Here is a 287196-nt window from a genome sequence, read left to right as displayed (position 1 = left end):
GTGCTGTCGGCACAGCCGGCCCCAGCAGAGGCAGAAGGACTCGGTCGAGGCATCGAATGTTGTGACTAGGGGCTGGCAACCGGCACTTCCACTTCATTTAGGAGTTCGCTTCTCCCTTTGCCCCTTCGCCATGGCAGGCTCGCCTGGGACAGTAATTGCAATGGTTGATGTGACCCTCACCTCCAGGGGGGACACCAGGACTGCACGGAGCTTTCTAGTCATCCTCAAGGCATGTTGACGGGCTCCTTTCTCAGTCAAGAAGGTCAGACGTACAGCGAGGCAAGACTAGTGCCTTTCTCTTCTTGAAATCTGAGGTGTCACTGACAGCTGGTGCCTCAGCCAAAAACTCTAGGCATGGCAAGACTCGGGACAAAACCATGAAGGCTGGCAGCTGGGAGGAGTTTCTGGGCTTTCCAGTTTGGGTGGCCACAATGCTCGAAGGAGGAGAGGCAGGAAACCTGATGTGCCCTTTAAGAACAAATACAACCTGGTCTCTTCATCCACTGATTTCCAACCTGTGCCCCATGTGGCACCTCTTTTGTGGGCTCCCATTGCATAGCACAAATGATGAGCTTGTTGGTAATGCTGCGTTATGACCTCTGAGAAATGCTGCGACTTGGTAATGGTACAAAATGTTAGAAACTGAAGTCATTGGCTGTCAGTAGACGAAAGAACACAAGCTGGTTGTGTTTTTTAAATATTGTTTGGATTTCTGTTAAATTTAATTTTAACATTGATTTTCTTTCGTTTGAAATAATTGCAACAACCCTGGAATGATTTTTCTCTGTCTTTTAGGTACTTAGTCTCAGCCCTATCTTTGTCTTCACATGGATTTTGTTTATCTGGAAATTACTGTGCTTTATCAAGGACCAACAATATTATGTAACTACTATTTCTATTTATCTTAACTAAAAGTGATTTTTTTCTTTCTGTTAAGCTTAGGGTTTTATAACCTCTTGTTTTCAGAAAAAAGCTAACATTCCTTCCCATTTTGTCTGACAATATATATCATGATCTCCTGATACGCATTCCAATCAGTGGGAAAGACACAGCTAATCACAAAAATAGCATCACCCAGAGAAAGTGCTTAAAAACTGAAGCTAATTAATGAAACCACATCTTTAAAGCCACTCAGTGAACTCCATGATGAAAGGTTGATTTTCTGAGTTTCATCAACCTTTTTTTTTCAGAATTATTCAGGAATAAATTGTAACTATCTGTAATGTATTCGTTCATTTGAAATCACTCAGAATAATTCCTGTGGAAAATTCCAGCTCCTATCTTGTTTGTGAGCAGCTCACAGGGAGTATTTAATATGTGATAAAATATTTGATATTTTATACATTTTGATGGGATAGAGAGTCTATGTAATATATTTCTGATCCCTGATTAGAATAGGCAAGCTCTCAGAATGAAGCTTCTCATGCAAATGTAATTATCAGTCAATAACTCCCCTTTCATAAGTATTCAGCCTGGGTAGATTGGAGATTATAGTTCTGGCTTTAAAGATAAGCGTTAATAAAAACTTCTGCTTGTATTCTAACATGTTTCTATACCCTTGAATGAAGGGCATGATACAAAGTCACTGTTGTATTTATTATCTATCTGGGACCCACATGCTGCACTAAAAAGGAGCGGAAATTTGGACCTGCTGAACTTTCCCACCTGTTGCTTTTCTGCCAAGGGCTGAACTGCCATCGCGTGGACATTTCGCTAACTTGCACGTTTCCAGAAGCACAAAGAGCAAGAGACACTTGGGAGCAGAACAGAAGAGCAGAGACCTGGGAACTAATAACTGATGCAAAGCTACAAGGTGAATTTGAAAAATGTGTTGGACAGGATTAGTCCAAACTCCCGTACTCTTTTGCTTGTCTTTTCATAGTCATGAATTTTGAAAACATTCATTCCTCTCTCTTGAGAAGTCCAACATTGTTCAGTCCGTATGAGGAGGACAGCAGGTAGAGGACATGACACAGGCATCTCTTGCACTTGGAAATGACTTCCCAGCTCTGCAGCGTGTAATTACCCAGGGGCGCGGGTATCTTGGGGCAGTTCTGAGCTTGCCAATAACATACACGGCTAAATAAAAAGCTCTTAATTTTATTGTTAAATATCTCCATCTGTTGTATGCTACTGGTTAACTGCAGACAGTAATTAAATTAGTACCTCTCTTGAAGTTACAGGCTAAAACCTCAGCCCCCTGCCTAAAGGTCCATACGGAATTAATAGCATCTGGGGCTAACATAAGCAATGCATTTCATCCATGCCCAATGGAGGTACAAACTTAGGGACTGATTTTACCAGGCACCTCCTCCTTTCCCATTCAGAAATATTGTCCAGGTGGACTCCGAGGACCAGCTGTTGTTTAGGGACTTCAGTCTTTCTGTCCAGCTCTGGCAGCTCTGCCACACGCTGGGAAATCCCACACATAAGCACTGCATACGCCCCCATCAGTTAAGACCTGGAGATCTAACGGTGTCCGAGACATGGATGAGCTACACAAGTTTTCTGTATGTTCACACACCACACAGCCACGTTGAAACCAGCACGCAGGCACTGTGCTGTGTCTGAGCACACGCCAGGGCCTGGAAAACCCCAGCCAGAACCACCACTGCTCTGTACATGCTTTTGTATTACTATTTTACACTATCATCAATCATGAAAGCATCACATTAACTAATACAGGGCTCTTTATTGCATATAGTTACTAAACATGCACCAGCTGTTGAGAAAATGGTAGATGTTTTGCTAGTAACTTTTTACGAATCTGCTGCTGATGGGAACATTCAGATCACTTATGATGAAGCTTAAAAAAGATCTACAGTTTCCAATACTTTTAATGTTTTTAATATGGTGATGATGCAGACATGATGTAGAAATGCAGATTTTTGCATACCAGCTGTGAAAAATTCAAACATTCTGTTTAACTGGAGACAAATAACTTTCATCATGCCTTTATACAGCATACCTTCACCCCCTTATCTGTTTGATGGCTTCAGTCTCACATAGTCACTATTTTGTGGCAAATAATTATTTGCTTTTAATAATGCAAAAGATCAAGTTCTCTGCTCCAAGGACTGGAAAATTCAGTACAGAAAAATTATATTGGCAAGCTTTCTTGCTGCATGATTGCAAAATCAAACTGCTCAACTTACCATTGAATCTAAAATATTCTAAGAGTTTAGACAGATTAATATTCTCTGAATCGTTCAACATGGAATTAAAACTCCACAGTACTAGCAGACAGTTATCCAGCTCAGTGGAACACTGTGTAAAGAATATAAGCAGATTTCAAAATATTAATTGAAATATACCTCCAAAACCCATCTTGCTGTTCTGCTGGCCAGGTAATAATTGTGATCTCCTTGTTCCTACTATTATTATGACAGCCAGTGTGAAAAGTACTGAGGCAGATGAACTTATTTACAGTAACATCATACAGAAATTTTTACAAAATATAAGAGAGCCATTTATCTTAAACCACCTCCCCTGGAACAATCAGTGATTGCTTCTCTATTACTCGTCATCTACGATATTCAGGAAGATGTTTGCTGCTGTGTCCTTACAGTTCTATTCATTCATACACCATACTGAAAAGAAAAAAAAAAGATGAACACTTTAATTTAAACATTTGGTTATTTTTATTACAAAAGACAAACTGCAGTATTATAAATAATACTACAAAATAGGGACTTAAATTGTTACCAGCACAATTAAAATAGATGACCTTATTTTAAATCCAGCTATTAATAAAAGTAAAGAAAAATGTTACTTCTATTCCAAAATAATTATATAACTTTCCTCAGCATATGTGTGTATGTATATATATTTATATATGTATATGAATATACAATGTAAAGCAGTAGGCCAAACTCTACTGTTATTTGTATCAGCGTGAATCATAATTAAGTCCATTCAAGCCAAGGCTACTGAGGTGTGTTATAGTGTTTTTGGAAACAGAAGACAACCCATTATTTCAACCTGATTATCAAGGGACAGGAAAAAAGAAAAGTGGCACCAAATTACAGTTACCTAGCAAGTGCTACCTTTTCTCCAAAAGACTGTCTGCTCCACCTAACTTTTTGAAATGCTAATTCTTCCTGGTTGTGGCTAGATGGAGCCCTTTCCTGCCCAGGTGATAAACTCAATCTATTAACAGCTGTCCCAGAGCGTAACATATGGTTGTTAACCGCTTGTAAGTAAAACTGCTCCTGTACAGGCGGCAGGGTTCAACACACAGGGCCCAGCCCCCCCGCACACCGAAACCACTTCACACGGTGACATGCTGCCAGCCATACTCTCCAAACTCCCTAAAAATCCACTCATACTCCCTAAAAGCAAGTAAACAAGAATAATGTAGGCTGCTCCTTAGCGCTCGTAGTTAAGACTAGAGGTGACAACAACCAGACACGCTGTGGGGACGCAGCTCGGGTGCACGATCCCGAGCCCTGCCTCTGAGGGACAGCCCGCCAGCTTAACCACTACAACACCTTGGGGGTTTCCTTCCGCCTGGCTGTGTGGAAAGAAGGTCTGCAAGAGCAGTGCTGGTCCTTGGCACCTTTCAAGACCACCGGACCCACCGTCGCCAAGCTCAACAGGCGCTGCCGTGCTGCTGTCTCGTGTTCACATCTGGCAGACGACAGCTCTCAGGAAAAAGCAACTGCTCATAACGAACAAACTGAGGTAAACGCAGATCTTTTGTGGCAAGTTAAGCTGCTCTGGCTACAGGAGTCAGCAAAACAAAATCTTCAGTGGGTTCAGTTGTTTCTTACCCAGCGCTGCCACATACAGACGTTTGCAGTGACATCTCCCCTGAGCTGGTTGTCACCCAGCTCATACGTACTGAGCTGCAGAAGGGCTGGAAGAAGCAAGTTGGCCCTTCTCTGTCAATAAAATTTTCCAGCATACGGTGGGCAAGTAACTGGCAAGCCTGGTAATACTAAGTGAAAAAGGGCCAGGAGTTTAGCAGTTACCATCAGCTATGCCCCTGAGGAACAAGCTACTCGATGCCAGCGCTTACAACGGCTGAACACTGGAGGTTTTCTCCCTTAACAACGGCATCTTTATTTCCCACGTTATTGTTAAGGAACGACTGCAGTTTCCATCTTAACTGTTTCTCTGGCTATGTTAAAACGTTGCTCTAGGCAGCAGCATGACCGCACCTGTGCCCCAGAGTAAAGCCTGGACATGAAAAACCTCAGGGAGGTCATGTAAAAGGCAGCAGAATATTAACACACATCAAGTGAGTCTGGAGTCTTACTTGCTTGTATAACAGAGAAAAACTAGGCACTACTCAAACCTAAATTTGGAGCGGTTATTAGTTATCAAAGGATAACTAAGCGGTGTCCCCACTCTGCCCCGCGGGACAGGCTTGGCGGGCGGCCGCTCCGCTCTGCTTTCCATTTCCCCCTTTGGGCGCAAAGCCACGGCACCCCAGCAACACTGGAATAAGCTGGGTGCGACAACGCGGCCCAACAGGGAGCGGGGTGCTGCGGCAGCCGCCCCGACGCCTGCTGCTGCCCGCTCTCCTCCTCACCGTGCTGCGCTAAAACCGTGTCTTCGCGGCACGGGCAAGCCGATTCTGAGCGCCCTGAATAGCTCTGCCAGTGTTTGAGTGACCCCACGGTAAAGCCCTACCTATTTCATTGCATCTTCCTCATTTTGGCAGAAAACTCCAGAATTTTTCTGCAGTAACTTGTGGGAAAATTTGACTCTCTGATCCTTTGGAAAAAGCACGATTAGCCTGTTAACACTCCAATTTTTGCCTAAAGATGTGTCTATACCACAGAACGCAACAGAGCGCAGAGAGGCTCGGGCTGCCTGCCAGGCACCAGAAGCTGCGTAAGTGAAAGAAAACTGAGCTCTTCACACAGCTACTCTACCTTGGAGATAAAGAAGAAGAGGTAGCAATGGTGGGTCTAAATTATTCCCTTAAAGGTATGCTGCGTCCTCCGTGACATGTAGCTGCTCTGACATAACACATCTGCTTTACAACAGTGGAAGGAAAAATACAGATATTCCAGTTTGAATCACAGAGGTGAGATTAGGAGAGAAGGCAATAAACCATATTACCATTAGGCAGAAGTCAAGGACTGCACATAACACACAGAAAAAAGCAGCTGTACTGTGGTAACCAGCATTGTTCTGGGCTATTTTGACACTCATCCTGAATCAGCATCCAGGTTGGTATACTAGCACGTTCAAATGCAGCAGCAGTGTTTATCGAAAGCTCAGTTTATAGGACAGCCAGGTATACAAACGTATTTTAAAATAAAGAAAAATGCTACCAGTAAAGATCCTACTAAATAGCAGATAATATATCAGGTATTTAAATGTACATGTACTTCTGTGCTTTGAATATTACAGGCTTGCAATAATTATCCTCCCATCTTCATAAAAATGTACTGAGCTGGCATGCACATACACACACACATACGTGCCTGCACATACTCAAATGCTTTCGCTGCCTATCTGCAATGCTCTTCCACTCAGTGTAGGCTGGGAGAAAGGATAAGAGGGAGAAGATGTATATGCAAGGCTCTGTCTTCCTTTACCAATAAATATTTCCTTGAGATTTATGTGGCATCCACATAACTCCCTCAATATACACCCAGGGCATACAGCTCTGTATTTGTAGAGCCAGCTGCATCATTGCAAAGCTCTCTGCTGCCAACGGCTGGTCCTGGTGGGTTGGTGTCCATATGCTTTAATCTGTCAACAGAGACTGTGTGCCATTAAGTGACTGTCAGCTGGGGGCTGGTGGCAGTCAAAACTAGGAGCATACAAGAACTAGGTGGCCTTTGCTGACGCTCAGGAGGTTCAAATGCACTAAAGCTGGAGAAGAGTAACTAATAGCTAGATCAGAAAAAGAACACTTAAGTACCTGGAAAATTATGGTGAAACACCCATCTTACTGGTCTATGGCAGACATCCTCAAATCATCTCAATTACTGCATAGTATCTTTTGTTATGCAGGCCATTTTTCCACCCAAAAGTTTTTAAGCAGAACTATCATCGTGATTCTCCTTAAAATCTCACAATCAGCTGACATTTGGCTAAAGAAACAAAGGAAGTGGAATTCTGAAGAAGAAAGATTAAATCTTTACTTTCCATTTTTTTGAACCCTCTAGTCCCATCGGCTCAATAGGTGCCAACTGCTCTAACAGAATTTACAAAAGTCTCTCTTAATTGTTTTCTGAACATTGGGACATGCCTAAAGTGAATTTCTGCACTTTAAATGGATGCACTTGCACCCTTACTGCTGTGGGAAAGGCCTACTGAAAGTCTGGTTCTTGACAGCATTTTTAGGTCTCTAATGAAATAAGAGTGATACTATGAAAAAGGCATGTTACATGTCTGTTCTCCCCTTTAAATTTTACATAGATTAGGAAGACAGTGCTACTTTTTTGATCAGCTGCATTTAAACAGGGAAGGTGTTAACATCAAGAAACATTTAATGGTTAATGGTTATACCAGAAAGTCCAGGAAAAACTACTTAAAACAAATTTATTTACCATATGCATCAATGTTATGTGTTTAAGAGGACACCGCCAACTTGAAATTGGGGAATTAAAATGAATACTCAAATTAAGAGCTTGAGATACCAAGCCCTGCTTACAAACTTTGCTGGATGCACTACTCATTTTACATTTGTTCTGCTTTCTCTTTCCCATGGTTCTGTGTGAGCAGTAAGATAAAAACTATTTTATTCATATCAGAAAAACTAACAGGTAAAATGCTGCCAATGGTAGTGAGATCACAAAAGGGGGAAACGTGTCTCCAATTATTACTTAGGTGAAAAACACATTTCAGGCAAAATGAGGTTTTTTTAAGATCTCCTTTAAAAAGGGTATTACAGGATTTTAACTCCAATATATTACGTCTTGTCTAGTCATTCACACCTGTGAAAACTGAATGCAAAAAAGTGTGGCTACATGATGTCTGAGAAAGTGGAGAAACAGGCACAAAGTGTTTTCAGGGTTAAAATGGATTATGGTCCTGTTCCTGTGTTTTCTTTTCACTTAGACTAGCATAAACAGAAGAAATACTTTCCAGGCAGTCCACTATGATTTTTTCTAATTTACCCAATAGTTATTTAGATGCCGTTATCTTTGGCAATCAATGGGCTTACACCAATGTAAAGCATTACAAAGGAATCACTGTCCTTTAAACTAGTGCACGGAGAGCTAACAAAAAAAATCTACTTTTGTATCCCGCAGAGAGGTGCTGACTTACGCATACTTATAAATCACCGTGCAGGGCTACGAGTGGCAGAGCAAGTAAAGCAGTGCGCACGCTTGCATGGGCAAGGGTGAAGCAAGGCCAGGTGGGCATTTCTTTTTCAGCAAAACGCTGTGAAGCACGGCTGGGCAAATGCGATCTTATATTTAACAAGATGGCAGGGCAAGAGAATGGCATCTTTTTTCTAATCTGTAACTGATGATGTTTGGGTTTTTCTCCTTCTTCTTCCTGTAAAAAAAAAAAAAATCCAGATATACTGCATCCTTGCTCATGGACATACTCAAGTCACTACTTGGTTCTACTTCTTCTTTCCCTTCAGCGCAGATGAAAATGGCAGAAGAAACCACGAGAGCGGCACAAGCGCTCAGGGCGGAAGCGGCGTCCTCCCGGCGGAGCACGCTGTGTTGAACACTCACGTGGGTCCGGGGAGAGGCAGGGAAAGGGATGTGCTGGGGGTCCCGGAGCGCGTCACCAGCCCTCCTCCTCCTCCTCGTCGTCCTCCCCGCGGCGGCTGCAGACCACGCCAGCGTCCTCCTCATGGGAGCAGTCGTGCGTGCGGAGGCCGGCGTGGGCGCACTCCAGCAGGCCGCGCTCCCGCCCGGAGCACCGCACATCGTCCAGCAGGATGGGCAGCCGGCTCCCCGCGCCGAACTCCGCTTTCTTGCTGGCCCGCGCTGCACGGGTGAAGCCCAGCTGGCGACACACCACAGCGGCGGCGGCGGCGCCCCAGCCGTCGTCGCAGACCGTGCCCCACTCGCCGTCCGCGAACACCTCCACCCGGCCCCGGTCCCGCTCCCGGCCCCGGCCCCGCTCCCCCGCCAGCCGCACGGCGCCGTCGCGGGGGGAGCCGGCGGGTTTCTTCTTCTTCCTCCGCCGCCCTCTGCGCGCGCCGCCGCCAGGCCGGGGCCGGGGGGCCGGGGTGGCGGGGGGCGCGCGGGTCCTGCTGGTGGTGGGCGGCGGGGCCTCCGTCGGCGGCGGCGTTGTCGTTGGGGTTTTCACTATCAGCTCTGCCGGGGGGAGAAACGGAGGCAAACGTGAGACAACAGCGTCTGAACGTAACCGCGTAAAAACGGCGCTTAAAAGCTTCTGGCTTATTTAATTCCCCTTGTGAGCTTTGCTTCCTTGAGCCTGGCGAGGACTGAAAGCGTTTCTGGTGAGCCGGCCTTTCCTCAGCTAAAAACGTCCCCTGCTCTTAGTTAGGGGGATGCCTGGGCCGCTTAACGCCCGCCAACAAGGCTCCCCCCGCCGCCCCCCGAGGGGGAAACGTTGCCAAATTTCCGAGCACTTCCCTGGCAGAACTGCAGCTCAGACGCAAAGGGCCAGGGCTGGAGTTTCACAGGGAGAAGAGGAGTTCCCCCCCGGACCCTGCTCCCCTGCCGAAGGCATCTTGGAGGCAGGCGCGATTTCGGCTATTCTCTTCATTACTAAAGGTTGGACCGTTACCAGGCCGCAAGAGCCCCGGCCTCCCCGCTGTGCCAGATGCTTTATTCAGAGTAGCTGGAATCAGGAACATTCAAAATCAAGTCTCTCTGGTAACTGGAATGTGCAGAAGGAACAGGGTTGCCAGGACAACACATCAAACAGGATTTGGGGTTGTTTTTTTCTTCCCCAGAAAAAAAAACCCAAACCCAGCCTTGAACTCCGAAGAGCTTAAAATTTTTCACTGTCACAGTTTCCAGGCATTACTGGACATGCTTATTCACAGGCGCTCTATTTTTAGCCTAAAAATAAATTTTAGCTTGTCAAAAGGAAGTAATTTGGAATTACTCAAAATAGTAATCAGCTGAGTTGTGACAGTGTCATATGCATTTGCAAAGACACCACAACTTTTTGAATTATATCCTAGATTTATCCTCCACTCTCATTCATCATTTGCTTTGTAGTTTAGGGGCAGGGAAAAATGTGACAATCAAAGTCATCTTAATATTACTTAATATCCGTCATCCCAAAAGGCAAACCTTTGGAATAGTCCACTTTTTGGAACACCCTCTCAAAAATCTATTTGAAGAAATATTCTATTTATGGTATGAAAAGTCTTCCCCTCTCTGGAAGCTGAGGCTTTGAAAACAAGAAATACACATGCGAGTCTGATCCGTGCGCATCTCTCTCTTTGGAGACTGACCTAGCGAAGCAGTTAACAATTCTGGAAATCATAATGATACATAGGACTGCAGGAAAGCTAATGGTCATCTGGGAGTGCTTTTCACCTTGCTAAATCAAGCTGTTTATATATTATTCTTCCTCAACCTATTTATTAAATACATTTCCAAGAAATGCATTCCTTCAGCTAACGTAAGTTGCATGCTTTGGCGATTCTGTAGCACTCGCACTAAACACTAGCCAAAACAACAGAATATTTACAGCTATACATCCTTGTTTTCATGCTTCTGAATTAAAATTTTCATGCTTGGTTTTCACCTAAACCTGAATTTAGTTCTTGAAATGCTTGGAGGAATCTGTCCCACTGTTTCTAGGTTTTAATTTGTGATGAAAGCATACCTTTAAAACAAACAAAGTAAAAAAGATTTAGTTACATGTGTTTACAAAACTGAATTTTGAGATTTGCATAGAAAGTAATCCACAACAAAAAAGAGAGACAGAACTGGTTGAATATGAGAAAAATTAACAATGTTTGAAAACTGTCTGCAGAGCTTTCACAGGGGAATGTTTCTAAAGGCATGTCAACAGTTAATAACTAGCCTTGTTTGTTCCACCTTATAGATTTAATCTCCTAAGGTGCTGAGTGCCCTCATTCCTTCATAAAGTCAAAGCTGCAGGAACTGTCAATGATTCAAATACAGTGTAACATGATTAATGTAATGAAAAATTAAATAAGAGTATACAAACTTGCAAGTTCCTGCAGTAATATTAACTTAATTACAAACTTGTTAGAGTACTGCCTAGGTACTTACATGTGTAAACAAAATACATGCAGAAAAGAAATGAAATACTGCCGAATCTAGTTTTGAGAACCTATTAGTGCATTTAGTTTTTTTGCTTTTAACATAAACAGTACTTGGTTTGCTGCACATTCATCTACATCTTTCACTACTCCAGTTTTAACAGCACAATACTGCATTCAGTAAGGAGCAATCAAAATGCCCTGGAGGGTTTGGGTAAAACAGAAGTTCACCTGAATAGCTGATCAGGCTGAGTCTTTTGGGAGCATTTTCTCATCACATATTCTCTTACTTACAGCCAGCGATGACTCAGACCTCATCTTGCTCAGTGAGCTATTTCCCAACCCTTTAGCCATAATATCCTTCACCTCCTGAAGTGCTCCTCACTCCCTAAAGGCACTGCAAAAATCACTTATTACTGAAAAGCAACGTACAGCACAGGATCTCAGTATGGAAACACTTTTGAGGACACCACTTTGTGCTTAATGCAAGAGCCCTGTTACTCTGCGGCATGGAAAGGGAAAATATATGGGGCAGAGCATACAGAGAAGGTTTCACATGGATGGGAGTGGGGAAATCACTCCTATCACCTGGATTATTTGAGCCAACTCCTCATCTTCAAAACACCTGGTAAAAATGAATTTAGAGGCTACTCTGAAGGCTGATGTTCTGGGTGGTCTCCAAGCATACAGAGATAGTACAAGCTTTGAGTTTATATTCATTGCCAACTAACATGTATCAATAATAAGCAGCAACAATGACACTTACTCTCCTTTGGCACAAACTTTATGAGCTTGCTTTTTACTTTCACTGGCAAAGGCTCAACTCGGCATTTTCCTGGTGGTGCTCTCCTGTGAAAAAAGGGACAGATATGGCGTACAATTAATTCCTTTCCAGTGGCATCATGAGCCTTTGCTTCCAATTGCTTTTCAACTAATGTAATGCTCATTGTGTGTGTGGGGGGGTCTGTTTAAATGATCCAAATAATCTCTTACAGTAGAAAACATAATTAAACAATCACATATCTCCATTGATCAAACTCCAAATCTTCACAAGTCAATGGAGTCTTCTGGCTTTGTTTTCACTTGCCATTGATGAATCCATTAAGAAAAAGAAAAATGGAAGACTCGAGCAATACAGAAAGAGATTAATCAAACTGAAAATACAGATCATGAAACTAGACAATATATATTGAACATCTGACATAAAAATTGTGTGTACTCAAGTTTTCAAGCTGTCTTAAGAGAAGCAAAATGACACACTATTATTCATATATTATTAACATAAAGGAAAAATAAAAGACTTCCCCTTTTATCACAATCAATACGAATGTGGAAAGCAGGCAGGTAGAAAATTTTCTATGGAAAATAGAGTTCTGTGATTTGCCATTGCCAGCAAGTTATCATTTGAGTAGTTCCAAAAATGCACTAGTTTCAAACAAGACATTAGCACTCTAAGTGCCTCCTACAGAGGCTTTCTCTTAAAAATGACACATTATTTTGACAGAAATTTGTCTGCCATAGAAGTACATTTCTCTTCTGAGAAGTTGCATCCAGGTCATAATTGCTTTTTCCTGTGATGGTTGGCTTGTTCATCTGCAGGCTTCTTTGGTGGATTTTCAAAACTGTTTCAAAAATGCATTCTGTTTGCATTTGGAGGATATAATTCCTGTGTAATTAGGATAGTTTGCATTTGCATTTCTATGAACAGAAATGCAAACAAAGAATTCCTCTCTTGGCTACTCACATAGGGATGTTATATAGTTTTTATAAATTTTCCTGGAAGTTCTTTCTTATTCCTATTGCTATACTCTACACTTCAGTAAAGAGACTTCTTTTTAAATTCAGACTTATGACTGTGTTTTCATTTCTGCTTTATTTTTGCAAAGGTTGCGTAATACAGGTATCAACATACAGTTTACAGGAACTATTCCACTGCATTAGATAATGGAAAATGCTACTGTCAGAGGAGGAGTCAGAGGAAAAAATGAGGAAGTTCTTGGGCTGTTTCCAACATATAAACAGAAAAGTGGGTTGACTTCAAAAGAATGCTCAGATAAAGTTACAGCTGTAACTTCAATTCATTAAAAAAAAAAAAGCAAAAGCTTATGAAGTCTCATTCTGTGTGGCTAGCTGAAAGTATTTTTGTGTTTAGCCAGCAATAATAATGTCTAATAAACAGGAAGTTGGAAAAAAAAAGCTGTAAGTCTTCCTGCAAAACACTAATATTCCCTGCCTTGCCCAGTCTCAGGTACAAGCACATGAGATTCAGAAGGAGTAATGATGGTCTTAGTTCATGTGCAAATCACTCTCCTCTCTAAAACACAGAAAAGAGTGTACTTTTTGACCTTTTTTTTTTTGTATTCTTTCTGTTTTGTCCAAAAAAGCCCCACAGCTCACTCTGGGCCAGCTCCATCTGGAGCTGTGTGCGTGGGGCTCTCGTGGGAGATGGAGCAGACCTGAGAAAAAACCCTTGACAGAAACTGCCTCATTGCGGACAGGAACCTTGAGAAACTTTGCCTGAGAAAGACAAGCCACCCGTAAGATACTTCTCTAGCTTTCAGGAACAAATCCCCCAGCCAGCATAATGCCGACAAGCCACATAAGGAACCGGTATGTGACTGTTGGTCAACGCAGACGCCCACGACTGTGGGAGCAGAAGAACTATTTCTTTAGTCAGCATCATTTATTACATTTGAACCCAGACCCAGAACACCAAAGCTGAACTTTGCCATAAGAACATCTCCTACCTAGAGGTGTCCACCACTTTGTAAATCACTCCAGCGGGAGCAGTGGCACTTGGTATGCCAGTAGACATGAAGTAAAGCTCCCCTAAGGAAAAAGAAAACAAACAAACACACACGGCCATGAAAACTTTCCATGGAGCTTCAGTACTGTTCAGCACAAAGGCATTAACTCTGCCTTGCAGGACGGGGAGCACCAAGAAAGCTGGGACTGAAGCAGAGACATCTAGCTACCGAAGCAAACAATATGGGTTTATATTTGGGTTCATAATGAAGGTTCATATGCATTCCAATGGTATATAAAATACTCAGTGAGTGCGCACTTTAACATATTATCATGAAATATTATTTTGACAAATTTCCACTGCCCAGACTTCAGCTGTCATCTCAGTCAAATCTGTGTACTTTAACTTCACTAATGCAAAATAATCAAACCCTGAATTTTGTTTGTCAAAACAAAGAAAGGAAATTAAGACTAATCATCACTGTCTTTTGCTCTTTTTGATGAAGCGCTCCTTTGGGGTGAATTACAGAAGAAAAAGATTTTGCTTTTGCTTCCCTAGCACACTCGCAAAGTGAGATGTATCTCACAAAAGAGGCATTCAGACTTGCCACAGCTCTGTCGAGCCACGTGGGTAGGGCTCGACCTTCAGCCAGACAATTTCCATCACCATTTATTTGATGCATTTTCTCTTAACTGCGTTTCCATCCCTCTGCTCCTGTTGTGCCAAGGAGGCCAGCATTACGCTCTTGGCAGCACAAGCAGTCCCTCCGGCACTCCCCTTTCGCTTTTGCCAGCACAAGTGCTTGTGCAGCGCAATGAAAAGGGATGGGAGAGCTGATCTGTCTGAAAGAAAAAAATTGCAATATTAAGGAAAAAAAAAAAGGGGGGGAGTTGGGCAAAGGAGGCAACTGAGATGTGCTTAGTGAGGGTAAGGCCAGATTACTTTGGGCCTCCTACATGTACGAGGAGACCTAAAGGAGGAGGAAGGAAAGGGAAAAAGGGGTTGGAGCGGGCACGAAAAGGAGCGGGCGGTTAGTCGGATATAAGTAAGCCGAAAAAAGACAATAGCTCTTAAACACACACAGCGCGCCCATGCCGTGCCTCCTGCCTGCAGTGAATGAACCTGCTATATCAGCTGGGCTCTACACAAATAATATTGAGCATGAAGTAATTTCTTCCTTTTTCTGGTGGTGACACAGGAATCTATTAGCAGCAGGCCAGAGGCAGCCTTAGTCCAAACAGGGATGTGAAATATGCCTGGCACTGTGTCCTGCCGGGTGGGAAGGTGTGCTTCACCACCCATCTTTCTCTCCTGGAAATTATCAGGCAGAGATATGGGCACACGGGCCATGAAGCATGCGGACAGCGTGCCAGCTCTATCGCCCGTGTGCCCCAAGGACAGACGGCACACGTGCAAAGCGCCTGGGGTGTCCCCAGCACATCCAGTTCCCAGAGGATGGCACTGCTGTCTCTGTAACACGTGTGCAATAATCCAAAAATAGAGGTGTCCCCATCAACTAAACACACCCACTAAATCAGTGAGATTAATGTCCATCACAGCAACAACCCTAAAAATAAATACCTCCATGAAGAAAAGCTTGTTAAAATAAACAGTGTGGTAAACTCATAAAACCAAGACTCCCTGCACAGCAAAAAGGTGCAAGGCTGGTCACTGCAGATAAAGAAAACTCACTGAACCATTACCAACAAATTTCTTCCCATCATAATAAAATAAATACAAAGGAAATAACTCCCCCTGAGAACAGACTCCTGGCCCGAGTGTCCACCCACCTCTATTATATTTATGCAAAGCACGTATGAAAAACCCCAAGGCAGGAGGAGGACAGTACTTCACTCCCACTTTGCATTCACTCTGCCCGCAGGCGCAAGGCAAAAGCATATGAATGAGGGCTGCAATTAGCAGCCTGAGACTGCACCCGGATCCTCTTGCTTAAGGTAAAGCAGATTTAGATTTAGCTACTGTTCTGATTTTAGGGTAAGATAGCCTCCTTGTCGGAGCATTGCAAAACAGCCCTACCTTCTATGAACATTGACGATTAAAGAAAATGGATTTTAACTCCAAAAGTTCCAATCCCATATTAAAGCTCTCGAGCTAATACCTAATTGGGTAGGTTTTTTATTTTCATGATTAAAAGGGAAAGCACAATGAATATGGTTATTCCCCAACAGCCACTTCTGATATTGTCTGCACAACTGTCCAGGAAAAACAGACTTTTAAAAACTGGGGCATTCTGGTAGCGGGCGCCTGTGATCAAAAGCCAGCGGACTCCCCTGCCAAGGAGCGAGGAACACAAACTCCTGGCTTTCAAAGTCGCAGGTGCTGCTCCTCAGCAACCAGGCTAAACCCTGCTGGGGTCGGTGCCTAACCCGGCCGCGGGGATGAACTGTGCAGCCCGCTCACCCTTCTTTTGGGCTGGGTAATTAACAACGTAACCGTACTAACACAGGTAGCAGTTGCCAAGTTCACCCTCGACTTCTCCATCTCCTCCTTTACAAATTGCAGGAGCTCATTCCCAGAATGTAAAATGTCTCAAGTCTTGAAAGTACAGCTATGTAAAACTTCACGGAGGCCACATCCCCCAATCCTGTGCAAGGCAAACCCCAACCAACGCTAATAAAACCTGGACCTAAACCAGCCTTTTGCAGATGCCTCATTCAAGACCTAATGTAGAGCTGTCACTCCGTTCCACCTTGAGATGTACAAATATTCCAGGCCAGTACAAGCAAGTTCATAATTATTTGTTCGTTTTATCTGCTTTCCCGTATCCATTAATAATGTCAACAGATTTCTCAACTAGCCAAAAGCATAAACTTGTCATATTGCCCTTCTCTCACTTCAGTAGCAGCTTATCAGCCTCTGAGGGCCTGCATTGCCCAAGGCATTTCATGGTGAAGTTTGAGGTTTCTTTTGTAAGCTGGGCTTTCATGTATTTGCCCTCAGCTAATCGCTTTCCCTCCAAACCCTTTTGCAGCACAAACTGCACCTAAGGAGCCAGGCAGGGAACCACCTCTCCCAGTTCCCGGTTCAGTCACTGTGCGGCACCCCGGTCACCTGAGGAAGAGCACATGCCTGGAAATTGGGATTGTGACTTTGGTTTGATACTGGGGAGAAGCTGGGAGTCTAACCCACAGTCATTTTAAAGACAAACAGACTCATGCTCTGGCCCGCTTGCCTCCCAGAACGAGCCCTCTCTGACGAGAAACCATAAGCATACGACTCAATGTGAGATAATGCTAAATGCTCACCTGCTTCATCTTCAGCAAAAGAGATGATATATTGATAATAGTTATTGATAAGCCCAGGGAACATGCAGGTCTGTCCTGTCCCCATGCAGATCTCGCTGTACTCCCACTCTCCGGTAGCATGGTCCTCTTTCAAAGACATCAAGCGTCTGCAAGGCAAAAATAACTTGCGTCAAGCAGCCAGGAGGAAGATTTATGAACGTTAATCAGAAAAATTAAAAGGGTGTTTAATGCTTCCTACCGAAATTAGCTGCAATAGAAACTGCAGCTCCTCCAAGAAATGAAGGATTGTTGATATTAAAACACTTCTGTTGCACAGACCTGTATCACTTTGCCTTTCAGGGGCAAGGTGAGCACATGAAAACGCGATAGGGGAAGGTTTAAGGGCCGTCAAGCAGTGCTTCATTGTGTGGGGGGTCCTACAAGGGACCAGCGACTCTGTGGCCGCTCTCCTGCCCTCGCCACCCCCGAAAGCTGCCGGTGAGTGAACCAGACTCAGGCAGTCAGTGCACAGGGCACCTAGGGCATGAGGGGGTAAGAGGATCTGTGCTGAAAATGAGGGAGATACAGGTACAGCACAGGGAGAGGAGGTGGGGGAAAATAAGCAAGTTTCATACCCCATCACAGGTTTGCATCAGACCCACTACTGGGCAATTTTTTTTTAAATTTTTTTTTAAGTATCTTCTGTGGCTGAAACAGGGGAGGTTTCTTTAGGATGCCCTAGAATTATTTTTACACCATTTTCAGGATTTTCAACAAACACCCAATCCCCAACCTTTCCTTTGTACTGACAACATGTGAATCAGCAACATCTATGGCTGCTGGAAGGTGAAGATTGCACTGCCGCACAGCAACATGGAATAAAGATTATACAAAGCACGCCATGTGAGTCACTTGAATTAAGCAGTTAGGCTTCGTAGAGTGCTTTTAACCAGCACGTAGCAGCAAGCCAGCAAAGGTTAGACGGCACGAGCACTTGCAGGCAGAGGTAGTATCAATAGAGGATGTTGGCTGGGGTACAGTTTAGTGAGCGTCCAAAAAATTTACTTACCCACTCATAAAATCACCAAATATGTACAGGCCATTCAGGTTTGGAGACTCACAACCACGATAGACATAGCCTCCTGTAACAGACTTCCCCATTTTGTGTGGATAAGCATAAATCGGAAGCACATCATCTGTAGAGCAGAAAAGATACGTGGCTTGCCTTGTTTTAAATATGATGCAGAACAGATGTTAATATAGCTCTTGTGAGACTATCATGATACGATCAGGTTTATTTGTGCATCTTCTGATTAAATCAGCTGCTGACGGAGTCAAATTGAGTTCCACTTTCACCTTGTCAGAGCACTGTTCAATAGCCCCTTCTGGCTGGCGGTGCTGACCAAGGACGGGCTACCTTGGAGAGACTGGGCCACCTTTTACTTGCAATACAAGATGAATACGTGATAGGCCTGAGTGCTCTCAATCACCCAGGCATCTAACCATTTTCCTGAGCCCTTCTCTTCCCTCTGCAGCCAGGCTCTATCAGTGCTGCTTCTGGCCAATTTCTAAATAGCCTGGCTGGTTTTACTATGAATTTGGAGGTTACTTTTAGACATACTGCATCTATGCAGATGTTTGCCCAATGCAGCATTGTTTTGGTGGTGAAAGGGCAACAGCAACGGGTGATCTGGACCCCAGCTGCTGATGCAAAGACAAGTCAGATTCTGTCAGCACCAAGAGCTTGTGTTTCAGCTTAACCTGAAAGAGCCATAAAATATTTATGGTATGGCACAGGCAGGATGTAGTACTGCCATGTTCATCGTAAAATGCCAGCTAAAACACAATACAGCAGCAAAACAGAGGGAGCTGCCCTTGTTTTGAAGCTCTCTGAGGTCCGTCCTGGGTGGGTCCTCACCCCCCTGTCCCCAGAAAGCCTGGGGGCACACATATCTCCCCTCAGCACTCGCCCCGCTCCTTCCTCATGCTGTTTCTCCCTGCCCTGTGTTTCAGACATCCTGAGCGTGAGGCTCTGCGTGGGCCCATCCCGTCACATCCCAGCCGCGCTCGGGGCTGCTCACCCCACGGCAGTGCCGGCCTGCAGCCATGACGCCCCCCTGCACCAGGCACGGCAGCTAGAGCAGGTGCTTGCTGTACTTGCACTGCACTTGTCATTTCAAAGGGGCTGTGACACTTCGCTCTTCTGACAAAAGGCTCTCTGAAGGCATCAGCAAGAGTCCCTGGAGACCTCAGTAAAGTGCTTACCAGGATCGCTAAAGGAAGCACCGTCACACAGGAGAGCTTTAAATGGGCTCTCTGACAACTGCTTCAGCAAAGGAAGTGCGAAAAATCTGCTCTGCGCTCTCAACATTTTTATGGAAAACATCAAACCACTACCACTTTACTTATATCTAAGTTAATAAAAGGCAGGAAGTTAAACAACATCACAGAGCACATAGAAGAGAAAAAAAATTGTGAGCTACGGACAAAAATACAAATTCTCCAATTGCTCTTGCTTCTGCAGGAAAGCTTACTTCATGTGAGAAAGATGAAACTGTCTCCCAAATCACAGAATCACCAGGAAAATTTGACTAACTATATATATGGCCCAGAGGCACAATACCTAATACATTTAGTTTTTCTCCTAACTCAACAATAGCAGCATTTGGACTTCTAACATTTTTCTCCAAGTCAGTTCCCTTCTAGATGGAGACTGCATAGATTTACATCTCAAAAACATATGTTTGCAACCAAGCAGCCAGCCTTTGAAGGCAGAAATTAAAAATGAACGTGTGGAAAACTTCCCGGGGGGGAGGCAGGTAATTTAAACAGAACATGTATTTACCTATTGAAGAATTGGTGCAAAGTTTTTTATCGTAACAGCTGAACCCTTCCCTTGCCCTCCAGCCGTAGTTTTTTCCTTTCTCTACAATGTCGATTTCTTCATATTTATTCTGTCCTACGTCGCCGCAGAAAAGACGGCCTTTCCCTTCCTTTGTGTGAGGCTCACCCCGATCGAACGAGCAGCGCCACATGTTTCTCACGCCGTATGCATAGACTTCGGGGCGAGCTTTGGGGTCGTTGATAAAAGGGTTGTCTGGGGGGATTCTGTAAAGAGGCCCACGGTCGTTATTGTTCACATCAATCCGCAACACTTTGCCCAACAACGTTGATCTGCATTTGGAGAAGAAAGGAAGGAAAAAAGAAAGAAGGGAAATAAAACTAGACCTCAGTTAAACATACATTCTCATCCAGAGATGGGTGCTTTAAAAAGTCTAAGATTTCATTATTTCTGTTTTGGAGAACACAAGGCTTTCAATATGCCAGAAAAACCAACCAACCCACCCACTGGAAACTATTAAGGGAATGATGTATGCGGTCTGACACTAATTGTAGCTTTGCAGGACATTTACCCAGAGCAGGCTCTGGGTATACAAGTTCCCACAAGCAACTTAAAAAAATGACAGTCTTGATCCTGCCGACATTCCCACTTTAAGCGCACGACCAGTTTTACTAACCTGAATAAGACTAGTCACGGGAGAAAAATGAGCGAATAGCCAGAGCTGGCAGGATTGGGGCCGAAGTTAATTTACTATTCATGCCAACTGCCCGAGGGACGGTGCCCCATGCTGGAGCCACTCTCCGCACCAGCACGGGTGGCAGCGGCAGGGCCAGCTCCCCTCAGAGCCCCGGCACTGGGATTAATGGGGCTGCACGTGGGGCGAGCGTGGCTCCCTCGCTCCTCCACGCTGCCAGCGCGCGTGCCAACTGTGGCAGCGGTTTTGTGCTCCCGACATTGATACATGAGCACTTGGATGGAGACCATTTCATTTGACATGGGCCACTGAGCAGCCTTCAGATGGTAATGACCTCCTCTGCCTGGCTGCCTGGCAGGCTTCAACTAGTCGCTTGGAGGTGAAAGTGGGGATTGCTCCACTGTTCCCATTTCACTGACCCCTCCATTTGTCAGGAAACCGAGCTCAGAGAAGAAAGCTGGGAGGTTCAGTGAGTTATCGTTTCTTGCAGGAGAAAAGAAACGCTACGACAACCTCCTCTATGGAGGAGAAGTTGCACCAGAGGTCTACAAGCACCCACGTCTGCATAAGCACCAGCAAAGAAGCAGCATGAGAGACGCACGGTGCACACAAAGCTTTAGGGGCTCATACTTGTTCTGGGCATTTCCAAAGGTCCCAAAAGGATCCCCAGCCATGCCTCCATCTCCAGTAAATATATAGAGATAACCATCATCTCCAAAGAGCAGCTCTCCTCCGTTATGATTGGAAGCTGGTTCTTCCACTTCCAGGATTATCCTAATCAGAAACAGCAACGAAGCATTATCAATTGCACACATCCTAAGCGAAGGGCAGACTAACACATTAGTCTAATATCATCCTTGACATGAGAATGGCTGCAGATCAATCCTGATACATCCTTCTCCATACCCATTTTATTGAATTTTACGTAGGCATAACTGATTTTATTACCTTATATAATTCCAACATATTTTCTAGATTATAGAAACACCAAATTGTGTAATAAGGAAACTGGAAAATCACATGACAGAGTATACTTTTAAATATATTTTCCTATGGCTGTTGCTTCCTCCTTGTTATACTTAAAAAAAACAACAAAAAAAGTCATTGCAGTTCAAAATCAGATTGTAAACTACAAGCAGAAGCACTGCAGCCTATCTGTGCATCTGTACAGTATTTGGCACAATCTTGACACGCACTTTCAAGGAGACAAAGACTTCTCAAACATTAAAAAATAGTTGAATTCTTAAAGAGAAAAGATTAAAGGAGAATTATACATACAGTACCTTATGAACTTAAAGAACTGTTAAAAGCAGCAGCATCAACAGATTAACATTTTGACAAAGGTTATTCAAAGCAGTACCAACAACATTTACCTTCATTTTGAAACCTAATTCTCTGTTCCTTTCATCTGCTAATTTTATGCACCTGGAATCCTTTCTTAGCAAGGAAAAGGTGAAATGCACAAAGGTGTGACTTTATAGAACAGTAAAGCCACAAATACACGCAGTAAAAATTCCCAGGCATAACAACTGAAGTTCATTTTACTCCAGCTTTTTAAAAGGACCAGACTTCATGCTGGCAGTGCCTCTTAATATCTGTAAAAATAACTGTTTATAATCATGTATAACACCTCACCTTCAGAGAGTTTGTCCCCTTCTGAAAGTACTGGCAGTTATGATCACGAAAACATTGCAAAATGTAAAAATGACATTGGTAACATGTAATTATTCTGTCCCCTGCTAGTAAACTATCGCTTCTGAAATAAGGCAGCTGTGCAAGAGCACACAGAGACTGCAGCCATAAGGGAGGATCCCGTAAGGAGCAGAAACTGGAGTTCTCCATCTCCCAAAGAAGATGGAAGAAAACTGAAGGTATTTAGTAAAAACCTGCAGGCACACAGACACGGGCCCTCCTGCTCGAGCAACCCACACTAAGTGTCAGGCTGAAGCACCCCGTGGGATAGCATTTCAGATGAAGTCAGTGGGAGCCATGCCTATACAAGCACAACAGGACCACAGTTATGTTTTTTCAAGCTTTTGCTGTACTAAGGATCAGCTAAACAAGTACAGGAAATGTTACAAATGCAGAACCTGATAATTTTTAAACAAGACAGTACGGGCCCACACATTCGCAGGTTTAAGCTCCCGACTCACTTTCCTGAGGAACACATTAAAATTCTCTTTACCTGTCATTAACAATGCCACTCGCACTAAATTGTTATAATTGCTATATAGACCAGTGCCCCCGTTCTGTCATCGGGCTACGTGCATTTTTGAGCAAGAACCATCTGCTGCTGAGTATTTGGAAAGCACTTACTACACTCTGTGTAACACAGTTACAATCTTAAAATTAATACTAGTCAAAGTTCTCTTAAACCAGTGGATTTGTGATTCTGTAACAGGTTATAAATCTGTAAGCTTTCTCCACATGCAAACTTCCTATTATCTGTGCATGCTAATGTGGATGAACTGCAGGATCAGACTCGTTAACTCAGAATCTGCACAAATTTAGAAATAGGGAAAATTGTATTTCGAAAAAGTGCACATAAATGCTTAGGTTGTGCCTCAATCCAACTGTCCACCTCCTGCAGCAGCAACACTTACCACACCAAATCTGGTACACAGACATTACAAAGATGCCCCTTTTTAGAACAACTAGGATGATTCCCTTCACTATAAAGCAAAATTTTAATCTCACTATATGCAATATGTATTTTTGCTTGCATTTTATAAGTTTTCCAAAAGTTTTGTAATTACTGTTTTACTTTAATTACTGTAATAGTGCATATGAATTTGGTGCAGGTCTTACACAGGATCTCCTACAAGCATTTCTTGGGACAGTGCACAGAAACACAGTTCCCAGGGCACGGCTTTCCCAGCGCTGGGCACACTCGTGCTGGAGCCAGAAGTGACCGGTTTTCTTCAGCATGGCCCTTCTCCCCAACATTTCAGTTATTGAAAGATATAAAGGAGAAAACTTTGATTTGTAGGGGACTGTTGGAGAAGAGCTGGTTAAGGAAAGCAGATGTATTCCAAACATAGACACAGACTTATATGAGGCAGTATCAGAAGAAAACCCCTTCCACATCAATAATTGAAAGACTCTGGAAGGATGGGGAGAAAGAAGTTTATGTTTGATGATCAGAAATAGATAGGAAGAATATTTTCAGAGCTGGCTATTGAAGAAATTCTGAATTGAAAATATTTTTTTTTCCTCATAAGTGCAGATACATTAAGCTTATGAGCATTAGCCAGTTGTCCCTAACAGTGTGATTATATCAAATGAAATGCAAAGAATCAAACAAATGAATTTTCCAGGCAAAATACACTCAATAATATCATAATGATTTGAATTTTATTTAATTTGATATTAAATTTGTAATATCATCGGGCTGAGGTGTCATTCAGATAAAAAAAATGTGGGGCCAAATCCATCTTTGCTGTAGTATCACTCAGTACATTTATATTGGTTTTGGAAATCTTTTGCTATGGATGAATTTGACTAATGCTTTGTAGAAGTCTTTTTTAATCAGTAATCAACATTCTCATTACAATATTAAAAAAAAATCCAGAAAACAAACAAACATATTAACTGTAAATAATGTTCAAGCAAAGTTCAGTTAAAGCTTCTGACACATTGGAATTGAGAAATTACATGTTTTATTCCTGAGCACTCGCAGTTCATCCACAGAGGACGCACATATTCTCTATCTTAATATGCTCTGTAATACAGAGCATCAGCCCTTACTCTGGGAATGGAGCTTTGATTTTCTATTCTATCTTTGTAAATGTACAATTTCAGTCATGATGTAACTGTGCATTTTGTCCTTTTTTTCTCCCCTGCATTTTGCACCACTTCCAGTGGACATGAACTTGGACTAACTTGCTAACGCATGAGAATATAAACACAATATTAAGCCAAGTAAGTCTCATTCATTGTAGTTAGTAGTCCTGAAAAATGCACAAGCTGTCCTCTGAGACTTTAAATACATTTGTCAGATAAACGTGTGTACAATACCTTTCAGAACCATGGTCCAAAGTATTCATGTCATCAGGAGAAATTCTGAACTCACTGATTCGGATTCTCTCTTCAAAACGAACTTCAACTGAATAGTAGACATACACTTTACCATTAAATTTGAATTTAGGATGGAAGACAATACCTAGAAAACCTCTCTCATCTCCTTCCCAAGGCGAGGTGAGCACGGCTTCACTGACGTTCAGAAATGGCTTTTCGAGCCGCGATCGGTCGGGGAGGTAGGTCCACACCAGGCCAACCTGCTCGGCAACGAAGAAGCGGTGGGTGCCGTCGTTTGCATGCACCATCGCAACAGGGTTGCGCAGCCCGTTGGCCACCTCCACCAGGCAGAGCTGGAGACAGCCCTCCGCGTCGGCGGTCACGAACCCCAGGTTTTGGTTGAGATTCTCGTTAGCCAGGAGGTGAGGAAAGCAGTAGTCTGCGTCCTCCAAGGACAGATAGCGGCAGAACTTGGCCACGTTGTGCTCCAGGGCGATTAACTCTTTGTCCGTAGAGAGATAGCGGAAAATGGACCTGCATTTTTGCCAGACTTGCACGCAGTAGTCTGGGCAAAGCCCTGGGATCGTCCGCACGGGAGTGGAGGGATCCTCAGCGTCGTACAGGTGAGCTGCATACGGAGAGCACTCCTAGAAGGAGAGAGGAAAAAACCTCAGGCCGCTTTTTGGAACAGATTTGAAACAGCTGAACAGCAACTCTAATTGGAGAAATTTCACCTTAATCACAACATATGTTGCGGTTTATTCTGAAAATATATTAACAGAGGAAAAGATCCTAGAAAATGGGTTTATCTCAGTATTTATGGAAATGATCTTTAATATTCCCAGTGAAAGCTGGTTTCCACATGTGGGTATTCATTTATTCAAACCATAGCCTGACTCAAGAAAATTGCACCAATGCTGACACACATCTCGCTCCATCGCTCTATTAGACTTTAGTGGGGAAAAAAAATTTTCCCTCCTGGATGTTCTACTTGCTCACAGATAAAGAGCAGAGTCACCCCTGCACCATGGCAAAACCGAGGCAGTAACGGTACAGCTACAATCACACCGAGAGGATTCAGGTCCCGCATCTCTGGACTGAGGATGGATGGGGAAATGGCCGAAGCCACCACCAGCACCGCTCTAAGGGCGATGTGCTGGTGGTGGGGAGCAGCGGGGCGAGGAAGCGGAGGAGGAGACGAGACGGACGGATGCCCGTGCCGGGACGCTCGCCCTGCGTGCTCCTTCCCTGCCCAGGCCGGCTGCCTTGGCTGCCAACCCAGGAGCACAGGCGCTTTGGGCACCTGAGTAGAAGAGGTTGAGCGAATTTCAAGATCACACATTGGTCACCAAGTTGTGTGGGGGATGCTCAGATTTATTGCACTATATACAGGATCTTAGACAGCTAGTGCAAAATGGTCAGAGTCCAGAGAGGGTCCTCTGGGAGCAGTGCAGTGTAACCCATAGCTCACTGAAGGTGCGGCCCCCAAAATCCTGCCCGAGGACTGAAGCAAGTTTACGTAATTCAGTGTACCTCTAGTAAGAATATTCTTACAAACATTTTCTTTTCTATAAAAGGCCACTGCAATCCAATCAAACTGTCTGCAAGTTAAAATCTGACCAAGCTGACTCAGTTCTCCTGCAAGGGCATTTTCTTGCAATAAACGTACCATATTTTCCAGTTGTAATGCATCTTCCTGACAAGAATCTTAAAAATACTCTCCAAATAATGTAATATGAGTCAGTGGAGGCTCAGTTATTTTCATAGGGTAGATAAATAACAGAGGCAAGAAAGACAGGAAGCGAAACTATCCTTCCTGAATAAATTCTACATTTTTTAATTCCTGTATGGCATTTCTTCCAAGCAAAACCAGCTTAGTTAAAAAAAAAAAAAAGAAAACTACAGGGAGCTATTCCTTAATGCAGATTACACCACTGTTCAACAGCTGAAAAGATATAATATCCAAGATGCTTAAGTATTTAAATTAGCTGATAAGTACACACAATATTTAATTTTATTTTATTTTCCATTACATACCATAATAAACTGAGCAGCCATATAACAGATCATTAGTGTACAATGAGCTTTCCTCCTGTAATGTCAAGCCATTCATTGCAAAATGAAGGTTATTATGCCTTCAAATGAGCAGCAATTAATGTGGTAAAAAGGAGATTGCTTGTGACACAAAACACTGAAATTACATACGCAGATTGGGTAACCGCACTCAACTCAGTTACATGAACACTGAGGTGCGCCAGGGACAGAAAAGAGCTGGAATATTTGCCGATTCTTTTGTTGTGGTTGAAAATTTTGGCTTTAAAAAACAAATTTAAACAAGACAGCAAGAGAATTTGAAGAGAGGACTGTATCAGAGGTCAGTCTGTGCACGGGATTTTCCATGTTCGGAGAGAGAAAGAGCACCCCGTTGGTGTACCATGATGTATCTGGTTCTCTGGCAGCATGTCTCAAATAGCACAGAGGTAAGATTCCCCAATTCCTGTGCCCCTGTGGATTATTCACCCCTAGCCTCAGGTGCGTTTGAATAGCAGACAATGTTGTAGGCTACTTCTTCAATTCCTACCACATTCCTGGCGGCATATGGATATTCACAGTGGCACTATACTGACAGTGATGCACAGACATCCATCACCAGCCCAGTACTGTATTCAAGCATGTGTCTATGGTATTTTTACAGTCATATCTGGAACATCTTCCAGTTTTAATTCCACACAAGATGAAGCCTGAATCCTACTCCTGAATTTCTCTGCTTTTGAATCAAATATTGCCTTCACCCTTCACATTGTGTTATTTGTCACATTCCCTCAAAACGCCAAGAACCTACACTCAGTCACAGCTCAGCATCCCTAATAGATCTAAATACCTATTTCCAAATGACATGCTATGGTGGTTTGTTCATTAACTTTAAATAACGATACAATACAAAGACCAAGAACACTAATAGAGAGACGATCAGTAACTTTAGCAGGACTGGAACAAGCTCACAGTATGAAAATACCTCATGAGAATTAAAACAAGTTAGCCAAATCTAGTCTGTCCTTTCCAGGAATTCAAAGACAGCTATTTATCTGAGGAACTGCAACAGCCTGAATTCGGCCGAACACCCACATCACACAATGGCTTATTTACTTCTGCTATCAATCTGGAGGAAGCAATGCACTTTCTCAGGAAAACGTCCGACTTTAATGTAATCCCTGACGTTCCCTGTTGACTTCCACTACCCCGGTCCACACACGAGGAGGGAATAGAAAGCCTGGGTCTCTGTGGTTTGGAGAGAAGAGGTTGGGAGGGGGCATACCTGAGGGAGAGGTTTGCAAAATCACAAAGATGGTGCATAAGGTTAATGCAAACCCATTATTCACAAATCCTGAAATACTAGAGCTAAGAGGCACTTAGTGAAATTAGCAGGAGATCTGTTTAAAATAGATAAAGTACTCCCTTGTGGGAGGTGGCGAACTTTTGGAATTTGCTGCCAAATGAGGTTGCACAGGCAGATGGTATCAGCAGGCTGGAGAAGGATTAGACAAACCTGTGAACAAGTCCATAGGTAGCAAAAGGACTAGGCAGGGCTGGCCTCCAACACCCCTGCGGGAGGTGGGGAAGGACCACAGAAAGCAGCCACTTGGCGTGCTCTCATAAAATACCACCTTCTACGGCCGCTGTCTGTATTAGTTTCTCCTTTCAGGGTTAGGCCTGACTGTATGAATCTCCTCTAGGAAGGCAGCCAGGGTAAAGAAAACAGGGAAAAAAAAAAAAAAAAAGATGTCAGGGACAACAGATGAAAATAGGGCATGAGGGTCAAAGGATGAAGAGTGAAGGACCAGGGAACCAGAAGAACAACACTACTAACAACATCCCTGACTACATCCATAGCGCTTAATAAAAAAAATCTACCAATTAAACTAAGAAGTGACTATAAAAACCAATACCTTCAGTCTCAAATGAGCTGGTCCCTTCTTCAGAATCTTATCTGCACACTTCGGTTTTGCAGACTTCTCTCTAGCTAACTAATACGATTCGGAGAGAGTGAACAAATCCTGCCACACAGCAGCAAAAGAAGTAGCACCACATAACAAATCACAGTGTAAGAAAATGTAAGAATGCTCACCACAAGTACAAAAAGAGACACTTGTCAAAATAATTTCATTACATTGGAGAAAAATCATGAACTATGAGCAAAAAGAGATGTAGGTATTGAATAATTCACAGAAAAGTACTTATTAATGCAGGTATAGGATATGAATTTTATATATAATGAATAAATGAAAGCAGGAGTGTTCTGGAGGTGTTTGTAATGCCTAAACTTCCATTTTGTGCTTGCATGCCCAGAGGTGAAACCATTTGTAGTCAAGGGCTGATGATACATAGAGCTCATTAGAACATTTCAGTGAATCATTTCTTCCACGCTGAAACATTTCACTGCCTCTGAAGAAATTTTCAACATCCGCTCTCTGACATACACAGGAGACTTACTTATCACTGGCAGAGGCAGAACGAGTGCTTAGCAGACACTGCTAACTTCTTGTTTCCTATCTAAAAATGGTCTTTTGGATACAATTTGTTTCAGGAACTTATTCAAAGGTTTTTGCTTTCAGTACAACGTGGAACAAAATAAAAGCCAAATCTCTAACAGCTGTTGTGGAAAAGGGTTGTCCTTCTCTTTGCACTTCCAGTAACACAAGATTTCCCTGCAAAATATGAAGAGCAGGATTGCTCTAAAGCCACTCTGACCCCACCTCAGCACAGCAGACTAGACTCCTCTGTCTGAATTAATTAAAGATTTACACTTGCACAGTGCAGAGCTGCCATTGCTCTGTCTCAGGGGCATTTTCATACATACAAGGCCAACCCTGACCACAGGGTCAGATGCTTTGCTCTGTGCAGACTGTGATCATCCTGTTAGTGTATCTAGTCACAGAGCACCAACCCTGGGTGGAAGTTTTCCTTGTGAAGGATGGCTGCCATCGAGCTTGCTAGGCTACACCCTCGGGCACTACTCCGCACCCATCTTCAGGGCTGTTAGCACCTGGCGCACATTAGAAGAGTCTCAGGATGCTGTAATCCACTACTAAAAACCATCTGATCCCATGAGTTGGGTGCAACAAGGAGTACATTTTACGTAGGCAGGTCCCCTCCTGGGTGTCTTCATCACCTCCAAAGGCCTGACCCTGGGAGGGCGAGGAGAGTCCAGAAATTGCATCTGCCCACAGAGCCATTTCTCAGAGTACTGCTGCACATAAACTAAAGCACAGCAATATCCTGATTACTCCTTTGACACCTGCCAGTGGCCAGTAAGTCCAGTGAGGAGCCTGATGATGGCCAATCGCTCCCAAGCATGCCACAGAGCACTTGTCAGGGTCGATGCACTAATGCCGGGCGCACCCATACGTTGGCCGATACATCACTGCTTGGGCCCATGCACTAACACCGTGTTTACACACTCAATGTGGGCTGATGCACCCGTATCTGGGCTGATGCACTAATGTCATGGCTGATGCACCCCTCTGTGGTCCAAAGCACCTGTGCTTAGGCTAACGCACCCTGCGTTCATGGTACACTCATGCTTGGCTGAAGCACCTGTGCCTGCGCTGATGCACCCATCAGTGGGCTGATGCACCTGGGTCTGGGCTGATGCACCCCTGTGTGGGCAGATGCAACCACACCTGTGCTGAGATGCCCATGCCACAGCCAGTGCACCCACGCCATGATTCATGCACCCTTGTGTGAAGCACCTGTACCTAGGCCAGTGCACCCAGAGTGGGCAAAAGCACCCATACCGGGGCTGAAGTACCTGTGCTTGGGCTGAGGTGCCCTGCGTGGGCTAAAGTGCCTGCACCCGGGCTGAGGCGCCCTGCATGGGTGGAGGCACCCATGCCTGGGCTGAGGTGCCCTGCATGGGTGGAGGCGCCCGTGCCTGGGCTGAGGCGCCCGTGCCTGGGCTGAGGTGCCCTGCGTGGGTGGAGGCGCCTGTGCCTGGGCTGAGGCGCCCTGTGTGGGTGGAGGCGCCTGTGCCTGGGCTGAGGCGCCCGTGCCTGGGCTGAGGTGCCCTGCGTGGGTGGAGGCGCCCGTGCCTGGGCTGAGGCGCCCGTGCCTGGCCTGAGGTGCCCTGCGTGGGTGGAGATGCCTGTGCCTGGGCTGAGGCGCCCGTGCCTGGGCTGAGGTGCCCTGCGTAGGTGGAGGCGCCCGTGCCTGGGCTGAGGTGCCCGTGCCTGGGCTGAGGTGCCCTGCGTGGGTGGAGGTGCCCTGCGTGGGTGGAGGCGCCCGTGCCTGGGCTGAGGCACCCGTGCCTGGGCTGAGGTGCCCTGCGTAGGTGGAGGCGCCCGTGCCTGGGCTCAGGCACCCGTGCCTGGGCTGAGGTACCCTGCGTGGGCTGATGCGCGCTGCACCAAAGCACCTGCGCCCGGGCCGGTGCGCCCTGCGTGGCACATGCACCCGCGCGTGGGCTGCAGCGCCCGGTACCGGGCCCCGGGCGCTGCGCGGCCGCAGCCCCCGCGCCGCCAGCTCCGCAGCGGCGGTGCGCGCAGCAGCAGCAGCAGCAGCAGCAGCAGCAGGCACCGCGGGCGGGGCGCCTCACCTGGCAGAGCAGGTCCTGCAGGTGTCCGGCGCAGGCGGCGTACGTGGGCCCGTCGAGGCGGGCGCTGAGGCGGTAGAAGCGCTGCAGCAGCGCCCCGTCGCGCTGCGGGTCGCAGCAGCCGAAGGCCGCGTAGCGCCCGCAGAAGGCGAGCGGCCGCGGCGGCCGGAACGGCGGCTTGAAGTCCAGGCACTGCGGGTGCGGCCGCGCCGGCGCCAGCACCGCCAGCAGCAGCCACAGCGCCGCCCGCGCCCCGCCGGGCCCCGCCGCCGCCGCCGCCGCCGCGGCCCCCGCCCGCATGGCCGCCCCGCGCAGCCGCCGGGGGCCGCGGGGATCGCGCCGCGCCGCGCCGCGGGCTGCTGCTCTGCCGCGGCCGCCGGGCGCCCCCGCGCTGCCCCGCCGGCGCCGCGCGGCTGCTCCGCGGGGTTTCTGCGCACGCGGAGCTGCCGCCGGCCCCCGCCCTGCGCGGCCGGGCGCGCGCGCTCGCGCGCACATGCATCCGCTCACACAGTCGTGCGGCGGTAGGGGAGCTTGGGATGAAAGCGGAGGTGGTGGCCAGGCCCCAGCTTTGGGGCGCTGAGGCCTCTGCAGTCGGAACTGTGCGCTGTTCCCAGAGCAAATAACTGCACACCTGTCTTTTACTGTGGTGCCGGCTTTGAAAAGCGGTGTTCAGCTGGGTTCCAAGCAGGGCACACCCTGCCAGGCGCGCACCTCGGGCACTAGTACAGTATGTAAGACTGGAATAGGTAATCCTGGAAGCAAGTTCCTTAAACTGAATCCTCAAGTGCTGACTGCTGGGATCAGTTCTGTCACTGAATACCGTATAAGACCAAAATATGACAGATAATAACGCTTAAGAGTTTATGTGACTGAGAAACATATTTAAAAGCAAAAAAGCTTAGATTCAGTATGACTAGTGCTTCTATGCTCTTTGGCGTTATAAACAGAGATTCTGATTAGATCCAGCTTTGACCTTGAAAAAGAAGGGTGTGATGTAGTCTTTACACCATGGCGTTCCTGATAGCCCAGGTGGCATCTTCTTTCTGAAGATAGCCTTCCATTCAGGATGGTGTTCATATGTACTGTACAGGTAAACTCCCTGCCCAAGGAAAATAAAATTGTTGATGAAACATTTCATACATTAAACTGCTTTATGGCATACCACTGGGAAAAATATTTACTCCAAATGTTGGTCCTTTTTTTGCATAGCACATCATACATCACATTACCAATTAAGTCCCAAGTACATGGCATTTTTTGTTGTTAAAGGCAGCTAGCCATAGTGTAGTATGTATTTTAATTTTAACACAGAGACTGCCCATAAAAGAAAAAGAATGTGGAGTTCATGCTGATATGCTATTTTTGATTCCTGTTCTGAGACCAAAGAATTGCTGTACAGTGCATATGGACTGTAAAATCACTGCATGGTTTGGAACATCCTGTCAGGAGACCATATGTGTTACAGCATTTAATAAGAGTTTGTTTTCCTCTCCATATGCTTATGTAACTGTGCATAAGGTCACTAAAATCTTTGAATATGTACAGACAACAAGGATACCTGATGATCTTACTTCAGAATTCTCTACCCAGCTTTTCTTTTTTTTTTATTTTTTATCATTTAAAAACAGTTTTTCATGGATGACCTTGGTAAGTGCATTGGAAAACACATCATTATCTCATCCACTGCCCCTGAAAGCTTTGCATGCCGTGCACAAAAAAGTACACAGTTATGCAATCCCATATTTTTGTAAAAACAGCTGATGTAAATACATCTTCCTATTCATCCCAGTTAATTCCTCTGGTTAACACCAGCTGTTGTTTCAGTGTTTGTGATGATTTTTAAAAAATCCCATTAAAAAACCCTGCACACATTGTTAATTAACATTGTAACAATGCTTAATGTACAAAGAATGGGTCGCAGTAACCAAGCGTATTCTGTTATAATGAGATTTACCTTATAGCCTCCTGATTTACTATTACAGCCCTTGATTAGTTTACCGTCCATGCACCATCTCGGAAATTAAGTGAAAATGAAATGCTTGAGAATATTTAGCAATGTGCTTAAGAACTGTAAGAACTTTAGATTTTATTTGTTCATCACTGCAAAATGGCATAATATACTTCACTGCAAAACAGCATAATATACCTTAGGGGAGTCCCCTCAGTGCATTTAGAATACAGATCCCAATGCCAGAATTCCCAGTGCTTTGTTCATTTGTACAGGGCAATTTTTTGCTGACCCCTCAAGCTGGGGTCTACAAGGCACTGCTAAAAAATGGAACCTGTAGCTGCCTCCACCTCAGTAATGAGCTAGTTCTGTCAAGGATGACCATATTTAAATCTTACTGCGAGCTGTATTCTGAGGCTTCACAGGCCACAGGTAGGAGCTCATGGGCCGTATTTGAGGAATCTTTGCTGTGGCAGATGGGAGGACACATCTCTGGTTTTCATTCCCAGCCTTGTTGGAGACTCACTGTAAGATCATTCCCAGGTTAATAGCTTTCTGCCTGAATTTTCCCATTTATAGAATAAGGATAGCTAAAGCTCACCTCCCCCATGGCAATCTTTGAAGGTGTAGTTTACTGATATTTTTAATCACTGTTTTGTTATTCTTCATGAATTCTCTGCTGAGCCATCACTAGAGATTAAGCTCAGCAGTGGAAGTGCTGCCCTTGGCCTAAAGTGCTAGATTTGAGAAGTTACCCTTGTTGATACCTGACAGCAATAACCTGTGGTCTCTTGTCTGTGAATCAATTATGGAATGGGGATGATTTTTGATTTAGGCAGTATTCACCAAGATTGCATGGTAGTTTGAGAACGTGCCACTCAGGAGGTTTCTTATTAAAATGACTCATTTTTAATTTGGGTCATTTGAACATTTGGTCCCTGTGCTTAATCATCTGAATCAATCAATCAGTTGAACATTTTGTGCTATATATCAGCTGTTGAATACATCATTTTTTTCTTAAGGTATTAGATTGCTCCTATTGTCACTGAAGTCCCCAGGAGTTTTATCAGTTGCCTTCCATGAATCTTCAAGATCAGCATTTCTATTGATGCATGAAATTCAAGTAGTCAGCTGTGAAAATTCAGTGTTTGCTTGCAAACAGCTCAACAGTAAGACGTAAAAAGCCTACATTTAAAAAATCTTGTTCAGTTTGGGATACCAAACCTGAAATCCAATTACAATTAATGTAACTGATAGTTGTATATGTTCTGCAGCTCAAAAGTCTAGTCCTTATAGCTCTCAAACTGAGCTCTTGAATGTGCAGCATTCAGTTTTTTTCACTATTTCTGCTTGTTTTAGAATTTGTTAGCATTCATGGGACAGACAGAATGCGGGCACACTGCTTAGAAGTGTGATCAAATCATATTTGATGAAATGGCCAACATTTGACCCCATGTTGGGAACTCCGGCCTCAATTGTGGTTTAGGTCAACAGAGATGAGTCTAATTCTGTAAACTTTAATACCCAGAGGACAAACTGCTTGTAGCCAAGCCAAATGGGAGCACCAGCACTGAAGAAGATAAGAGCCAGGAATTAAATACAGAGCTATAACTCTTTGTGAAAAATTAGGCTTTGCCATCTCATTATGTGTCTGATCTCTAAGCCCTTCTGTCACTCATTTATTTTCTAAAAGGTTCATGGTCTTTATTTATGGAGATAGTGAGAATGATTGTTGTTTGAAAACACCACCAAAACCATGTATGTATGCATGTACGTAACATACACACCCTAAAACACACAGATGCCCACAACTAAATGAGAGCAAGGTAAAGTTCTCCTTTCTGAGAACAGAATCTATTGTAGCCAGTTTTAAAGTGATCTGCTGGCATTGGGACCAGTCATTCGCACAGCGTTTAGTATTCCACATGAACAGTAGAAAAGATATATAGAGCCTTTGGAAAGATGCAAGAAGAATAATTTTATGACACAGTCAAAAGCAAACGGGCATCTTCTCATTTAAGCCAGTTTATCAAGGAACACAAGTCTGTGTTTAACGTGCGCAGTAGCTGAAGTCATGCTGATTGCAATGGGTCTACTGACGTATTTTAATGCTAAAGAAGTGCTTAATGCAAAAAACCCCAAGAGCCAGCCCAGCGCAGATGATAGTATCACGTGCTATACCAAGAAAGCTGTCAGAGGATTCGAGAAGCAGAAATCCTGCTGTCTCTGGACATGCAGGAATGACTCAGATGCAGGGTGAAATGTCCTGCTGCAACATGGGAGACCTAATTTCTTGTGGTGCTGGAACCATGCAAGCCCTCACCTCCCTTAGTCCCGTTGCTCTGAACCCCCCGTTCCCCTCAGCAATGCCCGGTGCTGCGCGTTGCTGTGCTCTGCGTCGTATGTCAAGGCAAACGCTTGTACGAAATGCGAGGGTGGCCCTGCATACGGCGGAAAACAGCACAGCTCGACTGTAGCCTTGTGCGTGGCATCGGGGATTCCCGCGTAGGCAGCATGCTGCTAAATGTTCTGACACTCGTCCTAAGCACAGGAGGCAGGGTGCAAATATCGAGGTGTACACAAAGCAAATTTGTGCTTTTGCTTCACCGTTTGCAACCACAGAAATTCTCACACAAGTGGCCTAAAGATAGCGTATGTGTAGCATTTGCAGAAAGGACTTTTTTTTCTTATCAGCTTACACAATAGCAGAACATAAAGAAAACATTAAAAAATAATGACTATTTTCCCTGCAGTAAAAGAAATGGGACAATCAGTAACAACACTTAAATCATGGCTATTTATTCTATAGCGCATGGATCTTTTCCTCTTGTTTGGGCACAAGAGAAATAACAAAGGCATTAAAATGTAAGTTTATTTTTAGAAAGTGTTGTATTGATTTTACGTAACATCTGAATGCTTTGTGTTGCATATTGCATATAACCATATAATTTGTCTGTAACAAAAAACAGACCAAAAGACTTGCTCACTGAACTGTACAAATGAGCCTTTCCATATTTTGGATCACAAGTGATCCAAATAATAAAATAGCCCTTTGTTTGGTCTGCTGTGAGAGGTGAAAAAGCTCATTTACAGGAACATGTATATTCCACAATGAGAAAAGATGATTAATGGTAGAAATGAGCCCATACTAAAAAGGGAAGATGCAGTCTGGATCCGCACTTTCACCCCAGGATCATTCGGTCCTGTCTCTAGTCAAGAGAGAGTAAGATTTTTTGATTAAAAGCAATAAAAACATTACTCTTGCAGAGCGAAGCTAGCAGTGATCAATGCTGCCATTACTCCATCCTTACCGAAGGACAAGGAGCTGCAAACAGGTTGTTCAGATATTTTCTACTAGCTGAAAATAGAAAGCATAGCCAAAAAAGCAAGCTGCAACTTGAAAAATGTTTCCCCAAAGTAATCAGCATAGGAAAGTCTTGCAGCAGGAGAGGATGGCTGCTGTTCTGAAAACAGAGGGATTGCGAATACAGTATTTCTGAAACCTTTCCGACTGAGCAATGAGGTGCGCAATGGTGTCAGCTCTACCAAGCCCTCAGACTTGCTTTCAATACAAAAAGATCCCCAGACATCTGGGGACCAAACAATCTTTCAGGAAGAAGAGCAAAAGAGGGGAAAAAAAAGTTACCCAAGTCCATGTGGACAATGTACTGCGTTCTCTTCTGGGGGGACAGGGACCCCCCAAGTGCAGATTATTTATAGCTTGGGACCCCCGGAGAATCCTGACCCAAATTGCTATGTCCCTTGCATAACTGTCCCAGTACTAGCAACCACACTGCCACTGGTTTCCAATCACGTACGGTGCCTTCATGAAATAGGCAAGGAACAACATTTTCTGCTAAGGGAATAGGCAGATCTTCAGTTTATTTAGAGAAGTATGGCATTTCAAGAAGGCCAAGGGTATCATGATCCACTGATTTTGTGCCTCTTTTTTCATCTTCTCTGGGAAAAGTCAGGAAGAAATGCAGGTGTTTATTTCCTTTCACAATGCTGAGGAGGACTTTGGCCCAAGAGCACCACCTGCCACGGTGGAACATCACCAAGCACGTAGTGATAGCAAGGGCAGCAACGTTGGTTTGGAGACACACCACAGCATGCAGCTGCACTGCAGAGCTTGACCGCGTGCCTCCACAGTCAGAGGTTCACAGTCTCCTACGAAACCTGATCTAGATGCAATAATGCAGAATCGAATGAAGTTCTGCATAGACTCAGACTGCTTTCTTTCCTGTCAGCTATTCTGCACAGCAAAAAAAGCCTGTGATGGAGCAACATTACTGTAGACTGTTAAATTCTCTAATAGCTTAACTCTGGCTGAAGTTCATGACGAAAAGCCTTTTACAAAGAGTCCCAAGTGAGTTAGGTGCCTACCTTTCATTGATCTCAGTGTGAGCTAAGTGTCTGACTTCCTTCAGCATCCTTGAAATTCCTACTTTCTATATGTGCCGCTAGACCTTTGCAAAGCCATTTCTAAACTCTTATTGACTTAAATCTTAGGATCTTTAAACTAAAGGATTAGGTCTTAAGTTAAAAGAAAAAGCCTTTTCAGACATCTAGAGTTATTCTGACAAAATCAAAAAGTCGTGTTCTCTCTATATCAGCTACGATTTATGAGTCAGTCTGACACAGCTCAGGATGGTAGAATAGACGTGGTACTTACCAAGCAGTTCAGCAGCATAGCAGGGAAAGCAGAGAAGGCCCAGCTGCAAGCGCAGCCCAAGACTCAAGCACAAACTCAGTTGCTGTAGAGAATTTTTGTTTGCAGAGATTTCTAAGATCTGCTGGAAATAACTGTGAATTGAGGGCTACATTAATTTAATGTTTAAATCATGAACAATAGTATCTGTTGCCATAGGAGTACATGTGTTTAAAGTCGTTTCCACGTTTGGCTCTTCCCTGGCCTCCCCCGTGGCCTGCAGGGTTTTCGGCTGGGTGTCCTGGGGGCTGGCAGCCTCCAGCCATTGCGGCAGCAGGGAGAGGAGCTCAGGAGTGAGGGTGTTTTCCCGGTAGCGACGTGCCACATGCCCTGTGCAGGTGGTGTCTGGGCAGTGACAGCCTGCTCTCCCTGCACAGCCCTGGCTGCTGAGCCACCGCAGCGAGGGGGAGGGCAGCTCCCAGGTAAGGAGGTCTTGAGCTAGCTCTGGTTAACATGTGCCAAAATTAACAGCTGGAACTACACAGAGAGGTATTTCGGAGGTCAGCGGAGACCTCAGAGCACAGCTGTTTCTGAATGGCCTTTAGCGTTGCAGTAACCCAAGCTAGAGGTGAACACAGCCTGGTGCACTGTGCCAACATCTGGGTCAGAAAGAGAGAGATATCACTTCGAAACCAGCACCAGCAGTGAAAAGAGCATCACCACTCCCGGTGGTTTGCCTGTTCACCCACTGCTGAGGATCCAGTGCCGTTTCTAAACTCTGACCTTGTTTTATGTAAACCAGGCTCCATGAAATAGCCACCATTTACTCCCTGACTGAGAACAGCTCCAGCTGGTTTGCTCTCCCCATGGACCTCACTTCTTTACTACCTCTGAATGCTCTTGTATGGGGAGTGCAAAGGTGACTTTTAAAGTCAATCCAAGCCAAATGTAGGCCTGGAGGTGCTCCAGGATGGGCTGTCGCCAAAAGGTGCCTGAGGGAGATGGTTGGCCTGTCGGGATAATGCGGATGTTGTAGCCATGCTAAACTTTCAGGTGTGAGGCTTGGCCAGGGTACAACCAGTTGGGGCAGCAGAGACTCATCCAGGTTGTAGAGATGCCTGGCAAAGAGTAGGCCACTGATTTTCCATATCCAGAATGGCAGAGCAAAAGGGCCGGATCTGGGTGAAGACTGAGTGCTTTTTTTCTATTATACAACAAGTCTCCTTATGCAACATGTGTAGTGGTCTGGACTCCCTTGGATCTAAATCAAAGTTTCACCTTGGAGTCTTTGCCTCAAATCTGATCAAGTATCTATTTCAGTAATATCTGAGAGATGTAGATGTTACCATTAAAAAAAAAAAGAATGATTCTCTAGTAGTCTCTTTTCTAGCTCACTGTGGACAGGTTTCCATGTGACAAACCAGCTTGCCCCAGCACTGTCATCCCAAGGCAGCTCCCACATTTACCCTTCCAGCACGGCACAGCTCTTCGCCAAAACGTACAGCATTAACAGCTTTGCTCGCTGGAAGCTCGAAGAATGCATTTCCTGAATATCTTGACTAAAGATCCTGTCTATAAGCAAAATTTTGTCTGCCTTTATACTTTGTGTTGAATGACTCCATCTCCTGGCAACTGGGGGTAAATAAAGCCAGCTGTTATTTGGAAATCTCAGGATCGGTTTTAAGCTTTTCCTGTTACGCATTGCCTGTGCGTCTCCTGGCCACACTGGTGACATCCCAGAGACGTAAATGGGAGCCCACCACAGGGCTTGGCTGAGAGGTGGCTATGGTTGCATTACCGTGAGGCCCTCCCACCATGAGGCCAACCTGACACCAGCAAACCTCTCTCTATTGTAAGTGCAATACCCAAATTAGGGGAATTTAACATATAACCACCTGGATTTCACCTTGGATGCTTTAATGAAGGGTGAAACAAGTCAGTGGTTAAGAGATAGCCTGGAAGCTGAGGATTTGGGTTCAATTCCTCTGTAATGGGACAACTGCATGCTAAGGTGTCTGTGACATGTAAGGCAGGAGCTTGGAGTCCATAGTCTCATTGCAGCATTTAATCTGTGCCTGCCTCTATTTCCATCAGTAAAATGGAGAGATGGTCCTTTCCTACTTCACAGCTCTCTTATCTCACACCAATGCAAGCTGTAAACACACCCAGAATTTCACCTTTTATCTTCTCACACCAAGATTTTATTCATTTTGGACAAGAACAGTTTATTAAACTTAAAAATACGGGTAATGGAAACAAATACTGAGAATCACAAAAAAGCAGAAGCCATTACTACAAACAGCAGTGGTAGCTTAACACAGAAATTCACTACAACACTGTGAAAGGCTTCTAGAAATGGAAAAATTCCTCCTTTACAGAGATGACTCTTGCCCTTTAAAAAACCACCAGATGAGACTCTTTCTACCCACAGGGCTCTCCTGCAGTGACAGCTACATTAACCTTTGCTGACAAGCACTTCTCTTTGCTTGTAAAATCAGCTTAGCGAGTGCAAAATTCTTCCAGACTTTAAAATGGTTACTATCAAATTGAGGTACGCTGCATGCAAAACAACACAACCTCATGCCTTACAATTCCTCTTGTGTTGTTAGCGCTGCTCGGAGATCACTCGACGCGTTAATATGCGCTGATGGCCGGGCATCTGTCTGTTTTGGCTAATACTGCAGAATATATCTGAATGTAGGAGAGGACACTGCTTTTTTGCTGCATTTCTCTCCCTGGGCATTTTTACGGGGCTTCTCACGACATTGTCTGCTCAGTGAGCAGCACAGCAGAGGAGCAGTAATATGTGCTTGGATTATTTGTCTGTTGCTTTTGGAACAAGGCTCCAAAATTACATATAAAAACAGCACACTGCCGCGCATGCACGAGCACACGCGCACACGGACGCACGCTCTCTTCCTGCCATCCCGTTTCTCCCTATTAATCTCATGTCCTTCTTGCTAATAAATCTGAGCTGCCCTTTATATGAGAGAAATTCCTCCCATACAAGTGGAATTCTTCTGGTTTGTCATATAAAAGAGAGACTCCCGGGAAGCTCCTCCTGCCATGCCACAGCACCGAGTCTTTGAAACTGGGTCACAGGAGCTTTTCCACCTTGTCAGAGTCAAGCTTTTTACATAACCGAGGGCGATGTAAAGGACTTTGTGGCCCCATGGGTTGAATTTAAAATGTGCCACAGATACAGTTTTGATGCAGTCAGTAATTTCCAATTCCATAATATTTCTGTGGCATTTATAATTGCTGACCAGAAATCTCCAGGACTAGGACCTTGTCAAATAGTATAAGTCAAGCTACCGCTCTGTTTCATCTGTGTCAAAAATCCATCATTGTCTCGGAGACTAGATCTGAACAAAGATACAAGAATCCAGTACATTACTGAAAAGATTAAAATGCTTAAAATTATCTTTTAGGTAATCGTCTAATTTTGCAGTGTGAATACCATACATTTTCACACTGTCTTTGTTTTAAGGCTCCACTCCTAATTCATGATGTTCATTGGAAAGCTCCCACTGAAAGACGCAAGCCTGGCTGTTAAATTTGTGTTTTCATCATGTTTAGTAGGACTGGAATTGCCCAAGTCAGATAAATGACTGTTAAAATATTAAAGTAAAATATTAAATTGAATGTGAGACAGAAGGAATCTTATGCTACAAAAGCAATAGGAAATGACTTAGCTGCAAGCACATATGCAAATAAGCTGAAGTTACATTTCTAATAGCTTCCAAATTAAACCGTTCTTATTATTTACATTACTTTAGGATGTTGGGTCCCTAGTCTTCTTTGTAGAAATGCGAAGTTAACTGGTAATTTGGATAAGGAATGCTGAATTTTTAACAGGTTTGTTGTTCCATGCCTAGTATTAATGGGTGGAAATTTTGGAGCTGACCTGATCATCCTCTACATGATGAAAATTAGTTGTATGGCACAGTTCATTAGGAAAGAGGTCCATGAACTCCTGATGAAACTAAACCGAGCGCCTTGCAAAGTATATATGTATGAAAATTTGTTTCGTGGGTGCTTAGAGGGAACTTGGTGTTCTCTCTTCACTATACCCACATCAAGGACTGCCAACATCTTGTTTAACCCAGGTATAATTCTGTTGTGTCAGAGCAGGCCCCTGACTTCATCTGGGCCAGGATTTCAGCCAAGATATTTTGTCCTCTGAGCTTGAAGTGAAGTTGAAAACACTGCAAGTTTAAAATAACCCACTAAGAAAGGCAAAGATGATGGATAGTGCACCAGGGCCCATCATTGAAATGGGATTCGCATCTTGACCTGTGCACCAAAGACAACTCGTGAGCCCAAGCTCCTATCTCCAAAACCCAGCGCAACCATTTGGACTCTAGCCTCTTTGGGACCGAAACCAATTTTTTCTGTGTTTGTTCAGCACCTAGCACAGCTGGCACTAATTCCCAAACATGGATCCCAGGTGCTGCTGCAATACATCCAAATATTAAACCTAACTATAGTGTAGGGGAAAGAGGTCATGAAAGAGAAAAGAAAGTATCAAATAGGGTTTGGGAAGAGCTTCAGTTGTTACAAGGTATGTGCAGCGGTGGGCAGTATTTAAATGAAATGATTGATAGGAATGACATGGCCCTAAAAAGTACTAAAGCAACACTGACTGAATGCAAAGGGGAGGCTGGTGGGCTCAGCAGAAAATGCCGTACGTGCTGTAGACTCGTAGCGCAAGCAAGCTCAGGGCTGTCTCTCCAGCCTGAGTGGCAGCTCTACGGATTTACCTGTCAGAGACAGGGTGCAGAAACAGCCTTTCCTGTCCCTGGGTCAGGAGACACTGGGAAAATTAGAAAATAACCCTTCCAGCGTATTCAAGGCTGGAGTTCTACTGCTGCTTTACCTAAGGGAATACTGGGAAAGATAATGGCTTTTTTCAAGCAATCAATCAGAAGCAAAAGAGAAGAAAAGCATTAATTAAACAAACAAGATCAAGACTGCAGGTCTTGTGTGACTGCATGATACGCACTGCCTCCGTTCCCAGTCTTTCTTTGAGACTTCCCAAACTGTATGTGCCTTTACTAGGAAAAGAGATTGTTTAAAAGGAATATACCGCTCACCTCCCTCCTGGATACCTGTCTACTCTCTCAGCCTTAAAATAAATATTAGCTATTCTGCTGCCAGTGATTCCCAGGCCTCCTGTCTACCTGCACCTCTCTTCCTTGGACTGTAAACCCTTCTGGCTGAAGCCTCGTTTTTTTCATCCCTTGTCTTTTTTTTTGTTCAGCACCAACAAATAAATCTGATAACTGGCTCAGACAGCCATCATTTTGGGGATGGTTTTCATTTGAGTTTGGTTGGTTTGCACCTAAATTGCTACCAAGAATAAAACACCATTTCAGTTTCTCAGCTTTAACAGACACATCCAGCTAATGCGTTTACTTCACAGTTTCAGCTACAAATAAGACCAGTCAAAACATGCAAAGAAACCATGCTGTCAGAACAATTTAGAAAGGGTCACTAGTGACTTCAGCTGGGGTCAGAGTGTTTGGATTTTAAAGTCTGAAAGAGCCATGTGGAGGGAGCTAATTTTTTCTACACCTAAACAGTTACACTCACATGTAGAAATTTTGCCAGTTTAATATCTGCAACTCTTATTGCTTAGATTATATGCAATTTCTGGAAACAAACTGACAAAGCTTCAAATGGATATTTGGAAGTAGGGTGATTATTATTCCAATCTGATCTAAGATCTAAAAGAATTTCTAATTTATCATATCTAGGTTTTCCAATGAGTAGTCACGAGGGAGATTTCAAAGGTCAAGAGAAATGGAAAGCAGAATTGCATTCAAATTAATCAGAGGAAGACTGTAGATCGACTTACCCTTATTTCAGTAAACATTCACCGTGGGCTATGTATCACTCCAAAACATATAAATGTAATCAAGAACTGAATTTCAGAGCCGTGCACAAAATGTAAAACATAGAAAAAAAAGCTCAGACCTTCAGCTGTTGGTGACAAACATATAGCAGATATTGTGGAGCAATGGGCCAGCAAAAACAGATGAAGTTGAATTTTACTGATTATGAGAAAGCAGTGTACCTGGCCAATCCATATTATATAGTAGAGCAGTTTGAAAACTGCTGTAATTTATCCCATCAGTAGCCTCAAGACAGTTTCCCTTGATCTGACCCCGATTTGCTCCTTTGCGAGATTTGCCCCTCTTGCAGGGTGGGAAGGGTCTCCAAGGACCTGTTACTACAGCTGTGCTGGGCTGACTGTGCAGTGATACCGTGACTGTAACACTGCCAGGGATTTAATAACTTAGGGATAACTTTAAACACTTAGGGAGTTTAAACACAAACTGTATAAAATTTGCAAAGTTTTGGTCAAAAGTTTGTCCAGCGTGTGTAAGCTCTGGTGGATGCGTTTGCTTTATTTAATCCATATGTTTGCCCATTAAATAATTCAGAAGATGTTGTATTAAACAGACATCAGAGAAAACTGACAGGAGTGCATTTGCTGAAGCAAGACCATGTTTAATGAGACATTCCATAAAGGGAGCTGGACTTTTAAAGTCAGAATGGATTAAGGGCATGAATTCATGCATCCCATGAGAACATATTACTTACAAACTCAAAGGACATTCTGAGACCTGCAGAAAAACACGTCTCACACTTGAGTTTAATTTTAATATCATTGTAGTTGTAAATAAATTGTTTTTATAGTTGTTTCAGTATAACTGAGTAAGGATTTTATCTGATCACCCAATTAGCAGTATCATATTTTGTAAGGAATGGAGAATTTATTATGGATTCTTTTATGTGCTATTGGAGACAAAAAAACATGTAGCTATAAGAACTGTATCTCTTTTTTTTTAAGGATTGCAAAAAAAAAAAAATCATTTAAATTGTACCAAATAAAACGCCTTTAAAAAGCCAAATATATTTTTCCCTATCTGTGCAGTTTTTATAAGATAATCAGCTTGGATATTGATAACAGACTTATCAGATTCATGGTTGATTCCATTATTTTCTACAGTAACAATCATATTATTATCACCCTAACTATAGCGTTGCCAGTGCTGCAGGCAAATGGTAGCTTGCCTCAGCATCATAGCTTCAGTAGTGTGCAAAACAAAGCAACCAAAACGGGGACTCTCCGCCGGGGCCTGTCAGGTTTTTGTCTACCAGCCGTCACCCTGGCGGCAGCCAGAGCAGAGAGGCGGCTGGGTGAGAAGCGGTCCCGGAGGGGCCGCAGCCTCCTGTTAACCATGTGCTGCGCGGTCCTCCCAGATTTGGTCGCAGAGCCTATTTTGCAAAATGCGCTCTGGCACGCTTCTCCGCATCCCCCCTCGGGTAACGCAGACCCTTCCCGGCGATGCCGACCCTCAGCCCAACGCCCCTTTCCCCCTCGTGGTCACTGGGAATGGTGTTTTCCTTTGGGCGTCCTGGCAGCGGGCTCGGCACCCTCCTTAATTAAGCAGAGCCAGCTCCTGAAAAACCACAGTCCTGCTCTTATTGCCACTAACGGGATGAACAAATGGTTGTATAAATGGCCACTTCCACTCCTCTCCAAGCTCTCTGTAGCTCTCTGCAACTTGTCTCCCTTTATTTTCCCCAACAAGGTAATTTAAAAAATGCCTTTGAGCAGTTCAGCATTATTCTCGCATTGGACAGGAGTTATCTCCATTACAGATGTGTGTAAGATTTGATGTCAGCCCCTATATTATGAACTGCTTTGGCCCAGCTCAGGGCAGGACGCTTTTAAATATCATCCATCAACCATATGTACTGCCTGTGAGACACTTTTCTGCAATCCTTCAGCCAGGTGTGACCACTCTTATGTGGCAGGTGAAAGAAGAAGACTGCTCTGAGGACTGGCTGTCACTTGATGAATTATGCTAATAAAGTAGCATGTGGACAGGCAGCAGCTAATGAAAACTAAAATTTTCATTAATTGTCCAGGTTTTTTCCTGCGATAACTCTGTTATAAGTTAGGTTCATAGTCAAATGCAGGATGGTAAGGCAGGGTTTGAGAGGGGAAAATATTAAGTTCACTAAGGCATTAGGTTGCCCTCTCATGATAATTTTAATTTTAAATAATGATGTAATTAGTTGACATGCTGTTTTTCATTCAAAGGATTTGATCTCATTTATCAACTACAAACTACTTTCACTTTTTCCCACCAAAGGATTTAAGATCCATTGGGGTTAGACTGATAATGCTGTGATTGAAAGCAAGTCCTAATCTTATTTAGAAACTTGTAAAGTAAGGAGTGTTTGCTGTGTGCTTAGGCCTAAGTTTTATTTGTTGTTGTATCAATTCTTTTGTGTTTCAGTTGTCAAAAGCAAATATATGAAAGCTGCAGTTTTGAGGGTTTTACTCCTTTGGGATTTGGGAGTAAAACTATTGGCTTAACATTTAAATTGCTTTAATGATGTTCTGGGTAACTAGATTACGATCGAAATAGTCTCCTTAGTTTGTGCTGTCTTTGTCCGGCTGTTGTAGATCCAGGTCTGCCATCTCTTGCCTTATACTCTAAACTCCTGGTGGGCAGGGACAATCTTGCTAAGATTAAAGTAATAGATCCAGAGTCTTTCAGCACTATCACAGTAAAGAGAAAGAGCAACAGTGAGCGTGTGAAATTCCTGAAAAGAGTAGCCCTGACACCCCTGGAGGCCTGACCCTTCCCTTTATCTCTGGGACTGCGGAGGGAAGGGGCAGGTTCGCATGAGCGGCGCCAGCGCGTATTTCTCCTCTATCAGTGCACCCCACTCCCAGCCTGGGCTGTACCTCCAAGCCATTTGGGGGACTAAGTAAGGAATTCATCTGTCCCCATATCTTCTGAATCCTGGTCAGGGATGCGGCCGATAATTAGGTTCTCTTTGTGGTGGTGAGATGTGGACACCTGTTAATGAGAAAAGGCCACCAAGGACACCAGCCCATTTTATACTGGCTATTTAGCAGCTGTCAAACAGTAATGACTTCCAATCACTGCCTGTCATGCCTGGGTTTCAACCAGCAACCCAGGGACAAAGGACATGTGTCTCCTTGCTGGTCCCCTGAGCCACCCTGTTCCCTAGCAGCAGACGTCTAATACGTTAGTGTCAAAAAGAGGTAACTATGGGTCTAAAAACCAGCACTGGAAGAAGTTTGTAAAGACCCAGCCTCGCAGCATTAAAAGCACAATCCTGCACCCACTGAAGTGCAAGGTTAGTCTGATGAGTTAGAGGTAAGGTTTGCAAGTTTTGCAGACACAGACATGTGTTCCCCTCCAGCATCTCTTTGGACTCCCTGGCCAGTGTACTTCCAAATGGAAAAGTGGCTTCAGGTGTTTCTTATAGTCTTATAAAGACCACTTAGTGCAGTCATGTGAAATAACTGGGGAAGAGACGCAATGGTACCAAATTATACACGGATCCATTATAAAATCCATTAAAGTCAGCAGAGCTGCTCCTGCTTATCTCAAGAGAGAATTTGGCTCACCTAGCGAAACTAAAATGACTAGGCTCACCTGTCTAACGTATCTGATAAGTGCAGGGACTGCAAAATAGTCTGCCTCTAGGAAGATACATGGAAAGAGCGAAATACCAGCAGCCAAACAAACTCTGGTTTTGGCCTTGATTTCTCAGGAGCCTGATTCAGCAGGAAGCCCTAGGCCAGGCTGTATTTACGGGAGCAAGTCCTGGAACAGGCCAGTTGCGTTGCACCGCAGCCCCTGCCGCGGGAGAGCCGGGCCGCCCGGCGGCGGTGCGGGACGAGTCCTCACGCACCCGGGTCTGGCGCTTGCAGCGGGGCTGGGGCACACAATTATTCTCAGAGTCCCAGCTCGGCTGGCTGCAAGGCAGGATCTCCTCCCAGCACTCGGGCGGCTTTTCCAGTCCGTCAGGTCAGGTAAGTTAAAGGAAGAACAAAAGCGCGTCTGTGCGCGGGAAGGGGGAGGGAGAGCAGTGCTCCTGGCCTGCCTCTGCCCCCAGCCTCGCGGGCGCGCTGGCCCCGGCGGCCGGGGGACCTCTCGCTCAGGTGTTAGCAGCTCGATTTGAGTCTCCTCCGAGGAAATGCCATTGATGTCAGTGATGAGGTGTAACCGAGAACGGGAGCTGGCATGCCTCCGAAAGCTTGTGTGTGGTATTACGATTATTATTAAAATTTCTATGGCGGGAGCTTCTGCGGTCCCCAGGCTGCGCTTGCCCTTGCAGGCAGAGAGGGCAGGGTTGGGAAGGGCTTCCTCCGCGGACGAGCAAGGCTCTCAAGGACACCGGCCTTGCATTTAGAAACTATTCACCCTTGGTTATCGGTACACGGAAAGCCACAACAGTCCTTATGTACAGTGACCTGTACAAGATGTCAGTGTGCCCAGCTATCGAGCGGGTAGGAAAGGGATTCACGGCTCTTGCGGCTTTACAGCTATTGCAAGGCCGTGGTTCTCGGGTGGGCTAGTGGCGAGGAGCAAACACCAAGGGCCAGGTTGGGCTGTCCCGCGTGCAGGCAGATCCGGGGAGAGCCTCTGCTCACCGCTGTCCGTTCCCCAGGCACTGGGCTGCCTTCTGGGGGATGTTCTCCCATTTTCCTGTTTTCCTGCAAGGCAGTTAGCCTTGCCCTGAGCTGCCTGCTGGAGGAACTTCTCCCCCTCTCTCTCTTTTCATCACTGACATAAGGATTGTGGAAAATGTGCCTCCCCCTTCAGGTATCACAAAAACTCCCCTTTCCTTCAAAGAGGAAAAAGGAAAAGCCCCTCTCCTTCCATGTCCTTGGCTGGCCCCACAGCTACAAACAAAGCAGAAGTACTAAACACAGGAGTATAGTAGTAACTAACATTGTTCTTGACACAGAGAAATTCATTGCTTGGGAATGTTTTTGTAATCAAATATCCAAAGCCAGATTTGCTAAAATAAGCGCTATTAGCATAAAGCTCTGCAAGCTTTATGGGGAGAGTGGACTTGATCTTTTGCTGGGGAAAATGAATAGTATTCCCCCATTGGTACTACACTAGTTGCCATCACTTACCACTCTGGCCTGCAGCATTTTATACATTTGAACCGTTGGTTTAAAACCCGCTCAGCTGAGCAGCGGCCGAGTTGTGTCAGTCAGCAGAGAGCAGGGCAGTCCTGAGTGGGCTGTGCAAGTCACCGCGCATTGCAGCGGGCAAGTGGCTGAAACACAGCAGAGGTGCCCTGGGGGCCGGTCCCCAGAGGCGATGTTGCTGGTGGTTCAAGGCCTGAAGGATACGGGGCTGAACCGCAGTGAGCGCATGGACGTAATAAATTTGCTTTACTTCTCGCTTGCTGCACTCTGTTCGGCTGGAACTTCAGCTTCTGGAGCTGTCAATTCTGGAAACTTTCCTGAGCATTATATTCACTTCTAATTAAGGGAAAGAAGGGAATGCAGCAGTTAAGTTCAAATTCTCATGCATGACTGATCAGTTAAGCCTAGTACATTCTGTGTGCTATCAAAATAAACCTACAGCATGGTTTCAAGTAGTATCTACAGTGTGAAACTCAGATTGTATCCAAAATGTGAATTCCACTAAGCCTCATGTTTGTCTGCTCTGGAAACGAAGGGAAGAGGCTAAAAATAAGATCATAAACATGGGGATCTTTGCTGCTCTGACTGCTCAGCGCTAGAACAGTTCCTGATTTTCACAGATTATCTCCCAGCTGCTAAAAAGGATCAGAACCCCAAGGCAATTCATTCCTCACTTTCAAAGTTTTACTTCTGCGGCAACAACAGAATTGCCACAGACAATAATGTGCGAATGAGACCAGGGCACGGCTTAGAGTGGAGCCTTCCAGCCTCTTGTAGGAAACAGCCGGCAGAAAATGAGCGGTGAATACAAAGGCTTGGCGCTCTCGGAGCAACCTGCTAGCTGGAGGCAAAACGTGAGCCAAATTGGCATTGCTCTGACCCACAGAGTGAGCGCAAGCCCATGCCAAACGGCATCGCGCGGATGACAAGCGCGCTGGAAGTTTAATAAAATACGCTACCAAGCTGGAGGACAGAAGTTGCGGTAGCAGCTAGCACGGTGAACCTTGCAAGAGCGATCCTATTACCCTGCCGCCACCTGGGGTTTCCCTTGGCTCCCACGGTGAGAGAGTGGCACTCTTTCTCCAATTTGCATTCCAATGGCATCGCCCTTTGTAACTGTATCCCTGTCCTATAGCGGGCTGGGACGTGGGCAGACTACAGAGCATCACTCCGAATCACCTGCCCACCAAAGACCTGCTGTGGCTGCGATCCGTAAAGCAGGCTAGGGAGATTGATTCAGTTAAGTAATTTGCTACTGACTGCGAGGAGCACCGGTTAGGAGACCTAAAATGAGACATTCCAGCTCAGTTCAGGTTTGCAGACACACGGCACACTCTCCCTCCCTCGCTGCGCTCTCCTGAGCAGCAGCCAGTATGTTGGCATTTACCATTCCCCCAACAGCTCTCCAGTCTGCTGAGGCCCAAATATCAGACACAATGAGGGTCACAGGTCCAAAATAGGGGAGGGGAAATGTAGGACCCCCACCCTGTAAATTATAGGGGATTTGTTACTTTCAGATGCAGAAGAAGAGATGAGCTGGAATTGCTACGCTGTTATCTGAATTTCAAGCACGATTTCCTGGAGGGCCTTGCATCCCGGAGCCCTCATTCTGTTCATTTTAAAGACAAGGGCCCTTTGAAAAAAAAAGATCTGGTTTAGGATTCAAAACAAGCTCAGAAGTCAGGGGTCTTTAATTTAGCAACAGCACCATAAACAACTTGGTGTCTAACCTTTGCTTCAGGAATCAGCATTCCCAAAGCCAACAGTTTTCAGGAATAGAAAATAAGACAAACCTGAAGGCCAGTGTGACAGCAAATTGGGGTCTTTAGCAAAATTTCTGTGTTAGAGTGAGCACTAGGGAAGAATATGTTGTGCCTCTCTCCAGTCAGGGTCCAATTTCATTTCATTTCAAACATCACACAAGGCAAAGGTATGGGTAAGATGTTTGATCAAAATAAAATCCTGGCATCTGGCATATCACCCCACATTTGGTAACACTATTGTAGCTCTTGTTTGGAAGGACTGACTATGTTTTTTGCACAAGAAGGAAGTTAGGGAGTTTTTATTTTTGTGTAGAATGTATTAAAATTGGATGTTGTCACTTTTGTCACTGTTTCTTTAACTTGCTCTGCTTGACACTATGAATTATTCAGAAATCCCCGTGATATATAGAAGTGGTGTCAGCATTTTAGGCCATGACTCTCCTTTCTTATCTACTATAAAATCCCAGTGGCTTCAGTGAGCTATAAAAGAAGGCAAAATTAGGACCTCAGCAAAGATGTGTCTTGCAAGCAGAAAATACATTTTGCCACTGAGTGATGGGTACAGTACCAACAGGCCTAGCTAAGAGTACAGATCTGGGTGTTCGTACTTCCGTGGTCCATCGACACAGCTAAGAGGTCATTTGTTAGTTCCAGGCACAGCGAAAATGATAAATAACAGTGTAAAGTGCGGAGTAAGTGGTGTAACATAGTCTATTTTCTGCACTGTATAACGGCATGAGTTTCATAGACCTCATGCTGCTAACGCCAACGGCCTCATTGGCTCAAATAGCAAGGTGTCTGTTTTGTGGCTACCAGTGCCCAGCTCGGTCCGTCTCCCAAGCAAGGAGTTGTAGACAGGGAGCGGGACGATGTACATGGAGCACAGTGATGATGGGGGAGCCCAGAAGCGCACAAAGGTTTGTCGTGTCCCCCCCCGGTCACGGGCTGCTCAGGGGGAACCTGCCAACGAACCTGAAAGCCAAAGTCAGAGTGAGGAAACACTCTCTAGGAACAGCATTGATATTTTTCCATTCTTGTATTAAATTTTATCCTCTTTTTAGACTAATGATGATAAAGATAAGTCAGCTGAAACTTGGCTAAACTCATCACACATGGAACAACACTCCTGCCTTGCTCAAAACAGCTGCAAAGGGTCGTTAGAGTCATAAGGAAAATAAAACAGAGGCAGGGAGAGAAGAAATTGCATGTAGTATGAATATGCTCTGAGCAAAGGCAGCATTTAAATCCCCAGCAGCTGAAATGCTGCAGGTCTAAAGCCCAGGGGCTTGCTCGGCCCTGCGTGGTGGGTGGGTGCTGAGTGCACCCATGAAAGGTGTAACCACAGCCTGGAGTGTTGCGCTCGTGTCTTGCAAAACAGCTTCCTGCAAGTACCTCTGGGTGTGGGGACCAGTTGCTACCCCCAGACACATGCAGCCCTCTTTTGGGAGCTTTGTGTGTAATTCAGGCGGAGTTTGGCCTCCAGGATGTACCTGGATGTCAGGGGAACTGAGGAGTGTAGGGAAGAGACCCTGAGGTGGATGTAAAACCTCAACTTTCATTTCTTGTACATGTCTGTTGGATAGCCTATGTTTTCAAAGGAATGCTTACAAAAGGAAAAGATGTATCAAGCTCTCTCTGGCCTTCTTCCCACGTTAGATAGGACTGTAAATATTTTTGGAAGGGAAGTAAACCTTAATGCTTCTGGGAAGAAGCCAAGCAGTGCCAGATGGCAGAGAAGAGGAAACTCACCCTATGGGCAGGTTTTTCACAGTATTCTCATAAGCATCTGGTATTGGCCACTGGCAGAGATGATACGGGGGCCAGTGCCCTGCTCCAGTCTGGCTGCCTCCGTATTCTTGCTTTTTGATGATTTCTTACATATTTGGGGAGAGATGGCAAGTTTTGCCAGTTTTATTTCTTGTCACACATTGGATTTCAAGGTCTTTGCGGGGCTCCTCGTTGCCTGGGTAGACAATGTCAGAGGAGGTGACTCAGCTCATCAGCATGTTGCCTGAGCTCATGTGCACATGGCAATCCTGGTAATTAAAATGTTGTAAAAGTAGTTTAGGGATTTTTCTTACCACTTGGAAAAATAGCTTTGATATCGTATGCAGCCTTCTGACTGCACCATGAAATTGGATTTTCCCCCCCACTTAACTAGCAGTGAAATTTTTGCTATAGCTATTATGTATGAGTCTGGGAATCACCTGTCAATCACCTGTAACTCCCAATTAGGAGTGGCTTATGCCAATTGCTTCCTAGGATTTAGATTCCAGTCCTCTATCAAGAGAAAGATTAGAGATGGGGGAAAAAAATGCAATTTCATTGCAAGAAATGGTTCAAAAACTTCAGTGAAAATTAAGTTTTGGTGAACACTGAGGATCTGGGTATTTTATGGACTTTTTCTGCTTGCCTCAAATGTACTGTGCATGTGTACACTGCAGCTGCTGATAGAACAAACGATCTGACTTGGTATTGCTCCAACAGCCCTGTCGAGATGCCTGTGTGGAACAGATCTAGACCCAATAATATTTTCAGGTGAATGCAGGGCACTTTAAAGTGGAGCTGTTTTAGTTCAGAGCACACCTTGAGCACTTCCCTCCCTTGCCTTGGTTCAGGGACCAGCTCTCTACCTCCCCTGGTCTCGAGTTTGGATGCTACTCTTTGTAGGAGCGTCCAGAGGTTTATGCCATTTAGAAGACCTGTTTTTCTGGCATGGCAATGAGTTTGCTGGTCACAGCCATAATTCTCTGAATATCCTGACGGCTTTGAAACAAGTTGGTGCATTTTATAATTTTACTAGCAGTTTGAGGGCACAAAATAAAAAGGTTTTGTGGACACAAGATGAAACTCTCCAGTAATACATATTACCTTCACAAGCAGAGTGAGTTAACTGGATGGCCCAGTTATATTGCCAGAAAGTAGCATTAAGGAGTGCTGCGTAATCCTCTAAGAGACTGCTTTTTCCTCATAGCTCAGCCAGATGGGCAAGTAGAGGGATGAAGACTTTTCATAGAAACCTTCAGCTGATCTACCTGGGTTATAGAGCAAATAACTGCGAGAAGAAGGAAGAATGAAACATGACAGTTCTCCAGGTAGCTGCTACTTGTAAAAATGTTCTGACTCAAAATACTGTTTAATCAGGCTATAAGGGAGGCACCTACCTTGTTAGCAGAGATTAGGAGTGTTGCACAGTAAAGCTTTGTTGCACAGAACAGAATGTCCACTGACATAATCTGGATGGTATATTTCAAAATATTAATCAAGGATTAGTCCTTGGCAGAGACTTGGGAAAAAATATTAATGCAACTGAGGATTTATAACCCATGTAAATGATTCACGGAGTACATGTTTTATGAGACAGGTCTTCGGCTCATGTAAACTGGAGCAGGGCCTTGAAGCACACACAGCTGCGCAATGCCGAGTGAATCACACAGCCCAGAGAATGTGCGCCCTCCTGAGCAAGGCTTGGCGGGGGGGTGGGGGGGCAGAGCTGTGATCCTTTTCACCTCCCTTGCAGTCCCTGCACCTCTGGCTGTATCCATAGCAGGCCACCAAAAGGAGAATCCACCCCTCTGATTGCAGTAACTCCTTCTGCTTTGTGCAAAGTTTTCTAGATCAGCAATTTGCAGCCTGGACAAACAGGAAAGGTAATTTGTTTGCAAACGTACTGATGGAGAAGCACAGAGCAGCAGATGGAAGGAGTGACAATCTAGTGTCATGCCGCTGTGACAGGACTGCGTCCTGCAGCTGAGCCAACACAGCACGGCCAGCACCACACATCAGCAGGCCAGGAGTTATTTTTTGAGCAGGGACATGGACTAAGTGGTGAGGAATCGGGGACAGAAGGTCCTCTCCTCTCAGGCTCCAGGATGTGCAGGGTGACACAGGGTGACCTGGTAACTCCAGCACTTGGGCTCATTCCTTCCTATGCGGCCTTGGAAAAGCAAAGTCATGTGAGAATCCCACTGGGGTTTCTCCTTCCCTTCAATGACAGGTGGGTTTTGCAAGAGCCACCCCTCTCAGGTGGCCAAGCAGCAGCACTGATGTGAGTTGTGGAAGGGCTTTCTGTAATACTAATGCAGCCCTGTAGAGGGAATGCTTTGGTAAGACTTAAATGGTGTTATATACCACTATGCAATATCAAGGATCAAATTCATTCTTGGTGTCACCTGCTGAGTTCAGGTGTTATCATGAGGAGGAATTTTGTCCAGTAGTTTTTTTTCTAAAATATTTATCATACTTTAAAATTTCATTCCTGATTAAAGAGGGTGGAAGTATATATTTGATTCAATGCAAGGGATAGGCTTTGATGCTGTATTACATGGGAATAAAAAGATTAAGATGACATGCATATTAAAAGTGCTCTTCACTCACTGCCTGCAGAAGGCCCCATGGCCAAATGTAACAAACCGAATCTGTAGCGTGTTATGAACTTCTGTTACTCTTCATCTTAAACTGGCACAGGAGAATCATAATTCCTTCTGAACAACCCTAGGAAACAGGGTTTGTTAACTGTAAACAAAAAGCAGAAGCCCATCAAAAATACTCCAATATTGTGTATTATTTGTGTTGATTAAAAATCTGCTTGAAACACAGGATTTGTTTTTGATCATAAAATTTTGCACTGACTTACTCTTTTTCCTCCAAGGATGTCAAAGCACTCTAAAAGTCTACCTCAACTCTCAGTTGCACTATACATATACATAATCCGGGCCACGGACACTTTCTGATCCTACCAAGTTTTATGCACCTGCACTAACATTGCTGCCTTACCTTTCCAAGCTAAAGAGGCTTTTCTCTACTGTAATGCAATAGCCACCTTGAAGGGAAGGTCACAGAGTGAAAAGGTGAGGCATGGTGGCCACCTGATTCGTGCCTCATTCCCTCAAACCTGCTAACCCTGGCCCTCTCTGTTCGTTCCTGATGGATGACTGTTTCACCGCGTATTTGTCAGGACCAGATGACATCGGGGCAGACAGCAGATCGTTACGTGCAGTTTCAATGCCACCTTCGCAGCACCTCGGACTCTGAATGCCCAAACACAGCAGGCCACCATGCTTCAAAGCTCACGGGGATGCCACAGCGACAGCAAATCCCTCATGGACAGTGGCAGGCTGGATCTGTGCCCTTTAACTTTAAAGTATAGACATACCCATTCGGTACTGAAAGCAAGTCTTAATCATCACAGTGACTTCCTCTGTGGATATTAATAATCTCATCACTTCCTTTTCGGAGCCCCCTGTCTGCCGGGTTCCTTCCTTGCAGAGGTACCAATGGAGCTCAAACTTCATAAAGTTTCAGCTAGAAAAAAACATGAGCTTTTCTTGGGAAAAGAAAGATCAAGCAAACATGAGGCAGACACTGCCTGGGCCAGGCACCTCCAAGGTGTAGCTGCACCTGAATTTGTGGTGCGGTGGCTGGCGGCTTCTCCTCCCCTGCTGCCTTCTGCCGGTGAGGAACGATTTGTCTGAACGATTCCCCCCTCTGAACGATTCCCCCCACCCGACCCCGCTCCTCCTTTCCCCCCAGGCAGGCTGGGGATCTGCTAGTCAAATCACTGCATGGGAGGGTCTGGGAGAAGCATTTTCCTCTTCCTGTAGGGAAGGATGTGATTAAAGCCTTGTAAATAAAAGACTTGGCTTGGAAAACGCTTGAATGCCTTCTAGACATGATGCAACCCTGAGCTGTGGCAGCACACCCCACTGCAAAGGGTGTTATCTTCCAACAGCCTGGCTCAGCAGGGCGAGAAGCAGACTTGGCACAATCTAATTTTGCACCGATTCGGTTGTGGCCACATGGTGACCATGGACACTTTATGCAAAAAACATGTATATTTATATCTGAGACCTGTCAGAGGGAAGTAGAAGCAGACTTCAGGAATATTTACCTCTTGAAGGCACAAGACGGTGCAAAGACACCTGCTGGTTTCCATGTCTCCAGGGGTGACTTTGTTGGTACATCAAAGGTGGCAGCCCCAGTGCTGCGGCAGGCGAGGAGGGGGTGACCCGCAGCGAGGCCAGGCTGCGGCTGGGACGGTGCCCTCCGCAGAGCTGCTGGGAGTGCGGGCGCCCCATTGGAGTGCAGCCCTGGGACTGCTCCCCACGCTGGGGGCCTGGGCCAGGCCATGGGGCTGTGCTGCACACGAGGACGCGCAGGCCTCCCTGGGGGGAGCCCCAGTAGCATGGGTGAACTTCACTCACAGCACTGGACAGGTCTGACTTGACAGGACCAGGAGCAGATATTATCTGCAGGGGAGAGTGTGCACAAGCGGCCATGGGGCTGGCTGTGCACTTATGAACAAGGGGTGTGCTGCTGGGAAAAAGAAAGTCAGAGCCTAGACTCAGTCTTTTGCTAAGACAGAATAAAAGCCTTGGAGTCCAAGCAAGCATTTGGGCGATTTTTGAGTAGTATCTGCTTTTTGGTGCAGTCTGGGTCATTTTGAGAAGAAGACAAGGTTGAACTGTAAATTGTGTAGTGATTGGAGACTCACACCAGAAGGGACCTCCTAAATTCATTTAAGGCCTGGATTTAAAACCAGCTGGGATTCTTGTCTTCCAGCCCACCCTAAAGGTGCTCATGCACCTAAGCATATCTGGTCAATGTTTGGCCATATTTGGTCCCCAGTGCTTCCTGATGGTGAATTCACCATGTGCCGTCATACATTTCTCCATCTTTTTCTAGATACAAGAGCTAGCTCTGCATCCCCCTTGCCTGACTCTAGTCTCCTGACCCTGAGTGGCCCTTTCTGTACCTCTTCCAGAGTGAAACCTCCCTGAAGGGAGCAGACAGCTATTTCAGGCAAGACCTCACCACTCTTTTGTATGATGGCATGACTATCGCCTCCTTTCTAGGAAACTACCTTGATTTGTGTATGTGCTATGGAGAATAGTCTTCCTCACATTTTAATAATATCTGTAATGAATGTTAGCAGAGATTCCCTGCATATCCCACATGACATGAACTAGGGGCTGCTCTCTAACCCAAGCTCCTGTTACCCTTTGACACCCTTTTGATCTGGGATAAAAGCTACTTTGGGAGAGGAGGAGAGCCAACAACGTCCACAGAGGGGATAAACTCCACCAGAAACGGAAAAGTCCCACTGTTCTACTTTAGTGGGGAAGAGGCAGTTGTCTTAGATTGCCAAGGATAGTTCTGGGCACAGGAACCAATGATCACAAACTCACATAGCAAAGCATCCAGGAAACTGCAGCTTTACTGACTTAGATTTAGGAAGATAACACCAACAGGCAAAAGTTGCAATTCCCCACCCTTCTTGGGACTGATGTCCCCTCTACGCACAGGCCATGTGCTCTGCATCCCATGCTCTGGCATCAGATGTGACGTTTCTTTTTTGCTAGAGGGTGTCTTGACCAGCTTTCCAGTGTGGTCAGAAATCTGAGATTGCACTGAGTTAACCCTAGAGTCAAATCACTTACTGAGGTTCCTTGGGAACACAAAGATGACGATTCCCTAGGGCTTTTTAAGGATCCTCATGAAGGAAATAGCTGGCAGCACTGCTCTGTCCCGGTGCATCTTTCCTTTTTACAATGTGATATTGGTCAAAAGCAGCCTAGAGAGAGAGAGCATAGTCCAAGGAAAAGTGCTTTAGACTAAAAGTCAGGGGATGTGATGCAAGGATATAGGAAATCTGCCTACATACTGCCTGGGAAATCCACTTGAACTCTGTGAACTTTCTGCACCCTTTACTGGGCAATGTGCACAGAAGTGACACTGGCATGTCTGCTCCTGAGCAGACCCCTGGGTAAAGACCAGCGGTAAAGCACTTGGGCAGGTTTTAGTGAGGAATAAGCAGTATCGGTGCCTCGGGGCTGTTTGCTGCTGCACCTCCGCATGGGGGCTGCCCCCGGAGCAGAGCGGGGAGGCTGCGGCCGAGGCGGGAGGGCGCGCGGGGACAAGGCGGCTCGGGGGGGACGCGCAGCCCGGGAACAAAGCCCGCGGCGGGGCGGCGGCCGTGCCGACACCGCGGGCGATGCCGCCCGCCGCCGGCCCGACCCCGCCGCCCGCCGCCCGCCGCGGGCGCTCCGGGGCGGCTCGTTAAGCCGCGCGGCCGCGGCAGCTCCGCGGGCGGCGGGGCGAGAGCGGGCGGCGCGGCGGGCTCCTTTTCCTGCCTTTCAACCGCACCCTTCTGCCGGCTGCTGTTCCCTCCGCGCGCACGGCCGGGGAGGGGGGGGCAGGGCCAGGAAACAAGGTGGATAAAAAGAAAAGGAAAAGCGGTGCGGCGCTCCGCGGCCGGGCCGCGCAGGGCAGCGCGGTGGGGACCGCGGGCCGGGCGGCGGCGGGCGGCGGGCGGCGGCCGGGGGCCGGGGGCCGGGGGGGGGGGCGGCGCGGCCCTTCCCTTTGTACCTGCCGTTTGAAGGCGCCAGGCGGCCCCGCATTGGCTGCGGCGGCGGCCGCGGCCCCGGTAACCCGAGCCGGCGGCGGGGAGCGGCGCGCCGGCCCGGCCCGCCCGCGGCAGCCAATGGGGCAGCGGGGGCGGGCCGGGGCCGCCGGGGCCGCCGGGGCCGGGGCCGCCGGGGCCGCGCTCCGCCGGCAGCAGCGCCGCGCCCCGCCGCTCCGCGCCGCTCCAGCGGGGCCGCGCCTCCCGGCCCGCCAGGAGGTGGGACCAGCCCGGCCCCGCCGCCCGGCCCCTCCTTCCCGAGGGCCGAGCCGTTCCGGGAAGGCTCCGGCTCCTCGCGCCGCTCCTCGGCAGCGCCGCACGCCGCGGGCGCGGACAGCAGCCGCCGCCGCCGCCGCCGCCGCCGCACCGCGCTCGGCCCCGGCCCCACGTCGCTTTCGTGCGGGCCGCGCCGCGCCGCGCCGCGCCAGGCCGTGCGAGCTGCGGCCCGAGCGGCGAGGCGGGCTCCGCCGGAGGGATTAATGGTGCCGGTTTTCTGCGCGCATTTCCCGGGGAGCGGCGGGCTGGGGGGGGCGGTGGCAGCACAAGTGGCAGGAGCGAAGCGGGGGCGGGGGCCGGCCGCCGCGTAGTTGTTGTGCCCGGGGTAAGTTGGCCGATTCCCTTTGGAGGCTTCGCTCCGAGGGCTGCAGCGCTTTGCCCCTGATTCACGGCCACCCGAGACCCGCTGGGCGGGGGGAGGTGTCCTTTTTTTTTTCCTGGGTTGCTTTTTTATTATGGGGTCTGTGGGGGAGCGGATCTTCCAGGCTGGCGTTGCTGTTCTTCCTTGTCCAGCGATCGGCGGAGAACTACAATTTTTCTTCCCCAAGATGCTGCAGTAAATTCTAGTCCCAGGAAATCAGGCGAACAAAATAACCCAAATAACCCGAACCATTTGTTACTGTTTAAGAACAAACGCTGTCTAGGCACAGATGATGGCAAAAAATTCCCTGGAGGGGTCTAAAGAAGACCTGAGCAAAATTTCAGAAGAGGAGATGCTGAGGTGGAGCAAGGAAGAGCTAGTGAAAAGACTGAGGAAAGTGGAGAATGAAAAGATGAACTTAATGGTGGAACACGGCAACTTAATGAAGGATGTGAACCGGCGGCTGCAGCTCCACCTGCATGAGATCCGCGGGCTGAAGGAGGTGAACCAGAAGTTGCAGGACGATAACCAGGAGCTGAGGGAGCTCTGCTGCTTCCTGGACGACGACAGGCAGAAAGGCAAGAAGCTGTCGAGGGAATGGCAGCGGTTCGGGAGGCACACGGCCAGCGTGATGTGGAAGGAGGTGGGCATGTATCAGCAGAAGCTGAAGGACCTGGAGGCGAGGCAGGAGACCCTGCTGAGGGAGAACGTGGAGCTGAAGGAGATGGTGCTCATGCTGGATGAGGAGCGGAGCGGGGCCGGCTCGCGGAGCTCCATTGACAGCCAGGCCAGCCTCACCAACCTCAACGGTGGGTCGGGCACCAGGGACGTGGGGGACGGGAGCAGCACCTCCAGCACGGGCAGTGCGGGAAGCCCCGACCACCATCACCACCACCTCCACCACCACAAACCTGGCGACAGCAAGGCCGGGGCCATGCGGAGGTCTATGGATGACCTGTCTGCACCCCTTCACCACCGGAGCATCCCCAACGGTCTCAATGGTGAGCCTTTCCCCGGCCTCCCCTCTCCTCATCCCACTCGCAGCAGGTGCCACCAGCTTTGCCCTGCATCCCTCTGCCCTTGGACGGTCTCTTCATCCCCCCTTGTCAGTGGGATGAGGGATGCCTGGGGGGTTGTGTCCAAGCCATTCCCACCCCCCGCAGCTCCTTGGTGACCCCAAGGGCTTTGGAAGAGCGGTCGAGGTGGTCTGAGGGGCTGGGTGGGTGCACCCATATGGTGGTGCTCACCCGGCGCAGGGGCAAGCAGCTCCGTGGTGCTTGCACTGAGTGCGGTGTTCCTCGGCTGCATTACTGATGTCTGGGGTTGAGGGATGGAGGCTTTTTTATCTGGAGGGTTTCTGTTTTTCTTTGTCTTTTTTTTTTTTTTTATGATGTACAGACTGAACCTGTATTTTCAGAGTTAAATAGACATTTATTTCTTCCTTTCTTCCTCCTCTCTCCTTTAAAAATTTTGTTTTATCTTTGGCTTGTTTGCATGCTAGTTCGATGAGATTGATGAAAACCTGGATGAGATTTTGGAAGCAGTTGATTGAAGTCCGGATCTGCCACATAAAGCATCACCTGTTAGCTCCCTGGGCTCTCGGGACAGGCTGGCTGTTGCATGCTGAACAGTTTTGGCTAGGTGAAACTTGGCTTCCCTGCTCTCCCTATCAGAAACAGAAGCTTTGTTCATAGCAAAGAGATTGCTTTTGAAGGGATATTGTATTCATAATTTTGTTCAGCCTAGTCATTAAAGTTAGAAACAAGCTCCACTGTCAAATCATGCCAAGCCTTCCCTGGCAGTCTGTAGTCCAGCAAAGTTTCTCCTGTTGTCTCATAGTGATCAGGCATTAAAATAATAATATTGGATTATCCTGGAATGTCTTTAAAATGGAGATTTTTTTCTTTTAAAAGGGTGAGGAGGGGAAATCTGGAAACCAACCAAATTTCAAATTTGACATCCAAAAGGAGTAGTTTGGCTGAGGGGGTTAGCAGGAATCAAACCAGGTACCAGTCTAAATCCTTAGATATGACTCCTGGAGTTTTAGCCTTCTTAAGCCCTTTTTCCAACCAGAGAGGAGTAGTCTTTAGTTAGGAGTACACATCCCCCTCTCCAAGCGCAGAAACTGCCCCCTCAGTCCTGTCAGCCAGCCAGCAGGGATGGAGAGCCCGGGAGACTGACTCCCACTGATTTTCAGCTCTGGCTTGTGCCGCAGGAGAGACCATGAATGTCCAAAGGGAGAGAAGATGAGAGGGCAGGCAAGGTGCTAGGGAGGAGGGCGGCTGAATGCATCTGCCAAGTAATGGTTTCTTCCCAGAGCTTTAGGTGGTCCTGGCGGGACCAGGGAGTGCTGGTACTTGTCTTGGTGATTTATGGCAAGTCCTCAGTGCCCCAGGAGATCTGAGGCTACGCAGCACTGATCAGCCCAGTGGTGTGTTCATGAATGAATTTGCCATGCTCGTTTCGGTTGCTGCAGCTGTGTTTCCCCGCTCATGGCTGGAGACGTTACAGCCACCTAACCCAGTAGACAGGCATTGCTGGTTTAAACGGTGATCCGGTCATCAGATGTTGCGGGATACAGCAGGCATCTTTAAAATTGTATTTCCTTCTCTCCCTCTTCTGTGTTGTATTAATTAGAAATATCTTCTTTGCTAATTTGCAGATAGCTTCTGCTCCTGATGTGACTTTATTTTTGTAAAGCATTGTTATTCCCAGAGGCCCACAGTGCACGTGGTAGATACTGAATGTGCCATTACTGTTTTGGGACAGAAGGGCCTTGCAGCTCTCTTCTATAAACCTTAGACCAAATCCCTTTCCGGTACTGCACTGCTGTCTTGGACAAAGTGAGTTGAATTCATTCCTGTTAACCAAGGGCTCCTGTGAATCTGAGATACTGCTAAGGCCTCAGAGCTCTTCCTTAAACCCAGTGGTGAGGCACCATGGGAAGCTTTGCCTGGAATTCAGTTATTTTGGTGTGGAGGAAGAGGAAGGTCTCTGCTTGCAGAGCTGGGTCCCCGTTTCCATGCGCAAATGCTGTGTGGGACATAGCCCAGTTGCATCATCTGGAGATGACCGAGAGCTGAGTCTAGTGTCCTACCCTATAGAGGGAAACTGCAGGGAGCTATAGTAAAGCACATGCATATGTTTCCATGCATGTTTCTGCAACCTTCCTCATGCTTCTGCCTGTGAAGGAGCAGTATGGACTAACACAAAAATTTCAGAAATGACCATAGGCTTTAGTGACTTCTCTTTAAGGGGTGCCTGACCTGAGCTGTGGAAGATGGTCTCTATAGGAAGTACTGAAGCTAACTCTACAGCCAACCTGCATGACTTCCTTTCTGAGGACTGAGGATGGGGCAGATGTGATCAGCACTCTTTAGGCTAATAATCCCTGTAAAGATGCAAACAAGCTCGATCTCTCCACTTTGGTAGTGAAGCTGTAAAATGATTTAAATAGTTGTCATTCTCAGATAGCATCAGTATTCAGCGAGGCCATTTCCCTGAATGTGCCTTTGGAAAAGCCTGTGAATACGTATGCAAATGTAAAGCTTATCTGGCCACTGTTTGACTGACAGCAAGAAGTCTGGCTGGGAAGCTTGCTTGGGACCACACGGCGCTGCCATTAAGCTGGGGACACAATGTGGAAGAGCGGGGCAGGTGAACACAAAGAATCCAGAAAGTCAGGTCGGTGGAGGAGCTGCCCCTGAGCAGCCTCTGCAGCGTGGGATTCTCACCATTTCTCCTAGCACGTTCTCTGCTTTCAGTGCATGAAGGTGCAATTTAGATTTTAGCCTTTTTATACTCTTTTGCTGATGATTTTTTTTCCCCTGTGAGTAAGAATGGAAGGGAGGAAGAGGAGAAAGAGAGGCATTGCATTTAGAGGTTACAAAATTCTGTCTGCTTTGCTCCTGTCTCATTTCTGTAAAACACTGTCTGTGGATAAAGCAGAAACTGCCTGGCCAGCACAACTAATACAGTAATGAACAGCCTTCACGTGCTTTCTTTTGGAGAGCGGAGGCAGATCTAGGGCAGAATTTAAGGTTTGTACTGAAAGAGCGCAGCAGAAGCCTTGGACAACTGATAAGAGCAAGGTACAGTGACCTGTTTGCTAGATGACTTTACATACTATAGGGAACTAGAAAATCATAAAATGTGCTTTCTCTTGTAGCGGTATCCTTCTACTCAGGCTTCATGCAGTGCTCTGCTTTTCTAGGTATTAAGCAGGATGGTTTCACTTGATTAATGCTTTTCTGAAGGAGTCAAGAGCATGGCAGCTGTTAAATGCTCCTAGGAAGGTAGCTTTTTAATGAAATCTTGGCAAGCAAAGGTGGATTAAATATTCCTTCCCTTCTCTTGAACAATCCTTTTGAAGTGATTTGGTAAACCAGGGCTTGATTTATTGGCCCCAGTGACCTGGCCTAAGATGAGGATATAGACTTGAAACTCTAGATTTGTATTCAGTATAAATGGTACCAGTCAGTTTTTGGTTTTTTTTAAGAATCTGTGATCCATCTTCCTTTCACTTTTCCAAAGTCTGTTTATTCTTATAACTGGCTTTTTGGAAGCCAGTACCTGGAACCCAATGACCAAGTAACTGCTCATGGAAGATAAGGGAACTGATACTGTGAAATCAGCTAATCTTGGATGACATACATAATCCTACACAGCTCTGGAAGTTCTGCTGGGATCGAAGGGGAAGTCTGTTAAGCTTGAAAGTAAATGGTGTTTCCATTTTCTGCTTACTCGCATATAAGCAGTGAACCTTGACTGCAGGAATAGAGACACCTCCAAGCTACGTGATGGGAACTGGGCTCTACCCACAGATCCGGGACAGAAATCTAGGCACAGTTGCTGTGCTCTGCTTGCCAGAGTGCTTTGGGCTTGCTTTGCGTGCACAGCAGGAGTCTATGTGTAGGGGCACAGTCTTTCCAAACTTCTGGATTTAGGCAGCCCAGTTGGAGCTATTGCCTTTGCTACTGCTTGTTTTCTGCCAGAATAAAGTTTCCAAAAAAAAAAAAGAAGAGCTGCATTGGGTCACGTTAACGTGACCTAGGGGAAGTAAAAAGCCTTCAGGTATCTTAGTACATGTTTCTGGACTGTAAGGTATGTGGGACAACTGGGAGGAGTGATTCAGAAGATCCCTGAAGTCAGAGAAAATGCTTCCACTAATTTTAGGTGTCTCTAGATCTGACTCAAGTGACTGTTTAACCAGTAACAGTCTAAAGGAGGACAATTGTCTTCAGCAGGATTTGTGTCCACATCTGGGACACTGGAGAGCTGATAATAAGGAGCAAATGTGCCCTTGCTGCCAGTGCAGAACAAATCAGCCTTGTCCGCAGGGGTTGTGCCTGTGCCAGTCACGGTGAGTTGTCGCCAGTGCTGTTACAGTACTGCAGGCATGCAAGGTGTGATTTTTGCCAGTCCAGCTTAACGCTGCCTTCAGACAAGGATAAGTGCACATTGTGGCTTTCCTCACCTATGCTACAAGCCTGGAGTGATGCAAACACGCTAGCTGCTGATGTGTAAGTGGGACAAAATCCAGTGCACGCAAGGCTTTCAGGCTTTAATTCTTCCCCCCGTCGGCTAAATTTTGTCTTTAGAACTTTTCATTCCGCTTCCACTAACGCTGTTTGTTCTGGGTTCCCAAAATTAGTGATGCTGTTTCCAATGTCTCCTTGACTTTATTCCAGTTGGGTAAAATGTTAATGTAATTCTTTATCAACATGAATAGGTTTCTAAAAAGCATTCTTAAAAACATCATCAGTTGAAACCAGGAGTGGTCAGAAAGGTCTGTAGGAAAGCCATGGCCACAGCAGATAGCCAGCTGTGGCAGAGGCATTAATCAATAGCCTATCACTGCTATCTGCTCCAGTGGAAGAAGAATGGTCTCTCTGGGTGAGGGTGTGGGAAGATCTCTAGTTCTATTGATTCCCACTTGTAAACGTCCACATATTTACCTAGCGGGTACAATATATTACATTTAAAATGGTGGCAAAGAGAAATAGCTGTTCCCTGTGGGCTGATATTGATCTAGTGCAGCCACTCTGTACTTATTTCTCCTCTTCTTCTCACACCCTTTAGGCCAAGGTCCTTTTTTTTTTATTGGAGTATTTATAGTCAATATACATAATATTTACTAGGACACATTAGTGAGGCCTCTGAAAAGAGAAGATGCAGGGGCAGAAGTAATGGGTGAGGTTCTACTCATTTAACTTGAGGTATTTACAATACAGACTTCAACACCTTGGGCTCCCTTTATAGGCAGTGGGGAGAAAGGGACACTTCCGTGTCACGATTCACACAACCTATGTCTACCTTAGGAGAAGAAGAGTTGCACGCTGAACATGCCCTTTCTCTCCACTGATGGGAAGGCAGCATAGATGACTAGTTCATAGGCAATCATCTAAAGTCAGGCGAGATGAATCCTAGTCAAGGTGTCGTAGTAACCATCGTTCACTCTTGCGATGCAGGTGTGCTAGCCCTGGTGAAAGGCAGGAATTCACTTCTCTCCCTCAAGTCAGGTATGAACCCTTGCAGTCCCCATGTCGAGTCGGCAAAGCAGCCTGGCCCTCGTGTCAGAGAAAGTCCTCTTCTCCGTAAGGGAGATGCATCAAAGCTAAATGGCCCTGTGAACGTTAAGGTGTGGAGTAGGGGTTTGGCTACTTGACAAATTACTATCTTTCTTATATCAATAGCACTTTTCATCCTCTGCATATTGCATTATATATATGTTTTTTGATACTACTATATTTAACATGACAGTATTTCCGATATTGTAGGCAGCTACATGGTAGTTACATGTAATTAAACAAGGAAACTTGCCCTGGGTTGATATACTAAATGTAAGACCTCTGTAGAAATACCTGTCTCCATCTCTTCTATAAGTTTATTGAGCTCTGCTAATAGGTTTGCAAATGCTGAGATTTCAGACACTAAGACTACAGCTTGAGTTTCTTACAGCCAGCAGTTGTTGTCCACTCATCTAAGGGGTTTCAGTGTTGGAGTGCTCAGCTTGAGGTATCTTTTTCATTGTCATTTCTCAATCTCCCTCCCTGCTGGGGTGTTGAATGTGTGTCAGCCCTTTAAACTCTGAAACTTGAGGGTAGCTGGTGTTTCTGAAAAGAAGGCTCGCAACATTTAAACTGGAAAATTGGACCTTATCTGGAAATATATGCTCTATAGTATTGCATTCTTCTTTTGTTTTAGTCTTTCAATTTTCTAAAGAGACCTTTTGTTCTCAGCTGTCCTGTTGAAGGAAAAAACTTGTATCGATTAAAAGGCAATTTTCTATGGGCCTTTGATGGAATTATCCACTTACATTTGTCAAACGCAATCAAAATAAGAGCAATAAGCTGTGTTGGTTAAATGTAAATGATTTGGTTCTCTGGAGGCATTTCATCAAATAAAGCTGAGGATTGAATTAAATGGCGATCTAATTAAGTGGCAGGCATGGGAACCCAAAATGCAGCCCTGGCATGTGTTGTATTTGGTGTGTGTGAGGAGATGAGGGGCACGAACACTAATGCTGGGCGAGGCTTAGAAGTGTTGCCTCTGAGAGCTTGAGCGTTAAGACTTTGGTGGAGCCGTGGGGCCATGAAGGAGAAGGGCAGGAGGGCCCAGATGTGTTGGTGCTGGGGTCATTTTCTCCTGGGGAAGGAGCAGGGCTCGGATCTCGCACAAACACAGCCACACCAGCGCCTGCTGATGTTGTTCCCCCTGGCTGTTCCTGCAGCATCCTTCTGTATTCGGGCTGCCCTTGGGAGATGCTCTGGAAGCAAAGTAAAGATAGAAAATGGCTGATCTCATTGATGGGCAAGATGTAGGTGAGAGGCTTAAATGGGCAAAAATGTTTGGTGTACATCCTGAGGTGTGGTGTAAGGCAAATGAAAAGATTTACAAACCCATTTAAAATAGACTGAAAACACTTGACCCCAGGAAGGCTGGTTAATGCTGAAGTTCTTCCCATGCTCACAATCAAGCTGTAACGCATCCCGCTGCAAAACACACAGCAGCGGCGATGGCGGCCTCATGCAGCAGGGGAGGTTTGGGGCCCTATGTCCAGCTTTCCCGAGGATTTGCAGCGATTGCATCTGCATTCTGTATTTTTAACCTGACTTTTTTGTCTGCGAGCCAGAATTCATCCTGCCCTGTCTCCTAATGTCATCATCCCCTTGTGGTTAGCTTGCTGCAATTCATGAAACACTTGGCTGCCAGAAATAGTTATGTGCAGAGGTTCCCCCGCACGCGGAGCGGGCAGAAATTTGCAGGCAGCACTGCTGGGCACTCGCACCAAGAGGAAGTTGACCCACTTCTGCAAATAGATAACTCCTGGCAGAAAAAGTAACACTGTCTCAGAGAATCTGTCTTTCTGTTGCCTACTGAATTGTGAAGCAAAAAGCAGGCTAGCTCCATCTTCTGAATTAACAGTTGTGTGAGCACAGTGCTCCCCATTGAAATGGGAGTGTGTAAAGCAGCCCTTGAGCTGAGAAAGGCTTAAAATGGCCACAATTCTTTTTTTTTTTTTTTTTTTTTTGATAATGAGTGCTTTTGTTAGTGAATGAGGTGTGCGGAATTCAGGACTCGGCTCTTCCTAGGCATTAGGAAACATTTATCACCATGGCAATTGAAGGCTGCTGTACAGGTTATTTTGAATACTTTTATAGTTGCTCACTTCTGGGCTGAGACCGTTTATGCCAGGTTACCTCCGTCCCCATGCATAGAGGCATATGTGCAGTCTTCCCTTCCTTAAACTGCCTCTTGCCTTGGTGTTTGCCCCTCTCAGAAAGCTCGTTGCTTGTAGTGACTTCTCCTTACGTCTCTGAGCAGTGACCTGCTCTAGCAAAAGAGCGCAGTGTCCGTGCCTGCTAAAAGGCAGCTCTGCTGAGACCTCACCTTGCTGCTTCCTGCCGAGGCAACGTGCAGTCCAGCCATGTGCGAAATGGGGCTGGAGGAAGGGTGTTAACGTTGACACCGTCTGACCCACCTTAAATGCTCTTCGGGCAACTCACGCTTCAGGTAATCGAGGTCTGCATTTGATACGGCAGATCCATATCCACGAGCGGTTCTCCTCTGTGGCACGGCGGGCAGGGGCAGGTCACTGTGAGCGAGAGCAGCGGGTCCTTGCCCGTCTGCCCTCTCTCAGGTTTTCTGTTACACAGAGGCAGCCACCCGGTGCCCATGGGGTGCTGCGCCGCTGGGAGCTGGCAGTCTGTCTCCCTCATTGCCCTGGTGGTGCTTCCCTCCTCCTCCTGGCCAGTGAGGCCACGTGGTCAGCTTACATGTGGGTTCTCCTGCAGATGTGCTTTTTGAAAGAGTGTCCGTGATGTAGTAGATATTAATTTATGGACAGGTTAATTTATCAGTTAGATTTGAGACTGGGGCACTCTACAGCGCTGAGTACTGACAATATTGAAATAGTGTCACTTGGCTTAGCAGGTGACTACAGACCCTCCACTTCCAGGGAGCTTACAGTGTGGTTGAAGCAGCCCTAAATCCAAGGGGAATTAGGCCACTGTGTTCAGTGAGGTTCTCCTATAGGTTCGTAGGACTGAATGCCTCAACTTTGGAGCTATTTGTGTAGTCTTGATGTGGTGGGAGATCTCTCCATTGTCTCTAATGGAGGGAGCAATAGGGAGGAGTGATGGGCTTATGGTCATAGGGCAACTGGCCAGGGCATGGACCAGCTGTAAGCTGCAAATGAAAGAGTGACATGTTAGCTGCCCTAAGTGGTTGTATCAACCCAGACTTGCCGGCAGAATTAGTTCAGTCAAATCTGGAACGATCTGAATTTAGCTGTTGCCCTGTCCCCAACTCCAGGCAATGAAACTCAAGGCTGCATGTTGCTTCCTTTTCCCCCCACTTCATCCCCAAACTTCCCTGTCTGCTGGGAATTCATTCTCATGCAGAAAAGTCAGTGGCATTTGAATGTTTGCAGGAGAAAGCAGGAGGAGTTTGTGGAGCAAGTAGATGGAGCAGGGCTGAGGAGAGGACAGAAGAGTAGATACTCTACTGCTGTTTCAAACTGTCTCTGGAGCAATAGGATGCTCCAGGCCTACCGATGCCTGTGGATTCGGCAGCATTGTCTGACCTGCCCATACTTCCTAGAATAACAAAACGGAGCTGTTTGGTGCTGAGAGCCCCGCTTCAGCGCAGCAGGGAGAGCTGCAGGGCGGACGCTGCTCTGTCCTGTCCTGACAGAGGGTGCCACAGAAAGGAAGGGAGCAGATAAAAGAATCTCTCTAAGTTGATCAATAAAAACAAGCCATTATTCAAAAAAAAAAAAAAAGTAAGCCTTACAGCATTTGCAGTCCTCAAAGCTTAATATTTCTATGGAAACCATTGCAAGCAAGAGGCTTGCTGTCAGTATCCTTGTCTGATCTATTGGGGCTGACTAGATTTAAAAACTGTCCTCATCCACATCTTCTGCCCTGGATCATCTGCTGACAGGTTGCTGCATATCACAAATGCAAGTTAAATCCTGCATGCCTAGTTTCTGACTCTCCATTAAGTGCTAAACATTCTCTGGAGGGCTTGCATCCATCTTTCACGTGCCGTTTTTTACTTGCTAAGGTACATTTCATTCACTCTGTGACACTTATTGATAATGCCTTGTCCTATAAATGCCACTTCTGTCACTCTGTGCTTCTTGAAGGATGACTGTGACTTTGTATCTGGCTCTAGACCATTTAGTAATATGGTATCTCTCCGTGCCCAGTGAAGTTACTGCAGAGACACTGTACAACTTGAATAGAGTTCAGACCTAGATTCTTCACACTTGTTTTAGTCTTTTATGCAAAGGAGGTTCATAATATCTTTAATCTCCAAAAATGGACATAATCTGTCCTATTGAGGTAATAGTCTACTTGATTTTTGTCTAGCCAGAGGACTACCCATTGTCGTATACATGCAACTATTCACCATTGTCATGTTGATGTTTTCACTGGTTTCCTCCCATTTTTGTTTTTAGCATGATGTACTAGAAGTGACTTCAGGAAAACCTACATACCAGTCCACCATTTTATGCTGGAATAGTATGGTCAGATGCTGACAGAGTACTGGTAATAAAAATTACTTATTTTGGTTGATGCTGAATCTTTTTCAGCTCCTAGCAAAGGTATTAAGAAAAAACTTATTTTTACGTACAATCTTAAAGTACATTTGTGATGCACAGTATTCTTTTGTCTTCCTGATTTCTCTTTCTTATCTCCCTTACTGGGGCTTGCCATCTCATATTTGTGTGTTTCCCAGCAGCTGAATATAACTTTGATCTATGCTTTGGATCTATGGAGCTTTTAATCCCTTTCCACTGAGTTAAAAGCTTGTTTGCTGTTGAATGTGATACGTAGTTATAGGTTATATGATCTTCACCAGTGGCCCATGCATCACACAAAGATGGCATATTGTGAAAAACTCTGACAGAGTGTCCCCTTGTTCGTTATCCTGATTGTAACTCGAACCCGGCACTGGGGTGAGGCAGTTGTCTGCTGATTTGCAGACTGCTGATACCCCTGCCCTTTGCTGCTACATACACGTTATATACTTGCCTTCTTTATTTCAATTGTTCAGTCTTTTAGTTGCAATGTTTATTTTTGAGGCTACAAACCAATTGGGTATTTCAGCCAGTACAGCAGGCTTTCTGTCTTCCAATTCTGATAATGTTTGCAGTGTAATTTCCTCCTGGAGTTTTCCCTTTTCATCCTCTTAACTGCTTGTTACACCTCTTAAAACATGTGGATCAGTATTTAAAGCCTGCACGTTTATTCCTCTTTGATGTCCTGAAGCACGATAATGTACGCCTTGTTTGTGGAGATGGCTCTTCTAGAGTGGCTGAAGGTTCCAGTTCTGCAGTATAATTATTTCTTCAGTTTTCAGTCCTCCAGGCCATGTTGATATAGCTGCATGTGAGTGAATGATACCCAGCTCAATGTATTTAACCATCTTCTGAAAATTGTTCTATTTTAGTATAGCTGTTTGCTTTCTGGATGTTGAGTGGTTTATTTGGAAGTGTTCTCTCCCATGCTTGTCTCCTGGCCTCTTGTAACAAAATAGAGTCTTCTGTTTGTATGAGCTCAGTTAAGACTGTATCATTTTAGATTTAAGATTTAAGAGAAGAGAAGAAGGATGGATGGTTTTGTAACTACAGTACTGGATGGAGACTCAGATTTGGTACGCTTCTCATTCTACCATGACTTTCTGGTGCAGTGTTAGGCAAATTATGCTATCTGTGGCTCTCTTTTTATAGAACCAGGATAATATATTTCATTTGTCTTCTCCAAGTTATTTGTAGTTCTTTGGGTTGTTTATAATACGTTTGTACAGTGCTTAGCAGGACTGGACCCTTACCTCAGTTGGGGCCTCTAACCATTGCTATGATACCAGTGATAACAAACAACACAGGTTTTGAATTATATGGAAGGACCATCAAGGAAGGAGCAGCCCTAGAGCTTTACAGTAACTAAAACTCCAGACATTTCTAATTCCCAGTTTTGGAGTTGCTTGAAATCCTGTTTAAACTTTACTGGGGTTAAAGGGCTTTAAATGTTGGGGTGCTTCTTTCTGTATTGTATTTACCTCTTGGGACAGCAGGGTATTGATCTATGAACAGAGAGCTATCAAAAATAGAAGCATGTCAAATAATAGAATCACCTCCCAGATGAGAAGACAAAGAGCAAAAAAGAGAAAGAGCAGTGTTGGCCTCTGCTCAGCTAGACCCAGGCAAGACAAGTGCAGAAAGAAGATACTGCTGTCTCAGCATTATCAGGGCAACAAGTTACCTCTGTATCTTTCAGAGAGTGAGGATAGAATTTGTTGTCTTTCAGCTCATCCCATCTGTATTACCTAGCTGAGTATCATACTGTATATATATATATATTTAAAATGCATATAAAGTTTATCTAACAGCCTAGTGCAGTTTAGGCTAAGGTATGGATCCACAACCATGAAGTCAACGGGTCCTTGTTGTCACGTTACTCTCTGTTTCAATGCAAAGCAGCAATGTCTTTGTTGTAATTGCCAAAGACACCTTTCATCTTTCCAATTAAATTCTTACCTGATCCCTTGATTGCTCTATTTCTGACTCTGCTATTTTGGTAACTCCTAATAAGCCCTGAATGAAAAGTCATCAAAGTTGCTCTTGTGTGTGAACCCAATGTTTCTTAGCCACCTTTGGCTTTTATTCTTATTTGCATAGAGGAATTCATAGGGAGGATCTATTTGTCAGTATATCAGCAAATCATTAGAAGGGTGACAAGACCGCAGTAACTCTTCCTAGGCAATTATGTATGAAAGGTTGTCAGTATGAGTAGTATGGGAAGTTAAAAGCCTTAATTTTCATTTGGAATTGAAACCCTAATGACTTTCCACTCCCACAGATCATAAAGACCTTGTTTCAGCTTCAAGTTGACCAAAAAAGGGGGGGAGCTCTTTTATTACAGACTGTTTTGTAGAGGATTTTTATGAAAAAGCAGATTTATGAGTCACCATTCTATGTATAAAAGATAATTACTGGAGTATGAACTTCAGAAAAGTGACATTTTATGACTTCGCCGCTAGCCACGCAATGCAAGCTTTTGCTTTCTCTCTTTTCAATTAGTTAAGTTAAACAACATCTTGGTTCGAAAGGACTAATTATATTTCTGTTTGTTGTTTGCCTTGTACACTAAATGTTTTCTATATGTAAAGCTAAGCAGCAGGCGGGAAGAAAGGATCACCCCAAATGAATGCTACTTAATTATTTAAAATCATAGATGTAGATCCTGTGGGTTTAAGTGCATTGTTGTATTCAGTCACATCCATCACTTGCTTGCATGGTAGTAAGAAAGAGAAACTGGATCACGCAAATCCTTTCATTAACCCTAGGATGCATAATTAAGTTCCTCTGAAAGTTCATTCCTTAAGAGAACATTCTTCTAAACAGCCATGTTGTTTAATCCATGCTTAATGTTAAAGCTATGTGTTTATCCACTTTTGTGTTTTTTCTTTTTTTCTATATGTAAGTGGAGCATTTTGTAACAAAATGTCATGCATTGCCTAACGCAAGGAAGAGTTAAGGGAGGGTGTATATGTGCACATGGAGGGTACACAAGTCATATTCCTGCGTTGGCTCTACAATGGTAGGCCAAGAGTTTGCACAATGGCAAGTGATCCTGAACACCTCAGCTTTTGGGGATGCACCTGAAATACTGAAGGACCTCTCCTGTTCAAAAGGCAGGTGTTCTGCATTTTTAGAATATTAAATGCTGTGAAAGTGATTCAGACTTTGCTCTTGGCAGTATCTAAGGTGACTGGCTAATTTTCCAAAATCTTGGACAGGTAGCTGTGTACCTGAGAAAGTGTTGCTACACAGCTGTAAATGCCCTCCATCAGTGATGGCTTAGGTCTAACGAGCTTTCTGATCCCATAGTTGTGGAGACAAGTCTGCTGTGAGTCCTGCAAGATGAGGAATAGATCACGTAAACAGCAGCTGATTCAGTTGTTCCCCGCATGGAAAGGTTTCTGTTTTTCCTTTCAGTTCCTGAACTCTGGCCCATTATAGCATCTTGGCCAGGTTGGATAGGGAAGGTTTCAGATGGAAAATCTGCTGTCGTGTCCTTTCATTTTGCCTTATTTGGAGAAAATTAGAGGGCTGCTCTTTTTTTCTTTTCTTTTTTTTTTTTTTTGGCAGCCCAAAGTGAGGAAAGTGCAATAGTTTTGGGAAAGGCTTGGAGTTGGCCCTGTATGTTCTCTAAAGGGTAAAACTCCCTGAACATGCTACGTTTAAGGATGGCAGTACTTGAATTTGACCTCTTCTTTTTCAACCAGAGATTTCGTATTTGGATTTAAACCAAAACCATATCAAAGGCAAGGGACAAGGTTGTTCTGTCAAAAACACCACTTGCAGAGCTTGAGGGTAGGGCTGGGCAAGCACGGAGCATGTGGCCTGCCATGGGGGGCTGTGGGAATGCTGAGCTCTGGGACCTGCTGTGAGGGGGTAGGGAGCCAGAGGGTAGTCGGGGGGAGAGCCTTGGTTGAGCTCGAGGGACTGCTCTTCCCTCCCTTGCCTTGCTGCCCCCATGCTGAGCTGGGGGTGAGGGACTGGGGAGCAGGAATTGCCTGCCCAGCTCAAGATGAGACTGGATGCCAAAGGAAAGGGATGCAGCAGCAGCCTGAAGGAAGAGCTGGAGTAAATGAGTCCAAAGATGCGGTTTGGGAACGAGCTGTTATTTTTGACAGCCGATTTCATTGAACTGGATTGAACTCCCTCCACCGCAGAATTGATGGTGGTGCCTCAAGGTATAAAGATTGTATTTTGATCAGCAAGTCAAAAGCAAGTCTACCACTAGTTATGAATACATTTTCAAAATTGCAAGCAAAGGAGATCCCATAAAAATAATGGGCAGAAAAAGATGCCTGAAGGAACCATTTTCCTCTGTAATGGTTGGAGAATGTGTAGACCTGAACCTTGCTCTTCTTCCCATCTCTGCTTTTCAAACCTGTGCAAACACATTTAGTACCTGAGTTTTGAACCTGTTGAAGTCCTGAGTGGACATAATGCAAGATGACAGGAAAACCAGTAATGACGGAGTTTTGAAAATTCAAATGATTCAGTTGAAGATGTGTGATATAAATGAGAAAAAATGTGCATGTATGTCCTGTGCTGTATATAGCTGACCCAGTTGGTTATTCAGTGATGAAGTCTGATCTGCATGTTTCGAATGACAGATCTGGGTTCTGAAGTGCTTATGATTAGATTAAGGCTGTGTAGTAAACCTTAATGGTGCATGAAAAGCTACTGCTGGATTTGCAGTAATATGTACTTTTCTGCCTTAGAACAGCATGAATAATACTTTATGGTTGTATAACTCCTTCCAGACAAGGAGTCTAGAAGTGCTTTGTAAACGTTAATGAGTTTGGCCTCATCGCATATATATAAGCCTGGGAAGTAGCATTGTTCCCCTTTTGTATGGTTTGGATGTTGCCTAGCCTAAGTATGCAAAGAGCAGGCAGCAGAGCTTTCATCTTCCGACCCTCAGTCCTGGGCCTTATCTACAGGACTCTGTAGGCTTTCTAAGTGGGGTATGCACTGTAATTTACTGCAGATTCAATCTAGCAAAAGGGTTGATTATGCAAACCTCTGGATATCCATTGTAAAGCAGAAAGCATTATAATTATTTGACAGTAATTTCTTGCTCGCCTCCCAGTTCTACAGCAACAGCGATTGCAGCTAATCCTGTACTAAAATGAAGTCAGTTGGGGCATTATGAATATCATTTCCTTGTCCAGAACAAAGAGGCTAAGCTAACGTGAGTGAAAACTCCTGTTATCCTTTCGTGGGAGTTTCAGGTGGGTAAGGAATGTGAGGTCAGCCTGGATTGGGAGCAGATAATTGCCTGTGTCAAAGGGCAGTGAGAGTGATGCCTGTGAAAAATGCCCCTGCAAAGGAGGTGGGATCAAGCACTGTGATGGGCATAAGCAGGTTTTTCTCTAGCAGCTTCTTCAGATGTTCATTTCTGAATGTCTGTGATTTGTGCAGATTTGCGTAGCGGGACTTTCTGCAAGATGAGCTCCGAGTTGGGTGGGATGGTGACTAATAGTGGAAGTTCTGTGATGAGGATATTGGAAACAAGAGAACACATCTGTATTTTCTTCAGTATTTTTATCTGAAGAGGATTGGGGAGTTTTCTAGGAAGATTTACATGTGGTTGAATAGTACTTTACTGGCATGATGGAAACTGCAATAATAAGCTAGTTGGCACTTGAAAAAAGGTGCCAATTTTCATTCTTTTCAGGGGTAACTGCTTTGTTTATTGTCTGTCTCTCCACATGTAGATCAGCCTCATCTCAGGTTCTGCGATCTTATTGCACTGAGGAAGGCCGTTTTATGAGGGTTTTTACATCCGGTTAGTTGCATTATGCAAAGGATGAATTTGGCTTGTGGCCTTGTGCTGTTCAGGTTGCTATGACCATATGGGCATGGAGAGGGTAGTTTGATTTCTATAGAACTGATACTAAGCATCTGAATGGCAGCTGAAGTCGTAAGTGAAAGAAAGGAAAGATTTGAACTGTATGGTAATGTATAATACCCAAGTCATTTTTGAAAGACATTCTCTGGGATATCAGTATTCCTTTGTTATGAGACATTCACAGAGCCAGAGATAGGAGAACATTATGTATTTTGGAGCTGAAATTGTGTTCTGTTTATTGCTACACTTAAGAAGTCTATCTTTCTGAATTAAATGGCATTAAAACAGTTGGCTTGTTCCATATGAACGGCCCATGTTTTTGGTTTGATTCTGGTCTGTAAAATGCTGCGTTGGCATGGGATTGTTCCTTATCCAGCTCTTGCTTGAGCACAACCTAGCCTTGGCTCATCAACCTAGAACAAAAGCTTTTCTGAAATGCTGTTTGGTCAGGGCTACAAATAACAAACTTCAGGTGACGAGCAGGAGATTTTGGCAAGGCAAAGCACAGTGATGCAGATGTACAGGGTATTTCAGTGTGTGACGTGGCTTCCTTGCAGAGCTGGGAGCTGGAGCACCCTACAGAAAGGCTCTTAGCTGACTGCAGTGCTTAATTTTTCTAATACAGCCCATAATGTGTAGTGAAAGATCTAGATAATAGAAGAAAACAGTTATTTATCCAGGATTAGCCTACATAAAACATTTACACTGAGCAGAAACTAGGCCAGAATAACATCCTTTTGTAAATGGTGGTGATGAATTACAACCTGATCCAAAGTCTGTTGAAGTTGAAAGAGCCTTTGTGGTTCTTTCACTGAACTTTGGACCCTGTTTATAGGTGTAATACTAAAGCCTATGTTTGTCAACATTTCTGTGGCAAAGGGGGAAGTCTTATTAAAAAAAAAAAAAGCAAAACCAAAAAAACCCCCAAACCCAAGCAAGCAAATATGCAGATGAAAATTAATATCATATTTGTAACAAACTCTCAGGCTGGCTAGTTAGCGGTAAGTCCCTACGAAGAACAGCCTGCCGCCTTTCAGAATCCCTCCTCTGCTAGCAGTGACATTTTCCTGATGATTTATTACGGTAGGAGCTGGAGAGTAATCCTTGGTAAATAGATTTATACATGTGACACCAGTGAATGGGAGATTTATACTTGGCTATTCCATTGCTGCTTTTTACCATATGATGTTTCATTGAATGCAATTATACGTCTGCCTCTACTCTTTAAAGGCTAGAAAGGACTCGCAATATTACTGTCTTCTTCTCAGCAGAGTCTCACGAAGAGGGCACTTTCCAGTGTGACTGATGGGGTTTGCAGTTGGCTTTATCCCTAGAAGGCCTGGTGGGGCTAAGAAAGCTGGGGTTTTGGCTGCGGCTAGCTTGCCTATTAAAAAGACTCTTAGTACTATTATGATGAAGGTATTTTAGAAGTTGACCTTAACTACATCAGCTTCCTGAGCACTGATAAATTTTTTTCATTGCAGAACTGACTTGGCTCTAATAGGCTCTTAGAAATTGAAATGAAACCTCTGGCTCCAGATATAGGTCTTTCCTGCTGATGAACTTAGCTTGAAGTTTTCATTGCACCAGCTGAAGATCAGACTTTAACTGGAATATTTTCTGTGACATTAGGGGAACTAATTTTATTTTTTTTAGCTTGTATTTTTCCTCTAGTTTGTTTGGTCCAGATCCTACTATTTACTGTGGCTATCTACTACATTTTTAATCAGGAAACATTCTCATTAAGCTAAAATTATTTCTTTTCCCCTTTGGAAATCAATAGGATGTCAAATCTTTTCAAAACAGTGGTGTAAAGCCACAGGCTCTGCTAGGTATTTTGCTATGTAAGTATTTTGGGAGACACTCTGACTCCATTGAGTCCTGCCAAAACTTCTCTTGACTTTGGGAGGGCTAGGAATTCACCTTTTATTTTCAGTTCGCCCGTAACTTTTCATTCCTGACTAGTGCATATTGCATCTTTAACGCTTTAATCTCGATGTGGCGTTTAGAAGCCATGACCCTTTTTGTCCACGGTCAAGCCCTGTATTCCTGCACTGTGTGCTCTGAGACCTCATTCATAAACATCTCTCCAAACATCGCTCTTTATCCTGTGTCCGCGGATGCGAGAGAATCGCAAACAATAGCAATGCTGAAACAAAAGGAACCATTGTTGAGGGGGCACTGGGGCGGGAGCTCTGATAGGCCTGTCAGCCTTGGCGGGCTGGGACCCATTGTCCCCATAATTGGATTTCTGCTGACGGTGGCCAGCCGGTGGTGGCCAGCCGGTGGGAGCGGGAGCCAGACCTGGCAGGGGAAAAGCATGCTCGCTGCTCTAAAGCTAGTGGTGACTGGAGGAAGCAAATGACCTTAAAGTCCATGTTGTTGAGCAAGTCCTAATACCGTACAAACGCACTGGGCTGCAACTTTATTAGTGATTAGACACAGAGATAAGCCTCAGCACATTGCCTAATCTGCGGACCCTAATTCCCGGCATTGAAGCCAGGGTTGCTGATACAAACCAAATGCCCATTCTATCTCTTAACTGAGCAAGCTGAAGTGACTACAGACAAAATACTGTACAATGTTTCAGGGTAACCTGGGTCTAGGGCAGATTCTGATTAGCCTTTGCTATGGGAATGCTGGGGTGGGGAGGCAGGCGTTGAAGGCAGGGCATATGGAAAAGAGAGGAGAGACTCACAAAGCTGACTTCTTCGAACCCTGCCTAACTTCTCTGATGGCTGATCAGAAGAGTATTTGCAGTGAGCAAGGACTGGTCCTTCCTGACAAAAATAAGGTCGGGGTACAGCCCAAACCAGTTTGTCCAGTGGAGCATTAGGGAGAAAGTGAACTCTTCCATATTTTCCTTTTTCCATCTGAGGCTGTTCCTGGGTGTTTTGGAGCTATTCTGAGTTCTTCTCAACTTCTTTTGAATGGGATTCCTGTTCCTGCGGGCCAGGGTAAAGGCTTAGAAGGACTTCGGGCCATGCTGGTTCATCCACCCTGGGTATTTTATGCAGTGAATGAATTCTACTAATGTGTCTGCAGGGATGGAAGTGGGAAACGTTAGAGGTTGAGAACAAAGATGAATCATCATAGGCCAAGAGTTAAGACTCTTCTTGACAGCACAGCAAATCTGATGCTGTGGTACACTCTGTAACTGGGTTTCCTCCAAGGATTGCTCTCTGAGTAGTTTTGATCTCATGGCATGCTGCAAAGACCTGCTACTTGATGTCATCCTCCCAACGTAATATGGGAGGCTCTGACTGGATCATACACAGATCTTGGTTTGTGTTACAAATACATGCAACAAAATGTTTGGCAGGTTCACTCTGCAAATCCAGACAAGCCCATGCAACCCTACCTTTTAAATCCATGGCTTGGAAATTTGCCTCCAAGAACCACTGCTAACTTCCTTATCCTAGACTCTCTTGAGTGGCATCTGCCTCATCTTCAGACCCACCTAGACAACCACACAAATATCATCCAAGAAAACAGCTTGCTAATGGCCATACAATCCCTCTTAACTTTGTAGATCAGAGGAGCTTTCTCTGACCTTGGACACACTGGTATTAAACTAATCCCACTCAATCTCTCTGGTGACAGGTTGACCTATTTTTTGGATTTTGTGAAATAATGTTGATAAAGTTATCCAATAGCACTGCCTTTGCCCCTTGCCTCTAGGCAAAACCCATTTGAGATTCCTGCTTCTCTAGCTTTTTCTTAGCCCTTCTTAACTGTGTTGTGACTTGTATTTTGGAACACCTGGCTCTGTATTTGGGGAATGAAGAGGTGAGAAGCCTCAGTTACTATAAAAGAAGAAATAACACTGGGATAGCATTTTCCTCCATGAAGTGGCAAACACCAGAATTTTCCTAGAAGAACCCAGGATCTTGTCCTTATGATGGTTTCTCAGATGTTAAATTCTCCAGTGGTCCATTCAGACCTGGGGAATGACCTGGCTGAGGCAGTGCTGTATGCAGGTGAGACCTCTGTAGATCCCAGAGCAGGGCCCTGGTCCGTGGAAGAACACCTTCCTGGGCTGTGCCACTGTATTAACTTTCTTACAGCTTGACTTCCTTTTCCCTTTTATCACCCAGCCAGGGCTTCTTGTCTGTCTATCTTTTGCCTCCAGAGTTTTGGAGAGAAGCCACTGACTTCCCTTTTTGTTCAAGGAGGCTTCACAATTGCTAATCCCTTCCTCTGGCTATAAGATGTGAATCTGAGGAAGAAGTTTCTGTTGATATGAGCAAATCTAGGACTGGACCTTAATTTTGAGGTCCAAATCTGTGGATAGCAAACGATGATGCAAACTATATGTCTGGTACAAGTGGTAAAGGTGCCTGTCCAGTGCCATCTGGACATCTTCCCTGCAGATATAAAATAATATTCCACCAACTTTGTGTTTCATGCATCACCTGCCCTGAGGGTTGGATTAAACTTGGTGCTGCGAGTTCTTGGAGGAGGTGAAGCAGGAGCTGAAGCTGGGAGAGTTCACTTTGCCCACACCTCCGTTGTTTGTCCACGATGGACAGTATGTGTGAGGGATTCCTGGACTGATGCAAATTTTGGCCTTGTGCATCTGCCGGTTTCCTTGTCTGCTTGCACCTGATGCAGCCAGAACACACTTTGCTCTAGAGCTATGTTACTGCTGAGGTAAACACCTCCTATTCCACACACTTTTGTTTGAGTTGATAGAAGTAGGATTGGACCCAAAGCCTTAAAAGGTTGAAATAGGAGAGGTGAACTCAGTTTGCTCCATTCTTTTCTGTCTTGGAAGGTGGTGATGGGACTTCTACCCACCCACTTCCATGGTTGCAAGGGCAGCACGAGCAATAAATACATGCAATAACTTGTATTCACCTTGTGAGAGGGCGTAAGTGTCTCAGGAAGAGACTTACCGAGCAGCGCGCTCTTCACAGCCTGCTTGCTTCTCCTTTCTCCAGTCCACCTGCATAGCAGTCCTCTCCACTTGGAGCGAGGAGCTGCACAGCCCTCTTACTGACACGCAGGGGAGGCTTTCCTGGAACAAATCATTGGATCTGGGGAATACTTTGTTCGCAATTCTCTAGATAGCGTGGCCTTAGTTTAAATAAATCCATGCCTGTAGGCAGCTTTCCTTGTGCTCATTATAATACTAATACAGTTGAATTCCTAATTAGAGACTGGTGGTTTCCTGTAGGTATTGGAAGTCAATGTAACTTTCTTAGGATGGAGAAATCAATCCACAGAAAGCTGCTTTGGGGACAGAGGCTGAAATGAAATCAGAATCTAAAAATTATGTCTGTAAAATAAAACATCTATTTAAAAATGTGCCTATAAAACTGATGTGTTACTTCCGATCAGCCAGGGAATGGAATGAGTCTGTTTTTTTGGTTGATGTTTTTGTGCAACATCAGCAAGAGAACTGTGAAATCAGCTGAGTAGACACTACCACAGATGAGAAGATGTCTGTACCTTGTAATACTGGGAGAGGCAATTTTTTAAACCAGGTCCAGTGTTATTTCTTTGGGTTAGATGAGAGGGCTGATTCAGATGATCTGAATTAAGATTAAATAAAGACAGCTTTCAAAGAAACACTGCACTGAGAGAGAGAGAGAGAGACTAAAGCAAGCTGTGCCTGACCCCTTGATATCTGTAAAGAAATCACAGCAATATCCCCCTTTGCCCATTCAGGGTACATGCATTGAGAACAAGCAGAACTGTGATTTCAGTCTATGGAGTATTTTAATTTTGCAAAGTGGAAGAAGTAGTCTATTCACCCTTTGCACTGTGTCCTGTACTGGCTTAGGCTGATGATCACTTCTATTTATATTGCCTCTTCTATCGGAATGGGTTACACTGCAAGGGTTTAGTACAGGCAGTGTTGTGCATGTGTTTTTGTGTTACTGCTGCACTCTATCCGTGCTCTAATGTACCTATGGAGGAAGGTGATACAGTAGTTAATGCCAGCTATGCTGTTAAATAATAGCTCCTTCAGGAAGGAAGTGAAGAATAATTTATGTATTGGAAAATAGAGCAGGTATACAGAGAACAGTATAAATAGATAAGCTGTGATTTCATTAAAACAGCTGAGCCAACTCCTAAAGCAAAATGTTGCTTGGGATGTGTAATGCCTGCATGTGTCCTACTACATGCTGCATGAATTAATAGCCTGCGAATAAAAAGACAGGACTCGGAGCAGATCAGGGTCCAGGTGTTGTCTAGCCAGCGCTGACCACTGCCAAGTCCACCCTCTTCTGAATCTTGCAGTCCCAAGGCTTGTTTGGGTCTCCATGCAGCAGCCCAAATGAAATGTCCTTTCAGATACACTGCAAAAATCATGTACTTGACAGAATTTCATGAGGGTGAGTATGTTACTAATTAAGTACAATCTTGGCACGAGGGGGCAGTTCTGGAGTTTGTTTATATTGGGAATGGACTATAAACAGTGACCTGTCGTTTGATTGCACCAGTGTGCTAGTTCTTGTCCAAATATATTTGTGCATTAGTATACTTAATTATCAGCTGGACACTCTCCACTTTTGTTTGGATAGCCTTCCTTTTTTATTTCAATCTAAATAAATACTGATTGAGTAGATCTGGCTCCATCTGGGTTATGGAATTTAACATGAGCCTGTGCCATGATTGTACTCCTGTGAGCTCCTCAAATAAACATAGACCTTCTAAAGGGCTACTGTGAAAACTCCTCCATCACTAATTTTAAAAGTAACCTATAAATCAAAGTGTATCTCTTGCTTTCCTCCCTTTAGCATTCCACTTTTGACTGAGGTTGTGCTCTACTTTTGTAGGGCACAGGTGAAATGTCAGCTTTTGATTACTTCTTGCCTTTAGTTGTGTAGATGCATTATTTAAGTGTAAATACATTCACACGAAAAGTGGCATTCTGTGTCTAAACTGTTAGCAAGTGATCACTGTTCATCTTGTCAAGAAACTTCTTCCCCCTTCGGTGGGCTTCACCTGAAGACCCTTCGGAGCCCCCTGCACCCAGCCCCTCTTCGCGTTGCAGAGGTGTAAATCTGCACCCTCAGCGGCGAGTCTCCCAGAGATCCTCTCAAGCAAGGAACACATAAAAGCAAAGAAATACCAGCCGCGTTCTTGTGAAAAAACAGACCACCTACATGAGGAGGGGGCACCTGAGCACTGAGGTCAGCAGTATATTTTGGAAAGTGGATTACCTGTGACAGGGCTGCAGTCTGCGTTCCCATGCCAAGGGGGACCTGCCATGCTGTCAGCCCTGCCGTAGCACAGGGTAATGTTATCTCGTACCTGCCACTGAGGCACCCACTATCACTTTTCTACTAAAATTTAGATTGTAATTTTAAACCATGGGAAAACATTTTTTTTTCCTTTGAAGAGCATTGTTATTCATTTGGAGTTTTTTCTCCTCTGTTGCTCCTTCGTTGACTGCATAAACACTCGATCAAATTGCAGGGAGCCCATGATTTCCCAGGCAGTGTGGGAAGGTAGCGGGGAAGGGGTTTACGCACTGTGTGGCTGAATACACTGGGCAGAGCAGGGTGGGATCATTTTCTTCTTGCCTTGATTCGCTTTGTTCAGTGCCTGTGGGTGTGCAGATACATGTTTGTGGGTGCGAGAAGGTGACAGACACATTTGAATTATTCTTGAATCAAATTAACCAAGATTTTAGATGACGATTTTTGCAAATTCACAAATTACAGTAATGTCAAGAAAATACTAATTGCCTGCAATTTTGCCTTTACCCTCTTCACCTCCCAGCGCATCTAGGTTCCCTCGCTGAATAATATTCCACCTCTCTGAAAATGTAGTCAAATGCCTACGTGTTTTTCAGTGGAAATGTCATTACAGTAAAGAAGTCTTAAGTATCTTATATACTGCCAGGTGTTATTGGAACAGGGGGAAAATCTACACTTTAACAGATCTTTGGCTTAATAAAGAAGTGAAAATGATGCCTAATATCTTAGAGGTGTGTGTGTGTGTGTGTGTGTGTGTGTGTGTGTGTCTCTGTGTCTCTCTCTCTCTCTCCCTCTCTCTCTCTCTCTCTCTCTCTCTCTCTCTCGTGTTTTTTTTAGCACTATTCCTGCTCTCCTAGGAACAATGCAGATTCAGTAAAGTACTTGCATTTGAATAGCACTGTCTTTTTCAAAATGCTGGGATGAGGGAGATCTGATAAGGCAGACCAAGGTGGGAAACCTTGATAACTTGAGCTGTTAGTATAAAACCAAGAACAACACATACTGTGTTGCATTAAAAGATAAGGCTACAAAGGTGTGGTGCATTTTTTGTGTGTGTTGGGTGTTTTTTTTTCCTTAAGGCAAGAGCTGTGTTTGGTCATGACAAAGTCGAGGGGCCAAATTCATTGCTGGTGGAATTACACCCTTGATGAATGCATGCTACCTGGCCGCAAATCCTTTTATAGATGTTATAAATGTGAGTTCCTGGTTAGAAAATAGCTGTAATGATTGATGGTAGGAAGCAACTGTTGGAATTAGTGGAATATCCATTTGATGCCTTCTGCCTTTTCTGTGAGACCATGGAAACTGTTTACCAAACACCCCTCCAGTTCCAGTCAGGGTAAGGAAATCCCCACTAGCAGCCTGGTGTGTGGCAGGCTTGCTGCTTGCAGTCACGTTAAAAACAGCAAACCAACAAACCTCGAGCTTGTGCCACTTAAAACAAAAGCCAAGACTGCAGGGAAGGGCCTGGCGGGAACCTGACCCTTGGAGTCAAAAGCCAAAAGGGCAGCAGTGGTCCAGGGCTTCGCGGTCCCAAGCCGAGTGGGGTTATGGCCAGCCTGCTGCAACAACTTCCGAGTTGTTTATTCAGTTGCTGTTTAATTAAAAGCTATGGTGGTTGCAGACACATCGTTATTTATTTATTTGTGCTGGTAGAAGCTCTCTTCTTTAGGAAACTTCATGTTTCTGAAAGGGATGTGGTCTGGGTATTGGAGAAGTGCGGCTGCATTTCTAGCTAATAACTTGTGGCATTACTGGCTCTCTGCGGGCCTCATTCCCATCTTCTTTCTCAGGCTTGCTCCAGTAATAACCTCACAGCTACAAAAACAAAAATAATGTTGTTAAGCTAGAATTAATTAATTAATTATGAGCATATCCTTCTAATGGAAAATAGATACCAAAAAATGCTCTTGCCTCATGAGGGAGTATTAGTTAATTTAGTGTGCTTTACTGTATTACGGACAGAAGATTCAAGTGTGAAAGTATGCCATTTGTGTGCCTGACTTATTGTAGTTTCTAATATAGGAAGTTCAAAGCGCCAGTCAAGATATCTGCATGATGCAGTTAGGTGTGCAACTAAATGCAGGTGCGTTCCTGAAAATCTCACAAGCTGACATATTTCTTCAAAGGGGTGGGGTACTGCAGGTCCCACTGATGTCAAAGGATTTGTAAATATACTTTGGTTCTGGGCTCTGAGTCCTGGGATCTTGAGGACACGTCCAGGTCTTGATATTTATGTGAGGTATTCAGCAAGAATATTGAATTAAAAAAGTATTGAAATAAAACTACTCTGAACAAGCTAAATGGCATTCTGCTATCTTTAATGGTACCCAGGTGGAAAGTACAAGCAGGTAATTAAGTATAATTTTCTTTTTTTTTTTTTGAGACAGACAACAATTTTCATATATACTAGGATGAACAGCACAGAAAAACCTTGCACTGAATGCCCCTTAATTAATACAAATGTTAACTACTTTTACAAATAAGTTACATTTAAATGTCAAACACTTGTTATTCACTGCCTGTGAGTATTTTCTCTTGCTTGCATAAGACTGAATTAAGTGTATGTTTTTAAGTAGTATATTATTTGAGGTCATGTCTAAAAATAGTGAGTGTGCATTGTTTGCTTCCCATCAAGAGTTAGAATAAATTCTAGACCACAGACAGTTTCTCGGTGAGTGACAGTAAATGGTGAAAGAAGTGCTCTGCTGCTTTTATGCAGTGTGTGGTGGAATGGGATGTTCCTAAATGCTTGACTTCGTAGCTTGTGGTGGAATTTTTACTTTTCATTCAGAGCTTCCTCGTTTTACAGCCTGCTATTGGACTTCCCATGTGAAAAGCCAGGAATCAAGATATGCATACTTAGAAAGAGAGGACAACAAAGCAGGGTCATTCTGTTTGCTTTCCACTTCCATTCACCCGGCGGTTTTTCTTCTCCTGCAACATAATCAGCAAAGAAATGGTTACCAGCCTTTGCATTTAAATAGTCCTTATATGGAAATAAGTGGCAGCCGTTTGCCCCCTGTAAAGGCTGTGTTGACTTGAACTTTTGTTTGCCTTGAGCGTTGCTCATTGCAGCCAGCGCCAGTGCCAGGGTGGTGGTGGGGGCGAGCGCGGGGCAGGCTGCCAGGGGTCCAGCTGCCCCACGCAGGCCCCGTCCCTCTCCCACCGCCTGAGCTGCGCCCGCGCCAGCCACGCTCCGGGGACAGCCCGTGGGGAGCCGGTCCTTGCAGGTGCTTGTTTGGAAGCCCCCCCTTCGGGGAAGGCTGGGCAGGAGCTAGGGGAGCCGAGGCCCTTGCTTTTGTGCTGGGACTGTTTCCCCATTGCATGGAGATATGTGTCGCTCTCGCCCACCGAAATAACCGGTTCGAGAAGAGGCTGCACAGCGGGCTTGTGTAGCCCTTCTGCCCTGCGCATCACTCTGTCTCCTGTGATATTCTGTAAAGAGCCCTTTGATTACTTTATTGCTCGGTTTAGGGCTGCCTCTGGATCCGTCTTGGGCATATGGCTTTTGGGAGAGTTGGTCTGTGCTTTGATTAAGCACTCTCTGCTTTGAACAATAAAAAGCCCTAATTCCGATGCACCGAGGGTCTTCCAAGATAGATGTTAGAGCTGCAAAAACAGATACCTTTGTCAAACGATCCATCCCGGGCTGCTCAGATTCCTCATTGCTAGGCAGGAAAAAAGAGTTTAGCTCATTGCTTCTAATCCCTTCCCACAGCGTGACCCTGTGCGACAACAGAAGAAAAAATACTCAAGACTCTTCTCCCGTGTAATGAAAGAAAGGCAGGGCGACCCCCCGGCCCGCCGTGACCTCCCAGGCTGCGCGCGCCTGGCAGAGATGCATCGACGGATTCCCCTGCCTGTCCAGGGCTCCCGCTTTGAAATGCCTCCGACCTTTATCTCGTCTCTGCTGCAACATCCTGAGTGATAAGGGGTGTTTTTATTTTCTCTGTTCCTTCTCATGTTTTCTAGGAGGCTGGGGTCTGCCGTAAGTATTCCGTGAAAGTCACTAAGCCACAGTTTTAAGCAGCAATATGATTGTTAGCTACTTGAGTGAGGCGCCCTATCTTCCTCTAGGTTTCCAGCGGCACTGATCCCGCTGACAGCGCTCAATAAATAACAGCGATTCCCCATAGTGCAGACGGAGGAGTTTAAACGGTCCCTGCTTGGAGGCAGTAAGTCAGCCTTGGCGTTAACCACAGCGAGGCTTCCATTGGCCGAATTTAAATCTTCAGCGACACGGTGTTGTTTGCATAGTGCAGAGGTCAGTGTACATCACCGGGCGGTTTTGAAGCTCTAAATTTCCGGCTGACAGATCTGCCAAGAGCAGCTTCGCCGAGCTGCGCGCTGCCGGCAGAGCACCGTGCAAGCCAGAGGTCCAGCGAAGCTGCCCGCGGCGCGGCGTGGAGTGGAGGAGCTCCGGGACGGGCGGCAGGACTGCGGCACCCGGGCTGTCTGCGAGCCCCGTTCGCGGGGCCGGGCTCCCAGAGAGCGGCTCCTGGGCCGGGAACCCAGCGTGCGCGGGGGCACCGGTGCCGGGCCTCCACCCGAGCGCTCTGCGGGAGCCAGGCTGGTAGAGCGGGTTCAAACACGCTGCTGCTGCTGCTGCTAATCTGCTTAACGTCCGGGCAAGTTGTAATAGCACATTAGCTGCCGCTTGTTGTGGGAAACATAACTGTTATCAGGGCTGTTTTTAAGTGTCTGGTCACAGTGTTGAAACTGATAAAATTTAAGTCACAGAGCTGACCCGATTTGTTAACAATTGGGCACGCTTGGGTTTTTGTTTTTCCTTTTTGATTTAAAAAAGCCTGATTATTTTCTCATTGGATTAAACAGAAGAAAGACCCCAAACCTTAGCCTGTAACATTGGCTCGTTTTATGGCTTTGGGTTTCTTCTTGACATGTGCCCCTGTAGCTCATTGTAATGATTCATCTTTGAAACAGCTGTTGCGGGCCAGGAGAGAATGCAAAACTGGGAAAGAGGGGAATACAGCGGTGCTAAATCTTCTGTTTTCACATGATTATAAGGGTTAGGAGCTTCACAAACAGGAGCCTCCCTAGGTGTGTTTAGGTTGGTTATCATAGCAGCATGTAAGCAGCTGTATAGGTTTGGTGCCTGTGCAGTTTCTTTTTGTTTTGTTTTGTTTTGTGTTTGTTTTTATTGTATCCAATGTAGTTACTCCTGGTTCAGGCATAGTTTTAGCTGCAGGAGCATGCCTTACATCATTGTGGCTTCTTCTTAGATGGAAAGAGAGATAGTTGTTCTGCACATTTACATTGGTATAATGGTGTCTGTGCAAGAAAGGGGTTGTTTCTTCATCAGCTGCACTGGCATTGTCACAGTGATGCAACTTGCGTGTTCAGACAAGGCTTTGGGCAGAAAACTGGCATTTCTGTCTGGCTCTGGCTGCCCCTGTGGAAGGAGTTACTGTTCTCAGCAGCTTGTGACCAGCCCTTGCTGATTAGTGGCTCCACTGATCTGCTGATGGAACAGATCCATAATTAAGCAAAATCATCCATGTTCACAGAATGCCTGTTTAAACTCTTCACCTAACTTGACCAGAGCAAATCAATCAAACTGCTGGGGCAAATGGTTCTGTATTTTGCCGTAAAGGGAGGAATGGGTGTATTGTGCTTTTGCTTGTTTAAATATGTGTGTTTGAAGTAAAAGTAAAGCATACAACAACAGCTGGGATACATTAGAAAGAAAATGTTGAGAAGCAGAAAGCAAAAGGTGTGGAGGAGGATCATCAGAAAACGAGCCCAGAAAATAGGGAAGTGTAAAAAGGACGAAAGAAAATAAATGCAAGGCAAAGAAATGGTCAGACAGTGAAGTCAGCAATGTTGCCCTGCAGCTGCTGTCCTTCCAGGATGTGACCACATGCAGCAAAGCGGTTTCCTTTTGGTACTAAATCTCTGCTGTTGAAAGCTGGAAGGATGTGTGCGCTTCATGGGAGGATACCCCACAGACACAACTTCCCCTGAGCGCAAGGTGTGCAGACCCTCCGTTTCACAGGCCGTTCGGCAGCCCTGCCCAGGGATGCTCTGCAGGTCCCTGTGCCTTGGAGGGTGTGCATGGTCTTCTGGGCAAGACCGTCCGGGTCCGGCCTCAAAACTTCCCTTGCGTCAGTGGGGATTTTGTCTGAGAAGGGACTGCTTGCTGAGTCCTGGGAAAGAGAGCAGTAATACAGCTGCTGTCTCTTCAGTGAAAGAGTAAAGACTTTGCAGTGGATTTCTTTGCCTGCATTTTAAAAAAAGGACGAAGAAAAACTTTTCTGAAGCTTCTTGGTCTTTTCAAAGCCTATGGAAGATTTATTTCTGCTTGTTCCACCTGTTTGAAAAGGTGTGGGAAGGTAAGGAGTAACCCGCAGCATTCACCAGTACCAACGTGAGCTCCTTATGCTATAGCTAATGACAATGTTCTCAAAAATGAATTAATGATTTCTATAAGGATGGGTGTTAGGATTGGGCTTATGAATTGCTTTGGGATTTGAGTAAAGTTTATCTTTCTTAGGAAGTGGTTCTCCAAGCCTTAATAAACAAGATTTCATTGTCAGAACCTAAGAATGTCCAACTCCCTCTTTGGAGGGCAGCATTTCAGCATAGTGCTTCCTTATTTGTCTGTGACCTTCTGCTTCGATGCCTCTGTCTTGCTGTGGGGCGAAAAGCTGAAGAATGAAAGCCCCAAGGCCTTAAAAAAGAAATCTCTTGTAATAAAACTATATTGCCTTCACGCAAGCGTGGAACCCAAAGCAAACTTTTTCTTCTTAACAGCCATATAGAACAAGGTTTAATTTGATCTGGGAATCACTTTTTTTGTTGTTGTTTTAAGAAATTATTTTTATTTTAGCTTCAGCAGAAACTGCTCTCTTCTTCTTCTGTGTGGGTGAGTTGTTTGCTGCTATGCTCAGACTGTGTTTGCTGGGGCCACCTGAGGCTTTGGAGACCACAGTGGTTAATTTATGCAATCTCACCTGTGTCTGTGTGTGGGAACTGACCTTGTGCTGACTGCTTTTACAGCGCCTGAGATAATGGGGCCGTAAACCCTTTAGGAGTCCTTAGGCTCTTCCACAGTAGAAATAACAATTAGGTGTTATGCACAAATAGAGGAGAACATGCAGAGATCCCCAGTGTGTACGCTAGGGAAGTGGGATGGTTAATCACAGTCTGTGAGATGAGGACGCCAGTGCAGGACCAGAGGTGCTTGGTGCAATTAATCTCTGAGCAGAAATGGGGAAGTGGCCCTTGCGAGGCTCTCACAGCTCCTCTTGTATTGCTGCTTTAGCTGCAGTGCCTCCAGTCACTTGGGGATGACAAATTTATCTTTATTTTTGTGTCTGAACAGCAGCTCAGACAAGGCTTGTTGTCTGTGACTGGGCTTATCATGCAAATAGCAAATACATAATAACATTATTTAAGCAAAAGATAGGCATAAGAATTAGGATTGCAGTCTGTTTTTTTTTCTTTTTTTAATATTTCCTGGGGTTTTGTTGTTAAGTAAATGCTCATCGGCTCTATGTGAGTGCCTTTCTCGCAGCATGTCTGGAGAGGGATTCTTGTGCATTAGTAACATCTTGTAAAGGTTCCTAAGATGAAAATATCTGTGCAGCTGTTTCACCTCAGAAGTGCTCTGTTTAATATTTTGCTTGATCCTTGCTTATGACCATCCAGATGGTTCCCTATACTTTGGGGTGGAAAGAGAGTTTGGAACTTTTAAATTCAAAAGAGCTATTTACTCATTTTGCTCAAGTAGGACCGGCTGCCTCCCTCTAGAAGACAAGGTGTCAGATCTGGAAACGGATTTGGGGAGCTAGGTAGAAGGAAGCCTAACAACGAGATGGCTTTCCTGACCCTTGGGTTAGGAGGTGAGATGGGTCTTTTTCCCAGCCATTTCCACCAGCGGCAGGTGGATCAGTGGCTGCAGAACAGGGCTCTGTTCTCTATCAGTTTCATGTGCTGGAAAGGCAAAAACCAGCAGGGAGGTGGTGCTAATGATTTGATTATTCTATTTGATTATCTGGTGGTCCAGACCAGAAGCAGGTGACTGTCTCCCACTCAAGGGAGCAGTGAGTGGGGAGGGTGATGGCTAATGTGGATGCAATTAGTCTCTTTGACCAGAAAGGGAAAAGCAGCACTTGCAGGACATTTGACAGCTCCACTTGTGCCTCTGCTTTAGCTGCGATGACTCTTTACCCTGCTGCTTTCTGCTGTTTTGAAACCTCCCCTTGTGCGAATGAGAATAACCCAGGTCTGGGAGACTAGGCCTTTAGCCCAAGTTGCTGGAGACAGCTAAGTGCCTTATACCCACTGATGGAAAATTGAGTTGGAAACCTAAACATGCTTGGGAATGAAGGTGTTCTTGGTGTCTTTGATGAGTTATTTGTTATATTAGTAGGGTAATGTCCAGTGTCAGACATAAAACAGGGACTGCCTGTTGTGTCAGGTGCCGTACATACAATATTCAGCAAAGAAATTGTGCCTGCTCCACAGCATTTTCATTTAAAGGCAATGGGCACCTACTAATACGCCACTGGTCCCTACATGTCGTATTGCCTGACTGTTACCAGTGTTTCTGTAATACCACTTTTGGGGGTGCAACCAGTAATTCTGAACTTCCCTTGTTTTTGGTGATCACTTCTTCCCTAGCAATTCTCTGAAGTGAGCGAATTCAGTAAACCGCAGGACTGGCTATCCCAGTCTTGGATCCTCTTGACCCTTTCGAAATGGAGCAAACATTGCCTGACATTTTAAAACCTTCTTCCTGTAGGGCACTATGGAAAATGGAAGCTGAACGTATTTAGCTCTTTCAGAGCTTGGCTCTCAAATTGATAGTGCCTGTAGTTATATGTAGCTCTTGTAAAAGAAAATAAGAGAAACATCTTAAATCTTTAAACCTCTCAAGGCCATCCTTTCCCTGCCATGCTGTGAGAAATGTGTAACTATAATATCAGAAGAAATCCTATATGAGTGTAGCCTTCGCAAGATGTGCTTAGAGATATGAAGCCATCTCATACTGGGCGTGAAGCAGTGCCTGCCAGAGTCACTAGTGAGGGTCTTTCAAGGCTACTGTGAGGTTGTGTTAATGCACCTGGCTTTCAAAAGCATTGCCCGTGTTTCAGAAAGCCACTGAGTGATGATGCGGTAGTTGCTCTGTTCACACCATATAGATCTCAAAGAGTACTAGTTTCCATGCTGAAATTTTTTTTTTCTAAAATAACTGTGGATGGTACATATGTCTGGCCAGATCTGCTTTGAGTTCTGGAATGAATGGGAGTTGTGCTTTGATTTTATTTAGGTTTGGTTTAACTAATGAGAAGCACAAGTAAATGTTGTTTGTTGCCTGGAGGGCAACAATGATCTTGAATATGGATCAGTAAGAAATGGGGTCAGATGAGGAAGGGAAAATATCACTGTCCCCAAATTTGAACTTGCAAACCCTTGTGCTCTGCAGAGCCCCATGGAGCCAGAAGTCTTCTGTCAACAGTGTCTTGCAGTGGTCTGCAGTGCTATCAACAGTGCCTGGCTTCAGGGTCTGTGCTATCCCTACATGTCACAAGCGTCATGTTTCAGAAGGCTGGGTTGCATTAGCTCCTGCAGAGTTTGTCTGATTGCTCACAGCACATAATGATTTGAAAACGAGTTTGTTTTTAATAATAAGGCTTTATACTTCTTACAGAGGGGGTCTCTACAGACTGATTAGGGCAGAGTAACAGCTCCAGCTGACCTCTGGTTTGGGAAAACCGCCAGACCAAATGGAGGTAAGATGAGGTTGTCAGGACAAGAGTAAATAGAAGATTTTTCTCCCACTCATTCTGAAAACCCACAACTTGGCAAAATATATGTTTTTCCAAAGTTCTGAAAAAATATTGAATTAATGTAGCTGTAAATTACACGAAATGGAATCCAAAGACATTAATTAGAATTCTGAACCATATGGTCACGTGAATCCAGAGATCCACACAACTGCATTTTCATATTTGATGTTGACACATTAAAATTCATCAGTTTGCAGCCAGAGTTGTCTTAGTTAATTTAACTAATACCATAACATTCTTGAGATGCATCATTACACCTCATCATGTAAATATAAACCATGATGATTAGGGGAGAACCACTCACTTCAAAGAATTAATATAGCTGAAAAAACGCGTACAATTTAGAAGAATTAAAATAAGATGCCAAATATGTCTCCCTATGCCCCCTTGTTAAAGCCAGGAAGACCTTTATTAATTTACACTGTAGCTAATTTCTGAATGTGTGTTTTAGCCAACGACTTGTTTCCGTTGTACGGTAGCGGGTTATGTGTTTGAGGCTCTGATACAGTTTCTGAATGGTGCCATTAAGGAGAAGGTTATTCAGCTTGGTGGGCTGGCTTGGCACCTAAGCTCTAGGAGCATGTTCTCTCCCATGTTAATTGGGCATGTCTTGGCAGCAAGAAATTAGCCTTTCTCTAAGGCATTCAGTTCTGAGGGCAAGGGAGCTGAAAGGGAAGCAAACCCAGCGCGGATATGCTGATGGGGGCTTGCATGCGCTGTGGTGGGCAGGCAAAGACTGATCCACTGTCTTTGATCTCCGACAGAAGCCTGGTTGTACCCTCTGTGTTTGTGTCTGACCTTCGACACAAGGAGATGGAAGAGATTTGAATCTTCCCTCGTGCAGCAGTTTAGCTGGAAACTGTCTGCTCTGAAGTGAATCTAAATGCAAATAGATGAAGGCAGTGCAAATGACAAGGGGATTGGGTTCAAAGAGTCGATACATTCTTGATGCCTGCTTAGACAGTTTTTCTCCCACCTTTTTTTTCCCCTGATGCTTAACTGTCATGTTTTATGTCTTAGATATCTGTGCAATGTATGCATGTGGAAGGAGAAAGAATATGTCCTTTGTGATCATAGCAATCAGTTTGCAGCCTTCAGTGCAATATGGTGGCCGTAACAAAAATGTCCATAAAGATTCCCCCCCCATTTGTCTGTGCAAGATTGGTGCTGTACTGGTGACAAGCTGACCTAGGGTACCAGTTCAGGAGAGTGATCGTGGTGCTTCAGAGTTTTGTTTGACAATCTGCGTGCTCTGCTGTCATTTGGAAATCTTGTTCTTGTGATGCTGTTCCGGACCTACTTCACCGCGTGGAATCCAGTGCTCAAATCAAGTATGCCCTCCCAGGTCGCTTTTGTTGCTGATAGAAATTTTGGGCCTGCTTTCCACAGAAGAGTAGTCCTGGGTGGACTGGGGTTAGAATGCAATTGCAGAAGTCACGAATGGTCCTCAGAGCAACTGACTAATTTGAAAATTGCAATATTGACTTGTGAACTACTATTACTAATTGAGTAAGAGGCAGAAAGACGTGAAAAAGTCTTATAGGGGTCATCTAGCCCATTTCTCTGCCCTAAGACAAGACCAGCTCATCTGAATAGATGTTTCTATAGCCTAGTCTTGAAAACCTCCACAGATGACAATTCCCTAACCTTACCAGGCAATATCTTCCAGTGAGGCAATATCATTCCCACTAGAAAACTTTTCCTAACCTCTAAACTAAATCTTCATTGCTGTAATTTAAGTCTGTTTTTGCCTTGTATGATCTGCCGTGGGAAGGGAGAACAGGTTATTCACTTCTTTCCAGCTACTTATCGTGTATTTTAAAGATAGTTATCATGTGTATCCTCAGTCTTCACTAGACTAAACAACCTAGCTCCTTCAGTCATTCTTTGTAGGTCATGTTTTCTAGGCTGCAGAAAAGCCTTGTTCCCCAGTGGACTGTCAAATCAATCTGCTTCCTTTTTTGAAGCATTGTGCCCCAAACCAGCTGGCTGTGCTAAGTGGAAAGGGAGGAGTTGGTACAGGCCGTCTGCTGATCTCCAGGAGCTCAGTGTGTGAGTCTCTACAGTGAAGAACAAGCTCCTTGAGCAAGGCATCATACCAGACACATACGCTTTGTGGACTGGCCTCAGAGAGATAGCTCCAAGATGCACTGACCTGTGCGCTCAGAAAGTCTCGTGGGTCTGTGTGTGTTTTCAGAGCTCCACCAGAGTTTGCAGGCTGGGTTGAGTTTTGTTGGCAGGGCTTTGGGGGGAAGTTGTCTCTGTCCTGCTTGAAGAATATATGAGCAAGTCTTTGCTTTTGTAGTCCTGGCTTCCAATCCTATTATTATTATTTTCTATAAAGCACAAATACACAAAAAAGAAAGAGAAGGCTGAGAGGGAGCAGAGCACTTTATTTATCCTCTTACCTGAGTTTCCAGAAAACTTCTCAAGCTCTGCTCCTTTAAAAACTTGGCTGGTCACCATTGCTTTAGGATTTTTTTTCTTTACTTGTGTTTCAGCTGATTTCGTAAGAAATTCTGTTTGTGTTTGTATTGGGAGATCTTGTGCAGTGAAACCAAGGGACTGTCCTTATTGTTTTAGTCTAACACAGCCTGAGGAACCTTCTCTATCCTGAGCCCACAATTTATGCCTGAGATCAAAATAGACCTTTCAGAAAGCTGTTGCATGAGAGGGACCAGTTACTCAGCATATTTTCTTCAGCAGCAAAGCTGGTTGCACACCAACCGCTCCTCTTCCACCATTCTGCCATAGTTCACCCTGTCCTACACTGAGATAACCAGGAATTCCAGTAACAAAGTTGTACAACCTCCTCCAGTCATACCTATGGTAAAGGGGCAAAGCTAGCTACCAAAACATGGCTAGCAGGTAAAGCACAGCTAAGTTACTTGCCCAAAGTCAAGGATCAAGCCAGTGTCCAAACTGGGATTACCTGTGGCAAGGAAATGACTAAAGGAGCCTGCCAGTCTTTTTCCCAGACCTCAAGATCGCACACCTGTATATTTTTCTCACTGCTAGTTGATTGCTGCAGCTTCCATGATTTCTTCTGCCTGAACATGTGGGCTACGTGCCAAACTCAAGAACTGTGCAAGTGTTTAGCATTGCGACGGTGCCAGGTGGTGATGTTGCAAGAGAACATAGGGTTGTTATTGAAGCGTTTTGAGGCGATAATCCTAATTTCCCACTTCTGTATTGGCACCAGTTTTAAAGGATGAAATATAATTACCCTGTGAAATAGATTTGATTTCCTACCAGGTCTTTTGTCGTTGCCAGGTAGTCTTAAATTCAGTGTTTTGGAGGAAGAATTTCATAACGTGATAGATTGTTCAGCAGGCCACGTGTGGATTAAATCCTGGAGTGTTTTTGCAGACTCTGTCTAGCTTTTGAATACTTTTTTTTTTTTTAAACTTTCTCAGTATTTGCTATACATTTGGGTCTAGATCATCTGCTGACTTTCCATTTCTAGCTGCACATGCTGACAAGCAGCTCTGCCATTTGTCCTGCTCATTTTCCTCTGCTGCATTCATGGGTTAACCAATAACGAATTTGGGACATTCATTACTTGGGTGAAGCATCTCTTGGAGCTTGAAACCAAGGCTCTGTTCCAATACAGGGCAAGATTTATGGCCTGGCAGATAAATTGGATTTAGCAGAGCTGAAGCTGTAATAAAATGATTGTATCAGATTGCAGTGTGTGTGTGTGTGTGTGTGTGTGGAGAAGGAGGTTAGGTGAGGCTGAGATACCTTCTGAAAATGTTGACTTTTCTTTTTCTTCCTCCCTCTCCTTTAAAACCTAGCTAGAGCAGTGAGGAAAAACAAAGCAGATAGGTCTGGAAAGGATCACTTCTGGCTGGCTGACTTCAGAAGGATGGGCAATTTTAAAACAACAGCATTATTTCTTTGAGGTTGAACTGACTCACAATATTTCTTCTCCCCCTTCCCCCTCCCCTCGGCCTCAAGTAGAGATTTTATTTTATTGCAGGTACATTTCTAGCGTGAGAATGGAACCTGTTATTTTATTTGTATTTATTAATTCCTTTTTGGAGAATCCTCTTGGAGAATTCACCCTAGGTGTTAAAATCTTTGAGAAATGGCCTGTACCTTAGTAGTGTGTGTCTTTCTCTGCTGCCTCACTGTCCTGCCTTGAAACACTTAGTACTTAAAATAGAGAAAAAGCAGTAAGACCTTGTTGGCAAGTAGAAGGAAAGGAGGATGGAAATTAACTTGATCTTTCTACTCTATGCAGCACCCCACTGGGATTAATGCTTTGGCCTATGATATTTGTTTGCTGGTTTTGGATGAAAGATGTGGTATTACTGATGTAGTGCTGCATGGAGGCTGATCAAGGCTCAGGAGCAAGCCAAGCTGACAGGGTAGACAACCATTGATGTATCTGGAAAGGCTAGGCATTTACCTGGCTTTAAAACTTGTACTCAAGTTATTCTGCCCCCATCCAAGAAGGTCTGTCACTGACTTTTGATACAGGTTTTGGGTTATTAGTGAGATCTCCTTGGCTGACAAGGACAGGCCAGCACCGTGTAAATATGAGAGCAAGACGTTGGACATGTTTATTCCAGGGTCTCCTCAACACAGAAGAATCCACTGAGGAAGAGATGTTTCCATCTTAACATGAGGAAAAACTTTTTCACTGTGAGGGTGACAGAGCACTGGAACAGGTTGCCCCGAGAGGTGGTGGAGTCTCCTTCTCTGGAGATATTCAAAAGCCGCCTGGATGCAATCCTGTGCAATGTGCTCTAGGTGACCCTGGTGGAGCAGGGGGGTTGGACTAGATGATCTCCAGAGGTCCCTTCCAACCTCAGTGATTCTGTGATTCTGTGATTCTGTGAAAAGGCTCCATGGACAGATTCATATGCTCTGAGAAGATCCTTGGAGAGGATGAAAGCTGGCTAAGTGCTGTAACATCCTTGGAATTAAGTGATCTCTTCCTGGAAAAAAAGGAAGGAGGGAGGGAAATGCATGAGGCATCCCAAAGCAGAGAGGTGACTCTTTCTCTGGAGAGATAAGCAGCTCTCCTTCGCTGTGCTTCAGAGCTCCACATTGCCTCTAGGAGTCTCCAGCCATGCAGACTAATGTGGATTATATTAATATTGTCAATCCAAAGCTTAATTTTATGAAGGCTGCAAAGCAAACTGGATTGGGGAGGAGTGTCAGCTTTCTCTTTACAAGTAGTTTTAATTAAGATGATTTGGAGGGTGTGCCTGTACCTTGCTGTGGAGTGTAACTCAGGGAGGGATGCCTGTGGGAATGAAGGCTGCGGTGCTGGAGCCGGGAGTAGTGTAAGCTCCTCCAGGGAAGGTTGTGAGTCAGGACTTGTTCACTTGGCCATGGTGCTATCCTGCTGTACTGGCTTGAGATCTGGCTCATGTTGCTGTGCGGGGCTCTGTCGCTGGAGAAGCTCAGGTCTTGATTCTCCCTGTCACACCTGCTGCAGGCAGTAGATAGGCATTTTGGGGAATGATGTAAGTTTTTTCTTGTTCGGATGATATAACTCTCCCATAGGCTAATTTTAGGGCATGTGAATAACACAAAGTGAAATTACATCCTGCCTAATAATAAATGGTGCTGTTATGATAGATTCAACCACTTAGTTTCAGGTCTTGAATAATGTGGAGAAACAGTTAATGTTTGTGGAAAACAGGAGATCAGAATGCAAATGCAGTACTGAGCGCTGATTGTTGTCAATTAGGGTGCACAGGAGATTTTTTTACATATGAATGTATTTACAGTGGTAATAATAATAGCAAATCTGTTTAGTGGTTACAATCTATGAAAAGTATTTGTATTTCTCTCTGGACGTTTTGTGGATGCAGACATTTTCTGACATTCGGGACTACAGTTCATAGAAACACTGCTTGTTCTATTAAAAAAAATGTCCATAATTGGTTGATTCAAACTTTACCAGTGCAGATCATTGCTTTCCAGAAGCAGCATTTTATGCTTTTCATTGGACATTGCTTAACAGCATCAGTGGACAGTGCAAGGAGAAAATGTGCTCATTAGATATGAACTTAATTGAGAGTGACATGGCTGGATATTAATATTAGTCTTGCTGCAGGCTTTTCCTTCCCTTTTTGTTTTTATATTCATGCTAGTAGATACTGAGCATGTTGTCTGTTTGCTGAATTCCATAACAGCACCGTCAATAAAAGGTATAGATTTCCCAATTTCTTTCTAAATGTAAATGCATCGTCAAAGGTGCCTCTTCTCTAGATGAGAGGGAATGAGAGCAGCAAAGGGAGCGGAGCAGGGCGCTCTGCCTCGCTCTGAGCACGAGGTCACCCTTGCGACCGGCGTGACCTTTTTTGATGGTATTCCTCTTTGCTAGGAATCTGCCTTTAACATTCTGCCAGTGGCTTATGGAATTTAACTTGGCATTTATTTTTCCGGAGAATGGTTTGGTGACAGGAAGCTGACGTAGATTTATTTGGGGTCCTTTCCTTGAGCGCTTCCCCCTCTTTCCCCTCCCCCCAACGGGCTTCAGAGAATAAATAAATTAGTTAGCTCAGATGGAAGGGTCCATTCTCAGCGGCACTGGCAACGAGAGAAGCACGCTGGGAAACGCTGGTGAGAGCGGGGCTCTGATTGGTGCGGAGGGAGGCGGTGATTTGTGTAAAGAGCGGGATATGCTCCTTTGTGCTTGAGAGGTTTGCTCTGTTAGCCAGAGGAAAGGTGCTGGTTTTGCTGCTGTCGTGACTAATTCGACTGCTTTTGGCATATAAGCGCTTTTTAGGGCATCCTTCCATTCTTTGACTTTGCTCCTGCGTACGCTGTATGCAGACCTGAGAGAGGAGAGGGTGAGACTCTTTGAGGGAAAGGGCAGATGCCTATTGAAGGATAATTTGTGGCTGTACAGTCCGTGGGTCCGCACGCTCTCCCTCCGTTCCCGCTGCTCGTGGCCAGGATGAACAATTAGCTGGAGCAGTTTGTCTCGCAAGTCAGTGCCATCTGTGCAGGACGCACTGTTTGCTGAACAAAAGGATTTGGAGGGGATGCGGGGGTTATGTCTTTAAAGAAAACAACTGAATCGAAGAAAAGATGCTGTCACCTGCCTCTGACTGAATGCTGGAGCGTTGGCATTGTTCCCTCCTGAAACATTTAGTGTCACTTTTATTACCTGCAACTATGCCAGCGCTCTGTAGTGTGGCATTTGTTTGGGGACATGGTAATAGATTCAGTCATTCTGCCTGGGACTGATACGTTTTGTTTTGTTTATATATATTTTACAGTGTTCAGTCTGGCAGTATTATCTCTTGGGTAATTAAACTGAATTATTGAAGGCTCTGAAATTAACACTGTCATTTTTAATAATTAAAATAAAGTGTATCTCAGCTTGTTTCACAGGTTAGATTATTTCCTCTTCCTTATTTTGAAGGTGCGTGTGAACTTGTTTGAAAGGATGTGAACGCTGGCTTATTTTTAAAATTTTGTTTAACAAAAATATGTGGGGAAAACCCTAGGTTTCCTGTAAGGTCTTAAAAAGCATCCAGAACTCATGAGAAAACAAAGCGGTAGGTATGGGAAGTCAGTGTGTGGTACACACTGCTGTTAAGAGACTTTCCTGACCACAGCTCCAGGCAAATACATGTAAGAGAGAGTAAGAGCGTGTTGGATGGCATCCTGGAGCAGAGAAGAAGCTTTACAGATAGGTTATTTTCATTTTTTTCTTTAAGTTGTAACACTGCCCTCTTTTAAATTGGCCCAATTATATCATGCAGTTAGATCTTTTAAAATTTTTTCTTAAAATATTTGAATTTCACTTTTCAATTCAATGTTGGAATTTCCTGTTTGCTATGAATTTGGGAATATTTCTAGACTGATGTTTGGGAACTGTTGGATGCTGGAGTTAAAGAAGTAGAGTTTGAATTACTCTGGTGTGAAGATTGAGGTTCTCATCTTCATTCCCTAACTCTGGGCTAACTGCACACAGCTCTGGGTCTCTGAACTACACACGTTTATTTCTCTTGACTAGGGTTGACAAAATCAGGTTCTTACCTTTGTATATAGGGGGATTTATGTTTCTTCCAGAGTCGAGACTGTAAACCTGGGTGTTTGTGGAGCTGTGGCAAGGCGCAGGGGTGCTCGGCCACCCGCTTTCTGCAGGGGTGATCAGATGGAGACCAGGACACCCTAGTCCTACCCATGCTGCTGCCTTTGGGAGAGAGGTTCGTGGCAGACCAGTGTCCAGGAAAGACAGAGGATAATTCAGGCAGGATGTGAGGAGGTCTCTAGTCCAACCTGCTCAAAACAGGGTCAGCCATAAGATCAGAGGAGTTTGCTCAGGGCTTTGTCCATTTGGGTCTTGGAAGACCTCCACGGATGGAGGCTGCACAACCTCTCTGGGCAGCCTGTTGCACCGAAGGAATGAGGAAGCTTCACAGCCCAAAAGGTCTTTCTGTGTCTCTGTGTGTGCTGTAATGTCTAAAGCTGCATAGGAAAAGGTATTTGCTCACACTTGGGTTAAGAGAGCTGAGGAACAAGAGGAGCGACTCCAGTCTGAATGAGTTTAGCTGGTCTGTCTGTGCACACCAACACTTTTTATTGATAAACATGTCGTATTTCCCTGGCAACATATAGTCTGTTATGGCAACAGCTGCCTCCGAGTTTGCAGCCAGTGACTGATAGCGGTAGTGGAGAGGAGGTGATGGAGAGCTCCACGTTGGCCCTGGTGTCAGTGTAGGGGCAAGGGGAAGGGCTCAGCGCGTTGGTTTTTAGTGGGGAAGACAACATAGGCCATGAACTCCTCTCTCCCAGGCCACTCAGCTACTGCCTGGAACTTTACAGCTGCTCTTGAAGTCACTGGTGGCTGCAGGGCACTTGCTGGGGAAGCGTTGCCTGTGCAGGGACTCAAGGATGTGGCTTTGTGGTGTGAAACTTCAGCAGCTCTTAAGCTTCAGACCAGTCACCACATTAAAGAGAAAACATGGTGTGTGGTTAAGGCACTGGGCTGGGTTATGGAACTGGGATTGGCCACAGACTTCTTGTGTAACCTTAGGCAAGTCACTTCGCTTCTCCATATCTTGGTTTCCATCGGTAAAACGGGGAGAGCAAGTTTGCAAGGCTTTTTCAGTTTGCTGTGTTTAAATGGACCGTAAGCTCTTAGGGCAGAGACGGCTTCCTTGGGCCTGGCAAAGCCCAGGCAGTGCTTCGGGTCGTCTGGGTGCTGGTATCACATCAGGCTCTGTGGCGTGGCAGATGTTCCACTCAGATATTCCGCTGACTTTAAAATTACAAAGATAGTTTCAGGAGCCTGGAGGAGTTCTGTGGTGCTGTGCCAGTCCCCCAGGGAGGAGACCCTGCTCCTTCCTGTCTCTGCAGCTTTGCTGTTTGAATTTTGGGTTTGCAGAGCCTCTTTCCTCCTGCTAGGAGCACAAACTCCTGCTTACACCCCTGGGATCCCCTTTGGCTATGGGTAACTCAGACCTGCCTGGAAGGGAGATTTCAGCATCTCGCCTGGGGGCCTGGGTGGGCTGTGTTTGCTGAGCGGCTCTGGGAAAAGGGGCCGATAGCAGGGAGGCAACAGAGGCGGCTTCATTGTGGTCTCCATCGCTGAGGGCTTCTCAGACTTCTGCATTCTTGCTACGTTTAGGGACCAGTTTCCTGCCACTGAATATTTGCAGGAAAACAAAAGGCATTCTCAAATAAGACTTTTGTTAAAGCACATATTTTAAAGATTTTTAGCATTGTCTACCTTCTGGGCCACGTTCCCTCTCATTTGGGCCTGCGGATGCAGAGGGCGAAGTGTGAGGGGATCGTTCTGAGGACATGTGCATGCCCTGGAGAATTCACTAAGCATCTCCCAGACCCTTGCAGAGAAACATTTCAGCATTCAGATGCTGCATTGGTACTTCAGAAAGCTCCTTCAGATGAAATACTTGGCAAATCCATTTTAACATCTCTGGAACTGTGGGAAGAATTTTTTAATTGAAAAATCTGGTTCAGTCCCTTTCTAATTTTCAGGAAAGACTGAGGGAAGGATTATGACCAACCCTAATTTTGCAAATGAGGCAAGGAAGCAAAACCAGTATAATAAAACCACAGGGTAATGTGTCATCTTGTGCCCTTTCTTCACTCACTAGGCACATACAGTTTAGTTGTAATGATATGTGAACTTTTCTCCAAGTAAATGTTCTGGAATATGTTTTGCCAAAGGAAAGAAATCTCAGTAATACCAGATCTCATGATATCTCTGCTGTTTGGGGCATGCAAATTATGGGCGAGTTTGTAATATGTTAGGTTCCCACAAGCCTAAACTGAATGCTTAAGGAGAAGCCAGTGGGAAAGATGTTTCCCAAGACAGTGGTGCTTTTTTTTTTCTTTTTTTGCCTTGTGAAGAGTTTTTTTTTTTAAAAATGAGCATCAATAGTAGCTAATAATCTTCAGAACAAAAAGCATGATATTTCCCATTGCCACAAGGACATGTTGCCTGAGCAAGGACTAGTGGATTGTCCTGTAGGATATAGATCTCGGGCTCAGCACTCCTGGCTTTTTTCATATCTTTGATTTGAACATGTGGCCTGACTTCTCGGTCCCAAGCAGATGAAAAGCTGGCCTGGCGAGCAGGAGTGTGTGAAGAGTGCAGCGGGTGCTCCTGGCCCACCCTGGCCCTGGGCTGCTCCGGGTGTGAGAGTGGGTTTTGGGAGCTGCTGGCAGGGCACGGGGCTGCAGGCTGAGGCCCATGGCTGCTCGTGTGGAGCAGCGCCTGCCGCCCCAACGGGCACCATGAGTGCCACGGGGGGTTTCTCGCAGAAGTTTTGATGGCAAGAAAGACATCTGTTCCTGGAATCGCACCTACTGGAGGAGGAAAACCCCTACTGGCTCATCCTGCCCATCTCCCCTGTGCGAATGTGGAAGTAGCCCTCTCATGTATATAGTATTCCCAGCCCACTGCTTTCCAAACTGGTAGTCCCCTGATCTGGCTGATATCTGTGCTGCTCTTTTTTTCTTGGTTTCCAAGTGCTGCATCCCATTGCAGTCTGTGAACCAGGCATGAGGCATTTGCTCAGTATCTTTTTCCCATGAAGACATTGCTTTCAACATTGCAGCTGTATTATGCAATTGCAGATAGGTGGGGCCCTTCTTTCTTCTGCCAGTGGTGGAGAGGGAAAGTTGTTTTGCTAAGATAAAGGTGTGATTTTCTCCAATAGCTTCGTGCACAATATGACATCCCTTTCTCAGCTATGTTATCTTTGGCAGCTAGGGACAGCTAGAGCTCTTCTCTTGGGGGAAAAGGCAGTGGGTGAATGAGACAGGATTTCTTTTGGGAATGCATCATCTGTGACCAGGGTTTTGGTTTTCTGCTCTTTTCTCCAAAGGAAAGGAAAGGGGGAGAGTGCTCTCTCAGTTCATCTGCGGCCTGGCAGGAGCAGGCACATGAGGAGAAACTCGGCATTGGCAGCACCTGGCCCCAGCTGTGAGCCCAGCTCCGCTTTGCGCCAGCTCTCCTTTGCACATTGCTCTCCTATGAACCCTCCTGTAGAAATGCAGCTTTTTGCTGTGTCCTGGTGGGGTTGCCCTCTTTGAATCTCACTAGGGGTTTGCTATTGGTTTTGTTCTTGCCCTGCCACTGTCTGATGGCTCCCTGCATCTGCACAGCAGACATCTTCCCGAGATGCTATCAAGGAGGTTAGTGCTAAAATTAGATCAGCAGGTCGTGGGTCAGAGGGGACTGATGATGGCATGTGCATGCCGATGCTGCTCCTCTCGTTCCTTCCTGCTGCCGGTCCTGCTCCTGTGCCGGCTGCGGGCAAGGGCCGGCGCTGCCTGGGGGCCAGTTCCCCCGTGCAGCCGTGGGAGAGCAGCTCTGCACATGCAGTGCAGCGCTTCTGCCGTGCGCCCTTGGTTTTCCTGTCTCAGGGCCATCCACCAGAATACCAGCAGCCTAAATGAAATAAAACAGTTTGTGCTCTTGTGGAACAAATTGACTGACAAGTATTTGGGGGCCAGGAGGGAAGAGGACAAACAGTTAAATTCTCTCTTTTATATTTGTGCTTTCTTGTCCTTGGTGATGTCCTTTATGGGCAAAAACACAGATAAGTGATAATACATATGCATCATTTTAATATCTTTAATTATAGTTCACAGAAGGTTTTTAAAAAGTCAGTGATGACTCAGTAATGATGATAAACTCCCTAAACTTTCCAAGGGCTGCTCTGAGCTGTTCTAATGATCACAAATCCATTGGGTAAGCTTATGTTTTTGTTTAATGACTGCCAACTGGTTAAGGTATTATATGATATTATTTGTAAAAGATTTTGTTACTCTGTCTTTTTAAGTTATTGTCAGTGAACCTGTGATTCTGGCCTCTGAATATTTGAGATTCTCTTTAAAACTGAAGTCAATGGAAGTGAAATCAAAAGTGAAATGAAAGTGAATCTTTACCCTTTGTCCACTATCTTAATTAAAATTATTTACCAGGAGCAAAAATGTTTGCACTTCATTATATGGGAACGGACTTTTCTGATCAAGGTATTGTGAAGAAAATTGATGAAGCAGTTCAAGGACAAGTACAGTTTGGAGTCTCTTAAGTATTGTCTGTCATCTTTCCTTCTTCAGTCAAGCTGTATTAATCTGTCTGAAAGCTCAAATTCCCAAGTGGCCACCCAGCGCTCGGTATACTGTGGCAATGACCTGAAGGAGAGTGTGTTACTCTTGTTGTTTGGTGGAAAAGCTGAAGCTAAGTTTTTTTGCCTAACCAAGAACCTCTGTAAAAACAGCAATTAAAGTGCTAAAGGATCTTAAGCCATGAGGCACTCCTGTCTATAACCTTCACCCTGGACATGCCCTTCTCTGCATGGGATTGTGTTTGTCCAAGAGACCCATTACCCCCTTTGCAGGCACACAGCTCATCTGGTAGGAATGAGACGGGTATTCAACTTGGCCATATTCATCCTTGAGGTAATTTCAGTGACTTCAGTAGAATTAAACCAAGGCTGAATTTGCTCCCGAATCTTTATGTTTGCAAATTAATTTGGGCGGAATCTACTTTTAATTATGCCTTACCTAATTATACCAGATTTACTATCACAAGGGATGAATGCTGTAATATCCGAAACAAGCATAGTGACCATCCCCTTTACATTAATGCTGTGTGGGAGGTGTGGTAGCAGTATGTATTTTAAAAAATCATCAATATTAAAGGGTGTATTAGATTAGAAGGGTTGGTGAATGGAGTCTCTTGCTGTAGTAAGCAATTGCACCTGATAATGCCTTCCACGAATGGCTCAGGAGCCGTTTTGAAATCAGGTCAGCACTTTTGCCCTTCTGTTTATATCGAAAGGCTGGGCCTGAATCTCATGCCTCCTTTTCCTAATTTCTATCCTAAATTTCTTCAAATCCAATTTATGTTCATTTATTCATTTCTCTCTACTGCCGAATATTTTGCTTTCCCTACCATCTTGTTGCCCTAGGCAAATGCTGTGGAGTCCTGAAGGAACACAATCTGTGTGAATTCTGGAGTTATACTAAATTATGTCCCTTTAATCCTAATAGCAATATCTAAGCTCATGATAAATGCTACAGATGTCATAAGCAGCCCTTCAAAATGACCCTTAACTCTATCAACACAGTGTTGTAGTGAGAAATGGAGCCTTGTCTCCAAAGGAGCTTCCTGCCTGTTAACTTACATAGGACATGCACCAGCAAGCCAAGCAGAATAATTGAGAGGTGGGAACTGTACGAGCGCATGCACCTAAAGCATAGTCAAGGGCACCTTAAAATTACTAGTTTTGTTACATTGGCAAAGAAATGTGTTTGAGCCAGTCTTGGCTCACAAAAAGGGCAGTATAGCTTCTCTGGTATGCTCCTTATAAACTTGCACGGCAGCTCTCTGCTCAGCATTTTTACCAGGGCTGTGTTGAATGAAGACGAGGAATCATGCTGAGCAGCGTGCTGGGTCTTTCTGGTGATGGGCACGGCTGCCAAGCGGTGCAGCCACGATGTCCTTTACGCTTACGACCTACACAAGATTTGCGCCTGCCTCACGTGGGAAAGCCTGACAGCCTGGTCCCCAAAGGCTGTGCTGAGCACAGGCACAACTCCTCTCACTTGGATGTGGGCGATTAAGGAGAGAAGACGACTTGGTGGCGGAAGCGAGGGATTTTGGGATAGGAGATGAAGACTCTGTTCTTGGTTGTGCTGAGACTCTTGTGATGCATAGCTCTGGTCCAGCAGAGCGTAAAGATGTATGACTGACTCTAAGCACATGCCTTTTGCACTGATTTTTATTATTTCTCAGGTTACTGAGATCTTCAGTCGGGGCATTAATACTTATTTACCTCTGCAGGAAGCTTAGGCTAGATTTATTGTTATGTGATTTATTCACTTTTACCTCCTGAACTGAAATTTTAACACAGAATTACAAAATACTCGTGTTAGAGTTGTGAAAGGGAAAATACATGTATGAATCTGAGGCAAGCAAAGTTTTGGCAAGGACTGCATGACGTTTTACCATTTAGGCTGACGCCAGGTCCAAGAGCAATATTTCCTGTTGCAGAGAAAGCCGGGGTGCGGGCAGGGGGACAGAGCTCGGCAAGCGTGCTGGTGCGGTGCGGCTCACGTCTGGCAGCGCCAGCCTGCCAGCCTGGCAACCAGAGCTCTATCGAGTTGTGCGGGAAATGCGATAAGGGCTACGAAGCCTATTGGCGCTACCAGATATGTTAACGCTACTCAGCCAACAGGTTTGTAAACCGGCACAGCTGGCATGCGGATGCTTCAGCTGAGCTACTGCTGTGTAATAACGCATTGCACTTTCGATATGGCTTATCCGACTATCCTGAGTTGCTGAGGGGAAAAGACAGTGGGGAACTATTAGCTTGAGTTTGGAGATGAAGCGCTGGACGTGGCTTCATGTGTTTTTTCCAGTGGCTTAGACGGACTTCGCTTCAGGCCGTTGCCGGAGGTTGGTCCTGGCTCCTGCGCGCAGCTCCCCGTGCCCATCTGCAACTCCACGTGCCCATCCGCTCCCTGGTGTTGGCCGGGGCGAGGGGTGTTGTGCTGTCGCTGGATCATGGGGGATAGGATGCGGTAGCATCTCCGCTTTAGGCAGCTGCCTACAGTTATGCCAGTCACAAAACCGTATGTCATATGCATAATAAGCGGCACCTTCTAACTATAACACAGACTTCCCCACTCCCAGGCCTTGCCGCTCCCTCTGCCTCCCCCCGTAGCCCAGACCTTGCCCTCCTGCTGTCCAGTTTGCAGCATTTCCAAGATAAGAGATACCTAGCAAGCTCCGATATTTTCAATGTCTGAAAACAGTAGTTTTATGCACTGAGGCAGTAAGTCAGAATTAAAAATCCTTTTACTTTTTGTGGTACCTCTTAATGTATTTTGCTTGAGGAAACATTTGTTAAAAGGCTTGAATGGGGTTAGAGACGGTAAATTTGGGCCTCTGGGCATGCTGGAGCTTGATGGGCACAAGCCTCTTTCTGTATTGGTTGGGAGCCTCTGTCAGACGTTTGCAGTGCCGTCATATCAAAGGCTGGCACTGGCTACAGCAGCACCATCAGCGTTCGCTTTTCTCCTCCTCCTGGCAAGAAATTTTCTGGGAAACCATTTGTATTATTTAACTAATGATGACTAATACTTGAGAGTAGATGTCTATGCAATGTGGGATTGTGCATGTCTGAGGTCTCAGCGTTTACCCTCTGTTTTCTGTGCCGAAGAACACAGCCTTCCCTAAAAAGATAAAAAAGTAAAAGTATTTCACAGGAATCCTTTTCATCCCCCTTTTTGGGGATTGAATCATCCTGAAAATAAATTCTCTAAAAACGCCTATCTCAGTGTTAGTTAAGGCAAAACTGGTGCCTGGGTGGTAAGATGTTTGGGGAAGAAATAGAGAAGCTCTGGACTTCTGTCTCTTCTGTTGCTTGCAGTCTTGTGCACTTGTGGGGCTGTGTCCTGTGTAGGTACGAAGGACAAGTAACTCCGCGATGCAGAGGCTGCTGAAGGCTGGTGTTGGCCCCTGGTACCAGCCGAGGGTAGGGGAAGGGTTGCTGGACTGTGACGGTGAAGCTGGGCTCTTGCAAACACCCCCTTGCAGTCCTGTGCTGTGCTCCAGGCATGCTGCAAAGGGAGCAGGCGCCCAGGAGCACGGCGTGCAGACACCCGGCTCTGGCCAAGTGCCAGGAGCTCCTCTGGAGGGTCCTGTGCAGTGCCGTATGACAGACCAGCCTGTCTGTGCACACCCAAGTAGTGTTAATCCAACCTTGCGGCATGGGCTGCTGTTTTGGATGGAGCTCACCAGGAGTGAAGCTTTTACCTCATGCACGTCATCTTCTAGGCCCCATGTTATAACTTGCATGTTCCTCTGCTCTGGAAGGCCCAGGCCTGACCGTCCTTCTGCTGGATATTCATGAAGCCTCCAGGTTTGTCAGGTCTCTGTTTAATTTTCTTGTTTCTTTTTTTTCTTGTAAACTGATTTTACCCAGTAGGAATCTTACCCTTTTCTCCCCATCGTGTTTCAGGACAGCGCCTGCTTCCTTCCTAAAGAAGCTATTAGCTCGCATGCTCTGAACCAAAATGTTAGCTCAGCTGTAACGGATGGATATGGGTATCATGTGGCAAGTTAATGAATAATATCTATCACCTAATTTCCCGAAAGTTGGCATGTAATGAGGCTGGTGCCATGATTATTACCTCTGTAAATCATGACTTTAAGATGATGACAATCCCTCCTGCCCCAAGGATACAGGACAGCCAGACAATGATGTACATTTAATTGCTGTGCGAGAGAGGCAATGTGTTAGGGAGCATGCCATTGCCTCTAAATTATCTTCTGCAGCACAGACGTTAGAGGAGATTAGTACAGATCGGAGGGGAGGGAGGGCTCTGCCATGCTGCTAGGTGTTGTATATGTGTATTTATTTATCTGTCTGAGCCAGCCTGTGGTAGTGGTGTGAGCTGGTCACATATGGGACGTAGGTTTGACTCCCAGGCTTGCCTTCTTGGTCTTTCCGCAGGACTGAAAGAGCAGAGAATAGACCTGCAAAGGGGATCATTTAGGATTGCTTAGAGATGTTTCCTTTGTTTTACTGATAAGTGGTTTTGGTGGATTCTTCCTTGAACAGAAGACTCTCATCTGCCAAACAGTGGCCTTAGCTTGGGGGGTTAGAGCTGTCAAACCTCTGCCAAAACCTCCTCCCACTACAGGAAATCTCTGTCCTCTTTTTGTTTCTACCACAAACCATGGCTGGCCATAAAGCTGAGTCTTTACCCACATTGCTGGCAGTTAGCTTGCTTACCCTTCTGCTTTCTCTCAAAGGGCGGCATCCGTGTTTGTGAGTGCCTCCAAGAATGTCTCATACTCTATCAATTAATTTCATAACTCCTCCTAGTAAAATCTTTACTCTGCTGAGCTTTTAAGGTGTCTTTCATTAGATGCTACGCTATGTAAGTTGACATGGATGTGGCTAAATTGTGAACAAATCGGATATTGCAGCTGACCCTTGGAAAGTAGCTACTACCAATCTGCCTTTATTGCTGGTTAATCCTGTTTTTTTACTGTGGGCTCCTTACTTGGGAACTTCAACATGTTTGTTGAATTTTTCTTTTCCTGTTTTATTCTGCAGAGGTCTCTCATGTTACAAAGCCATTCAGAAAAACTGGCTGGATCTAGGGAGAGGGAGGACTGAGGGACATGCTGCAGCTCAAGTCCTCTCCCCCACTTTGGCACTGGCCAGCACCTCCAACCTGTGTGATGAGCAAAGGCTAAAATAGCCTTAAAGATGTGGTCCTGGTGGTTTTGGATCAGATTAAAGATCCACCTAGCCTGGTATCCTGTCTTCAGCAGTGCCCAGTAGCCTAGGTTGCCTAGGGAATTAAACCTAAGGAAAACATACAGCGATATTTTTCCCTACAGTACCTGCCCAGCCTCCAGCATGGACTTACTGAGCCAGAATTGTTATCTTTGGGTTTAATAGCCCCTGTGCAGCTGCCCTCAGCAACATCACAGCTGCTTCCTATTCGTGCAGCTCAGTCTCAAAACCCAGATCCTCCTCCCTGCTATGCAGGGAGATGTCTTTAAAGCTGACAATACTGTAACTGCCTAGATAATGTAAACAATGGGCCACTTCAGAAGCTATCCAGTTTTCTCAGCTGCACAGGATCGGACTACTTAGCCATATGATGTTGGCCACGTGTTGCAAGTGAGCAGCTGAGATGCTCTTTGTTTGTATGGCGGTGGCCCGTGTTGGTGGAAGAGGAGATCTGAGGAGCCGGCTGGCCCTGGCGTGTGCATAGCTGGGATGTGCTCTCACAGCTGTGAGAGTTTCCCGGGCTGCTGCACCAGGAGAGCCTGCAAGGGAGGCCACTGCATTGCATCTTTTCTTCTGACAGATAGTTCTGCTTATTCCTGGTATCTATGAGGGCTCAGATTTTGCTTGTTCTCCCAGTGATGGAGCAGCCTGCCCTTGGGGAGGGATGCGGGGAACAGTGTGAAGCACACTGTAGTTGCTTCCTCATCTATCCAGCACCTGCAAGGAGACCCAGCAGAGCCTTTTCTGCATGGATTAGTTTTTGTCCCTTTTCATGCTGCCTCTCCCCACAGCCAAATTAGTTGGCTCCACAGTGGTGAACGGTCACCCTTCTCTGGCACTGACTTGTAGGGCTACTGGCTAGAAATTTGTGTAGGTTTAGCAGAAGGAAGTCAGGGTGTGAACAGCCTGCAGGAGCGCAAAGCCAGGAGGACACAGTTGCAAATACCTCACGAAGATACTTCCCCAACTCTGTGTGCAGCCACCATCCAGAACGAGACTGTGTCTGGCCACTTCTGTGTTCCTGTAGGTTGTTTGCAAACAAAAGGTGGCCTGTTGTTTTTCTTTGATTTCCTGTAACAAGGCTTCTCTTCACCCAAGTAAGCAAACACAATCCTGTCAATGATCTGCAATGTCAGAAGATGCTCCCTAACCTGCTGGAAAGATACTATCTGCTAAACCAGTGGTGGTGCTGCTAATTGATTTCACAAAGAAACATCAGTTTCTTCTGTTTAATTCTCTACAGTGAATTGGCTGTTGTTGGTCTGAGCCTGTGTTTAGCCTTTTTGTCACTAAGGACATTGTAATGCTTATGGAATTAGTGATTACATAAGCTGGCTGGCTCTGAGTGGGCTTTGCTGTGGTATAATGCTCATTTAGGGTAAGGTAAGGCAAGCAGCAAAGCAGAGGACATGGAAAAAAATATAGATTTGTAGTTGAGAAACTTATTAGAACTGAACATACTGTGCAGGAAAACCTGGATTTAGGAGTTTTCACGTATTCTCTATAGCTCCGTAGATTAGAATGGAACCGTGGGAAAGCTGCCAGGGCTTTAAGATAAATCCATGCTTTGTAAATCCTTTCATCTGACTGGTGGATTCATACAATTGAGTATTACCCAGTTTATTATTGTTAGTTGATTAAATTCCTGTTGGTCAACACAAATAGGCTGTGCGTTCATGTGATGGAAATTGGCATTGCAAAGCGATCCCTAGAGAAAGAGAGGGGCAACCTGTCATTTAAAACAGTGTCCAGAATACTTTTGTGGAAGAGAGTGGGGGAAAGAACAAATCCCCCTGTACAAACAGCATCCCAGGCTTCTCTCCTGCATCCGCGGAGCCTGTGAGGGCTGGGTCCCGTGCATTGCCGCCAGCATGGGCAAACAGCCTCGGGGAGATGTGATAACCAAGCACACATATTTGAAGGGTGGTGAAGGCATTGTGTGGGGTGGACCAAGCATGTATAACTAGGATTAATGGGATGAAATTAGGCTAAGGAGAAAGTCGTCAGGAAACGTCTCCTCAAGGTGAAAGCTGTTAGGCTGCAGCATAGTTTCTCAAGGGAAGTAACAGGCGCTTACTTACTCGGGTCACGTTAAAATGAGGACATGAGAAAAATCCTGTCTTGGGGAGGAGATGGGCTACATCAGAGGTTTTAGGGAGGTTTTGGGAGGTGTGACAAGCTTCCTGCAGGGACAGTGTGTTCCTGGGAGTGAGTGAGGGGCTCGGGAGTGGGATTTGGACCTCTCTGCATGGCAGCATCTTTTGCTGAGTTTTGAGCTTGGGGAGCTGGGGGCTGCTGTCTCTAAAGAAGCAAGATATTACCAATGAGCTGGCAGCAGGGGCTTGTCTCTGTGTGAGGCAGGGCTCTGACAGGGCTTGAAATGGTACCCCCAAAATTTGGCACACTTGCTCTTTCTAATACTGCCTGGCTTGCAAGTAGGGAGGAGTGCATAGGACATACCTCTCAGGAGTGGGAGGTAAGCAAAATGGCAAGCAAAAAACTTTGGGGATCTGGATGCTAGGTGACCTGAAACATCTTCAGGTTTTCATGAATGATGTTACCCTGAATGTCCATGCATTTTCCTTCCACATCCCTGTGCCTGAACCAGAGTAACCTCCTTTTTCTTCAGGTGTAATGACTGTTTCCCAATGGAAAACTCAATGGGGGTGCAATATGCACCCCCTAGAAAATGAGTCCACATGGTTATTGCAAAGGATTCCTGTGCTTACTAGTTCTTTTTCTTTTATGTAACAAAGTACTATTTTGTAGAAATAAGAAGATTATCCTCTCTCCCTCTACTAGTTCTCACCTAGTCCTGAGATGTGGGCTACAAGGAGCTGCAGATGACCTTCCACAGTGAACAGTCAGGAGGAACATGGGACACCATGTGGGAATTAGGTGGTGGGGAAGGAAGATGTTAGAGTTGTGGTGCCTTCCCACTATCTCTCCCCTTTGCCCTGCTGTACCGTGGTATGTGTAGCTAGAAACCTGAGCTGTTTTGCTGACTAATGGACATGAGGGACACAGCAGCTCAGGAGGGCACAGGAGCAAACCAGGTGTCCGTGTTCACGTGTCAAACAGCTGCTGCTGAGACCCCCCTCTTCAAAGCTGTCCACATGCAGAAATGGAGCCTGCAGGCTTTTTGTATACGTAAGTCATGGCTGAGTGAACTACTGAGGCAGCTCCTAGAAGTGCAGAGAAGTGCATGTTAACCATTCTTTCAGGGAGCGGTCAGCTGCCAGTCCAAAGTGCTTAAGTAAGAGGTAATAAACCTGTTAATAAATAACACAGAAAGTTGGCTGCATTGCATATTTTTAGTATCTGAATGTATCCTTAGGGAAACCTGATAAAGGTTTGCACAGTCCTTTTACAAAGCCATATCAAGTATTTGTTTAGTTTATGGGATCGGAAAGTCTCTTCCGATGCCCTGGTCGCTGAATCCTTGTGGGACTGATTTTATTATCCCTGACAGACAAATGCCTGGGCTCTCCTTGAGTATCCCAGACAAGGTGACTACGTGGTTCTCTATAGGAACACGCTTTCCTCTAATTGTGAGGGGATTCGTCCTGTGAGATGCTACTCACCCGCACTTCCCTATCGGGGGGTTAGTGAGCACTCTTTCAACATATTCATTGCTGGAAGGGACTAACTTTCTAGAGTACTTCCTAAAACTCCTCGATGAGGATTGGCAGCCTATGTGATAGCAAATCACAGAGATGTCAGGGAGATTTATGTTGTAAGTGACTTGTCATTTCTAACTGTTTTGCCCTATTTTTATTGCAGTAGTGTTGTATTCTTAACTTATTTTTAATCACTTCTATTTGCTTTTGTCTCATTGTATGAATCCAGCCCAGTGACACATTTTAAACTGCTCCTCCATCTTGTTTCTAATCCCTTTCATCATCTTGCTATTAGGAAATGCTTAGATATTGTCCAGCCCTTCTTTCCAGGCATTAATAATAGATTTACTTTGTTCTGATTCTTAAACTATGCCAAGAGTCATTCTATCTAAGTATCAGGAATCTCAGTTATGCTCAGTTTTGGGTTATAGCATATTTTTGGCTGGCTTACCACCATTCCAGCTGGCCCTAACAAACCATCCAGCAGTTCAGCATAGGCAAAACATTACACTTGACAGCCCTTTTCCTGTTTAATTTCCTTTTGCAATCTCCTCCAGCAGGGCTGCAGGTGCAGGGGGGAGGAGAGGACTTCAGGTAGGAAGTGCTTTCCCAAAAGAGACTATCCCTCCACACTCATGTAAGAAAGTAGCCAACAGTCTGTGCTCCATCTGTGTAATTTGATGGCACAAAGGGGCTTCTCTGTGACCCAGTTACTGGGTTTTGTTGAATTTTTTTATGTGAAAGCTGCCAGAAACAGGATTTATGCCTTCTTCCAGCTTGACACTGAAGGACTGTACGGTGAAGAAACTGTGCATACCTTGTAGTATTTATGTGCGCCTGTTTTTCCTGTCTGTACTGAGTCCTCAAAGGTGTTTGGAAGAAACACACCTTCCTCCCACGGTCATGCTGCCATTGAAATGTGTTTATCAAAAGTGAGTTAAATTACTAGGCAATTGGAGCACATAATGTTTAACCACAGTCTGGGTAGGAGAGTGTGAGGCTGGGTGTTTTGCTGGTGCTAGGTGGGCAGGAGAACAAGAAAAGAATCATCTTACAAAACACCAAAAATCAGGACTTTCATTTTCTCATGGTCTCTTCTCCTGCCCTTCGCCCTTCCTGCCTGGACACTTCATGCTTTTGCACACCACCATCTCTTCTGCATCCCACCTCCATGGTATGTTAGGGTGAGCGGCCAAGTGCATTTCTTTTTCTATTTGTTTTGTCCTTGCTGACTTCATGGCATGTTGTGAGATACATCTGAACCACAACTTCAAGCCTCTGTGCTATGAGAGCCTTCACCATCCCAGCCCGCGCTGGGGGCCCAGCTCTGTGCTCTGCACTGCAGCAGAGAGTCACTTCCCCACTGGGACCCCCAAGAAGTACTGTGTCAGTGAGAGAGACTGGCCCAGCAAATCAGCAAAATATGTGACAGATCCATAACTGGCATATGGCGAACACTGGGGGGCTGTATAGGTGTCCATCCTAGCTGATACGAGCTGCTGGCTCTACAGCAGCAGTAATTCTTGATGAATAGGACAGGGCACAGGGTTTCTTCCTGCAGTGTAGCCAGGCTCCATATCCTTAGCCGTAGATATTTTTGTGTGTTCAACACAGACACGTGTGATCCCCCAGCTCCAGAAGAGCTTGGTGTGCAGGGATTTAGACATTCCCTGGTGATTGCCTTAAGCCCCAGGCTTTTGACTATTTTAGGCTTTCCCTCTTTCTCTCTGAGGTTCTGACCAGAAATTTCATCCTGAGCTAAAAATTGCATGAAAATGGATGTGTTTCCATTAAAAATGCTCTGTTGACCCAGCAGTATTTCCCTATGAAAAATTGATGTACCTAAAAAATTCCCAACAAGCTCCCAGTAGCATGGCAAGAGCAGGTAACACCATGAAACCAAGCGTCTTTCTGGTCAGTTTGGACAAGAGTGTTATACTGCCAGTTCCAGGTGTGATAAGGAGGTTTGTTAGCATCCTGTGCAGCAAGGAAATGCCAGCATAACTGGATAAATGCTTTTTGACTGCCTGACTGGGCCCGTGTCTTTGCCGAGGTTTGTAAGACCTTTGCTGTGCTGCGCTTGGCATGTGTGCTTCTGAGGAACGGAGATGAGCAGCCTGGGAAAGCCAAGGGTGCGGTTTCCCTCCCTTCTTCCCTGTGCCGCCTGTCGGCCTGAGCGCTGTGTCCCGCTCAGGGCGCCGCGTGGTGAGGAGGAGCCGAAGGAACGGGGGAGAGCTGGGGCAAGTGAGCAAGGCAGCCGCGTTAGCGTGGCTGCGAAGGGACAAAGGCAGGGCAACACAAAAGGTCTCTGCCTTGCAGGGGCCGGCCACATTTTGGAGTTTCTTAGGCTCTGCTAGTGCGAGGGAGAGCCGGGGGGAGTCGGGTGTTTGGGCTGAGGAGAGGAGGGTGGGAAAAGGGTCCGAGAGCCAGCGCTGGCCGAGACGTGAGCGTGGAGGGCTGAGCGGGTCTCTCCCGTCCTCGGCCGCCGTGCAAACGAGACAAAGCTCAGCCAGCCTCTGAAACAGCGGCTGTGATCTGCAGCTCCCGTTGCTCTCGTTTCGCTTCTTTCTTTAATTAGCTGCCCCAGCGGTTTGCACCGTCCCCCCTTTCTTCGCTTCTCTCCCTCTGCCTTTCTCCTCCGCTTTTGCCGCCAGCTCCTCGAGCCGGGTCCAGCAACCTGCATCGCCGGCGTGCTGAGAGGCGGGACAAAAAAATTCCTGCGCACACAGAGGCTGCGCTGCCCATTCAGAGGGAGTTAGGCTCTCGCCGGCCCCCGGATAGCTGGACTTTGATCTGGCTCCAGCCTTTTCCCGCTGAGGCATCGTCGTTTTTGAATGGGTTTCTGCTTTCAGCGTCGCGGCATGCAGCAGACAAAGGGAAGGGGACGGGGAAGGAGTGGGGGAGGGCTGTTTACCCTCATCAGGAATGGTCGAGTGGCCCGAGTCAATAGAGCCTATTTTTCGTTAACCTAATCATTACTTTTTCTCACTACCAATTAAATTTTTCCTCTCGGTACTGAGGAGGGCATCATTTGCACCTATGAGATTTTTTTTTTAATAGGGGGCTCCCTGCATATTGCGGGGTTATTTGAGGAGTGGAAATTAAAGTTTAATTTCTCCCTGGACTTGGCGGAAGAGGATTTTTGAGTTTTAATTATCACGCAGCTTGGATTCCTGACAGTTGAAGACCACATTGCAAAGGCGGGTTTCCATTGTGTCGGGCGGATAATTATGCAGCCCTCTCCCGGGCTCCCTGCGTTTATTGTCCAGAAGAATCTTCCTAAGCAAAGGGGGGAGCAGATTTACAATCAGAAATGCATTTTCCCTGGCCTGCAAAAGTTGCAACACGATGTTTACAAAGAAAGACCAATGCTCTTGCAAATAGTTAAGATTTTCTGGCTTTACCCTTTTAACAAAAATATATCACCTTATCTGATAATCTGCGCTCCCCCCTGCAGGCTGCTTATGAAGTAGTTTTGTAAACTCAGGAAAGCCCAGTTGCTGGACTGCTTTGTGCTGTCAGTTTTTAAGCTGAATTCCTTTGAATGCAGTGGAAATTTCTGCATAAAACCTACCAGACATTTGTAGGTACAATGTTGAATATAACAATTACAGCCATCTGAAAGTTGGCAGTGCTTCTTACCTAGGAGGTAATGTTAATCTATTGAGGAGAAAATCTTTAAGGATTCAAACAAACCTAAAATTTCAAATAAAGCTTATTCAAAACTATTCTATTTCACCAGGTTTTGCATTAACCTGACATGTTTTGCACAAACTTCTGAACCTTTATGGTTAGAGATTTCTTACAAAAATGGAGGAACTTCAGCAAAGATCTTGTTAAGTATGATCAAACTTTTGCAACTGTAACAAGCCCCCAAATCTTTCAAGGACCAGATCAAAACTGCATGCATTTGTGTGTATTCAGATCCAGGGGCAAAGATTTTGCACGACTTTGGTCAGTGTGATGTGTTTTAAGAGAAAGATACCGAACTGTAATTCCTTCCAGTCAAATACTCACTGCAGGACCACTTTTTGCTGTGGGACGTAATGGGAATAACGCAGAAGGAAGGCCAGGGAGCAGATCCGGTAGTCTGATTGCATTGATTTCAGTGGATTTGCAAGAGGTAACTGACAGGGCAATTGGGCGTGCAAATGTTCAGAGCAACCTGTTCAACAGAGCTTTCTGGCTGCTGACAAATGACCTTGAACTCTGCTTTCTTTTATTGCTGTTTTTGGTTTCAATGGTACGAACTCAGAGTTTTGGGGTTTCTGGCTATTACTTTTGTATGTCATTTTGGGGAAGGTAACAGCTTATTTTGGGAGCTTCTGGACTACTAAAATAGTTCCAAGTCATCTGGGCCTTCATTCCCCCCATACTCAGTTTTCAAATTAGCACCTTTGTACTTTTCTTAAACTTGTAGACATGGACAGGGCTTTCTCCTTGGCCCTCTCCAAAGCCCTCCTTTGTCACAGTGCCTATGAACCTTGACAGCAGTTTGGCTCTTAGTGCAGCTGAGGCCTGTTTCCTAACCAGCACGGTTTACTGGCACTCCCCGACTTGTCTATACTCATTGAGTCTCTCTTTTTTAAGCTCTTTTGGCTAAAGGCTGTAGGTTGTTGCTCTGCTCATACTGACCCTAGTGCTGTGGGGGCTTTCCATGATTTAGGACCACTAATTTCTGTGAAAGCTGGCAACAATAACTTTTAGAGATGCGAACTCTCTTTTTTGGGGGTGCTGACTCTGAAATCACTGACAGTGTTTGAAACAGCCAACTGTTTCCAATACCACTTTTTTATTGCAAACATCCCATTAGTATCCAGAGTCATAGCCCATATCTTGTTCTTTCCAATATTCTCCTGCCAGCTCTCCTTTCACCTTTTTTGTGAGCCACTGTGCAGTTAGTTGAGAATTTCTACAGAAGAAAAACCAAAATGCATGGATTATTTCAGACTGCTGAATTTAACATGCCAATCAAAGACTGTTTAGTGTTTTCACTTTTGTCTTTAAATAATTGCAGTGCTTGCTTTCTGAAATTTAAATGAAATAGCGACAGATTTTCTCATGTGTTATATATACCAGAATGTCATGGAAAATAGAACTGAAGGGCTCTGCAGGTCACCTAGCTCATCCCTTTGCCCCAAGGCAGACTCAACTCTACTTAAACTACTCCTGACAAATGTTTGTCTAACCTGTTCTTAAAAACCTTCATCAATGGCGATTCCACAACCTCCCAAGGCAATCTCTTCCAGCGCTTAACTATCCCTGTTATTAGCTTGCTTTTCCCCAGTGAACATGGAGAACAATTAATTCACTTCATCTTTTCAGCAGTCATTTTCATTTACATATTTGAATCCTTTTCTGTATCTATCCTCAGTCTTCTTTTCTCGAGACTAAACAATCTGGATTCCTTCAAGCTTTCTTGATAGGTTATACTTTCCACACTCTGATCCTCCTTATTTCTCTCCTCTGAATTCTTTACAACTAGTCCGCATGAGTATTCAAGCATGATGCCTAAAACTGGACACAGATCCCTGTTCAAGATCTTTAATAGCACTGATGAAGGAGGATATTTTTTGCCTGTTTACAAAAAGAACTCTTGTTTCTGCATCCCAGCTTGATCCCACTACTGCTTTTGCCACAGTATGACATTGATTCACGTCCAGTTTACAAATTTCAGTAGTCCTCAAAATCCTTTTCCACAGAACTGATACGTGTGAGGATCCTGGGAGGCTGCTGCAGAATTTTAGATCCAACTCGAGGGTGGCCCTGTGTGACAGGCTCTGCCTTTAGTTTTTGGCAGCAGTAGCCAAAGTCAGGTAAGAAGGGCTGTGATTTGGAGGTGGAAGGGAGGAATTAAATAACTGTATTGGTATAGGTGAAAATGAGTATAAAGTCTGTCCCCTTGGTTTCAGGGATTTTTCCCTTTGAGAATACACTCCTAGCAATTTCGAGAGGCTGCAGCATCCACTTAGATGCACCCAAAAGGAGGACGCAGAGCAAAGCAAGCTACTCTTTCCAAAGCATTCACACCATCACAAATGTTTTGAGTGGTTTGTAGCCAGTAGAAAGCCCCTAATCGGCTTCAGGGCTTTTTCTAACCGGGTCATGTGACCATGTTACCAGGATTAAAGCAGCACGAGGAAGGAAAAGAGGCTTAAACAACTGAGGGTGCCTGGCAGGTCATTTTAACCTTTTCGTAATCATTAAAGCTGCGGAATCCCATTAGCTCTGAGGGACTTGCTGTTCTGCTGCCCGACCGAGCACTGTTGACACAACTTTCCATTCACCTCTGTCTTCCCCTGAGGAAGACTCGGCACAGCTGGCTCTTGGGTCCGACCTTCAAGGGAAGGGTCCAGACGCTCCTTGTTGTGCAACAGCAACATTCATCACACCAATGAGGAGCAACACATGGGTCTGTCAAAGACAGAGGATTTAGCTCTCTGTGTCTAAAATTAGGCACTCATGGAAGATCCTGCTTAGGCCATACTGTGGTAGCTCAGCACTTGCCCATCTGTAGCAATATTAGAGAGGTACAGGATAAGGAAGATTATGATAATCGCCTAATTCACTGCTTTGGCACCGTTCAGTGGGCTGGGGCTTTACTCTGCTGGGACTGGAGGTAACAGAAGAGCCTGCACCATTGCAGTGTCACTCAGACATGGGAAGCAAAGTTTGCTGGGCAGAGCTGCGTCAGCTAAGGCATGAGATAGTCAAAAAGCCTCCTGTTTGCTGGTGTTGCTCATCTTTTCCTCACTTCAGGTTTTCACTTGCAGGTTTTTGTTAGCACAGCATCACATCCAGTAGTCAGTTTGATCTTCCCCTGCCCTTCCAGCTGCAGCATCTTTTGTAGTCTCTGTTCTTATTAACCGGTAAGCAACGATGAAGAAATGCTGGTACCACACTGTGTCTCAAAGGAAGCATCACTCTGAGCTCCACCTGCAATTTGAACGTTGTCCTACTTTCTCTATAATTGTCCTTTTACTGTTTGGGTAGTCCTTTGTCAGGCAAATCTATGTGGTTAGACAGAAAATGGCTTCTTAAAGAGGCAAAGCAAAACCTGAAATCTACCCGGTATCACTGAGCTGTAATAGGTGCTGCACATGTTAGAGTACCTGGAATTTGTCCAGTGAGCTGTCCTGCTCCCTCTGAAAAGCACCAAACTTTTGTATACCTGGTGGAAGAACTCTGCGTTTGATGTAATTCATCTTTCCTCTCTTACATGCACACCAGTCGAGGCTCTCTGGCTGTGCATACATTGGTCATTAATATTTCTATCACTGTCTTTGCTTATTAAGTCCTAATTGCATTCTGTCCACTTGTGTTTGAAAGCCCAGTCTGAGGCTGAACCTCAAAAAAAATCATGCTGATTGTTCTCAGAGCGTTGTCCACATGCTTTAAAACACAACTTGTAAAACAAATACAGATCTTTTGGTAGGCTGTTTACCCTCAAAATCTCTGGAGGATAGAAGGAAAGATTTCCCCTGGAAACCTGGATAAACAGTAATGACTCTACTACTCATGGTTGAACTGGTCTGTCCTGCAGGCAATAGGAATGGATAGAATATTTTGCTGAACAGTTTTGGATTCAAGGTGTCATTTTTTCCTATGGAAATATAGCAAAGTGTTCTCCCATTCTCTGTGTGGAGATGTAGCTCACAGCAAGGAAAAATACGACTGGGGAAAAAAAAAAAACCATATCAGCAAAAGCGGCTTTAAAAAAACCACTTCCCCAGACCCTATTGATGAAACATCATTAAGGTGCAGTCCTTGTGGCGTTGTTGGGAGGGGTGGTGGAGAAGAGAGGATGCCTTTATGTCCCCAGTGTAAACTGCAGATCCTCCCTTGGCCATCTCTTCCTAAATTGCAGCTGCCTCTAGCCTTTCTTTAACGGCCAAGGACTGCCAAGCACTACCTCTTGTAGTGGTGGTTGAGGGAGAGGCAGCTGGAGAAGGCCTCGTGTGGGTCAGCGCAAACACCCCACTGCTTCCTAGGCCGAGCAGCAGCTTCTTGCATTGTTTGGGGAGAGCGTTTTAGCCAGCCAGTGAAGGTGGGCACCTCTGCCAGCAGGTTCACAAGAAGCTCTATGGAAAGCCATGGAGAGCTGTCAGCAGAACAGGCTGTTGTTGCTTGCTGCTGGAGGCAAAATGCACAGACAAATCTGTGTCTCTGCTGTGGTGGTCTGAGGAGCAGGGAGTCAGAAGTCATGTTGTGGTGTGAGCAGTGGGATCCTTCAACAGCTCTGAGTCCGTGATGCTTTTCTCTGACTAGACAGGCACCACAAGATAGGGCAGTGTTTTACCAACGTCTCTGCTCTTTTCCCCTGCTCTGCATTGCGTTCTCTTTACTGGTTTTGTTTCCCCCTTCCCATTAAGCAGGACTTACGGGTTAAATGTTTTAGAGGTACTTTCACACAAGCGATCTCGTGTGGTTTGTGCTTTGCTAGGCAGTGATAGAACAAGGGCCCTCATGAAGATTACGATTGTAATGTAAAGGTCACCCAAGCAAAAAAGGAGAAATGGGTAGCCACTTTTCAGATGAGATGAGACAGCTCTCTCCTGGCTACACTGTAATATCCAGGCACACACATGCACACACTCTTCCTTTCCTATCAGCTGCTTCCTAATGGAATCCTGATAAGATATCAGGAGCTCTTGAGCTCCTGTTGACAGTCATAGCAGGCAGATGTTCTGCTGTGCTTGAAGATTCATTGCTTGAAGCCACAGTAGTGAACAGCAAAAGCCAAAGTCAGGAGAGACCTTATCAAGCATTTGCAGACTGACTTGAGGCCACTAAGCTCTTAGACAGGCCTAATGAACTGGAACTGAGTTGGGAATGTGCAGTCTTGAAAAACTTCAGAGCTAGTAGTTAAGAGACTCGCTTGGAAATGTTAATTAAATAGCTCCAGTGGCATATGTCCCATCCTGCTGGAGCAGTGTTTTGCAGCAGCACAGCTTTGTTGTCAGTACATAACCACTGGCTTGTGATATTTAAAAAAAATGTATATCAGTCTGAGACTCAACTTTTTTGGTGTTTGTGATTGGATTGATAGTGCAGGCAAGTCACTTCCCTATTGTTTTAAACTGTGTTTTACTACCTATTCTATATCTGATCCTTCACCGCCACCTTAAAAATACTTGACTGGATCCTACCAGTCTTACTCAGAAAAACACTTTATTATGGCTGGCTTTGGATGTTACATAGGGGTCTTTTATTTATTTAATGTGGTCTAAGGAAGTGTCCATTCAAGAATAATCTGTTGTAGCACCTCAGGTATGAAAATATTTGTGATTTGGCCTCGCTTTTATTTCTGTAAGTGCACTTCCACCACCTTTTTAACAGTGGCTGGCAGGCTGCAGGGGGCTGTAAGGCACTGCTCACGGCTAATGTGATGGTAGAGCACATTGGTATAGTTTGCTTGCAGAATATCTTTCAAAGCTGAAAAAGGTGGAGACTGTCTGCCATACACCTTGTCACTGTGCATTCTCTTGTCACCTCCTCAGTGAGGTTGCAAATTGCTCCCAAGCTCCTGCTGGAAAGGTGTGGGGACTGGAGTTAGCAAACTCTGGTATTTTGGACTTGAGAGAAGAGGGTTTAGGTCAGTGAGCTGCTTCACCTCACTGCCAGGATATGTCATTTGGCTCTAACATGCATTTTGTCTGTAAACCTACCCTTCCACCCGCTCACACGCTTTCTCAGCTGCATTTAGGGATATTTTCAGTGGGAACTAGCTCGGGCAGAGCGCGGGTGTCCCTTTTGCTGAGCCTGGAAAGCAGCCCCTGGTTCAGGGGGGACATGGGTTGAATCACTCAGACACTGGAGCATCCTCACGGTGCCAGAAGGAGACATTCCTCCCTGGGTCCGTGGCGAGAGTCACCAAGAAGCTCAGCACGCCAATGCAAGGAATCGAGCAATGTGCCCTGAGAGCCCGGTCGTGGAAGGGAGCACCTGCAAAACCCGAGTAACTCAGCAATGGCTCTGCAGTGTGTCTGCCCACATTTGAGCTAGGCCAGCCAGCATGCCAACTGCTGAGTTAACCCTCAGGTGGAGTCTTGTCTTGCACACCAGTATGAAACAGTGTAGCAAGAATGGGGTTTGCTGGAAAGAGCAGAAAGATTGGACTTGGCTAGGAAAAAGCAAGGGTTATGGGTTTGTCCAACTCTCTGAAAGTTTTCCTTTAATGACAATATATATGAAAAGATGTGAGTTTCATCTGCTTCCCAGCTGCTCTGAAAGAATCCCACTGCCTTAATAAATCAACTTCTTTACAAGACATAACTGCTGGCCCATTTTTCAGCCTACTTGTCTGTGTCGAGAAGCAAAACCAGCAGAGCAATAAGAATCTGAAATATTGTGCTGAAGAGTAGAGGTGTGATAACAAAACTGCCGTCAAACAGTGAAATGTTTTATTGAGCGCAGGTCTTTTTATGAGACCGTCATTGATGGAAGGGGAGGAAGCAAAAATGTCAGCATCCCCTCAAGAGAAGGAAAATAAGGCAGCTGGCCACAGGGTGTTAACTGTGGCAGGACATAACTTCTTCCTGTGTCTTGTCTCCTTTGGTTTGGATCTGGGAGAATTCCTGTAGGGTAGTTGCTCTTTTTGAGGGGAGGAAAGGTCTTGTTTGCAGGACGTTGACAAAGAAAGTGTAGCTGCTCTTGACTGTGTTAAATCATACTTGCAAAAGTATGCTCATGGGGAGAAAACGCAGTGGGAGGCAGATCGGCTCCATCCCTCGTTCCCTGTCACAGACACGTGCGGAGGGCTGGGAGAGTGAGGCAGCCCCGCGGCTCATGCTGAGGAAGGCTGAGGAGCAGGGGCGCCTCAGCCGGGACCTGCTGCATGGCACCCCGCTGGGGACTGTACAACCCCTGTTTGCAGCAGACACTAAAAAGACAAACCGGTACACAGGGGAATACAGTGAAAAAGGGCTAATTCACGTCTCTTAGCTCATCTCTGTGCTCATGCTGGGTTGTTTCCCATCACGTACTGTCCGCACTAGGTGCGGGGACTCTTTCACCATGACTGAATCAGCTGGGAGTCAGCGGGCTCCTGACAACTTCCTGTTCTTATGGACAGCTGTATTAACCTTTTCTTGTATCTCTCCTGTGAATTGCTCGGCATAAAGGAATTGTGTTTTTACTTACATCCATTTAAGTGTTGAAGTAAGGAAGACCTCCTTAGAAAAAGGTCTTAAATGTTGCTTGATCTCAACCATGTTGCTACAATGCATACCTCTGCTCCACATGCTCTTGGTTTTGAGAAACTGCATACAAGGAAATATAACCATTTCTTTTGTTACCAACAAAATAAATGTATAATTCATCTTATTTACCTATCAGACAGGTCCCTCTGAAATCTCAGATGAGGATCAGAAAGGTTCCAGTGTCTCCAAGTGTCTTTTAAAATGACATTGTTCAATGCTCCACAGGCTGAGAGATTGTTTTGATTGTTAAAACAGTTTCTAATTTATGTTTCAAAAAAGCATCAAGAGCCAGGCACTTCCCTGCTCCCTCAAAAGCCATTTAGTTAAAACAAGGTAGAGTGATTTGTCTTGCCTCAATTTAGCTGTAATGAGTATTAAGTGGTTTATCTATGTGGAGAAAAGTTACTCAGCTAGATTACATCAAAGTTGAATTACACCCATTTCCAGATGGAGTATATTTTTTAAGACAGTAAATCTTCAGGAGGATGGGTAATAACGGTAATGCTCCTTCACGAGTTGGAATGCAACTCTTTTACCTCTCACGGAGATAATGTTAGGAACTACATCCAATTAGTTTTTCAAAGGCTTTAGAAAGAAACGGGACTTCAGATTTTACAGCTCTGCAAACAATTTAGCTTGAAGCATTTAAATTGTACAAGTGAGTGATAGCTAATTACAACACTCACTTCTTCAGTTTTCATTGGTTGTGCTGTTAGGTCTGATCGTTGCCTTGCTGAGCTGACTGTCCGCTCTCTGGCTGTCCGCTTGCCTCGCCGCTGGGGCCAGGTGTGTGGAGGCAGTGTGGAGGGGCCCTCAGCCCTCTGAGTGTGTGCTCGCTGGGAGACAGGCTGCTGGGGCAGGGAAAGCATCCGTTCTTCGTCCCGCTCAAGCAGAAGCATTTTCTTGCACTTTAACTGCAAATGGAAGTATTCCTGTGAATGGAGACCGTTGGGCTGTGGTAGCTGCTTGAAAAGATTTTTTGCTGCTGGAAGATGCTCCAAGTGTGATGACGGGCTAGCACTGAGTTCGAGGTGTGTAACGGGAAGGGTGGGAGGTGCAACGTTTTGAAGGGAAATTCCTTCCATCTGGTGCCATCTGGCCCACTAAGGCAAACACTGCTCATGCAGTGGGTACCTGAGACTCCTAGAAAAACTCGAAAAGCATGTCCACCTGACAGTCATCTTGGGAGGGACTGAGTTCCTGCCTGGCCAGAATACCTGCCGAAAAGCTTATCCCACTGTGTCCTTGGCCACTCTCCTTGTCTGCTTCTGTGATACTATACCCTTTTCTTCATCCTGCTGCACTTTCACCGAGCCTATTGACTTAGCTGTCTGCCAAAGGCAGAATAAGGTATGAGACCTTCAGCAATACCTCTGCAGGGGTAGGTGGATTTGAAGTCAGTGCCACGTTGTTATATTAGCTGACAGTCTGGCCTAGGCGTGCTGTTGGTATGCCGAAATGCTCAGGATCTGGAGAGCCTCTCACACCACAGAGAAGAATGTGTTTTTGGACTGAAGGTTAAGCATTCCTCGTGACTGAAGACAGACTTTGATAAGGTGATGGGGATCATTTGTTTAATTTCTAATGAATGCGATGAGGGGGTCTGAGCCATCCACATTCCTGCTCAGCACCGTCTCCTGGGTGGGTCACCCAGGCCTTTCTGCCAGCCACAGCTTTGGCGGAGGCAGGGGAGGAGGGAAATTCACTGATAAGAGGAAGGTCAGAGGCAGAAGAATGTTGGGAATGTGTTTCTTGATCTAATGTGGGAGAGCCTCAGCCTAAGGCTTTGCTGCTCAGCCCTGGAGTGTTACTGCCTGCTGTCACGAGAGTTATGGGATCTTTTAAACCTGAGATCAAGATGCAAACTGCTCATCTGGCACCTACCTCCACATAGGCAACTCCAGAAGATGGTGATGATTCATCTCTGAGGGCGTAGTGAGGATGCTGACAGCTTTGAACAGTGTTTCTCAGGCTTTGCCTGAGATGGAGCACTTTCAGCTGGCAAAATTTGTTTGCTTTCTCTTCTTTTCTTCTCTCTCCTTATGTTTTATGTTGCTGTAGGGTGTTTTCTGGCTGAGGTCAGACGTGGGATATGGTTTGGGGTTGAATGGTAGTGTTTGAAGAACCCCAGCAAATCTCAGAAAAGGCTTCGTGGTAAGAGTAGGCCAAGGTGTGCACTGGCTCCTGGGGAGACGGGGGTTGCCCTCAGGACGTGCCTGAGGAATACTCTTTCTTTTTACATGGGGCATAAAACCAAAGCAAAGAAATAATTATCTCCCCATTTCTTTCTTTCTTTGGGTGGCCATGCTGTCTGTTCTCGCAGTCAACAAGTCAATTCTGGCAGCATCCAGTTCCTGGACACAACTGGGGTAGTTTACTGCTGTGCTTAAACTGCCAGAGGGCTCCTCGTGCAGTTTCTCTCCCCTCTGTGGGCATGAGATGGGGAGAAAGGGCTTGTCTGAGTCGGAAACAGTTCCCATGGGCTTTCTTTGTGTTGCTGTTCTCCTCACACAAGGTAGTGTGATGGCTCATGCCTGGCACCATGTAAGCACTGCGGAGGGACAGGACAGTTGAGAGCTTGGAGCTCCGTGTGGAGCAGAGTCCCTGCCACTGGGAAACAGGCTGGGTCTGCTAACAGGCAAAAGGCTCGCTAGTGCTGTGGTTGTACTGGAGCCCATGTGTGACCTGGCAACACATACAGATCTTCTTTAGCTTTATCTAGCGTTTTTTATGCTTGTTCATGTAAGTGTGGCTGTCTGTGTAATTAATGTGTGCACCAGTCCAGTGGCCTACCTCTGATTTCCAGGTAGGCATGGATAAAGCCTGTCCTTTGATGGCAATTTGAATCCTTCATTGAAGCTGCTCTGAATGCCCTGAAACTTTGAGATAAAACCCAGGAACCAGTGTGTCTGGATCATTTGATTCATTGTTTAGAGGTGCTCCCCTTCATGCACTGGGAGCATGAAGTTATGCTGTGCAGCTGCCAGGCAGGTGGAGGGACACCTTATGGAGCCAGCTCTGCAGATGGAGGCACTTTCCACAGCAGAGCAGTGGAAAACTTGGAGTCGCTGGATGTCTTCAGACTGATCTGGAGACTCTTCTGGGAACTATATTTAGCCAAATGGATATTACTGGACTGAATTTAGGGGTAAGTCAATAAATGTAGTGGCCTGGGATGCAGAGGAGATCAGACTAAATGATCCATGGTCCTCCTGGCTTTGCCTTTAAGACTCTCAAATTCCCTTATTACCATGATGGAGGAGAGATTCATTACTAATTCAGCAAGTTGTTTAAGCTGACGCTGAAATCTTGCTGACTTAAGCATAGATCTTCTGTAGCATTGTACTCTACACATTTTTATATGCATGACTAAATTTATGACATTGTTGGCACGAGGCCTTAGCTGGGAAGGTGCTATGGATTGATCATATAACCTACTGCTTTTGCCTTCTTTTCCTCTCATCTGCAGACTCCTCCCATATTTGAGTTGTTGGATGGATAGAGTTTGTGATCTCTGCAGTTGGAGGTGATATTGTTGTGAACCTTATGACCACTTAAACTGTTCACTGAACTTACATAGTTTCCTATAGCGTCTTCTTATCCTTTCTTATGAGAATTTATTTGGATTTACTGGTTTTGCACAAAGCACAATCAAAACAAAAATAGTGAGCATGTTTCCTTTGAGAATGTTTGTCCTTTAGATGGGCACTTGACTCTAATCTGTCCTGCTGTTCCTTTATGTGCAACTTGGCACTTGTCTATGATAGCACTTTTTTCGGGCATATTCCAATTTTTCTCTTGAATGGTCAAAGCACTCTAAGTGGTTAGTTGTAGCTTGCATGCTAGCTCTTCTGCAAAACTGCCCAAGGAATGTCCAAGAAACAGAATTCAGGGTTGTGCTGAGGGTGTTTGGCAGGTGCTGGCAAAGGGAATGATAAGCTGTTTAGCACAGTGCCAGCCTAAACCTTCCAAGTAATGCATATATGCATATCGGCGTGTGTTTGTGTGTGTGAAAATTTAGCTAATGTTGCCTGCTAACCGTAATGGGCTGATCTTGAATGGTGCTGGCTATCGTGAACACACACTAGCATGAACGTGGTTGCATAATGCTTGGTTCCTCTCTGATTTATGCTCAGCTTGAAGTCCTGTGGCTGAATGGCTTTGCAGCCATTCCATAATAAATAAAATGAAGTAAAATGTAACTCCATTATACAGAGCGCTTTTAGCAGTGCAGAAATTGCTCAGGTTTTTTCATGTGCTTAAGCTGCAAAGCTTCCTCTTCTCCCCCTCCTGAAACAATTCACAGTGTCTGCTACCAAAATTACAAGAGGAAAAGACATTTTACAAGCATACTGATGGATGGAAGGAGCTATTGCAAACTGTTAAACTATGATGAAGATGGTTAAAAGGTTTTCCTAGGTTCCTTTAATTTCTTCCATGTGAAATTTGCAAATGTGTTGCTTTAAAGCACATTTCAAAACAAAACTCAGATGTTTTGGACAGTGGTGAGCCACCCACAGAGCTCTCTGGCAAGATATCTTCTATACTGGGTCACCCTATCTGGTGTTGCTATCTTATTGTAATGGTAAACTAGTCATTATATTTCTTCAACTTGGAATATTAGCATTTTATGTGAGGTTATGCTGTACTTTATTGCCCCAGTATTTGGTTGTCTGGTGTCACATACTTCCTCTAGAAAAAAAGCAGGTCTCACTGATGGATGTTTGTGTTGTAGTATGTCAGTCTGTGTGTATGCTTCAGCTTTGTGGTCTGTCTATGTATTTCATGCCCTCTTTTGTGATGTTGGGAATTCTGACAGAGACCTCTTTGTAGAACCATAGAAACAACTTATTTTTGGGAGTTTGTCAGTTGGGTTTGAAGCAAACAGGGGAGAAGGTAGTTTATTTGAACCTAAAAGGAAACATCTTCTGTTGTTGAGTATTTTGGTGCATTTTAGATTAATATGAATGTCTTTCAAAGTTCAGAAACTACTTTAATTTAAAAAAAAAAAAGGAACAGAACATTTCAGCTTCACTTTCCTTTTCTCTTCCCCCCACACCTGACTGAGTGCGACTGGTATGAATTCATAGAAAATACTGCTGCTGCTGAATCTTGGCTCCTTAGTGAAAAAGCTTTTGGCAGAATCCCCTCCCCACCCTTTAAATTTGCATTTGTAGTAATTAGCTCTTTCCCTACCTTCCCTTCTGCAGAGCGGGAAAATGTATCACTGTCTGACAGTACTAATCTATAATACATGAAGCTTAAACATTTTTTTTCTCTTTTCCTAAAGATTCGTCTTCCAACTATATCAGGCAACTTGAAACAAAAGTGAAACTGCTGGAGGATGACAACAAGCTTCTCTCTCAGGTAGGTTTTTTATCTTTTGCCTAATAGATATAAATGTGGCCTTAGGCTCTGTTATCCTATTTCCATATAGTTGTGTCTCTCTGCCCACCTGAATTCACTAGGGCTTCAGTGCGCTTCCTGGGAGGCTGAGAGCACAATGGTCCTTCACGTCAAACGCTGCTGATAGAATTGGGGCTTGTTTTCTTACACACCCCTTACAGTAATGCTACTTCAAAATTGCATATAGAAAAAAAAATAGTCAAATCCCTGTTAGGGTCCATGTCCGTGTGTGTTTAGGAGCGAGGCAAAGACTGAAATGCACATGGATATGCACAAAGGCTGGGTGCTGCTGTTGCTGAAGTGATGAGCCAAAAAATGTCTGCTCCTGGGGGGCAGGAGCAGGAGGGAGGAAGGCCTGCGCCTGCTGAAGCAGGCGTGTGCGGAGGAGCACGGGTGCATACAGTGTGTCTGCACCCATGTGTCCGTGCCCAACTCCTTGGTGAGCAACTGCTCTCGCTCAGTGATGGTGGTACGGTCCGGCGCTGCCTGTGTCCTTGCTCTAGGATTTTGTCTTGCTTGCCCATTTGCATTTTCTTTTATGTTGTTGAATGACGAGACTGTAGTAAAGGGACAGCCTTGGGAGTAGTTTTGTGCAGTGCTGGCTCCTAGATTTTATTTGTGATCTTGCTTAAAACAGAACAGACCTTTTTAAAACTGGCACTTTTTGCTTGCATCTGTCCTTCAAAGTCTGCTCTACGTGCCACTGGGCTTTTGATCGTTCGTTGTGCTTGCCTATCTATATACAGGAATGTCAAGTAGTAGGGAAGAAAACAGCCATCCTGTCTGGTATGTCCCCAGGATCCCACATAAAACATAGCACTTGCTGTAAACAGGGGCAGCTTTGCTGAAATCAATGAAACTCTGTCCATTTAAACCATCAGAAGAGTTACCCTTTCTCTTGTTCTCTGCATCTTTTCACTATTTTGCTGTTCTTCCTCCCTGGCATTTTTAAGTTTCTCTTTTTCTGAACTTTGCTTCTGGCTTCAAGCGCTGAGTTCCAGAATCATTTTGTTACAAGTTCTTTCCAGTTATAAGGAATGATGGTAAAACAATTCCTAAATTCTTAAAAAAAACCCCAAAAAATACTTTTTGCCAAGTTATATTATGCTGTTCTTTTCATTTCACTGAGTCTGAAAATAGAGTTGTCCAGTATCGCTTCTTGCTTCTTCCATTTTATTTCTAAAACATTCCTTTTAAAAAATAAATTTGACAAGAAGGCTATATGCTTACTGGACTTTCAACAAAATAATTTTGTTAAACCTTATTTTTACTGAACTCCACATTCTGACCCAACTGTGAGCTTTTCAAAAATTACCCCAAGTTTTGAGTGTACTAGTTGACCTTGTTAGTCACAAAACACAACTCATAGAACACCAAAGAGTTAAAACCTCCAAAAGGCTCTCAACTCAACAGCTACCAAGTGGCTTCAAGTATTAATCAATTCCTAATTTAATTTTAACTCCCTCTCTTTTTCTCCCAACCCATAAATTAGCTGGTGGCAGTTTAAACCTCGAGACGATTTCATTGGAAATATTGATAAACAGATGGGCTCTGCTGCGCAGGGTGGCCAGTTGCTAGGAGACACGCATGGATTCGGGAACTGGCTCCCTGCTCAATTTGCCCTTGGCCTGACTTCATCCACGGCCATTTGCGAGCCGTGGAGAACCGGGTGCTTTACTTGCTTGGGTCTGCCTTTACGAGGTGGAAAAAGTGATCAGTAATTCGTAGGTGAAAAATAGGCATGGTAAAAAGATGCCCAGACGCATTGCAGACATTAGCATAGGCTTCCAGGTAAAGCCCAGTTTTTCTTAGTGTGCATAAGCCTTGTGCAGGGCTGAAGCTGAAGACGCTGTCCTTCCTTTTAATGTTTGACCCTGAGTTAACAAAATACAAGAAAAAAAGCCCACCCTTTAAGTCCTGCTCTTCCAGTGGTGGGTGGATGTCAGTCTCTGTTGCTACCAGCCCAAGGAGTCACTCGCTGGCTGGCGAAGGTTGGGAAGTAAAGCTCTTAGCTGGAAACTTTGCTTGCTTCAGCTGGAGGAGAGGGAAATGTTCATGATGTAGTCACTCGTTGCCATCTGAGAGTCTACCCTCAAATCGCCTGCTCAGGGTTCACCCTGGGGCTGGGAACTGGACTCCTCGTTGCCTGAAGCAGCCCTGCCTGTCGGACCTTCTGCCTTCATTTTGTCATGGGTGAGAAGGCCGTGCATTTTCCTCAGAGCTCACTGACTGTCTTCAATTATCCGCACTTTTCAGGCTGCATTACTACAAAAGTTCAGATCCAGGAATGAGGGAAATGATCCTAAAATAGCTCTCTGCTCTGGAGAGGGTCAGCAACCTCCTTAGCAACACTAGCCACTGACTCCAGGCAGAGTCCGATGTTCTGTGCAGTCCCTGTGTGATGTCTTAACTGCCCTCCAAAAATACCAGGATCCAACCTATTTTAGGTTGCACTCATGAAATAACTCTTTTTTACCAGAGGCACTTAGCTCTCCTTAGGGCAACACAAGAAATACTGAAGCTGGCACTCTCTGGGTACTGGGAATAGAGACCTGCATCTCCTCCAGATTTGTGATCCTACAAACCTAGTTTTGGAATGTTTTTCTTTTAATGCTCAGTATAAAACTCATCAATTTTAACCTCATTTTCTACCAGAGTCCACAAACTATAGCAAAAAGAGGGAGAAAGATGAGGAAAATCTTTATAGGTACAGACACCAATGCCTATGTACACATTGTCCCCAGTACTTTCCTGAAAAAGTATAATCCACTTACTGGATTCTTTCTTGCTTCATTTGTTTGGAAAGTGTTTAGCTCTCACCATGTATATCTCTGGATGAGATGCTAGTCAAAAAGGATCCTGGCAAACTTTCTGCTGTTTTTAAAGTTTCCAGGTAATCCTGGCAGTGTGTACTCCACAATGCCAAACTTGCTTGTCAACAACAAAGTCACATTTTAACTCAGCTTGACTTTCTCCCTGGGAGTATTGACATTGCAATAATATTTGCAGCCTGGTGTCAAGAAGTTCTATCACCACAGTGCTGAGGAGTGATGAAACCTGACGTCCTAAGTAACAAACAGTGCCTGTGCATTAAGGGATTAACAAATCAGTAGTGGTTATGGAAGTCTTCCTGGCTTCTTTCCAAGTGCTAAACATAGAGCTGAAATAGTGCTTCATCCAGAGAAACCTGAGAAGGCTGGTGCTGCAAATGATATTGCAAGCTTTATAGGAGGATTTATATTACAGTGGCCAGTGACACAATGCCCCTTTGCTAGCTGGTGCATCCTGAGCAAGATTTGTTCCTTTATCTTTGTGCGTCTGGGATGTGAGGCTATGCTGAGATGTGATGAGTGCCCTTGTGCCACCTTCAGACACAAAATTAAGTTAATGCAAGGCTCCTAAATGTGCGCTTCTAAATGTGCATCCTGACATCTCCTTTTTCCTTGAGCACATTGAAACAAAGGCTCAGTGGGAGAGGCAGGAGCGTGCCAGCCGTGCTGGGGCTGCCGCTTTGCGCTGTACATGCTGCCAGCAGGGCGAGTGTGCTGTGATTCATGCTTCTCTTTTTCTGGCGACTCATTTAAACAGATTAATGGAGAGAGCTTTTCCTTGTGGGATCAAGAGCTACCATCCCATGAGCCACACTTCAGAGCGGGATGAAAGCAAATGGAGAAATGGATGTTATTTATGGTAGCTGTATATGGATTTTTTGGTTTTGCCTTCTTTTCCATTTTAGGGTCATTTCTTTCCTTTCATACATCCAACCCGGCATAGTCTCCACTCACCAGAATTAGCATCTTTTTCCAGCATTAGATTTGGTGATGCTGTAAGGCAAGCAGTTAGTGTAGAAACTGTATATGTCCAGTTGGGGAATGAGCTCCTTTGGCCTTTCCTGTCAATAATCATTGCTGTTTGCATCCTCTCTTCTGAGGAGAAGCTACTCCAATTTTATACCTTTCTTTGACTCAAGTTTGCACTATAATGTTTTGCTGGCATGGCAGTGTTATCTAGAAAGTCATGCTCTTGGATGACATCGCTGTGCTGGCAAAATCCCTGGTAGCAATTCTGACAAAACACAGCTTTTGTTGCCCTAGTTTATATTGTTTTAGAGAGATGCTGTAAGCGATTGCCGCTATCAATTAATGTCCGTCAGTGCATGCTCATCTATGCTAGCAGGCTTCTGTGGCATAACCACATTGGCAAAGACGACACAGTGCAGACGGGACCTCAGTGTCCTAGGGTTGACAGTGTCAGCCTCTCTCACAAGTGTAATTGGCTTCTGTCCTCTAAGAGCACAGGACCGAGTAAGGGGGGAGGCACATGTTGTGTTTCTGAGGAGCCTTAGTAACCTGAATTCTCGCAGCCTCTCAATAGCTGGCTGATTTTTATGTGGCAAGGTGCAGTGGAAATCCTTGGTTTGTTTCCAAATTCCTGTTACAGGAGAGGTGAAATCCAAATATGTTTCTGGTGTGTAGGCTTAATTGACAACTTTGTTTTCTGAAGTTTTAGTTGAGGTGTAAAGAACACTAACGTAAGCTCTAAGGAATGTTGGGTGTTGGCTTTGGAGGGCTTTACAGGCATCACTTATAGTCTTAAATTCTCTGGGGAACAAATACACTAAATTACACTGTGTGCATTGATTTAATCCACCCCACATCATGTGGAAGAGATGATGTTTTTTCTCTATACCATTGTGGGGAATGCACTAGAAAGTTGGGGTTAACCTTTCTTTTGCAGTGAGATAACTAGAAGAGGGTACCTTCCATATTATTGGGATATAACACCTGAGATGAGAGGCTGCATTTGCTTTCCATTCCTCTGAGCTGAAAGTGTCAAAGTAAAAAGTAGACCCTTTAAGCCATCTCACACTGCCCCTTTAACTCTAATGAGTATGTAATAACACCCCTTTCTCTCAAGATTAGAGAAACCCATGTCTTCAGGAGTGCTTCAGGAGTTCCAAAAGTCATTTCTGGTTAGTTTTATTACTAATGCATACATTTTAGAGATAATAACAGTGACAAACTTTTGGCCATGGTTCACAATATTTTACATTTTCAAATCTTTATGTATAATGGCAAGCATTAGACACGTTTAAATAAAACTGAAGTTTAAAGATTTTGTGGACTCATCACCTTGTTCTCACTTCTCATATTAAAGTGCTGGGTATCACAGGCTAACTGTCAAGACTTCTTTTCTTTTGAAGTCTCTGCTAAACCTAGTCTATTTTTTCCCTTCAGAACAGATATACCAGAGGAATTGTGCTGCTCAGAGATGCCCAGAGAGTGTTGCACACCTTTGCTTCAAAAAGCCCAGATTTGAGCAGAGCAAATGTGTCAAACAGGCAGTGAGACTCTTGAGATAACAAGAGGTTTGACAATGAAATCATGATGCATCTTTTAGGGAAATTTTCAGGGCCCCTTGTGGAGAGCAGAAAGATGAAGAATTCTTCTCTAGGGAGGGGACAGTCCTTGGGAATTATCAGGAACATTTGAGTATTTAATTAAATCACCAAATATACTTCAGAGTTACCAGCACTTCACAGCACTTCAGCATCTGCCTGCTAGGTGATTGGGATTTTGAGTATCCCTGGAAGATCTTTTCATTAAAAAAAAAAAAGAAATCTTGGAAACTGTGCTTATTCTTATTGGCATAAAAATTCTGAATTAAAAGCCCTTCTGGTAAAGCTGAAGCTGTACAGATAGAAGAATGATAGTAAATAATACCTGTAAATGCTGCTATTAAGACAACGCTGAGATTTTCAAGCTAGGAGCTTCCTTGTGGGTTCTGGGTGAGGTAATCTACACACTGCTGAAAGTCTTCTTATGCAAACGTGTGCTTGGCACAAGCAGATACTCAACAGGCATTTGGTAGCATATTGTTCTAAAAATGAGAAAAAATGGACCCCTGGATTTAAGAGAGCCTGAGAATCTTTAGTGTTGCAATGAACAAAGATGTAAAAGCAGTTTAGCAAGGAGTTTGATCTTTCCTGAAAAAAGGGGACTAGAGGAGAAAAAGAATTGCACACAGTGGGCTGGCTGGCTGCAAGACGGTTGGAGTGCAATTTCTTCTATTATTTTAATACTAGTCACTTTTGTGCCAAGTCAGCCATTATCAGTTCCTGCTTGTGCATTTGCCTCTCAGCTCTCAGAGTTGATATCAGGTCTTAGCATTTGGGCCTTTGAATTGCAGCTCGGTAGTTTTGTTGTGAGGCCATTACTTGTGCCAGGAGTGTTGCATATGTACACCACAAGTAGAACAAAATTACAAACCTGTCTTATTTCCCCAAAGTCTACCTATTGTTTACGTGTGAGGAGGATAAATATAATTGCTTTAATTTAAGACCTCACGAGCGGAATAGAGTTTTTTTGTATTAGAGAGTGACTCAGGCAGGAAAGGTTTCCAATGCATTTCATCTCAATTTAAATTCAAAATACTGAAGAGGACATGCCCTAAGTTGCTATATTACTGTTGTTATACACTGTTTAAATGTTTAGCTGCTTATCGACTTTAGTTAAGCAAAAAGAAGATGCATATTTGGGGCCTCAGCCAAAGATTAATTTGAAATCAGTGAGACTTTCTACAGAATTCCATGAATTTTGGAGTACAACTCACACTGAACCACATTTTCATGAAACCTTCTCTGTTGCACTGTCCAGAATTCAACTTAGGCTTCTAATTGCATTGCATTACTTACAAGCATAAATGCAAGAAAATTTGACAGGATCCCCTCAAATCTAGCTTCCTCAGCTGTCGTAGGGGAAGCTTCATGAAAAGGCAGCATAGAAAACCAATCTGTTTGTGAGTGTGTTTCATTTCAGTCCCATCTTCTATGAATTAGAATGACCAGGCTGACTGATATGACCAATTTGCTATCAAGTAAGTGGACTTGAGATTTAAATAAACAATATGTATTTATTGAATACAATAGTTTTATTTTTTTTTCCAAAATCAGAGGTGGACAGTTTTATAAGAACAACTCAAAGATATCTCAGACTTGCATCCAAAATTCTTTCAAACTGTTTAAGACAATGGAATTGACTTTGTTGACTTTGGACATCAAGATCTTGGACTGCTACCTATGAAAATAAATATTCTATTCACATTTGCCTTCCATTCATGGATGGGGGCACTTATGAAAAACAGAATCAGTGGCAGAAGTGGACTTTTGCAACTTTTAATGAAAGCTTTATCATCTGTCTTGCGTGTTTTTGAGATTGTAACCTACGGCATCAAGTGATTTTACGAGATGTCACCAGATACACATAAATTGTGTTACTAGAAAAACTTGAAATATGATTCAAAAAGCTTTCAATCCAGAAGACAAATAAAAGATAGACAAAAGCATAAATTGTTTATTGAATCTTATAAATTTGAAATAATCGTGTGATCTCTTGCAACTTAACTCAAAATTTTAGAATGACTGGAGTTGAATTTCTGTGTGAAAGAGCGTGAGTACGAGACATAGATACATACACACAAACACACAAAGATCTTCGTGCCCCATTTACTTCTGTTGTGGGAGAGCAGGAACATTGGATTTAATGAGGCTCAGTTTAACCTCTGGCTGTGAAATGCAGGATTAATCATATCCTGTGCTTAACCAACTTTGTAATAATTTCAATAGATGGCACTTTTTTCTATTTATGAGGACAGGGACAGGGAAAAAGCTGTTAATTACAGTTACATCAGGCTATAAAGTGACTATTTAATGTCTTTATAATATGTACACAGGTTCAAAGTACGGAGATTCTCAGTGATCAGTCTATCTAAGAAGGACTGAAAAATGTATTCAGAGAGAAACTGAGCAATAGCTAGAGAGGCTTAAAGACAGACTTTTGCAATAAGTTCAAATCCAAGACTACCTCAAGAAAAATTCAATGTCTGCTATCTGAAGACAATTTTGGGAAGCGTGGAAAGTTGTTAATCTTTCATGGCTTTTGGAAAACAGAGGCTTTAGCCAAAACTGTTTTCAACAAATTTTTCAGTTTTGTTTTGCTTTTCATAAAGCCAAAACTGTACATCTAAATCCATGCAGGAAACTTTTAAAGAACGTTCAGACTATTTCATAAAAATCAGTCTGGCTCCAACTGATTCTTCCCAGCTATTCAAGTCTTGGTTCAGCAGCACGTTTAGAGTGGTCCTCTGGACATCAAGGGTCTGAGTTTCCATCCCGCCTTGAGCACTGTTCAGAATAAGAGAGAAAAGGCCATCAACATCCTCGGCCAGTTTGGTCCCAGTGTTGGTTAAAGCCCGTGGGGACCTTTTCTGATTTATGACAAGGGGATTCAGACCTTTTTCTTCCTCATTCCTAGCTCGCTTATTTTATGGGACGTGGAGAGTGATTTGAGGGGAGCCTAGCTGCATTGCTTTGGTTGAGTTTATGCTAGTGGGTGTGAGGGTCCCATTTGGCCTCGTTGGCTGGAGTACTGCTGAAAGATGAAAACAGAGAAGGGTGACTCCAGGGCATGGTCCAATAAGTTTATTCATGTGCTTAATGCCACATCCACATCTACTTGTCTTGTGGAATTGGGGCAGCGTTCCTTAGCTTCTCTGTTGGCATTGCTAATGAAGAGACTGATTTTGATGCTGGCTAATGAGCCATGGATGGGCTCCGTCAGTCTGACACTCTCAAACTCATGGCATACAAGCTACAGACCAGATGCGGGCTATACTGAATGTCAATGGTTATAGCTTTGTTTAGCTTTGTTAACTATTGAGCTGAATTTCTGTTTGGGTTATAGACTGTGATGTCTAGATCTTAGCTGCTCCAGCCCATATTATCTCTTGAGCAAAGCCTGCCAGTTGCGTGATTATAATTATACACTGCAATTTGGTTTGAGCTGATTATCTCAGTCTCCCATGAGTTACAGGGTTGATCCTTCTCTGCTGGTCTAAAACAAGAGATAAAAAATACAGCCATTCTTGAATGTTAACAATGAATTAAAGTTCCCTATCTCCGTTGATACAGAGAATGGAGAAATTTGAAACTTGCACTGCTTTTATTGCCTATACCCCACTGAGCTACTAATAAAAATATTTTTCCAATAGTATTTTTACATGGCAAAATCTGCTAAGCATCTTACTATCTCCTGCTATTTATTAAGCCTTTCCTAGAGTGTTAGCTTTCCATTTTCACCATTATGACCAGAGGAAATCTGCTGCTTTGCCCCTTCAACTTTTATGTGTGCAACTCAGGATAGGAGGAGAAGGTCAGAGGAGAGGCAGTTCTGAAATCTCCAGTTCTGACTCGGGTCTCCCATGCTTTTCACAGATTCGGAGCAGTGGGGGAGTTTCTTCCTGAGTTGCTTTTGTGAACGGCTGAGATCCAGCCATGTCACAACAGCCAAACACATCCTCAAAGCTCTCTGCGCTGACTGTTGTGCCAGGGCTCTGCACTCATTCCCAAGGCCCCATCACTTCAATTTCCATATGGATAACTGAAAATGGCTTTTGATGTCTTATTGATAAAATTAACTAAGGTTGTATTTGTGACCTGCTGGTTGAACGCTGGAGAAGGAACTAGGAGATTAGGTGTAGAACTTGGTCTGCTTAAGGCTTTTGCCACCAGCCTGAAGAGTGATCTCTGACCAGCTGTACACTGGCGATTTCTCTTTTGTACATCAGGGATATGAACCTATGTAAAGCAATTTGGTATCTCCTCTTACAGCATGGTAGTGTTATTACATGATGTGGAAGATGTTAAATAGTTTTAATTCATCCCTTAACTTTTTCTCATTTGCAGGGTTTCTTAAAAATCAAATACTTCTGATTTTTATTGCACTCTCATGTGTGTAATTTTCAGCATGGCTGATAAATCCTATTGAAGCTAATGGGGCTCTTCACATATACTTAAAGTCAGATGTGTACTTTGCTGAGCTTATTTTTGCTTGAAAATGTCTTGTAGCGATAACTGCAATTACTGAACCTTAATTCAATTATTAGTTAGCTTTACACAGTGAAATTGCAGATCCCTCAACTTCCCAGTGCATGAGACCCTAAAACACTGATTAGTGAGATAAAGAGGAAATCTTTGCCCAAGGTCCTGTGGTAGGGGATGTTGGCCTGAGTATAAGGTCACTTGAAAGGACTATTAGTGTGAGGTACAGGTTCTGCAGTAAGGTAAAGAGAAACCTGGGTCTGTTGCAGTGGTGTTTGTACTAAAGCTGTGGAAGGTAGGTACGTTGTATTGTATTTGTGCAATGCATCTGAGAGAGTCCCAATTTTAGTATAGATAGATACAATTACCTGTTAGCGTTATAGGATCAGATGAGGTCACTCAATCCTTCCCTGGAGTTGTGTATTCTGTGTTGAGTCTCTTGGATGTATAGCACAAAATATCATGCCCTATTTTCTATTCATAGCCACAGATGAGAAGCAGTAATAGTATGTTCAGTTCCCAAGTCTTTTGCTGATGTAGCGAGCATCCCATTCATATTATTTAAGATATGTTTCTGCTCTGATTTACCTCAGCAAATGAAGAGTTACTCTGCTGGCATTACTAGGGTAATCTTGGGCTAGATCATTCTTACAGGCTAGTATAGTCTGATAGTGCCATTGACTTTGGAGGCTGTCGTAAAATATCTGTAGTTACGAATAAGAGTAAGGTGATTCAGTTTAGTCAACTGTATCTTGGGTCACCATGCACAAAATTGGGGTAGTAAGGTACTAAAGTTTATGTGGATAATAACAGGTTCTGCAAGACTTCATTCATTAATACAGAAAAAAAGTTCAAATATTAATATTAACATTATCTTGTCAAATGCTGCATGCAAGACCAGCTTATTTTGATCATCTGTAGTAAAGATAAAATTTATCCAGGATGGTGAAATATCATTTTTCCATTAAGTTTCCAATTGTATAATGTTCTTCTGTTCCCTTCTAGCTGACTGACTGCAACAGCTTGCCACGAAATTTCAGTAAGGTAGAGAGTGTTAATGCATCCACAAACAGCTATTTGGATCTAGGGGCTGCGTTTTAATATTGGTGCTGGTTGTTTGGGGATCTGATTGCTTGTTCTTTCACATGCTAATGTTGGCAATTTCCATTTTTTAATCATCTGAATATATTAAATATGCCTCTAATTATTTTTGATTTCCATTCTGTGCTTGTGCAAAAGACATTTGTTAGTAAAATCTGAGTTTTGACCAACTTCAAATCAAAACCATTTGCGTTCATAAGAAGTTGATATTTCTAGCTAAATCACTGCAGGACCAGCATGTTGTTTGGAATAACAGTAAAAGATTTCAGGCTAAACCTTCCATTTAATTACCCAGTTGCAAACAATGGGTTGTTGAGTGTTAAAATTGAGGCAGTTTCAATTACTAGAACAATTATGATGCAGAAGATTATTGCCAATAGGTTTAAGTATTTATACTGCAGCGACAGGGAAGTAATTCAAGTAATGGGCAGTACAACAGTCCATAAAGATGAAGACAGCCTGATCTAGTGAACTGAAATAAAACCTTCTTCCTTCTCCCCACAAAATCATATAATCAAAAGCCCAGGCCTCAGCAGAGTTTTCCATCTGATATCTGAGATTTAGGGGGTAAAACTAGAATATTCAGTAAGAATGAAATTTTTTCATACAGAGAATTCCCCAAATCATAAAAGTTCCTTTTGGGCTTACACCATCAGGGTGGGATGCCAATGCCCTATTTTTAGAGACCAGTTTCACTAGTTTCAATATTTAAATCACAGCTAAAGGAAATCCTGTGTTTTGTAGACAACAGAGTAGCCACTAAAAAATGGAAATTGCTTGTGTCTCTAAGGGCCAGGTGTTGGTGTGGCTCATTTGTCCAAAGAAAATCTTTTCAATGGGTGTGAATAAAAGTATTGTTTATTGCCAATACTGAGTTGATTGCAGTATTCCTTTCCATCTAGTTGTATTTCATGTTAAGATACATAATTTCTTCTAAAGTCACATCGAATATCAGGTGTAGTATTAATAAAATTAAGTAGTAGCCTTGTATCATTGAAAATGTTTTTTAGACCGCCAAGTTCAAAATCCTGTGTTTCTCCTGCTATTACAGATGACTCTATCTGTGCTGAACAAGGGATCAAGGAAATACTGTGATTTAGGTGTTAACAACAGGCTCTGCTGTGCAGAAAAGCCATCCAGTCTTGGTTCAAGTGATAGGCCTACCACAGCAGTGCAGCGTGTAACCTGCTGTCTCTTGAACTCAGTGCCAGCGGGTCTGCGCTGTAGAAAAACGGAGCAGATCGTAGTCTCCAAAACTCAAATCTTCTGGGAAGTCTGATCTCAGTGACTCGTGTGTAGTTGATTCTCCTCTTAGTTTGGTATACATTTTTTTATAAAGAGGCTCCCCAGAGGTAAACAAAAAGTTGCCATTGGAAAATACCTTCTAGGAATCCAGGCCTTCAGAAAATTGGTGCTTGATTTTGTTTTGCATGGCATGTGGACCAGGATAGGAAGCTTTCACCATGTGGGAAGTTAAAAATGAATTTTGGAAAGGTGGCAAGAAGAGCAACTCAGGAGCTCAAGCGTCATCCTCAGGTGCCACCTGGGCTGTCCCTCAGGGCCTCCGGCTGCGCACCGGTGGGATGCGGCTCTCCTCTCCACCTCTGCCAAGCCTCCACGCATGTCCTGGATGCTCCAGTGGCACCTGCAGTGGCTGTGGATGCCTGTGGTTAGACACCTCGGTTGCTCAAAGGGGACACCGCAATCTGTGGGAAAAGTGAAGCTGTTATTCTCAGCAAAGGCTCCAATATTTCCATAGGGCACAGAGTCAAACTGATCATTTGTGATTAATTATTTTTTTTACCTCTGTACAGACTTCAGCTGTTACAACTTACATCAGAGGAGAAAACCATATTTTCAGTTGAAGGCTACTTATATAACCCTGTTTTGAATGCTAATTCATGAATTTCTGGAAGCTGACAGTATCATTTTTTAATTTTTCTCTGTTACTTCAAAACATAATGCTAATTGAAGTTGTTCTGTGGTTTTGCTTAATCTCTTTCATAAATGCTGGGAAATATCTCTCAAGTAAATTTCTGTCTTTCTGTGTTTAACTTCTGTTAAGAATGGTCCATTTTGTTACATCAAAGTTTTTAAGAATTAAACCCTTGTCTTCTTTTTCTCCCTGCCAGCAGAAGTAACACCAAGCTGTAACAGAAAAGATAATTTGTCTAACTTGTCTATAAGTTTTCAACACTTTATCTTCACAGTTGTTTCAACATGGCCATAGCACTGGTCGGGCTTTACTGGACAGAAACAGAAAGGAAAATAAATGTTTCTTTGTAGTACCTTGACCTTAAAATACCACAAACACCATCCATCTTCTTGTGTTATTTGTGTTATTTCCAAATTGAATCACTCAGCACATCAGGTCAAAAAGTCAGAGGCCACCATTCCTTCTGCCTGCCAGCAGAATAGAAAGCTTTGATAGAAACAAGTGTCTGCTGACGTTTTTTGAATTCAATTTTAGTACAGGTTAGGCACCAAAACCTTAATTTATATATAAAAAATTTTAAAAGATAAATAATTTATATGGAAAATATTTTTCACTTTCCACTCATGTTACTGGTTAAATTACTTCCATTTCTAGAAGACAGAAAGTTGGGTTTACAGTCCGTTTTTACTGCAATCTGGTTTGTTGGTCCCATTCTTTTCTTACTGATATAAGTAGGTAAAACTCCCTTCCCTGTCAGAATGGATATATTTAGGTCCATTTCCTGCATAATAGGACTGACAAAAATCTCAAGTTTTGGTCCAATCACAATGTCTTCTCGGGTCAGTTCAAGTTCTGTTTTGTTGAAAAATTTAGAAGTAAAGAATGTCATATCGTTATTTCCAGATGATAATGAGTTGCACTGTTGCACTGTCAGTGTTGGCAACATGTAGCACAGAGTTGTATTTAAGGTGAAGGGGTTGAGCATGTGGGCTTGTCTCCGCTCTTTGGTCTGTGAAGGGAGGTAATGCTACATGTAAGGGGACTGAATTAGACCTAGGTGAAATCTTCTACTTCTGTACCATTGTGAAAGTTTGGAGTTGCTTTCTTTTTTCTGTTTTCCTGCTCTGCTCTGTTCTATGCTTCTCTTCTCTTCTCTTCTCTCCTTTCTTTTTTCTTTCCTTTCTTGTTTCTTCTCTTCTTCAAGTTCAAACAGGTGAAGCAAAGACTGAATATGAACCTCCTCAGATCTCTCTCAGTCTCCATCTCATTCTGTCTCTCTCCCCCTCTCTCTGCACTTCACCTTAGAAAACATTCCCAATAAAAGTCCAGTTAAAACTCTTCCATGAAGAGTTTTAGTTCAAGTGAAATTATTTTGCTGATAAATTCCTTGAAACTCCAGAAATGTGAAGTGATTTTACCTGAAGGGTAATTTATTAAAGACATGTTGCCCATTAATTGAGACAATCTTCAACAATGATGATGAACAGAGATGATCAGCGATTGTACTTTTAAATGCCATTCTGACTAGAAAAGCAATTTGGGATCCACTTACATCTCAGTAATGAAAATTGGGTAAGGTAGTAAGAGATTTCATTTTGTGAGTGAATTGACAATGCAAATACCAGGATTTTTAATTTAGATTTAAGTGGAGTAATGGCTACTCATTCTGATGCATCATTAGTCATATTGCTTTTTAATGAGGGATTCACTTTCCTTTCCTGGTTAGCTCTAACACTGATAGCAAAGCCCAATGAATGTGTAAATGTTTAGGGAGGTCTGATGAATATGTGTCACTGTACCATTCCTATTTAAAAAAGGAAGAAAAAGCAGTTCTTCTCTGGTGAAAATACAGACCTTTGCTTTTAATGCAAGAAAAATAAATAGTACAGAACTGTGATGCTGTTAAAAAAAATAATTACACAAAGTTACATTTTGAAACAAATTCTGGAAACTATAGAAGGAAAATTGTGTTGGGTAGAGTGATAATGAAAGGGAGTGCTCCTGAAAGGGACTGGTTTTCCTACTGACAGTAGTAGGAAAGAGTGGGTTTTTGGTCATTTTCAAAACAGATGTATCATAAATAACAGCAAATGAGGATTTTTCTCTATGCCCTACTAAAACACCTCATCCCTCTCTGTAAAGATCTGGAAAATTTTTCCTTCTTAGAGTTCTTTCCCTTTCCCTTTCCTTTTCCTTTTCCTTTTCCTTTTCCTTTCTTTTTTTTCTCTTTTTCCCTTTTTTTACTTTTTCTTTCTTTTCCTTAATTAAGGGCTTGTTTTGATGTTTACTGAACTCAGTGGGAACTTTTGCATCGAACTGAGTGCATTGGGTCAGATTCATAAATAGCAATCACTGAAACAACTGAACAATAGCTTTGTCACACACAAATGCACTGTCTTAAATGGGTTTTGTTTAAAAAAAAGCGATTCAGCTAATCCATTATAAGCACTTGTTATAGCAAAGTTTTGGCTGTGTCTGTATATTTATCAACACAATTTGAAACGATTTAAGCCAAACTGAAATTAATGCAGGCTCCTGCTCCAGGCAGAAGTCTAGAACAGTTAAATTAAATCAGTTTTAACTAGCATATTTTTAGCCACAGTTCTACAATATTGACCAGGCCTAGGTGAGGCTGCCTTACTTCCTTTGGTGGGCAAGATATTCTTACTTTCTACCAGTACAGCCTATAGTGGTCTTGATGAAACAAATGGTAGGTCTAATGTAGACCCACCCATTCAGATTCTGGGGCATGAGAACAAGTCTCTGCAAGACAGAGCAAAATGTCCACCCGCTCTGTCTTTCTAATGCCTCCTTTGACACTTCTGCTTCCCCATAACAATATGTGGCACATTGACATGTCTCAGTGCAGTTTGCAGAAGTCCCAGGCAACATATACCTCCTTCTGGAGCAGAGCTAGAGGAGATCAATGACATCTGGGGTCTCCAGCACAAAGCGAGAACCTTGCGTTTTTGCTGTGCTGTTTTCTTCTGTTTTTCCCTTGCCCATGTAAGTGCCCATTTATCGCAGATGTGAGAGAAGGGTGCATCTTCTCCTGAACTGACAAATTAATGGAGTGGGTAGTGTAGTGTTGGGACCTCTCGAAAAGGTTGCTGTCTCCTAGGTTGCAGCTTGCACACAGCAGGGCAGTGGAAGGTTAACCAGCCAGGGCAAAATCCTTTCCGTGTAACCACCAGAAGACCCCTACACATCACATGCATGGAATGCTGCCAGTAAACTAAACGGGCTGGTCATCATTTTTCTTTGCAGACTTCTAACCCTCCTTTGAAAGTGTTTACCTCCCAGGCAGAATGAAGGAAACCCAGGTTTGCACCAGTCGCTTTTTAACTTCAGAAGGAGGTAGTTCTTGCTTCAGATCTTTTTGTCTCTGACTCTCCAGTGTGAAATAAAAAAGCAGCATAGGCCATAGTCTTCTCTGATGCCACCTTGTAAATTCAAGGGAAACCTAGACATCCAATATGCTAAAATCATTCCGTGTCACTTGAAATAGAACAGTTCCCAGTAAATGAGGTGATACAGGACTAGCATTCATTTCTCATGATGACTTTCTTGAAAACTGGCCATTTTTTTCACAGCTTGTAAAAGGAAAGTTGATAGGGTGAGTGTGCTATAATGTTTGTGAAATCACTGGATCACACTAGATATTTTTTCCTAAGAACACAACATTTTGGAATAAAACAAGATCTGAAGATATCCTAAACAGACCACATAGCTACAAGAAAATGTTCTCGATGCTGATAGAAAATGATATATCTGCTCTAAGAGCACCAAATTCTTCTCTGTAAAATGGGAGCAAGAAATGGAAATGAAGTTCCCACGTTTCCGTAGATCTGTGCAACAGCCACAGTCTCTACAGGTCTTGGTTTCGGTCAGGCCTTTGAGGTTACTGAGGGTTTTTTACATACAGTTGAGCTGATTTATGAGGCATTCCGTTAAATTTTATTGCACCAGTGTTTTTTCTTTGGTTCTTTTGAAGTGGAAAACATCATTTCTGCAGCACACGCAAGTCAAAAGTCTTAATGGAGCATAAAAATCTAAAAGGTCATGATTTTATAGTTTTAAAGTAGAGTACAGTGCATTGCTTGATACTCTTAAAATATGTAAAGTTAACAAGCATGTTTATTGGTAATAAAAAGATATAATTCTTCCCCTAGATCCATGATTTTGACTACTTATATATTGACTTTTTATGGGTGTACTATTATAAATGAAAAACTCTTCTGATTCTAAGACTTTTTCAGAATCACAAAGTGAGAGAACTAATAACACAAGGCAGAAACTTTGTCCTGAGAAGATTATTCAGCCCTCTTGTAACACTCAGTGACCAAAGTGGTGTTTGTTCCTTTGCATGCAGACAATTGATTACTTTTATCTCTGTGGTTTGTAGAGTCGTATAGATTACAGTTACCTATATGACTTTGTTTAGGACATGTGAGTGGAGGAAAATTTATAAGCCAATAAGAAACTGTTACTTTCACACACGTTTTGCAAGCTAAAGTGGATGAGAGTAGCAGCGTTTACAAATTCTCATTTCTTTCCACATGCCTGTGATTGGAATAGCCAACACTGATTTAAAAAGAAGATCTAGAAAATGTCTTCTGGTGGATTTCTTTTACTGATTTTACTTTTTTCTGGAGTCTGAAAAATAATGTTATCATTTGCATCTTAACAAATGTTTTTAACTGACTTGTATGAACTTTGGTAAAATAAAAATGCTTTCTCAATATATCATTTAATGGAGTAGATCTTGACAGTTTCATCTCCAACTGCTTGCAAATGTTTTTTCCAGGTGTTAAGAACAGGAAAAGCATTTTAATACAATGACTACTTTAACTGCTGTTGCAGGGAGAAGTTGTTATGGGAACGGACCACAGTACAGAATGGTCATAGGAAAAGCTAATATGGTGTTTTAAGCAGAACGGGCACAACTTTCCTCCTTCTTGTTAATATGGACTGTCCTATTTTCTGTCTTTGTCTTTGCAGCAGTCCAGCACTGGGGATTTGAGGACTCTCAGAAAAGGGTTATCCCCATACCACTCTGAGTCACAGCTGTCATCACTGCCGCAGTATCAAGATGCCATGCAAAATGTAAGAGCCGTTTGCTTACCTGGTGTGCCGATACAGAAGAGAGCCGTAGGTTTCCCAAACAGCAGGCCTGCCTGAAGGGCTTGCATACAGAGATTAAAAGAGCAGCTTTCCCAACTGAAGATTGGCCCTGAAATCAGTGGTGTAAAATGGGGGCCTACTTCAGAAAATAAACCCAATCAAAAATGTATAGCCATTTAGAGAATGGGGAGCCCCCAGAAATACTGATCTTTGCCCGTGAAATCTTTAGATCATTGATTTCCCTCCTCAGGTTTTTCACATAACTGATGGTCACTGTTGTGCACCTTTTAAAGCAAGATTTAGTCCTTTTATACCTGCCGCTCCTTCTTTATGAACGTCCTTTATGTCTGCTGTCAAAAAAACTAGCCATGGATGAGGTGAAAGATCTTTTGCCAAGTGTCTAACAGTGCATAGTCCGGATTTCTGTACTAAGTTCTTAGGACTTTTGTTTCATTTTTTCTGTATCACAGATGAGGTTTATGTTTCCTAAGATCTGCCTGCTTTGCTCCTTCTCAGATGACAAAAGAATCTTGATTGAAGCCAGAGAATACTTTTGTGAAAAGTAAATATTGTGCTGCTGTCCACGGGGCTCCTCCTTGCAGCCCAGTAATACATGGTCATTACTGTGCAAAGTACGGCTGAGGAGGATGAACAATGCCAGATGATTATCTGCCAGATGTTTACCTAAGTGCCTGGGACATGACATTTGCTTGGTGACATCATGTTCCAGATTGCAGGAAGAGTGTATATGCAGTCAGCGGTGTCCTGCCATGAGCTGGCTGCAGGTGTTGTGAACTCGAGCAAAGGCCTGATGGGGGCACAACTTTGGGTGCTCGCTGCCTTTCGGGATCTTCTGCTCTGTGTCCAAAGCCCACAGTCTGCAGCTCTACAAATGCTGTAGGACCAAGACTATGTTGGCTTGCTATTTGGGTAAAAGTCATTCTGTAGATTTAGTGTTCCTCTTAGATCTGTAGAAGAGGAGGAAGAGTAATAATTTAAGAAAGATTCTGTAAATAAAACTCCAAGCAGTAGGAAAATACAGACCCTTTCTATCCCTGATGAATTGCTGAATGAATAGAGAACCTCCAGTCAAAAAAATAGATTAAAACATGTAAACAAAACAGAAGGCTTTGGCTAAATATCCTCTTTTCTAACTTTGTTCCCCCTATAGTAGTCAGGAGACTTACTGCAGATAAATAAGGAGGGCACAGGGGTATGAGCCTCGTCCTTGGAAAAGTACATCTGACTGTACAAAAGTGGCTTAAGATTTGGGGGATTTTCCTTCCCTTCTTGTGCACTCAGACTTTTGATCCTCAGCATGGTTTTGGGTGGGGGATGCTTGATTGGCCTGGGCCATTTGCCCCAAGAAACACTGCTGCACATAATTTTATGGCTATCTTGTGTGTCAGACTGGGACCCAGTTGGCTGCTGTCCACAGAAAAGATATGTCTGGGTTGGGAGCTGGGAGAGGAGTCTTCTCTGCTTGAATATCAACCTGTGTAATTCAGCAGGACTCTGCAGGTGCTGGTGGGTCTCAGTATTGCCTGCTGGATCCATTCCTGGCCAGTTGCAACTGCTTTCCATTCTTGCTCAGGGAAGATGTGGCACCTCATGACTGTTTATTGAGAGGCCCAATTGTGGTGTGACACCTTCATCTGTTACCCTGGTTGTATTCTCCCTTCTTTGGGGAAGAATGTTTGAGAGGCAGTACCAAAGCAGTTCTGGATCCAAATCTATACTGTCTGGACTACTTACATAGTCATTTATTTATTTATTCCTACACAAACCCCTTTGTTTTTGGGACTGACATGCAATATCATTTTTTGTGTTAAAGGATAATGATCACAAATCCATGCAGATTCCTTCAAATATCTCAGGCATCTCCCAGTGGACAGTTAAGACATACCTGACTTTCTCTGCAGCCTTTTTTGACAGCAGGCATAAGTCTGTGAGAAATCATTCTTTGTGTGTACAGGCTTCATTCTGATGAATGATGGCCCACAATTAGAGTCTGCTCCAAACTGTCACATCTGCTCAGGGTTTCATCATTGTCACTTTCTGTGCAACAGTTTGGGAGTCTGGTTGCTCCAGTACATCCCTCACTGTCATTAAGTTTGTACATAAGCATCACTCCATCTCTCCATGGCCCTGACATAACTCAGTTAATTAAATAGTTTTGTGTTTCGAATAGATCCTGGATTATGGACACTGGTATACTCAAGCCACAGAATTGAAAGACACTCAGAATTGATATCTGTGCAGAAATACTGCCTGTTTGGTCAGTGGTGCATCATGCTGAAAGTGAATTATAGATTTGCTCTGTGGTGTGCAGTAGCTACCAAATATCCATGAAAAGAAGTCCCAGAGGGTTAGTTCTAACCTATAAAACCCTGGCCATTGCTAGTGAAGGTGTGACAGTGGGCAGGCACACTTAAGTTAGCTTTAATTGATAGCATGCTGGTCAACCTTCCTGACTCCATGAACCACAAACCAAAATCATTGTACCCAGAGGTTCACTGTGTCCTTCAGAGAGGTGAGGGAAAGGTGACTGTCTCAGCCTCAGACTCTGAGGGAGGTATGAGAGGGAGCTAGCCACACACAGCCCTGTGGGACCTGCTGTCCTGGTGCAATGAGCAGGGATAGGCTCCAGGGCCAGCAGGATGAAGCCCTCCTGGCTTCCTCATTCCCATAGCAGGGACAGCCTTGTTGTCCGTCAGACGACTTCTCAGGCATGGGTGCTGAATCTGAGCTACCTGTAAGCAGTGTGCTGCTGAGGACCGCAGGCTGGCTGTCACGGTGTCTGGGTGTCGGTGGTGGAAACGATCTCACAGTGTCCTTGGAGAGCCTGGCCTTTTATTTAGCAGCCCAGGCTGTTGTTATGTCTTCAGTACTTGGGTTCTCTTGGGCAGCTAAAACAGGTTTTCCCACCCATGTTGCACTCATGTCTTCATCTGCGCAGTATGTGTTCCCTTTGTGGCTGCTTCATGTGGATACAGCATCACTTGGGATGAGTTAATGCACTCAAATTAGCAGCCTTCTGATTTACCACAGGAAGCTGTTGGTGACAGGGGGGTCTCAGGTTAAGGCACTGGAAACTGAAACACATCTGTGCCTGGAGAGCATTGAGAAGTGATGCTCCGTCTGTTCTGGAAACTCTTCCAGCTCCCAGAGCTTTCCTGAAGTTTAATAACGCTGAGTGGAAGTTGCTGACCTTCAGTTTTGTCTGTTGGCATTGTCTGAGGAGTCTAGATTGCCTGTTCATATAGTCTCACCTCTGGATAGTGATATGGGAATTGTATTTCAGTAACACCTAGAATTTTATGACAGATAATTCAATGACAGAATAATGACAGTCATTGCCATTTGCAGGGGGAGGAGGAGTCTTATCGGTACAGCTCTGTGGATCAGGACTGAAGTCTGTAGCTGTCACTGTGGAGCGCCTTTCCTTCAGTGCACATGTGCAGCTTCTTTCAGCTCTCCGTGTCTCAGTTTTTCCCTCTAAGAAATTGGGTGGGAAATCACAAGTTCTATAACATGGTTTTGAGGCAATTGTTTATCACTAAGCTAAATAGCACTACGTGCCCCAGGATCCTCCAGTGGTACATACTAAAAGGCAGTATTTAATTTTTGGAACACTATGCACGGCTGAAGAGTTCTCTTGTTTCTCTCATGGGCTTTCTCTAGCATCAGCTAATGATGAATTAAGACTGAGAGGTGCAATTGTCCATACTTGGTATCAGCTCTCAAGTCTCTGTCTCTCTTCTTAAAGTTAGCATACACAATGCTTAATCTTTTGTGCATATCTAATAATCTTCTTAGTACTGTTTCTGACATTGGGAGAATGTGTGGGAGGAAAGGAAGTTCCCCATCCACAGTGGTAAGGCTGTGTTTTTGTTACTAACAATAATGTTTCAGCAATTTCTTTTCTAAGGAGTAAAATCTCACTTGCTGATTTCTTGGGTGTTTGAGGTCTCTGTAGCAAAACTGAGGAAAAATACTGCAGCTGAGGCACAGCCCAGAACTTGCCTTTCTGTCTCTTCTCCACTCCTTTTGGCATGTTCTTGCCCATGACTTCAATGTTCTGACTTGTACACACAATCCCTTCAGCACTTCACGTTCCTGCCTGCTGCCCTGCAGCTGAGCCTCAGGCACATCTTGAGTGTCCAGACTTGGAAGGCAGCCTTAAGGTTACTCACGTTCCTAGAGTTGGAGGTAGCTCACCTTGACAAGTTCGTAAGCTGTTTTTTGGGGGGAACCATATATCTGCATTGGCAAAAAACATCATTAAAGGTGAACAAGCCTGTTAGCAATTGGAGCTAGCCTGGTTGACTTGGACTTAAAATGGGCAAGGAGTGTTCAAGTGATTTTTAATAAGAATTCTGCTTCTGCTGGAAGTTACCATAGAGATTTGTAATAGCAATATTAGGATTAGTTGGATGGAAATGTATGAAAATGCCAGAAGGAACACTGGAGCAAGGAATGGCCTGCAGTGATAACAAAAGATACAACTTACAGCAAACAAATGGGTAAACACCAAGGGATGCATTGTTTGCATTGGGACAGAAGGTCTTGTGCTCTGATAAGGCCACAGCACAGATGGCTTGTCACTAGAAGACTCGTTCCCTGATAACAGGATAATGGCAGTAAGGTTACTCCATGGATGTGCCATTGCGCTTTCTGTTATTCTATCAGGAAGACTTAGATAAGGTACCCAAAATGAGGGAACAGAGACAACGGGCAGCAGCCTTCCTAGGATTTATACAGGGTTAGTAAGCAAGATGCTGAGGTGATAGATCACCCCATGCTAACTGCTGACTCGTAAAGGGTATAAAAAAATCTGACCAAAAACCAATTCACTGTCGCCAAAGAGAAGGAAAACAAGAGATGTTTTTAGGACTCGCTAGCTGGTGTCCCTTGCCCTCTGTGTTGCATGCAGCAACTCTGACCAGACCATGTGGACAAGCACCTTTTGGTGAATTTGTGGATGTGAGGGTGGGTGACATCTGTTCAAGACCTACTGAGAGTTACTGAAATAAGCTTTGCTTAAAAAATGTCACTTCCCCTTCGTTAAGTTTGTGTATTGAGTTTCATTATAGTAGTTTTCTATGTGACCACTTGCTGAGGAGTAGCAGCTCCTTACAGTGCCCCGTAAGGTACTCTGAGTTGTGCCTGGAGGAAGGTGCCTGTGTTCATCTGAGATTTAGAGATTGGAGTCCTCTCAGGGGAAGCATCTGCAGATGTCCTCTGGAAGGACAGAGTGAAGCTCCCTCCTTTGAGAAGATAGTGATGACAGTGCCATTGCCCATCCTTTATACAAGTCACTAGTGACTAGAATAAATTTCACCTGAGAAAAGTGAGATTTCCCTCTTGGGATGTTCAAACCTACATCTCTCAGGAGTCCGTTTTAGGCTAGAGGCCAGGCTCATAAGAGACACCACCTTTTTCCCTACTAAATCTGTACCCCATAAAAAATGTGAGGTCTATGAAAAATTGCAAAAGAGCAGGGAAAGTGCGTTTACGTAGCTGAGAGGTTAAGGCACTCAGCTGAGGAGTGCTAAATCCCTATGTTCCCGACACTGCCTCTCATTGCATCTGCATTTTCATCCAGTAACTGTGTCATGCAAAATGCACAGGCTGCGCCCGGAACTAAGCTTCCCATGGTCACAGTGACTGCTAGGCTGTGGCATCCCACTGCTGCTTGCCTTGTGCTCCTCTTGCTCGTTTGGCTCTTTCCCTTGATTTCACCACACTGTCATAACCAGCCATGTTTCATAGCTCTGCCTCATAAAGATACTTGTGAAAAGCTTATTTCATTTTGCCATATGGTACGTACACTGTTATAAAAACAAACCCAAATGTTTCTGGTCTGTAGGTGTAAAGAGAAGCCGTTAGATAGGGTAGGAAGGGATGATAGGAGACTCCTTAACTGATGTGCTGGCAGTGTCCTGAGCCTGCTGTTGCGGTGGTGAGGGGAGGCAGTGTGATGGCACGTAATAGCTACAACTTGAGCTCCTGTGAGTCCCATCTTTCCCTTGTAGCTGGAAAGATGGTGGCTTTGAACCTCTTTGATGTGAAGGTTAGGGCAGAAGAAAAGTGAGAACATGACACAATATCTTTCCCTCAGCTCCCTGTAGGGGAAATATCAAATGAAGTGTCTGCATTAGCCTGGCATGAGCAGAGTTCAGAGTTAAATGTGGCTGTGGCCAAAGCCTGTCCTCGGGGAGGGGGTACCCAGGGCAAGTCTGTTAGTCATGTGTGGAGGGTAAATGTCTTCCTCCCTGGGCTTCTTAAAGCCAGCCTGACTTGCAAAATCAAGTTTGAAATAGGCAAGGATTCCTGTTCGCGTGATATCAGGGATGGTTTCCAGAAGAACCGTGTGGAGGAGCCAAATGCAGCCCTCAGGCCTCACTGCTCCTGAGGCGCTGTCCTTGAGCACCGGGGAACTCCTTGCACCCTCAGCCCAACTCTCCTCGGCGCAGGGCCTGGTCGGAAGCTCCCGTGAGGTGCAGGGCTCCCCAAATCCTCCCTGCTGGTGCGAAGCCACTGTGCACGCTGGGACAGGGCTCCCCCTGCCGCCGCAGGTGCCTCGGGCAGATCTGGCGCTGGTGGTTGCAGATTTGGTGCCTGCGCACTGGCGTCACGAAACACCTTAAACCCCCGGTGTAGCTCCACATCATCCCCACATGCAGCATCCTGGGCGGTTAGCCGCCTGCTCGGATTCACGTGCCCAGTGCCGCTGCTGTCGGGGCAAGCTTTCCGCTTTCCGCGTGCGTCCGAGGACGGCCCGCTGGGCCCGCTGATTGCTCCCGCGCTGCGGCGGCAGCCGCCTGACCAACGCGGTACCTTTCCAGACGCAGGGGAACCAGTGGGCGAGGAGCGCAGCAGACGGCAGCTCCTTCCCGCTGACAGCGCCGGTGGCACCGGGACGCCGTTGAACAGACAAAGGGAGAAATTCAAGGCAGATGTTTTGCCGCTGCGGCAAGAGGGGCTGCAGAAGGGAAAGTAAAATGAAAGGTTTGTCAGGAGAGCGGCAGGATGTGCAGCCTGGGGAACGCTATTGTAAAACTTCAGAGAGGGCATTACAAGCAGCTGAGAATAAGCTAATACATTTTAAAAGGCAGCTGCCCTTCAGCAGCGGTTGCTCTGATGTCTCTGAGCAGCGGGTGTCTTTTTTCCTCACGACAGCCAGCCAGCGCAAAGTTAGGCATTGACCAAGTTTGGGGGATGCAATGAGCCAAAAGGGGTGCTGACAACCTGCATCCTGAGCCCACCATTACAGGTCACTGCAGGATGCGAGAGAAAGCTTCACCCGCATTGACCGTCCGCTGTAGACCCTTGCGTTCATTCGGCACAAGCGTTAGCATGGAGTCAGCGTTTGGCCTGGGTCATAGGGGTTTTTCTCCAGGATGCTGCTTTGCCGGCCATGGCTGGAGCAGCCCAGCCAAAATGGAAACCCGGAGGGATGAGATGTGTGTGTGCGTGCAGGGGAGCACAACAGGCGTCCATGTGGTGTCCTCCACCACCCACACGTTTTCAGCCAGGTCAGCCCCGAATCAGATGTGCTTCAAAATCAGGAATGTTTGAAAAATACCCGCTATTTCCTTCTAATACTGAATGTGCTTGATGTTAATAAAAGAACTAGCACTTCGCAAAATATTAATGCTGATAGTGCCCCTATGAGTCAGTCAAAGTTAGCGCACTTTGTCCATGGAAAAACATGGGTTAGTTCTGTCAGTAGCAGTCAGATTTCTTTCTGCTTATTTGTATCAGGTAATTACAGGCTGAAATTGCTCTGCAATATATCTTATTGGTAACAATTTCATAATCCAGGGGCTGCTGAAGCTCTCAATGGTGCTTTTTGACAGCATACACCAATTTCAGTGCTGCGGCACTGCTGCAAGTCCTAACAACCACTGCTTTCCTTTCCGTTTCCGCTGCCGGAGGAAGCTGGCTCACCAACTTGCAAGTGCTGAGGAGTTTCCCAGGACTGCAACTGCGACCCACCATTAGCTCAGTGCCGATAAAAGACACCCTTCCTGTTTGCAGATGAGATCCAGTTGCAAACAATGTCCTGACTTTGTTTATTCTGTCCTGGGCAGTCCCTGAAAAGCTCCCTTTCCTTTGGTACGCCAGCACAGCCCGTGCTGTCACTGCTGGGGAGGAGAAGAGCTATTCTTTTGTGGGTGTCCTTGATGTTTATCACAGGAAAACAATGAAACAGTTAAATTGTTTCTTTATTAATTAAAGGGCCATGTAAGCCCTTTTTGTTATTTAAGTAGATTTCACTAAACTCTGATGAGGCCCTGAAGATGCGCACTGTCCGACTAGATAGTGTCTGAGCTCTGCCTGGCTCCTGTGTGGACCCAATGGTTAATTCATGGATTTGAATGTTTACATGACCAGCTGCTCGCTATGATTAAAGGGAGCAAATTAAGTAATGCTGAAAGAGATTAGCATCTGCAATAAAGTCCCTTGATTTGATAGAGAGGATGCTAATACCAGGCACTGATGGCTTCTTCCCTCACTTCCGCCCGTGGTGGAGGTCTGCGGTACAACGTTGTGTTGGGGAGCTGGTGTCCTTCTGCTGGATCTCCCATGTGTCTCTTCCCGTGCGCCTGGTGGCAGGGTGTCAAGTGTTCACAGCTGTGAAGCGGTGTGCTATGACTTTGGGAATGTGGGACAGCGCAGCCGTGTAACGCTCCAAGGAGGGGTGAGTTGGTTTGTTTGGGGTTGGATGCTGGCAGCCTCTCTGCATAGCAGGCACGTAACAGCAATAACAAAATGTCACTGCTGCTTTGCATCATCTGCCCGGTAGACTGGGCACATGCCGGGTGTGGGTCCTCTCTGGCCCTGGGGAGGGTCTCGCGTGCTCAAATGGGAGGTTGGGCACCACCAGGAGCAGGATGGCAGAAAGGCTGTGGTTTGTACAGCACTGGGCAAGGCGGCTTGTAACAGAGCCGGTGCTGGTCATCTGGTCTTGCCTCCTAGGAAATTGCCTTCTTGCAGCCAGTGAGGAGCCCTGCCATGTCATCTCCAGGTGAAGCTGTTCCTTTTGGGCCGAGAGAGGAGCTGGTCCCCTTTAAGAGCACCGTGTACGGTGGAAGAAGTGTGCTACGGGCATGACAAGATGCAGGAGGGGAGGAAGGGGCTTCGAAGGAAGGGAGGGCAAAGTGTTGGTTGAGAATCATGTCACGCTTCAGAGCCGCTCGACACCAGCTCTTTGTTTCAGCCATTAACCCCTCCGCCACTGCGCGGCACACGGAGGCAGGGGAGCGAGGCCCAGGCTGGAGAGCAGCCAGGGATCCACAGTTAGACCCTCTGATTTGCCTTTATAGGACCCGGAGAATTTTTGAGACTGACAGTCTCAAGAAAGGTGAAACCCAAATTCTGGGAGCGCCCCTCTGCAGAAAATACCCCATCTGAGCACAGTAGGTTTCCTGCAGCTCTCCTGTGCTGGTCCTGCCCTAGGGCTGGGGCAGGTTTTCAGTTCAGCACAGTGGCATTTGAGCTGTGTGTTTGGGGATTTTTCTCCTAGCGTGAGAGAGCGGAGAGAGTTTTTTGGTGCAATCTCCCGGGGCTGCCACTCAACTCAGCGTGAAAGATGTGCCATGAGATTTCTCTTTCTGAATGAATCAGCTTTCTGTGTAAGCCAAGCAAGAGCTGGGCTGTTTCCCCTTGGTGCTGCTCACACTGTGTTTGTGAAGAGGATCCTGTGCTTCAGGGTTTCGACTGGTTCCCTGCAAGAGTCAGTGTGATATTCCTTCCATGCAAGACTGGCCCAGTGCATTTGGCGGTCGGTTTTGCTGCTGTTTTTCCCCACCTCCCTCCTTAGCACTAACTCTAGCTGTGCCCCTCTCCAGAGATGAAGCTACGTGAGATGTTGATGCTGAACTGATGAATCTTGCTCATATGTTCAGGGTCCAGCTAGCTGGGGTAAGACAGGATCTCCTGCCCAACAGCAATCTGGATTTGCTCTTACTCATCTGTGGCACAAATTGAGAAAAGGAGCAAGTTCAAGGCACGTGGATTAGGTTCCCTTTGTGCCCGGGCTGGTCCCCCCTTTTTTGACATCAGCAAAGCTGAGCCATCACGTTTCCTTGTCTGTTAGTCAGGTGACTGCAGAAGCGGGCATCCCTGCTTGCTCCACCGGCGCCTGCAAGCACATCTGTGTGCCTGAGTGTGGTGTGACAGGTGGGGAATACCGAAGTTGGATCCCTCACTGCCAGTCTCGTGCAGAGCATCACTGCAGGATGCTTTTCTGGTGCTGCCCTGCTCCTCCCTGTGCGATGCTCCTCATTTTGTTTGTTTATTATTAATGCCGGGAATTACGGTGGTGTATGCACACCTTTCCCCATCCATGGGGTAACCTTGTAACTTGTGGAGATAGTGGGGTGCTGCGACGGGCTGGGAGATGAGAGCTGCACTAGGGAGCAGGGAAGAGGGAGAGAAGGATGAGCAGTGAGAAAACAGCAGAGAAGCCTCAGCAAGTGCAGTGCTGTGACTCTGTCCTGCAGGGTTTTGTTCAGATGCTTTCTGAACATTGTAACCGCAATCCCAATTCACAAAAGCAGAATAGGATAAGCCCCTCCGTTCTGCCCAGACTCCAGGAGTCTCGAGCGTCCGAGACTGAGGTTTGCAGTTGAACTCAGGGCTTTTTCATGTTACTGTCTGGCTCTGCCACCGGCTTTCCACATAGCTGCGGGCATGTTACTGCTTCTTGCTTGTCCCTCAACAGTTCCTAATTCATGGAGCAGCATAGGCACCTATATTTATGTAAAACACCTGGATGGGATATGATGAGTGCCAAGGAGAGGCTGCAGTATAATTCAAACATGGATAGGCAGACTACAAGCAAAACCACTGTGAAATAAATATATGTGCCTGGGAATTTTATTGTGAGTTGTCTGGCAATGCCTGCCTATAATGTAATTTTCCTTGCTCTGTCTCGGCAATAAAAACTTCACAGTATCTCATATGATTCCATTTAGCTTTAATGTTGTCTGAGGTATGCTATTAGAACATCATGGCTTATTTAATCAGATTTGAATCCTAAATGTCTACTTGTTTTTTGAAATCATAGACAAAAATTAATAGAAGGTAAGAAGAAGATGTGAAGTTCAGAAGCAATAACGCTTGCTCACATTGGTTTGTAACATTCTCAGTGCCTGGGCTATGACTGTTCAATGAAGCAAAATCAACATGGAAGTTTTCCCCTCGGTTTTGAAACTTAGCTGGTCCTTTTGCAGACTTTCTGCAGACCAGCAACAGCTATCTTGGAGCTGAGGTAGGAGAGGATGTCATTAAAACATAGAATATAATTGAGGAGAAAGAGTTTTTTCAATCTCTTGACCAAGGTCTCATGTCTTTTCAGCTCCCTGGTGGAATCAAATAGATATTATTTATCACAATTCCAGTGTTCCTTTTTTAGACTTCCAAATGAAAACCTATAAAAAAACAGACACTTGTCATTGCCCGGTTAAGTTCTTTTCTTCTTGGAGGTGACATTACATTTGGATTCCAAAGTATTCCCACTATTATTAAAAACTATTCATATTTTTAAGTCTTACTTTGCCTCTGTAGAGATGTGTCATTGTCAGGAGTTCCCAACATGCACTGTTCAGTGAGTCTTACTAATTTTGTTCCTCTGAACATGTGGGAATGGAGCCTTGAGAACAGTGCCTTTCCGCATCTGTGTTGGACCACATCCCATGCAACTAGATAGAGCCAGCAAGGACTCATTAGGCAACTTAGTCTTACACACTTGCAGCACCATCATACTTGGATATACAGTAGCAGGTGCTCTCAGGCAACTGCAGTTAAGGACTCTGCTCTTTGTTCTTTGGTGTCAGATTAAAAAGGATCATGGCAATACTGGTGGTGTTCAGGTTTTCTTGTTTTGCACACGAGCACTGCTGCTTGACTATCTTTGGGCTCTGGGCACATGGAGTGCATTGAGGCTAGTTTTATTTGGTTTGTTTTCTGCTTTGGATTTGATGCTGTCACCAGGTCAAGCATAATTCTTAGCAGATAGAGAACTGGAGGATTTATCTCCTGTGTGTAGCACAGAACTTTTAAGGATGCTCTGACACAAGAGACTGCAGAGTTCCTCTCTCTTTTCTTAGTCTATTAATGATGCAGCTGCCCTGTGAACCCCCTAACAGATGTCAGACTTGAATCACAAGCCCTGCAGTTGGGGTACCTGTGAGAGGTTTCTGAGAGGGTCTGTGGTCTGAGTGGCAGTACAGGAGCATCCTGTGGAGCTCCTCAGGGAACTGCTGTATGTCTTTGGGGCTCAAACAGAATTGGGGAAGTGAGTTCAACAGGTGATTCAGTACTGCTGTATGTAGAGAGAAGGCAGGAGAGGCGGAGGAATAGCTCTCATCTTGGTTTTCTGACTGGAACAGGCACTGGGTACTTAGGATTTGCCACCCATGAAGCACCTGGATGAGCCTCATGAGGAGCTTCTCTGGGCTTTGCAGTGTCCTGGCAGCAGAAATGGGACTGTTCTCTCCAGGGGCGATCTCATAGAGATCCAGGCTACAACAGTCTCTAAAGCTCTGAACTGCCACAGTTGTTTGCAGAGCAGTAAAAACACCCACTTAGGAAATGTCAGATGGGTCACATGCAGCTCAGCATCTGGATTGCCTTTGGTTCCTGTGCCTGGCAATGAGGCCATTCGCTTCCTAAAGATGTATCTCAGGAGAAGGGCCTCTTGCTCCTCCTGGCCTCAGAAGTGGGGTACTTAGCAAACATTGTGCATAGCCAAGATAAGGCACTTTCTCCAAGCCCTGAAGAACTCTGTGATGCATCAGATATGTAACTTAGAGCCATCTGGTCTTAGGCTAGTACTCTCACTGCTGGACAGTCCTTTCTTTTGATAGCGTAAGTAGTGGATGAAACAGAAAGAGGTGAGCAATGTGGTTTTACCCAGGTGATCGTTTGATGCCACATCATAAATGTACTTATTTTCTTCCTAAATTACAAATTCCTTGTATAACTATTGAACTAAATGCACTAACTTCTAGTTTCAGCTCAGTCGCTGTAAATTTGGAGCGACTCCAAAGCTAGTTGGGGCCAAAGAGAATAAGCAACTTTGCATTGGAAATGACTCAGCTTCTCATTAGTTCCTTCAGCCTCAGCAGAAGTAAACTGGAAAAGCAATCAAGATTGTATTTCTCAACAGCTTTATTTTAAATATAATGTCATCCTTTTTGATGACTTTTGAACTGTCTTTTATCACCATTCATTATATAATTATGTGGCACCTCACCCATGTGTCTGAGATTGGAGAATGAACCATCTCTGAGCTAATGAATGCTATGAAAACCTTGCAAGTGGAAAAGTCAGACATCTGTCTAATGCAGAGAGTGCATGTTTGACTGAACCAGATAAGGAGAAGAAATTCAGTGATGCAATACACACTGTATTGCTTTTTGTCTATATGCAGAATTTCTGTTTCTTAGGATGTAACTAGATTAACCTCATTATTATTGTCTGGCAGGGTGCTGAGTCAGTCATGTTACCATGGCTATGAAAATGTGAATGCAGGTGAGCGCAGCCAGGGAAGTGCGCATGGGATGTGGCTATGGAGGATCCTCTTGTATCCCTCCTGGGAAACCTGCACGCTCAATCACCTCTCTGAAATGCCTGTACACCAATGCACGCAGCTTGGGGAACAAACAGGAAGAACTAGAGATCTGTGTGTGGTCGCAGGGCCATGATCTCATTGCCATTACAGAGACACGGTGGGATAGCTCGCATGACTGGAGTGCCATCATGGATTGCTACGTGCTTTTTAGGAAAGACAGGCCAGGAAAGCGAGGTGGTGGAGTTGCTCTTTATGTGAGAGAGCAACTGGAATGTATTGAGCTGTGCCTAGGGGTGGATGAAGAGCGAGTCGAGAGCTTATGGGTAAGGATTAAAGGGCAGGCTAGCATGGGTGACACTGTTGTGGGTATTTACTACAGACCACCTGATCAGGAAGTCGATGAGGCCTTCTACAGACAGCTGGAAGTAGCCTCATGATCCCAGGCCCTGGTTCTCATGGGTGACTTCAACCACCCTGATATCTGCTGGAAAGACAACACAGCTAGGCACAAACAGTCCCGAAGGTTCCTGCAGAGCATTGGTGACAACTTCTTGACACAGATGGTGGAGGAGCCAACAAGGAGAGGTGTGCTGCTGGACCTCGTACTAACAAATAAAGGACTGGTGGAAGATGTGAAGGTTGGGGGCAGCCTTGGCTGCAGTGACCATGAGATGGTGGAGTTCAGGATCCTGTGAGGAGGAGGCAAGGCAATAAGTAGGATCGCAACCCTGGAGTTTAGGAGAGCACACTTTGGCCTCTTCAGGGACCGGCTTGGAGGAATCCCATGGGTTAGGGCCCTAGAAGGAAGGGGGGTCCAAGACAGCTGGTTAATACTCAAACATCACTTCCTCCAGGCTCAAGAACAGTGCATCCCTTTGAGTAGGAAGTCAAGCAAAGGAGGTAGGAGACCTGCATGGATGAGCAAGGAGCTCCTGGCAAAACTCAACCAGAAGAAGGAAGTCTACAGAAAGTGGAAAGGGGGACAGGCCACTTGGGAGGAATATAGGAACGTTGTCAGAGTATGCAGGGATGCGACAAGGAAGGCTAAGGCCCGTTTGGAATTAAATCTGGCAAGAGATGTCAAGAACAACAAGAAGGGTTTCTTCAAATACATCAATAGCAAGAGGAAGACTAGGGAAAATGTGGGCCCTTTGCTGAACGGGGTGGGTGCCCTGGTGACGAAGGATGCAGAGAAGGCAGAGTTACTGAATGCCTTCTTTGCTTCAGTCCTTACTGCTCAGGCCAGCCCTCAGGAACCCCAGACCCTGGAGGCAAGAGAGAAAGTCTGGAGAAAGGAAGACTTTCCCTTGCTCAAGGAGGATCAGGTTAGAGATCATTTAAGCAAACTTGACACCCACAAATCCATGGGCCCCGATGGGATGCACCCACGAGTGCTGAGGAAGCTGGCGGAAGTTACTGCTAAGCCACTCTCCATCATCTTTGAAAGGTCATGGAGAACAGGAGAGGTTCCTGAAGCCTGGAAGAAAGCCAATGTCACCCCAGTCTTCAAAAAGGGCAAGAAGGAGGACCCAGGGAACTACAGGCCAGTCAGCCTCACTTCCATCCCTGGAAAGGTGATGGAGCAGCTCATCCTGGAGGCCATCTCCAAGCATGTGGAGGACAAGAAGGTGATCAGGAGTAGTCAGCATGGCTTCACCAAGGGGAAATCATGCTTAACCAATCTGATAGCCTTCTATGATGGAATGACTGGCTGGGTAGATGAGGGGAGAGCAGTGGATGTTGTCTACCTAGACTTCAGCAAGGCTTTCAACACTGTCTCCCATGACATCCTCATAGACAAGCTCAGGAAGTGTGGGCTAGATGAGTGGACAGTGAGGTGGATTGAGAACTGGCTGAATGGCAGAACTCAGAGAGTTGTGATCAGCAGCACAGAGTCTAGTTGGAGGCCTGTAGCTAGCGGTGTCCCCCAGGGGTCAGGACTGGGTCCAGTCTTGTTCAACTTCTTCAATGACCTGGATGAAGGGACAGAGTGCACCCTCAGCAAGTTTGCTGACGATACAAAACTGGGAGGAGTGGCTGATACGCCAGAGGGCTGTGCTGCCATTCAGAGAGACCTGGACAGGCTGGAGAGGTGGGCGGAGAGGAACCTCATGAAGTTCAACAAAGGGAAGTGCAGGGTCCTGCACCTAGGGAGGAACAACCCCATGCAGCAGTACAGGTTGGGGGTTGACCTGCTGGAAAGCAGCTCTGCCGAGAAGGACCTGGGAGTGCTGGTGGACACCAAGTTAAGCATGAGGCAGCAATGTGCCCTTGTGGCCAAGAAGGCCAATGGTATCCTGGGCTGCATCAGGAAGAGTGTTGCCAGCAGGTCGAGGAGATGATCCTCCCCCTCTACTCAGCCCTGGTGAGGCCACATCTGGAGTACTGCGTCCAGTTCTGGGCTCCCCAGTACAAGAGGGATGTGGCACTACTGGAGCAAGTCCAGCGAAGGGCTACAAAGATGATTAGGGGATTGGAGCATCTCTCTTATGAGGAAAGGCTGAGAGAGCTTGGCCTGTTTAGCTTGGAGAAGAGAAGGCTGAGAGGAGATATCAACATGTACAAGTATCTGAAGGGAGGGTGTCGAGAGGATGGGACCAGACTCTTTTCAGTGGTGCCGAGCGACAGGACGCGAGGCAATGGGCACAAACTGAAACACAGACACTTCCATCTGAACATGAGGAAGTGCTTTTTCACTGTGAGGGTGACAGAGCACTGGCACAGGTTGCCCAGAGAGGTGGTGAAGTCTCCTCTGGAGATATTCAAAACCCGCCTGGACGCGATCCTGTGCAATGTGTTCTAGGTGACCCTGCTTGAGCAGGGGGGTTGGACTAGATGATCTCCAGAGGTCCCTTCCAACCTCAACCATTCTGTGATTCTGTGTAATGTCAGCTATAAGGAACAGGAAGGGCATAGATTTCTGCAGTGATGGAGGTCCTCAGAATAGATGAGATACAGTGCTGGGGTGCAACCATGGTAGTTCTTACCAACATTTTCCAGAGATGTCTATTTTAGGCATGACGAATATCCTCCTTCTGTGTGATTTCAGCTACTACCTGAATGCTGATTTCCAGAGATTTCCCTTCCCTCCTGTCCTCCTTCCAATGTCCTATCTCTGGTTTCCCTCCCCTGCGTTTCATCTCAGCTATTTTGTTGCTGGGTAATATACACATCCTCCTTTTTCTTCCCATTCACTCCCTGCTCTCTCACTGTTGGCAGTTTTCCAGTCAAGAAATCTTGACCTTATCTCCAATTCCTTTCATTTCCTCCCCTTCAGCCAACACCATCGGTGAACTCTGACCATTTTCCTCTACTCCATCCTCCAAAGCTGGCCATGCATCCTGCTGACTATAGTGTCATTTTTTTCCCTTGATTACTACAGACTCCTTTTTTCTGGCCTCCTTCATGTTTGACTCCGCCCAAGAAGCGGATATGAGTCTGGCTAAAGCATTTTTGTGAACTGCACCAAAATCAGGGGGAATTAAGCACCTGAACCCTTTACAAAACTCTGACCCTTTGTCTTTTTTATGTCTGGAAAGAGACTTCTCTAAGGACGCAACTATGCAATAAACTGATGATAAATATTTAGCCATCCTTAGCAGTGTAGAGTACTGCCTTTTTCCTAGCAGCATGTGGGTATTTTTACTTGATGTTTCTCACAATTGCAGAGACTAAGGATACTGGTGAGATCCTGGTTTGCTCCCCTGCTTTCTTCCTGTGGGTGTTTGGTCTTCTGTACAAACGATGTCGGGTTTCTTTCAGGGCATTGGGGGTCTGTGTGGCCAGCAGCTGGGAGGGCTGGCGGTGTGGTCATGCTGTGCGCTTTTGTTGAAGAATCTGTTACATGGGGAGGATTATACTCGGCAACTTGGACATGCGTTGCAGTTTGCTGGTTTGCTGGCATCCAGCCTAAGAATCAAGGATCATGTGTGTTTTAGAAATGAGTCATCTGGTTTTGAGGCTCTGATAGCTCTGATAGTTTGGGTCTGCCCCCTTTGTTGAATTCCCGTTCTTTAACATTATTTTATATTCTTGAGTCAAATTCTCTACCTGTGTTCAGATAGAGCTCGGCTGATTTCCTTTGCCACATTTCAGCCACTCCTTCAAGCAGGAAACTGACACTTTGAGCATTTTTTGTGTGATACAATATACACAGTGTATTACTCTGCTTGCGCTTGTACAAATAATGACTTTTTTATCAAATCAATCATCCATTAAGTATGATCAAATTCTTTGGAAAACATTTCTCTCTAATCTTTCTGGTTTCATATGTATTCTGTAATAACTTTGAGAGTGGTTATCATCATGAAAATGCGTAGTAGCTCATTAGTGACTTCACTTTTATGATGAGAAGCTATTGCTGCCTGTCATTCCCAAAACTATGATCTACTCAAGGTTGATCAGAAAACTGTATTTAAAATGTTGTCAGCTGCAGGATTCAGCAGGATTCCTCTTATTTTGTCAGTTTACTCTCAACTCAGAAGAAATATTGGATGTTCAACCTTTGCTTGGTATTCTTGTGTTCCTTCTAATGAGTCCTGAGGGGAAGATCTATAACAAGCATGGTTTTATGGCCAGAAAATCCCAAATATTCTGCTTTCAGTTGTCATGATCTTGATCATTCAGGGAGAGAAGACAGCTTTCATGCTAAAGCCAGAGGAGCTATGCATGTATTGATGTCTTTGACCTCTGTGGAAGACTGATTCTGCAAGGCCTCTATTGCATTTACCAGCTCTGTGAGAAGTTTGCAACCAATTGTGCAGTCTTAGGTCATAGTTGTAGACCAGGTGGATCCAGTCTCTGGCACTCTTCCCCCCAGCCTCTGCCTGTTCTATGTAACATTAAAGGTCTTGATAGCTGAGGATGTGTCCTCCAGGTAGCCATACAGCTTTTGCAGCCAGGGCAATTTTTTCTCCACTGAGCTGTAACCATCTGCCAGCAGGCCGAGGCCCATGCACAGCCTGTGAGCGTCCCTTGGTCTCTAAGCTTTGGCAGTCTGTTAAATCCCTTTGGAGGTTTATTGCGGAGTTAATTCTAATTTTGTTTTTTCCTGGTATGCCTACCCCTCCAAAGGAAATTATTGTGTGATCAGCAACTCGGTTCATAAAGGTTGATGGGAAGCTATTATGGGTAAATGGCTGTTGGTCATTACGTGGGTTAAGTATGGACTAGTGGTTTAGACATGAAAGACTCCATGTCCTTCATGCTATTTTTGTCCTTGATCTAATGGATTGGCCCATCCTTTCCTTTGTTGTTCATACATGAACACTTTCTTTTTACTAATAAAAAAGCCCCCAAAACCTAAAACATTTGGAAAGCTAAGAAGTGGCAAAGTGGTCCTCCTTTGGTCCTTCTTTCTCACATGACTAATTTACTGGCCTTGGCTTAGAAGGCAAAGTGAGGGAACGAGGCTTAAAAAGTTGTGTTTTTAAATGTGGAAAAGATGATAATGGAGTGCCCCGTGCACTGTGTGTGAAAGCATTCCTGTAATGGTGCTACATACCACTCTGCCATCCTAATTTACTTTCACGGGCCCCCAGTATAATCATTCTTTGTGTTTCCTAAAGGACATGAAGACTAAATACGAGTTTGGTCAATGGATTCAGTGTTGATTTCTTCCACTGCTACAGTGCAAATGCACAAATATTAGGTACAGGCAGGGTGCATCTCTCTGAGTAAAGATACTGTGTCTCATGTAATCCAAGACAGAGGCCTTTGAAAAAGGAAAGTCATATCAAAAGTGCTTACAAGGCTGTTTGGAGAGTAGGAATCTTTTGTAAAATTTAACTTCTGTATCTTTTCCGATGGGATCCTCCCTGCAGAACTGGCCAGCATTTTGGAAACAACCCCAGCCAGTACTAGGTTTGGACATCTGTTTGTTTTAAGGTTGCCTTCACAATTTTCTCTGTAGCTGAAGATAAGTACTTGATCGCCATGTGAAAATATTGCCAAAAAAGCAGTAATGTTATGCCAACTGTTTCTTTCATGTTTGCAACTTCTTAGAAATGACCAGCTTATGCTGGAAAATCATCTCGTTTGCATTGTGCCCTTGGCTAGAAGGATGAGAACTGTTTGATATTGACTTTGTAGAAAGTTATCCTAAATGACCAAAAAGGTTTCTTGAACTGATTTAGCTTTAAACCAGGTTGATCTTCTGCCTCAGTATACCTCAACTGAGTGATGCTGGGCTTAAATGGAATTAAAACCAAATGGCTTCTGAGGAAGGGATCATGTCTTTTGTCTCTGCAAGTGGCTGAAGGAGATGATAGAATTTGAAAGCAGCTAGTGCTCATATTTTCTGGATATTTTCTTCCTCTTGCTTAAATGACTCAAAGGGAATTAAATCATGTGTACTCTTCTTATTTCAACAGGGACCAGCTCGCATGACATCTGATCTTGGGTCTTCTCCTGCAGCAGGGTATGTCCCTGTTGGTCAGAAACCAGAGGCTGTTGTGCATGCTATGAAGGTAAGGATGTCTCAAACACCCACGCTGCATTGCAACAAGCACAGAAGTGTCATAGCTGGACATTTTCTGTTCTCATGAAATCATGACAATTAGAAATAGAAAATTAGTACTCAGGCAGATTACTGGTTACCAGGATTTATATCATGATGCATAATCATTGCCTCAAATGGCTCGAGTTAAGCCAGATCGCACATGACTAATTTTTGGGTGGGAGACCTTCAGCAAAAACTCTTGATGATGAAGGTGTTGGATACCCTTTCTATTTATCATTCCCTGCTTGCTGAGGCAAAGGAGAATATTGCACTGAAGAAACAGAAGTTTTAAAGTCCTAGTGACCATCCATTAGCAGGAAATATGTAATAGCCTGGTGTTACATATTTTAGCAGTTAAGCAAGTTATTTTTGAGTATCTAAGAGACACAGAAATGCAAATGCTTTCCAGGGCATCTTAGAGATGGCTGGAAAATCTCTAACTAAATTAGGTTTTGGTTGGAATATACTGATTTGCATATTTCCATTGATTTGTTGAACCTGAAAAGTTTTGTACAAGTTTAAAAAGCTTTCACAAAATCAAAGCAGGGTTCCTGGAGGCTCAAACCTCCAGAGATGAAAGATGGAGAAAAGGTTCAGCTGTGGGATTGCTTCACCAGCACTAGCTTAGACTGTCCTACAACAAGATACTAGTGCTAACAAAGCTCTTTGCTTTGCATGTTTCCACATCTGACATCTAAATGGCACAAAGTTTGGCTCCAGGACAGACCTGTGAGATGGCAGTGGTAAAGCCAACACTTTAGGAGCGGTCAGGAGAAGCAGGAGCGCAGCTGACAAGAATGTCAGTTCCCCTGAACAGTGGCAAGATCCTTGGAGGATATTAAGTTTCAGAAACACCATGTGTTGGTATTTCTGAAGTAGTTCATCTTCTATGTATTTATGGTGTGTGAGGAATTACGAAAGGAAAGAAAGTTCAGTTTGATTTGGTTCAAACTTGAATTCAAATTATAAAAGTTCCTTCAAACTGGAAATCTTGATTTTTTCAGCTTGTTTGAGGCTTTATATACCCAGATCATATAACTCTGTGCATCTTAAGAGATGGGTTTCTAGCATCAACAAGGATTAAAAAGTATCTTTAATGGAGTTTTTACTGCATCCCAAAGGAACCTTGACCAAACAGGCAACAGTTCAATTGCCTACGTATATTTTTCCAGTATTTTCTGGATAAGTTTCTTCTTTGCTTGCCCTGAATGGTTCTGTGTGATCAGAAAGTTGTTGTGCTCTATCCTGCACTATGCTGCATTTCACCTGTGGGTGAAATTATTCCTGTACATATATGTATCTGCTAAGCTGTGATGCCATCCAGAACATTGCAGAACTGTGTGATACCTTCATTTTTCCTGCACTTTTTACCACCTTTCCTTCTCACTGGTCACTTGCATTTACTCTAATCATGCAAGCCATCAATGCCTTCCAGACTACTACTGTTATTTTGAAACGCATGTGGCTTTTTCTTCCATAACTGTGGCATTCTGTCATTTCTGCTCCCCTCTTCTTGTGACACATTAAAATTGTAGTTTTTGGTCTCCAGCCACAAATCTTAAACTGGATAGAAGATAACATCTTTTTTTTGGCCCATGGCATGCTGTAGCATATGGAGTAGGTCTTATCTGCACTTTGAGGAACTGGACATCATTTTCAGTGCCAGCTCCAGCATGAGTGGAACTGGAAGCAGCTACCAGGTTAGACCACTCACAGCCTATGATACAGCACCTGGCCTTCCCTTGGGGACAAGAAGAGAGTGGCATACAAATGACACTCTGTGCTTTGGATATATGACACGTAATTTTAGAAAAAAGCTTATCTCGGTCATGTAAAGACATTCTTATGGCTGTAGCAAGCTAGCCCCTTGCTGTGAGGAAAGGCAGAGACAGATGCAAGTTTGCAAGCCTGTGAGCAGCTTGTGTTCTGGGCAGCTCAGATGCAAGTCCAGAAGCTGTATGGGCACAGCATCGCAGCTCTGTGCCCAAGCAAAGGCGACTGAGGTGCTGTGCTTATTCGGGGGTACAGCACAGTGCACAGATCTGGACAGTTTTCAGGAGAGAGCTGGCGTATGTCTGACCAGCTAGGAGAAGCAACAGAGCTGGATTACTTACCTCTGTCTGTGCCCATCTGTGTAGATGTCCCCCAGGCTTTTTGCTTGGCTTTTTCCTGCAGCTGAATGCCTCATGGCTGAAGGGCTGCTTTTGATTTAGCCCAAGTTCTTTCTTGAGAATGTTTAAGGATTTTCTTTATTTTTTTTCTTCTGAAATAGTTTTTGTTTATTTGCACCTAATAAATAAGGAGCAAGATGACAGGTTGGCACTCCTAACAACTGTTCTCGCTAATGAGGATAAAAGGTACATATGCTATATCTCAGTATCTCACTGAACATCAAAGCACTTTTCTTAGGAGTTGAACAAACCTGCTAAAGACAGGGGGAGATGAGGAGGAGGCAAATGTAAGAAAACAAGTTTTAGCCCATAATCCAGTTCCCCAAGAGTGACATCTCTCTGATTTGCACAGAACCATCAAGCGGGTATTTAGTCACTCCACGGGTGCTGAGAAGGCAGGATTTGATCCACAGGGAAAAGGCCAAGTGGGGCAACTAGTCTGTTCCCCTGCCAAAGCAGGATTGTTCACTATGCTGTGTTCCCCGGTGCTTTGTCCGGGTGACTTATAAACACTATCTGTGAGGCTTGCACCCATAGGAGAGCACTCCTTAACCTTAATTCCTCCTGTTACGGAGATGCTTGCCCCATATCTAGCCCAGTACTCCCCTTTCTTAGTTTTAATATAGTGGTCCAGACTGTTGGGAGTTTGTTGTTTTTATGATGCACTGAGGGTAGCTCAGTGGTCATGCGGGGCCAGTACTGTAAGTCAGAAAGGTGGTGGATGTAATGGATCAGGTGACTGAGGTGAAACTGTCTTGGTCACAGGCTCAGTTCAGTGACGAAAGAGAACTAAATATACCTGAGGTGTTCTTCACAGTTTACATACCAACATGGAGAGAGCAAGATGAGCCAGCATGCACATCTGCAGCTAGTCACAGCACGTTCATAGTTACTTGTTTAACATAGAAGTTGTCTTGAAAAAGGTAAGGCTGTGGAGCCCTTTTGCAGAAAAGCAGAAGAAGCAGTTGAGAATGGTTATGCATCCCTCCCTCCCAGGGCCACGCTCTGCTATCTGCCAGGAGCTCGGGGATTGCCACGGGCCTGGGATGGACCAGGCTGCCAGCCTGGGCTGAAGTTTCACCCAGGGAGATAAGGTAGTGCTGACGGATCATCAAAGGGCCAAATGCCAGGACAGCTTTAGTTGTTCTGTCAGTGAAACTTAATGAAGAGCAAGAAGGGGATAACATCAACCTCTTGGAGCCTGGGATACATTTTCTGTAGGTTTCTGGATTGGGAGGTGCCAGAAGTCACAAGGAAGTATAAGCCTGTTTCTGACCTTAGATCCAAATTGAACACACAGTCTGTGAATTGCAGTTAGTGTCTTTAGTAGCTGAGGAAACACTCGGCAGGATTTGAAAATGGATGGGGCTGGGTCAGCAGTAACAGGTCCTCCTCTTCAGGAAGTGATTTTGCTCATCAGGGTTTTTCTTCCAGCACACCTTTCTGGCATCAGCTCTCAAGTTTTACCCTCCTGATCCCCTTTTTCTATGTCCAAAATGCTAACACATCTTCATAAAGTGTCTACCCAGAAATGGGCTTTGACCTGTGGAGAGGGATGGTTTCCAGGGTTAACGAGTCCTGTGTCGTTCAGAAATGATATACAACCATAACTTCTGACTTATCAGCTTTCAGCTCTGGCTGTGCTCTGTTTACACCATTAAAAGACATTTCCACTGAAAGAAATGGGCTACACCACCCCTTCACACCTCATGGAATGTGAATGCAATTTTATTTTAAGTGGAAATCATAGAAAAACATTTTTATTTTTCTCCTCTGAGACTCTTCTGCCTGCAAGATTGATGGCTGGTGGAAGCAGACGCTGGAGCTGATGTGATCTTTAACTAATCTAAGCCACAGTTGTCCTTGACACTTGCCCTGTAGACACAGCCAGTGCTTAGCTGCTCGACAGACATTCCTGGTGCGCTGCGCTGAGGTCTGATTGTGCAGGCAGTTGCTCTTGCAGCCGAGCATCGGAGGCATACTGACTCCAGACAAGCAAGTTCGATGTGTGAGTCCAGCTGGATCAATAATTAATTCCCTCCTCTTTAGAGAAAAATAGATGTTCTCTTTGTCAGCTCCTACATGTTTTTTGCATCTCTCTTGCCCTTCCTCTTCCCATAAAAAGGATGTGGATATTCTTATTTGTATAAAGATTGGTCCCAGATATGTTGGTTAAACTAGCTAGTGCATTTTATAAGTAGGTTAAGAGCCCTAGGAGAATGACCTATTTTTGTAAGTTAAGCAGTCAGAATACAGCAAGACTGCTGTGCTGAAGCAGACCAACAGATAATCTAGTCTAGTATCCCATTTCTTAGAGCAGTCAATGCTGTATGCCTCAGCAAAGAGTGAAACCCATCCCTGCATCCAGGTCTGTAGTTTCTTAGTAGATATACAAATATTTATGCATGCAAATAGACCTGCTGTAGAGCTTTGTATGTGTGCGGATATATCCGACACATGGTGAGTAAGACACAATGCACTATTTGATGGCATTGGATGATTTCAGGATCTTTCACCCTGTACACTGAGATGACCACATTTTTCATCAGTGCCAAAGGCCTGGGTGAGTTATGTAGGTCAGCGCAAATGTACCAGTGCAATCTCGATGCAGTCCTGCACTGTGATATGCCTGCCTCATGCAACATGCTTGTCTGGAGAAGCTATTTGAATGCATGAGAAGACTTTTGGAATGTGCATGAGGGGATATTTCTGTGGATCAGCATGTTTCCAACTGGAAGTGAAGGCTGCCTTTAATACCACCGCGTTTTAAACTGCCCCTCAGCCAGCCTCAACCTCTTTCATCAAAGGACCACCCAATCACTTTTAGAAAACACACGCGGTACCTCCCATGGGCTCTGTTCTGCGGCAGCACAGCTGGGAGCTGCCTGTTGCTCCAGCTGTGCCGGCAGCCAGGACTGGCGCCCAGCTGAGCCTACTCCAAGTGCTGGTGCGGAGGCGTCAGGTGCTGGGAAGCATGGGGGTGTGCACAGCAGTTGTACAGCACCGTTGTTGTGTATGGCTGTTGAAACAGTTGTTTCCTGAGCCGTGTGCAGTTTTCTTGCCAGCCATTCATGGCCTGGGGATCATAGCTTGGGGAAGATATCCCTAAGTGTTATCTGAAAAAAAAAAAGATTAAAAATCATTTTTTTCCTTAAAAGAAAAGAAACAACACCCTTTCCAACCATTGTCAACTCAAAATCTAGTTTAGTAAGTGACAGGCAGGATGCTTCCATTATTTTTTGTGAAGTGGACTGGGATTCTTTCACAGCAGATTTGCTCGTCTTCCTAAGGCAAACCTGCAAATGTGTCCCCAGACCCGACCATGTGGAGTACGTGAGCTCCATGAGCATTAGCACTGGACTTGTCAGACCTGTGGTTTCAATGCTGGAGCCATAACTGCTCTGTTCCTGCAAGGAAACCTGGTTCTAGCCCATCTGGTAGCCCCCCCATGCTGGGAAATGCCCAGTGAGCTGGCGTGACCTCCCAAACCTGAGAGTGGAGCTGAGCTTTCTTGCATGCTTTGGCTGCTGTAAACTGGGTTAACTTTTAAATGTCTGGAGAGCCATGAACCCAAGCTCCTTACAAATATCCTGAATCTTGGACTGTTTGGATCAACCATGAGAGCCCAGCAAAGCCAACTGAGCATGTTTTTAGTGCTGGGTCCCATGGGCTCCTGGTGAAACAGCTGAGGCAGATGACCCTGGTAGCTGCCTATCAAAAATTCAGTAGAGAGTCTCAAATCCTGCCCTTCCCCCTTGCCTGACTCTTGCAGTCCCATTTCTATTCTTTTACAGCCACATTTCCTGTTTTTGCAGTGCTTTCCTCACGTTATTGTTGTGGAAAAGCTTCATAGTCCCAAACAGGAGATAAAGGAAAGCTAAGACCTCACTCACCCAAAACTTCATGTGGGTAGAGTGCTGCAGGCACCTGCGTGGTCCCATTGTATGTCACAATGCAGCCAGTCCTAAGAGGAAAGACAATAAAATGGAGTTGCTTGTGTAGGACAAGACAGGCCTGGCCCAAGGATGTCAGTGGGTATGTGCAGCATTCATCCGCATTTGTACCAGTTGATCTCGTTTAACAGCTGGTAAATTTTAGGGGTCTGTGTGGATACACTTGCATATTGGCCCCTGGCCAAGGATCACATATTCCCTTCTATGTACAGGGCAGGGGCTCCATGGGAAGAAGCATGGCAGACTGCCTCCATGCTGGGGGCAATGGTTGTAACGAGGCTGGTTTCCATCGCTGGCGATGGTACAAAAACGGTGTGACGCTGCACCTCGCAGAGCACTGCTAAGGGCAATGCCCTGTGCTGTGCAAACAACACTGTCTGGCAGGTTAAAGTAAAGCTTGGAGAGTCAAGGTGATTATCTCCATTTTTAAGAGGACATCTATGGCACAAAGTGACTGTGACCCAGCTTCACCAAGGCATGCAGGTTGTTGGGAAAGGAGCCTTCAGAGGACTGCAGTCAGTGCTCAGGGGCCTGGGGTGTAGCAATGTTATTCAACCCCCCACCCCTGCCCAGCCTGGCTGATACAGCCCCGAAAGGGAGCCGGTGGGAGCAGGGAATCGCATTGGGCTTGCTGGGTGCTGGCCTCCATGATGACAGCCCCTCTCTCTCAGTCACTGTCATCATGGGCTTTGGAGGGGTTCCTCTGAGAAACTAAAGGGGTTGAAAGCGGTTTTGGGGCAAAGGTGAGTGAAACTGTGTCTTTAAGATCTCAAAGTTCATGGCTGATTGGAGCCATGCAGATGGTGCCATGGTGCCCCGCTCTTTTGGCGCTAGTCACACCATGCAGGTGGTGGAGAGAGACATGTCCCCGCAGGGAAAGGGGAGGAGGTTGAAGGGGCCAAACTTGGCTTCATGCTCATCTTTGTAATGCTCTGAATCTCAAGGCTTTAAGAATCCTGCCAATTAAAATACTGGTTAATGACGTTGTTGAGGACACTGTTAACTGTTTGAGGAGCATAATGCTTTTGTAATATTGTTTGTCTGTAGGTCCTTGAGGTCCATGAAAATTTGGACAGGCAAATGCAAGATAACTATGAAGAAGACCTGAGTGAAAAGGAGAAAGCGATTGTTCGTGAAATGTGCAATGTAATCACTTCTCTCAATAATTCTAGCAGTTCTTGTTGTGTTCTTTTGTTATAAGTACAGAGGAGCACTGTTCTGCATATGAGTGTTTGACATGAAATCCGCAGGGGAAATCCAGACAGGAGGGAAGAGTCAAGGCTCTGCTGACTACTGCTTTGGGTATCAGCAACCTGACCGCCTCGTTCACTGCGCTGAGCAGCCTTTGCTCAGCAGATCCTCCCCAGGGCGCTGCCTTAGCAGGTGCAGACAGAACAACTAGTCTCAGGGACTGATAGCTCTGCAAAAGGCTCTGCCTGGGTGGAAGACTCCTGTTTGTGGCAGAATCTAGCTGTGCCCTTAGGGACTCAGTTTGGGCTGAGAGCAGCAACTGGTCTGCTATGTTTAAAGTCCAAGAGCTTAGATGGCTTTGAGCCTAAACCCTAAGCTGATGTCAGAGGGAGAAGCTCCTGGTTGAAGCCATTCAACAGGATTGTGCGTGTGGTTTTTAGTACCACAAACATGTTTAGCAACTGCATTGTAAACTGAGCTTGCCACATACTGTACACTGAGCGTTTGTACCAAAACTCTGCTCTGCAGTGTTTGCTTGCTGTGCTGCTACCTCCAGTTTCAAGCCTAGCCTACTAATAAGAGAAATACCTTGGCTGTGCATTGGGTTTGAGCAAAGAATTTTGGACTTCTGCTAGAACATTGCTCAAACTGTGTCACGTGCAGTCGGGGATTTGCTATTTGACAGTAACAGCAGTTCCCGCAGCAGGGAAGAGGATGCTTATGGAGCTGTCTTTTTTTAGAAGTCCAGATTGGAGGTCAGCACAAGTGGTACCTTTCTGTGCATCACAGCAACAGAGAGAAGCCTAATCCTCCTTTTAAATTCTGAAATTGGTTTCAGTGAGGTCTTGCAAAACTACTGTGATGGCAAGACAGTGCTGTAGCATTAAGCCACACTATGGAGGGCATTACTATCGTATTTTGGTGACTGCATCTTTACAGATACAATGGGAGGCAGAAAGAACAAGACAGTGGTTTGCTTCATGCAAACAGCGGGAAAAATCTTAAAGGGCAAAGGAAAAAAAATCATCTCAACTCTATAAAGAGGGTGCAAAAAATGCAACTGTATCTTACACAGCTAAATCACTAAAGCAATCTTTGGCAAAGGCTAAGGCATTTCACTTAGGTTGCTATATCTCTATAAGCAACACCAAGAACAGAATAAATGAGGGCCTGCTTTTTAGGTTATTTCATCTGCTTAATGCCCCCATTCTGTTGTAGCCATGCAGGGGGAAAAGTAAAACACCATAACTTCACCCCCCCTGCCTAAATGGGCTAATTTATGTTTGTCTATCATCAGCTGTGTTTTTTTAAATATGCATTTTATGTAGGTGGCTATAAAGTGCTTTGCAGTTTCTTCTAGTTTTAAAACAGCCCCACTTATCCCAATGGCCCTAGAGAGGGCCATTGTTTTCAGAATGTCATAGATATAATTTTAACCATTATCTTTTTCATTATCTTTTCTGTTCATGATAACATAACTTCTTTAAGTATGACAGGGCTGACCTACCATTGAACTTAACTTCTGAACCTAGTGTATTTGTTTTATATTATTACCCCAGGCAAAAACGGTTCTAATTTCAAGAGAGACTAATTAGAACACTTCAATGGCTTTTCCTTGGAAACTGGTGCATATATGCCATCCAGTGGCCCTATTGAGAATTACAGCGCTGCTCTAGGAAATGGCTCATTTTGACTCGTAGACAAATACTAGAACTCAGCAGAGTCTTTGCTTTTTATTTCCTGCCTTTTGCTCCCCTACCCCTTTATTTTTTCTTACAGGTTGTCTGGCGAAAGCTGGGTGATGCTGCAAGCTCCAAACCCTCCATCAGGCAACATCTTTCAGGAAACCAGTTCAAGGGTCCATTGTAGGAATATCGTCCCGTAGACTGGAAGTGACTCCATGAAGACTAAAAGAGAGAGAGTTACTGTTTCTGGCTGCCTGTTCTTTGGGAGTTGGGGGTTGCTTTTTTCAAGCTTTTTTCCTATTTTTGCTTTTTTGTAACTGTCAATAGTGTAAATATGGCAGCTAAAAGCCTGATTTCAGGCTGTGGTGCTCTGGAACCAATGTTCAATGGGTAACCATTCAGTAATGCCAGACTTGCATCATTTGTATTGTAGTTCAAACCTGCTTTGTTGTATGGTCTGTTTGTAGAATTAACTTGAGAGAATTTCTAAGAAGAACAAGAAGAAACCTTAACCTGTGGAGAAGTCACAGTTTGTATTGCTTCTGTCCACCTGCTTGTTAACTGATTCATAACTAGGCTAGTGGCTCCAGGCAGCACATTTTTTGGAACCTTCCAAGGAAACAGAAATTTGAATTCATTGGTTTACGGGCTGCCACTTTCCTAAGCTGCTACCATTTTTTTCGGAGGTCCTTATTTCGGGGAATGACATACGACTGTTTTCACAAGGCGCTGTGTAAAACACTGAGCGGAGGGATTAAACACTTGTACCACTTTGTCTATTGTACTGTGGTACTCATCTCACAAGCATACAGAAAAGCTTGAGACTCCGTATGAGCTGTTAATGACTGATTTTTCATGAACAAATGACACTTAAGATTTCTGCAGTCATAATGTGAATGAAGTCACTTAGCCAAACACCAGTATTCGCTACAAATATGGGCAACACTTTTCCTGTAAAGCTTTTATTAAACAATTCAGCAGAAACAGCCATCCTAGCAGCACTTACAGTTTTCACAGTATCTTCAAGAGCAGCTCATCTTTCACATATGGAAGATTTGGGTATTTTTTTTAATGTTCTTGCTGGAACCCTCACCTATATTGGTTACTGTGTAAGGCAACCAAACAACAACCTCGCAGAGCTGAATAAAAACTCAATATTAACATGGGCTGTCGGGTAAGACTACTTCCTGCCATTGAAGCTTTATTTTTGTTAATGAACCAAAACAAGTGGGTTTTTCCTCCTTCAAATGGTTGTACATAAAAACAATGGGACTTATATTTTGTTAGTGTGGAGTAGCTGCTTGTATAGATGTAGTAAGAATTTGACCCCCTTTCTTTTCCAGCTTGTCACAGCAACTGGCCCTGTATTTCAGTAGACATTCCTTCCCATCTTTTCCCAATAGTCCAAGGAAGCTGGGTGTCGTTATTAAACCCATTGGTGTAAAATAATGTTAAAAGACCGGCATGTGTAAAGATCAATACCTCCTCTTCAGAAGTTGCGTTGTCTTGGTGATTAGTTTGAAGATTTAATGACTTCAAACCTCATCGGTTTCTTTTTATTTTCCTTAAGAATCAGTCAACAGACAGTTGAATTACCTGGACAGGTTCTTGCTGCTAAAAGAATTTGTTCTACTAGTTGAATTCTTGACTCCTGTTATTATATTGATAAGGAGCATCAATAAAAACCCAAGGAGCTAGTGCTTGCAAGTTATAAAACAGGTAATTGATCCCACTGTATATAGTGTAACAAGCTGCCTGGAAACTCTAATTTGCAGTGTCAAAGGCTAGGTCTGTAACCAATAAAAAGGACCAAAATACATACTAACCAGGAAGCGTAAGAACCACTTCATTATAGGGTGTAGAAATAAAAACGTAACAGTCGAGTAGTTTATTTAAAAAAGAAGAAATCAAGAACAAGATACCTTCCCCACCCCACCCCAGCCACTCACCAGTAACTTATTTCTTACTATTGCTCAGTCAGCAGATACAGAGCTGGCTAACTGTAACCCTAATAAGTACTTGCATCCAGTGTAAGTCTGGAAAAAATTATTCTAGCATATGACTGTCTCCTTAAAATATAACATCTTTAGAGGATTCCTGATTTCCTCCCCTTTGTTTTGTTTTGCCTGTTTTTTCATTGCCTTCCAGTTTCTACTAGCCATTGATTACTTTTCTTCCTCCTGGACAATTTATACCCTGAGATTTTTGTACCAGAAAAGGTGGTGTAATTTTGCCCCTTCCAGAGAAGGGCAAATCAGATACATCATTCTTTAACATCTAATGTTTCACAGAGGGCTACTTTAATCTATCTGCTTGCAAGCCTATTTTAATTTTGGTGGTATCTAATCTCCGGATTAAGGCAGAGAATTTAAGCACATTGGGAGCAGGGTTAATTTATGCCAGTGCGTTTTAACTAAAGCAATGTAAATGTTGCCAACACTTGTAGAAAGTTAACTGTGTTGATGACATGCTTACTGTTTTAGGAATATATTAAACTAGCAGGTCCTCTCAACAAGACGAGCTATGCTAATCAGACTACTACTCTCACCAACTATGAAGTTCTCAAACAAATATTCCCCTTATCAAACTTCTCTCAAAATCTATTTGGTGACGTTAAGCAAAGTCTGTTTCATTCCACCCGCAGATCTCACCTACAAGGGATATAGTGCTGTAATCGAGGTCCAGTAGTGTTACAAATCCTAAAAAGCCAATTTACAGGGTAGTCAGTTAGCTCAGTTGAATAACCTTTACACTTGTAGGGTATAATCTGTATTTTTAAATGATTTTATTCAGCAGCATAAGTCTTCAATGCAAGATGTGCATTTCTGATTTAACAGAAGAACATAAAAGTGCTGTATGTGGGGGGTTTTTTTGTTTGTTTGTTTGAGGCTTGCTACTCTTCATACCTAGCTCCATTTGAGCTAAAAAGTGTCTTCCTGGGGGAAATTGACACTCAATGACTCTACGGGATGACTTGGGTGCTAAACTTTCAGTTGTCTAAAAAGAAGTTTTATATGCATATTTAAATTCAGTTAACGATGTGCTAAGTCTTCAGTGAAAACTACCTGAGGAGCTTTGTACATTAAGCTGGAGGGGAGCATCCCTTGAAATAGTGGCCATTAAATTAATATATCTGGGGGTAATAGCCTGAGTTAATTTCCTCAAGATTGAAGCCCTGGGTTCTGCCATCCTACTGCAAAGAAAGCATCCACTGGTTCCAAACAGACTTTGCTCATTTAGTGAAAGCAGAATCACATCCTCCACATTTTTTGGAGTGACTGAACAGCATTTCCATAAAAGTTTTTTATAATGCTGTGGTATAACCAGCTTCAGTTGGCTCTTTGCACCTTGTAAGACTGCTGAGCACAACCTTGTTTGAGAATGGCACATTTTTATCCAAATATTAAGATACTAAAAAAAAAAAAGAAAAAAAAATCAGTGTTAAAGTGACCTTTTATCTTTTTAGAAACTGTGGGGGAAAAGTACTACTGATCTTTTTCAAAGTGCATGACTGTAAAGTGATAAAATTGTATATTTTTCATAATGTGGGGAAAGTCTATCTGTGCTGCTTTGGAAATCAGTTTGAAGTTTGATTTCTGTTAAACCTGTGATATTACAGCCCTGCTATATTTTCTGTATATGATTTACAAAAAACTGGAAAAGTTAGCACCTGCTGTTGTGTATATAGCAAAATTCTTTAGACTTTAGCACACGTTTTTACCTATTATTGAACCACTCTGGCTTTTTTGGGGGAGGGAAAATAATAGTACAGATTTTTTTGATAATGTGTGTAAAACATTCTTTTGAAATATTTTAGTAAAAATGAAGTAAGAGATTGATTGTGATAGTGTATACTTTTAGTTGAATAAAATAAAATTACATTCTTTTTAAATAAACTGATGAATAAGGTTTGGAAGACCACTGCTGAAATATCTTGCAATGTACCACAGCTATGAATTCTGAACTAATACAAAAAACTTGGAAATCCACTAAATTCAGAACCAATTTTATTTGGGTAGGTGTGAATGAAATAGTCCCATTTATAACCAGGATGTAAATCACAGTAGGTTTTTACATTCAGACTTTCACACTTAGAAAATATATATATTATGTACAGGAATCTGCAAATAGGTGTAAACATACAATACTTTAAGATACCAGTACATTCCAAAACAAAAATATCAGCAAGGCAAACACCTCAAAATGATTTCAGTCATCTAGCATTCAGAATCTCTTTTAAATAAAGTAGCTTTGATGCTTAACATCAAGTGTTGTTTTAATTGTTAATGAAAATGAAGCTTCTTACTGTAGATGAGATTTCATGGTATCTGGCTATTCTGATACTCAAAAATAGGCACTGATTTCTAGAAGGAAATTTACTTCTTACTGATATAATTGAGCCAATATGGCTGGTTAACATTTTTGCTAGTACAAAGTAATCCAGTGCTGGAATAACTCGAGACAATTTAGACTTCAGTCAAATGTATAAAGTTAGAATAGATACTGCAAAGCTAATTAAAATCTAGAAGCCTATATAACTCACCATAAACAATACTGCAAACAGATCAGCTAAGTTTCCATTTCATGGTCTCATTTCTTCATCTAAATTATACAAATTATCCTCCTCTTCATCTTTACAATGCAGTTTTTGGCTCACTACTCCTGCCTAATCAACACGAAAGGATACCATGCAAAAGTTACCTCATGCTATCTCATCCATGTAGCACGTCCAAGTCCTGCTACAGGTGGCATACCAGGTGGTGGAATTGGAGGTGGTACAGGTGGCTGTCCACCTGGAGGAACGGTAGGTGGGGGATAACTAGCTGGTGGCATTCCCAGCCCTGGAGGTGGATGAGGTGGTACTGCATGAGTTGGAGGCAGTCTTGGAGGTGGGAAGTTAGGATTGTATGTAGGTGGAGGAGGATATCCAGGAGTAGGAGGTGGGATATTGGGTGGAGGGAATGAAGTGGGGGGTGGAGGAGGAACTGGTGGTGGAGGGTTGGGAGGGTAGACATGTGGATGATATGGTAGGTGAGTTGGTGGTCCATAGGCCGGTGGCAAAGCTCCGTATGTTGGTCCTTCTGTTTTCATCATTGACTGAAGACTTTGATAACCCTCTCCTGACATGTAAGAATTTGTAGTAGACATCCCTGTAATATAACTGGTTGGGGGTGGGGGTGGGGGCCGATGTGGCAGAGGTGGAGGTTGATGTACTGGGGCAGGATGAGCAGGGGGAGGAATCTGGACCTTTGGCATATCTACTGAGTCCACGGTAGTAGTTTGCTCTGCTTCTCCCATTGAAACTGAAGTTGTCAAAGGAGGCTTGCGCTCTGGAACACAAAAAGTTTCGTTTATTTTTCTGAAGGGTGGTGGCAACAACAACATTGAATACTCTTCAATTTTCCTCCAATAAACGCATCCAAAGAGGACTCCACAATTCTCTAAGTCTCTGTATGCCATCCAGTTAGATCTTACTAGGTCACTATAAAATTACTAAGCTGCAGACCAAAGCTCCAAGGTCAGCTTTTCCCATTTTAAGTTACATTTTTTTTTCCTTATTACTGATTTTCTTACAACTTAAATATTGTTCTACAACCAGCAGAAGTTAGCAGACTGGATGGACAGAAGCACAACTAGCAGATTTTAAAAAGTCATGGGACCCAAGATACTCAAAATCTTCTGATCAGTGTTTCAGTCTTGTGCAGTCCATGCCTCCCTTCCATCTCTCTTATACTCCAGAAGGTGGCCCGGGATTAGTCGCTGCACTTCACTTGCCTCAAATGTTCTGAGGTACTATTTGAGAATATGGGCCAAAGTCTCAAGTCTTTAACATTCATTTCTAAATCTGTTTATCAAAAACAGGGCTGGGGGGAGGGGGGGAGGGCAGGAAGCGACACACTGAGGATGAAGAAAGAAATTGGTATAGGTTACTTGGGACATGAAATCTGATCAGCTTTGATCCACTGATTAATTTCAGGGAGCTCAATGTACAACAGCCCAGGGAAGTTCATAAAAAGGTCAAAATTTTACAGAATTGTACTTAGCCATTTTCAAGAAGAATGTGCATTAAGCTGTCTTCTCTAAATAAGGGAAGCTAGTTGCCTGCACTTATATAGGATTTACCCTATATAAGCAGTCATAGTTTTAACAGCAAAACTGCCCCCTAGAACAACTACATAATTAGATTATGCAAGGTGGGTATTCTGCCTGTGGTACCTACAATTTCAAGAATTTGTAGCTCCTAAACTGTAACAGGCAATTTGCTCATTGCCAAAATCTTTCTGAATATAAGATACGCATTCAAGATTTATTAATTGAAGGAATGATGAACGTTATCTTAAACCCAAAACCCCAAAATCACACACCTTCATTCTTAATTGGATTTTAACAAATGGGGAAAAAAGTGGTCTTACTATATTTCAGAGCATTGTTTCTCTCTCTTGTTATTCCCTGTTAGAAGCTTTCATCTTGCAGTTACATTATGAAGCATGCTCTATAAAATATTTGTGTCATATCTATGGGTCAGTGGAAGGACAGCTAATGTGTCAAAGCACTGGAAGCACATTTTTACAACAGTAAAATTTATTTTGCAAACAAGGCAGGCATGAAGTGTTAAAAAGTTCTCTGGCAGATGAAAGCCCTCTTTTGGGACATAGCCGAGATAAAGCATACCCCTTTTGTTTAAAAGGGTTACACACCTGCAGAGTTTCTATAATAAAGATGTAACATGCAGGACTTCAATAGGACAGTTAGAAGCTAGTGCGATAACAGTATGGCATCCTTTTAAGGACACAAGTCCCTTTTTGCCTGCTAACCACAGTTAGTTTATTTTTCTAGGCCTTTAACACTCAGAGCTTTATTTTGCCTTTGTCCACATAGTATATGCTCATTTCCATCATAACTTTTTGGTCTTGATTTGAAAAAAGTGTGCTACAAAGATGAAATGCCCTCCAAAGCTTATCTGCCCAGTACTTTTACATGCCAAGCTGATTAATGAAGGCAACAATCCCTCTCCTCACACCACTACCACCATCTGAATGAAAAGCAAAGCAGTAAACTGCAAGAGAAGCAGTGTTTAAGAAATAAAAGCTTACCTGGAGGCGGATGCGCAGGAGGTATTGGTGGATGCGAAGTTTCAATTTTAGGAATTTTAGATGGTGGTGGTGGTTCTGAAAAACATTTGAAAGTTCCTAAATTGCTACTGCACTGTAATACGTTTGAACCAAAGTCCATCTCCAGCCTCATGCGAAGGGCTATCATTTATCATGTTTCTCTATGCAAAGTGCAGTGGACACCCTATATACTAGGCACATTTAATAAATTTAACTAGAATCAAGACCTTTGTATTAATAAAATGGCATCAAGTATCACATACCAGTCTGCCAGAAAAACATAGGCTTACAAATTCAAGCTATGTATTTTATAACTAGAGATAAATTGTCCCAGTAACAGTATGAAAGTGCAGATCAGCATGTGTAGTTGTCTAGCAGAAACTGGAACTTGTCAATACTTGAAGTAAGTTTCAGGAGAAGCTGAACTCTTATGCCCTGCTAATGGAACATGTGTCTAGATACCAAACAGAGAAAGGAAATTACACAGGAGAGAGGTGGGAGAAGGGACAGCTCTTTGGAATCTCTCTGCAGAGCTAGAGAGAGAGGACTGCCAAACTTACTAAGGAAAGATTACAGAATCAAGTCCTAGCTATCCTGAAACAGACTATTACAAAAAACAGCAAAAGAAAAAAAACCCACCATACCAAAAGAATTGGATGGGATCACTATGGTGAAGTATTTCTTAAGCTAGGCTGTGTATTAATACAAAATGTTTTTACTGGCAGCCATGCCAACAACTGATTACTTATGTCACTGACTACTAATAGATTTACTAGTCCAGATATTCAATGACATGGCACCTTCAGTGGTGTCAACATCTCACAGCCTGCTGGAGGACTACTCCAAGTGATACGCTGAATTGTAAGTTGAGATGCCATTAGTTTAGCAAGACAGCTACTGAACAGACTGTATTAAGGGACTCTTGGGGAACAGCTATACTACATTTTCGTAAGTGTTGCAGTTAGGAACATTAAAAATAGTTACAGAACATATTTAAGGATGCAGTATTGGTATCAAATAGTTTGGATGACCCCAGCCTGCAAGCAGGTGAGCTAAGCACACATCAGCAAGTGACTCAGTCTGGCTAACAGAGCAATTTTGCTTACACAAAATGAAAGGAATCATTAGGAAATATTGACATACCTGTTGTCTTTGTTTCTTCTTTGGGAGATACAGCCTGTTTAAAATAAACAAAAGAAAACAAGACAACATGACAACCACTGCAAAATACAAAGCATTTCAAAACAGTAACAAGAAAACCAAGTAGGAAACAACTTTGGCCTGTTGAAGACTTTTTGTACAGATCTGACTAAACCAGAACCAGTTTCCAACTCAATCCTCCTCCCAAAAGAGGGGGAGGCACACCCTTCATCTGTTTTTGTATTTTTATGAGAAGGCTATTAATGCTCAGCAATACAATACCGAACAAACCAATAAAATCACACAGAGAGCCCAGCTTAAGAGGAAGAATGAAGAGACTGAGAAAAACTACAGCTATTTTAAATACAGTATTTCCTGCTGTTCTCATTGTTGAGTATTACCATCTCATTTAATTTATTTATAAATCTACGGCAGATAAATCACAGTCCAGTAAATTGCTCGCTGAGCTGAGAGCAAGAGACTTGGTCTCTGTTCCTGATTCTGCTACTGACCTGTCATTTGACCTTTGTCAAAACCACTTCAGGCCTTTATGCTTTATTTACCAGGACAGGAGGATGGTGAAAGTGTTGCTCAGCATAAAGCTGAGCATTTCAGGTATTTCAGAAGCCTTCAGATGGAAAGCACTGTATAAAAGCCAGATATTATACCAGAGAATATTTATGCACACTGAGCAAAACTCACAAAACTTCACATCGCTCTTCTGATTACACGTGTTTTTTGTTTTGTTTTGTTAGTTTTTAAAGAGTCACAGACAAGGGAGTTTGAGAAGTCCTTCCCAGCTTGCTTACTCCAACTGAGATGGCTAGCTCATGGTCTTGGAGAAAAGTGGAAAACCTTTCAGAAATTTTTCAGTACAATAAGCTCAGTTACATATGTATTTAAAAGTAACTGTAAGAGTCAAGGAGATGCAAAGCCTTCTGAATGAAAGGTTTAAGTTACTATTTACCTCCAGTTGTTTTACCTCCACAAACTGTTGTTCAGTTCACATCACTTTAGCTTCTGCACCAGGAACCGATTCACATTTCACTCGAATCTGAACTGTGAATTTTCATCTATTCTGTTGAGTATTCTCAAGATTTTGGCTGTCCAATGCAAAATTACTCAAGGCCTGCCTGAGGCTATCTCATTCTTGCATTCCTTAGAAGTCATTTCAATTCATCTCCCATCACCTTCCTGTTTTGTTTTGTTTTTTTCTTAAGGTCGGTCTTAATCTTTCTATTCCAAACACACACACTTTTCCTGATGACTATGCACAGACTCATTTGCCGCCCTCATTTTATTCAGGCTCTCTGCCTGATTTTCCAAAACTAGTTTCCTTGTCTGTAAAGACTACACACAAATATTATATCTCCCCTGCACTTTCAAACAGAAACAAGTCTCCACTATTTACTTTCAGAACTTCCAAAAAAAATCACTTATTTTGTGCAGCCAAGTGTTTACTTCAAGTGGCAGACAATTCAGTTATCGTGTACTTGTTTACAGGCAGCAGTGTTAAGAGAGTAATGTCAATGAGGCACGCTGTTAGTACGGAACAAGCAACTGCAGCCAAATATGAGACAGCTTATGTAACAGGAAAACAAAAATCAGTTTAAGCCACACTTATGCTAAAGAAGAAAGAATCAAAAACAACTCCAAAGCCTATCAAAATATAAAGCACTTCTCTAAAAATGGCAGTTGCTAAACATTTTTCCTCCAGTAAGTTTGACATGGTCATTTTAGCCAGGTCTTTGCTTTCTAGCAAAAGTGTAGTCATATATGAAGAGATGAGCTTTTTTTTTTCTTTGTACTGAATACTGTATTGTTTGCATTGCTACAGCCATGACATCTCAGTCAAAACTAATGATTTAATAGCATACTAGTTACTATTTAAGACTTTCATAAGCTCAGTCCACACCCTAATGCAACTGTCCCCTTAGTGCTGTTTCTACAAGCATTAAAAATTGCTCCAATTAACAATTTTTAGTTTTATCAAATTAAATATACTTTCTACATCTAATAATTCACCAGTATGTTTTAATGAAGTCAACTGAACATTCAAGGGTTCTTCACCACCAGAGATGTAGAGAATGTGCAGATGCTTTAGACATCTGGTATGGGTCTGTAAATCAGGGGCCAATGCCTCAGTTGCTTGAAAGTAGAGGATATAGAATTATCAGAGCTCATGTAAATGGAAAATCTGGCCTCCAGGAATAAAGCATATTTGTATTCTATACAAACTGAAAGAGAAATCTTGCAAAGCCCTATTTACAAAAAGAGGCAAGCATTTTTAATAAGGTGTACAGTTTGCCAACTAAAGAACATTTTAGAAGCGCCAAGTAAATCTTTTAAACACTAAACATCTTGCTCTCCCTGACTGTTTTCTGGAACAATAATGAGTTCAAATCATCACATTTTCTTTTCTCATGGTTTGCGCTGTTCTCCTACAACACTCATCCTGTGATTCACCTTTTACTTTATACTTGCTCTAGATGTCTAGAGAGTATCCACACTTATCTAACTGTACTTTCTAATTCCTCAATTATTAGGTAGTGGACTTTAATCTCCAATTTCAAGAAAAGTTAAGTTGCCCAGAGATCCTGAATAGAGGTGACTATTAAAGCACAAACAGTCTCTATTCATGCAGAAGGCATCACTTCTTTCTATCATTTAAGGAAGTTCATTAACTCATAACATTGGAGAGGGTGAAAGAGTAGAACTGTGAAGGTAGAACATTAGAACAACTTACAATCAAACAGATGGACACATACAAAAAATTCAAATGATTTATGGTTTCTGACGTGCCAAACTCTCCTAGGCATATTTGTTCAAGACAAATAAGAAAAGAGTTACTTGCCCTACAGATTTGACAACCCAAACAGAATTTGTGCCAAAGGTGGAGTTTAAGAAGAAAGACATACTACCTATAAAGAGCTCTCCCAATTGCTAAGGTAGTTAACACATTTTATCAGCTTTCTATCCTGAACAACTCTAAACGTCTTCAGTGCAAGAACTGCACATTTGCTGCAATTTTTTTTCTCTAGTAGTAGGCTATATCTTGTATAAAAACACCAAGGTTTTAGAGATTTTCATTTTTCTCTTTTCGGGAGGCTGCTATCAGGAAGATGTTGCACTCCTCCTATCCCATTCCAGTGCATTATTTTTTGTTTTTTCCTGTTTCTTTTTCTTACCATCTGTCATCTAGTTTGGGCATACGTTGATTACAACAAGAGAGAACATAAGCTGTACAAAATTTATTTCCTAAATGGGCTTATTCTAAAGAGCTTACTTTTGAAAACATTCCTCCTACTATGTAGATGTGTGAAGATTTGGGTAACACTTTTACACTTTTTTTTTGGTAACTCGGAAGTGAAACAAACACGAAAAGTGTAGATAAAGGTTCAAAATCTTCATTTGGACTTGATGACTGCAGATAAGCACACAGAGTACTTGTGATATTATCCAACTGCCAACACGCTTTCTTATTTTCAATGATTAGGTGATAATACAGACCATAAAATGAGACTTGAATGTATTTTGCATTTGTAAGCTTCTACTGCTTTTAGATTATTTTGGAAGACTCTTCCTAACCACAAGCTCAAGAATTTTGACATACTTTTTAAAAGTCACCTTCCTCATATGTTTGTAAACAAAGGTCAAAAAGTCAAATAGTGTTTTCATCAACATTGTACATCTTGCTACATTCAAGTATGGCAGTTAAAAACAAATATCGTACATGAATCTGACACGGCACAAGAGACATTCCCTAAATCAAGCCTGCTCAATAGCGAAAAAAATTTTGGTAGCACAGAACCATCAACAGAGTTAAAACCTTAACAGTTCATGCTCACTAACAAGTCAGTTCACTGGGCTTGCCTCAAGTGGAATGAGTATGTGGTATGCCAAAACTGTCAAGACTGTTCTGCACTTACATACTTGTGTACAATCAATAGAAGTCTGCCACACAAAATTATTTACTAGCCTCATTTTTAAAGGAAACCACAAGTTTGCTGCACAGTGCAGCCTTTAACTCAAAGAGACGTCAGATCAGCACAAAAATAAAACATAAGTTACAGTTTACTAAACTTACTGCTGGTCTTTTAATCTGTCTGGGAGGACTTGACTGGGGAGAGGGCTTTTTTGATTGTTGTGCTTGTGTTTGCTGCTGCTGCTGCTGTTGTTGTTGTGCTGACTGCTGCGACTCCTTTTGTTGCTGAGTCTGTGACTGCTCTGAACCCTGGGATTGCTGCGATTGCTGTACTGTAGGTGCCTGGGGTGCAGATTGAAGAGATGGTGGCTGCTGCAGCTGGTGAGGAGTATGATGAGGCATCTGCTGCTTCCCTTGTGAGTATAGATCCAGAATCTGGTGACAGATGTCTAAAAAAGAAAGTTCAAACATTATACATCTGTAACGTACAAGTGTATATTCAATATAACAGTCAAGTTTTTTACTTCAAAAAAATCCATTGAAAATTCACTACAGATTTTTTTTTTAAAGATTATTTTTCAATTTACTTTTGTATTTTTGAGTTCCTTCTGCCTATGCTGAATAGATGTATATGCACACCCTCCAGAAGAAGAAGAATAAAGTGTCTCGGTATTAATATATTGCATGTCATTACTGTGTGCTTGGAGAACTTATTAACAGCGACACAGTAAACAAGACAAAGAGTAAATGTTAAAAATATATGTCTAATTAGGTCAGTCAATAAAGTTTCAGGAGCAAATAAATAAAGAAATCAGAACTAGTACTAAATCCTTATCCCAACACATTGGGAACAAGAAATCTGTCAGAGATCGTGTAAGACCAACTGATAACAGGGTGCAAGAGCAGCACTCAAGGAAGACAAAACCTTTACAGGAAAGCTAAATGAGTCCTTTGCATCTGCATTCACTGATGCAGTAGCAGAAAATGAAGAGATATCCATGCTACAACCTTCTTTGGCAGGGATTTAGCAGAAGATCTGGCTTAAATCGAAGCAACTTTGAATGAAGCTGCAATGCAAATACAGCACGTAATCACTTATTAAAAAAAAAAAAAAAAAAAAAAAATCACCAGAACTGGATGGTATTCACCTAAGAGTTCTGAAAGAAACCAAAGTATAAAATATCTGAATTATGAACAGCAGCACATATCCTTTTGCTTAAAAATTCCTTAGTATCCAAGATTAGATAATGACAAGCATGACATCAATTTTTAAAGAAGGCTTATAAAGCAGTTTACAGAATTATAGATGACATCTGTACCAAGTTAGTAAAAACTATAATAAAGACAAATTAGTGGCCACTTAACCACAATTTACTTAATGAGGGTCAGGAGAGGTCCTGCTTTATGAACTTCCTGAAGTTCTCCAAAAAGGACAACAAGCACATAAATGAGTAAGCCAGCTGATACAGTCCTCCTAGATTTTCAAAACAATTGACAGAATCCTTCAAATACTTTTAATGACACTAAGCGGCACCAGAATAGGAGCAGAGGGCTTAGCTAATAAACTGATTTAAAGAAAGGAACAGGGTTTCAGTAAGTGATCATCTCTTGCGACACAGAAGAACCCAAGCTCTGCAGCAGTCTGTGTTGGGATCTTTGCTGTCTTAGATTAATTGGAAAAGGGGTGACCAAGGAGGCAGCAAAGTTTGCCAGTGATGCAAAGTTATTTGAACTAGCAGGATGACAGCAGACAATGAAGAACTACGTCTAAATTTTTTTGCTGCAATTGGGCAATAAAGTTGCAGATGAAATTCAGTGCAGAAACATGCATAGTATGCACATGGGGAAAATGGTCCTACCTTTATATATAAAATAACAGACTTTGAGCAGGTCATTATGTTCAAAAGCAAGAGTTTAGAGTTAAAACAGGCACTTCAGTGAAAACATTGGCTCAGAGACCCACAAAGTCAAAAAACAAATCAAACCACAAATGACCAGAAAAGAAGTAAAGAACAAATAGAAAACATTCTACCACTGTACTGTACATGGTACTGTGTACAAACCCATGGTTCCTCCATAATTTGGGACCAAAATCACATATATACAGTACTCCTCATCTCAAAAGCATGAGAAATAGAACTGGAAGAGTTCAGATGGACAACACAAATGTTCAAAGGCAAGGAAGGATTTCCATGTAAGTAACGTTCAAAGAAGCTGGAATTCCTCAGACTGGACACTACTTAGTGGATATGACAGGTGCCTGCAAAATCATGAACGGCATGGGGAAAGCTGACAGGGATAGAGTATTTCAGTACGAGAACAAAGGGCCATGAAACAAAGCTAGTAGGAGTCAGGTTCAAAACAGAGAGAAGGTGGTGATTCTTAATGAAGCAGGTAACAGACTTACAGAACTCATCGACAAAGATGTTATGAAGGCAAACAGTTTACTGGCATTCAAGAGGACACAGGACAAATACTTGGAATAGAGATCTACTGCAGGTTACTAATTAGTTGTTGGGCTGATTAGCTGCATCAGGATCAGGCTCACAAAACCATCCAGACCAGATACTGAGACTCTATTAGGGGAAATATTATAAATGTTATTCCTTCAGCATCTACTTTGGCCAGTACTGGAAATGAACTGGATGCGACTGTTGGTCTAAATCAGTACAGCCAATCTTACGATACTGAGCAACTAGTATCCTAATTATTTGTGTCACAGGATCATTAATCCTTAAATTCAGTGCTGTCAAAAGCCAACCACTGGACTTCAAAGACCAAGACACAAGAAAAAATTCTTGTGATCCTGTGCAGAATCTTACAGGGTATGAAATTCACAACAGTTGTGGTAAAAAGATTATCTTTTTGTTTTAGGCAATTCTGACAGAAGGATTAAGTCTAAAATATAGTGTGTTCCTCCATTCAGAAAAACAATAGTCTGCACAGGAGAAATCCCACTAGCTACCCTAAAAGAAAATGTGATGGATGAATTTACGCCTTTCAGATAACATGAAGGGAACAATATTAAGATTCTGTAATGATGAAAAAGATCCAGAATACATACGCTATTAGAAACCACGGAATCTATTTCTCAGTCCTAGCACAGCATAAGATATGAACTGCTATTGCAGCCCTAGTATAACTCTGTTAAAGAGGTTGATCGTCAATGAGAAAACCACTGGAAACTAGGCTTCATTAGTTCCAGCACTTAACTAGCTGGGCTATAAACTAAATAATTAGTAAAACAAATATTGACCAAAAGACTAATCATGACAATCAAAGATGCTTCCAGACTAAGCCAGTCTAAAAAGTTTAATTATGAATCTGGATAGGGTATAGCATATGTATTCTGAGCTGCATACTCTACACGATTATTTTTGACTCAGATGCAGAGAAAAAGCAGTTTGAATTTACCTACGACCCGGATCACAGAGTCAAAGGAAAAAATTCATTTGTTTGTAGCAAGTGTTCCCCATACCTTCCAGAACATCAACAGGAACGTCTTGGACAAATTGTTCCCACCATCGTCTGTACATTGGCTTTGATGTCCATTCTTGTATTTCAAACTTACACAAACGGCCTGCTAAGTACATAACTGCAACAGCTATGATTTCTGGTTCCCATTGCAGTGACAGTGTAGTGCAGAGGCTAGAAGATATTAAAAACAAACAAAAAAAACCCCCACAGACCTGAAGATAATTCTGATTGTCAAAGTACAAAATTTTAATGTATAATAGCTATAACTTACAGGGTATAAACTATGAGTACAACTTAAATGGAGAAAACTAAAAATAGCCTTGTTACATAAAACAGTTTACAAAACTAAGCTGTTCTGAATTACTGCTACCACTAAACAAGATAATTTTAAATATATAATACAGAGAGCACTTGCCTGCAGCAGTAACACACCACTTACGTAGAGCTTTAAAATAGGAAACCTTAACACCACATGAGTGTGGAAGAAAGGGAAAAGATAACACAATATTTCAAGTATGGATAGCTATATTCCACTATGGTCTTCTGCGTGGCATTAACTAAATACAGTATTCATGTTCTTTGCTACTGAAGTATGCTGCCACTGCATTTCACTGGTTAGGGAATGACACACACATTTGAATTTTAGAGTTTAAGTGTTCAAGTGTTTTCCAATAAATTATAGACAAATAATTAAAAAAAAAAAAGAACAACAGCCAGGACGAACTTGTGAAGAAACTTGACAAGCTGTAAGTTTTAGATCAAGCTGTAAAAAGGTTCTCCTTGAGTAGCCTTTGTTATAATTAATGCTGCAAAGTAGCTGATATTATTGGTATTAAATGCATTCAAGTCACAATCTCACAATTTAAATTACAAAATTTGTTTTTCTTTTTGTGGCAACTTAGCTCTTCTGTAGATTCCATAATATAAGATCTGCTTAAACAATCCTCCCATTAAATTAAAACAATTTCACATCCAGCTAGCCAGTTAAGTTTGTGCCAATTCACTGATGATTTCATTACTATGTCCTTAAATGCACCAAAATGCAGTCTTCTCTTCTTTTTTAAAATGCCACTACACATGCAAAAATGATTCCGCATACACTCACATTAATTGATGTGATTCTTTTATCAGTATTACAAATCTGTCATTCAAGAAATTGTAAATCTACCTCTAAAAACTGTATTTCCACTAAATTTAATGGTTTATTATTGCTAAAAAAATTGCTAAACCACAGCCTATACAGTGGTTTAAATCATTCTTCTCTTAGTGGGCTACAGATGACTCAAGGCAAATGAGATACTTCAATATTGGAGCAATCAAGCCAGCAATCACCAGTAAAAGCACAAGAAATAGCTCTTAAAACACTGATTTATTATTATTATTACCTTCATGATATTTACTTGGGGATGTATTACAGTTGCATAAGAACAAAATCCCCTTTTCTAAGGGCCTGTAGTGCAAAGTATAGGATTATTTTTCCAGGATCCTAGAAAACAAATACACTTCTAATATGGTGCCTAGTAAGCAAGCACAAAACAGCCTCACAAGAACAGAGAAATGTTATTTGAAACAATCACTCTAGCTTCACATTAGCATTTTCCTGAAATGCATTTTCTGGAATTAATTATTAAACACCACATAAACCCAAGTATAGTAGTGTCCAAAGTTTGATGGATACAGAAAAGTTTTTCCTAACGCACTTTACAGTAGTAAGAGCCAAACCATACATTTTTCTTCCTAAGCATCACCATTGGTAAGAGAGACAGAAGCTGAAGTATACATCTACTGGCACACAAACATGCTAAACAACCTTTTGCTCAAACTAATTAGGGCAGGTTATGTGGTATTATTTGTTATGCAATCCAATAATCTATTTGGGTTACATCTACAGATTGAGAATTTGGACCCACATTGGGCTATTTAATGTTAGGCATATGAATAAAAATGCACCTCTTTTTTAATGGTGTTCTACTGAAGGCTTCGCATTTCTGAAGAGTTCGGCCACTTCAATACTGTCTTAAGAACTTGCTACAGAAAATAATAATTACACTTAACTGCCGTCGGTAAATTAACTTGCCCAGCTCTGTAGAATTCACCTTAGCAGAACTGAAGTGCGTAAAGTTCTCTTTTAAAATGCCACTACACATGCAAAAATGATTCCACATGCACTCACATTAACTGATATGATTCTTGTATCAGTATTACAAATCTGTCATTCAAGAAATTGTAAATCTACCTCTAAAAACCGTATTTCCACTAAATTTAATGGTTTATTATTGCTAAAATATCCCATTCTTCTTTTTCAAAGTTGACCAACATGACAGAATTGAAAACAACACTGTTTATAACCAAGAATCTATGACAATGAACCATGGAAACTGAATGGTATCTTGCAGTAATTTCTTTGCTCAGAATGAGGAACATGTCCTGAGCTGGGCAAGAAGCCAACTTCTATCTGAAGATCTATAACGTGGTTAGGTCTTTCCAAACAATTTTTTTTTGAACGTAAGCATTAAATCCTTCCCACAAAATGTTATAGGTTTTAGGGGCCTACTCCTGTATTCATCATGCCCAATGAAATACCATGCGTGAAAAATTGAAATAAAAACTGAAAAATGCCTGTATCAAGAAATACGTCAGCTGGCTTCACTATTTGCAGAAAAATCATGAGCATTTCCTCAAAAAAATTTCTGAACCCCAAATAAACTGAAGAACAGTAACTATTTCATTGTCAGAAGTTGTTGCCAGAAGTTTCTTACCTGTCATTCACAAACGTCCATGCCATTTGAACCAGCTTCTGAATTTTATTTTTGTCTCCTGAAAAATAATCAGAAAAGTTACAATAAGTAAAGTTATTAGAAAGGACAAAAAGTTTGGAAGAGAATACCTCCCACTGTTAATGTTAATTATCACAGATTAAGAACAAGCATTACTTGCTCACCCTGTAATATTTTACCTTTGAGTTGTTTGGCATACTTGAGAAGGAACTGGTATGGATGCTCCACTTGCAAATCAAACTTTATTGTTTGTAGTAATATTCTTTCAAGGACCATCACTTCTTCCTAGAGAATGTAACAAGGTAACTACAATATTACTCCTTCTTTTACTCATATTTTATGTTGGCATAAAGTATGACTACAGAACACCTCCAGACAAACACGTGCCTGCTTTTGCTTGATTAAGGTATGTCTCCAAAGAGAAAATAAACTTTTCCAACTTAAAAATTATTTTAATCACAGATATTCTTTCTTCCCCCTTTTTCTTTTTTTTTTGCGGGGCAGGGGGAGAGGGAGGAAGTGGTGTTCAAAACTTTTTCTCCATGGAGTAAAGAACTGAAACAGATACAGCACAGAAGCGCCAAATGTAGAAAACCATGGCAAAAAAGGAAGCTCCCAGCACATTTCTCTCAGTGGTTTCACATTTTTCTGTCATTTATAATAAACAAATTGAGAGAAGCATAGCTTTGCCAAGCCAATTATTCTGAACAGGAAACTTCCTAATACTTTGAGATGTAGTTCTTATACCTAATTTAAGATTTGCTACTAATTATTTTCTAATACCGCATTACAACTCTGTCAAATACAATTTATGTCTTGATGACATTTGTAGCTCTTGACCAAATGGACTGGTTTACTTTTACTCTCTCCCCTCCACCCCCAAATCAGAATTTGCATAATGAAATGAAATGTAAACCTTTTATACCACCATTTGCCCCAGCGGGCTTCCAAAACTACTTGTATTAGCAAGAAGTATTTTCACAGCTACATGCTGAACATGTAATTGGAACAACTGAAATTCAGCCAGTGCTCTAATGAGCGTGAGCCACCTTGCTGGAGTACAATAGGACGAAATAAAATTTCAACATTAGTATCTTTACCTTTGGATCATCTCCAAACTGTCCAAACTGTACATCATTTAGTAAGCTACGGGCTGTTTTGATTATATCTTTACATTTTTTAGGTGTTTCTTCAACTTTTCCTGCCAGGAAGAGACAGCAGGCTCCTGTTACCTAAAAAAGAAAGTGCTTTCAAGAAGCTGTCTGCATTTACAACACTATACTGTATTGCATATCTAAAAGCAGTGTCAGCTTCCATTAACAGATTCCCAGAAGTTTCCCAGGAAAGACTTAATAAGCATATTAGCTTCTAACTTCAGTGATAATTTAAGCTTTTACATCTTCAAAGCAAATATAGATTTTGGATAATAGTCCATTATATACAGTTTTATTTCATGGTTAGAAATTCAAAGCAGAATTTGTCTTGATAGAGTATTGCCTGTCAAGCAGTTTTAAGATAGTAACTAAAAATTTTTTTTTTAGTTTTCTTTCAGCATAACAACATAATATCATAATAACAGAAAAAACTATAGCTGTTACTCTTTCTAAAGAATATCATCACCATGACATAACTACAATAGCAATACAAATACATTTCTAAGCATAAATGAAAATGTGTAAACAGGCAGAACAGCACGTTTTAAACTGTGATTATTTATATAAAATGCCTACCTTTCATCATAGGGAAAACATTATACTTACTGGAGCTGTATAACCCTGTATTTAAAGGATAATACTTATTTATTTCTAAAGCTATAACTCAAAAGTTAAACTTTCTCCAAGTCACAGTTTTTTCTATCATTGCTCTGTGACTCACGATACTGTAATACTAAAAAAGTAGACATTGCTTGGTTTAAATCAGTGATGCTATGAATAAGAGTTGTGCCTAGCTGCAGTGCCCAAGTAACCCGTTACCAATTTAAATAGCCTGTGCTTAGCACAACTGCAGTATTAAGTAATCAGTACTGTAAATACTTACATATCTGGGGAACTGTTTGAAGGAATGAAACATATAAAATCGATGGAAATAAATTATTCCAGTTGCTAAAGTATCATAGTGTCTGTGGCACAGGTTAAGGATTTTCAAACACATAAACAGCATAAAACAAATTCAAAACCAAACATGAACAAAGAAAAGCTGCATTCTGTTGTATCAAGTAACTCAATTATCCATTAACGACCAGTTAAAAAGCTCTGCAAGTAAACTAAAGGCTTTAGAAGCAAGCCACCCCCCCCCCCAAAAAAAAAGTCCCCAAAACTTAAGGCTGCATAAATACTATGATTCAGCCCAGATGCAGTTGATACCTAAAGCATCTATTGGACATGTGTAAAGTCATGACCATGCATATCTAATAGAGGGGGTCCATGCAAAGCCATCCACATGATAAAATCCATACCTGCCTCAGAAAAGGCCCAAAACAGTGGTGGGTACATGAAGAAACAGAAGAATTATCACTTCACATTTCAGTGTTTGTGTGCAGAGAGATTAGTCATTAACTACATCTATAAATGCAAATAAAAGCTAAATATGCTCCCTACTCTTTCCTTTAAGGAGAAAAGTGAAATTTCATCTTTGTCAGGTTTTATTAAACAAAGAAGTGAAAAAAGAAGTACCAAGAATGTAGGAACCGAGAAATTCAAGTGGCAATCTATAACAGACAGACAGTGAGGAGAAATTACTAGTGTATACAAAATTGTAAACCACACCTTAAACAAAAATGGGGAGAGAGAAAGAATTTAGAAGCCTCAGAGGCAAAATACACAGAAAAAGTGCAGAATTCAAAATTTAAGAACTTTTGTAGATTCATGCAGTAAAAGACCAAGTCATGCATAACTGGAAAGTCTATACCACTTTCCCTCTCTGTTACCACAGGAGTTCAGTTGAAACCTTGTTTATTCAATAAATGGATAAAAATTATGTAGAAACACGTTACATCAAAAGGCAGTTAAACTCAAGAGATCTTTGATTACTGACAAAGTAGCATCTGAATGACTAAGCACACAAAGACATTTCTAGTATGTTTTATTTTTAAAACCCCAATTCATAAAGACATTTTATACCATCATGAATTTAAAGGATACAGGCCTAAACGTGTTCCTACATCAAATATGAATCTGGCCCCCTCCCTGCGGTATCTTGCCTCAGTCGCTGGATCAAGCCCTTCTAACTGTGAAGGTGTATGTGCCAAATCTTTCTTATCCCAATACCAGCATGGCTTTGTATGGTCCAGGCTTGCCAAGTTTACAGAAGGACTGGAATTTTCTTTGTTCTCCTTCATTTATTAAAATAGAATTGTTCTTGCTTGATAAGTTTTCGAAAGGAAGTCTTCAGGTAGTAGTAGCTTTAGAACCTTTAAGAAAAGGAAAACACATGTCTTTAAAAATACCAGAAAAGGAACTTTTTTTTCCATGCTCAAAGATGAGTAATAGAAAGATTAAATCAAGTAATGGGAGTCTGTATGGTACTGTGTGATCTAAAACCATCCCCAAAACAAGGCAACTGATCACACTCAATTAGCACGTTATTTTCCTGTGTTGACTTGTATTTTGCAAATCTACATTGACAGCATACAGTTCCACAGATAACTTTTTGGTGTTTGGGTTATAACCAATGTCCATCCATGTCTCACTTGAAAGTGAGAATGAAAACTGTCTTAGCACCTTTATCTCTTTCAGGCTAGAAAACAGGGATAAGATTATTTCATTGTAATTCAATAAGCTACAGATACTATGCAAAAACTACTGTAGTCACCTGCAAGGGTTTCTGTAGTGAATGGTATAATATAAATGATATAATTCATTGCTCTAAGTATAACAGTCAGAGAAAGACCCAAATGCAAAGCTCTTAAAATTAAGCTAAGCTTAATTTTTTAATGTTTCCCTCTTTAAAGTAAAGTGCCTTTGTCTAACTTCAGAAAGTTTCTCTTTTTCAGAACAAAGGAAACCACCTTTGCTCCATATTCACATTGGTGGAACCTCCACTGTTAAAGGTACTAGTGACAGGACGATCCGACATCTGTCACAAAGAAGTGAATGGTTATTTGAAACCATTTCTAGAGTCAGTAAAACAGCCCAGTAGCACCACCACACACTCCCATCATTATTATCAAGGAAACATTATTTTTACAAATCTTGAGAGACCATTTTCTTTACATTTTATTTTGATGCTTAAAGTTGTAAACAGTTTAAAGCTCAACTAACATTAAAACTCCCTTTCTGAAAAGCAACAAGAGAGCTGCTTCTATGAGCAGCAAAAGGACTCCCAAAAGCAAAATTGTAAAAAACAAATGAACCAAAACTAATTCCCCTAAAAACACTTTCAAAGCAATCACCTCAAACTCTGCAATCAAAACCACAATAATCAAAAGCAAAATAATAAGGTTTCGGGTTTTTTTTAAACCCCTCGTGAATACTGAAAAGATCTTAAAGATTTTTTTTCTTTCTCTCCTTTCTGAACAAACTAGCTGACGGAGCCCGACCCTGGCAGCCCCAGGCCGGGGGGGAAGGCAGCTCCTCCCGGCCCCTCCGGTGTCCCCTCCCGCCGCAGACGAGGCCTCCAGTGCCCGGGCGGGCGCTCACTCCCCGCCCCCGCCAGACACTCCAGGCTCCCGGCTCCTTTCTCTCACTCTTCCTCCCCGGGCCAGGCCCCCCAAGCCACGACCCGGGGAAGGCAGGCCGCCCCGGTGCCCACACCCCATAACGCACTCACAGGCCACGCACGGGAGAGAAAACCCCACGGGAGCGCAGAGCCACTAACGACAGCGCGGCCTCCGCACCCTGCGCGCCGCCATCTTGGGAACCAGGCCAGGCCGCTCTCTGCGTCATCACGCCGGCGTCACGCGGGCATGGCGCGCGAGCAGCGAGCCGCTGCGGACTAACGGCCAATGAGAACCCGCAGCCCGCGCAGCCAATCCCGTCTCCTTCAGCGTCTGCTAAACTCGAAGAGCAGGCACGCGACGCGCTCCCGTGGCCTTAGAACTGACCAATCAGAAAGCAGGAGCGAGAAGATTGCAAGCCGCAAAAGCCAGTAAGAAGCCGGAGGCACGGATTAAATTGCAGCCAATGGGGGAGCGGCCATGCCCTTTTCCAAGACCGGTAGCGAAGGCGAAGGGGTGGTCGCTGCGGATTGGCCGCTATGGGCCCCGGAGGGGGCGGGGTCTTCCGTGTCGGCGCGGTCGGGCCAATGGCGGCAGCGGGGCGGGGTGGGGCCGGGCGCTGGGAGTGCGGGGCTCGGGCTAGCGCGGCCACCGCCTCCCGCCGCCCGCCCCCGGCAGCGGTGTCCGGCGAGAGGAGCTCGGCTTCGGCGCCGCTCGCAGCAGGCGAGGCACAGCCGCCGCCGCGCGGGAGGTAAGGCGGGGCTCCGCCAGCCCTCCTCCGCCCGCCGAGCGGGGGCCGGCGCTGGCCGCCCCCTGGCCCGGCCCGGGCCCCCTCCCGGCGCGGAGCCCCCCGGAGGGGCCTCGCCTCGCCCCGCCGCCTCCCCTTCCTGTGGGACGCGCGGCCCTTTCCGGACACCCTCCTTCCCCCCGCGGGGCGCGCGGCGCCGGCCCAGGCCTCGCCGTCCCCTTCGCTCCGTCGCCGCGCTGCCCCCAGGCGCCTTCCCCTGGGGTTTGGCCCTGCCCCGCGCGCTCTGCTCCGTGGGGGCTGCCGCGTCGCCGTCGCGGGAGGCTCGGCGCCCACTCGCGCCCTCGCGGGCGGCCGTTAGCGAGCCGTTACCCGCCGCGCGCCCACGCGCGGCGCCCCCTCCGCGCGCGGGGCAGCGCCCGCCTCGCCGCCGCCTCCTGCTCGGCGCCCGGCTCCGGCTCCGGCTCCCCCCTCGGGGGAGATGCGGCCTCCGTCCCGCTCGCCGGGGGAAGCGGGGTGACGCCACTCCGCCTCCCGGCTCCCACTCGTCATCCTGTTTCTCTCTCCCACTTACTTGCCAGAGGAGATTGGCGTGCTCTCCGCGGCCCACCGCCTGTTTGCTCCTCTGCTCCGACGTGGGTGGGTTTTGTTTAAACCCAGTCTGCGTGATTTTGGAGTGAGTGAGGCAGCGGCATTCACTTCTTAATGCTCATTTCCCTTGCCCCATCCCCCAGACGTTGATAAGAAAGTAGAGTTAAACAAATGGATTAAAACTGCTTTCCCCATGATGTAATTCCTTTTTTTATATGTGACACATTTTGAATACTCCCTACTCCTACTTCTTTAGCTTTCCAAAGAGCCTCCCATACCTCCAGTTCTCAAGATCTGGCTCAGTAATGTTTCTGCTGGTATGTGATTCTTTAGTGCCTTTCCATGGCAGGGAAAGAGCACTCTATTTTGTTTCTTTTTCTCACACAGTCTGTAACCTGCTTTTAGTAAAGGGGCTAAACCTAATAGGAAAAAGGTGACTCTTAACATTAAAATAAACATTCTGCATTTAAGCCAAGTATCATTTAAACTGCTTATCTGCAGGGAAATTGCTCCTGCACAGCCTGGGTGTTGCAACCTCTCCATATTACTACAGAAGCTGCTAAAATGGAACTTGTAATGAAACTGTTCCTCGTTGTCCTTTCCTACTCAGAGCAGGACTTGTATAGAGTTGCTTAAGCTGAGGCTGCACTTTGCATGTGTCTTTAATTCTCAACAACTTCCTAACTTCTACATTAGAGTGGCAGTTCAAAATATAGCATTTTGAAACTACTGTAGATAAGTAAGTGACTGTAGCATTCTACATGTCTGATATCTTGTCCGGGTATAAAATTGTAAGCGGGTGTAGAAGTTGCTGGAGGGAATAGCACGATGGGCCAAAAGAGGGGGGATGTTTTCAGATATTTTTGTTCAGTTAGGTTATTTAGTATGGTAAAGATTCAAGCATGCTAGCTTTCACTTTAATGGAGGTTTCAGCTATGTTTAGCTGGCTGGATTGAAGTATGTGTTGAAATAAAATCTGAAAAATACATCCATGTCATGGCATGCCTAGAGATAGAGCTGGGATCTTGGCAAGGGGGCAAGAAGCCCAAACCCTGAAATAATTTGTAATCTGTACATTGCTGTTTCCAGTTAGAGATGGTCTGAGCTGTATGCTGAAGTTGGATCTGAATTTTTAAATAGGCTTCTAATTGTGATATTGTAAATAACTTAAAAATAAAACACATTATGTCCCTCTGTATAGAAAAGTGAACATCTTAATGACATTTTTATTGTAATTAATACAATGAACTTGAATATCATACTTCACCATAATGATGCTGATTATACAGTTAAACTGATATATTGTTTCAGAAAATGAGCGTTTTAGTGGTTGTTCTTTAAAAGAAAGAGACAGTCTGAGGATATTGAAGATATCAGGGGATCTGTATTTTTACCACCAGAACATAGTAATGTTCAGCACTTGGTAAAGTAAGGTAGGACATACCATGATGCCAATGTGTTAAGCGACAAGTGTTTTTGTAGGCGTGGGCTGTTTTGTTAGTTCTGTCTGTGCTCTGATGTCTGAACCAGGGTGAATTGCTTGATTCTCAATTAGGAGTCTTAGGTCTATAAAGTGATGTTAATATTTTTATAAATGAAGACTGTATTTAAAAATATATGAATAAAAAAACCAGTGCACTAGTTTTCATCCTTTATGCTTGAAGGAAAGGAATTTGGAAAAAAACTGTGTGGGAGTCTTCAGGAAGACCTAAATTCAAGTAAAGAAATGAAATGACAAGAGTAGGATGGCAAAGTGGTGGAGTTTACCTTGTCCATTTATTTATTTTTCCTGCAGAGTAAATATTTTTACTCTTCTAGTCAGAGTTGTCTAAGGAGCTGGTTTGTAGGGGAGGTGGAAAGGTTATTAATTGTTGAGAGTGAGTCTGAATTGTTTCCTGTGTGGCAGCTAGTAAACTATCTTCCCCTGAAGATCAGCGAGGTGTTTACGGTAAGAAGCCTTCCTCCTGCCGAAGACAGTAAGCTTTAGTGAAAGAGCAGGGAAAAGAAAACAGTATTCTTAGGTATTAATCAGTTCAGGATTAACAAGCTGATAAGTGATAGTAATTGTGAAATACATAAGCTTGTCTTTGGGATGTTGACTTATATATTGCCACTCTTCTTTGCCCCTTTAGCATTTTGTGTTATTTTCGCTTTAATAGTTTCTTACCAGAAGTTTATACTTCACTTGAGGCAGTTCTGGTTTTAGTATTTAACCAGGTTCAACTAAAATGAAAGAAGTAATGTCTAACTCTCTACTGATAGTACTTCCTACTTTTTTAGTAGTTCTAAGAGTATTTTGAGCATACCAGGTCAGAATATTGTCAAGACAGTGTTCTTTGATTCTAATTATAAGACTCAATGTCTTTGGAAGTTGCTTCCTGGTAATTAGCTGAATTTGTTAAAATCGGTGGATTTTATAAGTGGATCAAATAAACATTTAGCTAATTTTAGTAACTACTTTTGATATTACTCTGCAGCATGGCTGTTTCTCAGTATCAGAGTAATATTTATATACCATAATTTTTCTGTAACCTAAAAACAAAATGGTTTAATAAATTTTGCTCTTTTCAGAGTAGTTGCATGCAGTGCATACAGCAGTAGTGCTAACTTCTCTTTTTTCCAGATGCTTTAGACTTGCAATAATGTTGGTGAACCTATGATGGTACAGTTTTTCATAGCAAACAAAGAATTATGAATTTAATTCTGGCTGTTGTTTGCCAGCAAACTTATTAGAGGCACTTCAGCTTCCTGGATCTGGTTTCAGAGGTTTAAAAATGTTTTAAGCAAAAATAAAGTGTAAAATATGTGAAAGGACCAGTCAAATCTATAAATAAAGCACATTAGGAGTTTTTGATGTTACCTTAAAAGTGCCCTGTTAATGCTGTCAGTGTTAGTCTGTGGATCTGCAGCTAGACTGAAGAAGCTTGTACTGTAGTAATTAAACAAGTTCAGTGCCCAGGTTTTTTAACATTGCTTTACATTCTTGCTCCTGCTCTTCCTCTGCCATAACCTTCTTTGCTCCCTTTTTCTGTTTTTAGCTTCTCTGTCCTATATTGGCTCTTGCCTGCATCTCTTCCACCAAATGACTATTCCAGTTCTGTCCCTGTCTGTCCTTTACCCCTTTTCCCACATTGTTCAGCAATTCTGCTAATCTTTTCTATACCTTACTCCTTGGAGTGCTGAAGAGGTATCACTACAATCTTGCTTTCAGTTCTGGGATCTGTTGCGCAGGCTAAAGCAGAGTACCTATCAGATGCAGGAAAAATTCCACATTGTCTGTCTTTGAAACATGCTGAGATGTGAATGACTTTGAGCGCAGCTTTGTCTCCAGTGAGTGCATGGGAACAGATGTTTAGATGCCTCAAGGCCAGGTCTAGGTGATACAATGTTGTAAGACAAAAGGTAAGTTTCTGAGCCTCTAGCTGCTGATGTCCTAATAAGAACCAAAATAGAATATTACTTCTAATTTGATTCTTCTACATTTCAGAAGAATTTTTGAGCCCAAGGCAAAGTTAAAGGCTGTCAAATGCATGGGATGAGATTAGTATCTACTTCCTGTTATGTTTTACTCTCGGATGTCTTCTCAATATTTCTGAAGGACCTCTGCTGGAAATGACTGAACAACTGTGCTTGAGCTGCCATGGCTTTCAGCCAGTCTGTTAATGTAGGCCAAAACTGTCTTTGTAGCTGAAGATGGACTGTAAATGTACCAGTTATAATTAGCTGCTTTGCAGTTGTTTCTGTTAGCATGCCAGCAACCTGCACCTGAAAGAAGGGGAGTGCATCTCTTGGGCTCTTGTGTTAACACTTTGATTCTTTTGCATGTGGGACAATTTTTAGATTTTGCTTTTTTATATATTTTATAAATATTTATATATATTATGTATGTATAAAAATGTGTGTATATATATGTTATATAACATATAGGGGGAGAGAGAAAAATACATTTTAGGGTATGATAGTGTTGGAATTATGCAACTCACAACAAAACTAAATCTCTCTCAGTGCAAGCATTGCATGTATTTCTTAATAAGCAGTTAACAGAAATAGCAGAATCTTCCTTTAAAAGTCTTTAATGCTATATAACACTAGTGCCCAAGTCTTCATGTAGTGTTGTTTTAGTGGAGTGGAAACAGAATATATTCTGTGGGTTTCCTCTTCCACAGAACCTGCATCATAGGACCGGTACTTCCCATGTGCTGGATCTCGTTCAGCAAGCCTATACTGATAATAGTTTAAGGGGATATGAGTTATGAGGAAGGGCAGTAGGGGAATAAATGGCAACCAAGGCATACCCTGTTTCCTTCCCCAGTCAATCACTCAAGGATGAGTGGTGGGAGGGGAATGAGCTTGAGTAGCTGTGGGTTGGAACCACTGTGGTTGTCTTTGCGCCTAGTCCTAGAGACGTTTGTTGGTTACCCTTACCTGATGACAAAGCTTATAGATGTAGCCACATAACTTCAGACACTGGGAGAAGGGGCTTTCAGATTTTTTTTTCTATTGAAATATTTCAAAGAGTTCTGAAAGATAGTTTTGCAAATTTGCCTGTTGCTAATTCAAGTCTCAAGTTTCTTGGTGTCTGCAGTTATGCTTGTGAATGTATATGAGCACATGTATCAATGTATAGAAATGTTAACCTGGAAAGATGTTTGTACTGCTCCCTTGATTTATTTTTCTCTTTCAAAGTTAAAAAAAATTTAAAAAAAAGTTCTACCAGAACCTTAATTCTTCCAGTCAGCAAGTAAAGTTCCCAATCTGTGGTCTATAAAATGTCAGAAGTTGGTCTGTGAACAGATTGGGGGGGGGGGGGGAACCACAAACATTATCGTGTGTGCAAGCTTCTTTTTAAGAAAGGCAGTGCTGCTCAAGGTGGTTTAAGAATTTTTTTTTTCCATGATTAAGTTATTTGGTTAAGAGATGGCTGAGAAATACTGTTTCTGCAGATTGGGAGCAATCCAAACATTCAGGAGAAGAATTGCACACCAATGGTAGTATGTAGTCTAGCAGATAGTAGATAAAATACTATCTGCTCATATAGGCAGAAAGGAGGACACCATAGTTGTCTGAAGGGGTGTTCCTAAAGTTAAGAGGTCTCACAGAATGGCTGAGGTTGGAGATTGTCTAGTCCAACCTCTCCTGAAAGCAGATTGCTCAGGAGCTTGTCCAGTTGGGTTTGAATATCTGCAAGGATGGAGACTCCGCAGTTTCTCTGGGTAACCTGTTCCAGTGTTCAATCATCTATACAGTAAAAGTTTTTTTTTTCCATGTTTAAATAGAATTTCCTGTATTTCAGTTTGTGCCCATTGCCTGTTGCCCTCTCAGTGTTGTTCCCTCTCAGGAACCACTAAGAAGAGTCTGGCTCTTTTTACCCTCCCTCACCCACCTCTCCCCCTCTGCCTCCCCTTCAGGTATTTATACACATTGATAATATCCCCTTGAGCCTTCTCTTCTCCAGTCTGTGCAGTCCCACTTCTCTCAGTCTCTCCTTGTATGACATATGCTCCAATCCCTTAATCATCTTTGTGGCTCTTTGCTGGACCTGGTGCAGTATGTCCATGCCCTCCTTGTGCTGGGGAGCTCAGAACTGGACATGGCACTCCAGGTGTAGTCTCACCAGTGCTGAGTAGCAGGGAATAATTAACTCCCTCAACCTGCTGGCAACACTCTTAATGATGCAGCCGAAGAGGCTGTTGGCCTTCTTTGCTGCAAGGATGCTTTGCTGGCTCATGTTCAGCTCCTTGTCCACCAGGACCCCCAGGTCCTTCTCTACAAAGCTGCCTTTCAACTTGTCGGCCCCCACCACGTGCTGCTGTGTGACGTTATTTCTCCCCGGGTGCAGCTCCTTCCATTTCCCTTTGAACTTCATGATGTTCCTGTCTGCCCATTTCTCTAGTCTGTCAGGGTGCCTCTGAATGGCAGCACGACCATCTGGTGTATCAGCCACTTCTCAGTTTTGTATTGTCTGCAAATTTGCTGAGGGTGCACTCTGTCCCATCATCCAGGTCAATAATGAAGATGTACAGCAGTACTGGCCTCAGTATTTACCCCTGGGGTACATCACTGATGACTAGCCTCCAGCTTTATGCTGCTGACTGCAACCCTTTAAGCCTGGCAGTTCAGCCAGTTGTCATTCTACCTCACTGTCTGTTTTTCTAATCTGTATTTCTTCAGTTTGTCTGAGGATGTGATGGGAGATGGTGTCAAAAGCCATACTAAAGTCAAGATAAACAATATCCACTGCTCTCCTCTTGTCCCCGGAGCTAGCCTTCTTGTCTTAGAAGGCTGTCAGGTTGTTCAGGTGTGATTTCCACTTCCTAAATCCATACTGACTACTCCCAGTCACCTTTTTGACCTCTCTCTGGAAATGGTTTTCAGGATCATTTGCTCCAACGCCTTCCCACAGATTGAGGTGAGGCTGACTTGTCTGTAGTTCCCCAGATCCTCCTTTTTGCTCTTCTTGAAGATAGGAGTGACGTTTGCTTTCTTTCAGTCCTTAGGAACCTTGCCTGATTGCCACAGCCTTTCACAGATAGAGGCCTTGTAGTGACATGGGTCAGCTCACTCGGCACTCATGGATGCATCCCATCAGGTCTCATGGACTTGTGTATGTCCAGTTTGTTTAAACATTCCCTAACCTGATTCTTTTCCACTGAGCATAAGTCTTCCTTGCCCTGGACTTTTTCCCCTGGTCTCTGGCACCTGGGATTCCCAAGGGCAGGTCTTATCAATAAAGATTAAGATTAAAAATGTATTGAGTACCTCAGCCTTTTGTCCTTTGTCAGCAGCTCCCCATTCCCATTCAGCAGCAGGCTTGCGCTTTCCCTAGTCTTCCTTTTGCTGCTGTTGTACCTGAAGAAGCCTTTCTTGTTGCCTTTCGCATCCCTTGCCAGATTCAACTCTGGGTAGGCTTTGGCTTTTGTAACTCCCTCTCTTCATGCTTGCACATAGTCTCTATATTCCTCCTGGGTCACCTGACCCTGCTTCCATCTCTTCTCTGTGTGGGGGGTGTGTGTGTGTTGTTGTGTTTTCTTTGTTTTGTTTTGTTTTTTTATGTTTGAGTTTAGTCAGGAGCTCCTTATTCATCCATGCAGGCCTCCTTCGCTTGACTTCCTGCACATGGGGATGGGCCATTCCTGAGCGTGGAAGAAGTGATCCTTGAAAATCGCACCTATTTACAGTTCTTAAAACGATGGAGTTGTAACAGAACAGTTTGCCTTCTCATTCTTCAGTTTTTAATTTCTGATTCTTGGAAGAGGTGAAAATATTAGGCCACTAGAGCATATCTCATGAAACCAAAACAGATGCCTGAGTTAGCAAATACTGAGTTATCCTTTTATAACAAGTCTCTGGTTCCAGGCAGCTATACAAGCTTTGTATTGCAGAAAAAAGAATGAAGCATCAAATGTTTAGACAATAGACTATGTTTTATCATTCTGGAAGCTAAAGTCCAAAGGTGGAAGCATTCTGTTTAGGTGTGTGGATAATTTGACATTAGATTCTTCTACCTGCATAGACAGTATTGCCAATATATTCTTCCATTGACTACTGACAGAATGAAATAGTTTGATGTGTGTTTACAAAGTTGAACTTCTTAATTCTTTAAAACCAGTAACAAAATGTTTATATCTTACAGTCTTGGCTGGTGCCCTACGCCTATTTAAAAGTTAATTCAGTCCTGCCAGTTGAATCCTTGATATGTAAGCATTTTTTAATGTGTCTGCATAGTTTGGAGGAGTTTTTTTTCATTGGACATGCTCTTAGGAAGTATCTACAGTTGTGTATTTAAAACCCTTTGACTGATTTATCCAGCTCAGTTTGGATCCTTTCATATAAACAAAACTGACTTCTCAAAATAAGCTCACAGCGTTCTGGGTCGATGTTCCATTGCCCTGTAAGGGTGGTGACCTCTGGCTGATCTGGGAACTTCCAGGTGGCATGGATAGAGCTACTGGGGTTCAGGAGCTTGATGAGACTGCACTTCAACAGTCCTTTCTTGGTACTCATCCCTAACTTTTCTGAACCAGCACAATTTTTCTAACTTCTGCCACCCACCATGGAGGAGAACACTGCCTAAGTTTTGATATTAATGTTTGGAGGCTGCTGTGAATGTATTTATGATCTTGCAATTGAATAACCTTTACTTTGGAAGCTACCTTCTCCAAATAAAGTGGGTCTCAGCAGGAAGCTGCATGAATGATTCCTCCCCCCCAGAGGAATTCTGTTTCTGGAATATTGTTTTTAGACTTGGAGGAAGTCGCCCAGGTTGGCTGGTGGAGAGGGAGAATGGCTGTCTGCTTGGGATGACCAGCACCAACATTTCATCTTTCACTTTCCTGTCCAGAGTTGTACTGATGACATATTAATACATTAACTCTTCTTAAAATAGAGATGCATCCTTTCCCTCTGGGGCATGCTGCACCTGATTCTGTCAGTCAGGAGCAAATGAAATTGGTTGTCATACCAATTTGAGAGGTTTTGTGTGCTGGTACAGTGAAGAAGCTGATACAGTCATTGTAAAGCTTGAAAAGTTGCAGAAAATGACTGCTGGATTTTCATGGGGCAGTCAGTTTTGGATTGGTGTCTACTTTCTGCTCCTTTTTCTGGAAGTCAGTATTTAAACAATTATTTCTCAATTTGCTCCTGGCTGATTCTTGGGAATAATATGGTGAGGTCTATAAGGGTTCATGAAACCACAATTTTTCCATTTCACTGCTCTAATAAAAAAAAAAAAAAGTGGCATTCCTGCTTGCAAGACAATGACAGACAGTGTTGTGATTCCCTCCTGTCCCTGTAGGATGCTTGGTTTGTGCAACCTGTTCCTCTGGCTTATTAAATCTTTGAATGGATGCCTGAATATGAGAAATTGTCCAATTGTACTTTGAGTATGGGCATTGGAAAGACTAAAATGAAACAAGAGCTTCCTAATGTAATAACTGCTTACTTTATTTTGCAGTGTCTCAGAATTAGTCTCTGTAAGTCTGCTGGAGGTAGGGGTGCAAAGTTTTTTTGCTTTTTCTTTTTTTAATAATGATACGACTAGCCAAAGACTTATTCTGTATACTGTAGCAAACTGAGGTCATAGTCCTAAAGAAACTGTGTATGCCTACTTTGAAGATGGGAAGTTTAATGTAGTAAGGTAACTTTAGTTTTTCCACCAGTGTTTCACTCTTTTATGTTTAAGAAAGCAAAATTCTTTGAAACTTTGAGGAACGTTTTACCTTTTGTAAAGGATACAGCTTCTCCCCCCCCCCCCCCAGAAAACTCTCAGGAATGTCAGATCAGGTTAATAATAGGAACCTGCTTTGAGCAATTTTCTGCAGACTTTTACCCTGACAGTATGTGACACGTTGTCCTAAGGAACAAGACTTGAGTATTCTAGCTTTGGAAAGTACTGCTGCTCCCAGAATGCACTTTTCTCTGGTGGATAGAAATATTACACCAATATCACCTACAGCAAGATGTCAGGAGCTGCTTCTGAATGATATAGTCATTAACTGTGTTCGTGTTCCCTTCTGTCCTTTGTGTGCTCTCTAAAGAAGAATCCTTTGGTCATTTCCATCCTTATCCTGACTGGGATGTCCTCTTTCTCTTGATTTAGAAATTTGCCAGATTAGTAGACAATAGTTCTATTTCTGGGAGTAGCAAATCCTTAGGTACAGGAACTGGTAAGCAGAATATTAACACTAATGCCGCTATTGTCAGAAGTCACGCTGCTGCTTTTTCTCTTGTTCTTGAGATTGCATCGGATAAGAAATTCTTACTTTAGGCTGATGAAGATAAACTTCATCTTGCAAGTGTTCTGAATGTGGTTTGGTGGTTAGTACAATCCCCAGTTCGTTGTCCTTCACTGGACAAATCAGGGAGAACGAGGGAAATGGTGGTGTTCCTGGTGAGGGAGGTAAGGCCCTAGCTACGGCAGCAGACTTTAGTTCTGAAGTCTCTCTTCTTGAGCTGTTGCACCTTGCTGTGGCGCAGAAAGCCATGCACATCTTAGAGGAGATTGAAAGGTGCTGAATCTGCAAAGCCCTGGGATTTTTGAAAATCAAGACACTGAAATCTGAGGTCAGTGCAGTATCTATATGCTGGCTTTGCAGAAATGAGATGGCCCTGGGAAAATAGAAATGCAGGTAGCTGGGGAAAAGGAACATTGAAATCTCATTGTGGAGGAGTCGGAGACATGAGATACAGGCTTTAGTTTCTGGGATTCATAAGGGTTTTATAGAAATGGATGCAGCTCCTTACCATGTGAACACTTTGGACTATTGCTTGTAGGGTCTGGCAGTCTGGTCAGTCCTAGTCTGGCTGTTGGTGCCTGCCTGGGGGTGGAAGGTTTAGGTGAGTGACATGGCTGGGGATAGGCAGGGTGGGAAAACCAAGGGTTTTCAAAGGGCGCCTTACAGTGGTAAGTATACTTCTTGAGGCAATCCTTTTGTGGAAAAATGCTATTCAATCTTTTTCCTTTAATACATTAGAGTAGAAGATTTTGTTCAGAAAGCAGTGCATAGCTCAGGGTGTCAGTGGTTTTCCTGAATGTGTTCTGGAACTGGAAGGGGCAATGTATTTACTCTGTAATGTGTTTGCCAAAATAAATGTTTGTGAAACATTTTTTGCTTTGGTCTGTTTTCTCACCTGCAAGCATGCCAAAAATGTGCTACCAAATAGTTCTGCCATAATTATTCTGAATCACAAAAATTAAAACTTCTGAGAAGCTGACTGCAGTTTACAGTGGCTTATAGTCTGTGTGCATTTTATTTTTTTTACCTTATTCAACCTCTGAAAGCTCAGGTGTGAAGTAAAGTTATACTTAATGTTGCAGTATCTTTCCTGTACCTGATATCTCAAATGCCTGTATCAAAAGCTTTATTTTTAAAAACCACTACAGTGTTACTAGTTTGACTGGACTGGGAGGAGACCCTAGAGTTGTCAACTCTGAATGCCAGAAGGTGAAAAGTGGCTCAGAGGAACCTGCTTCTTCACTTTCAAGGTCTGTGATAAAATGACCAGAAAATTGTCAGAAATTTAGCTGAAATTCCTAGTCACTCCTTCTAGAATAATTACCGTTTTAACCACAAAATGGGGAGTGGGCTTAAGGCAAGTGGATTTGGAAAGCCTTCTAACTCTTAGCAACCCTAAATTACATCATTTATCAGGCACTCTTAGCAGAAGCTTAAACTAAAATTATACTCTACCTGTTGTACTTAAACGTTGTGAGAAGTTCCTTTCCGAACTGTCATAATAGCATTCTTTTGGGTTTCAGAAGTGCTTGGTCTGCCATGAGTATTTCCAAGGATACCAGAATTATGGTATCTTGAAGTGTGATGTAACTGGGCTTGAGGGCCATGATCTACTCAGCCAGGATTCCCCAGGAAAAAAATATATATATATATATATTTATATATTTTATATATACATTTATATATTTTATATTTGTATTTTTATATATTTTTATGTTTATATATATTTTTATATTTTTTATGCATATATATGTATATATGCTCTGCTACAGGGCAAGTCTGTAATAATTCTGTTAGGAAAGTTTCTTTTGAGCTATTAAGAACAGAGGTGTTCTTTTTTCACTTGCATTGTGATATATTCATGCACTATGAACCATTGCAGTATCATACCACTTAATGAAGATGCTTCTGTTTTGTTCAAACTTCACGTGGATACGTATGGAATTGAATGGTGGTAATGCTGGTAAGAATGACCAGTGGTGTTGTGTGCGTTTTCATGACTAGCTAATGTAACTCCACACCCACAGCAGGAATGCAGGTGGGTGTACTATCTGGATATGAAGAAGTGCAGCATGACAACGTTCCCTACTACTCTGGACTCAGTTCTCTTTCAAAATACTATCCAGTGTTTTTCAGAATTGTCTAAGGCACATGAATCATTTAAGAGATAGATCTCCCCTCTCTCCCCCAACACCCCAAATTAACAGCAAACACGGTACCTGACAGATATTCCCAAATGCCCTAGAACAGTTTAAGAAAAGGCACACATATCTACTGGAGTTCTCCTCACTGTTAAGTTCTCATAATTCATGCAAGTTTGTACTGCAGTTCCTGGCCAAAGCCCAGAAGTCTTTTGCATGAATTATGCTTTGAATATGCATTTTTGTTTACATTATCTTGGGTGTGTTTTGTTCTTTATGAGCTAATAGTAATACTAAGTGCTACCAGTCAAGGTGAAGTGCCAGCGTCACCACTTTTTCAGTGCACCTTTAGTGAGCTAATCTGCTATGGACAGAAGCTTGATGAAACAGCTGTGCTTCACTCTTGGCTAGAAAATAGTACAGCAGTTATCAAAACTTTTTAGATCCTGTTTTGTAAGAACAGGGTATTCCAGGAAATAATGTAGAACTAGCCAGTTTCAGATATCAATAAGTTCAAGCAAAATTTTAATTATGTCCACTGTGTAGTGTCAATACAATGTCCAAATACAGGTTCTTCAGCGTTTTGGGGGCTCAGCAGTGGCATTGAAACATTCAACCAATTTAAGTTGTTATAAGATGTGCGTGTATAATGAAACTGATTTTGACTGCAAGAATCACATGTGCTGTCAAATAGCATAGCACAGATCTTAAAGCTTGTTGAATCTTTTAATGCTATGGATACCTTCTTTCCTTCCTACTTTTCATTAAAAATATTTCTAAAACACTTTTTGTTTTTTTTCTTCATATAAGTATAGAGAAAGATGCTTAACGTGTTTAAGAAATTCACCTTGACCCACTTCAGTCCCTGGGATGAAGAGAGGTCAAATAGGTCTCTTGTTTTAAGTGTATTATGTATGACTGGTTCTAATTTTTACAGTAAATGGTTTGCAATTGCAAGGAATGAGGAGAATAGGAGGTCCTTATGAATGAAAGGGTCATGGTATCTTCAATATATGGTTATAGATATATCATCTAGCTGTTTGGATGAGAAGCCTCAAAGTTTGGGTTGGTTACATTTCTAGAAAGGCCTGGAGAATGTGGGGTAAGCACTCGTATAGAAAGTGCTGCCTATGCAGCGATGGGAGATGTAAGTGGTCAGTATGATGGCCCAACAGGAGCAGCCTAGCAGGCAGTAGTAAATTATACCAGAGTTGCGATATGTGTAGAAAGCAGGAGGTAGACAAAGGCATTAAGACAAGAAATAAACAGAACTGTTAGGATTTTTCACTGCGTAGAAATAATCATGGTCCCACTTGCTGTTAAGTTGCTTGAGGGCATTCCGCTTAGGTGGAATTATTGTTGCAATTAAACAGTAGTCCTTGGCGTTAAGCATCTTTAGCTTTAAATCTCTTCCTTGGAGATAGTCCAGTTAATTGGAATATATGTTATTGCCTAGTTTTGTATTATTTATATGTCATTGACTATAATGCAATTAAAAGAGGACGTAAAAAAACCCAAAACTTTACAGTGATACTGAAGCATTTTGGGGTTTGGGGGAGTTTGTTTTGTTTTACTGTTCAGCCAGGCTCAACTTATGCTCTAGCTGTTATTTGAAGCAGACCCAGCAATATAGTGAGGGTATTCATTACCTCCAGGGTCTGTGAAAGAGGAAGAAGCTTTAAAAGTGTGTTGAGGTGTCTTTTCTGCATATCTTAGAGAATTTACACACAATACTAAAAATATTTATTTGTTGTTCTCTCCCCTCTTTTTTTTTTTTTTTTGAAGGAAGTAATACATGGGGGAATGATTGATGTTTTTGCTAGGTAAAAGGTTAAAGAGGTTCCACATCTTGTTTGGTTGTTAAAATTATTCTGGTTGCTAGTGATTAGGAAGCACTTATACTGAGGGGCATGTGAAATGAACATTTTGGGCTCTAAAACCTGTTTCCATTGGAACAATGTGTGCTTAGATACCACCATCCTGCAGTCTTTGATTTTACCCTAGGATCTGTCAAAATTTCCAAGTATATCAGTTGTTTTGAATGGGGACTGAACTTCTTCTCTTAGTTGTTCACTTTGTGGCAATGTAATTGGTGTTACACTGTTTTGTTGCATCTCTATTAAGAAAATACATAGCCTTTGACACAGTATTGCTGCATTTTAACTGTTGCTAATGCCTTTATAGTCGTTAGTAAGGGTTTGTGTTACTATTGTCACTTAATCTTGTTCTAAGTAAAGTACAAGAAATACTGATAAAAGATCTTAGTCTTTGATCACGTAAGCCATCATTGATATTAATGTTTCTGGAATGAGAAGAGTGGCAAAGTAGGAGAACTGCAGTTGTGCATACACAGTTGTAGTGTCTGTCCTGTATTTAATCCTGTGACATAAGTATACTCTTACTGTTTGAGTATGCTAGCATGGTTCAAGAGCTTGCTGTCTGAAATGACATGTACTAAAGTGATTTTGAGCGTTCTTGGCCCATTGCAATGGGAAGTAAAACAAATTATGTTAAGCCATCACAGGAGCTATTTGTGAAATTTATGAAATCTTTGGTTTTATGGGATTTTTTGGAAAATAGTTTAAATACATATAGGCAAAGGTAGCATGTATCTACTAGTTTATGAATTAGTGTATGAACATGTGAAATTAAATATTATGTGGTAGGTTACTTCCTGATGTACGTGGGTAGGCTGATACATAAAACCAAAATTACCTGTATAACTATAGGTCTTACTTTGAGCAGTGACATACTGTTTGATAAAAATTTGGCAGACTGTTAACATTTCTGTATTTATGGTTTTTGGAGTTTATTTTGGGGTGTTCTCTTAAGTGAGCCTTAGGGGTGTGCTTTTGACAAAAGCTAATCTCATTCCTTTGGTGGGCCAAACCTTGTTAAATTTTTTTTTGTATCTGCTGAGGGGGTTACTTTGGGGATTGCAGCAAAACATTCACAGTCATAGCGAACAGCTCTTCCAGCACAAAGCATGTAAGCAGTGTCCTCAGAAACAGTCAGAATGTACTTTACATTTGAGTTTATTGAAACACAAGTCAGTCGCGTGACTGTCTTATGCCTTAGTCAGCAGCCCAGCTGTAAAACTAAGTAAAAGCAGCATCTTATTGAAAAATGGATGCTTTGCATGAACTGGGTTTTCTGAATAAGTACCAAAGCAAAAATGTTATCTCACAATGTTTTTGATGTATTTAGTTGATGTTAACTGTTTTTAAAGTGGTGACAACTGCATATGCTGTAAATGTACTCAAACCCTTCCTGTAGAAAGAGAAATAAGTATTAATTTGGAAACACATGTGAATGTAGGCATATATGTGTGTGTGTGTGTGTGTGTGTGTATATGTAAATAAATTTTTTTGCCAGCAAGTTCTTTTCATTAGTGAGAACTAGAGAAAAAAATTCACAGTTGATTTGATTTTGACTTCTGAGATTAAAGAGTGCTGGTGCATTTAGGTAACTTGTGTCATATAAATATGTGCATTATTTTGTATGCATCATAATACTTATTATAGTAATCTTAGCTTTTTCCATTTAAATCTTATATTAAATAGGGAGAATTGAAAGAAGCCCTTTTTTTCTAAATTTTGGTCTAGAGAAAGTGAATTGTGTCTATTCTCCTCCTGTTCAAGAACATGATCGCTCTATTTGGCATGGAGTAGGTTTGTTGGCTTACTGGGTTTACAGCTGTGGTAGATTTGTCTTTGTACTTTGTTATTATTCTTAATTTAAATGATACTTATCTTTAAAAGACAACATTTACATACACGTGTAGCATAGACTTTCTATTTTTCCTTCATTAAAAAGGAGTTTTTGTGTGGTTACTTACTACTTACAGGAGTTAGTGTTACTGCAGTATCCAGTTAAAATGTGCTAGTGCTGTGCAAAACTGTGATAGTGGCAATAGCACTGTATTGTTGCACTCTACATTTTCCATTTCTCCTCTCCTATAGTTCTAAGTTGTTTAGAAAGATAGCTTTTTTTATGCTGAAAATCAGGCAAGGTGGAAATCATAAAGGGTGAAATTTTTTGATTACAATCATACATTAAATGGAAATGATAACATAGTTCGAGTGCTTAGTGAGAAGAAAAAAACTTATGGCAATGACAGGCATTCTGTTTGCGCACCAGTAATTTCAGTGGTGGCTACAGGAACATACATCTTTATATTTCAAAGACAGCTGCACACACATATATTTGTACTTTATCTTCTAATACAAATTTTAGTTATAGTCAGAATGCTAATATTAACATTGATAGAGAATTAATATATGACTAGTTGGTTCTTAATATATAGTGCAATCTAACTGACCATTTCTTGATATTAAGCTTAAAGTTATGTACGGGTATTTTTTTCTTGAGATACTAAGTATGAGTGATAAGCCCTAACTGCTGTTAGGAGAGAAAAGGGAAAGAGTACAGAACCAGTTGAATATGAGGAGCAACAAATAAAGAAAATAGAGGTGGGGTTGAAAATCACAGCCTTAGGCAGAGCAGAGCAACTTCACTATTCCTCTGGGAGATGGTGGACGCTGTTCTGTGCTGTTCTTTATAAGGATGTGACGATATTAGGGACTGGTGAGTGTTTTTTGTTGTTGTTGTTTTTTTAAATCAAGTTGTTACCTCTGTGTGGTAGATGGTTTGCTGGAAATGCCAAGAGAAGATTGAGGAAGAAGCCCTGTGCCTTTATGGGGTTTCAGATGTGGGAAGCAGACATTAAAAGGGAAGGGAGGAATGGCAGGTAGAATCTCATGAAGAAACTGGAAGAGAACTGCAGCTTGGTATAACAATATATATTTGTGCTGGTATCTCCCTCTTACTGCAGAACGTGTGTTTCAGAGCTGTGAGCTGCTGTTGGAGACAGCTTGATGGTCAGGTGAAAAATCTAAGCATGGCAGTCCTTATTTTATACAGAAGAGAGTTTACAGTTTCTTAACTGGCAGGAAGGAGCTGAATTTGAGAGGTCATGTGACTACAGCATAGTTTGGGAACAGCAGAAGAACCTGGGGCAGCATGTATTTGCAGGGCTGTGCATTGAATTGATTTTTAAGTACAGCATCTAACCACAAGAAACAGGTGTATCAAAGCTAGTTCTTAAAGAAGGAAATAATGTAGGTTATGGCTAAGGGAATTCCTAGGAAACATAAATTTACGTTTTATTTTGAATGGAATGCGAGCTTAAGTGGAAGCCATATGGGTAATAGGTTCCTATAGAAGGTACTTTTCTGTCATTAATCTTTTCACGATTATTTGTAGGTGATTTCTGTTAGCAACATCATCAGTGTTAGGTAGTACTAAAGATCCTGTAAAAAATGGGCTTTCTTGTTATGAGCACTTTACAGTCACAGGAGGTCCCTCTTTCAAAAGAGCTTACAATTCAAATGGAGGGACAGAAACAGGTTGGAGAAGGAAATTGCGCAAGCACAGGAGCTGTGTGATGGCATTGCATTTCGTAGGGCTTCTGGGGCAAGTTTATAGAGGAGGTGGAAGGAAATGAAAAAGGAAAGGCCAGTATCAGGAGTGGAGAAGTGAAGACAGCAAGGAGAGCAGGAGTGGAGTTCAGCAGAGGTGAGAGGTTGAGCAATGGGGGAAAGGGATTGAATTAATAACCAATTAGTCATTTACTTAGTGGGAACATCTAGATAAATACCTTAGGAATGATGAGAGTGTTAATGTGGTTTCTAAGTGACATGGTGTAGGTGGTTTTCACAAGCAAACATAGTGTTCATTGTAAATGTATAAACTGATTTTTTTTAAAGATCACAGATCTTTTCCTCCACCCACACTGTTCTGACACTTCTTGATTTCATGCTTTCTATTGGCTATGAGATGTATTTGTTTTTTTACTTGCAGCCATAAGATTGAAGTTTAGAAGAAAAAGCTTCATCAGTGGAAGGAAAAGACCAAATTCCCATTAAAGCTGGTCTTATCAAATGTAAAATTGTGTTCTCCTACATATGGATTGAAGAGCTCCTGTCAATTGCCTGTAAGCATTAAACATGTCCGTTAAGCCCCTAGCTGCTCAACTTATGTTAATACAAGAAGATGATACACTTCCTTAACTGCAATAAAGGGAAAAATTACTTAGTCTAGGCAACCAAATTAGAAAAAAATTTGCAAGCCTGGTTTGTGTACATCCTACTCATTTGTCCGCCCTCTCAGTACAGCCAAGGAATATATCCCACACCCACCTACTGTACTCACCTTTCAGTGCTCTTTGCATGGCTTGAGAATTTCCTTATCTTCTTGTCTGCCCTTGTTGACCATTATCTGTTCTTCTAATACTAATTCTAGATTTGCACCCCTCACCTTCTGTGCTAGTATATGCCAAGAAGATGCGTGGGGTGGGATCTGTTATGTAATGATAGCATAATGTAATTAGCATCTACAGGGGTCTGAATTAAAGCAGATACAAGATACTGCATTAGAAATACACTGGGTCCTTGAAGCAGAGTTAAACTTGAATGGATGTCTCAGCTGTGGGAATTCCTAACTTGGTTATTATTTAAAAGCTCAATGATTTTTTGAGTAGCTGATTCATGGCTTTGTAAAGTAAAAAGTATAGCTGAAGGAAGCGAGGCTTATGGGATCATGTTAGTTCTATCTGCTGGTTAGTTCTTCACACCTTCACCCATCAACTTTTTGGGCATTTTTGATCAAATTTGACAGAGCTGGAAAACTCAAACATAAGTTGGCCCACTTGCTAGGCAAAAAACTGTGTTGAGAAGAGTGATGTGGATATTTCCTGAAGAGATGAGAAGGATAACTGAGAGTATTATTGGGATTTTGGGACCATTGAAAAAAATGCATATGAGGACAGAAGATGCAAATCCAGAAGAAAGCAATCTTCATATATTCCTCCTCATATAGGACAAATTGTTTAAAACTAACACAGCTAAATACTAAAAATTAATACAGTGGCTACTCAGCATAATGATTATATTCACAGTATTGTAACATAGGTTGCAAGCTTGTATTTTGACCTGATGACTGAGATGTAGGTACCTTTATAGTTCCTTATGATGGATTTTTTTCTGTCAGACTTAACTACAGCTTTACTAATGTAGTGCTGCAGTGAATTTCTTGCTGATTGTGTAAACGTGAACAGATGGGATATTTCTTTTTTATTAATGATTAGAACAGAATATCTTTATTTTTTCTGAAGTTTTATCTTGGAAGTTCTGTATTTTTATCATCCAAGCTTGGCATTGTTTCCTTGTGGAAGTGTGGTACTGTGATGCTAATGGTACTGTTCTGTGGTACTGTTCTCTAATACTATAAGTATTAGCTTTCTTAAATACGATGTTTAAGCAGTCATATATTAAAAAAAAAAAAAAGTAATGGCAATTCTTTTGTACTTCTTTTGAAGTGTTTTGCACAGACTTCTCATGGCTACATTCTAAACCTGTTAAGTGAACATGCTCACTTTATAGAGCTTATAAGTCAAGAGGGAATGTTTTACAACTCTTAAAGAATATTTCTGTGTGTGACGCTGAAACAGAAGTTCAGAGTCTGACACAACAGAACTTCTCTTTGACAGCAATATTAAAGGGGGAGACTGATCATTTAAACCCCTCACTGCCGCTCTTCTTTGCAGGATTCTTTTTTGCTAAGCTAGCTGATACGCTTATGTGGAAACATGGCAGTGTTGCGTATTACCAAGCTTATTCATCATTGGTGTCAGTGTACTCTCTCTTGCAGAATGCTTTCAGGAATTTTCAACAAAGTTCATTTGAAAAGAACCATGGCCCAGTACTTAGAAAATACTAACTGGAAGACAACCAGAAAAGCAAATGTAAAAACCAACCAACCAACAAAACCTGTCTTCACTTGAATGTGGACCATTGCTTCTTCAGATATTTATATGATATACAGTTTATCTCGATCCTGAAGGGGTTTTGTTCTGTTTTTCCTGTTCATGTCATGCAACTATGTTTTATATTGCTGCTTCTGTTGGCATGCATGTATTAGCAAACAGCCTATCTTTTCATTGCTTTGTTGAGAAACAGCCTTATACTTCATTTGTTTCTGAAACCTTGTTTTAGTCATTTATAAAACACTAATGCTTCATATCTAAAATTTTATTTCAAATTTAAAAAATACTGTTTTTTCTGAAATTACAAATTTCTAGGAATTCCAGGGATTTCTTTAGAATGGAAATCAAACTCTAAAATCTGTTTCATAAGCTGTATGATATGAATGCAATTTTAATTACAAAAAATAGTTTCACAAAGAAACCATATTTATTTTCTTTCTTTTGAGTAAAGAGCCACATTGTGTCTGATGCTGTCGGTATAACCCATTATCTTCTGCTTAAATATGGCAGAGACCATTGCTTAACTAAGCTTTTTTTTCCTCAGACATGAATTTGGATTATATGTTGTATGTTGTATATTAGTTTTAAGAAATTATGAAAATACTTTCACAGGACTTTGACTTTTGGGCTTTTATACTAGGCAGCTCTGTTGGGGTGGTATTTGGAAAATCTTTTCTGGACAAATGTGTATAGCAGCAATTCCTTTCAAATTAATGTTTTTACTAAAAAACACATATTTTAGATGCATTAGATTTTGAATAGATACAACTGTTTCATGTAACTGAGCCGATAATTCAGAGGTTTTGAAGAGATAAGTAATGTAGGAAGTGGAGACCTATTTTTCTGATTAGTGAATTGAATAAAAAAGTACAGTTTAGATCTCAAAAGATAGTTTCTTAAAAGGAAATACTTTCCAGCAAGACATCTCCAGATATCAGTCTGCTGGTTTTGCTTTTCTGTGTGAGACAGACTTGCCGATTTAATCATGCATATAGGATTTTGTTTCTCCATAGAAATTCTGAGGACAAAGAAGCAGTAGTTTAGACAAGATACCTATGTCATCAAAGAAGAGAGTAAAGATACTTGCAGAACTTATTTCATGTTCATATACGGGTAGCATGGTACTGTGAAAATGTGTTTGTGATTATGGTGCAGTCAGCTGAATTATTGTTCACAGAATTTGTTAGTTCATGTGGTATGTTTGCTGTGTGATACCTAAACAGCAGGATCTGAGAGAGAGATCTTGTATTAGCTTTGAATTCCTCACTTACATAGACCAGATTTGAGCTAGAGGTGATTTTTTTGGTCTTTAAAACAAAAATAAATTTATCTAGTAATGCAAATACTTAGCTTTGTTCAAATGTTTATCTTTTCATCACATTTGGGAAGTTCGTATATTCTGAAATTAGCTTTTTCTTTAGACGTATCTCTTGGTAATGCTTTCACTGCAAAAATAGGTTCTTATTATCAAAATCTTTCATACTAAGAAAATTTCAAAATACAGTGCTGACTATACTCCATATTCATACAGCTTCAAGTATTGGTGTATCACAGTTCTAATTGCAGGGTGGTATTTTCCATGCCTCCATGCAGAAAATGCACATAGTATTCTTTGGGGTTCTTTTCTTCTGATGAAATCTACGTTGGATGTTTGTGTTCCAAGCAGGTCTTTCTCTAGAAACAACTTCCAAAAAAAAAAAAAAAAAAAACCTGAATACTGCAGGCTTTTTTTAGGTCTTTTACTTTATTATGCATGCAGGACATTTACTTGGTCTGCTTTCCATTGATTTGTTGGTTGATAAACACATTTTCTTCTTAAAGATGAGAAACCAATATTCTTCAAAATCTTTTCAGTTGTTTATCTTATTTATCTTAATATTTATCAGCATCTTGATGTATATAAACCATATGTCCTTGTAATTTATAAATTGCAGCATGGAAAATGCACTATGAGTGCTTTAATTTTGCGATGATTCTTAAAAAATACCGTGGATTTTGCTTAGAGTGAATGTAGAAAAACATTTGTGTGTATCACACAGAATGGTGCTGTGCTTTACACTGCATCAAAGACAGCTCTTGCCCTGAAGAATTTGGACTCTGTCTCCAAACCTGCAGCTGGATCCATGAGACAGACCAATCTGACTGATTTCTCTTAAGATTCTGTAAGGGCAGAAGGGTCTAAAATAAATACAACAGAATAGCATATTGGCGAATAGAACATTAAAGTGAATAGACCATGTGCAAATAATGTATTTGCAAAAATGGCCTTGTGTACCTTGAGCTCTGTTTATCTTTTTACAGTTATGGATGAGCATTACTAGCAAAAATTAAAAAAACTTGCATAACTGGGAGACCATCAAAATAAACTTTTCTAGGTTCTTTTCTCTTTTTCTTTTCTTTTTTTTTTTTTTGCTGGCAGTGCTCTTTTATAGCTCTGTCTTCTGCTATATTACAGTAGGCTGGCAGTTTATGTTGATCCTATTTTCAAATTGTACCATTACAAATACACATGAATCTTATAATGAGTATGACCCCATGCTTCATATGAGCCAAAAAACTGAATCAAGTCTTGTATCAAATGCAATAAATTGCTCGTGGTAGAGCAGCATCTTTCAAAAGGACATTCAGTGTTGATTTAAAAACTTTAAGGGATCTGGTCAGTCGGACAGTTGACTGCAATGAATCTGTGAGGTTTCTCCTTACCAGTCTGCATATGAGGCCTTTTCATGACAGAAGATGCATTGGGAAAGTAAGTTATGCAGCTCGGGACAGGGGTCACCTGATAAAGTTAAACAGCCCAAATGGGTTGTTTGAGCTTTCCATTCTGCTAGAGAGAGATGAAATAAGCTTTGTTGTGCCCCAGGACTTATTAGACTCCATGACCCTAGGGACAGTCTGTCTCATTCTTGTTCCTTGTGCTGCCTTTAGAACCAGAAGAGGAAAGAACTTGATCCAAGTTTGATGTCTTCCTTTTTGAAGACACCTTATAGTTTTTCGTTAGATTTTTTTCCCCTTTTGTTATGGGGTGTTGTTTTTTCAGTCAGTTGTGAACTCTTTTAATTGTGAGTGAGTTAATAAGTTAACTATTAATTTTAATTCACTTCCTGATGATTCAAAGTTAGTATTTAAGATAAGCCTTAGTCTTGAATGTTCCTTACTCACTCTAATCTTAATGGAAAATGGAAGCAACCAGATTATATAACTTTCCCACTAAAAAATTTTAAATTTATAACGCTTGCAATTGAATGGTCTGCTCAATACAGTTACTTATCATTTGCATTGTAATTGTTTCAGCCTTGGTCAGTGTGGAAAGCAGCTATTCAGCGACTGGTTGATACGTTCCAGTATTAATATCAACTGTCAAGGAGCAAAACTCTTTTTGATAGAGTATGAGAGGAAACATTTCATTTTGGATAAACTAGTTGCACTAAGTATAAAAGGATATCTTTTATAAACACAGAGTGCTCAGAACACCTAGAATGTAAAATACTTTTTTGTACACAATAATTTTTAGCATTTCTATAGAATTTACTGTGCACTTTTCAGTAACTAAAACTGCTGTGACTGAGGTGATCTTGATGACTCAGGCAATTGAAAGCTTTTAGATGTCCGAAGTCACCTACATGTGTCTGACTTCCTCTCACTATGTTATGAGAAGTAATTGGACATAGAAACCTCTGCACTCTCCAGGAAGATTTTATATGCCAGATAGACTATGTAGGCTGCCCATATATAGATAAAAACATCCATTGCATTAAAATGTAGAATCACAGAAAAAAGGAGGTGGGAAGGGATCTCTTGGAGATTGTCTAGATCAGCATCCTGCTTTAACTTCAAATGTAAATCAGGTCACTCAGGGCATTGCCTAGTCAAATTTTTAAAATCTCCAAGGATGAAGATTTAACAGCCTCTCTGGACAACCTGTTCCTGTGCGTAACCAGCCAGATAGTGAAGAGTCTCCTTATATCTAGCTGAAATTTCCCTTACTGTAACTTGTGACTGTTGCCTGCTGACCTTTTGTTGTGCTTCCCTGAGAAGAATCTGTTCCAGTCTTCTGTGTAACACCCTGTTATGTAGATGAAGGCAGCAGTTGGCTCCTTCCCTTCTCTTCTCCAGGCTGAACAAACCCTGCTCCCTCAGCTTCTCCTTTCATGTCATGTGCTTTAGCCCTTTCGCCATGTTAATGGTCTTCTTCTGGACTTGCTCCAGTTTGTCAATATCTTTTGTGCTGGGGGGCCCAAAACTGTACAGCATTCCAGATGTGGTATCACAAGTGCCAAACAAAGGGGAATAATCACTTCCCTTGACCTGTTGGTTATGCTCTTGCTAATGCAGCTCAAACTACGGTTAGTCTTCATCACTGCAGGGGTGCAATGCTGACTTATGTTCAACTTGCTGTCCACTAGAATCTCCAAGTCCTTTTCTGCAGAGCTTGGCCAGTCAGTCTGTAGCCCATAATGTTGTATAGGGGATTTTTCATCCCAAATGAAGCATTTTGCATTTGTCTTTAACTTCATGAGTTTCCTGTTGGCTGCTGCTTCTAGTTGAAGTCCCTCTGAATGGTGGCCCTGCCCTCCAACGTATCGACTGCTTACCTTATTTTGTATCATTATAAATTTGCTAAGGATGCTTTCTTTCCTAACATCCAGATCTCTAATGAAGATGTTAAACAGCATTGACCTCTGAGGAATACTACTTGTAACCAGCTGCCAGTTAGACTTGCAACTGTTGACCACAGCCTTTTAAGCCTGGTGGTCCAGGGAGTTATTCCGTCCTTGTTGTAGTTCACCCATTCAGTCTATATCTCCTCAGCTTGACAACCAGGATGCTATGGAAGCTTGTTAAAAGCCTTGCTAAAGTCAAAATAAATGACAGCCCCTGATTTTTGCTGATCCATAGAGCCAGTTATTTCTTCATAAAAGGCAGTCAGGTTGGTTAAAAATGATTTGACCATGATAAGTCTGTGTTGGCTGATCCCAGTCACATTCATGTCCATTGGGTGAAATAGCTTCCCGTTAGGACTTGCTCTATGATTTGCAAAGCCATAAGGTGAGACTGACCAGTGTCTAGTTTCCTGGATATTCTCCCCCTGACCCCCATTTTTTTTAAGTTACCTTTTTCCTGTCATTGGGAATTACCATGACCTTTCTAAGATGGTAGCCAGCAGCCTGGCAGTGACATTAGCTAGCTTTCTCAGCACCTTGGATGTATCCTATCTAGTCCTACAAACTTGTGTAGGTCCAGCTTGGCTAAGCAGTCCATAACTTGATTCTCCTCTCCCCCAAACTTTGCTACTAGACAAAGAAACCTGGGATTTCTGAAAGCAGGCCTTACCAGTAGAGACCATGGCAAAGAAGGCACTGGGTACCTCAGGTTTTCTGTGCCTTTCTTCACTACCTTGCTTCCCTGTTTAGCAAAGGGGCCTACATTTTTCCTGATCTATCTTTTGCTGGTGATGTACTTGTAGATGCCTTTCTTCTTACATTCACATCCTTCTTCAATTTCAACTCCAGTCAAGCTTTGGCCTCGCTAATTCTGTCCTTGCTTGCCCAGACGGTGCATCTATATTCCCCCTTGGTTACGTGTCCCTGCTTCACTCTCCCACTTTGCATGTGCATCTTTTTTGGTTTTGAGCTCTGTCAGTCAAGATTTCCATCTACAGTTAAGCTGGCATCCTGCTATGCCTGTCAATTTTCTCGCATGTTGGGATGGATTGTTCTGCTTTTTTTGTTTGTTTGTTTTGAAGTGGAATACTTAATTTACTACTCATTTTGAATTACTACTTTAGACACAGATACTAATTCAGTTGATGCCCAGAGTGCAGCTGATGGGGTAAAATAACGTCTGCTTTAATATAGTGTGGATACTTTGGTATCCATAACACTCATTCAGAACTAATGAATTCACAAGTGATCTGAGTGGTTTTCCTTCTCTCTAAGATTGCTGGTTTCTAATTACTATGAAGTAATTAATTTGCAACTATGTGAAATAATGCTTTAGATTGTACTGAACTATTGCCATGTGTTCAGACCATTCAAACAATAACACTTGCACATGTACATACATGCCACAAACAATTCTTCATGCTCCATTTTTGTAAGTGACTAATAACAGAAGATCTTGACTAGTCATCATTACTATATTTAGTTTCTTAGTAATTGGTGACAGTTTGCTCGTTAATCTGTTTTAGTTGGAAGATGGGGAAGAAGAGCCGAGTGAAAACTCAGAAGTCAGGTACAGGAGCCACAACAACAGTATCTCCAAAGGAAATGTTGAATCTAATCAGTGAGTTATTGCAAAGTAAGTTTAATTTTATAACTGTTTGGGGAAAGGGACGGTGTGCGGAACAGTCAAAAACATTCTCTGTTCTCTTACGTAAACCAGTGAATTCCATTCATTTCCTGTACGTGGCCAAGCTTCCTTGCTATTTCAGCCTGCCTAAGATTGTATCCAGTTCCTCACAGTGTATACCACCATTAGTATATGCTATTGTAGGTGTATATGAGTATGTATTGGACATACTGTATTTTTGGCAACTGTTAGCCTTGCTTTTCAACACATGCATTGATACTGGGGGAGATCAGCTAAAAAGCTACTCTAGATCACTTGACATTGCAGCTTTGTCTAAAATGTCATTCTTGTAAACCTCAAGAATTATCCTGTGTCTGTTTAACATTTGAACAGTACTTTGAACTGAGGTATAATTTTGGATATCAGCAGAAAAAGTACTGGTGGAAAGTAGCAATATAACTCCAGTTCAACTTCACTGATATTTCTGTCTGTTAAATAAAATTGTAGCTTTTTTTATTCAGAAACTTTCTTCACTGCTCAATTCTGGTGTGTAGACCACAGGTTTTTCCGCTTGTTGAGGCGTTTGGAACTCAACCATTATTTCTACTGATATGTATGAATTGACTTCTGCAGATAAGAAAAGCAGAGCATACTTTCATGCTGTGATGCTAAAATCCTGTCCACTCTTGCCACTGTCACTAGTAACTGTGGTGAGCTACACTGTTGTTGAAACGCAGACCCGAATTTTCATACTGTGGACACATCAAAATGCTGCCTTAGAAAAATTAGGATTTTTCTTCAACATTGCTCACAAAGAATAGGCAAGGAGTTGACACAGCAGTTTGATGCTTATCCTACAGTTGGCCTGTGCTTTCAATGTTGTTATCAAAAATAAAATGCAGATCTAGTTTTCCAAGCAACGACAAGTCTCAGCTGGTCTTTTTGTCAAGCTTCTATATTTTGTTCAATGCAAAGGTTTTCAAATCAGTTGTGTAAAGCAAACTTTACCTGACCACTTGGGTTCATGCAGCTTGGATCAAGAAATCCACACACTGGCATCGAGAACATTGCCTTAGACATTGTGGATATGATCTAAAGCTAAAGCTTGGCTAAATGTTCCTCTGCTTGTCCTTCCCCTACACATGCATCTCACAACACTGTATTGACGTAGGCAAGTCAAATGCATGTGCTAGTAAATTTCTCAGTTGCCCAACTTAAATATTGCTGCTGTTATCATTTGCTTTTGTTACAGTAAGCATGATGGCAAGCAGGCTAATGTAAGCAGGGTGTTTTGCTTGGATTATTGAAAACACAGAAGTTTGTTTTATCTTTGAGACTATCTACTTACAGTTTGGGTGGGGTTTTTTTTTACTTTTTTTTCCTTTTAGCTTTCTAAACATTTGATCTTTCTTATATCTGAAAGAATAAAAATGGATAAGAGTAAAATAACTTGGGGCAAGTTAAATTGTTAAATTTTCAAAGTCTCTATTACTTGTCAAACAATGGGATGCTTATAACAATGGAGATCATGGCGTTTACTATGTAAACGTTTGAAGGACATGTAATACTAAGGTTCATTTAAAGTTACCATGAAATCGTGGCCCTTTCTCTGATGTTAAAAATATATATTGTATTAAAGAGAACATTTTAATTTTGGCATTTTTATTTCCAGAATGCAGCAGTCCTACCCCAGGTCCTGGTAAGGAGTGGGAAGAATATGTACAGATTCGTTCGCTTGTTGAGAAAATTCGCAAAAAGCAAAAAGGTAAATGTGAAAAACTGATTGTAAGATAAAGGTGGCTCAGGCAGGCTGTTGGTTTTCTTGAAAAGTTTTGACTGTTGATTGTTTAAAGAAAAATATTTTTCACTGTTATAATATAAATATTATGCAATCCTGTTGTTTTGGGATAAAAATATTAGTACTGTGACCTGTACTTGCTTTTTGCACTTGCAGGTGTTTCTTAAATTATTTGATGGGCTTAACTGCTGATCCTAACCATTAGAATATACATATTTATTGATGAATATCACAGACAAACGATCCTACGATAATTTTATATGATAAATAAAAGACACATCTTGAGATTTTGGTGAGGTGAAAATCTTGAGGACTAGAAATAAAAATTCTTTAAGAATAATAGGCCTTTTTGATCACATAGTCTGACCCTCTGCCTCTATAAATCTGCATATTTTGAATTGAATTTGTAAACATTTCATTTTAACCTGAAAATTTTACTGGACATGGAAACAGTTTCTGCATTCAACATAATGAAATTAAATTATGACAAAATAAAAATGTATAAGTGTACAAAATAGATCAGCTAATAAATTTATCTCTTATAAATGAAGCACATAATTAAAATAAAGAAATGTGTATGGTATCACAATTAATGTGGAGTTTCATCACTGATTTTCCTAAGTTTAAGGTATACTTATTTTTCAGGTAAGAACAATTTTCTTTCAATATATTCTATAATAACTCAGTGATCTTTTGTTAATACTTTATTTCCCTATTAGTTTTGTTTTTATTTGGAGGTATGTTCTTAAAAATGCCTTCCATGTAATTTTAGTACAATTAATCTCTTATCTCAGTTGTATTTTATTGGCAGATGAATAACTTTTTAACCAGGGCATGGATAGACTTGAGCTGGAAATACTTGAAAATATCTTGGGACGATTCTTTTTTCTCTGGTACTTATATAGTGAAGGCAAAAAAGCCAGATTGCTTTTAAAATGGAACTTGAGTGCTTTGGTGAAACAAACTATATGATGTACTTGCTTGAAGAAGCAGAAGCAGACTGGACTCAGAGGTTTGAAACATCCTTTTCACATCTGTTTTTAATATATATTGACTAATGCATAAAAACCTTACTTCATGAAAGGATTGTTAAACCTCTGAACATCAGTCATTGGCAGAGGACATATCAAAGAATGAATGATATGTTTGAGTGACTGCCTAATGCAGTTGTGTAGGGGTGAACTTGATTCATTGTTTTGCTCACCCATAACTTATATAATCTTGGGCTATATGTCCTTGTTTTTATGATATAATACATGTGTTATGGTAAAACATAACTCAGGTTAACAAGAACAGATTTAGTGTTGGAGTTGGGCTGTTTGCTATATCCTTTTGCTATGCCAGAGGGATTGAACCATCTATGGGGAAAATGCTACAGGCAAAAGAAGCAGAATTTGTATAACAATGTTATGTTAACTAGGCATAGTTTTTGCTATGGAATATGCAAAACCTACTAAACACGGTACTGCTGACATACAAATGCATTTTAATGTAATGTTCTTAGATACATAGTGAGTATAAATAGTATGGTGTCTTTCAAAACTATTTTTGAACAGAACATAGTAATTTATATTATATGTAGCTTTCTAGCTTAATAAAAACTTCAGACAATTAGCAAAGGGAATATAAATTGCTGTGGGGAACTTTAAGATGTACAAATGAATGTATTCCTTAAAGAACCATTCTTTTATGCTTTTCTTGAATAGAACACTGGTGGAAGAACATGAACTAAAATGGTCTTGATTATAGAAGAATCTTAGTTTGAACACTGAGGACTTAGTTTCTAAAATTTTCCTCATTTGACTTCTTAGCAAAATGTTAAATTAAGCTAACTTTTCAATATAGATTTTCATCAATATAGCTATATTTTGTTCACCATAGATATAAATAATGCATGTAATTTAAAGGAGCTGCTCTTTTTAATTCAGAAAAAATATTTGAAAATGTGGGAAGTATTGGCCTGCATCATATACGAGGAACAGAAATACTATTTCAGAGATGCTTACAGAACAGTTCCAAATGCAGGCTGGATTTTAAAAGCTTCCAAGTAGCCTTATACAGTAGTAAATGTTGGAAATAAAAAGAACAGTCTGAACAGTATAAACACCTATCAAGTTCTGTAGAAGTTACGTAGCTAGTCTGACTGCATGTGTGAGGCCTTGCTCTAAATATATTCTACAGAAAATAATATATTAGAGCGAATCTGAAATAAAAGAGAAATGCTTCTTTAAAAAAAAAAGCCAAAAAATGGGCACACCAGATTCCTAGTGCATTCAAAAAATACTTTACCTGTACTGCCAATATACAAAGAATGTAGCTTTAGATGATACTTGCACTGTCATGTAAACTACAGATTTTATTTGTTCTGGGGCTGGAAATACCTGATTTGGGGGGAAAAAAATACACTGAAAAAATTTCTTTCAAATATCCTAAAACTCCTTTTTTAAAACCCTTTTAATCACAAATGTATTTATCACCTATACTTAGCCAGTATATTTTTGGATGTAAGCAACTTACTGATCACATATGGCCACTTATAAAATGGCCTGAGTATTTCAGGGATTTTTGAACACTTAACATGATCTGACATTAGAGTTTGGATTGAGCAGGAAATAGGGTAAAGAGGTACAGACAGAGCTGACTGAGTATAGCCAAACTAATTGCTGAGAACCATAATGCTCGAGTTCAAATCAGATGAAGGTTAAAGAGAAAGCTGAGGCAATTAATGACACCTGAGATTTCACTGGTGGATCACATTCCTGTTGGAGAAGTAAAGTTTAAACAGTTTGGGAGAGCTCTGTGATGTTAGGAGGATGATCAGTCCTAATTATTATTTAGACTTTAGTAGATCCATATGCTACAGGAGAGAGCTAAATGCCTAAGGAAGAAAGGTTGAAATCTGCTTATCATCAGTTCCAGTACTGAATTAATGAAATTGCAACCTGCTATCAAAATTTGTCCTTGTTGTCTGTATTAGCATGTCATGATTGCATTTATCATCAATGTTAAGCTGGTAAATATTTGCACTCATAGCTTATTTAAAAGGAAAGGGGGAGGAAGGCTTCACATTTCTTCACAACCCAGTTTAGGTGGCTGTTTTTTTAAGATGACTGGTAAGACAATTTGGCAGAATGTTTAAGTTGATGAAAATGGGGTATGACAGTTATATGCTATCGAGTAACACTTAACAAAGACCAGTTCTGACTCAGCTTCTTCAAAATAGAACTGCTGGGGGATAGTTATGTTTTTCAGTTTTCTGCTTTTTATTAGACTTCTTCATCTTTCTAAATCCTCTTATTTCTGCATTTGTTTTTTAATAAATTGCATATATAGGTTTGTCTGTTGTCTTCAATGGGAAAAGAGATGACTATTTCCCTGAATTGATAAAGTGGGCTACTGAAAATGGAGCATCCACAGAGGGTTTTGAAATAGCTAACTTTGAAGAAGAGGGGTTTGGTTTGAAAGCAACAAGAGAGATAAAGGTGAGCATTTGAACATTTGACTAGATTAGAAAATCATGCTTAGAATGTAGCTGCAGAGCTCTGAAATACTCATCTTGCTTTCCCCCTTTTGAATGTTAATGAAACTTATTATAAAACACTCTAAACTGTACTTGAGAAATAAAATTATTCATAAAAATTGAATATTATTTTGCTGTGAAATTTTAATTAGTCACTTTTTCTCTATTTTGCCCAGTTATCCTAATAACCAGAGTCCTCTGCCCTTCTTGACGTAGCCCTCTCTTTCATATTTTCTAATTACTTAATCTCTTCTCCTCTTCTTTCATATCCCTTCTTTTAAATCACTGTTCTTTTGGCCTCATAAAGAGGTATTTGTAACGTTTATTTTTCTGTGAATTGAGACAACAAAAATACACGGTATTTGTTTAAAAAAAAAAATTTTTGACCATCAGATAGGAGTACAGACACACACAATTACCTAACTATTAAAAGGTAAGCTTTTGAGGCTGTTTTTTTAAGGCTACTTCTCATCTGTAAAACAGGGATTAAAATGAGGCAAATTAGTTGTTGTAGAATATATGTGAGAATATGGGCATGTTATGTTCATTATAGGGCTTTGGTAGACTGCAGTTAATAAAACTAGCACTACCAATTGATAAGGATAAAAATCCTGAACAGCTCTTCTAAATGAAGAATGGATAGATAATGTGAAAAAGGCTCTACTGGGAGAAAATATTTGTTCATGTAATTAATGGCAATATAATGGAAATGGTGGATTGGATGATTTGGGGCTGTGGGGGCAACCTCCATGTTGGCACTACCAAACTGAAGCACTTCATTTTGCAATTTAAGTATCTTTGTTTTAAACTTTGCATATTGCAGATTGTGGCATTTGGTACCACAATATAAAAACATTTTCATAGCATGTTTGTTTAGTTTGCAATGGAAGAGGAGGAAGAATTTTGATTAAAAAGGGAATGAAGAAAACCTGTAATTTAAAGATGGTATTCATATATTTAAGACACTTGGTATATCTTATAAATGTTAAATGACCCTCTATATATTTTTTTCCTTTCTGTAGGCTGAAGAGTTGTTTCTGTGGGTTCCAAGAAAACTATTGATGACAGTTGAATCAGCTAAAAATTCAGTATTAGGTAAGAACTTAAATAAATTCATAGCAAGAATTTGGTATGTGTGGGATCATTCAATAGGAGACTTTCTTTTTTTAGCTGATCTCCTTTACCACAGGACTTACTTAGCATCCTGACCGTTAGGTTTGAAATAGCTAGAAGCTTGAAGTCTCAGTGGAAAGAATTTAATTTTCCTTTTGGTCTCTCGCTGTGTATGCTCGATATCTTCCAGAAGTGTATGTGTTATTTTGAACACATATTATGTAGCTTGTTAAATGCTTGGAGATAAGGTGCTCTATACAGAGAGATACTGAGAGTATTGTTTTACTTTCTTCATGTTTTTTCCACCATGCAATTGTACGAGGAACTTGCATATCAAATAACTTGGAGCATAATATGACATGAGCAGCTAGATACATTAGAAATATGAAAAGCTATTTTTATTTCTTCATGTCCTTTTAAAATAAATCTAGGATGATATTTTCCAGGGCAATTAATTTAATGCCTCATCTTTATGGGTTCATTCAGGATCCCTGTATTCTCAAGATCGAATTCTTCAAGCCATGGGCAATATAACATTGGCATTCCATCTTCTTTGTGAGCGAGCGAACCCTAACTCTTTCTGGCTGCCCTACATCCAGACTCTCCCCAACGAATATGACACTCCGCTCTATTTTGAAGAAGATGAAGTGCAATATCTTCAGTCAGCTCAGGCCATACATGATGTTTTTAGCCAATATAAAAACACAGCTCGACAGTATGCCTATTTCTACAAAGTTATTCAGGTAAGCATCTTAAATGTAGTATGTAACATACGTTGTTCTCATGATGCTTATTGAGGAAGGTGTGAAAACAATGCTGCTGAATAATAGAGGAAATGTATTGCTGTTAAAGACACTGAAAAGGTTTAAATCATTAAATTTATTTGCTACTGTTTTTTGACTGCTGTTAAAATTTCACAGTTCAGTAAGCGTATGAATATATAAGGCTGTATTTAGTATCTTAAGGAAAAGTGATTACTCCCCTCCATTTGGCACTCGTGAGGCTTCTGGAGTACTGCACAGTTTTCGGTCCCCCCAGTGCAAGAGAGATGTTGACAAACTGGGGTGAGTTCAGATATGGGCTACTAAGATGTCATGTGCTTCAGCCCTTTAGCCATGCAAGGAGAGGCTGAGGGAACTGGATTTGTTCAGCTTGGAGAGGAGGAGGTAAGCAGTGATCCAATTATTGTTTTCAACTACCTAGTGGTAGCCAGACTCCAGAAGTTGGCCTGCAGGAAGTTGGACTAGATGACCCCAGAGATCTCCTAGAACCTATGTCTCTCTGACTGTATGAAAAATTTATAGTTTACAATAAACAAAGCAAAATTATAATTGCTAATTGCCATGGAAAAAATGTTTTATGTATTGTATTTCTAATGACTGCGGATTAACTATTTCTTTCTATTCTCTTTAACTTAGTAAGTATTTTGATTGCTCTTAAATACATAGGTAAACCCATCTGGTAACAATTGGAGTATGTGGAGACTTGAGACAGATTAATTTTTCACCATGCTTCTGAAATAATGATTTAAATTGAGTTTCTAAGGTAGAACTATTACTTTGACTGATGTCTAGACATAATTGGTGTTGCAGGTGAATGGTGATGGGCTGCTCTCAAGGTAGTGCTCAATACCCAAACATCAAAAGCTGTTTGTGGCATAGTCTGTCTGAAGAACATACAACTCTGTGTACTGAATTTCCACCAGAAGTGTGTGGTCTAGAGACGTTTTTTTGGCAGTAGGACAGGTCAGAAGATACAGAGCAATTCTATTCTCATTTAATGCTATCAGCATTTCATATCAACTATTTTAACAAAAGTTAAATTATTTTGCTCAGCTGCTTGCTGTTTAAAGAACTTCATATATATGTATGTATGAGACGGTGTCAATTTACCAAGTATATTGAGCACTTGATGAATGCAGGGATACTTTTTGAAAACTCAAGTCATTGAAGATATTGGGTAAATATCAAGCAAGTTGCTCTTCATTTTGAGGCAAGGGGTATGGACAGTGGCTTTAATATCAGGAAAGAACAATATTCTCATTTCCAGGTGTTACAATTCAGGGAAGGATAGTATAGCCAACTCTCCTTTCTTGCCATGTACTTATTCTAGGCTGGCAGTTCATACTTGGCCTTCCAGCTTTTCACTTTTTCTAAAACAATACTGTCTGAGCAAACAGAACTACTACTTTTTATTCCTTTAGAGCAGCTTTCTACCCCTGATTAGTTCTGCTGTTTTTAAAGAGTATTGTGTAACGTGTTATGCAATTCTGCCAACTACTATTCTGCTCTTACAATACTTAATCAGATAACTAAGCTATTACTGTGACTAGTTCCATCATTTCATTAACTAATCCTGCAGTAGTAATGTTATGTGTGACAGCTTGTATGATCAGAACATTACTTAAAAAAAATCTGAAGTACCGCTTTGCTGAGATTCAGAATGGCACACCGAGTTCTGACCCCCATATTTCAGAACTACTTCTCAGTGATTGATGAATACCTGTAAACTAATATTAAGGTGATGCAAGCACGACTGAAGAATGTATATAAAACAAAGTGGTGTAACATTAGTTGGAGCATGAGATTTCTATTATGTGAAAAGCAGCTTAAATGTTTGACAAAAATAATATCAAAATGTATGTTTTTAAAAGTTTTATATGACATAAAATCTGTTTAAGGATGGTGAATATGTGCTATTTATCTTATTGCTTCTTAAAGCCAATCAAAAATCATTCTTGTAGAATTTAATCTAATGTGATCAAATAATGTCTCGCTAAAATAACATTCAGCTTTGAAAGCCATCCTGTTGACTACGTTAGAGTAAGAAAAGCTACAGTTTGAGCAAAGAAAATAATATACATTACATGACTTCAGGGGCAAACTGTCTTCAGAACGCTGGTTGTGGCAATTTGCTGTACATAATGAGCTTTTAATACTCTGCACTGTTGTATATTCCATTGTATATTTGCATATATGTAGAAACTGTTATAGTGTCTCATGGAGAGAGAATTCTCAGTCTGAGTTGTATCAGCGTCTGATATTGTTTAGGCTGCTTCTGTTTGTTTTGATCTGCAGCAGTGGGAAACCTTCATAGAAGTTGTTTCAATAGATGGCACTCTTCTCTTTGAGCTTTGCATTAGAGCCCCCAAGAAGGGGTTTAGTACTATACCACTGCCTTTTGCGTGAATTGCTATAATGTAGGTTCTGGCCACTTGTGGTCAAAAATCTAGACTGGATTTTTTTACTTGAGAGTCTCCTGAGGAATGCTTGATTTGTTGTTTTATTTTCTTGTATAGTATAGCTGCTCTTTTATGTTAAAGACGGACATGAGGGTAGATTATACAGGAATCATTTGTATGAATATAGTTTACATATCACTGTGTTTTGGGGGTCTTTTTTTTTTTTTGAGAGGTGATAAGTATTAAGTAAATTTCTGGTGTGTTCCAGTTGTTTGGTGTGGTGCTTCAGCACTGCTAGGCAACCACAATTTCAGCTGAAAGTTTCTTCACTAGTGTTCAATAAATGTCATATTAGGAAGCTCTGTAACACAGTTGGCTCTAGGAGTGCCAAAAGAATGTACTAGGTTCCTATTATTAATCTTTTTGAAAACTCATGGAAAAGTTTTAAGAACTGAAAAGATCTCATAAGTATATTCTACTTATGAGTAGAATACAGAGAGATGTACAGATGTTCAGAGAAGTACAGAACACCCCTTTGAAATACTCAGCGAAGCCTCATCTGCTTCTTTCAAAATAAGCATGTGTGGTTGGGATCAAAGTTCTTTTTCTAAAGAGCTGAACAAGTCAGTATTTGGTGATCATAATACTTTATGTGGTATTGAAAAATAGGTGTTGTTTCCTGGAAATGTCATTAATAAAATATTGTTAAGAATCAAGGTTTTTACGCAACAGTTTTACAAGCAGAATCCCTACCATAATTAAACTAGCAAAATAATGTGGTTTTTTTGCTGATATAAGCTGCATTGACACTAGAAGGATTACAACTCTAACTGTATTGCACAAGAAAATCTTTACTTTTTAGATGCGGCTTAAGTAACTTCTCCAAAATTGTAGAGTAAATTATTTGGGGATTTGGACTGTTCCTCAGTTCTTTGTTTCTTTGCTATTTCTGCTGTTGTGTGCTGCAGTGGCAACGTACGATGGCTGTATGTGGGTTTAGCGGGGGGGGGGTGTGTTAAAAAAGGAAATTTCTGTTTACCACATGGAACAGTGATAAACCTTAACATTAACAGTGGTAACGTTAGTACCAATACAACAAATAAAACAAGATACATGTTCATCCATGAGTTAATTATACCATTACAATTAGCCAGAGAATGTGAGTGCTAAAGATCCATGTTAACTTTACCGCAGGATATGTCTTCTGCTTATAGTATGTCTTATAAATTCATTTTTTGTTTCTGCTTTCAAAAACAAGAGCTTGTAATTTGTGAAACTGTATGTGTGCTGGGGGCGGGGGGGGGGGGGCGGGCAGAGAAAAATACGATGCATCTTTCCTCCCCTAAAACAAAGTGCCATCTTTCATTATTCAGAAAAGCTGAAATGAATTTTGGTATCATCTTGCATGTGCTCAAATAATTTTGTGAGCAAGGTTGACCTGAAAAACATTAGTGCTAAAGGTAATAATTTTGGAAATTCTTGAGCTTATCAAGAAGGGAAGAAGAATGGGGAGAGAAAAACTCATCATATAAAGGAAAAAAAAAAGGATCTCTGAAAATGAAAATTAGGTTTTTGTATACCATCATTTCATTCAATGCTATTACTGCTTTAGCATAAATATTTTTATGAAAGCTGGCCTGTGACCGGGATTTTGATACTGCTTCAGGCATGCAGACCAATTTTTTTTAAATTTACATATGTACTTTTTGTAATACAAAACAGTCTTCTAACTTTATTTACTTTCTTGCTAGCTATTCAATTGCAGAAAATAGAACATGCAGCATCTTGAAATAAAAGGTGTTTTGATGATGTTTGAAGACACTAAAAAAGAATATTTGGAAAATCAAAATACTTTTGCTACAGCATTTTCAGTCTGTAAAACATTTCTTATGACCAGAGGAAATAAAAGGGTTAACAAGTCATTAATCTGAATGCTTCATTTTCTTTACAACATAGGATTGCTAGACTGTTATTAAAATAATTTTGATTCTGATAATGTATGCAGATTTAAACATTGTTTGCCTAGTGCTGCTCTGTTTTATTTCCTTAGCTTCCCCATAATGGTGCTTTTCACAGAACACTGCAGTTCTAACTCTTTTGCAAAGCGATTAGTCTGGATACACGTGAAGAAGGGGCAGATTTATGCATGTCACAGCTGTTGCAAGCTAGGCTGTAGTCTGGTTTGATAAGCAAAAGCAGGTGTGATATTGAGTAGACAAAAATAAACCCTTGAACATGTTAGCCAGGCTCTATAAACCACACTGACACCTTTCTAAACGTATGTAATTTGATAACTAAAAAACAGTTAAGAGCTAAAAGTTCTTACAGACGTACTTTAAAGGTGTATTTGGACTCTGCATTGCTATCAAAATACAGCGAATGGTCAAAAGAGTACTTTCATGGTAGACTTCTAATTTTAAGATGTTTTTGTAGTTTGTTCCAAAGAGAAGTTTTGTAAACTACAGGGTTTTCTTTTCCCTGGAAGGTATGCATGTAACTTCCATTAACATTTATGGGCATTGCATGTGTGGTGAAAGGTGAACAGAGCCCAAATGTTTACGATTTAATGTTGAATTTTTTTTTCTACACTGAAATGTGGTATAATAAGCACAAGAGGGAGCCATATAGTTTACAGACATTCACTGTGAAATTATATTCCTAAAGAAAATAGAACAAAGTTTGAACCTTTTTTTAAAAGAATATGCAGTGGTTTTCCTGCTTGACTTTTCCTCCCAGCTGCACCTGGGTGCCTGTTTGTAGTTTCCCACAGAGAAGTTTTTGTAGATCAAAGCAAGACATCAGGACAAGGAGTGCTCTTACAGCAGGTAGAAATGCCAGAACACTATTTAATCATTTTGGGCACTAAAAGGCTGAAGCAGTGTCGTGTCTCTTCCCTGAGTGTAGTAGAGGCTGTTATTAGCTGCCTCACTAAAGGAAGCTTTCATGTTGTGCTAGCCTGCTGTATGCAGTGGTGCCATGTGTATTAATGTGTGCCTGTCTCTCATGCCCTGGGAGAGCGGATCTGTTTTGCAGAACGGTCCAGGATGGCAGTTGGGCACTGATTTAGACAGTGTTTTCAGCCTGTAGTTTCTGGGCTGTTGGGGGATAGTGGGTTTTTCTGAAGGGGACCCTGAAAGTAGAGTAAGTTAGCTGTTAAGCTCAGATTCGCTATATGGAAGGCTGCGCCTCACTTGTCTAATTGTAGGGTGAATTGAAAAATGTTCAAAATCCCTATTGCTCAAACCCACATCTCTGAAGCAGTAACAGGATGTTTTAAGTAGCTTGTAGCAATGTGTCTTTATGTCAAACATATAATAAAACAAAGAAAATTAGCATTTGTTCTTAAAGAACCTGCAGTGCTATGCATTTTAATAGCTACATCTAAATTGAATCACAATTTTTTACCTAATCTATTTGATAGAAGTCATATTAATACTTTTAAATAGTGTAATCTGTATAGTATCCAGAGTTTTCCACAGGAACACTTTCCTGCCAGTTTTCCTACTAGTGTGTACTGATACATATATAGTGCTTTCAAAAGTGTTTTTGTAGTCCCATTGTGAATGCAAGCCTTGCAGTAATATATCAAGGATATTTTGATCGGTTTGTTTGCACTATTGGAGAGAGAACTTCATCTCCTGGAGGGTGTAATCCCTTTTAATTGGAAACTAAATTTGATTTATTATTCATATCAAATTTGACTAATTGATTTAGTGGGAGTAAAATTCCAAAATCCAGTTATTAGCTGTTGGGCACTGGAATATTGTTTTAGGAGGGAAGTTTTAAAGCACCATTAAGTTCTACATCTCAAAATAATATTATAGCATCTTTAAAATCTGGCATTGCATTTCTAACTCTTCAGTAAGCTGGGTATATGAGGTGAGATAGGGCATCATCTCTAACTTAATTTTGACCCCAGTGTTTGAAGCTGTGATACTTTAAATATAGTTTATGCCACTCTAATGTTATTTCTTACACTGCTCCTAATCTGCACGATAAGTGTATGATTTTCCAGATCAGTGTGAAGTAGAATGTCTGATCTTTCTTGGCTTAAGATACTGCCCTGCTAATACTACCCAGTATTCTGCCTTTTAAAATGCTCTAAACTATTCAACCTATTTGAAAGTTGTTTGTTATTTTTAAGATGGTGTATGCTAGATAATGTATATTGTAACGTTTCTGCAGAGTTCCGCTAATAAGCAGTCAAAAGCAAATGTATTTGGAGGTAGAATATAATTTTGGTCATATACCAGGTAAGTTCTCTAGGTTTTTTTCCTACTTAATTGGCATACCAATCAAATAGCTTTTTTCAGAAGTAATGTCAGTGTTACTCTAGAAAATGTCTGGAAAAAAGATGGCACAGTTGTAAACTCTGTAACATCTTTTGCTTTTGTTTACTTGTTTATTATAAATGTCAGCTTAATGAGAGAGTTAAACATTAGGTGAGCACTTAAAAAATAAGTGTTGCTATTTAGATTAGCTTTTTCTGAATTTCACTACCTGAAGTGGGCCCCTTGATCAACAATAAATCAATAGGTAGTTAATAGTGGAATATATTTGTGTCTTTCTGTTTTTTTCCTCTTTGTGAGGGCCAAAATGATGTATTAAACTGTTTTGCTGGCAGCAAATTGATTACTGATGATATTCATGCTTATACTGTAACACTTAGTTTATCTACTGTAAGGTGGCTTAAACTTTGCAAACATGGGCCAAATTCTTGTTTTTTATGTCACTTTTGGTATATTCCACTCTCGGCTATGATGACAGTGACAGCAGTTCCTAGGACTCTGTCAGGCCATTCCCGTGGCCTCCCGTCTCCACTGCAGAAGCAGCTATGGGCTTTGCTGGGTTGTCTGTCTGTCTGAGGCAAATGAACAGCTCAGGCCTTGCACGGAAAGGAGGTCTGCTTCCTTCTTCCCCCAGCCCTTCCTCGCCTGGCCCTGGAACACGACAACAGCTCCGGGCGCTGAGCCAGCCGGCCGCAGGAGGAGCTGTTTGGCTGTTTGGGCAGCATTTGCTCCTCAAACAGCTGTTTCCTATCTTCTCCAAGAAAAAGGTGGCAGGCCATATGGAGGCATCCTGTGGGCCAGAGTCAGCCACCAGGCGCCAATTGGGCTGTGCTGGCCTGGATCAAAACACAGGCACGTCCCACTTGAAGTGTCTGTTATCTCTTACAATCAGAATATATGGCTTAGCATTTTGAGGGCTTTGCATTTTTTAAAGTGAATCTTGGGTATAAGCAGAATTTCAGAACTGTAAATTTTGTTTTCTTGATAGTTTGGGGTTTTTTTTTGGGGGGGGGGGATGTGAATGTCATCTTTCTTTGGACATTTGTTGTTAAGGCCTACTAACCAGTAGGTTTTAATTTGTTTTAGTTTCTGAATGGTTTGGATTTCTGTTATACTGGCTTAAATGCCCTCTTTCCTCTAGAGAAAGAGAGATATGCTTCAAAGCCTATACGCCAGCACTAAACAAAATTTGTTTCTGCAGAGTTTAAACCACATTTGGGAGGAATAATATGTTCTCTTCTAGCATTATGGTCTTCTAAGACATTTTTTTGAAAGATAGGATTCTCAACCACTCTCCTGGTTGAGAATGCAAATAAGCATCTGCTTTTACAGCCAATAGTGCGGAGAGGTTTTTTGTTTGCTTTTCTGTTGGTTGTTTTTATTTTTGTTTTTTAACTGAGTTGCACTTTCTGGAGCAGTTGAGTTTATCCCTTGGGATGTTGTCTCTGCCTTTTGTGGAAGTGAGTGCCTCAGCAGACATCAGGAGATCATCATGCACTTACAAGTATACTTCCTCATTTAAAGTTTGTACTTATTCTGCAGATTTAATATTTTTCCTGATATAACAGCAGTTATAAATGTTCAATAAATTTAAAATATGATAGCAAGCTGATGTTTCTTAGAATGGAATACTCAAAGGATGTATTCTTTAAGCACTGCAAAATTATACAGGGGACTTATCTTTGTTAAAATTAGTAATTTAACTAAATTACAAAGTGGATTATCCTCTTTAGTCAGACCCAATGCTAATACTCAACACAGTAGGAGATTGATATGATGCTAAGTAAACCAAAGTTTATTTTCTTGTACTATCATTTAAATGGGAGTTGAAGAGGAAGTGGTAAGTTTTTAGTTTTGGGTATGTGTGTACTATAGTCTCAGTATATCTGGGTTTAGGACTTACTGTGCCCCATACAGAGTGTCAGTTATATAGTGCTATATTTTAGTTGTAAGAAGATCATCATGATCTAAGCTTTCAGCTTGGTGACTGCTAGTATGTAAGTGGCTCCTATATCTGTAAGTTTGAGTAGTCAATTCACAGGTAACTATGTTGGCCATAATGCATAATATTAATGCTGGTTAGAAAACTCTTCAGATGTGGAGTGGTTGTGAATAGGAAATATTGTCCCTGTCTTTTTAAAGCCGTTTGCTTCATACTTTCCATTACAGTATTTTATTTGTGGTTTGTGATTCACTGAATTAATTGTGGAGCTTTGTGATAAATTTGTACATGAAGCATCATTGTGTTATGCTGAAGAAAATGAGCAAGTTAAGCCTTGTTCCTCAGGAGGAGCCTAAAGAGTAAATTAAATGTCCTGATAGGCAGGCATAGACCTTTGTGAGGAAACTCTTTACTGTAGCTGTCATACTATACCTTTGTGAACAGAGTACTGTAGACTGAATCCATCAATCTAGGGCTCAGCATGAACACTGGACTTGTATTTCATGAGCAGATTTACCAAAGGAGCTATGGATCTGGTATGCTTTTCTGTTACGTGAACGGGGAGAGGGGAAGCGCCAGGGGGACTGCGTCATTGCAAAACGTGTCCAGTCTCACCCCTTCATTCCTCCAGCCCTTCCTGAGCCTGCATTCAGCTCTAAATAATCTTGTGAAGGGACAGGAAAAGGTATAAGAAACTTGGTTATTAATGTAAATATCATATCTGAGTTGCTTCCTAACTGGGAAAGACTAGTTATCCATTTTGAATTCTGTACAATAAAGAAATATTCTGTAAATGGATTGATCGAGAAGGGAATGTTAAGGAGTCGGTCACTGTCTTCCCTCCATTTAATAAAAGAGATCCCACAAGACTGTAGCAGAATTGGTTGAAAATTATTGCTGTGTGTTCAGCCAAATGGTAAAGTCCCCTTTGCAAATGGTTCTCAATCCTCCAGACCCTAGCATTAGCAGCTGATGTGATTTGAGTGGTCTGTGGTGCCACTTCTCTCTCATTGAGTAAGTACAATTTTTGCAGGTAGAAGGTACAGAAAAATGGATTGTGCAGCTAAATTCCAATGCACCAGAAGGAGTCATTCCACACTGCTTCCGCTACATGAGTCCCATAATAGTGTGGAACAGTGCTTTTTTGTGCATATGAAAATAAATAAGAATTGCTGACATAAAGAGTAAGCAAGAATGCTGTTTAAGTTCAGTAAGTTTCAGTCCTTTGGTACCTTTTTAGTTTTGAGCTTCATTCTGTTAGGTTTTGCAACGTAGGATGATCTTTCAGATCTTTTAGAAAATCATATAATAATGTAGGTTTGTGGACATAATTCCTAGCTTTAATGAATCAAACTGTTTTAAAATTCCAAAGCATGCCCCTGTAGTTATAAACTATATTACAAAGTAAAATAATCTTTAGCTTTTTCTCCTGTCCTGTGCACTGTACTTGCTTTTCCTTCGGTTAGGCAGCATATGTCCAACAGAAGAAGGGAGTTCTTGTTTCCCTGTAGATCACTAGGATCCTCCATTCCAAGTTCTTTATTTTACTTAGCTTTAGGGCAGTTACAGCCTCAGCAGCTCCACAGAGAGGAATTTCTCTTCAAGGCTGCTGCTTCAAAGGATTTCCAGAGCTAGGAAAGGGACAGTAACCAGCAAATGCTGACAGATCTTCCTGCTTCTGGCCCTGAAAGTGTGTATGTGGTGTATGTTTGTGTTTTCATACACCTACACATTGGCCTGAAACCATCAGTAGCATCCAACTAGGCGCGTAAGGAAATCTCCCATGTTAATGAGTAGATTGGAAAGAGGGGAGAATCCGCAAAGAAGGGGAGGAAAAATTTGCTTGGTCAAAAGGAACGAACCCTTGGGCTTCGTGTTCAAAGGAGTGCAAGTTAACAAGGTGGAAGCTTAAACTGGTTTTGGTTTTAACTGTTTCAAGTACCCTTAGTGTTCTGGGGCTGAGAGCGGGGATGATGGCCACGGTGTAATCTCAGCACTTGGTATGATGATTTTCTGAGACAGAAATGAAGCTGTCTCTACTTCAGTGGTACACAAGAGGTTTTTGAGAATATTGAGATCTGATTCAGTAATATTGATGCAGATATTGCCCACTACTTTTCCTTGGGTTTGTGAGCACTTGAAATGTTCTTCACAGAACTCCAACCATCTCTATGTCTACAAACAGCGGAAACCAGCAGACAGGTGTCTGTCATGATTGGAAGCATATGTATGCTGTTGAGTTAGAATACAGAAATGTGAAACGCACTGGCTTAAGACAGGATTTTTTTTCAGTTATGCATAGCAGTGGAGTAGTAGGTGATTCAGTTTATTTCAACATAAAGGTATTACCTTAAAAAAAAAAAACCCGCTAACTATTTGATCATATTTGGCGATCCAATTAATTTTTTCATACTCAGGGGATACGAGGACAAATGATACCAAGGAATTTGCTGGCCAATATGACTTCACACCAAAATGTATTTATGCTTTACAAGCATAGTAGCATCATAGATAGGAACACAAATTTGACATTTGGTAAACTCTAATTTTAACTTTTCACTCAAATTTTGTAGCATGTTACAGTAATTAGAATTCTACTGTGCATCACTTGGTAAACAAGGCAATGTTAAGCTCCTTTTGATGGAAATTCCTCTGTTGAGATTAGGAGCTCTGACAGATGAGCTTTGGCATTTCATGCTTGAATGGGGTAAGGGGTTACTGCCTCCAGTAGTCTGCCCACTCCCTTACAGGAGGTTGCTGCCCTTGTAGGATGGATGGCAGAAGTGAAGGTTGTGATGGCTCCTCAGCTAGAAAGGCACCCACCCTATCCATATTGAAGCCTTCATGCTGTCCAAATAAAAACAAGCGTCCTTAAATGTGGAGGAGTCTAGCATCCAGTTTATAAGATTTGAGAATGAGATTAATCTTGTGACGTCCATCCAAAAATATGGTGAAGAAATGAAAAGTGCAAAGGCCCCACTGGGGGCATCAGGAGTTGCAGTTTCCCATGAGAAATGAACCTGTGGATATTACTGCTTTCCTAAAAGGAGAAAAATGTTTAAAAGTCTTTTTTGTCTTTTTCCCTCCCCCCTCGCCCCCCCTTTATCTATGGTTGCCATACTGCGTAACTGGCTTCTAGTATGATAGTGTTTTAGGTGACTAGAATAACAGTCTGTCTCTTTCCACAGTGGCTGCAGACAATCTGGCAGCAATCACTGCTACTTTTTAATATTTCTGGTTATTTTGAGATATCCTCCAAATGTCTCAAAGAAGGCTTGGAACGCTAAAAGGGAAGAAGAAGCTTTACTTTTTTTTTTGAATAGCAGCGTCAGGATGAAAATGAAATTCAGTATGCCACTATTTGTTTTTGCAGTGGTCATCACCCTGATTGCCAGCTCTGACAATATTTTCACAGAAAGGGTAACTAAATAGATGGTATTTGTTCTTTATAATAACTCTTTCAGTAGGATGTCAGGACCTGCATCTAAATGAATATACTCGCATTTTCATGTTCCCATTTTTTATTTAAAGCTTCCCCTCCCAACTTTCTGAAACTACTTCATACAGATTTGGTAAGTTACAATTGGGGTTCATGTATTGGATAATGTCACATTTCATAGCTAATCTGTAGAGACCTAGCTGCATGAACCTATAAAAGCTAGATCTGATTTTTTTACATATTAAATGTTTGTTTAGCTTAAATACGTCTGTATCTTTTTTGATCAGCCCGAGCAATTTGCATGCTATGCTGCAGTCATCTTCTATACTTTATTAAATATCTGTCAATTATAAATATCAAGGTTTTACATTAATGTCAAGATAGTACATCAAAAATTCATGGAATATGTGACTTTTTTCAGGGTATTTAATACTTAATGCATTTGTGTCATTTTTCTTTCTAGATATATTGACAGGTTTTATTAAGTGTTTGTTAGGGAGATTTCATTTTTACCAAGGGACTATAAAGAGAAGCTGCATACTAAATCAATTTTTTAATCAGAATATTGTTTTTTGTGTGTCTTCAGGTTCTGGTAATCTATAGGGTTTTTAAGTTACATACTTAAATAGTTCAAGTCAGAAATCTAACATGATCAAATATGCTGATGTTAGAGTATTTTAACTTTAAAATAGCTACTAGAATATTGTATCGTGGAATGTTATAAATATGGTAATTTCGTAGACTGCAGTTTTATTCTGCCTTGTGTCTTTTATTATAAGACCATAGATTTTGTCCTTTTTTGTGATTTACTAATGTTTTTATATGGGTTTTGTCTGGACTGTATCAATATATGGCAAACCCTAAATTTCCCAGGTTTACAAATGAGGAAGGGATAACCAAGCCTTTAGTAGAATTTAGAATCTTTACACATGGGTTGCATGTTCAAGTCTGGACTAATTAGAGGGACAACTTATGTCACATGAACAATTAGTGTCATTGCAGTATGCCGTGATGAGATGTCTTGAGCACAAAACCCCATGCAATTATGTTTAATACTGATTTTCTCTCTGAATGGATATTGGCAGCATGTATATAGTTTCTTGCTTCCTATAGGTATTTGCTCCAAACTAGGATTGAGAGTGTTAGCTGGTGCTCCCTGTGTAGGCTGTGATGGAGACTGTGTGTATTGTGTTTAGTCTAAGAGCTTTTGAAGTAAAAGGTCACTGTCTTTTACATTATTGAGCCCTTTGTATTCTCTGTAATGCCTTTTAGTGCATTATAACCATGGTAATTACTGCTGTTTGCAAAATAATTAGTTCTCTTGAAAGCTCTTGTTTGGGAAGAGGAAGGAGAGGAAAAAGACACAGCCGTATCTATTTGTATACCTGAGGTCTTTCTCTTGTGATAAACTTGCTAGGACCCTCGGTTTAAACTACGGCAGTATCCGTTTACACTAAAGGTAAGAGATCAAAAATTAGGATTTCAGAATGTTGGAGTGAAATCTGAACGCTGCTGTGGAGGCGTTTCATTTTAATTAATCTTGTGTTCCCAAACTTGCTTTTCTAAGTAGGGGGAGAAGGGAAAGACTTTTTGAAGAGGTGTTGGGTTGCTTGGCTACCCTGGGATTTCTCTTCCATTTCCAAACGGATACGATGATTTTGCATGCGGGATTTCAGTGAGTATTCCGCGTCAGCACCAGTAGGTGGCATTAGCACCACGCTGATGAGTAGCCTCGCGGTGAAGGTGAAATGTATGAAGCCGAAGCAAGCATCGGTAGGATAGTTGTTGAAAATATCTGTGCAGTTTTAGTAAAACAGTGTCTTTAAATGCAAACATGAAATGCACTGGGAAATGCAGTTTTGTAAGCAATGAAGCTAAGCAAGAGGCAAATTAAGTGCATGGACTACAAAGAAATGGAACATTGAAGAAACAAATTTCTAAAAGAATGTAACTTTTCTGTTCATATATCTTCTTTAAAAACTTCAGTTTGTTTGTTTGTTTGTTTTTTAGAATTGTTATTTCCAGTTGAAAGCCAGGCTTCTGTGTTCACTTTTGAAATCTGGAATGCTTTACTACAGAGACAATGTCTCTTGAAATTTATTGTTTTGTTTTTCAGTTCTAGTTTTGTGTTGGATGGTTTTATGAGAAGGAAAAAAATTGGTAAAATATTCTGTTAACATTAAACTCGAGGAAATTTGTTATGCAACGTCGAGATCATCAGTATGAATGAATATCTCATAGAAAAATGTAAAGTCCTTCCTGAAAGAGGGAGGGAAGGGGCAGTAGTTGCTCAAATTGTGAACTTCAGACATGTTTCAGAAGTCCGTTCAAAGGGTTAACGGGAGGGGTTGGAGGAGAGCAGACACCTGGGACCTAACACCCAATTGGCAGTCTTTTGTAATATATAATTTGCCTAAAATTGCTCACTGAGCACAAGCTTTTGTTTTCTAATTGATTTACGATTTGAGCCACTTTTACCTCATCCCCTACTGTCCTGCACACAGTGCCAGCAAGTACATTACAGTGAGAAATGATAAATTACCATGCACTTGTGATGCTAATGCATCGAGAGTAAAAAACTGCATACTACATGGAGCTTCATGCATTAAGAGTGTCGCAAAGATATAGCTATGCAAAAACTCATTTGTATTTTTAGAAATAACCATTTTATCATTTACTTCAATTTGTCTATGAGACTTGATTGAAACTGAAGATTAAAATTTATGCTATTATAGCTTTCCATTTGTGAATTGAGACAAAGTTCTAACCTTTAGAAAGCATGTCAGCATGGGCTTAAAACTACCTGTATTTTTGAAGCTTTTAATAAGTTAATTTATCAGAAAAGTAATAGGTAGTATTGTTTCTTAAAGCCTTTGTAAAAACTAAATATTTTGCTTGTTAAGGGCATCTATAATATGCCTTCTAAAATGGAATTATTCAGCTTTCAGATTGGCTTATGTATAGATGGGTTAATGCAGGTATTAGCTAACCTATTTTTGTCCCCAAAATTATTTAAATATTTTAATCTTTTTCATTTCTGAAGTGTAGTGTAACTTCTATGAATAAAATTTTTACAGGTGTAAAGGAAGAAGTGAAAATTTTGCATACCTCTGTCTTGTATTTGTAACATATGTTATTGATATTTCAGAGAAGAGGGAATTGTAAAAGTTGGTAAAGCCTAATGCGTGCTTATTGTTTGGTTTCTTCCCCCACCCAGCACCAAGGATTATGTTTTGTTTTACCTTCTCATACTCAGTCCACCTTAAATTTTGTTATTTTTGTATGGTGTCTGTGGGTTCCAGTCTTGAAATATGAAGAAACAGATTTATGGCGGCTGCTGGGCACAACAAATTAAGTTGACAGTGATGTATGAGAGCATAATAGCATGATGATCCCTCTGTAGCGCGGCTGGACGCCTCCTGCTTCATTTGGCTCTTGTTAGGATCTGTTAGGCAGCTAAATAATGAAATTCTGCTGACTGATTTCTGATTTCTGTTTTCTTTCTCTTTTCACCTTTTTCTGAAACTTGTATTTCCCAGACCCATCCTAATGCCAGCAAACTGCCCTTAAAGGATTCTTTCACTTATGATGACTACAGGTTGGTCTGTCTGTGTTTTAATATATATATTTTTTTTTAAGTGAGCTGCGGGGCCCTGTAAATGCTTCACTGGTGGGAGAGCCCTATTGTTATTGAAAATTTAAATGTACAATTTGATACTGACATGCTTTCTTAATGAAAAATACAGTGTAATAAATATGCAGATTTTAATAGGTACAAAGGAGTAGTATTTATGACCAGTTAATTCGGCCAACGGGCGCACACAGTCTGAGTTTAGTAAGGCAATTGATTGTTTTTAAAGAAAATAATTCAGTAGACAGTGCAGGAGGTTTGGGTTTGTTTTTTTGTTTTTGTTTTTTATAAAAGGCTTTATCAGCACAAAATAGTGAAAAGTAATATTTACAGTGGCTGTCGGATGGGAGAGCTGGAGAACTGGGATTGCTCATGTGAAGCATGAGTGTCACTTAGAGGTGCTATAAGGATTGGCATAATTAAGATAAAAGTAAGAATAATTAAGAGCTTTCATTTTGTTAAATGATTAAAATAGCATGAATAAAAGGTGTTCATGAGTTCTTATAGGGATATTTTAGCCCAGTTTACTTCTGGGTCAGTCTATCAAAGTGGGATTTCTAAAGCATACCTTCCGCACGTATAGTGTCACAGTAGAACGTGCCAACTTACATGTGAAGTTGACTAAAATCTTGCAGATAAAGTGACATTAAAAAAGAAACACATTATTGTTATGCTTCAAATAGTGTTTATATATCAGAATGAGCCACAATTTTAGCTTGACTAGATCTGAAGTTGATGAGCTTTCTAAGCAATCTGGAATCCTTCTGAAAGTCTAATTTTGTATTTCAAGTACTTGTTAGTAGTGGATTCTGTGGGAATTAGTTACTTTGACCTTCTCCTGGTAGTGTCCTTTTTCTTTTCTTTTTCCCCCCAAAATAGTTTTATGTGTTAAAGCAAGAATATACGGAAACTTTAAGAATTTATCTTCATGGCATTTAATATTCATTTTTGTCTGAAGTAAAATAAAGTTGAAATTTCAGGAATATTTTGAAAATACTGAAATTTTCACCTTTTCAGAAGAATGTTTGAATAGGTGGATGGTATTTCATTTGCTTAATCTGACCTAGAAAGGTTTTGACTAATGTCTATCCTAAACTATCTTTTACTTGTTTCATGTTTTTAACTGGATAGCTGAATGTTTGGTGTATTGGGGTTTTTTCCCGCTTTCTTTATTCTGTTAAGTAGAAAGTTTAGCAATACTGATCTAAGTCAAAGGTCCCCAAATTGAAGAGGAATGCTTACCAAGGTATCATACCTGTGCCAAGTGTTGACACTACTTTCCAATTCATGCAGTGTGTAAGCTCTTTAGGGAGCTAGGAGGAAAATGCCTCCTGGCTCTTATGAGAGTCTGCACATAGATGAGAGCTACTGCTGCCAAGCAGTAGCTGTGAACCCCTTTGAAGCTTGCAGGATTAGTTGACCCCAGTTTTGGGATACATGATGAGAGGTACGTGTACAGTAAACGGTTGGGGAAGCAAAAGACATGGGAGTGGGTCCTGGCTGAGGTGCGGAAGGTATGAAGATGAGGTTCTTTTGCAAAGAGTACAGAAGACATTTGGTATTGCAGTCCTGATTTGGGAATTCAAAATACTATATGTGTGTCTTGGAAACCCAGGAGCTGCTGCTTCTTCTGCAAGTGGTGTTACCTGCTAATGCGCTATTATTGGCAGTATTCTGTAATATTTAAGAAAACTAAGTTTGGAAACTTCTGGTTTAAATGGTTACTTCAGGTTGGACTACAGGTAATGATATATTGATGTTTTGAATATCAATATGCTTTTAATTGTTTAATGTTTTTGTTTTTGTAGATGGGCGGTTTCTTCTGTTATGACACGACAGAACCAGATTCCAACAGAAGATGGTTCCCGAGTTACATTGGCTCTGATACCTTTATGGGACATGTGTAATCATACTAATGGACTGGTAAGGATTTTTTCAGTGTTGCTGAGAGGCTTTAGGGCTTAAGTATTAAACCTTTCAACTGCCTTAGAGCAGTTTAATAACACGTTTCATTATGTTTCTTAGACAGGTATTTTATCTTCCCAAGTGACCCTAAAAAACTAACATCTTAAAGATATGTCAATTTCTTAAATCTCTGATAACTTTTCAGTGAGACCTTTCTTCATCTGGCAAAAATGTCTAGAAGTGATTGCAAACTTTGCATGTAGCTATATCTCATATTCTCTTAAGAACATGTAACTTCAAAAATTTTTGAATTACACAATACTTTTTTTTTTCTCTCCTCAGCCAAGTTTGAATATTTCTAATGTTCTGACATAGAGTTTTGTTTCTGGTGGGGCTGACAAAGATTTCACAAGGCTGGATAGATTTATACTGAGAATAGGAAAGCGGACAATGATGGAGGTTGCCTCTTGTACCTACCACTAGGGAAATTGATTAGAAATTTGCAGCTAAGAAATACTGCCTCTTCTCCTAACCATGCCCAAAGAGCCTTGTTATGGAGACAGCAAGGACAAGAACAAAGCCTAGTTCAACAAAAACAGTACATCTGTTACTACATCAAAGAAACAAAATGCAAAAATACTACTTTAGGGCATATTAAACATTTAAAAGGTGACATATGTATATAGAAAGTCAGACCTGCTGACATTTTGGCTTACGTGAGCTAGTTTGGAGGATGAGGTCTTGATTTCATTAACAGGCTGCTTAATGTTGAACTGAGGAAATGGAAAGCCATGAGAGGATAGTTTGTCAATGGTGTATAGCAGATCACCAGCCTCATGTATACTTCAGGATTCACACCCTCAAATTGTACTTCCAGTAAGAAGGATTATTTATAACGATAAATATGACCATGCTATTCAAATAATCTGGTCCTTTTGTGAGAGAGCTGACCTTGAGAGTTAGGACAGCACTATGTGTTAGAAATGTTGGTATAAGAAAAGCTTAATTTTAAAAGCATTAATTTTAAAGCTTTAAAATAAAGTTGGTTCTGACTTAATATTTAGCTGACTTATTATTACCATGTCTATACCAAATGCAGTGCAATAGGCTAGGCTGAAAAATTGCATGTATTTGGGGGTTTTTTTGTTTTTAATTTTTCCCTATTGAAAGGTGGTTATGTTATCCTCTAATAGTGATTCTTGCCTTCCACTATTTGCTAAACAATCTGATAACTTTGATTTAGCAACAAAATTTATATGAGAGTCTCTGATATAAATAGAATTGCTTAAACTTCAGAAATGTATGTTTTTGTAATATATGTCTTAGCTGCAAGCATCAGTACTTCCTGTATCCTTTTCCTGTTGGGCATTTCTTTCAGATGCTTTTGCAGAGACTTGCCTGTATTCATTAGACAACTCTTAATGAATGCCTTCAAAGTTGGGATTAAAGGGAAAGAGGAAGAAAATTAAGGTCCTGGGAGGGGAAAAAATAAGTAGTCCATATAAAAAGAACAGCTAGTTATTTTATTTTAATCATTCAAACTTGTATTTAAATTGATAAAATAATTTTTATTTTTTTATTATGCTCCTTAACAGTGGGTTTGGTATGGAGCCAGCCTCTGGAGCCAAACCTGCTAGTGCAGTAGTATATCAGGGCTGTAAGCATTTTTTGTGCTGAAGTGTATCCTAAAGAAGGAAGGGGACAGGCCTAAATAATTTGTATGTGTGTACAGGCTTTACTCTTTTGTTTCATATTTCTACAGAAGCTAGTTTAAAATTACAGATTTAGGAGGGATAGAGAGCTATAATATTGATAATGGACCAAGAAAAGCTACTAAATAGTTTTTGTTGCATGTTAGTGTACTTGTATTAGTAGAAATAGGAAAAATCTACTAAGATAACTAAGTTGTCTGTGTTGTAATCTATATTATCGTGGAGTGGGGTGAGAGTGGGTTCTGCTCTAATTATAGCATGCACCTTTAAAATACATCAAATTTTTGATTAGTTTTTCATTGCATGAAAGTAAGAAATGAAAAATGGCGTTGTATATGTCACTGACTAGACTATTCCAGAGGTAGGATTGAAATGCTTCTTGAGTCAGCCAGCTATTATGTATCCCTGTTCTTGCTCTATTCCACAGGGCCCTTTTCCACAAGCTAGATAATAAAATGCTCTTTGGGTTTTAACTGGAGCTAGGTCCATCCAGCTTTTTCTTGCTTCTGACACTATTAATTAGATCAACCTGCCTCTAAGAACTATATCAAAATGGTTGTCTTCATGCATTTCTCATTGTTATTCTTCAGTGGGATTGTATTTTGACAGTCAGAGGTTGATTACCAGTTCTGCCAGAGCTTTGAATAAACTACATTCTGCCTACTGGGCTGGGTCTATCCTTAATCACTGACCCAGTAGAATATTGCATGCTTTATACCCAACTTGGAATTCATGTATTGGTCTGCTTCAGAAATAAAACTGAAGGGTTGTAATTTGTCAGCTATCATGTGGGAAAAGAAGCAACTCCCTGGTAATTCTCTTACCTGGCTACTTTTAAAAGAAAGAGGAAACAGGAGTATAGCACTCCATTATGCTTTATAGGATAGCCCCTTAAAAGTGCTGCTGTTTAAAAAAAAAAAAGGGGGGGGGCACCCCCCCCAAACAGTGGTCTAGTGAAGCATGCTTAAACTTGCAGAATCCTTCTCTTAATAGATATTAAGATATTACCAGAATTCTCCAATCTTTGAAATTCTCCTGTTACACAATCATTTCAAAAGACTTGAAGGGAGTTTTCATGTTTGAAAATATTTCATTGAGTTTATGCAGTAAGAAAATTGCAGGATGGGTCAAGTGCTGTCAAGAGTTTCCTTTTTAGAGTGGAAATTGCAATTTTTCACAAGGTGACTGTATTTGAGCTTGGAAGGTACCATTGTAATAATGAGGGTAAATTCTCTAGCACTTGAAATCTGTAATTTAGGGTTAGATAACCTTCTACATGGTAGGTTTTAATTGGAGATTATTCAGTCCAGGATAGGGAATGTACAAGGTTTTCTGTGTTGAAACACTACTGTCAGTGTTTTGCAGTAGGCCATACTACATGACTGTAATGTTCTCTCCTGATCTCAACATACCACAAATCCTTTTAACAGATCTTAAGTGGTGACATCCACATACAGTGCAGTCATGTAAGTGTCCCCTAGGGCCCGGCTATCCTAGCTCGTGGCTACCATTTTGGATTTGCTTTGCCTCAGTCAAGTTCCCTGTGGTCACTTTGAAAGCATTGTTTTGGCTTAAAAATGCACATTTGATTATGCAAGCAGAGTAAAACTATTAATATGTAAACCATCAACCAAGCTCTCAAAGCAACCTCCAGTGTTCTCTCTTTGGATAAACTACATCCAGGATGGGAGTCACAGTATACCTAAGTTCAAATGTGAGTCAGCTTACAAACAAATACACTTCCATTTACAAAGGTTAAGAGAGAATCTTTGGCTTTCCCTAGGGCTTATGTCCCATCTTGCAGCTGCATCTGTATCTATATCTTTGATAATATTATTCAAGGACATGCTGTTTGTCACTTTTTAAAAAGCATTACATTTTTAGATTGGCTTTACTTGTTAATGTGAACACTTAGAGCTTTGTGATGTTTTTTTTAAGAGAAGTATGTACAGGCTTGTAGAGAAATCTTTGTCCTCTTCCATTGCCTACTCCTACTGAAAAAAAATTCTCTTAGTAATTTAAGAGTATTACTTAACTTTAGATAAAGTTATTATTTGCAAGTGAATTATAATTCTCTGAAGATGGTATCCCCTGAAAATCCATAGTTATCTAATCCTTTTTCATTGGGAGAGATCAAAAATCGGCTGATAGTTGAAGGATAAAACAGAGAATACAGAACTCTGTGCATTGCTCCTGTGGGCCTCATGGCTGTGACTTAAAGCTCAAGAAACTCAAGAACTTTTTTAAGAAGCTGCTGGGTTTAGCATAGGACTGGCCATTGTCTTTGGAGGGTGCTTTCGTCAGAGCCTTCCATTTATTTCAGGTAAGTGATTTCCTCCCTTAGATTTCTCTAAGGTGGAAATTTTAGTGTTCTTAGCTAAGAAGGGTTTACTTAGGAATCTTAAATTGGGCAGAGAAAGCAACGTATCCATTTGCTGTTGTTAATATCTGTTTCCAGTAAGGACAACATATTGTCAATGTGAGGGAGAGAAATATAAAATGCTGAAGGTGCTTTTCTTATTTTTTTCCTTGGATAGATCACTACAGGCTACAACTTAGAAGATGACCGGTGTGAATGTGTAGCGCTTCAAGATTTCAAGGCTGGAGAACAGGTAGTGTGAACAGCTACCTACATAATTGTTCTTTAATGAATTTTTATGCAGAGTGTGTTAGCAAGTGATAGGCTACCTTGATAAAAAGGTAGTGAGTGCGCCCCTGCCAGTATTTGTCCATTAGATAGCTAATGTCAAACATTTTGATAGCTGTAGCAGAGTTTTGCCAATCTGCAACTAAGACTTGCACAAAAAGTGTAAGAGCATGCTGGTGTGGGTAAAGCCCTGTTGCAGTTGAATTTTATTGTACTTGCGTAATTCTTGATGAAAATGCTACCAAACTAAATCAATGCATGGTTTTCAGAATAAAATGTTTTCCATCACTTGGCAGACACCAATGTTAGAGTTTTGATTCCTCCTATTCTAGAGAACTATTTGAAATATTTAATCACTTGTAAATGCACGTATGGAGGCATTGAATTTGGTATTCTAGATAAGATTAATAAAAGGCCCATGTCCCAAGGAAAAGATTAATATATTTTAGATTTGAGACCTCAGTTTATGTCTGCAATAGCAGTTTATAGAATCTTTCTTAATAGTTTTGTCACTTAATGTTTCTTACTGGTCTTTATTTAACAAGAGGTGTTAACCAATATAGTTGTCAGTAGTTTTACCTGTGTTGCATTCCTGTGCTTAGTAAAATGAGAAGGTGCCTAAAAATATACTTCCTTTCTTTTTCACACACACGCACACTCACACCCCTTCATCCTCAAACAGCAAGTATCAAAGGTAAGTCTATGTTGTGCAATGTAAGGCCTTTCAAAGATGCATGGAACAGTTCAGGCTCCAGTATTCTGTTTAGAACTGCTAAGAAATGAAAACGAATCTCAAAACTAAATCTGTGAAATGATGCATTGAAGATAGTGGTTCCAGGACTGCAGGAAGTCTCTGATAGGGGTGTTCCAGTGCTATGTGTCAGCAGTAAGCTTAGACCCTCATTGTAGTAGCGCTCCATTTTTTGTACTGCTTGTGCAGTGGTAGTAGTCAGCATGGCCAAAAAAAGATTCTGTCTATAAAACATCCTCAGGTGTTTTATAACTCAGTCTCTGAGTTATTCCCTTTAATGTATTATTTTGCCAGTCTCACATTTTATAATCTTTTGATTTTCTTATGTTTTGTTACCTTCTTTCGGAACAAAGATGTGTTTGAAATTTTTTTTTAAGTGTGGCTTTCCAGAGGTATATTATCCTCGTTGCTACGCTGTGGTTCACAGTGATAGTATTTTTTTGTGTGTTGTTCCTATAATTTGTTATGGTAGTCAAATATTTGCTGTTTTTCCAATGCCAGTATGATGAGTTAAAAGGGGTTCACAGTTTTTCCACAAGTGATCTAATTTATAATTTTCCACAGCTGGCAGTAGATATGTTATATAGCTTTTCTGGCTGCTCTCTTCATTTCAATTATAGAGGCTTCCTCTATTTCAATTTTTTTTAGTTGTTTTGCTTCATCTGCTATTTATCAGAATTTTTTAAAATTTCTGTACAGATTTTTACTGTGAATTATTGACATCATTAAAATATTTTAATTGTGTAGTGCCCTCGTCTTCCAATATACTGTGAAGACGTTATTCCTTGCAGTTTTGATAGAAAGAGTATATGATTCCTGCTTTTACTGCTAAGGAATCTGAGGCAGCAGACATCCACACAATCTATCAAACACCTTGAACTAAGCAACTTCTCAGTCGTCTTAATTTGCTTTTTTGTAAACAGCCTTACAGTGTAAGGGACTACTGTATTTTCACATGATAATTTATAGTATAACATGCGATATATCTCCATAGTCTAAAACCTGTTCAGAAGAAGGTTCCTGAACTAATTAAGCTGTGTGTTCTTCTGATTGTGCAGCATTTCCTGCAATCAAATAGAGATCTGCACTGACATTTTATTTACTGTGGTTTTCCTAAGCATATCGAGGTAGGGCCTTCTCAGAGGAGTGGCTCAGAGTGGCTAGCAAACTTAACATACATAAGCAGGTCACTCATTCATTACGTTAGTGTGTTACAATGTAACATTTACTAGATTTTAATATAACATTTAAGCATTTACTACTTAGGGTATATATTTCTAATCTAAAATTTAGAAAGAAGAAATTAAAAGTATCATTAATGTTGTTTAGCTGTTAGGCAAATACTGTGCTTTCCTCTGTCAGCTAGACAGGAGTGGAAACTTAAAAGTATCCAGAGCATTGGTGGGAGTTCTGTAGCTGTTAAAACTTTTTTGTGATTGATAATTCCATTATCAAATGAAAGGGAAAATGTCCTTTTCATAGGAGACAAGACAACTACCACTATGATCTGTTGTCCCATGTACTGCATACAGCCTAACTCTGAGTGGCAAAACTGCGTGAACACTCTAGCACTGTTGACATGCATTTTGTCTCCTCTAATATTTTTTTTTTTCAACCAAATTTATCAGTGGAGTAGCTGTCAAAGAAAGATTATTCACTACCTGCAATTTTTTTTTGAAAATCAGTGACTGGATATAGAAGACAGATCCTAATTGGGTGCTTTCCCACCACCATTTGTGAGAGGTAACAAAGGAAAATCTTCAATTAAAATTTGTGCTTTATAGGTACCAAAATCAATCAGCTACAAAAGCACCTGTAGAAAACAGCCTTTGCTTGTTCTGCTGTTCCCTGCGCTACCTGTTTTTTATTCATTTTCAGTTAAACACTTCTTGCAGATTATGTTTAGGAATGTATTATACTTTAATGTGAATTAAAGTAATGTATTTGCTTTAGATAAAGGGTTCAGAGAATAACATAAAAATCAATACTGGCTGAACACAGATCAGATCTTTGTGTGATATATTTTGGTATGTTCATGCCTATAGGTTACCTTTATAACCAAAACAAAGTTGATCCAGTTATTCTCTTGGGTACACATGTGGGGGAAAAATTACCCCAGAAACACTAATATCTGTCATGGACCCTTCTTGTCTCAGATTTTTTGTTGATCTTTGAAGGCATAGGATCTTTGAGAGCTTATTTCCAAATACTGGTATTTTATAAGAGTGTGAGAAAGGAAAGCATTTTTATTGTAAAGTATAGAATAAGAATCTTTTCTCTGCTTTCAGAGTCAGTCTCAGTTATATGGATATGTTTACATCTACCTCTAAAGTTTATTGCCAGTATATAGCATTCGAATCAATACCAGAAAACAAAGTATGTTTCTTTATATAATCAAATATACCTTGTACTTTGCTACAGAATAGTAACTCTTTCAGGAAATAACTTTCAAATTATGTCAGATTTATGAGCTGATCTTAAGCTTTTTTCCTGTCCCTTCACTTCTCTTTTCATCCTTCTAGATTTACATTTTTTATGGCACTCGGTCAAACGCTGAATTTGTGATCCACAGTGGTTTTTTCTTTGATAATAATTCACATGACAGAGTGAAAATAAAGCTTGGCGTGAGTAAAAGTGACAGGCTGTATGCTATGAAGGCAGAGGTCTTAGCTCGTGCTGGTATCCCAACGTAAGTAAAACACAATGACTGGGCTTTTTTAAACATTTCCAAGTATATAGTGTCCAGTAGAGCATATTAAACCTGAGAAAACTATCATAGAACAGCTTTATATATCTCTCCTGTTTGTGTAGCAAGTCATTGTAATAATATTTACAAAAATTCTGTGAGCTATATTATCATCTAATTTGGACCATATATAGGGGAAAAAAAATCTTTGCTTTAATAATCATTTGAACAAGAACAGAGCAAGGATTAATTTGAAGCAATCCGTGGTTTTCCTTTCTTTCCTATCGCTTGCAGACGTACTACGATGCTCAGTCTGTGAACCACAGCATTTTCCTTTAGTCTTTTCAGTCCAGAGGGTACAGTTAGGAGCAGCAGATGTGAAACATTGCATTTTCATAAATTTATTATGAAAGCCATATAAAAATCATTGTAAGTGTAATATTAGGGAGAGAGACTTGTTCTTTTCAGGTACAGGTTAGAGAATCTTTCTTCAGTTTAAATTTGTGTGACCTAATTTTTAAAAGTAACTTTTGTAACACTGTGTTTTTGGTATGCTTTAGGGTCAGTTACATTAAAATAAGTTCAAAACTACCACAGCAGAACTTGCATTTACAGTTATTGTTTGATTGTTTTATTCGTTAGTTCTAGTGTTTTTGCCTTGCACTCCACTGAGCCTCCAATTTCTGCTCAGCTTCTGGCTTTCCTTCGAGTGTTTTGTATGAGTGAAGGTAAGACATTTTATAAAGATAATCTGTTTTATGCTTTGTGTGTGTTTGTTTGTTTTTTTAAGCAGGAAAATGAAAGACATTTATATAAAACATTAAACTACAGGATCAGAAAAGAAATACTTTGGAGTGGGAGAGTTAAAAGGATATCTGTAAGCTAGCTTGCTAGTGAGAACTAGCTGTGGCTGTGTGGTTTGAGGGAATATTTTAGCAATATAGCCTTTTTGGAACTCCTAAAGCATGAGGTGATGCTTTTTTTCTTTTTTTTCTTTCCCCTGATTGTTGTAAATGAACACGCTCTAGAGCTTGATCTTTAGTTCTTTGGTTTAAAAATGGTTCACAGGCAAGATCATGTGAGACCTAGGGGTTTATTACACACTTAAAATCATAGCATATTAGCCATTACCACTGGAATCACTTAGGTATAGAATTGGAATATTCTATCTTGTAGTGGAAATATGAAAGAAACACTTCAAAGTTGAATATTTAAAATATTTTGATAATTCATAATCTAAAGTCAATTTATGTATTTGCAAATGGTCTTTATCGTGTTTTTTGTATGTTAGTGGTTGTACCAGGAAAAATGTATGTACAATTATTAAATATTCAGCTAATTTGTGCATACAAAACTTTTGATTAAATGTTTATAATAACTGCATGATGATTAGGTGCAGTTCTGGAAGTTACAGATAGGACAGATTTTCGTGACAACAAGAGAAAACCCTTTCAGTTAGGGATGCTGTGCAAATGATGTGGATTTTGATACCAGTAGGAAAATTATAGTGGGTTGTCAAGTTTTTGTATGTGCTGTGTTTGCTTTGTTTAATTAAAACAACCTACTTTATATAGTGTTTGACTTCACTGGATCCTGTTGTCCATTTTTTAGACTCTATTAAGAATTCTAGTAAAGAAATTTTTAGGATGCTTATGACGGGGGTAATTTTGTCTTGGAGAAGAAAACATAGCTAGTGGAAATTTCTCTGAAATGTCATTTTTGTTCTGTTTATTCATATGTCTTAAATGCACCATAAGAAAACTGTTTATTGAGAAACTCCATGTAAGTTGTTATTCCACTAGTGGGAAGACTCTTGCCCCAGTAATCCTTTCATGAACAAGTAAAATTTAAATACATAGCAATTTAAACTGCAGACTTCAGTCACAATTCTGCTGTTTATAATATGTTTTACTTTAAGTTTGTTATAGCTGTTTTGCAGGAGAGGAATGTGGAAATTAAAAGATAATGGAATTTGTGTAGTGTCAAGGGGCCACTTAAAACATTTTCTGCTCTGTATGAGGCTTGTTTGGATGTCTTTTTTGACCAACTGTAGGTAGTTTCTGCTACTGAGAAAGACTGCCAAAATAATAGAAAAAATAAATGCATTGGTGTTTGCACACTTTCCCTGCCCTGTTTCATTTATTATTGAAAAGTTCACTGAACTGTTTAAAGAATTACTCCCTTTGTTTTGTTTATCAATTATTATGTGAAACAATCTATCTCATTGTCATAGAGTTATGTTGTGTATGAGAGGCCAAAATATTTGGGACCTTCTGTTGGAATGGAGTTAAAGGTCCATTTTCTGCTAACCTCAAGACTTCCAGATACCACTTTGAGAAGAATGCCAGAAATAGCCAGCTCATTTGATTATTATTTTTTGAGGAGAGCTTTTTTCCTTAGCAATTTAAAACCGTGTTATTGAAATAAAGCTTTCTGCAATTTGTCAACTGACAAAGTGAGTGATGAGATTTTTTTTAACAGATCATTTTTATACTTCTTGCAGAAGAGCTGAAGGAACACTTGATAGGCGAGCATGCCATTGACAAAATCTTCACTTTGGGGAACTCCGAGTTTCCCATTAGCTGGGACAACGAAGTTAAACTTTGGACATTCCTAGAAGCCCGGGCATCCCTTCTTTTGAAAACCTACAAAACAACAATAGAGGTAAATTTGTTGTTATATGAAATTTAAATTTCTAAAATGTTTTGTGTTATGACTGTAGAAAAAGGTACTTTGTCCCCCATCTTCTCTTTACAAACTTTCATCTTAATGTTAGCACATAATTTATTTTGCACTTTTTAAAGTCTAGAAACCTATTTGCATTATCTAAGGAAAATCAAATAAGATTGCAAAAAAAAATAATTCTGCTAATGTAATTCTGTTAATGTATTTTTTCTTTGATTCTCCAAATACAGGCTACTTGTTTTTTCTCTGCAAGTAAAATGTGGAGTCAGTTTCAACTTGTTGTCTACTAGTTGTATTTTCCAAACTGCAAATACTGCGAGCATATTATAAGTGGACCTATGAGTTTACTGTATTTGTGAAATTTCCTGATTTGCCTGTTATGCAGACTGATATATATGGAGAAATTTTTGGCCTCTTTATGGATTTTTGATAAATTTCCCTGGGATTCCATGCAGGTCCCCTCAAATATGTCCATTTGGATCAACTGGTGGAGCTAGTGTCCCTTATTGTTAAAGCACAGAGAAAAGTTGAGCTCTTTTTATTTTGTTGGTTGTTTGTAATGAAACTTGCTCTTTCTTTCCTACTAGGATGATAAGTCCTTCTTGGAGACCCATGATCTTACTTCTCATGCGATAATGGCTATCAAATTGCGCTTAGGTGAAAAAGAGATCTTGGAGAAAGCAGTAAAGAGTGCAGCTGCTAGCCGGGAATACTATACCAAGCAAATGGCAGATGGAGCTCCCATTCCTAAATATGAAGAGAGTAATATTGCCTTGTTGGAGAACACTGTGCCAGATTCTAGACTGCCTATTGTCTTGAGAAACCTAGAAGATGCAGAAGAGCAAGGGGACTTAAAGATTGATGAAGCTATTGATGCAGAAGTCACAGAGAATGGGTTTGTAAATGGTGAAAACTCTCTATTTAATGGGACCAAATCAGAAAGTGAAATTCTAAATGAAGAGGAAAGCAACAGAGAGACTGAAGATGCCAAAGAATCTTCTTCAGACAGTACTGATGAGGTTAAAGAATAGTCCTAAAGCTTGACTTTCTTGTGAAATTAAATTAGCTGAAGTTTATGAACAGTGCGTTTATGTTGGTGTGTTTCTTTGTTAACATTTCTCTTTCTGCAGAGGAAAATGTTTTTGCTGCTTTATATAAAAATGAATTTTTAAGTTATTTAAAAGATTTAGCATCCCTTTTCAATTAAGATTGCCATCTTGCTTTCAGGCAAAAACTTGGGAAAGAGGTGCCTTTGGAAGATTTTGCAGCCCTTTGTTGAACCAAATGTATTTTCTTCCTGGGGAAGAATTAAGTTCTTCTGTCTGCTGTGCTTTTGTTGTTCTGTCACTCTGACTACCGAAATTAAGAGCTTACTCTGCCTCCTGCCAAGAAAAGCAGAAGGCAGGACTGACTTGGTATTAAGCATGAAGGTGGGAGAATAGTACAGCAGAAAACTGGATAAGAGGATCAGAAACTTGGGAGACTGGAGGAAAACCTGTTTAAAATCAGGTATGCCAGTCCAGAAAAAGGTAAGGTGGCAACCTTATGTTCTGTAGTTTTAAATGTTGATGAGAATCCAAATTGTATACACTTGAAGTGATTTCTGAGGATTTCAGTTTACTTTTGTTTACTGTATAAAAATATCTCATCTTTCTTCTTCAGTCAGAGTTAGGCTGCTAAAATACACCATTCACCAACTTTTAACGGCTGACTTTTTTATTTCCAGGTGGTACCTGGCAGTAGAGTTTGAAAGCAGATAGGCCAAGCCACAGCTTTAAAGTGTAATGTTCAAAGTGAGGTTGCTTCCCAGCTTTGTCAGGTTTTCACAATTAGCTAGGGTTTTTCAAAGCTACACTTTCGACTAAACCATTATTAAAAGGAAAATATGATTAATATTCCTGTCTGCTACTCCTTCATTTCTGTGTTGTTGGATGTAACATTGAATGTGACAGCAGTTACCTAATCTTACTCAGCTTCATCTTTTGGTTAAGATACTAAATGATACTGTTTTCTCGAAGGAAATGGCAGTTAGGCTAATGTATTTTTGGTCTAAGTCCAGACCAAAGCCAAGTCTGCAGTATGCTTTGCCATTTAGATTGTGTCTCAGTCTGATGCGTGTTTCTTGGGATAGCTGCACAAGTTAAACAGGTCTACTGTCTCCAGCAGTTTTGTTCACCCTCCTACTGTATGTTTTAACTTCTGAATGAAAACAATACAATCCTAGAACAGTGCAATAACAGAACAAGGGTAATTCCAAAGCTTGACTTTGAAATTACCTGGGTATTGGGAGGAGAGGAGGGTGGAATATTTTTATTTGGGGGGTGAATGGAGAGGAATATGAAGTGATTTAATTCTCTTCTCAAAATTATGGGCTTTGTCTTTTGCCTTTGTATCCTAAAGTTCAAGATAATGGAAAGCTTGGACAAGCTTGGACAATTAAAGTTCAATAAATGTTGCAACCTGTTCATCCAAGATTGGTTGCAGTAAAATGTCTTTTGGCATATTCAGTTTTATGAGATTTTGCTTCTTTTATGCTGCAACTTGGAAGATGTGTTCTTGCATAAATCTTTGGTGCAATACACATGACAAGTAGTGACTTTCAGATTGTCATAGCAGTTTTGGTGTTCAGTTAGTATCAGTGTGTGGAAAATAGAAAAAAATAGTTTTTTAAAAAATATTTCACTGAGAATGGCGTGTTGCCATTGCACCTTGGATATTGCTTCACCACTTAACAAGATGCTGGACCAGTATTTTTGTAACTATATGCTGCCTTTGGTAGAATGTTATGAATTCTTGTCTTGACAGTTTAAATGTCATACAAAAGTCATTACTTTTCAGTTTTTATTAGGACCAATATTCTTCTGTTTCTGCCAGTTAAGTTGCACAACATTGTAGTAGATACTATAATGAGGTTTTGAAACTAGCCTTCCCTGAAAATTTTAACTGTAAACCAGAATTTAAATGCTTTGATTCAATCTGATACACTGTATTCTGTTCCAGTATTTGCTGATATCTATGGCTTAGCAAAGCCTGTGGTCACCACAGGACAGAATATGTGGGTTTTCTTGAATAAAATATAGTTCTACAATGTCTACCCTAGTGAGTGTATTATACAAACAAAATCCCTACCTGCTAATGACTGTTGTATCTTTTGGGGTGTGTGGGAGAGGAATAACAGTCCAGGTATACAGATAAAGATTAAAGGAAGTGTAGCTGGGAGAAGGAAGGGGGGAAAAAAAAAAAAAAAAAAAAAAGCGGCATCCTAGTAAGCAGACAGGGAATGTGATCCATTAAGCAAGGTCAAATTCTTAGTCTTCATATGTTAGTGTTGCTTAGAAAAATATGTTGCACACAATAAAAATAGTGAGTAATCTAATTTTGTAATTTGCATTTTTTCTCCATGTAATGGTTTCTCAGAAACACTAACCTAAAACTTAAGCTTTTGAAAACTGAGGTGGAAATGAAAAAAATTGGCACTGACGAGCCCTTATTACCATCTGTCATGAAAACAGACCTTTCAAAGCATTTTAAAGTTAACTTTCTTCATAATGTTTGGTTAAGAGGCTGTTCACACTAATCCCAGGCTAAATGCCAAATCTTGCTTCTGTTTAGTTAGCTATATGAAGTATTCATGTAAGAAAGACATCACTTGGATTTGTCGGACTGTTCTCCAAAAACAAAATGAAGAAAAAAAAACCTTTTGAATTTTGCATGAACCTAGCTACTGATGAATCGTTTCCCTAACAACCTATAACTTTTTTGGCTTTATACTGTAAAGCTATGTCCTTATAGCCCTGCTGATGAAGTTAAATATACAAACTCAGGCAATGACCTCCACTTTCTGAAAAAATGGCTGTGAAGTATATAAATGCAACCCTTAGCTTAGGTGCTGTCGTGAGTACTTAGAAGAGATGAGAGCCTTTTGGCTGGAGGTAAGAGAATTTGAATTATGTTTTAAGATCTTGGCTAAAATAAGTATTCCTTCCTTTGGACATTGTTAAAAAGACCATATGTACAGAAAATCTATGCAGCTCAACAGTAGCTGCATAGTTGAAGCTGATTTGTCTTTAGGGATGAATGACCACAGAGTGATAAAACTTGCACATTTCAATGGTACCCTGGGAGGCTTAGGTTACACAAACTGTTCTTCTCTAGTTTACATGTTTAGAAACAGTATTTTATATCTGCTGCTTCCAGTTCTATCACCCTAATTTTATAGAAGGGGAAGTGAAGAAATTATGAAACAGCCATCATTCCCTAAACATTGTAAACCCAAGCGATTGCCTGACACACCAGAGATGCTCCCATAATCCACCCATGTTCTTTTCTGGTTTTATGGACTGAAATTCAGTCCTCGTTACTTCTCATACTCTGTGCCAAATAGCAGTGTTTAGACAAAATATTGCTCTTCCAAATACATCTGACGTAGCACCATCTGATCGCATTTTTCTGGAAGATTTTTAATGGATCCTTTCTGAATGTGTAAGTCAGATATGATCACATGACTTTCACATAATTACCATCTATATTTAATATGGTATAGAAATTGTATTTAGTAGTTTCTAACATGCTTTGTTCTTTGAGTGCATTGCTTGCTATACTAAGTACAGCATGTAAATTGGTGACTCACAGTTAGAGGAGCTTCCTTAGTATTTCTCTGGTATCTCCATCTATTTCTTAATGAATGCAGCAAGTTTGGGAACCATGTGGAGGATTTTTTCATTAAAAAAAAGCTGTGCTTAAAAAAAAAAAAGCTGTAAAAGCTTTTCTAATTTTGGGGGTATTTTTTCCTTTCCTTAGGTTCACTGAAGTATTCAACATATCTCAAAACTGACTGAATGACTGCTATAAAGTTAGTGTAAAAAATATAAACTTGAGCTCTATTAATATGCATAAAATCTCTTTACAGCTATTTTGTTTAGTGGAAGGAGGAGAAAATGAGATTTCTCATCTTGCTGCCAAAGTGCCCCTTCTGTGGCACTAGGCAGAAACCAAAACACCTATGTGTGTGCATTTTCAGTAACCTTTTGCTGAATATGAAACATTCCTGGATTATTTATAACAGGTTTTGAGATACGCTTAAACAAGCTGTTTTATTTACTGGCATGCATTGGATTGTATATGGTAATCATGTATTTCTGACAAAATATAATTTTTGCCTTATGTAGACTGCCTTTAGTCATTAACAATTTATCTTTATTTTCAGTGCACCTAGAAGTCAAACTTCACTTATAAATTAAATTACTTTTATTAAATTGGGCAGCAGCATGAACTGAACCTAACAGTTCACAAAAACAATCAAGTTGGTAGTCAGTGTTTGTGTTGTCCAGAAAGTATTGTACATTCAGTACTGGAACAGTTGGAAACCAGAAGGTGTTTGACTTCTGCCTTGGTCACTCATGCTAGAAAGCCTTAACGGTTGCACCTGGTGCCATTTTTCATCAGCAAAGATTAAGCAAGGTAGTAGAAGAAAGCAAGATGTCATCATTTCTTAAATGGCAAATAAAAGCTGGATAACTGAACACTACCTAGTGCAAGTGTTAGAGGCAGTGGTTGCTATCCTGAAGAATGAGAAGCTTTTGAGATTCTTTCAGTTAGTGTTTAAAAAGAGAGTATCTCCAGTTAGTATTGAAAAGAATGTAGATTTTTAAGCAAGCCATGCATTTCACAATTACACGAGGGCTTCACTTTCCTTAGGAGCAAGTGAAAATTACTAATTACAAACTGTCCTAATTTATCCTTTGCTGCCAATTTAGCAGATTTAAGTGAGGTGGTATGAACTACAGCCTTGCCGTCAGTGCAGTGGTGAAGGCAACCCGTGTAAAGATTGCTGGGTTGCAGTCATTGCTGTCTGTTTGCTTGCTCCACTGCGATTGCAGGAGAAGTATTCAACACGGGGAAAGCGGAGGCTTTACAAATCCAGCATGGAAGAACTGGCCCAAGCCACAGAAAGTAATATCAGAAGAGATGATAGTGTTGTATTCAAGACACTAACCTGAAACATAGTGCACCCGGACTTGGGGGCCTCCCTCCAAATTATATTTATGTATATGGACTGGGACTACTTTATTACACAAAGCTGATCAAACACAGGTAAGACTTCTGAACCTCAGTCACCTGTGTTGCAAGTGAGCCTTCTAATCACTGTGCTGCAAACTGTTCTCATGTCTGTTTTTAGTTACATATTTATTTTAAGATTTTTGAGTTTGCCCCATGCAGAATATAATTGTTTTGGAACTTCCCAGTTTTGGAAGAACAAGACAATCATTTTCCAATTAACTCCTGTTCAGACGTAAGAAAATTGGTAATGCTGACCACCACAGCTTAGGCTTTTGAGCAGTTTAACTTGATTTTGAGTGAAACAGATATGTAGCCCTTTGAGATTCTTCTTTAGTTCCTCAGAAAGGTATTTAAAATCTGCATGAGGACAGGGAATAAAATCCTGCATGTGTGAAGAATGTTGATTTCCCAACTGGATCACCATTACTTATGCACGGATTCAGACACCAGCAGAATTAGATAATTGAACTTAAACACTTAGCATTTTATTTAATATTAAGCATGTATTGTTCTTGAAAAATGGGCCAACTTGACACGGAAGTTATTTGTCCTCCAAAGAGAATCTGCAAGGGCAAAGCAAGTTTCCTTGTAACATCCCAGTTCTGTTCCTCTGTGTGACAAGACTGAGAGCTGCTGAATTCCCATGCTAGTTCCTCATTTCATTTACAGATGTTACCAGCCACCTCTTCGTGACTGTGTGTCAGGTGGGGACCACCAATCTGGTCTGTACACGCACTTGCTGCCCATAACAGAAATATTGACTGTTCACTTGGCCAATTCATCCGTGTTTGACATGGTAACCTAGACGTCAGTTTTACATTATGCTGTTGTTTCAGTTGGATCCATCCAAACAGAGTATTCTTTTTTAACTTTCTTTTTGTCAATGCTGTTTCATTTAAATATTCTGCAGTTTGTTAGTGTGTTTACCCAAAATGACTGTATTTCTCTTTTGTAAGGCTGAAATGTGTGAAATGCATATGTGCCTTGCATACAGCAATTAGTTTATGGTATGGTGTTAAGAAAATTCATTTCCCTTTGGTTTGTTCTGTGCTGGCACACCATTTTCAGTGCTGCTGGTAACTCTGCCAAGGCTCCTAATTCTAGTGTTAATAAGTGTTGCTGTACACAGATATTTGGTCCAAAGGTGTGAATAATGTGCTTTAAAACTGTATCTGCCATACTGAAAGAAGCATGCATGCACATCCTCATGTGAGTTGCAAAGGATTTTTTGGATTAACTTGAATATCTATAAGAAAGCCCCACTGCCTTACAGCAATTAATTCAAGTGATTGGATGCTAGGAATGGTTTATTATAATTGCACACAGGTAGTAATTTATTAGGGTGTCTGTTTCTTTTGGCATATGTCAAGAAGGTCAAAGTTTAGACTTTTTTGGACATTAACCTAGTCTTCTGAAACTCTAAAGTTCCACTTTTTGGTCATTAATTTCATACATGCTGAGATTGTGACAATTAACCCACTTAATAAAGGTCAAGTTTCAATTTTTTCCAATTTCTGGAACACTTAACTTTATTCCTTCTTGAAAATGGGCAGATACAGAATGATAAATAGTTATTAAATGAGAACGAAGACGTAGTTCTGCTGTCAAGATACTATTGAACGTTTTGTAACAAAAGGACTAGAACTGCTATGTATTTGAACTAAAAAGGATAGCGTAAAACGGACTACAGGAAAATGAAATAGAAAAGTATACATCATAGTAACTTGTTAAAATGATTTCCTCTAACATCCCTGTTAACTTACTATACCTTAATTTCTAATTATGCAGATACATAATTTGTCCCTTTAATTTTTTTTCGCGTATACATACAATTTTTTTTTTCCCTGCAGCTCTAAAGCAGCATCTAAGCACTTTTGGAAGGCATAAACCAGTGAAGTGAATGAGGAAATGGTGGTATTCTTTTCAGGTGGCCAAAGCCTAGTTCTATTGAATTTTAATCTGGATTTCAGTGAGCCACAAGATTAGGTAAAAATAAACATTTCTTTCTCTATAGTGGCATACATTGACATGTTGGTTCTCTTAAGCAAGCTATGACTTAAAAATTAGTACTGAAATATGTTATAATTTTTGAAACCTCTGAAAAGTGCCTATGAAAAAACACAGATTTATTAATTTTAAATTGCATCATCCATTGAAGAAGTGTTGCAGATGAATCAAATGTAGTAATTTTCTATGGTAAAAAAATCATTGCACCTTTAGTATTATGTCAGTGCTGAGTGATTTTTGGAACTCTGTTTTTTACATACAGCTTCACATTTTTTTAGACATTAACTGAGATGTGAATGCTTCTAGAGTACTACCACATTAATTTTATAGATTGATACTGAACTCTTTAATACAGTTATGATGCACATATCTTTCAAAGAATAAGAAGCTCTGTAATGAAAATAGTAGTTTGTTTCCTGTATAATTTTTACATGAAGTAGTATGAGGAGTATTGCCCATACCTTAGAAATGGAGATACGTTATAATAAATGAATGCTTTGTGGAAACTCTAGTTCTAGACTTCTGAAGAGGTCTACTGCAAGCACCCTGCTATGAAGTAGCTAGCACTATTAACATGTGCACCAGTGTTATTACATAATATTCACATTTTGATATCGTCACTCAAGTTTAGATGAAATTGTTTTCCCCCTAGAAAAAGAGGTGACTTTTGAGTTTAAAATATTCTAATATAGTTTGACACTGATGTGGCTAATTTTTAGCCTTAGAGGTTTAGCTGTGGCTAATTTTTAGCGTTAGAGGTTTAGCTGTTGCTTTGAAAACTCTTGCATTCTCCCTGGAGGTTTTTACTTGTGCACGCACGCGCACACACACAGATGTGCACACACACAAAGGATGATGGAGGTAATCTCTGCCCCTTCTCCCTTTGAGAGGAGTTATTAGCCTGTACTAATGCTGTCTAAATGCTCACTAGTTAGTAGCAATACTTGTGGGAGTGATGATTTATAGCCACTAGAATCAAAAGAGTTTCAGCTAAAGCTAAGTAATCATTTGAAATGATCAAATATCATCTGCCAAGAGAAGCAAATACGCAGCACAATGATAGTTATCAAGCTTACTCTCAGCAAAGTATATTAATCTTTTCTTCAGATTTCACTTTTGGGAGTAGTAATATTCTCTTACAGGATATTTCAGTCATCTTAAGCTGAGTTTCAAGAAGCAGCAGCATTTTTCTCAAAGAAATAAGGTCCAACAAGTGGAACTGCAACCCAGAAATGATGGTTATGCCGTCTTGAGATGGACCTCATGATTTAGCATCACAAGAAATTAGGTGGCCTTTTCCTCTTCTTTCTGTTCATTAAGACAGCTATTTTTATTGTCCGTATTGGGCAACTATATAAAAATAGGCAGGATTTATAACTTGGAAGAATTAAATGAGAAGTATGTACATCTTTTTTCATTTCCTTGAATATCAAAATAAGGCAAGTCTATCTAGGAACCCAGAATTTTATTGCTTAACATATATTTGCATCACGCAGTAAAGACATTCACTTTCATGGCACGTTTTCTCCCAGTGGTTTCCAAATGTCTCACAGCTCTCACAAAGCTGAATTTTTGCTATACTTTTTTGAGATGAAGAAGCATTGTTATGTTTTCTGACAAGAAGAAGGGGCTACATTAGGGTGGCAGAGCCTGAATCTGTGGCTTTGATCACAAGAGATGTTTTTCTTTTAAATGTTTTCGGGATCATGTGAAATAGTTTCATGAGCAAACTAGAAGATTGTTTCTAGAAAGAAAAAAGATATCCTTGTTACTTGCTTCAAACAAACGTTTACTAAACTAAGTAGTTCATCTACTTTCATCATTTAGGAACAGAATATCATTAAGCATTGATTTTCCCTAAAGAAAAACTTCTTGGGCAGTCATGGGGCTGGGAAGTGTGAGGAGCAATGGACTAGGGGAAGAAATTAACTTTAACAGCAGTGTTTAGCTTAACCCCAGGACAGGTAAGCACTCCTTGGTGTAATTGTGGCTGCTTTGATTGAGTTCTGTGGTAGCAAATGCAAATAAAGTGTTAGCATGGAAGACACTGAAAAATACGCAATGATGTGGTCTGATTGTTGCATTTCCAAGAAGATAGAAAAAGTCAAATATAGATAACAAAGTCAAGGTGGAACTTACATATGAGGGAGCCTCTAAAGGCTGAGACTGTTTAAGCTAAGACCAGTTGTGAGAAAGATATGCAAAGTAATGAAAGGTACTGTGGGTAAGGGCAAGGGTTGAGTTAGTGACAAAATGGTCTCTTAGGAAAGTATCAGTCTGAACTGCATGTATTTGCAGGAAAGGGTGAGTTTTAGCATGTCTTTCATATGTAAAGGGCTTCTGAAAACATTGGATCTGTCTAAGTGTCTCTAATGCTTTTAGTCTGATTTCTTAAAGAAACAAAGACTCAGTTAATTACCCCTCCTCTCTGCCTCTCCCTCTGTGCAACTTATGAATTGGTTGTTCAGCTTCAAGTTTGACAAAACCATCGATGTCTCAGAGATTTGAGCCCCACCAAATTTCATGAAAATAGCCAGCCAAGTAAGCACCTTGCTTTAGTGACAGACTGTCATGCGAGTCCATGCATTATTAGCCAAGAGAAAATCCATGTGGAGACAGCCTTGATCGCAGTTCATTGTCAACCATGGGACAGCCAGAAGAAAACCATGCTTCACCTTTCACAGAAGCTATTTACTTAAATTAAAAACCTCTGATTTGGGTTTGAAATGACCTTTTATTTAGAACTGTAAGCTAATAAGATTAGAATAAAATTCAATCCCTTTTTTTTCTGAAATGTTGAAGCAAAAGATTCCAAGTGATTGGAATTCTTAATAGCTTTTTGTCCTTTGGTGCAAATGGTTAAAAATGAATTTTGCCTCAATATGAAGAACAAATTTGGATCTGGATGGGAAAGGGTTTTTTTTTTTTTTTTTGGATCCAGCCCTAGTTCCATTCCCTTCTCTCTAAATAGAAGGACAAGGGGGTGTCCTATATAACCTGAAAGGCAAGGAATCTTAAACTGACTAAATAAAGCACAGTTGACCACCTAAACTCTTCTATAGCAAACAAAACAAGAAACTTGCCACTCAGTAGAAGCCTGAAAAAGCAAAACATTGATTGTAATGCTTCAGATTTTTGTTAGAGGAAATGGACAAAGTTAAGAAGATAATTAGCCCTCAGCCCTAAGATTACAAATAGATTCAAATTGAGGGGGGAAGGTAGAAACTTATCCCATGGGCAGGTAATTACACAGTTGCCTAAGAAGAAAGATTTTTTGCATTGCTTTTGATGCTTTTTCTATGCATGGCAGAATGGAAGTTCAGTGGTCTGAGCTGGATTTCCTACATTCCTCATAATACCAGTCAGACTGAGTCTTTGAGAACAGACTCATCAGTTTGGCAATATGGAACTTGAGGAAGTGTGCATAAGTTTCCCTTCTATTTTATTTTATTTGGCAACTTTTTTTTTTTTGAAGATCAGAGCACACTTAAAACTTTTATAAAACTCCTAAATCATTAAGCTTACCACATATGCTTATAAATGACTTTTATAGTCTGCTTAATTTTTTTCTTATTAGGTTTATATCAGGTAAACTGGAATACATGCAGGCTCGTGACTACCATCTGACTTGATATCCTCTAAGTGTAGTAAGCATCCATGAAAGCTTATTGGCAAATTGAGCAATTATCTACCACTTGAAATAACCATTAAATAAGGTCCACATGTTTTCACCTTTCTGACCTTTTTGATCTACTTACAAGTCAAAAGAGAGAAATACTATAGCAACCTCACTAGATACCTCTGTCCATCATCTTCAGTCTTCACAGTCTCTTAGAGAGTGCAGCTGCTGGGAACTTGGCTATAGGACCTGGCCTGTTACTGATAAGAAGGAGGAGAACATGCTTAGAGCAGGTGCCACTGAAGTGGTCATAAAGGCTGGGGATGAAGTACTACAGGTAGAGCAACAGTAGTGAATCAGCTGTAATTGTAACCTCAAACACCCAGAAATGTTAAGTCTAGTAAGACAAAGAATGTGAAGCGTGTCAATTTTACTGTTTGTTTCTTTAGTTTAATTTTTTTTGAAACATCTTTCCTATTTGCAAGATCTCTAAAGACACCTGTGCCCTTTCTGGTAAAGGGATAAACATGGTACTTACTGGAGTGAGATCTCATTTTGTCCCATTTCAAACTAAATAAGTTTATTTTAGAGACCATGGGAACTCCGTAAAGGGATTTACCTCCCAAACTAACAAGCCAGCCATGGAACAAAGGGAGAATAGCCATCGTCTGAAGTCACTGGTTACCAAAGCGCAATATGCTGGCACCCGTGGGTGGCAGCTTTGTCTTTTGCAGAGCACAGTGCAGTATTCTGGAGTAAGCGTCTCATGCTCTAGTGTAGGATTTCCTTTGCTGTCTCTCTTTCTACTTTTGCTGAAATGTGGAGAAAACATCCAGAGTGGGCAGCAAAGACAAATGAATGGAGGGAGAGGAATATGTGGCGTTTGAGACCAGTCAGAAACGAGAGGGACCTGACAAATGGGGTCAGGTGTCTTTAGGAGCTTGGGTGGAAGCAAGTTTGGTAACTACTGTACGATGTCCAGCTTGTACATGTGTTCAAAGGAGAGAAGACAGGCAAGTTCCTCTGGGCAAGGGGCATCTTTTAAAAAGGCTGGAAAGCATCTGCTGCACTGTGAATGCTACTAATAGCTAAAGAGTGAGATTGTTTATGAAGGTCTATTAAATTCTTATTACTGCTAATTACAGAATGAACAGTCTTTGTTGCATCATTCTTGATACCTGTAAGCAGAGTTTCAGATATTGTGTCACTTCAGCCTGTGGTTTAGATGAGTCATAAGAGAAGATCATTTTTGTTAATAAATCTAAGAATTATAAAAGGAAATTCCACCCGGAGGTAGCTCAGTCTCAAGCCAGAATCTTAAACACAGGCTCCAGAATATCAGCTCAGCCCACAGCAGAGAGGAACTGAGTCTGAATGTGCATCCAGAAGTTCCTAACTTTAGAGATGACCAAGCCAAGCTCGTGGGGTAGGTATCATCATACTTTCTTAAAAAATAAAATAAAATAAAAGGACCAGTACCTTTCCTGTGCCCTTTGAGGTGTCTGGAAAAAACCTAGCTCACAAGCTGTTCTGTTGAGTTTCTGGCTGAATCTCAACAGCCAGTGGCTTGTACCATGTTCAGTGCACTTTTTCTTAATTCTCTCTCCTTCACTTCGTGCTTATCTCATTTTAGAGAGTGTGAAATTTTTCAGTTCATTATGTTCTGAACTGTTATTTAATTGAAGCCCCTAATGTTCAGTCAGTACACATTGCACACAGTCATTTAAAATATTCCAGCAGTGCACATTTTTTATAAGTGGTTGAATTGGAAGTGATCAAGGTTTGAGGATTCCAGCCTATAAAGGCTTCTGCTGTGGAAATGTGAAGTGCTGCTCGCAATAATTTCAAATTGCTTCCTAAGCAGGCCCTGTATTCCAACTGTCTTAAACTGTAGCATAGTTTCTCAGCACAGTGTGTGCCCAGAACCATCATTTAATGTCTCACGCAAAAAGGAGCAAGTTGTAGAGTTTGACTGAATCAGCTAGCTGTGGAGGGTGGTGGGAAGCCCTCCTCTCTGAACAAAGAGGTTGGGTGGGAGATTTTTGTTTTCCTCCCCCACCTTGTCCGTAAGTACTGAAACAGAGTAATTGCCCATGCTTCTGTATGGTATGTGTCATGCTTGCAGCTGATCTTTGTCCTCAGTTCCATGAGGTCTTCTATGCAATGGAGATGTACACATAGTGATGCTCTCTGAATGAATTTCTTCCAGTAGAGCACTCTGAAACTCCAGTGTTGTACAGCATACAGTACCCTAAAAGAAACCAATATGAAGGATCACATCAAAGCCTTGGGAGTTAGAGCTCCAGTCACAACCAACTGCAGTTTCACTACCCAGGAGCGAAGCTATGGTGAAGAGAAAGTACTATCCAAGTATTAGGTACAGCAGTGCAGCTATTTAAAGTTTACTCTCCCTGTATGTTGGACATGACTGCAACCTGTGACAAAGAGGGAGAACATGGACTGAAAACTTAGTTTTCTTCTATTTTTTTGTAATCTGTGTGTTGACAATAAGAGGAACTATGTGAGGTGGTGGTTCACACACTTTTCAAAGCTAATTCTGCAGAGCGAAGGAAAGGCTTTACCTGTGAGGGAGAAAATGAAGCTCACCACCTCCCTTCTCCTGCTGCTCAGTGGAAAATGACACTCAGGGATTATTAGCTGTCTGTTGTGGTGGGGCAGGCTCATGACAGTGGTAAACAACATTGTGTAGCACACAGAAGAGTCTCCATCACTTTCCAGTGTTACAATTTAAAACTGGAGATGAGTCAGAGATTCCAGTTTTATTGAAAATGCTCAGTAATCTCTAGTAATGACCCAGTCTAACTAAAGAACAAGCACTCGTTAAAGGTCATTTATCTGAGCAGAGAAAAGCGTTCATTTTCCAAGTGCTGTCACCTTCTGCTTTAATTAATATCAGCCTTGTATGCTGTTGGCAGTGGCTTCAACTGTTGCAGCAGGAGAAGACTGGACTTCCAGTGACATTTTTAATGAAAAAATGTAAATCATCTCTCACAAATGCTGTAATCGAAGTGTTCATTTAGCTAACACTGGATTGCAGAGGAACATCTATAGAAACAAGCTGAATTCTGTGAATTTTGAAAAATGTTGTAGAAATCAGCAGTCTTATAGGCACAACCCAGTGAGTTGCTGTCAGCTAGGGACATGTCTGAAGAGGCCATTGTGGCTCCTCCCCATGGTCCATCTAGCCAAAAAGACCTTGAAGAAGATAGGCAAAGAACAAAGAGGCAGGAGCTACACAACTGATGCTTGCTAGAAATGTAGGAAAAGTAGCTCAGGAACCTATGGGTTTAGGAAACCATCTTCCATGAAGACCCTTTTTCTTGTCCTTAGAAGAGGTTGATGAAAGCCCTGAAGCACAAGCAGAAGCTATTATATCCTTTCCAGAATGTGTTAGGGGTAACCAATCCAACTCTAGATTTATAGCTTGAGGCTGGAAGGGACCAGTAGATCACTGACCCTAACCTCCTCTGCATTGCAGTCCATTAAATTCCATCCAGTTACCTGGTACACATTCATAATGTGCATTTGACTAAAACAAAGACATCTAGTGTTGATATGAAGACAGCAAGAGATGGCAATTCCTATTCTTGGCAGATTTTTTTAATGTTTGATCACTCTCGCTCTTAAAAATATGTTCCTGTTACTTCAGCTCCTAAAGGTAGATTTTTTTGTGCTTTGTTTTGCCAGATTCAAAAGCTCTCTGGTCCCTGGAAATTTCTCTTTGTGAAATAATCCACTTGTGTGGAATAATCAGGTTTACCTCCCAGGCTTCCTTTTTTGATGAGGTAGGCAGAGGAAGCCTCCCACTGTAACAGCCTCCCACTGTTTCCTCCAGTCTGAGAGTGATTTTGGGGTGCTGCTTCTGTGCTCCTCTATTTTTTCAACACTCTTCTGAGATACCTCCACCGGAAGGCATTCTGGTACTTGTGACACCAGTGCTGTTTATAGCAGTATTTATGTTCTTAATTGTCTTTTTGCCTGGTCAAATAACAAAGTGCTTCATTAAACGTTTCTGTTTTAGAGCTGCATAGCAGCTCCCATTGAGTTGCTTGCTCACTGTGGCTCCTAAATCTGTTCTAGTTGTGACTGTCCATGATACAGTTTCCCCAGTCCATAGGTAGAGCCTGTATTCTGGTTTCTAAACGTGGAGCTTTGAATTCAGGTGAGTTTAAACATACTTGGATTTCATGATCCTATTTTAGCAATTAGGCCATTATTATGTTCATTTACTGTGCCTGGAACTGTTGTGTGCTCTTCAATTCTTTTTCAGATAGATTTTCTTATTTCCAAGAGTCCAGTGTTTCTTTTGAAACTCCTAAGTTCATGTGCTGCGTGCCATATTCTGATGAGCAGTTCTTTAGTCAAATTTAATGTCTTCCGGAATATTTTTACTTATGTAGATAAAAATAGGGACATTTTCTCCAGTACATTTTTTTGGAACAGAGATTGCTAAACTCCACACTTTTCACATTTAGTCATAATAAAAAAAAAAAAAAAACAGTACTTGAGTTGCTTGAGAAGTTTGTGAAATTGAGCTCCAAATTCTATTTTCCCCCATACTGGTTGAATCACAACTTGTCTCCCTAAGCACCTTCACTTTTCATTGTGGACATGGACTGTGCAGCATCAGGGTTTATGGTTCTTTTTAAATACATTCTAGCTCAGCAGTTTGTACAGTTATTCAGTCAGGAAGATTATCAGTCATTTGCACTCGGTGCTCCTTAATGCAGGCATTTACAAATGGTCTAAAAGGACCACCTTTCCTCAGTCAAGCCATGTCAGAGCAGAGAAGGTAGCAAGATCTGTCAGAGCTGTGTGGTTTCTTACCAGGGACTGTGTGAGCCTTCAAAATGGAGGAGAGCAATTGGGCTCTCAGAGACAAATTGCACCTTCAATTTGACTCACAAGTATCAAAATCTGAGCAGGTTATATAAATGCTCAGATGAAGGACTGGTGGGTGGCAGACCTTTGGTGACAGAGGGAGACTGAGTCAGAACCTCTTTTAGCAACTGGGAACTTTTGAAAGGGCAGATAGAGCTGCTTATGTAAAATGGTTTCTGGTATTAAGGACTGAAGTTGCACTGCAGAAGCATGCGCTTTTGTGGCTGAAGGCTGGGGACAGGAACGGTGGGCTGTCAACTCCCTAGGGCAACAGGAAATGGGCAGAGATCAGTCGGAAGAGAATGGGAAAGCTCTGCTGAATGAGGAAAACCTTTACGTTTTCCCTTATTTCTATAAACACCATAGAATATTTAGATGAATTTTAAACAAATCTTTTAGTGGTATGTGTTTGCTGAAACTAGCTGGCCTGGATTCACCTTCTGTTGTCTATCCATTTCCAGTGCTTTCTAAGGCTTTATAAAGCACCAGAAGTGAAAGGAAAAGTGGGATTATGCCCTGTCCACCTCCTACTGAAGGTGCTGAGCACTAAACTCAGCTCGTACATAGTTAGTACCTCATTAGCTCCAGAGAGCCACCCCTGTGTATCTAATTGACTTGCTACTCTGATGCTCATCTGCAGAAAAGGCTGTTCTGGCCCTGAGTGACCTGAAGCCATGCAAGCAAGAGGGGATTCTGAATCCTTTGATGCTGCCAAACCATGCACAGAGCTGGAGCGGGTCCCTGTGTCCCTCTCCATCCTGAGCCAAGCTTCTCATGTCCTCTGCTGTTCAGGCAAATTTTCTCTCAGCTCCTCTTGAATATTCTTCCAGCCACTCAATTGTATCCTGCTGTCACAGATGCTTTAGTCTTTGTCCTTCACACATATCCCACACAGAATCCAAACACAACACCAATAACTTAGTCAATTTAAAAATGTAAAGTGTGTATTTCCTGTTTTTACAGCCGTGTGACTCACATTTCGGTGCGCACACATAGATGTCAGCTTGTAACAGCTCCTTGTGCTGTTGAGAATATGTACTAGTTAGTTTTGCAAACATCCAGGAAATGTGATGTTAGTTAATTGTGCTGTAATGATGCTGGAGGCCATAAGCAGATTTATGCCCCATCACACAAGAAACAAATTACAAAGAGCTTATAGACTAATAGTCTGTCATTATTTTGTGTGAATATTACATTCCGCTGTTTCAAATTCTAATGACAAGTTAGTTATTGAGAAGTGTAAGAATGCAGAAAAGAAGATTTCTAAACAAAAGATCACTACTGTTTTCCTGGTATATTCTCCATTAATGTCCAATACCCCTGGTTCATGCTATGAACAAAATGAACTAATAGTCTTCAGTTTAACCATGAGGCTGTATCTGTACTCAGAACCTTGCAAAAGAAGATCTCAATAACAGATTTTTATAGTATTTAAAATATCTAGGAAGAAATTTGAACCTCATTTGTTTAGGGTTAGGCCATTTGTTATTGGTCCACTTATAAGGAAAGCTCAGTTAGCACTCTGACATGAAAATTGCTTCCAAATTTTACCCAAAGCTTAAGCCAGACATATCAATTCTTTTTTTTAAAGCTTAAAATAATTATTCTCATTTTGATTCCTGTCCTTTATAACTACTTTGTGTCTGTGACATAGAAGTCTCAGTATTTAATTATCTTGGAAAAGCTATTCCAATTCCAAGACAGGTGGAATGCTCACTGTACAGAGGACAGGCAGAAACCTCTTTGCTAGGGAGTCTGGTTCCCTGAGGGTAGTGGTTATAACACTTATCTATAACCTCATTCATAAAGTTACAGTTTAAGTTACGGTTTAAAAACAGTTATGTTTCTTGACCCCACTGCCCATACTAGAAGTTGCTTCCTGAACCCCTATTTACAATTTCTTCTATTGTTAAAAATGGGTTTCTTTTTCAAAGCTCCAAGAATGGTTCAAGAGATATTGCTATCTTACATACAACCATTAAGTTGAGGGCATACTACTCTTCAAAGGTTAAGGAGGAGGCTGTTTTTGTAGCAAACAGCGAAAACACAGTCAAAATGCAATGAATGAAAGCCTGCATCAGCACATGGTAGTTACAGTGCAATTAAAGAAGAAATATTAGCAAGTTCTTTGAACTGTGACGTCCCTGCGCTGCCTTCAATTAAAGCTACTATTCTTTCTGCTTTCACACAGCCTAAAACATCAGCATTTGAGCTGATTTGTGTGGAGAAAGATGCTCTGAAATATAGGTTCCTATACAGAGTGACAAGCTTGTGTAATCTTCCCTGGTTGAGTCATGTAAAATCCATTTGAAAGCTATGTTATGTGGACATTCCTGTTTTTTCTAAATATGCAGATTTCAGTAGACCCTTCTGATACAGCCTTGGGAAGTTTTAACATCTGTAATGCTTGAGTTGTCTAGGAAACAAGTTACTCTGGGTTGTTCAGCAAAGTTTAAATGACATCTTGCAGTGGCTCAGCTGAGGAAATTACTGCAGTTCGTGGAGGTGCTGTGGCCAGGACTAGCATGTAGACTTGACAGTCAAGCATCCAGTGGTCCCTTCTGAGCTCTTCCCCCACCCTATCCCGTGATCTTGAGAAAGGCCTTCTATTTTTCTGTGTCTGTGTCTCTCCACCTATAAAAAGACCAGTATTTTAAGCTAAGTGCTTTGAGATTGATAGATACTGTCCAGAGATTCCCTGTAAGAACAGAGTTAGGTAGGTATCTAGGATGTAGTGGAGTCGAGCTTTATTTTGTAATATGGTGGTAGGACAGTACAGGTAGCTTTAGGAAGGGAACACTCTCAAATCTGTGCAGTTTCTTCTCCTTAAGACTGAAGCGCTTAGTCTGTTAAACTATGGTCTAAAATCCCTCCCACATTAAAATGGGCAACAATGTTTGCAGCTGAGTATGAATTATGGTCAAATGTACTACCACAAATCTTGTCAACACTGACAAAATGTCATGATGGTGCTCTGTATAGAGAAGACACTAGGGACCTGCATTTCAGGAGTGTCATCCAATTACAACTCCAGCCCAGTCCAGAAGACTTACCCCTATTTGACTCTTTTGCTTAAATCTAGAGGCAGAAATAGTGGAAGCAAAGGATGATGGTGAGAGTTACCTCTGAGGAGCCAGGCACTGTTCTTCCAGCTCCAGTGATGCCCCACACTGGGGTCACGAACAAAATTGGTGCTTCTAGTCTCATCACTTGTGTTTATCTTAAAATAGTAAGTTAAAGGGAAAATAAAATGTCTTCTATCCTTGCAGAGTTGGGAGGAAAGGGAAGAACATTTAAGATTGCTTCAAATGAAACAGCAAGGCTCAGAGGTACCAGGGGCCTCTGCTTGTACGCTGCATTCCTCACTCCTGAGACAAGTTTATGAAGGAATGGAGTGTCTTTAATCATTTAATTTGGTTAATTTAAAACTGTATATGCATAATTTATTTAGAGAGAGGTAAAAACCTTTAATTCCTGCATTTATTATTGTAATGCACAGTATTAGGGCGATTTTTTTTACTATTGCAATCTGCATGCTGTCCAAGAGTGTTAGTGTTCTGCACATCATGCAGGACTGAGTGTGTTTGAGGGGGTTTGAGACTCCAGTTCACGTATACCATCCTCCATAAATTATGTACATAACTTCCATTTATATACAGAGGCATTGCAGAAATTATAATACAAATTAATTTACAGCACTTTCATTCCCAGCCATTGTCTTACGCCCCTTGTCTTAAAGTGAAAAAAAAAAAGTTTCTTATTTCCTACTCCACACTGTATGAGGGATTATTTGCTTTAGGTGATTCTGAAATAGTGTTTTATGGCAAAGAAGCATTTACCTCATTCACAGCAAAACTAAGGCAGCCTGTCTTGTTGAAATGATCTCTAATTACCATTTATGCAATCTATTCAGGTAAGTGGGACACCTTTTCTAATTCCAGTTCATAGGAACTTAATTGCCAAATTTGAGTCTTTGCCAGGTTATCTATCACTTTTCAAGGACTTTATGGATGATGATATTCAGTAAGAATTCAGTAAGGTCCAAATCTTTTATAAGGCTTATCAACTAGCTCTGACCTTCCTGATACATAAAATGTGAGCCCCTGGAAGACCTGACTGAGGCAAAGAGAAAATTGATTCCAGAGCTGCCTCATTCTTAGGTAACTTTAAATTATGTTCCAGTTTGACCCAGGTTTTTTCCAGTATGAATATCAGCCCACTCTCCTTTAGCTAGCTGTATTTTCCCTCATTCCTGTTCTGATCAGGACTACGCTTTGAGCAGCCAGCTTCACTGAAGGCACTGCGTGTCCACCATAATGCCTCTCATCACTAATTCACAGTCCCTCAGTGTGTATGAAAGCTTAAATTATTTCCTGCAGTGTGCATTTGCTTCCACGTGTCTGTGCTGAATTTCATCTTCCATCATGTTGTCTGGTCAAGTCTTTCTGGAACACATCGCAGTTCCCCATAGTCTTGAGTAACCTAAAAAATTCTGTGTCATCCAGACATTTTGCTAATTCGCTATTTACATACCTAATCCCAGGGCACTTGGAAACTTCTCTTAACACAAACTTTGGGCTGGCAGGCATAAATTCTTTATATATATTGAAGTCATGAGCCAATCTAGGGCTATTTTTCAGTTTTATTTATTTGAAATAGCATTTAATGGCTGTTGAAGCAATGAATTCTGTGATAGCATTACAAGTCTTGTTTTCTTGAGTTGGCATGGCCATTGGACACAGAGGGGTTCGCATTTTCTCTGCTGGACTGGAAGATTCCTCTTTTCTAAGCCTGTGTGGGAGGTGAGCTACTTCCTTCCACTGTATTTTTCCTGTGCAGGGAAGATAATAACTCCTAAAGGCAGCAACAGCTAGTGCTAGTGCAGAAATAAAATGGTACAAGTAAAGGCTTCTAGTCTAAGAAAGTGGGTTGACCTATCCTACTGCCTGCTTGGAGGTGGCTAGCACAAAAGAAGAAAACAGAAGCTGACGGGCGCAGCCAAGAGCATGGAGGGGGCAGGGGAAGGGGTGCGCGTCAGATCGGGCTGTCGACCCTCCCGTGAGGGTTACCTCCCCTATCTCTGTTGCACCCCGAGGCAGTTACCGACTCACCCCTCAGAGCAATACTGAGCGTCTGTCTCTCTCTGCTCCCCGTGGAAATGGTGAAGGGCAAATGGTGATATGGCTTTTTCTGCAAGAGCAAGACACAGGACGGATGGGCAATATTGAGTATAGCAGGTTGCCTGTGTAAGAAGGTGCAATGCCTACCAGTGTTTCTTGGGAAGAAAGTGTGACCTGGCCTCACCCTTCACTGTGGTACATACCTCAAAGGAACAGTTTATCCCACTTGATTCCTTGCTTGCCATTGTAGAAATTTTGTATTTTACTTTTTAAATACTCTCTGCTTCTTCTTAAGCTATATTATTAATGCTTGCACTAATGAGCATGGAGGTGCTGTGGGCAATTGGTCACTTTAGATGGGGAAGAGGGGATTTGGGCAATGTAGGTGATGTAGACAGTGATTTGGATTTTGAAATTTCAAGAAGCAGAACTAACAGATAGGGAAGAATCTCCTCTTTCACTATCCCACATGCATGATCTCACATGGTCTAAAATGTTTGAGAGTCATGAGATCTCCTAACAAGGCCGCCACCACCCTGGGAAAGTTACCACAAGGGTCTGCCATGATGCCCAGCAGCAGCAAAGGAAAACATGAGCTGAACACTCAAGCAGTGCATGTTCATCATTCACATCATTCCTTGCCATCATTAGCAATGATGATTCATTGAAAGGAATGGGATAGTATATACTTCTCAGAGGTATTTGTTGTTTCAGGACTTATGCACATTCAAGTAGATGAGACTGATCTGGATTTTGGTCAGTACTCTTGGAAGGTTATCTTTGCAATCAGAGTAAAATAAACTTTTAATTGCAATCACAAAAAATATTATAATGCCTTCAGTAAGCTGGGGTAAATTCTGTGGTTAATAGTGTGCTGTTGATCTGGGATTTTACCTAGTTCAGTTTATTGTCTTTGGTTGTTTCCTCATGAAATCACTTCCTGGGCTGGATGATTTTGGTAGAATCGTTTTGCATAAAAATTATGGAGGCCAGAGAAA

General features: G+C 42.2%; 4 protein-coding genes across 10 annotated transcripts; 2 read left to right on the top strand and 2 right to left on the bottom strand.

Moving 5' to 3' along the window:
* Positions 1–2690: 2690 nt before the first annotated feature.
* Positions 2691–31576, bottom strand: HHIPL1 (HHIP like 1). The gene is made up of 10 exons (XM_067295684.1): positions 31280–31576; positions 24688–25334; positions 21301–21444; positions 19980–20308; positions 18204–18330; positions 17156–17301; positions 13891–13972; positions 11910–11992; positions 8658–9248; positions 2691–3590 (listed from the first exon to the last, which is right to left on the bottom strand). The coding sequence occupies exons 1-9, from the start codon at positions 31574–31576 to the stop codon at positions 8710–8712; spliced, it is 2394 nt and encodes a 797-aa protein (XP_067151785.1). The 3' UTR covers positions 2691–3590; positions 8658–8709.
* Positions 31577–59577: 28001 nt separating this feature from the next.
* Positions 59578–182688, top strand: CCDC85C (coiled-coil domain containing 85C). Of its 3 annotated transcripts, XM_013940747.2 has the most exons (7): positions 59578–60682; positions 131539–131615; positions 142537–142575; positions 149570–149674; positions 169652–169747; positions 176951–177049; positions 178874–182688. In XM_013940747.2, exons 1-7 carry the CDS (start codon positions 59971–59973, stop codon positions 178961–178963), a joined length of 1218 nt encoding a protein of 405 aa, XP_013796201.1. In that variant the 5' UTR covers positions 59578–59970; the 3' UTR covers positions 178964–182688. The 3 variants fall into 3 exon arrangements, with proteins under 3 accessions (XP_013796201.1, XP_067151053.1, XP_067151054.1); XM_067294952.1 differs by lacking the exon at positions 142537–142575; XM_067294953.1 differs by lacking the exons at positions 142537–142575; positions 176951–177049.
* Positions 182689–182769: 81 nt separating this feature from the next.
* CCNK (cyclin K) lies at positions 182770–203316 on the bottom strand. 3 transcript variants are annotated; one of them, XM_013940744.2, is made up of 11 exons: positions 203184–203316; positions 200351–200619; positions 199248–199329; positions 198311–198442; positions 197390–197495; positions 197193–197250; positions 194435–194604; positions 191119–191405; positions 187035–187068; positions 185874–185948; positions 182770–184109 (listed from the first exon to the last, which is right to left on the bottom strand). In XM_013940744.2, the coding sequence occupies exons 2-11, from the start codon at positions 200545–200547 to the stop codon at positions 183487–183489; spliced, it is 1764 nt and encodes a 587-aa protein (XP_013796198.1). In that variant the 5' UTR covers positions 200548–200619; positions 203184–203316; the 3' UTR covers positions 182770–183486. The 3 variants fall into 3 exon arrangements, with proteins under 3 accessions (XP_013796198.1, XP_013796197.1, XP_013796199.1); XM_013940743.2 differs by lacking the exon at positions 203184–203316 and adding an exon at positions 201978–202081; XM_013940745.2 differs by lacking the exon at positions 203184–203316 and adding an exon at positions 201601–201718.
* On the top strand, positions 202540–266385 carry SETD3 (SET domain containing 3, actin N3(tau)-histidine methyltransferase). Of its 3 annotated transcripts, XM_067294950.1 has the most exons (15): positions 202540–202615; positions 220938–221070; positions 229091–229200; positions 230864–230956; positions 234323–234471; positions 235532–235604; positions 236109–236365; positions 252013–252071; positions 253913–254027; positions 258259–258333; positions 259051–259062; positions 261642–261808; positions 262448–262533; positions 264309–264469; positions 265078–266385. In XM_067294950.1, exons 3-15 carry the CDS (start codon positions 229098–229100, stop codon positions 265519–265521), a joined length of 1794 nt encoding a protein of 597 aa, XP_067151051.1. In that variant the 5' UTR covers positions 202540–202615; positions 220938–221070; positions 229091–229097; the 3' UTR covers positions 265522–266385. The 3 variants fall into 3 exon arrangements, with proteins under 3 accessions (XP_067151051.1, XP_067151050.1, XP_067151052.1); XM_067294949.1 differs by lacking the exon at positions 220938–221070 and having other exon boundaries at positions 202542–202615; XM_067294951.1 differs by lacking the exons at positions 220938–221070; positions 259051–259062 and having other exon boundaries at positions 202542–202615.
* The last annotated feature ends 20811 nt before the right edge of the window (positions 266386–287196 follow it).

The sequence above is a fragment of the Apteryx mantelli genome, chromosome 4 (genome assembly GCF_036417845.1).
Source record: "Apteryx mantelli isolate bAptMan1 chromosome 4, bAptMan1.hap1, whole genome shotgun sequence".
NCBI classification, from domain to species: domain Eukaryota; kingdom Metazoa; phylum Chordata; class Aves; order Apterygiformes; family Apterygidae; genus Apteryx; species Apteryx mantelli.
Note: the sequence above shows the minus strand (reverse complement) of the source record. Positions and strands in the feature narration are given on the sequence as shown.

Bases quoted from the DNA above. Each gene is read 5' to 3' on its own strand.
- HHIPL1 (XM_067295684.1), bottom strand. From the start codon at position 31,576: ATGCGGGCGGGGGCCGCGGCGGCGGCGGCGGCGGCGGGGCCCGGCGGG. The intron at 21,445-24,687 runs GTATTGTACACA...GTTTCTGATTAG, and splicing joins TTGGACCATGGTTCTGAAAG to GATAATCCTGGAAGTGGAAG. The intron at 17,302-18,203 runs GTAAGTAAATTT...TTTGCCTTGCAG, and splicing joins TTTGGTGATTTTATGAGTGG to ACGCTTGATGTCTTTGAAAG.
- CCDC85C (XM_013940747.2), top strand. From the start codon at position 59,971: ATGATGGCAAAAAATTCCCTGGAGGGGTCTAAAGAAGACCTGAGCAAA. The intron at 60,683-131,538 runs GTGAGCCTTTCC...CTTTTCCTAAAG, and splicing joins CATCCCCAACGGTCTCAATG to ATTCGTCTTCCAACTATATC. The intron at 177,050-178,873 runs GTAATCACTTCT...TTTTTCTTACAG, and splicing joins TTGTTCGTGAAATGTGCAAT to GTTGTCTGGCGAAAGCTGGG.
- CCNK (XM_013940744.2), bottom strand. From the start codon at position 200,547: ATGAAGGAGAACAAAGAAAATTCCAGTCCTTCTGTAAACTTGGCAAGC. The intron at 199,330-200,350 runs GTATCCTTTAAA...CCTGTGCCACAG, and splicing joins GTAGGAACACGTTTAGGCCT to ACACTATGATACTTTAGCAA. The intron at 197,251-197,389 runs GTAAAATATTAC...ATTATTTTTCAG, and splicing joins GTATGCCAAACAACTCAAAG to GAGACAAAAATAAAATTCAG.
- SETD3 (XM_067294950.1), top strand. From the start codon at position 229,098: ATGGGGAAGAAGAGCCGAGTGAAAACTCAGAAGTCAGGTACAGGAGCC. The intron at 254,028-258,258 runs GTAAGGATTTTT...TTCCTTGGATAG, and splicing joins GTAATCATACTAATGGACTG to ATCACTACAGGCTACAACTT. The intron at 264,470-265,077 runs GTAAATTTGTTG...CTTTCCTACTAG, and splicing joins CCTACAAAACAACAATAGAG to GATGATAAGTCCTTCTTGGA.